The following is a 288,358-nucleotide window of genomic DNA, read 5'->3' on the forward strand; positions in this document are numbered from 1 at the left end:
AGATGTCAGGTCCCGCAGGACCCTAGTCTGTTGTGACAGAGCGTTCCACCAGATTGGAGCCGCGGCCGAGAAAGCCCTGGCTCTAGTTGAGGCCAGCCTAACCTCTCTGTAGCCTGGGATCTTCAGGATGTTTTTATTTGCAGATCGTAAGTTCCTCTGTGAGACATACCAGGAGAGGCGGTCCCGTAGGTACGAGGGTCCTAGGCCATATAGGGCTTTGAAGGTTAAAACCAGCACCTTAAACCTGATCCTGTACTCCACCGGGAGCCAGTGCAGCTGGTATAGTACCGGATGAATGTGATCACGCAGCGAAGACCCCATAAGGAGTCTCGCCGCGGCATTCTGCACCCGCTGGAGTTTCTGGGTCAGTCTCAAGGGCAGCCCCACGTAGAGCGAGTTACAATAATCCAGTCTGGAGGTGACTGTTGCGTGGATCACAGTGGCTAGGTCAGGACGAAAGAGATAAGGAGCCAACTGCTTAGCTTGGCGGAGATGAAAAAATGCCGTCTTTGTTATAGCTGTAATCTGCGCCTCCATAGAGAGGGAGGTATCGAAGATTACACCCAAACTCTTAACGGACGATGCTGGCACTAATTGCACCCCCACAAGAGATGGGAGTTGCCCCCTCAATCCCATATCGTCCCGTCTCAGCCAGAGGACCTCTGTCTTCGAAGGATTTAACTTCAACCGGCTCCCACGTAACCATCCAGCCACAGCTTCCAGACATCTGGTCAGTGTGTCTGGGGCCAAGTCAGGATGGCCATCCATCAACAGATAGAGTTGGGTGTCATCGGCATACTGATGGCAACCCAGCCCAAAACTCCGGACAAGCTGGGCGAGGGGGCGCATAAAGATGTTAAAAAGCATCGGGGAGAGAATCGCACCCTGAGGCACTCCACACACCAAGGAGTGGCGCGATGCAAATTCCCCCCCAAGCGCCACCCTCTGTCCCCGACCAGAGAGAAATGAGCACAGCCATTGAAGGACTGTGCCCTGGATCCCCACGTCAGCAAGGCGGTGGTCCAGGAGTTCGTGATCGACCATGTCGAAGGCTGCTGACAGGTCTAGAAGAATCAGCCCCGACCCGCCTCGATCCAGCTGCCTGCGGAGATCATCTGTTAGGGCGACCAGAGCCGTCTCAGTCCCATGAGCAGCGCGGAAGCCGGACTGGAATGGATCCAGAGCCGATGTTTCATCCAGCCGATGTTTCATCCAAGCTGTTAGGCAACCGCTCTCTCAATCGCCTTACCCAGGAATGGAAGATTCGAAACGGCGGTAATTGGAGAGATCTAAGATACCCCGAACAAACTTAGTTCTCTAAGATGCTACTGGACAATTTTTAAAAATATTTATTTATTTAGATTGCATCTACTAGTAAGTTGTCTTCATTGCTGGCCTTTCTGAAGTCACTGTGGCTATTTTCTACAGCTATCAAGAGTTAAGGTTGACTGCAGAGAGCAACGTTTGGAGATATTAAGACAGTGCCTCCTTTCATGAATTTTGATGGGAGTCTTCCCTTGTCATCTGGGCAGCTTTCAACCGAACTGATGAAGTGGTTACCTATTCTGAACTGCAGCTGTAATTGCCTCTTCTTAGTGGTACTGAATTTTGATGGTCTTCAGTCTTTGCTGAGAGATTTGATAATGTGGGGAGGGGGCAAAAGGTCTTCACAACTTGCTTCCCTGCTGTTCCTTTTGTGAGTTTTTCCTGCCTCTCCTCGGTCGTTGCTTGCTTGATTTGCTGCTGCTTCGGTGCCATTTTTAAATGAAAACTTTGGAATACCTGTTCCCTATGGTATTCCGGCTGATTGGGGGTCACATAGAGAAATGAGGATGTCATAGCATCATGTACCGGCCAATTAAAGTTAGCCATATAATTATAGTATGGAGAGCAAAGAAAGCTGTCACAGTGCCCTTAGTCAGAATGGAAAGGGGGAATGCACCCACACTCTCTAGGCAACTAGTTGATATTCTCCATCTTGCCTTATGCTGGTGTTTTTACTGCCTACCAGTGCTGTATCTTCACTCCAATTTAGTTCTAGTTATATGTGATCAATTGCATCAAAATACACACTCAAATGTGTTCCTGAGTGTGTCTTTGTCTGTAGCGCTCTAAGGATGGGAGGTAGTTTCAAGGCATTTGGAAACAAAACGGAATGCCTGTCCAACTGCCCCAACTAATAATAAAAAATCTTTATTGCGGTCCAAAGACCCACAGAACAATTTCAGAACAAAATACAGTTAAAACAGCCAACCACAAAAGAGAGAGAAATTGAGGCGGTCATTTTGTTTTGTCTTGAGTTTGATGATCTTTGTTTCTTTTGACTTCCAAAAGAAACTTTGCCACTTTGTCAACACCTTCATAGTCTTATAACCAGCAGGATTTCCAAGGGAACTAGGACAACAGAACCAGTTTAAACTTTTAAGTGTTGACAGGATTAGCAGACAATAAAAGTACACACAGGTCTTTCTTACCAAACACAATGCGTTCTGTGGAAACTCTTTGTTAGGCCAGCATTTGGATAATGAATCCATGATTTCCACTACTTCCTAGAGAAATACTTCTAATGTGGGATTTGTCTGATTTCTTCCCCCTGCCCCTCTTCACGGTTTCTTCTTGAAATGGCTGCAGCCAAGGGGGGTTGGACGATTTGCCTGATCTGTCCTGCTTACTGATTTGTCTGATCTTGCTCTCCCGCTCTCTCCATGGTTTCCACTAGAAAATGGCTGCCACCGACCAGCAAAGCGCAAACAAAGGAAGTTGGCTGTCTGGATCTGTGGAGCATGCATATAAGCAGATTTTAGGATAGCGAGTGTGTGGGTACTGGGATCTGCCTATGCAAACACTTTAATCCTACCTCAAACCTTCTGGTCTTGCTGGAAGGGCACTTCAGGTATTTGATGGAGCCTTGCTTTTTTACTTTCATGCTAAGCTTTTAAGTCAGCTGGGCAGGGCTGATTTCAGCCAAGCTTCCCTGAGGCACTTTTGCTTATAAAGCATGGGGGTTGTTTGGCAGACCGAAATAACATTTGTTGCCCAGCTACTTTGAAATTGGTTTAAAGTTGCCCGGTAAGTAAGTGCAATATTAAATTCTAAATTTAGAGCCAAGGCTGTTATCTTTTAGTTGGGGTGAGGGACTGTAAAGTCAGGTTTGAGTCGGTTGGTCAAGGCAGCTGAAGAATCTGGTTTTAAGGAGGCTTGTTCTCAAGAGCTTTGCGCCCTTCCTAGGTATTTATTTGGCTGAGTGCCTCAGATACAGCGCATAGAGGCACAACATTCATGCCACTGAGGAAGTCCTAAGCCTTGTGCTTTTTTCCAAACTTGTGAAAAGCTTTCCCGTTTGAAGGAAAACTATTACGCAGCTGTGGGAATTTTCAACCCCAGCAAAATGTACTTGTCAACTTCTGAGTACTCCAAAGAGTCTGAGGTGAAAGCAGAGGCCTCTTCCTCTCCATGGGTGTAATCCTGCATAAGGTTAGAGGCTCAGATGTACAATTCATTTCATAGAATTGTAGTTTGGAAGGTTGACCGTGAGGGTCAACTGGTCCAGCCCCCTCCAATGCAGAAATTATTTTGCCCAATGTGGGGTTTGAACCCACAACCCCGAGATTAAGTATATCATGCTCTACTTCCAGCTAAGGGTTAATGCTAGGAAGCCCAGGGTGCTTTCCAAGACAGAACTCACATTTCCTTTCCCCCTTTGCTGCATGCAAATTTCACCATGCTTGTGGGCCTAGCCTTCCCCAGAGCTACAGTGAGCTGGTGAGGACAAAACACAATTCCACTGAGGGGTTTCAGTATTTCATTTATTGCATTCGTTGTCTAACAACAATACTCATTGGCAATAAGTTTATATACACTAACAAATTAATCACAGTTTTTTCTTTAAAAAAAGAATCTGTAAGAATACGAAGGGCAACTGGATTTTATTTTTTTTGTTCTCATTTTTATCTTAATGCCTCCAAGTAACTAAATGTAGAGAGATGTTGTTTTTCCTGGGAAGTTAAATCTTTTGAAAAAGAAGGACAAATTAAGAAAGCACAAGCATACAAACTCAGACAGGGCATTGCAGCAGCATCTTCCATGCAGATGATTTGACACCTAGATGTACAAAACTAAAAAATGAACTAAAATACCAGGATAACATGCAATTCATACATTAACACCTCCCCAACACACAGTTCCCCCTCCCCCTCCCCTTTGACTGACAAGCCAACAATCTGTTTCAAAGCAATGGGGTCACACAGTGCACTTCTCATGGGCGGCTTTGGGCTGTCTTGTTTTAGCCAGATGCAACACTAGCGAAGCCAACAATGGTTTGTATTGCAGTTATGAACGCAAAACTCCTTACAAAAGCAAGAGCTAAAGTGACAAACTGACAAGGAAAATATTTCTGGCTGGGCAAGTGTTTCCTGGGGTCATTGCCATTTAGAGGTTTTGCTGGCATTTTAAATTGGCTTTCTTGCTCTTCTTCTGGGGTCTACTTCAGTAGTTCTGAGTTATCCTTTTCCTAGCTAGCTGTGGCCCTGTGCAGCTAGGGGTGTTTACAATAAGCTCAAGGCTCCATCAATGTCCATTTAAAGCTAACCCCAGCCTTCTGAAATAAAAGATGACTTCTTTTTGATAAACGAAGGCTCGTTCACTGAGCACCGCTGCTTCAAGCCATTTGTTTCACTGGTAGTTGTGCAAGGAAGAGTGTGGGAACTTTTCCCTGTAGGGTGTGGGAGCTCCTTCCTGCACTGTGAAGATAAAATCAGAAGTCTGAGTCAGTGGTGGAAAACCTACGGCCCTCCAGATGCCGCTTCCATCAACCCCAGTCAGTGTATCCAGTGGTCAGGGATGATGGGAGTTGTAGTTCAGTAACTGGAAGGCTTCCCCATCCATGGCCTAGATCAACAGCTGGAGACCATACTGTAACCCCATGAGAAAAGTGCTCCAGTTTCCAGGAGGGGGAGATCCAGCATCAGTGTCCACCTCATACTCTGCATCCTCTGATGTTGCCTTCACAGTGTTATGAGGATACCAAGAAAAAGGGCTATTTGAAGTGCACTAAAATAAGTGGAGAGGTGTGGTGCATCACAAACATCCAAATGAAAGAAGCAACCACTATTTGCAGAAGAACAACTTCACATTCTAAATAAGATGCATGCACCTTATACTCAAAACCTACAAAGGTCGACTTTCTTTTTCCAGTTATGAGAATGACTCTACTTGTGCCCAGGTCAATAGCGGCATAAATCGCCATTTTTCCAGTGTCAGAGGAATGCAATGAAAATAAAAGGGGAGGAGGAGAAACCATCAACCCAAAGGGACTGTGAAATATGCGAATGACTCGACAATTGCAAGTGTTGATTGGCGAAGTCACAATCCGGCTCGGCGAAAAACTACCTTTCCAATAGAATTCAAGCATACAGTTTACAAAATATCCAAAAGAAGTGATTTCTTCTTAATAGCAAATCTCTACTAAATTGATTCTGCCAAAAGAACAACATGCATAAAGACATCCAGAGAAAACACTGGGAAATAGAAGTTTTAAGAAAACGTTCTGTTTAAAATCTTGTGGTCCCTCAACTATAAAATGTTTTAATGGACAACCATTCCACTTGCTTAACATGCAAGAGGTTGGGCCCAGAGTCAAATTCTTTCCTGCCTTGTGGTGAAGAGTCATTTTCCTTGGGGTCTGCTTGACTAGCACCCTCTTGTGGGCTGTCTATATGTTTCAGGCTCCATGCCCAACTTCCGGAGCCACATATATTTGTGTGCAAAAATGGGCACACACACGAGTCTGTTTTCAAAACAGTTCACCTCTGAAAACCTTCCAGTTTTGCTGAATATCTTTCATTATTTTGATTCAATGAAAAATAAGTCCAAAATCAACTCTATACCCTCTGTTTACATACAATTTTTCTTAAATGAGTAGAAACTTCCAAACTACGCAAATGAATACAGTCTTGAGAAAAATCTTTTTCTTCTTTCCAGCATTCTTCGCAAAGAAACAAGTTTGCTGACCGGTTGTTGTTTTCTATACTTAGGAAGAGAGAAACAAAGCGACACTTTCTCCTGCTGAGGCACAGTTTAAGTACAGGTTATAAATAAGAGAAACCAAGAGGATTTATTCCTATATCAGAAAACATATTGGTCTGAATGTTAAATAAATGGCACTAATTCTAAATTACATCTGACAAAGTTCTGGAAACGGCTCTCGGTTTACGTGTCTGACTTGGTGGTCATTCGGTGTTAAGCATTCATACAAATCATGTTTCTGCAGGGGAGAGACTTTCAAGGAGCTGGGTAACATCTTGCAAGTGCAATGCAGAAAGGAATCCCAAGCATTAATTAAGAGAGAAACAAGAATGTTATCACTGAAGGCAGAGACGGAAGGGCAATCTCCCGATGCCAACAAACGATAATCACCCATCGTCACCTCTGACCCTTTTTCTATACTCAAGAAAGACCTTCTAAAACTTACATACCCTGTTTTTAAGAGCTTTCTCTCAACACATAGGTCAACAAACTGTGCAAAGTGTCATACAACTAGACACACTAGCTATGTAGCAACCCTCCATTTCTCTCTTTGGTGGGTCTTTAGTCTCACAGTCCTGTTTAACCAAATGCGAGACTAATGCAATGAAAGGAAAAGTAGTGGAAGGTCCTTTTCTCTCTTCTTAAGTGACTTAATGCCCAACCATCACAGACTTTGCACCAAGGGGGATCCTTCTGCATGTGTGCAGGCCAGCAATGCCCCAGAGGTATATATGCACACAGATATGAAGGCTCTGGTGTGCAGGAACCATGTGACAGGCGATGGCTTCACCAGCTACCTCAGGCAGGATGAAGCCCTTAGGCTACCGCATTTCCCACATATCCTGTAGGGCCTTTCCTCTTCCCAGACTGCAAGCGGGTAACCCAAACAACACAGGAGGGGGCCAGGCAGTGGTTGGGAACTCTGTGGAACATTGTTTTTGATCAGGTTCTGATCTAGTTTGGTCTGCATGAACTGAGTGGGTCCTGCCCCTGCAGACCCCCTCTCCTCCCCCCCCCCCGCACTGCCCAAACTCTCGTTCCTGCGTTGGAATCTTCAGTTTGCAGGGAACTTTGTTAAGCATCTAACTTTGCCGACTGCTAACACCACCACCCTATTGGAGAATGCATTGTGGAAGTGCTTATAACCAAAATATGTAGCAGCCTGCCTTAGTGGTTGTGAAGCCGGTGGGAAGCTGCTGAATCGTTGTGCTGTGGCTGAGCCCTGTCTAACGGAACGAGCAAGAGAAGGAACTCAGGCGGAGCCCACACTTTGGGGGCAAACACGGCTAAATGTCGGTGCAACACCCCCACCCAGCTCTGGGGTATGCTCCAGAGATCAGTGTACTTTTATTACAGGTCTGGGGGATGCTCAGGATTGGCAAAATCTGAGCTAATAACGAGGGGAGGAAGAAGCGCTCCATTCTCCAGTTCCAGTATACTGAACAGACCAAACGCTCTTGACTGTCATCTGAAGACTAAAGGCGGCTTACAGTTCCTAGGAGCACATCTCACTTTGGCTGCAAACAAGGGAAGCCCAGACAGCTGAGCATGTATTTGGTCCATGCTGGCTGCCTGTGTCTTCCGTAGGCGTGTGGCAAAGGGCAAGGTCTGCGCAGAGCATCTTCTCCTACCATTTGAAAGGCAAGGAGGGGAAGAAGCTGTGGTTGCCGCGCTGACAACTGTTGAGAAACAAGCCCCAGCAACGCTCACACCAGGACCGCTACTCCTATGACATCGGAAATACCCCTCTGATCTCATTTTAAATAAAAGATTGGAAACACTTTTAGGAACATTTCAAAAATGTTTAGGAGAGGAGCAGAAAGAGGAACAAGCAAAAACTGCCTCGTGTCCATGAGAAGGAGAACTCTGTCCCCTTGCCTGGTCTGTTCTGCTTCAGATATGCTCCCCCCTTTTGCATTTTATGCATTTCTTTCTTAACTGTAGTTCTTTAGGAGTGTCTTTTTTCTTTTACATTTTGACCACTTTCACTTTTTTTCTTAAAAAAAAAATCAGATTAAAATTCAGTGCTCGACTCCCAAATTGCCACCAAGCAATAAACGAAGAAAGAGAACAATTACAGGATATAAATCAAAAGTAGTTATCTGCGGCGATAAAACCCAATTTACACGGTCCTAAACAGCAGGGATGCAAAAAAATCAATATACAACGCAATATCGTCCCCCAGGGATCTTAGAAAAACAAAAGAGAGGATATAAATAATGTAAAGCAGAGGAATGTGCTCATAGATGTTACTAGTATATACATCCAGTTTAAATTACAAGCATGTAAACATAACTTAAAAGAGAAAATGAGCATCTAATGCATTTAACCTTAATGCATTCATAGCTAAAAATAGTACATCTCCAGTTTCTCCCAGATAATCTTTTTTATCTAAACAAAACCTTTTAACCTCTTAAAATAAACCAAAGAACACTAGTCTGAACAGATTTCCATCTGAGTTTTCTGTTGAATTTGCGTCTTGAGAAGCATTCTTTTTCAGTGCTGAAAATATGCCCTCTCTCCAGAGTCATACGGGGTGTGGTGACCGCCCCAAAGCATCACTATATCTAAAACAGTGTCCTTGACTGCAGAGATTTGTTATTCTAGCTGCAGATTTTCAGTTCAAATGTTGTATCGGGAACACGAAAAAAACTGCACTGGGCTTGTGGGGATGCAGAAAGCCATCAGAGAGATGAGCCACATGCAGCGACGCATGTACAAAAGGGGGGGGGAGGAGAGACTATCATGGCTGAAACGACAATGTGACCTCCTGTACTGGATGGAACTTGCTAGCAGCACTCCAGTGAGAAGCCCAGGTAGGCTTTAAAGTAAATCTGGCTGCTAAAATGTATAAATGATTAACAGAATCCTTTTAATCGCATTCATCATTTGAGCCCAATTTTCTGCCTGTTGAATCTTAGTCCCTAGTTCTGCGAAAGGCAGCACCAAGAGCTAACCAAAAATGAATTAACCACAGAACAGGTGGCTGGAATCAGATCCTCTGCACTTGTGCAATGCCCCAAAAGGGAAATGAGGCTATTGTCCAACGTTTACTGAAAAGTCTCATTTACTGGGATTCCTTTTCGCTTTCTACTCCACTGATTCTACTAACGGGACAGTATTTAATTCTGAAACTCACATTGTCTTAATTGGCATCTCTCTCTCTCTCTCTCTCTCTCTCTCTCTCTCTCTCTCTCTCTCTCGTTAAGTACACATTTTAGCCTTAAGTAGGGTTCATTCTGCAACTCAATTTCAGCTGGTCAAATCCCAGGTCTGCAACCAGCCAGTCTCATACTCGCTCCCATCCACCCCTTGCCCCTCACCACGCTCTGTGCTGAAAATGGGTGGGGCGTATTCCTTAGAAAAGAAGCAAGAGTTTTCCGTCCACTATCAGTTGGAAAAAGGAATCTCATGCTACAGGAGAGAGTAGCTAGGGACACCCCCTCCCTTGACCCCGAGGAAAACAAAGGGAAAACTGTATTCTAAAGTTCTAGCACAAGCCCCAACCTAGTATTAGAAACCTAGCCTCACCCACATGCTAAGAGGGTAAATGTTACTCTCTGCTCTTGTATTAGCAAGTTAAGGCCCTGCTTCCTTCTTGAGCTAAACTGCTGTGTAGTTCACATGGGAAAGGGGGGAAATAAAATAAAGGATTGCCTCCCTCTCTGATGAGACAGACTCTGCTGCCTGTCATCTCCACTGTGTTGTTTCAAGTCTTGAAACCATGGCTGCAGAGATGAAGCCAGCATCACCTCTGAGCATCACTGCAAACAGAGCCCCGCTTCAGAGAATTGGAGGGCTGAGGTGTCAAAGCGGGGCGGCTGTTCCCGTGAAAACAAACGATAACCCGATACGCAGCCGATTCCAGTTTGCTCCCTTTCACAGGTCCAGTGAAAGCTTCTCAAGCGTTGCCCGTTTCTGGAGGCAATCTTCAGGTTTACAGTACAGCAAGCTGCGTCCTACCGTGTCCTATGCTGATTTGCGGAAGGGGCCAGACACAACCAGCCCAATGCAAAGGATGGAGTGGGGATGGGGAAAGGGAAAGGCTCTGGAGGCTGGCCCAGACTTGGTTGGCCAGCCCGCTTATGAGAAAATGCAAAGTGCAGTCAGGGCTTGCGGCCGGCCGAGTAGGCCAAAAGTACCAGCGTGTCCACCAACTGCAGGAAAGTGTAGCTACACAGTGTTCATTTCCCCTATTTATTCTAGTTAAAGCCTCAGATATGAGTACAGAGCTCTGTGTAATGAAGACAAGGAGGTAGGGAAGGAAAACAAGACTCGCTTTTTGAGTTGCTTCCCTGAAAGCCTCTTCCCCGGTTCCTAATAGAATAATCATCAACTCTTATTCATCACTGCTCATTAGCTCCCTCTGTTGGATCTGGTGAGCGCTTCTCCGGCTTTCGGGGCTTCCTCTGAAGCTGCTCTTTTTCTTTCTTCCTAAGTTTTTCCCTTTGCTTCTCCATCTTCTCTTGAGCTTTGCGAGCTTTCTCTATAGACACTCTCATTTCTTTAATTTTCTTTTTAATGACAGCTCTGTCTTGGGAAGATGTCATGCCAAGGGCCTAAGAGCAAGGAAAGAAAGAGAGCAACAATTTAATTTGTAGCACCTTCTAAACATTTAAGTTGGGTGGAGAATAACCCAGTGTTCTTTCACAGCTTGACACCCTCATTCGACAAAAAGAGGGATAGCCAACTCACACCAGTGTCTTCTGCCTTTCGTACAAAAAAGGACTAGTGCAATGTTTGCATGCAAGCTTCCTCAGTCCACAGTATTAATGCAACGGTATCCATAAATGCAGCCCCAATTGCCTTTGCTTATAGCCTTGCATATCCTGAACTGAGCACCAGTCCCTATACAAAACCTCCCAGTCATTACTCATCAGCAACACTGGTTTAAATTAGTCCTGCATGTGTGAGCTGCTCTCACCTAATGAGTACGGGCCATGAAAGGTGCATTTTGAACGCTTGCTTTTCCCACTGGGACTGTGCTGCTCTAGAGTGACAGCCTGCCAAGTGAGGGTTCCAGGTGCCTAAAAGCCAGATGTTGCCAGAAGTGATCCCTTAGGCTGATCACTGCTATTCCAAAAATACTAGCAAGATCAGCATGAGGGGGAATAACAACTACAACATCTCCCTGGCAAATAGCTGCTGCAAAGCCCAGCAAGAACGTGTTTAATGAGCTACTTCTTGATTTGCTTCCAGGTATGGTTCCAGTTGTAGTGGGTAAGCTGACATCTACAAGAGCCTTTTGATGCTGCTGCATGGGGAGCGAATGAATGTGTGTATATGTATGCACACATATCTATACCTTCAGGGGTGGCCACAGACTTAAGAAAGCCCTAGCCAAAATAGGTTAGGACCCTCTTTTACGTTGATGCGTCCCCCTGAGCTTGCCTGAGAGTGGCGTTGATGGCAGCATTCCAAGGGTTAGCTGGGAGCCATCGTTTTTCATTTCCCACAGTGCCTTGGGGTGCCTGACTACAGGGCATTGTGGGAAACTAAAGATGAGGCTCACAGATTCAACTGCCCAATGTGAAGGGCCCAGGGCAAGTGTTGGCACTGGTGAGCCCTGCTGGGCCCCAGAAGCTGCATTCTGGGTCTGCCTATTTATTTTTATGGAAAATAGAACTCACCGTGTGTGTGTGTGTGTGTGTGTGTGTGTGTGTGTGTGTGTGTGTGTGTGTATTACACAGTAACAATAATACATACAATACAACTGCATTTTCTAGATTCAAAGTGACCCGTGACTATCTCCCTGGTAATTTCCCTACATTAATGATACAAAATTAACACTGCAAGCAGAGGCAGTTACCTATTCAGCATGGCACAAAGTGAAATGTGATAGAACTAAAGTCTCTAATAATTTGGCCAAAGGTGCAATTACCCCTGGCCGCGTAGGCCATTTTGTTTGTGCTCTAGCACTGTCCTTTTTCAAGTTAAAAAAGAAAGAAAGAACACTTTTGCTATATAGAATTAAGCTTGGTATATTGAAAACTGCCCATTAACTTTTAACACCGAGTACTGTGCATCCAGGGCTTTATTTTCAGAGATAATGATGTATTCAGGGTTCCAACTGTTATTATATCAGCAGCATAATCAAAATCTCCAGCAACTTGCACCGCTTCCATTATTTGCTACTTGCTAGTGTGGGCTTTGTTAGTAGTAAGAATATTTTTATTTTATTTTTTGGCATCCAAGACAAATATTTCCCACTAACAGACCCCTTGGGCACAAACAGAATTCTGAATCTTGTTTGCCACAGTGAGAGGCAATTACCTTAAGCTTACTGCCATCCAGCTGAACGAGACGCTCTCCGTTTATATTTTGGGCAGTGAACTCAGGGACATACTGTTCTAGATTCAGGCTCATTAGCCAGTTGGTAACCTGTTGCACGCTCCATTCCTGAAAGGCGCGATTTGGGGATTGGCTGTGCTTGGGAGACTGTCCATCATCAAGGATCTGTAACAAGCATATTTCAAAGATCAGGTGTGTGAGGGTGGCATCATCGTTTCATGAGAGAGGCATCATAGTGGCACACTTTCTGATGGTACTCAAATACCTGATGTGCCTATCGATATGCAAGACCACCAAAACTGGCTTGTTGGGAGTCCACATACTTCAAAAAGCCCATCTAGTGCGACAGATACGAAGTATTAAAAATGAAGTGGGGCTGTGGAAATACATGGGGTTGTCTGACAAAGTGAGTGGGTTCTCCTGGCCTATGTTTCAATGACGTCACACTGTCTGGAGAGCACTGGTACTGAGAACTGAAGGACTAACTATTGTTTTACTTTCATCTCAAAGTTGATACGTGCTGATTTAAGACAAGTAAATTTGGCAGGGCAAAGATTTCATTTGAATGTGGCCTTCTCATGGTGGGAGATGGTATTTACCATATCAGGGAGCTCATCCAGAAGTGGCACATGTCAACTGTTGCCATGAGAGGGCACGTTTCAATAAAACACCACACTGCACAAGTCAGTAGCACCGGTCAGTCATGGGAGTTCCTCTGTTGGACTGCACACATCTGAGAATGGCAGCTTCCCTTCAGATGACACAGTGACCAGGGAACCATGCAAATATGAAGTGCAAAACAAGAACAATTATGCCAAAGACTCATTTAGTTTAGCATCCAGTTTCCCCCTGTGGCTGACATGGTGCCACTGGGAAGTCCAAAAGCAGGGCATGAGGGTAATATTCATCACCCAATGTATTCCATGGCAAACTGCCTTTGAACCTGAAGGTGGCATACAGCTGTCATTGCTTGTAGCCACAGATAAGACTCTACCCTCCACAACTTTGCATAAACCAACGTGCTGTAGAGGTTAGAGTGTTGGACTGCAACCTGGGAGACCAGGGTTCAAATCCTGACTCAGTCATGACGCTCACTGGGCCAGTCACCGTCTCTCAGCCTAACCTACCTCACAGGGTTGCTGTGAGTATAAAAATGGGGAGGGAGAGAACTATGTGTGCCAGCTTGAGTTTCCTGAAGGAAAGGTGGAATATAAAGGTAAAATCCTCTTCCTCCCTCTAGTGGCCATCACTCCTCCATCTCATGGCAGCCAATTCCACGCATTAATTTTAGGTTGTGCGAAAAAGCAATTTCCTGTCGTCTGGTCCATACTTACTGCCAATCCGGACATGAAAATCAGGCCTTCATGTCCCAGGATCTAACTGTGCCTTTTAAAAATCCCCGACACAATAGAGTGAGTTTTCAAAGTATTAGCATTGTGGTGGGAGGGTTTGAGGGTGAGGGAAGAGAGGCAGGCATGCACTTCGTTCCCGTAATCTGCTACACAAAAGCAAATGTGCCGATGGGAAAGAAAAGAAATGGCTATATACCTCTTAGTACAACCCTCTGCAAAAAATATCTCATTATTATTCTCACCTCATCATCAATCATATCCAAGCTCTGAGTCAGCAATAAAGAAAATGGAAAAGAACACATTATGATATACAGAACGTGTACAACTGTTCAAATAAATAGGGGATCACTGGGAACCGGCTGAGGACAACAATGTGGCAACAATCCCTATTTAACAGAAATATGTCTTTTTCTAAGATATAATTGAGCTAGTATTAGTTACCCATGCATTCAAATAAGCAGGATTTGCCTGAACATTTGTTTAGCATAGGAGGGAGATGCCATGATGGTTCTAGTGGCTGAAATCTTCAACTGACCTATAGTTATATACCTTTGCTGAGATCAACAGATCTGGAATTTCCCCCAACCCGTGAGTTAATAGGGCAAGAAGTTACAAGTTACCATCCGAGGTCAGTGCTATTTAACCTTGGAGGTCTCGATTGCACCTGGCTATAACTCCTAACCTGAACCATCCTTGGGAGTAGGAAGCCACCCATAGGTTAGCCCAATAGCCATATGATATGGGCTTGCTTCGCAAGACGAAACGAGTTCTTGCGAGTTTGTTTCCTTTTTCTTAAAGCCGCTAAGCTGCTAATAGCCGCTAAGCCGCTAATAGCCGTGCTTTGCAAGATGAAAAAAAACCGCAAGATGAAGAGACTCGCGGAACGGATTAATTTCGTCTTGCGAGGCACCACTGTAGATCCACTGAAATTAATGGACCCAAATTAGCCATGCTTTTTTAAAAAAAATCCAATGGATCTTGCATTTCATACAACCCTATGTGATTACATATATGTAGTTGCAATTTTATATAGTTGGCTGGATTTCTGCCTTATTAATATATTATTATTATTATTAGTAGTAGTAGTAGTAGTAGTAGTAGTAGTAGTACCCCACCCATGTGACTAGGTTGCCTCAGCCACTCTGGGTGGCTTCCAACAGATATAAAAACATAAGAAAATATCAGTCTTTAAAAACATCCCTATACAGGGCTGCCTTCAGTAGCATAGTTATGACATCTGATGGGAGGGCATTCCACAGGGTAGGCACACTGCTGAGAAGGCCCTCTGCCTTGTTCCCTGTAGCTTCACTTCTTGCAGTGAGGGAACTACCAGAAGGCCCTTGCAGCTGGACCTCAGTGATGGCTGAATGATGGGGGTGGAGACGCTCCTTCAGGTATACAGGGTCAAGGCTGTTTGGGGCTTTAAAGGGCAGCACCAACACTATGTATTGTGCCTTGAATTTATGTACAGGGCTTTGATTTTATAGGATATATGATGTCCTAAGCACTTTTCACATTTAGTCTTTGACTCAAAATGCATTAGGCCGTAACAAACGGCATTGTTTCCTGTACATTTCTGAAGAGTGCACTGAACTTTTTGTTCCAAGTCCACCAACAGACACATCCTGTGGAGTTTCTGATTGTGAGCTGCAGTCATAAAAAATATTTTCCCCGCAAAGTTAAATTCAGCCAAGAGCTGTTAGCCTATTAACTAATCCACAGGGAGCACAGGAGTTATTTCCTACTACGGATACCTCATCAGATGACAGTGCTATGGAGTGTGAAAATCCTGGGGTTTTCGGTTCTGTCCCTAAGCCGCTCAGATCAGCTGAACTGGTGCTGCTGGGACTGAAGTCGTCATTGAAAGCGAAATTCTGTAAGGAGACAAAGAAGAAAACCAAACCCATCAGTCAAATGGCGGCGAATAGGCCTAAATGTCCAAATGAACTGGCTTCACCCTGCTGAGCAGGCACAGCTCAGGAATGATTGTGATAATTCACATACCGCAGAGTAGGAAAGCAAACTCAAAGTGTTCCTCTTTACAATGTCTTGGAAAATGAAATGTATTGTCATTATCTGCAAGTGAGGAAGACAAAGCTTTCTGCACACCTGGCTTACAGTTGTAGATAATGCTGAGCTGAAAGCTCTTGACGGAGAACAGTTGTTGACTAGAATTTGGGTTTGTGTGTGCATGAAAATGGGCTGCCAAAAGATTGATTTCTTAGCGCACGGGGGGGGGGGAGTGGATGATTATTTTTTAAAGGGGGTTGCTGGAAGCAGGCTAGCCCACCAGGAGTAGCAGGGAGAATTCTCTCTTTTTAATGTAAATGATTGCAAGGGAGTGCTATTGCTGCCTGCCATCTCCACCCCCAACACCTTAGTTGTGCCATTCCAGGGCATTCCTGGGGAATAAAATAGCTGCAACTGAAAAATGATGTCTACCAGTGGGGACTGCAATTTCGCCCTGAGAATAAATGAAACGGAATGAGGTGTAAGATGGGTTTGGAATAATAATCTGGCCCAGCAGAAACGCAGGATTCACTGAAGCATCCCTAGGCCTGGTAATGCTAATCCTCAGAAATGCCTAATCTCCATGATATACAGAATTTTTCCATTAGGATAGGCTGTTATTTGACCACAACATACAATTAACTTTTTGTAAGGGGTGTGTGTGTCCCTAACCAGAAAGGAAGTCCCCCCCCCCAACCTTGCGATCAGCATCAAAGAGATTCATGGAGTCATTGCTCATTTCCTTCTGATGGTAACTTTGTATATTATCAAACAATTTAATCTGTTCCCCATGTTTTGTGCGACAACCGCACTGATTATCTGAAAGATAGGCATAGCTGAACAATCAAAATGAACACAAAACAGACATTTTGCCCCTTATCAATGCAATGAACAACACATCACATTTTATAGCAAAGACGAGTAACGAGGAGCGATTCCCAACAGAGCACTTTGTGATATGTACGTTTGGTAAAATTCATCCAAATTGCCATTAGAGGAATCCTGCAATGGCACACGCCAGGCTAAAAACAACAGCAACAATGCAGTTAAAACTAGCAAACAGAGAGACAGACAGATAAACCCCCAAAATCAAGATACTCATGAAGCTTTTGAGGTTTATTAAAAACAAACAAGCCACATACTCTTAAAAACCAGCAATGGGCTATGTCAACCATACATAAACCCAAATCTGTTTTGAAGGTGAAACTTAAAGGGGGAACTGAAACAGAAAAGCATTCATATATTAAACTTAGCTTTTGGCTGTAGCATAATCCAAAAACGTAAAGAATAATATTTCTGGCTAAAATGCAAATGAGAATTTTAGGCATTAGTTTACATCAGTAAGTGCTGCATATTATGGCAAGTTTCTTTATTTTGTGATGTTTGTAAAACACGAAGAACACTGAGTCACAACACTTTTGTTTTTCCAGGAGGCTCCTTTGAAGACAACCTCCTGTGCATGCCCTGAAATTTAGTTGTTCATTTCGTAGCCCTGGAAGCCTCCAATGTCAGGCTTTGGGCTGAACTAGAGACGATGAAGATCTCCCAACACTTTTTCATTAGTCAAATAATGCAGCCGTGCAGAATGGGAGGGGCGGCAGCCTATTTGCTCACATAATCGTGGCTGTGGTGCTCAACTGATTTTCCCTGAACAGCTTTCCTGATCCAAAATCTCTCCCCCTGCCCCCTTTCTATCGCACACACTGTTTTCAGACCTACAAAGGAGTGGGATGGTGGAAGGTTCAGATGCTGTGCCTGCTCTCGCCACTGCCTTACATCACCCCAGGTGTGTTTTCTGAGCGTGACAGGCACATCTGTTGGACTTGCTGGCCTAGCAACAGCTCCTAGGGAAGAGATTTACATGAAATATGGCTTGGGTGACTAAGCACTCTGACTCTATTATTTCCCATGAAAACTGGCAATTTTGCCAGCTGCTGAATTTGAGTAAAAGTGTGGGTGGGAACGGACGGGGTTAGATGATAAGATCAAACGTAGTCTGACCTTAACAGTAATTAATTCCTTTCCTAAATATCTCTGTCACTGCCACTGCTCTTGAACCATTTGTCCAACGTTTGTCTTTCTCCATGGAGACTTTTAAGAATGGAGAGGTTTTGTGCTGGGAAGGAGCTGTCCTCTTGACACTGGCATGGCTGCTGCTTACCTGGATGGGGCTGAGGTGGTGGGTGCATGTGGATGCACTGGCGGTAGTGTCAGATGGATGGTCTCACTTTCATTAGCCTTATCCCCACCCCAGTCCAATCTAGGTAAGCAACAACTATGCTGGTGTCAGGAGCAGGTGTGCCGGGTATAGGGGGCAGAGGGGGCACCAGCTCCCCCCATATTTTTGGGCAGGGGGCCGTCACCTGCTGCCAGGCACCCTCTGTGTGCCCCAGCTCCGGCCTGGCAGCCCAGGAGCCAGGCGGCAGCAAAGATTGCCCTCTGCACGTCCTGCTCCCTCCCGGCACATGCCGGACAGTGTCACATGACGCGTCACTTGGCTGCACACCCTCAATGTGGGGGATAAGTCGGCGCCCCTGGTCAGGAGGGTGGCTATGACCCACTGCACAGACCACGACCAGTTGCGGGGGCTTGTCTACAGTGCTGCTTTACGCAGGTCTGGTGAACACAGCTGTAGCTTCAGAAACGCAAGGACTTGCTATGTAACCACCTACTTGACAGCTAGTGAGTTAAAAGCAAAGGCTGGCACCATGATAGTTCAATGAGGATCTCTTCTCGGTTTTCAAGCATAACTTTTGTCAAGAAACACTGAAACAGGAAGCAAGGAAAAGGCAAGAGCAGACAGAAAGCACAAGGCAATGCACAGTAAATATGGTGTCTGAGCAGGATTTTATCTTTTCTGCAGGGCTTCCGCTTCTTTAAAGCCACACAGTAGAAGTAGGGATGCTGACCATGCTTTTGATTTAAGCACTGAGCAGCAGCAAACATGTAATTTAACCAGTTTCAATTGAAAAGGGCTGTATGGTGTATAACAGAGAAGTGTGTCACCGTGTAAAACGTGATGCCCTGAATTGTTGAAACCAAGATCTGAAAATGCTTTTCACAAAGAGATGAAAACAGCCAAATTACAGAACTAAGCTTTCCCCCCTTTTGCTTTGTAAAAGATGGTAACTTCATTTACCTGCTATTTATACATATTTGCCTTTTTAAAATGCATTTAAATGCTGCTTTATTCAAATTAGGTTCTTTTTGCATTCATCCCCACTGGACACAGATGACCAAATATGCAATGGTTTTGCTATGGTTCTGAACTCCTTGGTTGCAATTACAACTTGACAGTTCTGTCTGGCTGCTCCCATAAAAGTTCAGTTCATACACACAAAAGTCCAGTTCACACATTCTACAAAGGACAGAAGCAGTGTGCAGGAAAGAACAGTAAAAGACCTGTGAAACCTGGCCTATGCAGACCTTATTAATATGAATGGAAGATGTGTAATATGGTTTTGTTTCACTGGAGAACATAGGAAGCTGCCTTATATTGAGCAGAACCCAGCTCAGTATTGCTCACACTGACCGGCAGACAACATCTTGCAGTGGAGACAGTCTCAGCTTGGCTACACACCAACCAAGGCGTGTTTTCAGAGCACAACAATCACACAAACTATCTGAATTTCATTTTCACCCTCATATTGGTCAAAAGGATTCTCAAGGAATGCTGCAGAGATGAAAACGACTAATATGTGGAGCATGTAACACTGCCGTACAAAATATTATTTGCAAGCTACCATGCTAATAGCAACATGCAAGCACGTTAAAAAGAAAAAAGGACCAACATTCATTTTAAGCAATTCATTTTTTCTTAGTTCAGAAGAACTTCAAAATGGAATTAAACGTAATACCCAAGATGCTTGACAGGAACATCTTGTCTGGTGAAAGGAGCAGGAATGACAGAGAAATGAAGAGATGGAACAGCGACATTTTGTTTAAAATGTGCCAGTGGGATGTGTTAAAGCTGACCCTACAATCAATGCGGTAGTCAAAGCAACATATTTCAGTGTGGCTCAAAATACTTACTTGCACTTTAGGTGAGAACTTGCAAAAATAAAACAAAATAAAAATTGCAGGATTTTTTTTTTAAGCAAAAGGGATGTTGGAGCAATGAGGCCATGCCAATCAACGGTTTCTGGATATTACAGGAGGAGAGGGTTCTTTGCACAAGCTTAATTTGTGCTTAATTTCTGCAAGATTGCAGCATTATGTGCCTTCAAACCATGATCTGGAACATGGAAGTCTCTCTCTTTCCTTTTTGTTTTCATTTAGAATAGTTTTTTTTTTAATTATTGTATTGTATTATGAAAAAGCTTCAATATAATTTTATGGAACAAAAGCTTTGGGAAAGAAGAGGGTATCCCCTACAATTTGGGTTTGCAAATCCATTGACTGGCTTTTAACAGGGCAGTGGGTCCTCCTGTTCCCTCTTGCCCCCCTTAGCAACTTCAAACATTACATGTTGCACATTCCCTCTTTCCTTTCTTTCATGCTTACGGTTCCCATGGGTTCATTTTCATCCAAGAAGGCCAAAGAGCTGCGGCTGTTACCTGCCATGGTTCCCACCCCCCTACACATCTACAAATTAAGCAAGTTCATTAAAAAGTCCGAACAAAGACTGTCCAGCTATATATACTGGCATCAAGCCCACATTGAACTTGGCAGTCTGACACTAGCATATAAATTACTCTGATAACATTCATTGAAGAGACACAGAAGACAACCTGGAACGCTCATATCACATTTTTGCTGAACAATGAACACGCTGCTTGCAGTTACTATAACGCAGATCCTTTGCGTTAAGCCAGCAATAGCAACCTCGCTTAAGCCACTCCATGCACTGGGGAGGAGGTACTTTGCATTTTCTACCTTGGACCCCTTTTTAGCTGGACTTAGATTTTCAGAGGAAGGATCAGTTGAGCTGGTAGGTGAAGGCAGATTGCTGGAAGAATTGGATCTCCTGCTGCTCTCTCCATAGCATGCAAATGGAATGGGACTATGTGGGAGAGAGGAGGACCGCTTGATTAAAGACACTCTACTTGCTGAGCACTCCAGCAGCTCCTTAGTTGTCCTGTTTAACACAAGGTAGTAATGCACATAGATTAGACTTTTAAAAACTATAATGTCACCGCAGACAAAAAAAGAGTAAAGGAAGAAGTGTGCATGCACACGAAAGCTCATACCAATAACTAACTTAGTTGGTCTCTAAGGTGCTACTGGAAGGATTTATTTTATTTTATTTTGTTTCGACTACGGCAGACCAACACGGCTACTGGAACGCATACAGTACATCTTATGAGGCAGCACAAAGTAGTAAAAACCTACCATCAACTATACAGCAAAGAATAATAATTTCATGCTATTCAGATATTGCCTGAAATATTAACTGTTCTTCACTGTACAGTGGTACCTCGGGTTACAGATGCTTCAGGTTACATACGCTTCAGGTTACAGACTCTGTTAACCCAGAAATAGTGCTTCAGGTTAAGAACTTTGCTTTAGTTGGGGAACAGAAATCGTGCTTTGGCGGCGCGGCAGCAGCAGGAGGCCCCATTAGCTAAAGTGGTGCTTCAGGTCAAGAACAGTTTCAGGTTAAGTACAGACCTCCGGAATAAATTAAGTATTTAACCCAAGGTACCACTGTACAGGCTATTTTGGTAGTCCTAAACATATTAACTAAAGCTACTATGAAGTAAGATGTTGCAAGAGATGCAGCACTTTCTTTTTTTACCAGCCACAGATAGTTTGGTGGCTGCAACTGTAGCCGGGGGGGGGGGGGCAGCTCTAGCCTTTATTGTTGGTGCCTTGGTTACAACTAGTCTGGACTTTTGCAGTGCTCCCTATATGGGGCTCGTGTAAATTACACAGCTTGAAGGCTGGAAGACAGTAAGACTGCAATCCAATGCACACTTATGAGCAAGAAAGTTCCACTCAACACAGTAGGACTTATTTGGGCCTGAAACTGGTTATACCCATGCTGTTCACTCATACCTGCAGCCAGTAGAGACCCTAACTGCTTCCTTCTCCCTCCTCTTCTTGCCTTTGTTAGAACTCCTTCTCAAGGGAGCCCTACAACGTTAAAAGAGTCAAAAGAGTGTCCAAAAGGTAGTACACCATTTATTTATTTATTTTTAAAAAAAGGTTTTAATCTTCGTTAATGAGAAATCAATGCTTACCCCAAGTCCACAAACTTTTGTTTTATTGTCCTTATATGCCCCGTAGAAGGGCTGGATGTTCTTGGGGACTGTATACCTGTGGCACCATCTAGGACATATTTGTACATTAAAAAAACACAGTTCATTATAGCCATTTGTGTTTTACCATTAAAACAGCACTTTGTTTTTGCATCCAGAAAAATTCACACACACACACACACACACACACACACACAACCCCCCAAAATCATAACAAGTTGAACATTTATTATTCAAACAAGGCAAAACGTTGACCGCAAATGTATGGACCATATGTCTGTTAGGAAAGACCTTTGCTGTAATCTAAAAATCTGTATTTGCATCAGGTTCGGTCAAAACCTTTGTTGACGTTTAACAGCTGAAGAGACAAGCAGCTTGTTAAACTGAACTGTGGCTTGCTTCTTAAGCAGTGGGAACTGCTGTAGTGAAAACATTTTTAAGAAGGTCGCATGAGAATCTTCCCTCTGTGCTAGTAGTAGATTCTTTAGATCATAAGCCTGGGCAACAATCAGTTCTTGTTTTTGCACAATCACTAGAAAAATCTCAACTACGTCTCAAATTCTTCATGTAGCTTACTTGCCTATTTGCCACCATTCAATCCCAACAAAAGGGCTGTGGATGACTTGCTAATTTATCATGTACATACATACATACATACATACATACATACATACATAAGCTTACACTTCGTAAGTAATTAAAAGTCCAAAGAAAACTGGAGTAAAAGGAAATACTATGTGCAGTGATAATGTGTGCCTGCATAACATTGAAAGATACAAGAAAAGACAGAAAGATTAAGACACATTTCAGTGATATCTACTGCAATGGCTAATTAGTATTGATGCTGCTAATGTAAAATTCAGGACCCCGGGCCCATGTTTCTTTCTTTCTTTTTTTAATGTAGAGAGAAGCTCCGTTTCTGTATACCAGCTATTCGCAGCTCTAAGCAAATAACCCAGTTGCGATAGATGGTACTGGTAATTTTTTCAGGAAGAGATGCGAGGAAATGAGCATGTCTGCATACAGACATGCAAGCCAGGACCCAAAGAGGTGCAACACTCGACAGCAACACATGGGCTTCAAAGTCCCTTCCTTCCCAACAGCAAACCTGCCACCCAACAAGCCAGCCCTGAATGCTGTGGAAGCCTCAAAAACACCCTTTGATGCACAGTGAGCAGCTGCTTTCCAGAAACAAAGAGGTGAAAAGCCTGCTGTGCAAGCAAGACTTTGCATGTGCCTAAAAGGGCTCCTTGGAACCTGGTCAGAAGGTGTATTTGCGCTGTTACAAATGTACTGCTATTTTTATAGTGCACTTTGAAACCTCCCCCGGGGTGAGAAATGCAGAAAGGCTTTTAAATCACGAAGGGCAAACTTCCCGTGTTAACAAGAGCAAGCAAACTATATAAATCTAGGGGAACGTAACAAAAAGGTATTTTAAAACAACAGAGGGGATGCAGAGAATCTGCTATGTGCACACATGTGTTTGAGAGAGAAGGAAGATGGACTGCAAATGTCCCCTTCTGGCAAGATGCCACACGCCTAATGGGGTTAATACATCTGACGGCTCTGTGACTGTTAGGGGGTCTTGGGGTTACATTAGACTGCTAGGAAAGGGCTTGGAGTTGAAACAGTCTTGTGCTTGTGCTGAATTTACTGAGTAGGAGATTGACATCAAAAGTGTAACGTATTCCTCTGCTAGCAGGCCCGGGTGCCAAAAGGAGCCCTCCAGGCCTCTCTAGCTGACTCACAGGACTCTCCTCAGTTGTGCCCCCCTGTCCCTAGCCACAGCCTTCCGTCCTCTGCCTGCTGAATGTGTCCTTGAACAGTGGAACATGCCCAAGAACAGTACTTTCGCTTGCCTGGTTGGAGAGATGCAAGTACAGGCAAGTCCCCACTTAGGCGCATTCAAGGTATGAACGGCTGTGCATCACCGCGAACACAGAAGTGGCACGGAAAAGGGGCAAAAACGCCCCTAAAAGAGCACAAAAATGGCACAAAACAGCACCCAGCAATCCCACAAACCTTTGAAAGTGCAATTGCAGTAGCCTTTGTACCAACCTTTGAGGCCTACAGAGAGTTGGGAGTTTGAGCAAGGAGGTTTGGAGAGAACAATTGTGGTGGAGTTCGATGGATTTTTGGTTTTTTCAAAGGTTTTTAAAGGGTTTCCAGAGGTTTAGTAGTTTGCCGGCTTTTTCAATGGTGTTTCAAATATATGCGATTTCACTTAAACACACGTTGCTACATAAATGCGGAGTTGCCTGTCTAGAAAACGTGGGCTTGTGCGTGGCTGCCCTGCAGCCTTCTGCATGAAGGCAAGTCCCACCTGTTGCCCATGGTCCCTGGAAGACTGCCTAAGGGGAAATGAGGCCCCCAGGCTGATAATGACGCCCCCCCCCCAATCTCTTGCATTGTATTGTAAAAGAAAAGGAGGGGGAAACTTTCTAATTATCAAATGGTTCCTACTGGAGCACAGAATTGCTGTGCCCCAATTAGAAACACTTGCAAAAGAGGTCTTAATCGATTCAAATATTTCTATGCTGAAGCAAATGGTTTCACTTTGATTCTAACATATTCATTAAAATATGCTTTTACACTTAATGCTGCTTGTATAACACTCCTGGCGGGAAAAACATGGGATTCTCCAGTGATTAAACATTATTGAGGAATAATCATTATTAAGCAATTCTTGCTTGAGTGGGGTCATTGAGAGCAATTCTGATTGTGTATGTGAGTTATTAGGAACAAAGGAGATGATGAATACAAAGGGAGAACAATAATTGAGTTCAAGACTCTATATTTATACTACAACACCCCCCCACCCACACTGAGGCACCAATTCACACAATTCAGAGAGTGGGTGGTGTCACAATCCACTAGTTTTTGTCAGCCTGGCATAAGGCGATTCCCTATGTTCTGGATCATACTTTGAGAGCTGTATATGTGCAATAATTTCCTTGAGCTATGTATTTTTCCATGAAGATGGCAGACAAACTAAAACACAAGCTTTTGTACCACCTTCACTTCTGAAGTGCAATACATCGATTCAATCCCTCTCTGAAACATCAACCACAATTAGATACAAAAGCACTGGACCTTCTCTCACAGAATGTGAATTCCTGACATTGTACTTTAAACACTTTGCAAGGTTTCAGAACAAATCTAAAATAAGTTCTCCCCAAACTAAATTGTGTGCCCTTGATTTAAGGCCAAGACTGTATTTCACAGAATTTTGCAAATGTTTAAAATAACTGAGACATATTCTAATTGTATCTCCCAACTCACTCATTCCAAAATCAGCCTTAGGAAAAAAGCAATGGTTTTAACTAAACGGTTTAAAAGCTCAGAATGACAAAGAGGAGAAAACCAGACTTTCTAATTAGGGAAGTGCATAAAATGTTTTGTTGGAACCTTAATTATTACATTTATCTACCAGCCATATAACTGAGTTCTCTGGGTGGTTTGCACATAACAAAAAATGCAAACTACAGTACAATATTTGACCCCTTAAACCTATTACATATAAATAAAAGACAAGTAAAACCAACACAAAGACAGCAACTTAAAATCAACTTAAAATCAACATAAAACAGCTAGCAAATATCTATGAACACCGACATGTATCATTAAATTTAAAAGGCCTGTGAAAACAAAAATGTATTCGCCTGGTACCGTAGTGTGGGGAGCCAGGTGACCCTCTCTGGGAGGCGACAGAAGGACACAACCACCACCAACTGAACTCATTACATATAGCGAGAAAAGTGATGCAGCAGCATGCAAAATCACAGCTATACCTTCATCATGGAAGATACTCCTGCTGGTTGGATGATGCACAGGCGAAGCTTCGTAGCTCAGACAGGATTTTGAAGGTGAGGAGAGTGGAGTATCTCCATGGGAACATACACCACTCGTGTACGGCCGCCCTTCGTCCTGGTTTCCAGTTACGTTGTCAAATGCAAACGTTGCACTGCTAGCCACGGGGGAAAGGGAGGAAGCACCAGAATCTGATGCTGGTGAGGAGGCTCTCATACACATAGGCAGAGGTGGTTTGGCAATGTGCATGGGACTACCGTAACTGCGCGAAGGCTGTTGACATAAGAGATTGTGAAGCAGGTTATGGCATTTCAGGAACCAACCACACAGCGAGTTACTATGAAAGCGCAAGTTCACCTCTTCGGCACCTGCTTTCCATCCCGTGTCTCCTTTCGGAGAACTATTCCAATAATTTTGCACCGTTAAGCTTTTACCTTATCTGCTTTCCATTTGTAACCATTTCCTTCGCAAGGATTAGCATTTCAAGCTCTCTGAATCTAAATAAAATTACCTGCTAAGCATCAACTCGGTTGGGTTTGAATAAAAAGAATTAATAACATATTGAGGGGAGGGGGAGAGGAAATAATGAAAGACAGCACATCAGAATGTGTGTAAAATTAAATCAGATGTCTTGAAACTGCTGAAAAACACAGGTGTTTTACCTTCAAATTGGGAGAAGAAATACTTTCTTTCATTGTACATTTTCATCACAAATTAGTAAACACCGCCAGGGAGGGAGCATGGTGAAAGGAAACAACTGATGAGAAGGTTGGGGGGGGGGAGAGAGAGAAGAATCACCTTTCTTTCAAGACTGTCCTCTCCATCTGTGGAGCTGATACTGTCATACAGTCTTGTTCTAGTTGGTCTTGACCTTTTGTTCTTCACTGAAAGCTGAACTCGAGTCTTCAGTGCTTTTGAGTCCAGCCTTTCTGTCTCGGGAACTGCTTCATTAAAATCTTTCGAGAGAGAGAGAGAATAGAAAATCATGACCTGCAGTTAAACATGCCACTATCTGGAGAGATACAGTCTGCAATTCTATACAAATCAAGCCGTATTTTCATACACGTTGATCAAAATGTCATGCCCTTATTTCAGTGGAAACCATTGTCCCTTTGTTGTCATCAGATTGTGTACAACCTTGGAGCTGCTGCATGGAAATAAGAACACCAGAAGATGCTGAAGCCTCAGGAGGACCCATGGAAAGTGAAATAGAAAACCATTGTATTATAAAGTACAGCTAGTTGATGGGCAGTTTAGTTCAGTGGGGTGGTTTAAGACAGCTACCTTGCCAGTATGACACTTCTTAAGATAGTATATATGAAAACAGAAGTCAGAGCTAAGAAGATTCATGCTTAAAGAAGAACTGTAAGCAACCCTTGGTTCTTAAAACTATAAACACTCAAGAGCCACAGTACCATCCCATCTATGCTCACACACCTGCATATGATGTAATAGCTAAAGAGGTGAGGATATGACACACAAACTGCACCCCTACACTGACCTACATTCGGACATGGAACCAGACAGATTTTAAAAATGCAGCTGCTGATTTGGAACTGGCAAATGATGTTCTGTTCTGGCAAATGATGTCCTGGCCTCATGAAGACAAAAATTGTTTTACCTTAAATTAGGCACCTATTTTGATAATTGAAAAAAATATCCACCAACTGTTTATATTGTCTAGTGATTTTAGACCTTTTCCTTGTCATGGTTATTAAGCTAATTTGCTTGTTTATTTCCTTTGGGGATTACTATGGTCACTTTCTTTGTTAACTTGGGAGCTACCAATTTTTGTGTATTCTAAAACTGTGCAGAAGCCCATGCAGAGCCAAGTCTCTGGGTGGGAAGGAGGAGATTCGGTGAAAGCTTCTCCTTAAGAACCATTTGCTGAATCTCCCTGCCCCAACCCGGCAGGGTGGCAAGGCTTTGCAAGGGCTTCTTGAGGGGAAGTCCTTACAGAGCCTCATGCTCCACTCCCATCACGGGGGCAGCAGTGGGGTATTTTGCCCCAGGTGCCAAAACACCTCAAGCCACCTTCTCAATGATGACCCACGGAAAGATAAAGAACCCTGGGAGCTGTAGAATCTGTGAGGGAATACAGTGTTTCTCAAACTTTGGTCCCTAGGTTTTATTGGATCATAGCTCCCATAATCCCTCGCCTGGAATTATGCCTGGAGATGACAAGAGTTGTAGTCCAACATTTGGAGATTTGGAGATAAAACATCTGGAGATCAAAGTACAATGTATTAGGATACTTTCAGAGAATTTGCAGAATCATCACCAAAACACCCTTCCCAGCATTCCATGAGAGAAGTCACAACAACTTCATTCATATAAATTTGTACCTACTTGTTAAAAAAAAAATAGTGGGGAGGAGATCAAGATTTGTACAACAGTGTGTAGGGATGTCTGTTAATCCTTTGCCGTACTCTGTAGTCCTGCCAATGGAAGCTTCCCCTCTAAGTGCAAATAGCTGCTTTAGGAGGAGGGTGTGGTTTTCAAATGGATCACAGTTCACATGTGTGTGCAGGGAGAGGGTTAACCTCCTCACAAATTGGAGTCCTGATCACATGCACCCTTTGGTTGCTATTTAAATGTTAAAAATCAAGCATGTTAATTGTGATCTTGCAACTGATATCATGTCTAGCTTGACCCTCACTTTGTAATAGAAGTACATATGTAATTATATCCTATGAGAAGCAGCTGCAAATAGGCTTATATAACCAATACTGGTACCCCCCCATATTAAAAAAACAACTGATCCATTAGGTGAAGCCAAAGTATTCAAAGAAAGTAAGTACACAGGCAAGATGGGACCCGATCGGCATAAACATGGTTTTGACAGAGTCAGCTGAGACTTTTGCCGCTGATTGCGCAAATGGAATCAGCATGTACCCTTTTGTGTCACTATGGTTACCTAAGTCCAAAAGATCTTCATAAGGTGTTTGAAACAATAATAGCCTTAATGCCTCACAAAGAGTACTTAGAGAGGATTTCAATTTAAAAGGAGGGGCAGGAGAGAATTAACTCCTGAAGGCAATTATGCTGAAGCAATTATTTATAGTCAAGAGGATTCAGGAACAAACACAATAGGTTAACAGGAATTACCCTAACTTATTTTGCCAAGTGAATATTTCAGCGTGATTAATATAAAGAGAACAGCAACAACCCAATGGGGCAGAGGGAAGAAGTCAGGTGAAAATCAGCAATACATATTGGGGTGTGTTCACACAATTGATCCCCTCTACAAAAATTGTCCCTCTTGCCACTCCAATTGAGCTTTAATAAACCATCTCAGGTTCAAAGAGCAGTTTGGGGACTTTGCAATTAGGGCAGTCACAGGAAGCTACCTTATAGATGGAGTCACATGGTTGGTCAATCAGCTCAGTAATGGTTCTCCAGGATTCCGGAAAGGGTGCATTGCGTGTCCAGGTGCCATGCTGCCCTGGACATGCAATCAAAGCAGATGTTCTGCCACTGAGTTGTGGTTCTTCTCCAACACTGCACACATAGTGTTTATCACCCTGACTCCGAAAAATACTTTGTGAATGTACAGGAGTTAAGGCAGAAGTCTGGCTGCTCTAAGAAGCAGCATCAAAACAAACAGTAATTCAGGGTTGTTGATGTTGTTACCTAAAAATGTTGGTTATACGTGAACCCTTTTGGATTGCAGCCTAAACTAATTCTTTGCTCCTACCTTCTTTCTTCAGGGTTACGCATCTATGAAGTCTATTTTCTGCGAAATACGCTCAGAGTAATGTGCCAAACAGAAGGGTGACAAAGGAGGAAGTTTTATAACTAACCCACTAAGTAAATAGTAACATGATACATGGTGGCATTCACTCAAAAGCTTTCCTAAGAAATTTGAAACTACAGAATTAACTGCATTGCTACTGACATTTTAAAAGCACCACATTTATGCGCATGGTACTTTCTTTTTTTAAAAGTTGCTTTAAGAAAACAAACACGGCAAGGCTTTCAAGCCAGCAGGTTATGGACAGAGGATTATAGCATTAATCATAGCATGTATGCCACCTCTTCCAAAATGGTGTTATAGAATAGAAAATGGCAGTGGCCCCAGGGAAGTGGCATGGGGCAGCAACAAGACCCAGGTTCCAAAATGAGCTATTCAGATTAGAATCAAAATCTGCCTCCATTGCATAACTTGTCATCACATTGGGCAGAGGCCACATTCAGTTATTGGTATAACTGATGCAAGCTTTTGCGATTTTACAGGAATCTAGGATTCTCTCTTCACTACACACACACACACACACACAGGCTGTAAAACTTCACTATCAAGCAATTCATTCCATCTTTGAAATAGGAATAAATCATGCATTTAGAGCATAATACTGTCCATGAGGATTCCCACCATCTTGCATTACCACACTCTGAAACATCAGAGGAGGATATCTATTATCATTTCCTTGGAAGGGGAGGAGTCAAGAGACCAACTAGCAGTTTCTAACACACATCTAAATAAAGTGTATATTTCTTAAGGAGCAGAGGAGGAATGAGATACTTCCTGCTCCTAGTCAAATGCTTAACATTTCTTGCAACAGCTGCTTCTTGCCTGAATTGCACAATGGTCTCATGTCTCAGAACGCCCTAGGGAGTTGCCATAGGCTAAGAAAATACTCCCTATTTCTCAAAAAAAAATAATCAGCCTGATAGATGGTCTCCAACAGCTATTTTTTGAACATTTTGCATCATACGGAAAAGGGGAACCTGTGGCCATCTAGATATTCTTGAACTACAATTCCTGGGCTGGGGCTGATGGGACTTGGAGTCCACCAATCTTTGGAAGGCCTCTGGCCTCTGTCTCCCTATTCCTCTTTTTCATCTATCAAAAGTTTAAGTAAAAGCTTGGCCCTAGCTATACTGCATTTGCTCACAGATATCCATAGGACAGTTCAATCACACAGATATGATGGAATTTTAACTAAGGGTTGTGGGCAATACCTTCACTTCACACAATATGCATTCTTGACATGGAAAACACTTTTTTTGTGTAGGAAACAGCACGTAGATGGGGAAATGACATAGCGTGCTATAGCAAATTAAGCTTTCCCAGAATGTATATGGACAATGAAATGTGATGGGCCTACCACTGCACAAAGGTTTCACATTGTTTCCTTTGTAGAAAGTGCTTATGTGCCATGAAGTGACCTCAAAACCAGGGCCTTTAATGAAGAGTCCCATTACACACTTGCAGAGCAGCGAGATTTACTAGTCCAGTTGTCATGATGGACTTATATATGCAATGAACATCAGAGCACTCAGTTCTAGAGACTTGTGTACACCCTCAACATCACAACATTCTGTTCTTATTTCCTCTCTTTAAAAACCTACATGCCAAGGGCATTCGCTAAAAGAACATTATAAAGAATCTATTAAGGTACAGCCACAGTCGAAAGCTTATGCATAACCAGCAAAGGGCCGTACAAACAGATACGCTGCTCCTATGATGGAGGTTCTCATACACATATGAGGGTTTGTGTCCACATATGAAGATGGCAGATGTGTGTTAAAGTGTGGATCTGCCAAAATCACACACTGAGACTTACTTCCTGCAGGAGTTTTTTCCTCAGTCATGTTCCATATTCAGGACAGATCAGAGAAAAGTAGTGTGATAAAAGGACTAAAGGAAAGCTAGTGGTGACATGTTAGGGGAGAGAATGGCAGGCCTCATGTACTTTTGGCACTTGGATGACTGCACACTGATCTATTTTGGCCCAAATACATTCGTTTGTACATGTAAACTGTACATATTTATCTATCAACACAGAGAGAGAGACACGTTCATACATTTACACATTCGATTTGTTTATTTTTGCACGTAAAAGACCCCTTTTGAAAATTGTGATGTTTTGTTCTCAAGTATACAACATAAAAAACCCCAGATATGGGATATAGAAGAGGAGATATAGATTTATATTCTTAACCTTTTTATTAGCAATGTCAACAATGAACGGGGATAAAAATATAACTGAACGGAATACATGTGCTTTTACAGGCATTATGAAATTATGTATGATAGTATTACAGATGGGTCACCACATCGTACATTATGCTGGCCACATTTTTATGTCACAGAGAGCCATCAACCATCACCATATTCACGTCACTGGTGACTGCTTCACTTCGCCCCAGTCATACCAACCACAATCCCTGGCTTAGTGTCATGCCTGAATGCATTATGTCTGAAGCAGGGATTGTGCTTTGTTTCACTCCAAACAAATGGTGATGACATAGGTGCCATCTCATGCCAAAGATTGTGGGTGCCTGCAATGATGGGTTTCAGCTTTGCCCACTGACTTTGTGGGGGCCCAGCCCCACAAATACTTTATTGTGGGTGCCAAAGAACCCACAGCCCCCTGGAGTTGGCTCCAGTGGATGACGATAAGCAAAGGTTTGTCCTTGGCTTACCGGCCATAGTTGGTTTGAGTGAAACAATCCATGGTCCCTGGTTCAGAACTAACACTACGTAAGGGATCATGACCTATTTCTCCCAAGTACAACTGAGAAGGAGCAAAGGGTGCACTGGTACACAGTAAAGCATGGTATACGGCTTACCACGTCCGAAAACATTTAAGTCATTACAACTACGTCACACAGAAACAACGCAACCCTCAAGCTTATCATCTGGTTCAAACAAACCTTGACTTAAGGCATCCAGGCAAGACACTTGCTTTGCATCAAGGTTTTCCATGGCATCGCCTCTTGAGACTTCTGCAAGGGATGTTTGCCTTTCAAAAATGTTGTTGTTATTGTTAACTTGGCTCCCATTTTGCTTCAGTAACCTGAAAACCTCTGTTTCCAGTTCTCTGATCTAGGACAAATGAAGTTAACGATTAGCAAAATAAATAAAATACCGTGTATAAGTTGAGGTTTTTTGCTTTTTTAAAAAAAGTAGAAAATTGGGGGCTGTCTTGTACATGGAACATAGCAACCAGGGGAATTTTTTAAAATATTTAAGCATATGTCCGGGATTTTGGCTTGGACGGGCTAAGGCGGTACCTCCTGCTGCTGTTCCCCCTTTCCTCCCCCCCCCCGTCTCCTGAAGCCCCCGCTGGCTCAACCACTGAATCGAGAGCAGCTGCCGCCACCACCGCTGAGAGCTGCCTCAGCTACCTCTCCTTGCCCTTCCTTCCTTTTTTTCCTCTTCCCCTCTCAAACTCCCACCCTGCCCCCAGCCCGCTCACCACCTTCCTCAGCTCAGTTTGCTCAATGGCATGGTCCGGTGCAGAGTGGCTGCTGCCTCCCCCTGGCTCTTCCTTGGCACCTTGCTTGGGAGCCTGCTTCCCCGCAGCAGCAGCAGCTGCCACCGAGGGGGAGCATGTGGTGCCCCAGTTGCTGCCTTTGCTTCTGTGCCACGGGGCATTGCATGCACCTGATGCTGGAAACTTTGAGGGCGATCGCCCCAGAAAAGATCAACAACTTGCTGCTGCCAATCATCCAGATTTTCACTTTTGTTTTAGGGTTTCATTTTCTTAATTTTGGGTTTAAAACAATAGGGGTCGTCTTATGCATGGAAAAATACGGTAAAAAACCCCTTTCGCTTCATCAGATGAACAGAACCACTACCATGTATGTATTTAGTACCACACAGACATTTAGGACTGTTAATATACCAGGCATAGGCAAACACGGCTCTCCAGATGTTTTGGGACTACAACTCCCATCATCCCTAGCTAACAGGACCAGTGGTCAGGGATGATGGGAGTTGTAGTCCCAAAACATCTGGAGGGCCGAGTTTGCCTATGCCTATACTCGACCTGTGTATTGGTAAACTCTATAACGTGGGTTGCTTTGTGCTACCCTGTTGCAATGCAGTGATAATCCCCATGCAGTATAGTACTTTTGTCTGCTTATTTAAAACATTTGTAACAGGCTTGTTGATCTGGTGGACACATGTTCATCTGAACAGCTCACCTACTGTTCGCATAGGCAGACAGGCTGTACACTACTTTAACCTTACATGTGAATAACTATACAAAGATACAGCTGTCAACTATTTGTGTACAGAGGTACACAGACTGTGCACTCATTGAATGCAGCGTGTGAACATCCCTACAGCCACACCTACTCCTAAAAGGCAACAACGCTCCCAAAATAGAGTCATGAAATAAACTAAAATACTGAAAATTACTTACACGAGCTTGTAAACCTTGAACTTCTGCAAAGTGGGCTTTCTCCAGATCTTCTATTTTTTTCCTTTCAGCCTCTTGTCGCTTGATGAACTCAAGTTCTCTTAGGGAAAAATATATTTGCTGGTTAGAACAAGAGTCAGTTGCGATAGGTATTGAAAAAAAATTGATGGACTGCTACACTTAGGTATGTATTGTCTTGATAAGACCTGATAATAATGAGAATGCAGCAGCAAGAGGGAGGATATGTGGAGCAAATACTTTTATATTAAAATGAATAAGCTGAAGCTACATCGTAGGAGATTAACCTGAATTATCTCTTGTTTGCTTTATGAAAAGTTGTTAATCACCACAGTGGAAGTCGCAAAACTAAATAAATACACGTTATTAAAATTAGGCTTATAAATTTATTATGCACGTGCACAGATAATATAGTGGTGGGTTGGCGTGTGTGTGTGTTTGTGTGTGTGTGTGCGTGTGTCCTTGGAATTAAATCCTCTTTCATTTTACCACTCTTGTTTTATCTCTTTAAAGGTACAGATACAAAGATCTGGAAAGTTATGAGTAAACCTATTAGGAAGTATACATTTTTTCACATTTAGAGATTTAACCTAGAGTGGTAATATATGTTTAGAAGGTTTAAGCTCTGGCCCAGTTTGCACATCCAAAGAGGGCTGATCTTGCCTTCTTTGCTACTTCCTGCTAACACAATGGAGAAATAAATCACAATTCCTGGCTGAGAATTAAAGACTGTAGGCCAGTAGGGGCCCCCCTACATGCAAAGCAGATGCTCAGTGGTAGAGCATCTGCTTTGCATGTAGAAGGCCTTAGGTTGAATTCCTGGCTTCTCCAGGCAGGACTAGGTGAGACTTCTGTCTGAAACACTGGACAGCCAGTACAAGTCAGGGTTAGACCACACTGAGCAAGGTGCAGCAATGGTCTGACTCAGTCTAAGGCAGCTTCCTAGATCATATGGAGATTGTGGCTTGTTTCAGCCCAAGCAAACCATGGTCTGTAGCCAAATGTTGTAAGTCAGGGACTGCGGTTTATTTCTCTGGCTCTCTGCATGCCTATGCTACACAGATTGAGAAATTTTGCCTGAACCTGCATCTCAGTTCATGCTTACTTTTGCTGAAAGTCCTTAATCAGTTTCTTGGCTTTATTGTATTTCTTCTCCAGTGCCTGATACTGGCTCTGCGTTTCCTTCAGATGTTCATTGACGGTGTGACATAGGGTCTGTGCCTCAATCCAGTAGCTCTCAAGCTTCATCATCCTGTCCTTATTCTCCTCAATGTTCTGCTGAAGCTGATTCTTCTCCAGCTCCCACCTTACTTTCTCATTCTCAGCTGTCTGCAGCTTTGAAAGAGGAAGGCAGATGCTTTTACATTCAGGTACAGTTGGTTCAAAGTAACATGTATGAGGAACAGCAGCCTAGTGCTATTGTTATATGGCAGGTATAGCCAATGAGATGCCCCCTCCAGATGTTGTCGAACTCCCGCTTCCATTATCACTGGCAACTGGGGCTGGTGGGAGTTGGGGTCCGACAACATCTGGAGCCCACCATGTTGGCTATCCTTGCATACAATAAGTAATGTTCAGAACAGAAATAATTTTAGAGCACTAACGAACTTTCTAGACCATGTTAAGGCTAAATGAATAATCTCAAATGCATCATTTCCCACCTTGCATCCACCTAGGCCTCTGCGGTTTTAAAATGAACATACTACTGCTTGCATTATTATTATTTTCCCCAAAAGTTTGCCATGTGTCTAAACAAGGCAAACTGGAAATTAGTCATACAGAGATAAAATGAAGCATATTTTGACAAATTTATTGTGCAACATTACCATAGGCAGAACACTTGCTTCCTACTTGAAGGGTATTTACTGTTGTTGGAAGAAGCTTCTCTATTAACAGCTTTCATAGCTATAAAGTGGTGTGTAATAACTAATCATCTGCCTTTTATAGTTGTTGCTGGCATCTGTCTGTGTCGAGAGACAATGGGGGGGGGGGGGCTGCATTAGCAGCACCAAAGTGACTTCCCTGAGATGCAACCCCGGGTAGTGAGTATGGAGGTCCTGAGCTGCCCAGATGAGAGGACCCCACCTCTCGGCCTCGCTGGTGTGGTCCAAAGGAAAGCAGAGCAAGATGCTGGGCACCTGCTTGGCTGCCAGGAGGCAGAATACAAGGTGCCATCCAACCACCTTAGGGATCCCACTCCGGATTAGTGTAGAATTTACTCCTTAGCCCTTTCTTCTCCCCAAGATATCCCGCAAAGCAGTGGAGGTTTAGGATCAGAGTTTTCCTTCTCCTAAATGGGCTATGTTCCCAAGTTGAAGAGCCCCATCTGCCCCTCACTTCCCTCTACAGCAGGTGCAGAAATTGCCTTCATGACTTTTGGACCCACTCTTGCTCTCATCCACTCAATCTGCTGGAGTCTGTTGTTGCATGCAGGGGAAGTCCCTAACTCACCAAGGGTTTGAGACCCCTTGGCTACCCTCACCTGGTTTAGTCGGCGAGTTGAAGCCATTCCTGGGGTGCTGCCAGCTTCTAGGAGCCATATGAAAGAGCTGAATGCAGGTGGGGGACCAAAGGTGGACAAACAAAGAAGGAGCCCAGCGTGCCCCCCCACCCCTTCCCTAACACTCCATACACCCCTTTATAGTAGGTTATGTATTTAAACACCTCAGTCTAAATCCATTCATGCCAAATATGGTTCTAGCTTTAAAGGTTCACAACTCCTGGCCTTGAGAAATCACTAGGAAAATCCAGGAAAAAGTGGGTATACCTTTGGCTCATTAAAATCAAAGGGCTGTCACCTAAGCCTATAATTGTGGATTTAACTTCCATTTAAATGGGTCTTAAGCATGTAAAACAACTTGGTTTATTTATTTAGGGTTTGTTGTGGGGGTAGAGAATGAAACATGCAAAAAATACAGCAAAGACTTCTATTTTTACAAATCGCAAATGAATGGATGTTAGCCAAGTGCAACAGCCTCTGAAGGCCGTAAGATTTTCAGCAGGCAACAAAATTAGCCGCACAAGGATTTCTAGTGATAAGTAAGACTGTAATCTGGCAAGAAGATTTCTGATTTTTTTCAAATGAAGCAGAGAAAAAAAAATCAAAATAGGAAGATTATAAAAAATTATGTAGGAATTCCCCTTGTATGTTTTCTCCTTGCAGACAGGCTCACTAACATCAGTTTGAAATAACCATTTATGTGTCCACGCTGAGTTTAAAAGAAATTTGTACTTTAACTTAATTGGGGGAGGGCATCCTCTGAATTCAGCAAGGTACATAAACTGAAAGGATTTTATTTTGAAATAAAACATTTAAATGAATGTCTCATGCAGGCTTATGAACAAGGCCGGCTAATTAATATAACATAAATCCTGTTTTATTAAAGAAGAAAGTGGTATCTGAGTTAACTTCCTCATACTTTTGTCTATATAAGAAAAAAAAAGCAATACTTCGCCTTTCCAGAAGCAATTTCTGCTACATATATTAAAAGCAAATTCTTTACCATTCTCCTTTCAAGCCTGTTAGTGCTCTAATGATGTGGGGAAAGGAGTAAAAATTTAATATGCGATTGCAACTCATGATCCTCCTGAGACTCGAATAAACTATTTCTACCAAAACAAGCTCTCTGGAGCCACTGCATACAGATCTCTCTTTTTTTGCTGTGTTTTCTCAATGAGAACTTACTTTTCTTTGCTTCCCTTTGGACACAAACTTTACAGCAGCTGAAAATAAGAACATTGCTTTTTCTAGTAGCCAGTAATCATTCTTACCTTTGTCTTCAGCTTCTGAATCTCTGCTTCTGTAACTGCATGTTTGATTTGCAACTGAAAATGGAAAACCACAAAGCGAACAAGTGAGCTGCAAATGCCAGAGCTCCAATTTTTTTAAAAAAAGACTTCTATGCTGCCACCTGAATACTGTAGTACAGCACACACAGCAGAAGGCCCACAAGACTGCTGCAGTGCAGTAGACTGTAAATTAAAATATCTAGCTTGGAAAATGACTCAGTCTATGCAAGTTAATTAAAGAAAAAGTGTTGCTGGCTAGCCTCTCGGAATATCAGATTAGGACATCGAATCTGCCAGGACAAGTCAAATGTCTTGAAAGAGGAGAAAATACTGATTGTTGTATTCAGCTTGTTAGCCAGCCCGGATTTGAATATCCCCGTGCACATGAATATTCTTAGAAAGCCTCACTAACACAGATTAAGCCAGCATGTCACAGTGGGCAGCTAAAAGGCTATTAAAAGGCTCAAGCATTATGGAGGACACAACACATATAGGCTACAACCAAGGAAGGAAGCTGTTGTGACCGTCAACCTACTGCTGTGTCAAACTCAATCTCAGGAGGATGAATCACTGAAGGTATTTACGGCTGGTCTACCCTTGTGACCCATCACCCATCACATGAACTGCAGGAGAAGAATCTCCAGACTTGGACAAGGTACTATTCAGGGTGGGTGTTTGGACATTTTTTCTAAAATATTTGGGGGGGGGGTGTAATATGCCAGAGCAAAAACAAAACTGGATTTTATCAGAGTAGAATGCACATATTTCTCCAGTAGACCCCCTTTTCCATAAACATGTGCACACACGCTTACACACACATGCACACACACCAATGTACTGTGCATGTACTCACTCCGTGTACTGCAACGGTCACAGCCCATCCTGCACTAGGCACATACATTCTCTCCCATGGCCACATTTGTTTTTACATACACAGACACAGACTTGCATTATGTATATATGCAGAGCGCAGTCCTTCCCTCCATAATGAACTGGTCACCATTTACCCACAGCATTTACTCGAGCTCATGTTCTTCTCCTTTCCCTGCTACAAAGGGCTGTGGGGAGATGCATGCAAAAGAATGCACCCTCATCCTTTTTTCTGCTACGGAACACAATAACTGTGTGTGGCATGTAAAGCACTGCATTTCACCTGTTACACACAGACATGACATTGCGGTTGGGCTCCCTTTGGTCACGGAGAAAGGTGCTACAAGCTATGCCCACTTATGGCCTTTCAGCATGATCAAAGTGACCTCAACCGCACTCTCTTTTCTAAATGTCACAGATGAAGTGCAACAAGTTGTGGCTATTTATTTATCATCTAAATATATGCCTCCACCTTTCCATCCCAGTAAGTCCAAGGCAGCTAACACCCAACAAAAGGTACAGTTTCAATTTAAAAAGCCAATGAAAACGACTATCAAGACACAGAAAGGAGCAAAATGAAAACAGGAACAAGTGAAAGCAACAGCCGGCTGAAGTAAAAACAGCATTCAGCACCAGGCAACCACAATCAGCCAAAGGTCAGTTAGAACAAGGTCTGCTGGCAGAATACCATTAAAGAGGTGGCAAGATGGGTTTCCCTGGGAAGGAAGGGAATTTCAGAGTCCAGGAGCAGCAACCAAAAAGGCCTTGTTCCCACTGACCCAGGTGGTGGGGCATGCAGAGCTTACTCTTACCAGACGGTGTGGGAAAGGGAAGCTGTGAGGCTGGGGCTGCGTGGGTGCACCAGCAGGAACACCAGATTGGCTCTGCCAGTGTGCGTGCACTGTTCCATTCTTGCCACCACCTTGCCCAACCTCCACTCCATTAGGCGGCAGAGACACCACTATCAGAAGGGTGGCTTTGTGCATCCGCCACACTCGCCCTTGCTCTGATATTGGCAGGAAGCAAAAGAGGGCCTCTCCTGCAGATCTCAGACCCCAGGCAGATTCATCTTTAAAAATGTGGTTCTTCCAGTAATCTGATTACAATATGCTAAGACACCCTCTTTTTTATAAATTCCACGTAAAAAGCAATTCCCTAAATAAATTTGGCGACAGAGAAGCACAGAACACCTAGCCTTAAAGCCAATCAAAAGTCTTAAATTATTTCTCCTGCAACTCTTACTGTTTAATCCATCCTTTTAAACTGAGAAAAACCTGTATCTCCAAATCCTGAGACTGTACAGTCCAGCAATCCACTCATGTGTTCAGCGCATGAATCCAGCACTTTCACAGCTTAATTGAAAATTACAGTTCATCACGTAGCTTCTAGCCCCCTCTTACTTGCTTTTTTGAAAACACTTACACAAGCAAGTGAACTATATTTAGGCTGTTCAGTAAATAATGCAAAACAAACAGACCCTCAAACAGTTTTGTAAAATACAATCTGCTCAGGTGCAGATGGCTTTATCATTTTTCTCTTTCCTGCGCTACTAAAACAGAACCTCCCTCTTATAAAAAATAAATAACGAACGCTGACTGCATAGTCAGATAACTGTTGGAACATAGCGCAGTAGGTCCCACAGAGCTTGCAGCTGAAGCAAACAAGCCTGCCTTAATGACAAACCAAAGAGCATCCTGCGGTTTTTAGGAAGGATATGTTTCAGCAAGAGAAAGTTGTGCAACATAAAGCATGTGAGTGTACTTATATCTGAAGTCAAAACACAGCACCCAAAGAATAAAGAAAACCATCTCCAGGCTACAATTCTAAACACATCTACTGGGGGGTAAGCCCCACCAAACTGGGTGGTAAACATTAGGAATGGACAGATCAGTTCTATTTCTGGTCCTCGACAGCTCTGCAGTATGCTCATTCCTAAATCCGTTCTGCCCTGTTTCAATGTGAATCTCCAATCATTACTTTTTTAAAAAAAACAGCACAAGCATTCGCATTATCTCAGTACACATTTTACCCCCATCATACACATTTAACACATATTTTTGTATGTTTTTAGAGCTGCACTGCAAAATTCAAAGCAGCACAGAAATCAAAAGTGTAACTGTGCTCCAATCTGTGTATTAGTCCAGGAAAGCATGAATCAGATCAGATTACTTAAAAATGAGGGCCAAACCAAATCCTCAAACATCCCTAGTACACCATGCACAGCATCACAACGTAAGGCTACAAAAGTCCTTTGGATACCCACCCTTCCACCCTGGTCACACTCCTATCACTCCAACCCTAGTTACGCTAGGATAAAATAGTTCAGAATGAAATTGCTTTGTTTTTCCAGGACAAAAGGAAGGGATTCACTTAGAGCCCAACAGCTTTCGACACCTTCATTCTGGCAAACAGAAGGCAAGGGCATGCAGGGAGGACATGTTTAGGTGGGAACATCTTGCTGCATTCAGCTGGACTTATTGCCAGGTAGGTGTTCATAGGTGTGATGGGACGATGAGCTGCTTGTGCGTAAAATGCAAGTCCCTCAGAGTTTGATCAGGTTTTCAAACCTCTGCCTGTGACGGAGCCCCTCCAGCATGGCTGCGTCAATCACTAGTAGAATCCGAAAGTGGCTGCTTTCGGAAACGTTTCCAACATAAAAGCTCCTTAACGGAAACACGTCGTCTGGCCTCTCGGCGTGACAGTTTCCGTCGAGGTGTGGGTGTCCCTATAGGAGGTCCTGAGACCTCCCCACTGGTTTCGCTTGAAGCGTCTCTGAGCCATCCCTCCGACTCACTTTCCCTTGGAGTTCTTGCTCGCCCTCTACTGGTTCCCTCTTCCGCTGCTACTGCTCTCTCAACCTCAGGGAGCCTTTGCACCTGCGGCGCTTTAGATGTCAGTTCCCTGACATCCACCTCCCCTCCAGGGCCCCCTTCACCCCCTCCCGTCTCCTCTCCTACTGGCGGTGAGGAGGTAAAACCCCTGAAAGAACCTCCCTCATCTTCCGACGTCGCGAACACTTCCTTCCACTTGTTGCTGTTCCTACTCTCTAGGTACTCTTCGTCATCAGAGTCCACTCCATCTTCCAACTCCGACTCCGCGAACCCTTCCATTTCCTCTTCCTCATCGGTGGTGCCGAAATACTCCCTCCTAAACCTTGCTATAGGCTGAGGTTTCCTCGGGAACCTTTGGTGGAACGTTTCTGTTAAAACCTCGTCATTGACTTCCTCTGCACTTACCCAGGTGTTTTCTGACTCCGGTTCCCCTTCCCACGCCACCAAATACTCCACCTGATTACCCTTCCACCTGGAATCGAGGATTTCCGCTACATGGTTGCGGCGTTCCCTCTCTTCCAAGGCTGGTCCCCTGACGTGCTCCCCTTCACGTCCCCCCCTGTATGGTGACAGTAACGACCTGTGGAACACTGGGTGCAATTTCATGTGGTTGGGTAATCGGAGTTTGAAAGCTACCGGGTTGACCTGCTGAATCACCTCAAAGGGTCCCAATCTTCTGGGCCTCAGTTTCTTACAACCCCCTTTGAACGGCAACCCTTGGGTTGACAACCACACTTGATCCCCCACCCTTATGGTTTCACCTTCCCTTCTGTTCTTGTCTGCCTGCTTCTTATATTGTGCCTTGGCCCTTTCTAAGTTGAGCTGGAGGGGCTGATGGATGGCTTCCATCTCTTCTACAAAATGTTCAGCCGCTGGAACGCTCCATCTCTCCCCTCCTTCCCCTGGAAATGCCCTGGGGTGACACCCGTAATTAGCCAAAAAGGGACTCATCCCTGTGGACACATTCTCCGCATTATTGTAGGCAAATTCTGCCAACGCCAACTTTTCGACCCAATCGTTCTCTCTGTCATTGACATAACACCTAAGATATTGTTGAAGAATGCCATTTGCCCTTTCCGCCTGCCCGTTGGTTTCAGGGTGCCGGGCAGTTGAAAAATTAACTTCCACGTGTAGCAAGCTCATGAGCTTCCTCCAGAACCTGGAAGTAAATTGTTTGCCTCGATCTGAGATCACCCTCGAGGGAGCCCCGTGCAACCTAAAGATATGTTCCACAAACAACTTCGCCGTTTCTTCCGCTGTGACTGCATGTGAGCATGCTACAAAATGGCACATCTTAGTTAACAGGTCTACTACTACCATGATGGCTGTTTTCCCCTTGGACCTTGGCAGATCCGTCATAAAATCTATTGATATCGCTTCCCAAGGCCGTTCTGGTGTGGGTAAAGGTTCTAATAACCCTGCCGGCGCCCTTCTTTCCCCTTTGGCTCGCTGACATTGGTCACACCCTCTTACATACTCCCTTACATCTTCCCTCACCTTAGGCCACCAAAATTCCCTGGTAACCAACCACATGGTTTTGTGTTGCCCAAAATGTCCCGCCGTGGGGCTATCATGCAACTGCTTGAGTACTCTCCCCCTCAATTCACCTTCGGGTATATACAGTGCCCCTTTGTAATACAATGCCCCATTTCTTTCCTCAAAACCTCCGGGGCTCTCGCCCTCCCCCCTGAGACCTCTGAGCTTATCCTGGGCATATTCATCATTTTCCGTTTCCTCCACCAGTTCCCGTTGCCCCACCAGCGCCGCCCCACACACCCAGCGGTCCTCCGGGATGACATGTCTCTCGTCGATCACCTCCTCCCCTTCCCAATATTCTGGTTTGCGTGAGAGCGCATCCGCCCTGACGTTTTCTGGGCCTGGCACATAACAAATCTCAAAGTTAAATTTGGAGAATTCCTGTGCCCATCTCACTTGTCGTTGGTTGAGCACTCGAGCTGTTCTCCAATACTCTAAATTTTTGTGGTCGGTGCACACTTGCACCTTGTGTTGTGCCCCAATTAATAAATGTCTCCACCTCCGGAATGCTTCGTGAATGGCAAGTAGTTCCCTGTCATACACCGTGTAATTCTACTCGGACTTATTCAGTTTCCGCGAGAAGAATGCACATGGTCTCCACTCCGACGCACTCCTCCCCGGTTGAAGAAGGACCGCCCCTATAGCCCGGTCGGATGCATCTGTTTCCACTCTCATGGGTTTTTGTAAATCCACATGCAGAAGTTGTTCTTCCGAGGCGAAAGCCCTTTTCAGTTCTTCAAAGGCTCGATCCGCCTCCACCGTCCAAACAAATTTCTTCTTGCTGCTGAGGCAGTCGGTGATGGGCGCCGTCAAGTGGGCAAAGTTCTTGATGAACTTCCGATAAAAGTTCCCAAACCCCAAGAATCTTTGCACGTCCTTCTTGGTCTTCGGTGTCTTCCATTCCAGTACCGCTTGAACCTTGCCTGGATCCATGGCCAATCCCTTGTCTGACAAGCGGTACCCCAGGAATTCCACCTCCTTGGTATGAAACTGGCACTTCTCCAGTTTCACCCACAGCTGGTTGGCTTGCAGCCTGCCCAACACTTCTCGAACGTCCCTCACATGCTGTTCCTCATCTTCCGAATACACCAACACGTCGTCTAAAAAGGCCACACAGTTCTTGTAGAGCAAAGGTCCCAGAACGTGGTTTATAAAAGCTTGAAAACAGGCGGAGCCCCCTTGTAGACCGAAGGGCATAACGAGGTATTCAAAGGCTCCCAAAGGGGTAAACATGGTGGTCTTCCATTCATCTCCCTTCCTTATGCGTATCAGATTGTACGCCCCCCGCAGGTCCAGTTTTGTAAAAATCTTTCCCTTCCTTACTCTGGTCAAAATGTCGTCAATTCGGGGCATAGGGAAAGCCAGGGGCTCCGACACTGCATTGAGGGCCCTAAAGTCACACACCAGTCTCGGTTTGTCTGTGTTCTTTTTGTCCACAAAAAACACTGGGCTGCCCCCCACCGCTCGGGACTCTCTGATGAAACCTCGCTTCAAGTTTTTGTCAATGAACTCCCTCAGCTCCTGCATCTCCCTGTCTGACATGGCGTACAGCTTGCCTACTGGGAGTTGGGCCCCTGGGAGTAGGTTGATTTGACAGTCAAAGGGTCTATGCGGTGGCAGTTTGTCTGCTTCCCTTTCGCTGAATACGTTGCTCAGATCTGCGTATTGCGGGGGCACCTTCCCTTTGCCCATCACTTCCATCCCCGCTAGGGTGACTCTGTCTCCTCCCGAGACCTTCCCCTCCTTGCAGTGTTCTAGGCAATGCGCTGACCCAAAGGAGACCACCCTCTGATGCCAGCCCACTAGCGGATCGTGTAGCACCAGCCAGCTCATCCCCAAAATGATGGGCGCTCCTCCCAGGATGGCCACATTAAACGCTATCTGTTCGGTGTGCCTTGCCACTCTCATTATCATCGGGACAGTCTGTTGGCTAACTTCTCCCCCCAACAGCTCTCTGCCGTCAATCGTAGTCACCTGCAAGGGGTTACTTAAAGGGATGGTCTGTATCTGGTGCTCAGCTGCAAACTCCTTACTCATGAAATTACAGGAGCTGCCTGAATCCAAAAGCGCCTTGACCTTTAGTGGGTGTCCGTTTGGCAGTTCTAGTAACACCTCTATCACTAAAGCAGGTCTGGGAGGTTCTGGCATGGGCACTTTCATTGCTCTTTGGCCTGGCTGCTGTGCCCCGACGGTGGCAGCCAGGCGTTGGCTTTTACTTGCTCCTTGCTTTCCTCTTCCTTTCCCCCAACAGCTCCTGCCATCCCTTGCCATTCCTTTCTTTGTGGGCAGACTCTGGCAAAGTGCCCTGGCTGTTGGCAGAGATAACATCTCTTGGCGCTCTTTCCCTCCTTCTTCCGCCCTTCACTGGGATTTGAAACTGCGCGCGCCCGCGCTGTTCCAACTTCCATCGGCTCTGCCGGCGGGAAAGATGGCTCTGGAATGTCTGGAATGCGGAACTCCCTCCAACGGTCTCCTTTCCCTTCCCGCCTTTCCAAAGCCCTCGCCTCCTGGCGCGCTCCTATGGCCAGCGCAGATTTGGTTAATTGGTCCATAGACTCCGCCCTGGGCCCCCGGGAAAGCTCATCTTTGACGGTTGAAGAAAGCCCCTCTTCGAAAAGCATTTGGATGGGCTCCGCCGATAGGTCCCACCCCAATTTATGAATCAGCATAGTAAATTCAGTCCAGTACTCACGGACAGATCTGCTTCCTTGCTGGCAAGCCATTAACTGCCTTCGCACCACCCCCTGCTCAATATCGCTGGAAAACATCAGGTCCATGGCACGAAAAAACTTCCTCGTGTCCTTTAAGATCTCATTATTCGCTGCCATCAGGGGTCTAACCCAATCTTTCGCCCCGGATTCGAGATGGCCAATCACATACGCCACTCGCGATTCCTCGTCGGGGAAGTCATCAAACTGCAAGTTTAGAGCGTATTGCATCTCTGTTCTAAAGGCATGATAGTTCCTGGGATCCCCCCCGAATTTCTGCACCAATCCTGGTACCTTTCTGGCGAGCGGGGTGGTTTTCTCCTTTCCCTTTTCTGCATCCTGAGCCCTCCTCTCCTCAAGCCTCGCCGTTTGCAGCGCCAACTGGATCTCCAACGCTCTGTACCTTTCTTCCAGGCTTGGACCCCCTCCAGCTGCTCCTGCACCCCCGGTTCCGGCTGGGTTGCTCATGATGCTTCTCTCTGCACAAGCTGGCTTTCGGTGACTTTCGGATTGCTGTGATGGGACGATGAGCTGCTTGTGCGTAAAATGCAAGTCCCTCAGAGTTTGATCAGGTTTTCAAACCTCTGCCTGTGACGGAGCCCCTCCAGCATGGCTGCGTCAATCACTAGTAGAATCCGAAAGTGGCTGCTTTCGGAAACGTTTCCAACATAAAAGCTCCTTAACGGAAACACGTCGTCTGGCCTCTCGGCGTGACAGTTTCCGTCGAGGTGTGGGTGTCCCTATAGGAGGTCCTGAGACCTCCCCACTGGTTTCGCTTGAAGCGTCTCTGAGCCATCCCTCCGACTCACTTTCCCTTGGAGTTCTTGCTCGCCCTCTACTGGTTCCCTCTTCCGCTGCTACTGCTCTCTCAACCTCAGGGAGCCTTTGCACCTGCGGCGCTTTAGATGTCAGTTCCCTGACAATAGGTCTGCAGCCATAAACTGAATTTTAAACTGGAGATTGCACAAGCAAGTATTTTAAATGCAATACTGAAGTCTGGTGGATTGTGGTAGGCACATTAGACCAGGATAATCAAATGACCAGTAATGATTTGTTTAAGTGAAAAGTGAGAGCATCAGATTTATAACTAATTATCTGGCTGCAATCCCCAGGCAACTTGGTCCTGAATCAGTATGCCCTATTCAGTGAATTTTTTTAGGAATGTAGCTTTCATTCTGATCATTTGTCCCAGCTTGTTTACAGACCCTCTGACAAAAACAACACCATGACCATTACAGCATCCCATGTTAAAAAGAACTGACACAATTTGTCTCATTTAACAAGAGCAGTCTAGCTCCAGCCATTTACATATATTGATTTTGAATGTCAGTGGGAAATCAATTAAATCATTTACAGAGAGGAATCCCCATCCACAAAGAATGCAATTGTATGAATCAATACTGTCTGAAAACCAAACTCTGTGCTCTCCCCACCTCACCTCTTTGAATTTGTGAGCCAGTTTGCTGGTGTCCACTTCTGTCGGGGAAAACATGTCATCGTTTTCAGGAAGCTCAAACACTTCAATGGCCATATCACCTCCTGGAAGGACAGGCCCCATGTCGTCCTCATCTTCATCTGTGGCATATTCTCCTGTCTTAGAAGCACAGAATTAAAGCATTTCTGAAATCCTCTCTCCTTAATGAAATATAGGACCTCACTGAACGCAGTTCTCAAAACAAAAACTAGGTAGGCTTGCTTGATCAAGGAAGCCTACCCAGGCATTTCACTTTAGCATGTGATCTTGATTTGCGATTTTAATATGTGTTTCATAATTGCTAGTTTCAGTTTATATTTTAATTGTTTATGTAACTCGTTTGTTTAATGTTTGCTTTTATTAGCATTTTCAACTTTTCTTTTACTCTTCATTGTAAACCGCTTAGAAGTATTTTCTTCCAGTAAGCGGTATATACGTGTTGTTAAATAAATTATAATAAACAAACTTTTTTTTAAAAAAAATGGGGAAATAAGGCGAGCAAGCTTGAAAGAGCACTAGTAACAAAAAGCACAGGGTAGAATCTTTCGGAAAGTTCTAAATTCTAAAAGTACAGCAGAATTCTAATGGCTAAGATCACAGGAATTGCATATCTTTCTTTCTTTCTTTTTGCACAGGTCCCATCCTTCCTTTATTAGGAGTGCAGGGGAATATGCAGAGTTAACTGATTCTGCCTCACAAGCACCCTGTTAAACAGACTACCAGAAGATGCACAACCCCCTCTCAATGGCTTGTGTACAGAAACACCCCCTGTACCTGCAGTGGCACACAACCTGAACAGATTCTTGAGGGGTGACCATGGGAAGTGGCCATGTCTGGAAAGCCTTCTGTCCACCTTCGTTTTGCTCCAGACTCCTGCTAAGAAAGATCACTCTTCTTCTTGCCAGAAGCATCTACCTCACCTTCTCTTGCCAAAGGGAAGAAGGAAATTACAGCTTTGTCTGCTTTCCTGGCTCTCTCAGGCACTGACTGCTCTAGGCAGAAGTTAGGAGAGGGAATCTTAAAAAAAAAGTTATTGCCAGAAAAAACAAGGAAGGCAGGCAGCTGGGGAAACCACGTTTCTGTCTCAAAAAAATAAAGGAACCAAATAAGCAGTGAAGAATCTCTTCCTGCCAGAAGCACATCCAAGTGAAGACTAGACAGATGCTTTCCTGCCAGAGTTGCTTCTAAGAACCTGCAGCTACTACAGATACAAGGAGGCTTTTGTACACATTGTCTCTTTTATATGAGGGCGGCGTGGGAACTGACCAAGGATCATTCCAGTGCCGCCTAGTAAACTCCATAGCTGTGTTCGGATCAAAAGGGGATTCCCTAGTCAAAGTCCCAACTACTATACCTGTGGGTAGCCATATTTCGGCCTGCAACTGAATAAATGAAGGAGGGACTGTAGCAACATTAGGTGTTTAGAAATTATAAGCCACATCTCAAAATATGATTAGTATGCCACATGAAGCAACGAATCAGAGGCAAGTTACTTTCTTCACAAACCTTTTTAAGGTAACAGTTGTTATTTTTATTGTAGTTGCCTGAGGTTCCATGACATTCTCTGTCAGTATTCTAAAACAGTTGATAACAAACATTAAATAAGAACTCTTCTACACATTAATACGATGGTCAACAAACTCTTTGTCTTCTGTATAGTTTCTACGATCATCCATGAAGCAGAAGCAAGGAACTCTGAAAGCAAGTACCGTATTTGCCTTGGTTTCTCATTAATGGAGTTCAGATGACAAGTTAACACTATGCTGAATCAGAGGGCAATGGAAATAAATGGTACCCGCAGCAAAATTTTGCAGTGTTCCTGTTCAGGGCACTCCACCCAGTTTCCCCTCTCCTCTGTGCCCACTGAGCATGTTTAGTTTTTGTGGAACTGTTTTAGGTTTCCTCTCGTTGAGTTCACCCGCCTGCAAATGTTTTGCACTTCCACAAAGTTTTGTGCTCCACTAAGCCTGCTGGTACACCTCTGTATTAGGCATGAATCAGAAATTGCTCACCGAATGGGGTGCAACCCAGTGGGTGTTGCTTACTGGTAAGGAGAGGGGTGAAGAAGTTGGCTTGGTGTAAACATACTGGCAGGTGGACCTGATTGGCTCCACTGGTGTGTTTGTACTGTGCTGGCCTCCCCACTGCCTCAGCCATCCCATTACACCACAGCGACCCACCTGCCAGGAAGGTAGTGCAGCAGCACTGGCCCACTCAGTGCCATGGATGGTGGCATTTTGGCTTCATAAAGGCTGTCACTTGAAGATCTGAGTTTGTTGTTGGTATATCAAATGCGGAGCAACACCATGTCCTTTCTGGCTATGCAATTTTGCGTCATACTTTGAGTTAAGGGCTGCATGATTGAATGCTAATTGACTTTCAGCTATCTGCAAAATGTCATTGTTCTCCCCATCTCCAATAACAAGGAAAAAATAAAATTGGGAAAAACTTGTAAAGTAACATGTATATATAGTAGGCTGGGGGGAGGGGGGTTATACTTGAAGCATCTCCTTACACAACACCACCTTCAAAACTAATTACAGTGAGATAAAAATAATCTCCTGCCTGGACAGATAACAGTGCTTCTGTGTATTAACAAACCATGCTCTTAATAAAGAGCCAGCCAAATCTTCCATGAGAAAAACAAAATTCAGACAAGTATTAGGCATCAGAGCTAGTCTTTTTTAAACTCAAATAAAAGAATTACTTTAAACTCAGGCTTAAATTTTATATCTATATCTACATCTATATCTACATTGGCTCCCAGTATGTTTCCGAGCACAATTCAAAGTGTTGGTGCTGACCTTTAAAGCCCTAAACGGCCTCAGTCCAGTATACCTGAAGGAGCATCTCCACCCCCATCATTCTGCCCGGACGCTGAGGTCCAGCGCCGAGGGCCTTCTGGCGGTTCCCTCATTGCGAGAAGCAAAGCTACAGGGAACCAGGCAGAGGGCCTTCTCGGTAGTGGCGCCCACCCAGTGGAACGCCCTTCCAGCAGATGTCAAAGCGATAAACAACTACCTGACATTCAGAAGACATCTTAAGGCAGCCCTGTTCAGGGAAGCTTTTGACGTGTGATATTTTACTGTATTTTTGGTTTTTATGGAAGCCGCCCAGAGTGGCTGGGGAGGCCCAGCCAGATGGGCGGGGTATAAATAATAAATAATAATAATAATAATAATAATTATCTCCATCCTATAAAAGTTAGTAGCCATGTTCTTTTTTTCCATCAAAGAAAGAGATATACTACTTTCTTCTCTTGATAACAGCGGAATGATTTCTTTAGCACTGATGTCTAAATGTGAAGTCTTTTTAGAGTTGGAAGGCTGGGGAAAATGTTCCTATTTAAGTTGCACAGAAACAACATAATTTGCAAAAAAAAAATCCATAAACATGGAAAACAAGAAACTACAAATCTTGAAAATGTTGGCATTTATTCTAAAAAAAAATTACTGTTCTGAGAGAATATTTCATCAATAGGATTATACTGGCGTCTGTTGGTTGAGAGTTTTTAGAACTCACCACTAGTTTTTAAAGATGCTTCTGCCAGCTGTATGTATAATCAATGATATTTTTATTGTTGTTGTTGTTGTTGTTATTATTATTTGCAGCTGATGTGGTAAATTTTACATTGTTGTTAGCTGCTCTGAGCACTATAACTACAATAGAAAAATAGAATGTAAATTTTGTACATAAATTTTGTGCACTCCGTCTCTCGCTACTCCTAGGCTTCCTCCACCACAGTGGGAAGGTAATGAATAAACCGTAAGTTATTCTGGGTTTCTCTTTACATTCTACTTGTGATGAAGGCATCAGAGGAGAAAGCAAGCAAGCAAGATCAAGACCTGCTATGCATATCACCCTGGGCAGAACTCTCAGGGGTGAAGTACTGCCTGAACTGCACAGTTCTTACTCTCCAATATGAAAAGTTTGGTCAGGCCTTGAGAAATCTTGGTATATGAACTCAAGACCAAGTTACATATTGCCAGGTAGAATTGCATCCCCTCCAGCAACAGATGATCTGACAACAGTTGTTCCTTTGGTTGTGTCTAGCCTTGATTAACGCAATGTGTTATATACATGGAGATGCCCCTGTATATATAGACCAGCTGAATAGATGGTCTAGAATATGACGACTAGATTGCTAACTGGCATTCAATGTGGTGAACGTATTATACCAGTACTACAGTATATGTGCAGGCTCCCAGTTTGTTTTCAGACTCAATTCGCAGTGCTTTAACCTATAAAGAGTTAATCAGTTTAGCAGCAAGTTATCGAAAGGACTACTATCGAAAAGTACTCCCCATTAATACTCCCTCTATAGACATATGTGCTTGGCAGCAGCAATGTTACCACCAGACTAAAAGTATCTTGTTCTCTTCATCTCTTAAAAGCTAATAATCTAGAACTGCTTCACTGTTGTCTAGTTTATTTTGGATATTTGGTTACTTTGTTTTTAGGTGTGTTGTTTTCATGTTATTTAACATTAACTTGGTAAGCCACTTTGAAGACCATTTTTTTTTAAAAAAAAGGCAATATAGACATACTTAAAATAAATAAACTATTATTATTATTGATACAGGAAAGCCATTTCTTGATTATCATGGCAAGTAATTTAATTGACAAGGGAAAAAGATGTGGATGTGCCATGCGTGGTGACAGCTGGTATTTACTGAAGCCTGATAACTAAGAAACTCACTGACATGGTAAATACCAACTGTCACCACACTGATGTGCATTCATAAGGAATATTCACCATGTAAAACTGACACAGTAAAATCATTTTGCGGTTATTTCATCACATGAGTGGATATGAATTGGTCCTCGGAAGGCATAAAAATATGTCTCTTTCCTCCTCTTTTTGTTTGTCACACCCCCCCCCCCCCAATTTTGGGTCAAGAGGTGAGGACTGGAAACTTGTATTTTAAAAAAGTCAAAGTAGGGTTGTCAAGTTTTTTGTTTTAAAAAAGAAGAATCTGAAAGCGAAACAATATGTATTGAGGACCAGAAACACCAGGGACAATATGGAGCCCTACTTAGCATTCAGATGTGCAATTTTTCTGCTGCAACCCAGAGAGTGCTTTCAGCAACAACACTCTTACATATTTATAAAGAAATTTATTGTGCCTAACATGACTATCTATGATTGTGGTCTTGTGAAACGGGGTGGGGATGTTCATTTGCAAAAGGAGTCGTTTCCTACTGTGATTAGACAAAGCATTTGAGAGAGAATGAAATGCAGGAAAGGGAACTTCACGAAGTTACAAGAGAAAGAACAAACATATTACCTCATCGTCATCTGCATCATATTGTGCATAATGCTGTTCCAAAAGCTCTCTTTGGCGACGTTCCTGCTCTAGGGTCTGGCTAATCAGCTGAGCCACTTCACTTACTTGTCCTGGCCTTTCTCTGCCAATTATAAACCTGAGGAGAACATCAGGGAACACAAATCATTTGCTGTCTTCTCCGTATGATATATGAAATGATGGCCAAATGCAGCAAAAAGAGTATTGTTGCATGCTAAAGGCGAACAACTTGATTACAGCTTAAGGTTTGTAGACTGGGGTCCACTACATGAAAGCGGCGTAATACATGCCCAAATGTCTTGTTTAAAAACAAATAAATACATGTTCATCTATTACCAATGCATAATTGTTTTAGAACTGTATTGTGCTAGACACAAGTTCAAAATGGAAGTCACAATGATAATAAAAACATGCCGTTGTAATTATGGGAGTTCCTCCATGACCTAAAATCACAAATGTTTATACTGCAGTTACAAAACACTTTCTATGAATAGAGGGAGAGATGGTGACCTGAGTGCATCAATGAGAGGAGGGATCCTGTCCTTGCTGGTATATTCTGGTTTCCTAATAAAGAATTTCCTGATATGAGAAGGCAACAGCCATGGTTTACCAACAGCAAAGTACACATGGAAGAGGGAAGTGTGTGCCTGCCCCCCTTCTGCAGCTCAGTCACCAGCCAGATCCTGTCTGACAACGGGCACGTGAATTTCTGTACATTGGGTTGTATTCATAAATGCATGTCTTCCCTCAATGGTTTGCAGCTACTTCAATATGTATTATGAAAGAAGATGGTGTGCATGATTGGTGTCCATAAAGCCCCTGAGCTGAGAAAGCTGTGGCTGGATGCAACTAATCAATGGGGGGAGGGGGGGAGAGAAACGAAATGACAGAGTAAATGGTAAAATGCTGACTATGGTTTGGATCAAACCAGCCCTGCAAACAGCTCCACACACACAGCAGAGCTGCTGGAGACCCCCTTCCAAACAGGGTCTCCTCTGCTGCCTGACCCTGACCCTGAGAAGCCTCCAATGCAGTGGATGGACGCATGGAGGGATGGTGACGACAAACCCTGGCACATGTCTGGAGACAACACACACCTCAAGGGCCTGTGGATTCCATCAAATAATCTTAAGTCCTGCTGCCTACATTCCATGCATTCTCCTCAAAATCAGGAAACTACTTTAAAATAAGCATGCCGCTGCAAACCTGTGGCAGCCTAATCACACTGCAAATATAAATGATTGCTGGCATATTATGCACTCCTTTCCTTGGCATGCAGTGCATACGCAGATGTTTAGTTCTTTATTTAACTGCATAAATTAACAGTCTTGGGCCATACATTATAGGCACAACCACTTCCCCTGCATCTCCACATTTTCTTAAGAAATGTTCCATTGTTCCCTGATTATAGAGGGAATAGTTCCTACTGTTCCTTCCATTTCCCTATGCCTTCATGCTAATTGCTATTTTTATTGCTTTTAAATTTATTCAGGCCGCAAGCCTTGTGGACACTGGCACATCATGTAATTCAATCAATGGCCTGCTAAATCGCAAAAGCAAAGGAGGATTTAAAAACAACTCAAAAGCAGGAAAGTGTACTTTACTTAGAGGCTATAAAAAGGCTGCAGAGATTTACAGACAAAAGCATTTTCTATAGCTGTACTCCATTGCCAATTAATTCACTTCCATACCACAGTGTGTTATATAGGATGCATGGTTTGGGGTTGTTTTTTCTTTTTCATTTTGCTGAAAGATTATCTGAGTTATATATTCCATTTATGTCCTGACTTTACTCCATAGAACTCAAGGAGAAAGATCTTGATTGCAGAAAGGTTCCTGTGCCATGTGATATACATTGTCTGATCTGAGGTGCAGAGGCTGCAAATTCTCCAGTGGAATTTAAGAATCTGTGTCAATCTGTAACACAAGTTCTCAAGAGCATCACTTCTGCTTAGTCACTGGTCAGACATGAAGTTATACGGAGAAGCAGACAGGAATGCAATTTGGCATGTACCAAGTCGCCAACAATGGAGGAAGAATGGTATCTAAAATGATCTTATCTGAGGTGATGCACTCAGGGGCACATTGCCATACCAAACAGCTAGGAAGAGAGAGCATGCCTAAAATGCATATTAACCTATATTACGCTTGTCCCTCAAAACATGGCTGGTCTTACTGTGAGGTGTCCCCCTCAGGTGAGAGAGACTGGGGGCCAGAAACGGTAGCAAGGTGTTCGAGGGCAGGCCTGTGTAGCCTGCCCTATGCCCTCTAGTTTAGTTTGCTGCCCTTGGGTGTTGGTGAGGGATGCTGCTAATCCTTCAAGAGGGTTGAACTAAAATTCAGCTGTCAGCCTGATTGGCTTCTGTATGTGGAATGGTGGCTGGTGCCATCTTGTCCTTAATCTCAGGCAGCAAAACCGTCTCAAAAGGATGTGGAGAAGGCCATGATAAAAGCCAGGGGCTGGGAAGGAATCAAGACTAGGCTTGAGACTATCTAACCCAGGACAGTCAAGGCCCATTTCAGCAAGTCAGCTGAAACACTGGGTAATCAAACTTGTCATGTCATAAGCTTGTGAATATTGATAGACATAGCATTTCATTTTCTTTACGGAAAACAACAATATAGTATAGCTGAAACTGCCATTTTTATAAGTTTGCTCACATAAATTGGATCTTATGGACCCCACCAAGGCCAAGGATGTCTGCACCAGGCCCATCTGAATGCACAAAGTGAATTGCTGGAGACTTCTGCCCTTCCAGCAGTCTCTTTCTCATGAATATTTGGGGGTGGGCTACTCTGTGGGGAGGCCGTATAAAGACCCCATTTCCCAGCATTCCATAAAAAGTACATACTTTAAAGCAGTTTACAGACGGGGGTGTATGTGGATTTTCTAAAGTGCAAGATGTTTAATTAAATATTGAAATGTATTCCATTTCTGATTATGCAGCCAGAAACCAGCATAAAAGAGGCATAATGTTCTGAATCACTGCCTAAAAGATTAGCCACCAGAGCAAAAGGACTTCAATAACCCTGCTAATTATGTACTTCCTATTACTGGTTCACTAGAAGTAGACATGTACTTTAGTACTGGCAAGACTGTATTGAGAGACATACAATATGATTAGAGACAACAGGAAGTATAATGAACTGTGTGAAGTCACACAGCAGGAACCAACAGATTATAGGCAAAGTCCACCAAAGTCCAGTTCTCTGATGCAACCCCTACTGAAACGAAGGTGTGCTGTGCAAGAGTACTTCCGGGGGGGGGGGGGTTGTGCCCATTGACAAACACCAGTGATGCCTAAAATCCAAGATAACGTCTCACAGGAAAACACTCTGCTCAGGAAGTCACTGTTCAATTATTCTGAGGCTAGTACTAGGGCACCTTGTTGAAGCAAAGCAGGTCTAGACATGGTCAGAACCTGGGTGGAAGAACTCAGAAATATGCCACCTTGAGTTCCACAAGGAAATAAAGGTGAGATGCAAACGAACTAAATAACTGAACACAGACACAAACAAAAAATTCTCTCCCAGACCCCAGAAGCAGTTAAAAAGCAAACCAAAAAATTCAGCACAATGGATAAAACAAATTCCACAGTAGAGACCATTGGGAGACCATTTTTGGTCCTTTTTCTCTGTCTGATGGAAGGTGTGCCTCCTTAATGACTTCCAGAATAATGAACAAAATGTCAAATTTAAATGGAATGTATTTTCAACGCTGCTCTGTATAATAGGGTGAGAAAGGCACGCTGCTCTGTATAATAGGGTGAGAAAGAGGTCTAGCGGATGGCAAACTTTTCAGCAACCTTCCCCAAGCTCGTAACTGCTGCAATTATGACGCCGACACACAGCAAATCTGCACCTTCAAAACAGTTTGAGAACTGTGGTGCCGCTGCTGCTGTGCAACTGCTTTAAGCCTCCAAGTTTATTCTCTGGAACTTCCTTTTCCTTTCTTGACACTGTCTAGTGAAGCTTCCTTTCCTTGTGTTCTGCTTTTCAGTATTTGTCTAATAAGCTGAAGACCAGACCACCTAAATCCAGAGAGCCTTTCCTCAGCAGCACCTTTGAAGTTTTGGGTTTACTCTTGCTTCTAAGATTTGCCACGTGTCGGCATCATAATGGCAGCTTTTATGCGCTTGGGGAAGATCGTTGAAAATGGCACTGCACCATCTCAGAACGCCAAGTCCCCACCAAAACCTCTTGCTTCCCATCGGACCGGCAGGAGAAACCAGGAAACAAAAGATAACAAGTCTTCCTATACCTGCCCTCTTTGTGAAAAGATTTGCACTACTCAGCATCAGCTGACAATGCATATTCGTCAGCATAACACGGACACTGGAGGGACAGACTATTCCTGAAGCATCTGTGGAAAGTCTCTGAGCTCCGCAAGCTCCCTTGACCACCACATGCTGGTCCATTCTGGTGAAAGGCCCTACAAATGTTCGGTGTATGACCAGTCCTTCACCACCAATGGAAACATGCACAGACACATGGAGATCCACGAGAAGGATCCAAATGGCACTACTACAAGTACAGCTACTGCAAATTGCGGCAGCTAGACTGCTCTCTGTGAAAGACTATTGCTGCCCAATTACTGCTGAAGACTAGCATTGGCTGCTGATCAGCTACCATGCTAAGTTACTGATGCTGGGACTGGTGTACAAAGCCCTATACAGCTTTGGGACCCGGTAATCCAACTACTCATCTCATCACTTAAATACCTAATCTGTCACTGGAGGTCCATCTTAGCAGGACTTCCATTTCTTATAATATAGGAATCAGCCCTATAATGTGGTGGCCTTTGCAACCTCCTCCCTGTTACATATCAGACAAACACCATCTCTACTGTCTTTCCGGCACTCAGTGAAGATGTTCCTCTTCCAACAAGTCTTTTAAGTGGAGCTTTATTCCAATCTGCATTTGTATTAGAACTATTTTTAGCTGCTTTTATATATGAAATTGTTTTTGGATGCACTGAATATTTTTTTTACATATCGAACTACTTTTAATTGCTTTTACACTTCTCTTGCTTTAGGGTTGTGATTTTATTCTTGTAATCTGCCCTGGGGCCTTATGGTAAAGGAGAGATAAGGAATCTAGCACACAAATAAACTCGATAGCTGGCCAAGCAGCAAGAAACAGATTAAATGAGCATTCCTCTGTAAAAGAAAATAGGGCTGCTTCAGAAAGCAGCAGTAAAATCTCCGATATGAGATAGAGGCAGAATTCCACAATGATTATAAGCAAGCAGCAGAAGTTAGTTAGAAGGGGAAGGAGATTTAAGCCACTCCAGAGGAATATAATTAAACAACAACCTCAGGATAAACGACGACAAGTTGGATTATCTTAAAATAATATCAATGTAAAATACTGATGCAGAATGGCTTGTGTCTGCTAATGACTTATAGCCATCTAAATACTGTCATCTGAGAAAACTTGAAGCCATTAAAGATACAGGATGGAAAATATAAAATCTGGATACATTTTGCACTTTCAAGAGTGACTTCAATTAAGAGTGAATTCCATTATGCTTATACAAATACATGTATACATCCAAGCTAGGTAACAAGCACTAGCATTCTTCATATTATAGCCTTACAGTCCTAAATCTCAGAGTAACAGCATTGCCTTAACTACTGGTTATGGTCTCCTTCCAGCTGTAATAGGAACCTTACAACAATCTCCCAACCCTTTTACAGGTCTCAGTAACCTCTATTTACAGCAACTGATAACTCATCACAGGCAAGATCAAAGTCTGGATGAAGGCAAAGATCAGGATTCTAGTTTATGCCAATAGGCAGAGGTGAACCACAAAAGAATGGTGGAAGTGTGGGAAGATGGGACAGAGAAGAATCTGCTTATTGGGACACAGGCTTCAGGAATCAGCACACTGTCCAATCTCTTGACTTTGTTCCTCACCTGACGCAAGCAGATACAATAAGCTGTATCAGTGTGTCAAAACAGGGACTGTTTCTCCAAGCAAGCTAAGAACATATCTTAGCTTCATGATTATGGTTTGTTTGGGAGAAACAATTTTCTCCCAAACATTTGGTGAAATATTTGTTGTTCCTGGTTGAACTAAGGGAGAAGCATAGCAGGAGCACTGCTCAAGTCCAATAAGTGATTAACTATGGCTTAGCATTACGTACCAACAAGACTACTGCATCATGTGCAATGTTTTATTAAATTTTTATATATGTTGGAAGCCGCCCAGAGTGGCTGGGGCAACCTAGTCAGATGGGCAGGGTACAAATAAAATAATAATAATAATAATAATAATAATAATAATAATAATAATAATAATAATAATTGTGACCTCAGAGCACTTCTAAGAAGGCTGAACTTGGAGACAACTTCCAAAACCTATTACAATAAATAGAAACATATTACATATTCTGAAACATAGTCTCAAAACATTTCAGCAGGATGTCCTTGTTTACACAAGCAGAACTTTCATTTGTTACTATAACAGTCTATTTTAATCCTAGGAAGTTTGCAATTATTTTTATCTTTCTCAAATGTATCAAATGCCATTGTAAAAGAAACATTTCCATTAGACAGTAAAAACATTTTAGAACCTACTAACTCCAGCTAATATAAAAACGGATGAAAGATTTCATGCGGATAAATTTACCTAATTTTGCTGTGCCGAAGCAAGAAGAGTTCAGAAGGTAAAAAGCACATTTTTGTGTTAACAGTTTCTTCACTGTGTCAGCTAAAGACAGTTGAGCTACATTATATCCGGAAGCTACAATGAACAATCTATTCTAGGTCAGTGACTTCCATTGTCATGACCATTCAGAAAATGTTCATGAAGCTTGGCAGGAAACAAAGTCACTAAACAGTAGTACCCTGTAAGCTTTCTAGAGCAGTATTGATCGAATTAAAGCAGAAAAATGAAATACAAAGCTGTAGTTTAACTTCTTTCTAAACCTCCTTCTGCACAATTTATCAAATACAATTTCTCATATTTAAGCTAATATGTCTTTGATCGTTTATGTTGGGGATGGGGGATAAGAAGGAATGCTTTAGGGGACAATTACCAGTGACACTGGTAAATATGTATGCCCAGTAATGACACACACATTTAAAATAACAATTGCAAACAATGCTAATTATGGAACAATTTACTTAAACAAACTACTTAAAATTCATTTGATGTTGCAGCTTGCACAGTAATGTGAAAATGGAAATGCAACTATAGCAATACTTTGCCAATTCTGCCTGTCAAATTAAATAGTGAGGACTGTTGCCTACTAATCTTCATTACCTGCAGCTGCCAATTGTAGAGGTAAGTGTGGCACTTCCTCTGATAGAATGTTCTTATGCACCATGGGAGCTTGCAAGTAGAGAGATAAAGGTAAAGGACCCCTGGATGGTGAAGTCCAGTCAAAGGCGACTGTGGGGTTGTGGCTCTCATCTCGCTTTCAGGATGAGGGATCCGGCGTTTGTCCGCAGACAACTTTTCGGGTCATGTGGCCAGCATGATTAAATGGCTTCTGGTGCAATGGGACACCATGATGGAAACCAGAGCACACGGAAACACAGTTTACCTTCCCACCGCAGCACTGCACCAAGTGGCAATCAGGCAACAGCCACTCTCCCCAGGGAGGCTTGCCTGGCGCCTTCATTACATGTCCCTAGGAGCCCAGCAAAAATGTTCCTCTCCGACCAGGCATTTGACTGATTAACATTCTATGGCAGGCATAGGCAAACTCGGCCCTCCAGATGTTTGGGGACTACAATTCCCATCATCCCTGATAGCTAGTTATCCCTGTTAGTTAGGGATGATGGGAGTTCTAGTCCCAAAACATCTTGAGGGTTGTGCTTGTCTATGCCTGTTCTATGGCTTTCTAAACGTGTCTGTGGCAGGGAGCTACTGGTTTGTTTTTGTTTCGTTATGTATTTTGTCTTTTCATTTTGTATTTTTATGTTGTGAACTGCCCTGTGATCTTCAGGTGAAGGGTGGTGAACTAACTAACCAACCAACCAAATAAAAAAAGGCATACATACATATATACATACATACATACATACATACATACATACATACATACATTTCTCTCCCTGTGACTTGAATAATAATTTATATTTATTATTTATACTGAAGTCATTAAGGGCAGCTGTTAAGGAGCACAATAACCTCTCCCCTACAACTACGGCAGCTATGGGGGAAAAAAGTAACCCTGTTCTAGATGGTTTGCACAAGTTTATCCTAAGGTCCTTGATTTACAGCAGTGTTATGGAAACAGGCATCCTTCAAAGGGAGCACAGCTGAATTTGTCGGGGTGAATCTTGTAACCCACGCAGTGTGGAGAAGAAGATTCTGGCTGCCTATAAGCGAACACTGGGAAGACTCTGTACGCTCTCTATTCAGACAATCACGTCGGCAGCGTGAAAGGTAGGGTCTTCTTGGTGATGGCTTTGCAGTGATGACACTCCCTTACAAGTGAATTACGTAAAGTTCCCACAGTGCATACGCACAAAGGGGCCTTAACAACTCATTTGTTCTGGTTTACCTTTGTTTTACTACTGCTAGTTTATGAAACCACTGAGCTGGTTTAAACTGGGTTATACTATTTTTTATGGAACGTTTGTGTCTATATTTATTGAACTACTGCTTTATACCTTTTTAAGCTGTTTGTGGCGTATTTCATGTATTTTCTAAATTCTGTTACGTAAGCCAACTTGTGGGTGTTACACCCTAAAAGATATCCTAAACTATTTTAAATATAATAATAATTCTGTCTAATTCTTTCTAAAGGCTGCCTTAGCTGGTAGCCCTCTCCGTATCTTAATGCAATCTATAACTCCGCGCTTCCTTTTATTCACCCTAAATCTCATGTCAAACAATTCCATTGCATAACTCCAGTTCTAAGTGTGGGGAACGGAGAGGGAGGGGGGCAGGACTAGAAGGAAACTTCAAATTTTCACTCTCCTCACCAATAAACATTTAAAAAAACCCTCTTCTCCTGCTATGTGCTTGGTAACTAGACCTGCACACAGCATGCAAAATGTGGGCACACCATTGATTTATATAGCAACATTATTATACTTGATGTTTTATTTCTAATACTTTTTTCCTTTCCATTTTCTTTTAATTGTTTTACTGACAACCATCAACTCCTGCATTTCAAGCCCTGCATACAGAGACGTCTGAAAGAGCCCTAAACATTTAGACTTATTTAAGAACTACAAACTCTGGGAATAAAAATATTACCAAGGGAGAAAATTGACCTCCCAAATTGAAATGCACTCACAGCAGGCTTTTACTTTTTACAAACATCTAATGAAGTGTAACAGCTGAAGAGAAAAGCAGTATTAAATTTCAAGTTTGAGCCCTTTATTAGGTGATACTTTGAATAGAGCTGGAGACCCTCCTGAACACAGATAACCTTGCCTCAGTTATCCGTGCTTTGATAGCATCCATGCTAGACTACTGCAATGTATTGCATCTGAAGACTATTTAGAAACTTAGTCTGGCCTTGAAAACAGCAGCCAGGCTATTAACTTGCCAAACATTTTGCCAGTGTTCAGCAAATCTTCACCAGCGTCCAGCATCAGGTCTGGCCTGAGAAATTCTGCTGCCTAAGGCAACGGACAAGATGGTGGCACCTTTCCTATTCCTGGGACAAAAGCCAATGGGACCGGCAGCCAAATCTGCAGGTGACTGGCTAACTTAGGTTGTGCAAAGAAGGTCATGTGACACACACAGCTCTGTCCTCAGCACCTCACTGTTGTTACGTAATCAGTTGGCATTTGCTACCTGAGGAAGCACTCCTCTCACTCTGCCTAGTGGCAGGGCTGGCCCTGCATTCAGTTTGTTCCCATCATATTTATATTTCAATTTTAAAATACCATGTAAGTGTTGGTTTTGACCTATAATGCTTGAACGACTATGGACCAGCGTACTTAAGAATCGCCTGCTCCAATATGAACCAGCTCCTTCTCTGAGGAGTCTCCTGAAGTCGGTTCCAGATTATAAGATTGGGTAGATGGTGATGGGGCCTTCTCCATGGTGGCATCCTGCTTGTGGAATACTTCTCTCAAACAGTGCCAACAATGCCTGGTTAAAATGGTTTGATTCCCCCTGGCTTTACTTTCAATCCTTCCCTCCCTGTGTGCTGTGGTCCTAATGAAAACTGGAATCCTGAACATAACATTAAATTTAAAAAGAAATGGCACCACACACTATGGAGTTAATATGTAATTATGCCACAAATGGTGAGACAAAAGATCTCTGGAAAGGTGGGGTTCCTCCTATCCATCTTCCTTCTCTTCAGTCAGGATGGGGGACTGGGTTTTATCTACCCCACCCTCTGTGAGCCAAATCTGACAAAATGGCAAGGCCTTAAAGGCTAAATGTGGAGGCCATGCTGTCTGGGGCTGATGCTACCAGGTTGTCCAAGGCTGATACAAACAATCTATTGTAGCATAGGTTTTCTTAACATATATATGCTTACTTATGATCGAGCAGTTGCATGACCAGACAATATCACAGGTGCCACCAATTTCAATCGTACTTTGTAAGGATTTCTCAAAGTTACCTGACTTTTCCTTTGGTGTTTCTGAGGACTGTTGCAGCAAAATTTTGTGTGACACCAACCAGACTGATCCCATCTACTTCTACAATTTGGTCATTGACTTGGATCCTTTCAGAGGAAATAAAAAGAATGGAGAAACAATAAGTAATGAATATGAAACAAAATATAATGTCTTTTTAAATTGCATTTGGAAGCAATACATAATTAAGTCAACAACACATACATGACATCTTGCATTATACATAATATTGTCAATTCCTACTGACAATGTTGTTTTGGAAGAAAATGCCATTTGAAATCAAGATTTTTTTTTTAACCAGATCTCCACTTCCATGGAGGTAAATGAACAAACAGGACAAATGACAATTACCGGTATACAGCATCAGATATAGTGGCAAGAAATGTACACATAGCTGTACAAAAACCCATATTTTGTGTTGTGCAAGACACACCCTATTCCTGTGACTGCAATCTGTTTTAAATATTTTAAATATTGGAAACTGGATGGAAACTAAATATATCTGGAGGTACTTTAAAGATCTGGTGGGCCTGCATTATACAAACAGCTGGTGGCAATGAGTTCCAAAGATAAGATGCTGCCTAATAATAACAGGCCAGGTTGCTCCAGTCTAAGAAAACAGGCAGAGGTGTGAGACGTTAGATGTCTTTAGTAAGAGTGTTAAGAGGAATTAAAGAGGAAAAATAGCCAGGAGCAATGCAGTGAAAGTTTTCAAAAATAAGAAGTGAGGTTTTAAAATGAACACGATGAAAGGAAGGTAAGCCAGTGCAAAGAAAAATTAAAGAGAACCATGATACTGATGAGCACAGAAGGTAGAATGAGCTGCACAGTGACGAACCTGCTTGTGTTTTAAATTAAAAGTGGAACTCTCTGGAAGTTAGATTCTGTACTTAGCACTTGGTACCAGCTTTGTGAAGCAATCCCGTGGGCATGAGTAAAGGTAAAGGTAAAGGGACCCCTGACCATTAGGTCCAGTCGTGACCGACTCTGGGGTTGCGGCGCTCATCTCGCTTTATTGGCCAAGGGAGCCGGCATACAGTTCCGGGTCATGTGGCCAGCATGACTAAGCTGCTTCTGGAGAACCAGAGCAGCGCACGTGTCAGGGAACTGCCATCTAAAGCGCCGGGGGCGCAAAGGCTCACTGAGGTTGAGAGAGGAGTAGCAGCGGAAGAGGGAACCAGTAGAGGGCGAGCAAGAACTCCAAGGGAAAGTGAGTCGGAGGGATGGCTCAGAGACACTTCCAGCGAAAACAGTGGGGAGGTCTCAGGACCTCCTATAGGGACACCCACACCTCGCCGGAAACTGTCACGCCGAGAGGCCAGACGACGTGTTTCCGTTAAAGAGCTTTTATGTTGGAAAAGATTCCGAAAGCAGCCACTTTCGGATTCTACTAGTGATTGACGCAGCCATGCTGGAGGGGCTCCGTCACAGGCAGAGGTTTGAAAACCTGATCAAACTCTGAGGGACTTGCATTTTACGCACAAGCAGCTCATCGTCCCATCACAGCAATCCGAAAGTCACCGAAAGCCAGCCTGTGCAGGGAGAAGCATCATGAGCAACCCAGCCGAAACCGGAGGAGCAGGAGCAGCTGGAGGGGGTCCAAGCCTGGAAGAAAGGTACAGGGCGTTGGAGATCCAGTTGGCGCTGCAAACGGCGAGGCTTGAGGAGAGGAGGGCTCAGGATGCAGAAAAGGGAAAGGAGAAAACCACCCCGCTCGCCAGAAAGGTACCAGGATTGGTGCAGAAATTCGGGGGGGATCCCAGGAACTATCATGCCTTTAGAACAGAGATGCAATACGCTCTAAACTTGCAGTTTGATGACTTCCCCGACGAGGAATCGCGAGTGGCTTTTGTGATTGGCCATCTCGAATCCGGGGCGAAAGATTGGGTTAGACCCCTGATGGCAGCGAATAATGAGATCCTAAAGGACACGAGGAAGTTTTTTCGTGCCATGGACCTGATGTTTTCCAGCGATATTGAGCAGGGGGTGGTGCGAAGGCAGTTAATGGCTTGCCAGCAAGGAAGCAGATCTGTCCGTGAGTACTGGACTGAATTTACTATGCTGATTCATAAATTGGGGTGGGACCTATCGGCGGAGCCCATCCAAATGCTTTTCGAAGAGGGGCTTTCTTCAACCGTCAAAGATGAGCTTTCCCGGGGGCCCAGGGCGGAGTCTATGGATCAGTTAACCAAATCTGCGCTGTCCATAGGAGCGCGCCAGGAGGCGAGGGCTTTGGAAAAGCGGGAAGGGAAAGGAGACCGTTGGAGGGAGTTCCGCATTCCAGACATTCCAGAGCCACCTTTCCCGCCGGCAGAGCCGATGGAAGTTGGAACAGCGCGGGCGCGCGCAGTTTCAAATCCCAGTGAAGGGCGGAAGAAGGAGGGAAAGAGCGCCAAGAGATGTTATCTCTGCCAACAGCCAGGGCACTTTGCCAGAGTCTGCCCACAAAGAAAGGAATGGCAAGGGATGGCAGGAGCTGTTGGGGGAAAGGAAGAGGAAGGCAAGGAGCAAGTAAAAGCCAACGCCTGGCTGCCACCGTCGGGGCACAGCAGCCAGGCCAAAGAGCAGTGAAAGTGCCCACGCCGGAACCTCCCAGACCCGCTTTAGTGATAGAGGTGTTACTAGAACTGCCAAACGGACACCCACTAAAGATCAAGGCGCTTTTGGATTCAGGCAGCTCCTGTAATTTCATGAGTAAGGAGTTTGCAGCTGAGCATCAGATACAGACCATCCCTTTAAGTAACCCCTTGCAGGTGACTACGATTGACGGCAGAGAGCTGTTGGGGGGAGAAGTTAGCCAACAGACTGTCCCGATGATAATGAGGGTGGCAAGGCACACCGAACAGATAGCGTTTAATGTGGCCATCCTGGGAGGAGCGCCCATCATTTTGGGGATGAGCTGGCTGGCGCTACACAATCCGCTAGTGGGCTGGCATCAGAGGGTGGTCTCCTTTGGGTCAGCGCATTGCCTAGAACACTGCAAGGAGGGGAAGGTTTCGGGAGGAGACAGAGTCACCCTAGCCGGGATGGAAGTAATGGACAAAGGGAAGGTGCCCCCGCAATACGCAGATCTGAGCAACGTATTCAGCGAAAGGGAAGCAGACAAACTGCCACCGCATAGACCCTTTGACTGTCAAATCAACCTACTCCCTGGGGCCCAACTCCCAGTAGGCAAGCTGTACGCCATGTCAGACAGGGAGATGCAGGAGCTGAGGGAGTTCATTGACAAAAACCTGAAGCGAGGTTTCATCAGAGAGTCCCGAGCGGTGGGGGGCAGCCCAGTGTTTTTTGTGGACAAAAAGAACACAGACAAACCGAGACTGGTGTGTGACTTTAGGGCCCTCAATGCAGTGTCGGAGCCCCTGGCTTTCCCTATGCCCCGAATTGATGACATTTTGACCAGAGTAAGGAAGGGAAAGATTTTTACAAAGCTGGACCTGCGGGGGGCGTACAATCTGATACGCATAAGGAAGGGAGATGAATGGAAGACCACCATGTTTACCCCTTTGGGAGCCTTTGAATACCTCGTTATGCCCTTCGGTCTACAAGGGGGCTCCGCGTGTTTTCAAGCTTTTATAAACCACGTTCTGGGACCTTTGCTCTACAAGAATTGTGTGGCCTTTTTAGACGACGTGTTGGTGTATTCGGAAAATGAGGAACAGCATGTGAGGGACGTTCGAGAAGTGTTGGGCAGGCTGCAAGCCAACCAGCTGTGGGTGAAACTGGAGAAGTGCCAGTTTCATACCAAGGAGGTGGAATTCCTGGGGTACCGCTTGTCAGACAAGGGATTGGCCATGGATCCAGGCAAGGTCCAAGCGGTACTGGAATGGAAGACACCGAAGACCAAGAAGGACGTGCAAAGATTCTTGGGGTTTGGGAACTTTTATCGGAAGTTCATCAAGAACTTTGCCCACTTGACGGCGCCCATCACCGACTGCCTCAGCAGCAAGAAGAAATTTGTTTGGACGGCAGAGGCGGATCGAGCCTTTGAAGAACTGAAAAGGGCTTTCGCCTCGGAAGAACAACTTCTGCATGTGGATTTACGAAAACCCATGAGAGTGGAAACAGATGCATCCGACCGGGCGGTAGGGGCGGTCCTTCTTCAACCGGGGAGGAGTGCGTCGGAGTGGAGACCGTGTGCCTTCTTCTCGCGGAAGCTGAATAAATCCGAGAGGAATTACACGGTGTATGACAGGGAACTACTTGCCATTCACGAAGCATTCCGGAGGTGGAGACATTTATTAATTGGGGCACAACACAAGGTGCAAGTGTGCACCGACCACAAGAATTTAGAGTATTGGAGAACAGCTCGAGTGCTCAACCAACGACAAGTGAGATGGGCACAGGAATTCTCCAAATTCAACTTTGAAATTTGTTATGTGCCAGGCCCAGAAAACGTCAGGGCGGACGCGCTCTCACGCAAACCAGAGTATTGGGAAGGGGAGGGGGTGATCGAAGAGAGACATGTCATCCCTGAGGACCGCTGGGTGTGTGGGGCGGCGCTGGTGGGGCAACGAGAACTGGTAGAGGAAACGGAAAATGATGAATATGCCCAGGATAAGCTCAGAGGTCTCAGGGGGGAGGGCGAGAGTCCCGGAGGTTTTGAGGAAAGAAATGGGGCATTGTATTACAAAGGGGCACTGTATATACCCGAAGGTGAATTGAGGGGGAGAGTACTCAAGCAGTTGCATGATAGCCCCACGGCGGGACATTTTGGACAACACAAGACCATGTGGTTGGTTACCAGGGAATTTTGGTGGCCTAAGGTGAGGGAAGATGTAAGGGAGTATGTAAGAGGGTGTGACCAATGTCAGCGAGCCAAAGGGGAAAGAAGGGCGCCGGCAGGGTTATTAGAACCATTACCCACACCAGAACGGCCTTGGGAAGCGATATCAATAGATTTTATGACGGATCTGCCAAAGTCCAAGGGGAAAACAGCCATCATGGTAGTAGTAGACCTGTTAACTAAGATGTGCCACTTTGTAGCATGCTCACATGCAGTCACAGCGGAAGAAACAGCGAAGTTGTTTGTAGAACACATCTTTAGGTTGCACGGGGCTCCCATGAGGGTGATCTCAGATCGCGGCAAACAATTTACTTCCAGGTTCTGGAGGAAGCTCATGAGCTTGCTGCACGTGGAAGTCAATTTTTCAACTGCCCGGCACCCTGAAACCAACGGGCAGGCGGAAAGAGCAAATGGCATTCTTCAACAATATCTGAGGTGTTATGTCAATGACAGAGAGAACGATTGGGTCGAAAAGTTGGCGTTGGCAGAATTTGCCTACAATAATGCGGAGAATGTGTCCACAGGGATGAGTCCCTTTTTGGCTAATTACGGGTGTCACCCCAGGGCATTTCCAGGGGAAGGAGGGGAGAGATGGAGCGTCCCAGCGGCTGAACATTTTGTAGAAGAGATGGAAGCGATCCATCATCAGCTCCAGCTCAACTTAGAAAGGGCTAAGGCACAATATAAGAAGCAGGCAGACAAGAACAGAAGGGAAGGTGAAACCATAAGGGTGGGGGATCAAGTGTGGTTGTCAACCCAAGGGTTGCCGTTCAAAGGGGGTTGTAAGAAATTGAGGCCCAGAAGATTGGGACCCTTTGAGGTCATTCAGCAGGTCAACCCGGTAGCTTTCAAACTCCGATTACCCAACCACATGAAATTGCACCCAGTGTTCCACAGGTCGTTACTGTCACCATACAGGGGGGGACGTGAAGGGGAGTACGTCAGGGGACCAGCCTTGGAAGAGAGGGAACGCCGCAACCATGTAGCGGAAATCCTCGATTCCAGGTGGAAGGGAAATCAGGTGGAGTATTTGGTGGCGTGGGAAGGGGAACCGGAGTCAGAAAACACCTGGGTAAGTGCAGAGGAAGTCAATGACGAGGTTTTAACAGAAACGTTCCACCAAAGGTTCCCGAGGAAACCTCAGCCGATAGCAAGGTTTAGGAGGGAGTATTTCGGCACCACCGATGAGGAAGAGGAAATGGAAGGGTTCGCGGAGTCGGAGTTGGAAGAGGGAGTGGACTCCGATGACGAAGATTACCGAGAGAGTAGGAACAGCAACAAGTGGAGGGAAGTGTTCGCGACGTCGGAAGATGAGGGAGGTTCTTTCAGGGGTTTTACCTCCTCACCGCCAGTAGGGGAGGAGACGGGAGGGGGTGAAGGGAGCCCTGGAGGGGAGGTGGATGTCAGGGAACTGCCATCTAAAGCGCCGGGGGCGCAAAGGCTCACTGAGGTTGAGAGAGGAGTAGCAGCGGAAGAGGGAACCAGTAGAGGGCGAGCAAGAACTCCAAGGGAAAGTGAGTCGGAGGGATGGCTCAGAGACACTTCCAGCGAAAACAGTGGGGAGGTCTCAGGACCTCCTATAGGGACACCCACACCTCGCCGGAAACTGTCACGCCGAGAGGCCAGACGACGTGTTTCCGTTAAAGAGCTTTTATGTTGGAAAAGATTCCGAAAGCAGCCACTTTCGGATTCTACTAGTGATTGACGCAGCCATGCTGGAGGGGCTCCGTCACAGGCAGAGGTTTGAAAACCTGATCAAACTCTGAGGGACTTGCATTTTACGCACAAGCAGCTCATCGTCCCATCACAGCACGGAAAGGCAGTTTAGCTTCCCGCAGGAGCGGTACCTATTTATCTACTTGTACTTGGCTTATTATTCTATGATTAGGCATGACACATGGTTTATCAACCAATAAGTACAAATTATGTCATAGACGTACCAGTAATGCACCGGCAGAAGTGACGTAGCCCAGGGGAACATAATCAAAGCAGATCTGAGCATCTACCATTATGGATGGTGGCCACAATTTTTTAAAAAACGAGCTCTTTACAAAGTCACCCCTCCTTTGAACATTTCCTCGCGTAACGGCTCTGACAATGCGAAAAGGTAGCCAGCCGATTCAAGCCGCTGGACCAAATAAAATTCAGTGCTGCCTTCCAGCAAGAGTGCAGCACCCCAAATTAAACTGATATTACAGTAACTAAGGGGGAGACATTCCAGGCATGTAAACATATATTCAATAAAGCAGCTAATATGAAGCGACAAGAAGTAAACATCTTTGCAAGCCTTGCTGGGTATCCCACGAAGAGTTATTCTGTCTAAGGTTCCCACCCAGCGTGGAAGATGAGCCTAGGCCTCTGAAGGATGGGAGAGTTGCAGGAGGGGAGGGAGGGAGAAAGGATATCACTCTCCGCCAAGCATTCCCCTGCTGTGTTAAAGAGATCAGGTAGCAGCTGATATGAAATACCACGCCTGGGACCTGGGGAGCTCCTGCCAACTTGACTACACAATGCTGGACTAGATTGACAAATAGTTTGACATTAGCTTTGCATGTTCCGGTACAAGGCTAATGTGAGCATTTCAAAGCTATGTGGTCTATTTTATAGCCATATAGTGTGTAGTCGGGAAAGGGGGTGGTTCTGTTGGGTTGGAAAGGGGTCACTTTTCCTTTCTTTCTTCTTGAAACAGCCTTGTATAATGCAAGCAGGAGGATTTAACCTTACAGCAGACATTATCATTCAGGATACTTGCTAAAACCTCCCAGAAATTAGAGAAATGGAAAATAAGAGGACAGGAAATTAAGCAAGTACAGATGCACATGTATCTCATAATTTTATTCCAGAGCAACTCAGGTTGGTCAAACCATCGTACAAGTGCAATAAAACAGGCAAAGTGTACCTCCTCAGCAGTAACAGAGGCTTTTATTTTCAGAAAGGTAATCAATTTATACCAGCTGCTATTCAGATTTTTGAAGCTAAATTGTCGTCCTAGCTACTTTTGCGGATCCCAATATGGATACAAGCATATAATAGTGATTTAGATAAGATACACTCAAGTTTCTTGAGACGTATCCTGAGGCTCCCAACTTCAATCAAGTGTGCAGAATTAGGTATACACACAACAGAATATTGGGTGTGAGCTAGCACTATAAAATACTGGCTGTGTTGCCATTTACATTGCCAAACTTCAAATCTGTTCTCTGACTTACTTTAGGACTCTTATAAATCCAGATGGTTCCAACTCTTACATAGTAAAATTAGATCTACTAGTATTGACTTGGAACCCTTGTATAATTCAAGTGAGCAATATATGTATTGCAAAATACAAACCAGGTTAAGGGACATTGAAAAACAAAACATCAAGTCAGCTGTAAATAAAATTTGCTCTGCCAAGTTATTTGGTTTAAATACAACAGATAACAGGGTCACTTATATCTCAATATTAATAATTCCAGCCCAATACAGGGCCTTTATGTTAGCCCGACTGAATGTTTCCCCCTCAGTTTTTGCCAAGGGGATATATTTAAACATCCCCAGAAATGATAGACATTGTGGATGTTCTTTGAATGTGCCAGACACTGTAGAACATATCCTTTTCTACTGTCCATTAAACAATCAGCCACACAAACGTGCTATCCCCTTTTTTGGGTAGTCTAACATCAGATTCTATCTGTCTAACATTAACTGAAAGGGTGGCTGAGTTTTTGTCAATAGTATCTCTTAGAGTGGTGAATGGCATTATTTAGCATGAAGAAATCCCACTGGAAATCTTCGTCATTATATATTTCGCGTGGCTGTTTATTTGTATATATTTTAAAATTATATATATATATGAATGTTTTATGATGGGCTATACTTGTAATACCTAATAAAGGTTTGGCAAAGTAAGTAAGTATAAACTATTAAGAGGCTTGAGCAGGCCAGTTCTCTCTCCTTCGGACAGCTTCCATCTCAACTTGAAAGCTCACAGGTGCTTGTCAGATCATTTAAAAACATACTTCTGCATACCTTTGGAGCCCTCCAAGTACTGTATATAGAAACTGCTACCTTATTGTTGAGTGGCTCTGCTTTGCTTCAAAACTGATGGGCATTAAACTACCTGAGTTTCCTGTTAGAGGGAAGGAAACTGCAGACTGTAGCTTGCCTAAGGCCACCTAATGAGCTCACAGAAGAGATGAGTGCGTAGCTCCGTCTTTCAGTCACTATGCTACATCAGCTACCTTCCCTTTCAAGCCAAGGTATTTAAAATGGGCAGTTTTCCCTTAACCTTAGTATCTAGCTCAAGTATGCCGCCAGGGCTACGGAATAATATGTACAGCAAATATATGCAATGCAAAGTAAATTTTGTACGAAATAACTGACTTCACTCAGCAACCTAGCATATCAGCTCACGTTACTAATTGTATTTTGGGGGAAAATAATCTTCCAACCCTTAATAATGTCCCCTGGCATGTATGAAAAGGTTTCTGAGGACTGTTTTGGCAGCCTGAAAGGTTATGTTTAACAGCACCAACAAATGAGCCAACATACTTCATGTGCCATGAGTTTTGCTAAACAGAAAAACCGTGGGACCGTTGTTAAGTTAGGGAAGTTGACAAAAAGAAAAGTTTTCCCATCCCCTCCTCCCCCAATGAAGCTACCTGCACTCCCATGAAAGGAGCTCTCTGGTGAGCCAGGAGGCCCTTCTGAACAATGTGGAATCAGGTGAGGGGATGGTGCTTGTGGAGGGGAGGATCACCCCAACTCCTCGGATCCTAAGATATGTTAGCTTAAGGAGATTCACAGAAGGAAAGTTTCCCATCCCGTCCTCCTCCCCACCATGAGCTCTCCTGGCCCCATCCTCCACTGTTCAGGTTGCCCAATCCCCCACAGAGGCTTTTCAGAAGTCTCAGACTGAAGGGGTGCAGGGAATGGAGTAGGAAACTTTCCTTCCCTGGATCATCTTAAGCTATATTAGGATCCAAGGCACTATTTGTTGAAGGGGACACCAAACGTTTTGGAACAGTGGGCACATTTTGGATTTTGGGAAAGGCTGGGAGTGCGTCACAAGATGACTGTCATGGGGGTGTGATATAACACAAAATCAGAGACAACCACCCCTGAAACACACACACACAGGCCACTCTTGCTTCCCAGAAACTGGTTAGAAGGTACTTGCACATTTTGCTCCATAACTTCCTTTCTGGGAGGGTTAGAGACTTACTTCTTTTTTAATGAAAGGCCAGAGTCTGGGGAACCTGCCCAAGGGGAACCAATGAAAGCCTCCATGGATGGTGCTTGGTTTGTGACCCCTCATATATTAATTGATAACAAATATCAAAGCAAAAACAAAACAAAAAAATCTGAAGAATGCAACCATTTTTAAATGACATAACTGCAACAGCCATATTACCATCCTTCATTTGGGAACTGTTTATCAGTAAATAAAAATAAAAAACCTTATCCACTCCCATTGTTGCATCTGGTACTTTATAACTGGATAGTGTAGGTTCATCTCTAAGGGGGCTAATTTGTACACAGTCTTGCCTTAGGGCAGAGAGCTGGGCTCCATGACTTTCATGTGCCTTTGAGCTCTCTAATTTTGTGCAGTAGAAATCAGAGGACAAAGAAGTAACTTTAATCAGCATCCTTTTAAAATATTTTAAACTTGCTCGTCTCTTCACTTCGCAGTCCAGAATTCCTGTTTTATCTTCATATTCTGAGGCTATGTGCTCTATAGGGTGTTGGGCAGTCCTGTTCAATGTCATACATGTTTTATTTTTTAAAAAAATAAGTAATGCATGTAATGGATGGGGCCAGAAAAGAGCCTTTCTGGGAACAATAGTTGTATTGTTTTTTATGTTGATTTACAGATTTAGACATTAATTTTCAAAACTGATGTCCCCTTATGTACTCCTAATCATAGTACATTTTCATTCTACAATGTCAAATATATTTCTTGCTCATAAAACAGGCAACTGGCTGATTAGCTAGTTAGTTGGTTGAAAGTGCAGCTACTTAACAAGTGGCAATACATTACTAGCTTACAGCTTACAGCATATGTAGATTAATGAGCAAACTTAAAACAATCATTTATGGTTCATTTTCATTCAATATTTTGAAATTCATTTCTTACAATATGCAGACAGGTTTTTTAAAAAAATAAATAAAAATAAATTCTAAAATGAGATAATTTTGTGGCTTGAAAAAAGCACCAAAGGCTGCACTCCTAACCCCACTCCATGCTGCTGAAGGGGTGGGGTGGGGGTTAAGATTATCAGATGTCTCTGTCTGCTGGCCTCTGCTGGTGGTGGTGGTGCTCCATTGGCAGTAACTGGTGTTGGGCTCCAAAATGGGGTGTTGCAGTGGAAGAGCAGGACTGGGCATGGATCTGCAGCCCATTGGACAGTCCCTTCCCTGGAGAGAGACACTGCTGCACCAAGCTTCAGATAGCCCAGAATGGGGAGTCATGCTGCTCCTTTCACTCCAGCCAGGAGCAGCAAGCAGGGCTGCAGATGCAAAGGAAGACCTGCTGCTCCACAGCTCCCTGGTCATACCCACACCATACATTTAAAGCACATGGTTTCCCCCAAAAGAATCCTGGGAACTATAGTTTGTTATGGGTGCTAGGAGTTGTATGGAGTGAGTGTGAATACTCCAGACTTAATTAAATTCTTTTTCTGCCACATTTTGTTCTGAACTACTGTGTATTAAAAATAAGACAGTGTTGTGCTTTTTTGTGGCAAACGGGTAAAGGCAATTAGGCACAATCCACCAGGAAGGTCTCCCCTGAAAGTCCCACTTATTCATCAAACTTACTTCTAAACAGTCCCCTAAAACAGCAGAATTCTTAAAAGAGGAACCAAAAGAAGAAAAATATTGTGCTAATATTTTGGTTTCCCAGTGTTTGGCTAGGAATGGGAACTGAAATATGTTTTAAATATTGAGTGGCGTTTTGATTTGTTATCTGCCGCAAGTTTCTTCTGAAAATAAGGTGAGATATAAGGGCTTTTAAAACAAAGAAACAAATTGCCCAAAAACTATTAATTCAGAATTAAACTTCATGGAGTTATTTTCGACCCTGCTTCCCTACTTGCTTATGCCTCCTTCTTATTTCTGACTCATTTTTGGAAAGACGTCAGGTGGTTTGGCATAATCTCTGCATAACACATTCTTTTTTCATAGGCTCCAAATAAGGGAGGTATTTTCATACCCAAGTACGCCTAAGCAGCTAAAATCTAATTATATATTGCGACTGTTAAATGGGGAAGGGGGGTTTCAAGAGAGTCAGAGCTTAAGAAAAGAAAAAAATCTGGCATTTTATCTTCAGCTGAATAGCTGGCACTTACCATAATTTTTTGCAACCATTACAGAATCAGAGTATCATTTATTCAGGAGTGGACAAAATGTATTCAATGGCTGTACTTGAGATATAAGTTACAGAATCAGGTCCTTAAGATAAGAAATTTAATTTCCAGTTGAAGTACATTAGTCAGCATGTGGGTGTAGCTAATTTCTCTTATTATAGAAAACAATGTTTAAAAGCAAATCTTGCTCATAACATCTACCCAACCCTGTATAAAATCATACTCTGGGCATGATCCAGTCCACTGCATCCACCTGAATGAGATTTCACGCAAAAAACGGTGGACAGGGTGGGGAACCTCCAGTTGCAAGATTAATTCGGGGCTTTAAAGCACTTTGCACATGATGTCATTGTGGCATCATGTGATTGATAGGTAGGCAGCCTTGCTCACCTGTCAAATTTGGTCCGCAAGGCTGATCCTGATAAGGATCTGGCCTGTGGAGCCAAAAAGGTCCTCCATCAACTCTGGATGCATCTGATGAGCAGCCATACAATCTAGTTTATCTTGATCTAGATATCAATGCTTGGAACCCAGTAATTGTCTCAGTGATGAAATCTGTTTGCTGCACATTTAGTCAAAATAGCCTAACATTTTTTTTCTAAAAAAATAATTTATTTTTCCAATATACCCCCAATAATAGCCAAATTATAACAATAACAATTAATTCCCAAATTATACAATTATCAAAATGTCAATCAACTTCCAATTAATACATTTCAGTTAAAGTGGCTCCCCGCATGGTGGTTTGGGTGCATTTCTATTTTGCTCGTTAATATCAATATTACTCCAATGTCCCTTCCTCACTTGTAAATATCTTTTTATCTTTTTTCCAGAGAGGGTTGCCGAATCATAAATATATAAAACAAGCTTAGAATAAACAAACCATGGGTTTCCCTCTCCCCAACCAACTCTCACACCAAAGAAAAACTTACCTTAATTCAAACCTTTGATCCATGTAGCTCAGGCATAGGCAAACTCTGGCCCTCCAGATGTTTGAGACTACAATTCCACCAACCCTGACCACTGGTCCTGTTAGCTAGGGATGATGGGAATTGTAGTCCCAAACATCTGGAGGGCCGGAGTTTGCCTATGCCTAATGTAGCTGGTATATTCAGCAGTATGTTGTTGCAACCCTTTTCCATCACACACCAGTACTTTAAAGAATTAAAGATGCAATTAAACGGAGAACTCTGCTTCTTAATGGCGGCGTAGGAGGGTTTTCGCCAGGTGAAGTGCTTTTGCACTCAGCGCTTCCCTGCCTCCAACATTCCATGCTAGAGCGAGAGCCAGGTACCAAGATGAACTGCCAGTGAAGCCTATACCCGTCGTCCCTGGGGAGGATTTGCAAGGATGATTTACCCTCAGTCACCCTTGTTTTTCGTTTGCCGACGATCCCCCGCTGTTGTGGGGGCTGCCTCCACTGAGGCAGGCAGGACCAGAAGCCAGCTAGCCTAACAATTTTAGTACCATTGTAGTGGAGTCAGTTAGTATATAATACTATATAGTGTAGTGCACTACAATATATCATATTATATCACAGCATATCAACCGAGGTAGTCAGTGTAGTGCTCTCCATATGTTATGAAGACACATAAACTCTCATCAACCTCAGCCAGCTTAGCCAAAAATCAAGGATGATGGGAGTTGCAGTTCAACAGTATTTGCAGCGTCACATATTGGCAACCCTTGGTATATATGATTGTTCATATTTAGGCACATTGGCACATTTTTCAAGGAACCATCAAGATCCATAGAATTATATACTGATTTCTGCTTTTCTATTCTAGAATATTGGCAAAAGCAGAGGTTTTCCTTTGCAACACAGCCTGGGACTTTTTTAAATTATTGATTTGACTTTACTTTTAGATTTCATTCTATAAGAGCTTCAGTTTCCTTTTGCAATATAACATCACTCCACTTTTATAGAGCAAGGAGATGACCTATATAAGTCATGCTGTATTTTACTTTAAATTTCACTTTTGACCCATGAAAGGGTATTTTGCGGGGAGTGACCTGGAAAAGTAAACAATTTTTCCCCAAGCACTCCGCATTCTGAAGATAAGGCAATGGTGCAAGGTCAACCATACATAGATAATCACAGTTATTTTGAAGGAATACAAGATTATTTTGTCTCAAAAGTAGAGGATCTGCGCACCATGAGCCTCCAAAACAAGCAAAATACTGCTTGTGCACTGAAGATACAGCAAGTAGGGGGAGAATAGATAGCAAGTTTTCCCATCGGAAAAAAGGGTCCTGATACATTCAACAAATATGTAGCAGCTTGCTATGGAGACATACAAAACTTAATTTTACATACCAATAAATCAATGAATGTATACAGCAAGTAAACCTCGGGAGGGGGGGTGTTACGTACTGTGAAAAGATAAAGTTGTGGCTAGAAATATGAAACAAACAATATTAGTTCTGGGATGGAGCAGATTCCGTACAGATCTCGGTCTGCACTGAAATCCAGACTTGCTGTGAGGTTAGAAGGATCATTCCCAAACGAGAGGGTGCTTTAATTCCCTTCTCACCCATGAAACAGTCCACCTGACAACGCTATTTGCAGAACAAAGCAACTTTTCAATGAACAGAAATGTCTGTGAGAACTGGTGGTGAACGTTCATAGGCACAAGTAGGTTTTCAGCCTTTTAGAAGGCCATACTGGGAATAGGGGCCTCAAGAAAACCTTTAGCTACAAGATGAAGCCTGTGAACAAAATCAGACAGGAGCTGTATTTTAAAGCAATCCCAATCTATATTCACAACAGCATACTGTATTATTATTCACCTGCCATCTCTTTCTGCCGCTCCACCTTCTGTTACTGTTTTGACGAAAATGCCCAGTTTCTCAAGGCCTGCATCTGCTCCAACTCCCATTCCAATAATGCTGATGCCAAGTCCATCTTCATCTGAGAAGCAGATAAATCAAAGCAGATCCATACATTTGTTAAGCATTTTTCACTCTTGGATTAGGACATTTTTAATCCTGTTCTCTCTCCCCACCTGAGTAAAACCTTCCATGAATTTTTTGTCTATGACTTTATAACTGCATGCACAAAGAGTAAAACACACATTGTCATTCTAGAGGTCATCCTCCCTAACTCATAAAGCCATAACATTTCAACAGACTTACAGTATTTCTTATTTCCCATCATGGAAGTCAAGTAGCCCCAATCATTTTTTTGCAATGGAAGGAGAAAGAAGCCTATCTTGCTCCTTCTGCCATGGCTGCCAATCAAGAAATCCTGTGTTCAAAGGAATTATGGCCCACTAATACATGCTGAGTTCAGGATACAACTAAAAAGCAGTCTTCCATAACAGAAATGGGGGTGGGGGACCAGTGCAATAAACAATACGATCTGGATACCAAAAACCCTACTCACACATATCTCAAAGAGACACTTGGCAAATCTATTTTGACACTGAGGGCTCGTCCAGGCTTCCCTTCACATTGTGCTTGCCAGGCACACTTCTGGGCTTTCAAGCTCTGTGTCTAAGTGTTTTTGCTTTTGTCCTGTTGCTTTTCCAGGGAAAACCTGTTTTTTACCATTGAATTGGAGCAAATGGCAATCTGGAGAAGCACCGGGATAAAGCAAAAAAAAAAAAAAAAAAACTGCTCAGATATGGAACTTTAAAGCCCGGACTTGTGCCTGGAAATGTAGCACAAAAGGAAGTCTGAATGAGCCCTAAAAGGGGGTTTCGGAAAACAGTTTTGTGACTGCAGATATGAGGGGATCAACCCCTCAGGAGACTATTTGAGGTTGACAAGGTTTGAAGCCAATGTTCTGCTGCATACACCAGGGGCCACTGATGCGAATTAACATGTTACCTCAACTGGATTACTATATAATATATATATAATATAATATATTATATTATTATAATACTATATAATATTACTATTTAATATCCAGGAATTATTTATACAAATTGCACACTGCTGATTATTTATGAAATCCCCAGATATTAAGCTATGGCAGGTTTTTCATGATCCCTTTCTGGCAAAGTCTTGCAATTCTACTGCATATCTGTATGACACTTTATACATTAAAAATAATGCTCTGCAGCATAGCATTTGTAGAATGCATACCTTTTTCAAGCTCTGCTGGGAAAAGCTCCAGCTTCTCCACACGTTTTTCTAGTTCGTATTCTGCTGATGCAGCCACCGGGTCTACTTCATCATTTCTCCTGTCATAATCTTCATTAGAATATGTGTGGAAAACCTGGAGAGAAAGATAATGGTAATAAGTCAACTAAACCATCCAAAAGCTCACTTCTAAAACCTACTACTACTCCAGAGGTAAGCTATTGTTTTCATACCCTGCTTCCGAGCTTTCTGGAGTATCTGGCTGGCTAGATAGAACATTGATTTAATTGAAAAGGGGGTTTCATAGGTTCTTAAAGCAAGGATGGAGAACCCGTGACCCTCTAAATGTTGTGTGACTTCAGTTCCCATCAGCCCAAGCTTCCACTATGGCCAGTGCTTAGGGATAATGGGAGCTGTGGTCCAACATCATCCAGAGGGTCAGATGTTAGCCACCCCTCTCTTAAAGGAAATAACTGTTGTGCACATATAACTGTGGACATCAGTAATAATGAGGTTGCTTGTCTTTGGAGCCAGATGCAAAATGGTGGGTCAGGAGGGTGACCATATTCTTAGAATTAAGGAACTGGGTCACTGTGCCTCTGAACACATTCTCAACTCAATAATTTGCTTTCAGTTCCAGAACTGAGGTCACAATCCTGTAACACAAAAATCCACAAAGTGCTACAGCTTTTTTGTTTTGTTTTGGCAAGGTGGAAGGGAAGCTTTTCTGTTGTCCGTATGATTTAATAATTATTTAATAATTTAGAATCTGAACCCTTGTTGATCTACTGTAACATACTGAGAGATCTACTAGTAGACCCCAATCTACCTTTTGTCCACAGCACCTCTTTAGGATTCAGGATCTTATTTCTGCATTAAGCAGATTTTTTTTTCTAACCCATATAGCAACAAATTCAATACGTGTTCCAGAAAGAGCACCACTCTGTTCTTTTTAATAATGTAAAACAAAGGGCAGTTCAAATCTTTTTTTAAAAGAGCACTATCTTTACTTGAAAGATTCGCAGCAATTTTGAAAAAGTGCATAAGATACAATATGATGGTGGAATCTGAACTATCACTAGTTTCATCTTTTAACAAATAACAAAGCTGTGATTTACTCACACTGTATTAAATAAAAGCTGTTGATAAATGAATACTACAGTATATACTACAGTAAACTGAAACCTTAGGTGCCGCATAAATTAAAACTTCTTGTACATAAGGCATTTTGAATAAGATGTTAAATATTGGTTAAACCTTATCAGACACTCAGTTCTATAAAACTCAGTGACATCCAAAAGCCAAAGCACAACAACAAAAATTGGGGTAGTCAAGATTCTCTGGAGCAACTAGTTGGCTGTCACCATTTCTCCTCCTAAAGCTACTGGGGTGACTCCATACAATAATGTAGCAAGAGGGGAGGCCTATTGGCTCACTCAGCTGACATGAAAAACACAATGGGCATTGCTATCTCTGCTACCTCTTTAGTACCACAGATAGTGTGTGCTACCACATTCTTCCTTAAAAGACTTCCAAAGTCATTAAGGGATTAGATCCAGACTATGCCGGTTAAACCTTTTCTCTCACTGAAATCCATGTAAGGAGTAGTGAAGAATCAGTTTCCATTAAAATCAAAGGGTTGCACCCAAGTGAATGATACTCAGAGCAGACACACTGAAATTAATGGACCTAAGTAAGTCATCTCCATTAATTTCAATGGGTCTGCTCTGCGATGATTAGCACTGGATACAACTCAATGGGTCTACTCTGACTCCGACTAACAATGGATACAACCCATAGTGATTTAAGTCTAAAGCTGAATACTTGAGCTAAGGTGGCAGTCCTTTTATTCCCAAGTAGACCACTGTAAGGCAGCAGGAATCCCAAAGTGACCTAGAGGACAAAGAGGATGGTGGTGGCAAGGAGAAACAAACAGAGCAGTAAACCCATTGCTAGTAGGCTACTCCACTGGGTTGGTGTTAGAATGTGGTGTTGCCATCCAACATACTCCCCTTGCCACTCCCCCTTCAAAATCACCAGTTCTGTAAAAAAATACAGTGGTACCTCAGGTTACATATGCTTCAGGTTACAGACTCCGCTAACCCAGAAATAGTGCTTCAGGTTAAGAACTTTGCTTCAGGATGAAAACAGAAATCGGGCTCCGGCAGTGCAGCGGCAGCATGAGGCCCCATTAGCTAAAGTGGTGCTTCAGGTTAAGAACAGTTTCAGGTTAAGTACGGACCTCCGAAACGAATTAAGTACTTAACCTGAGGTACCACTGTAATGGGTTACTTGATTTTTTTAAAAGGAGAAATTACAGCTTCTTCAAACATGAGAATTTGCAATGGTATCTATAATGAGGATCACATTATTTTTTGTGTGTAAAACATTAAGCTGGCTTTTCACATGTTTTGTGCAAAACTAATCCCCCCCCCCCAAAAAAAACCCCAGGCTGCTAGGCATGGTGGAGGGCAGAACTCCATTTTCCCTTCATACATTTCTCTTATAACACCTTAAATAAATTATTTCCTTACTAACCTGCAAAAAACAACAACCCCAAAATGAATGAAAAAAATTAACAACAAAACTGAGCTACCATAATATACTGTGTGGGTTGAAATGCTTTATTTAAGGAACAAAGCTCTTCTCGTTGCATCAAAAATGGGCTTCAGGTTGGCAAAGCAAACAACCCCTCTGGATTTGAGCCTGGACTCCACATGCCTCCCATGAGGTGCTAAAGCTATCCTGTATTTCTTGGCAAACTCCACCATCCCCTTCATACTGACAAGACTGTCAAGGAAACCTTACAATATTGCTGGGAGAATAAAGAAAGCGGCCGTCACTCAGGAGGCAACCCAAGGTAATAAAATAGGGTGCTGCTGTTAAGTAGCTAGCAATGGCCTCAAAACGGAAAGTGTATTTTCTTTTAGCAAAGTACTTGGTATTGAGATCATTGCTAATTTTACTCTAAAAGGGCAGCTGTTATTGTATTTGTTGGGCTGTTGCTTCTGGCTATGAATTCATTTCAAGATTTCACACCAGAAGCTAGCATTGCTCAGTCCATATTTCTCTGAGGGGAAATTAAAGAACGTTCTAAGTAAAGAAGATGCTTTTATTTGCTCCTGTAAAACAGCAAGAAAAAATTGTAATAGTCTTTTACTGAATGGTTCGGGTATTTCAAATACCCAATTGACTGAAATACCTATACAACTGATACAAAAATGCAACACTATACAACATATAAATGAAAAATGTACTATTCAGAGTTGGACTCGGACTAAATTAGCTGAACTTAGTTCACAGTGAAATAAATGATACTTAAATTAAGCCATGACTAACTTATCCCATTGGTTTTAATATTACCTAAGATCAGCTAATTTAGTCTGGATCCAACCCACTGATTACCTTAAAAAAAACTACCATTTTTTTAAAGACTTCAGATTTTTTTCTTTGTAGCTACACAACCAGTGTTCAAATATTGCCTAAATCCTGGCAATATTTCCTACATAGCCGATATTTATGGAAATTATGCTGTATAAACAAAAACTACAATTATGAATTAATAATTAATTTCACAATTGGCATTGAACACAAACAAGTTACTTAAAATAAATACTGAAATTAAGCAGCTTCAGTTTGCAAAGCTTCAGACAGAAAAGCCCTCTGAACTCAGTTTAAGGTCTTATTAAGCAATGCTAGGAATTACAGTACAAGGCAGTTGTTGTATCCCAGATAACACCGTATATGGTGTGTGTCATATTTCAATACATTAAAAAATTGGCAGGTTCCAGGATTGTTCCATGCTGCTTTTTACACACTTCCTGGTTCCTTAAGTTTAGATATTTGATTAGGGGAAAGGACTTGTTCTAGAAATATCGTGATTTATTCAGAGCTCAAAACTACAATTTTTCAAAAAAATGAAGTAAGTAACTGTAGACAGAGATAATCAGCAATAATGCCACAAGGAAAAATTAACACGATGTGCATGTGCAATTGAAGCCTCTCCATCACTGCCTGCAGCAAGCCTTGCTGTTGTCAAGGTAACAGATGAGTATGCTGTTCCATTTTATGGTTATCTCAAACCTAAAAGAGCATCAAAGTCATCAGGATAAGGAAAGGGAATCTTGTATTAAAGGAGAACTGTTCTAATTAAATTGACTGGGGGATCAGCCCTCAAAGCACTACCCTCACATGAGCTGCATTTATTTGAAATAAGTAAGTGGTGATTGCACAGAAGCAGTGTTTTTGCTGGGTTGCCTCCCATGGATACTTTCAAGCAGCACATTTTGAAGCCTTAAGTCACTAGAATAGTATGTATGTATACTATTCTACACATACATACACAAGCAGAAAACGTGCATGCTCCTTCAGCAGGCTATCACTTAACCTGGGATATGTAGTATATATTATCCACACCCATTTTAAACCCCATTTTGCCCTAGTGATAGCACAGAAGAAAAATGCATATACTTTCCCAGATGCATAATCGGTTCTCAAAAATCCAACAAATTTCTTAATAATCCAACAAAACAGATCATATATGCCATATTCGCCTTACAAAAGGGATTCACTTTATGGCAGTAGATCAAAAAACTCTGGGGTAGTTGTCCACCAATCTTTTCCCACATAAAGTTAAAACCATTTAAACTGGAAAGCAGGAATGCACCTTCGTCTCCATTCATCATCTGGAATTCCAATAGTCAAATAAAAACTCCAAACGAGTAAGACAGACCCGCATCAAAAACTGATCCAACTTTTGCTTTTGCTCATGCTAAATTGATACTCTTAGCCAATGAAACACATTTTCCTCAATGCTGTCTGTGTCCATTTCAATGTAAAAAAACCCCACCAACTATACAGAATATGGAAACAGGGTATTGAGTATACTGACTATCTTCAACTAGTGGGTCAGGATTCACTCCAGAGATACTGCCACCATTTTCTTTTTGTAACCATTGAACCGAGGGAAACAAAAAGTAGGAAAATCAGGAAAATTAGATACAAAGAGAGACAGAGATGCGAGTGAGAACACAGACACACAGAGACAAAAACTGAACACAGACCTCATGCTGCAGGTTAAAGGCTGGGTGTCAAGTTGAAGACTACAAATTAAAATATTAAAGACTACTGATCTAGAGTGCAATAAAATAAAATAAAAATGAGAAGCATATGGAGATCTGAATTGAAGTGGACTTTTAATACAAATTGCAGGTGGCATCAGTTTAGATTGGTGCATTGTTAGAAGCTTGGCATTCACAGACTCACGGTTTCAATTCTGATTACCCTGAAGCATTATTTTTTTCCAGTCTGAGTTTGCAGTAATAAAACTGGTTTGTCTGAATACTGCAAAGAACAGAAGAAACAAGTTATGGGAAATATGGATCATAAACATCTCACTGCAAATCCTTTTCTCCTAAGTTATTCTGGTTTTTAGAAATGACATTTACTTTGTGATCTGGACTCATATGCTTTTTTAATCCCCTAACACCTTGCTGGCCAGGACTAATGGGAGTTGTAGTCCAAAACAACTCCCATTGTTTTGGACTATGGGGGTGGGTGGGTAGGCGAAGCATGGCTTTGTTTTCTGCAGTCTTCAGATCACATGGAAAATGAATATAAGTTTTTAGCTGAAGTTCAATCATTTTCAGCTTTGTATTCTTGTTATATAAAAAAAGTGCACATAGACATTCCGTTGTTCTGCCTATAAGGGACACAGGTGGCACTGTGGTCTAAACCACTGAGCCTCTTGGGCTTGCCGATAGGAAGGTCGGTTGCTCAAATCCCTGTGATGGAGTGAGCTCCCATTGCTCGGTCCCAGCTCCTGTCAACCTAGCAGTTCGAAAGCACACCAGTGCAAGTAGATAAATAGGTACCGCTGTGGTGGGAAGGTAAATGGTGTTTCCATATGCTCTGGCTTCTGCGTGTTCTGTTGCGCCAGTAGCAGTTTAGTCATGCTGGCCACATGACCTGGAAAGCTGTCTGTGGACAAACACCGGCTCCCTCGGCCTGAAAGCAAGATGAGCGCTGCAACCCCATAGTCGCCTTTGACTGGACTTAACCATCCAGGGGTCCTTTACCTTTACCTTTTGTGCCCATAACCTAGGTTTAAGGTGCCATTTAGTTCCTAACTTTAATATCTCAGTTTCTAACACTGGTGCAGCCCCCCAGGAAATCCTCCAAAGCAAGCCCTGCTGAAATGAACAGGACCTTTGCAAAACCGCTTATGTGTTCCTCCTAGCTCTGAAAAGGGTCAACACAGATCAATGTCTCAGCGGATTGTGTCTACTGGCAGCGCCGGTAATGGAACCTAAGTCTATCTTCAGCATATTGGTATCACGTCACTTGCACATAAACGAACAATTAGAAAGCAGCAAAGAGGATTATTGAAAAAGCTTTTGTACTGTAGTGAAAGCTGCCAGGTTGTTGTTGTTTTTTTCAAAAAGAAATATTTCAAAAAGAATATATGCTACAGATCCCCAAGTGCTAGAGTAGTGCTTTCTTATTTTTATAGTGTAGATTTAACTCAACAGCACCTGCAGGCAGAATTCAGTTTTGGCTGACTTGGGTTTCCACCCCCACTTCCTCCCCCCCCCCCCATGACAGTTCCGTATTCTTGCTCTCCTTCCTGGGAGCACAGTGAACTGCATCCAGGCAAGATGTAAAGCTACCTACAGTAAGCAAAGGAATGTTTATCCTCTAAAAGCTCATACCGAATGTATTGCATTACATTTAATCACATCAGTGCCTCAAAAATCAGACAGCTTTCTATTCCTAGTAGTTTAGCTTTCTAATGCCTCCAAATATGGTAGTCAAGGCAAAAGAGGATGTGATACAAGCCAAAAGTAGGGGTTTATCTGGGATATCTGCCTAACTGGTATGGCAGCACCAGCTGTAAATATAATTCAGGAAAAAAATAATGATGATTAGGCAGCAAACAGAAGGTCACAGATGCACGTGGGAACATCAGCTGTATAAGCAAAATATTTTTATCAGGCTCAGAACGCTGTTTTTAAAATCATGCTTCAAAGAGATTGTGCGGCAGTGTGAGGAAAATAAGCACCCATAGTTGTAAGTCACTGAATGGATGTGTGTTTGCTTTTTGTTGTTTTTTGTTGTTGAGCATATTGTACAATCCCATTATTTTCAGGTGAAAGATATGTATATTTGTCATGCTTCTGCCTACAACCAAAGTAAACAGCAAAATGCCAAAGAACTGTTGTGTTCATATGATAAGGTTAAATCAATGTTTAAGTTCGCCTCCAGGTTCTGAAGGGGCAACAACACAATGAAACTAAAAATTATGGTCATGTTCTAAGCAAACACGTTTAAATCACATTGATTTCAACATGTTTTTAAATCTCTGCTACTAAAACTCAATTCTACCTATCTTCATAAGCCAGTCCAGGATTTGCAGCCTAGAACAATGGTCCATTCATTTCAGAACTTACCCTTTCACATTAATAAAAACAACAATAATAATAATTTAATTATTTATACCCCGTCCATCCATGCTTTCCATGTATTCAAAATAAATGATCTTAAAATTAAGAATAAAGGTCAAAATATATTGCTATACTTCATAACTTTCAGTATATACATGCTTAGCGGAGAACTGGTCTCCACCCAAATAAAGGTAAATCATCTATTATAATGATCAAAAAAATGAAATAAATGGCTTACACCTCTTGCTTATGCTGGGCATCCTCCTGTTCTTTGTCAGGGCAGGGAGGGGTGTGCAGGAACAGATAAAAAGCCTTTTGTGAACAACAGATTAGGGAGAAAACAATGGGTCACATCCAGTGGGAGTTTTGCCTTAGCGGAAAGTGCTTGCATAAGTCCCATCATCCATTTTCTGTCCATTTTCCCAAACCCACTTTAGCCCCCTTTCTCCTCCATGAAAAACTGCCACTGAGGGTTGGGAGACCCTCTGGAATAAAACTGGCATGGAGGGCACAGGCAAGATCCAAAATTTCTACAAGTGCTTCATGGGCTGCACTGGGGGAAAACCAGTTCCATTTGCAATGAGTTTCCATCTCCTGGTACTGTTGCAACACTGACTCAACTAAAAGGGCACTGGAACCTCTTTTTTACCGCAAGTCAGAGGGACCGTGTGAGATCAGAACCACTGAGTTGCTTTTAAACCTTACCTCCCAAGCCTAGGACTCAGGCTGCTACCTGAGGGAAGGGACTGTTTGAGAACCAACCAATGTGAGTTTTCATACCTTCTCAAGCCCCCACACAGCCTGGGACCATTGTAAGGAATTCAAACCTGGTCCTCCCAAGACCTGGGTCAACAAGGTCCCTGCACTGTCCTGCACTTTAAGAGTTCTAAAACAGGCTTTCCCAAACTTGGGTCTCCAGTTGTTTTTGGACTATAATTCCCATCACCCCTGACCACTGGTCCTGCTAGCTAGGGATGATGGGAGTTGTAATCCAACAACAGCCGCAGACCCAAGTTTGAGAAACACTGTTTTAAAGTGTTAGAATGGCGTATACGACCGCAGGTGGGGAAACTGCATTTCTAAATATTTCCTTACGGAAAGAACCCCCCCCCCCCCCGTATAAATAGAAAACTAAACACAGCAGAGAAAGAAGAACTGGCCTGGCGTTTTCATGCTTTCAATGAATTTTCAAAGAGATAAGCACAGAGTTGAAGTAGTGGAGCCTTTCTATTATTCCAGGAGACCAGACTTTAGCAGGACTGAGTTCTAAGGAAACATGCATCAGATTGATCAGCAAGGCAGCTACAGAGAAACTGCAATACGCCACCATGTTCCAGTCCCAGAGGCAACAAGGACACCAGTAATTATAGCTCTGCTCTTGGAAACTGTGTAGGTTGCTCTGAATAAATGCATCACACCAATCTGAGGGTCACTTCTCACATGACAGATTAAGAGCATCGCTGTGTGTACAAATGAACACACGCTGTCAAAACTGAAGCAGTTATGTGCGTCTCTTTCAACAGGTATATATACAAATCGGCCATACACAACGCCTGCCCTGTGTTCTTGCTGCAGAAGTTTTGTGTACCTACTTCAAACATGACAGCACACACCACAAGTGCACTCAGTACTCCCTAAATTCTCTTCCTCCCTAATCTGTGAAGTGGCTCTGATACAATGAGGAAACTTGGTATGGGAAAATTAAACTCGGTGGGAAGCCAAGCCTGCAGCAAATGGATAAACATTAACCTAGAACTTGGATCTGTTAAAAATTTATGGCCTGAAATAGGAAATAGGGCTTTGTGAACCGTAGGGCTTCAAAGGATCAGAGTATAATCCAGTCCTACAAGCTCCTTGCACGGAGGAATGGAAGTTCGTAAGCACATTGTTGGCAGGTAATGGAGGTTACATACTGGCAGCAGCATGAGAAGTGGATAAGGGCTGTTTATATAAAAGAAGACCAGGCTTCCACAAATTAGCATTCAAATTTAATATGTTACTATTTCTCAGTGAAGAGATCTCAGTGGAATGCAGCCAACAACATTGGGCTCAAAAGCTGATTAGCTTTTGTTTTAAAAGAAATGCCATTTGTATGCTTTCATTTATCACACAATGGAGGATGAATTGGAGGTGGGGGTGAGGGTGTGGGATTACAATTAATATTTGCATTGGTTTATTTCGCATCTCAACAAAAACAAAACACATGAAAGGAGATGTCTAAATAACTCACCATGTTTACAATGGTAGGTTTCACAATTAAACCAACTAGGTGTCGACATAAAAAGGTAAAGGACCCTTGACAGTTAAGTCCAGTCATGAATGACTCTGGGGTTGCGACGCTCATCTCGCTTTACTGGCCAAGGGATCCGATGTTTGTCCACAGACAGTTTTTCCGTGGCCAGTATGACTAAGCCGCTTCTGGCAAAACTAGAGAAGCACACGGAAAAGCTGTTTACCTTCCCGCCGGAGCAATACCTATTTATCTACTTGCACTTTGACGTGCTTTCGAACTGCTAGGTTGGCAGGTGCTGAGACCAATCAACGGGAGCTCACCCCATTGCGGGGATTCGAACTGCCGACCTTCCGATCGGCAAGCCCTAGGCTCTGTGGTTTAGACCACAGCACATGTTTAGAATGTTGAATGCTAAAATGCAAATTTAAAATTCATATTTAAAGCTCGTGAGAATGTTATGGAGAGATGCCCAAGAGTTTAATTCTACCCAGTGGAATTGTTGACTTTTTTCTTTGAACACTAATCCTCCTTTTGCCAAATTCCAATAGGTTTTGAAAGTTTATCATGTTTCAGTTACAGGTCATGCAGATCGAGAATAATCTCTTTCTATATAATAAAAAAATTAGATGCATCACCTACAACAAAATAAAACACCCCAATGAGGAGAAAATATGAACTTGATCCAGAAAAGTAGGGAAATGACTATCTCCTACATGACAGTAATTGTGTTTACCCTTGGTCAAACTGTTGAGATTTCCATTCCACCTTAAGGAGCAGACATGGAACTGTTGCGTGTCACATTTCTGTTTATATACCAGCACAGTATGCTGGGAACTTCCGTTGTGTATATAGCTTTTGCTTTTCTCTGTCTCTCTGGGAAGACAAAGAGAGAGACAACATGTTTCTTTGTCCTTATTTATGATTACGAAATCCGTAGTTGTAGTATGCTTCCACAAGCCTCACACCTATTCTGTGTGTGCAGTTCACTCTGCTGAAATAGTGTGGCTTGGCTTTGAAGCCCGGGTCGCTGGTTTACGTCGGACTAGAGGCCGATGGGTCTTCACAGCGGGACGGCTGGAAGGATACGACCCAGCTGGGGCTAACCAGCTGGCCTTGCGACCCCCTGCATGCTGACACAAACATGCCATATTACAAGCTGCTGTGTGAACAGTTTAAAAAGGAGCTTGCAGTGGTGTCCAAGACAGCTGGTATTTGGCAAAAGATAACCAAAGGCATCACTGCACATAGCTAAATGAAGGCAGTGGTTCGAACCCAGGGAATCGATTTAGCAACACATACTCCTCCCAGATCCACATGCCCACTGTGAAAGAAGAGAGAGAGAGAGAGAGAGAGAGAGAGAGAGAGAGAGAGAGAGAGTGTGTGTGTGTGTGTGTGTGTGTGTCTGGGAGTGATTTCGTTGCTGCATATACAGCAACTTGTTAGATCAGGGCCATTAAAGCAGCACTCTTATGCAGACTTACCTGGGAGTAAGTCCCACTGAATGTGATGGGACTTACTTCTGAGTAAACATGCATAGGATTCCCAATCTCTCCATTACTCTTTATATCGGTCCTGGAGGTCTTGCTGAATATGATCAGAAAGGACCAGTTGGTTAAAGGAATACAGGTCGGAGCGAAACATTATAAACTGAGAGCATTTGCAGATGATTTGGTACTTACATTACAAGAGCCTGAATCCAGTACTAAAAGAGCTTTAGAATTAATTCAAGAATTCGGTCAAGTGGCAGGATTTAAACTGAATAAGTGTAAAACGAAGGTTTTGGAGAAAAATTTAACAATAACGGAAAAAGAAAAGTTTCAGAACGAGACAGGGTTAATGGTGGTTAAGAAAGTGAAATATCTGGGTATAAATATGACATCTAAAAATCTGAACTTATTTAAAGATAATTATGAGAAAACTTGGACGGAAGTAAAAAAAGATCTAGAAATTTGGTCAAATATGAAGCTCTCCTTGTTAGGTCGTATTGCTGTTATAAAAATGAATGTATTGCCCAGAATGTTGTTTTTGTTCCAAACATTACAAATATTGGACAAAATGGATTGTTTCAAGAAGTGGCAGAAAGATATTTCCAAATTTGTCTGGCAGGGCAAAAAGCCAAGAATAAAATTTAAGATACTAACTGATGTGAAAGAAAGGGGTGGATTTGCCCTGCCAGACCTTAAACTGTATTATGAATCAGCGGCTTTCTGCTGGTTGAAAGATTGGCTACTCCTTGAGAATACTGATATATTGGACTTGGAAGGCTTTAATAATTTCTTTGGGTGGCATGCATATTTGTGGTATGACAAGGTTAAAGTTCATAAAGGATTTAAAAATCATATTGTCAGGAAAGCATTATATAATGTCTGGATTAGATACAAAGATCTGTTGGAAAGTAAAACTCCGAGGTGGTTGTCGCCAATGGAAGCAAAAGCCGTTAAAAAACTTAATATGGAGGCTAATTGGCCGAGATATTGGGAAATTTTGGAGCAAGAGGGGGACAGATTGAAATTGAAAAGCTTTGAGATGTTAAAAGGGAAAGTAAGAGATTGGCTTCACTATCACCAGATAATGGAAGTCTTTAAAATGGACAGGAAAATTGGCTTCCAGGTGGAAAAATCAAAATTAGAAACTGAACTGTTAGAACCCAGTACTAAGAATTTGTCAAGAATGTACAACCTGCTGTTGAAATGGAATACACAAGATGAAATGGTCAAATCGGCAATGATTAAATGGGCACAGGACATTGGTCATAACATTATGTTTGCTGACTGGGAAAAGTTATGGACCACCGGGATGAAGTTCACGGCATGTAATGCCTTGAGAGAAAATATTATGAAAATGATCTATAGGTGGTACATGACCCCAGTCAAACTGGCTAAAATATACCATTTGCCCGATAACAAATGTTGGAAATGTAAGGAAATGGAAGGATCGTTTTACCACCTTTGGTGGACGTGCCCTAGGATTAAGGTCTTCTGGGAAAAGATCTATAATGAACTGAAGAAGGTACTTAAGTACACCTTTACTAAAAAACCAGAGGCCTTTCTCCTGGGCATGGTTGGCCAATTGGTGTTAAAGAAAGATAGAACTTTTTTTATGTACGCCACAGCAGCAGCAAGAATACTCATCGCAAAATACTGGAAGACACAGGAGTTACCCACCGTGGAAGAATGGCAGATGAAGGTGATTGACTATATGAGCCTGGCGGAGATGACGAGTAGAATTCGAGACCAGGGAAGAGAAACCGCGGAAGAGGACTGGGAAAAATTTAAGGACTATTTAAAGAAATATGCAAAAATTGGTGAAAGATAGGTTGGTGCTGAATGGGAAGATAGGGGTTAACTGCGGTAATAGATAAGAGAATGAAAATGAGAGTTATTAAGATTAAGTTGAAATAAGCTGGGGATTTGCTTAAAATTTATTGACAGGAGAATGCAGCAAGGGGAGGTATGAGGAAGTCGAGAAAGTAAGGCACATGAAACTAAGATTCAGAAGTATATCTGTTTTACGTTTAATTGTTTTGTATTTGTTTGTGTTGAAAATGTTGTGGAAACTTTAATAAAAATTAATTAAAATAAAAAATAAAAACTCAAGATAGAAATAAAAAAAAAAGTAAACATGCATAGGATTGTGCTGTGAGAAAAACAGCTCTCAACAAGTGGTTTTTTTTTAAAAAAAAAAGTCAGGATGAATAAATGCAGAGCAAAGGGAGAAGGAGAGAGACACGTGTAATTATAGAGAACTCAGAGAAATAGACATTATGTCAGCCATGATCTCATGGTCCCAATTTTATAAAAACAGTATTTTATTTCAGACATCATAGCGGCTACTTACACCATTGAATTCTCCCACCTGCTTGGCAAAACAAGCATGTAAAAAGCGAGGTCCAAAGGTGGAGCTTCATTTTGGAAGAACGCATTAAGAATGTATCAGTGCTTGATGATTTACTAATTATTAATCATTGATTGGTGTTAGTGTTTTGAAACCCCATGAATGTTTTTTATTTCATTGCTTTTTCTCACCCACAGGTACTCTCAAGTCATAATTCTGCCCCACCATATTATCAGAATGTGTAGGAATCATAAATTATACAGGCCTTGCATTGAAGTACCTTCATTTGCTTCATGATAATTTGCATGCTTGACCATCTCTCCAAAAGAAAGAGCTGTCAAAATGTGTTTCACATTCTGGCTTCCAAAAGGAGACACATTGCTATTTATCTTCTTTTAATTTATCCCTCTCCCCCCCCCCACACGCTAAGTGCTCTAAAAATAACTCAGGACAAAAGGCAAAATAAAATATTAAGGAGCTGGTGTTACACTCGCATTGCACTAAAAAAAAAAAAAAACCCTTCACTTTAGGACTTGCCTTGCAAAAAATGTGTTTTTTTTTTAAACTGGGTGGAAGTTCATGGGATTTCTGTATTTTTGTTTCACTTCACAAAAGAGCTGTATTTCTAAAACAAGCACCTGCAAACTATATACAAACCTGCACCAAATGAAGCGAGGCAATTAGTACGTTTGCAAATTTTTGATTGCATCCAAAATCAGTCATACTCAGAGAAGACCCACTGAAATTAATGCGGATAATTAACTTGGATTCATTAATTTCAGTGAGTCTACTCTGAAAATAACTTAGTGGGATACAACCCCATGTACTTTTTAAAAGAGGAACTGACGCACATCATGCTACTAATGGGTCTGAAGACACCATTTTTCTTCTTCTTTGATAAATCCCAGAGCGGCAGCCAACTTTGCTTTTGCTGTAACAGAAACCAAGACCCTTGTGAAGCTTTATAGATTTAACAACTTTATGACGGCATAAGCTTTTGTGGGCCAGAGCCACTTCATAAGATGCATGAGCTGATGCATGGCCAAGCTACACACTGCATTAAGATGTGTAACTGCACTGAACATATCTGGAGTTGTTGCAGTTCTTTAAATAGCAGGCACTATTAGGATTGAAACCGTGGTTGTTAGAAGGGGAGTTATGACTTCTCGCCATAACATAATTTAAGAAGAATACTGACAAACTTGAACGTGTGCAGAGGAGGGAGACCAAGCCGGATGAATGGGGTATAAATAATAAAGTTATGGCGATGGTGATCAAGGGTCTGGAAACCGAGCCTTATGGGGAAGGGTTGAGGGAGTCGAGTATGTTTAGCCTGGGAAGAAGGAGACTGAGAGGAGATATGGTAGCCATCTTCAAAAATCCAAGGGGCTGTCACATGGAAGATGGAGCAAGCTTGTTTTCTCCTGCTCCAGAGGGTAGGATTCAAGTTACAAGAAATGAGATTCCGATTAAACATCAGGAAGAACTTTCTGGTGGTAAGACCTGTTCTGGTGGTAAGACCTGTGGATCAGACTCCCATGAGAGGTGGTGGACTCTCCTTCATTTGAGGTTTTAAAGTGGAGGTTGGATGGCCACCTGTTATTTATGCTTTAGTTGAGATTTTGGCATTGCAGGGGGTTGGACTAGAGGGCCCTTAGAGTCCCTTCCAACTCTACAATTCTATGAATCTATAATCCTGACAAAAGTTGCCTCCCTGAGGAGGAGCAAAAGGTAAGCAGCAAGTCCTTACAATGCTGAGGAGCCCTATAGATCAGTGGTTCCTAACTGGTGGTCTGCAGACCCTAGGGGGTCTGCATAACCCACCCAGGGGGTCTGTGTCACCATTCACATAACAAAAACTACCATAGAGATATCAAAAAAATTCAAAAGTAGGGGGTCCATGCCTTGGCTTTTGAAACACAGAGGGTCCTTGGTACTAAACTAATTGGGAACCAGTGCTATAGATAATTAATTATAGAAATCCAGACACATATGATTGCACATCTTTAGCATAACTTATAGTTTAAACGTAAATTGGCAGACTGTGCACTCAGGAATGAATCCAACTAAGTCATAATCAGAGTAGATCTGTTGGAATTAATGAACGTGATTTACATAGGTCCATTAATTTCAACGGGTGTACTTTAAAATTTAGCTGGATTCAACCCCGTTAGTACAGAAAGGGAAAGGGGGGAGGGAGGGAAAGATCTCACACTAAGACATGTTTGGTTGTGAGACCAACCACCAAGCCATATAAGAGAAAGCAAGTACATCGCAGTACTAGCATGTGGTGCACAAATCAATACAGAAACCAATCAAATGAATAAGATCCAATCAGCAGGACCCACTCCTGAGACTAGCAGCAACTAGAACTGAACAGCACAGCAAGATCAATAGTGGAAACTAACACCTAAATGAGGACAGTTACTTTCTGCAGTGAGCTAGGATCAAATTCTAAAGAATGAAATTTACCAATGAATTCCAACACAGTGGCTTCATGTTGGGAGTCTTCCTTTCAACGGGTTCTATGCTGGTGAAGTTATGTACCTGCACTGGTGTAACATAAACATGGCATGTAAATTCTGTTAAAATAATGCCACTTTAAAACCCCAATCTTTTGGTCTCTTGCCCAAGGGGATTGCCTCACTGGGATCCTAATGAATATTTCACTCAGAAGGACTTACTACAAGGAGGGGACCACCAAAGAAAAGATCCTGACCCTTGTGAATGCCCACCTGATAGATCTTACCACCAGTAGGCACCTGAGCAAGATTTCAGTGGTTCTATATAACACCGAAAAGACTTGGGGTGGGAGGAAAGGGGGAAAGTGTCCTTTCCCCCTCTGCTTTTCCTGAAACTCCCTTCCCCAAGAGGCCTGAATGGTGCAAGAAATCTTCTCTGTTCAAGGCTAGCTGGAGCACTGAACAAGAGCACTCATTTTAGGTGTCAGGATACTAGGCAACTTTTTGTCACGGGTCCCACTTTAATTCAGTAGCCATTATCTGATTCAAGTATCTGCTACCAGTAATGGCCAGATACAACAGAAGATGGTGAGAACCCCTGTTTGCAGCGTTAACCTGCATTCTGTGAAACTGCCAGTATCGGTTTCATAGCGTTGTGATAGCTTACAACCTCATAGGGTTCTGTACCTGTGCCAGTATTAACTAAAACATAAGCAGCATTGTAATTCTTCCTCCAGAACTATATAAAACTTGCATGACTGCACAGCTTGCGGAACCAATGGGAAGAACAGCTGCAGAAGTTAATTTTGACTGTAGAAGTTTCTTGGTTACGACAATGATGGTTTTGCTAAGCCAAACTCCCTCTTCTACAAGCAAAGTCACAAAGCCAGGCACAAAGCAGCCTAACTTTGTAATTAGGGTGAAGATGCACTCTTGGGACCTGCGCTCTACATGGGGCTGCCCTTGAAGAGAGTCTGGGGGCTGCTATGAAAGTGCTATGCTGATTGCCAGTGAGCTACCAGACCCAATTCAAGGTGTTAGTACAAGCATATAGAGCTCTAAATGGCTTAAGTACTTAAAATAACACCTTCCACAATATCAGTCACCTCAGACCCTATGATCTGCAGGTGAGGACTTGGTGGTGGTACCACCACCTGGTTAGCATTGCCCTGTGACAGGGCCCTTTCAGTGACAGTTACCTCCTTGTGGAATGCCACCTGTCTCCATTATTAAAAACTTTTAGGAGGAATTTGAAAACATTCCTGCTTACCCAGGCATTTGATGGCTAAAAGATACTGTTACTGGCAACACAGAAATCACTGGATGGAGTAGTGCTTTTAACTGAAACTGTTTTTAGAATGCTTAAACTATTTTAGATTTTTTTTAAAAAAAATTATTAATTGTGGATGTGTTTGCCACGCAAAAGGCAGGATGTAAATTCAATATATAATAAATAATAGGTGCATCAGAGAAATCCAGTAAACATGAATGCCTGAGCAAGCAGAACACAGTTCCTCTGGAAGGCAGTTATAAATGACTCAGCAGTGCTTAGCTTTTTATTAAACAGTTCATTTACTTAAATTAATAATCTTTACACTTGCTGTTCAATAACCACATGCTGGATGCAATAGCCAGATGATCAGTCACTCTCTGGGGTGAAAGTAATTTCCAAAGATATTACTGGAGGAATCTAGCCAGTGCAGGTATAATGGCTAACATTTGTTAAGGACTCGACCATTGGACTGTGCCCCTGCCTGCTGTTGCATATGACTTCTCTCACACACACCCAGATTTGGTTCTGAGTTGTGTTCTAGAAGCACTTAACCATTAGTTACTGTGCCATCAGGCAGAGTTGGCAGATGCAACCCCAAAACATGGGGATGTGGTGAATGAAGGCAGAGGAGTATCTAGAGAGGGGAGTGCTCAGTCTCAAAAATATGGTTAATAATTACCGTATTGGCCCAAACATAATCCACACCCAAATATAAGCCACACCTTTAAAATTCGGCAGGCACTCACACCTGTTCCGTTTTACCGTGTGTCTGTATATGTATATGTATATATATGAATACATATATGACATTTTAAGAGAATGCTCCAACTATTAGAAGAACAAAAATTTTATCCCGTGGCATGCAGTAAGAGAGCCTCTTAATAGATAAGGCTGTTACACAAAGATGCTGTGAAGAAATTTTACTTCATTTAATTATGCCAACTAATCATATGGCAAATTTACGAATCCGCGGCTGAAATCACAACATAATTTGGAAAAATAAGCTAATTGGGCATTTTTCTGCACTTCTTCACCTTCAACTTAAAGGCCACTATGGAGTTGCTTTGGTGATGACAATCAAAAATTTCATCCTAATGGATACAGGAGTGACACCCTGTACTTTGTAAAAGTCAAGGGATATACACTTGCCCTTAAAACACACGTGGGGATTGATGTTTTATAAGTTCCCTTTCATTCTTTTGACCTTGATGGTAGAGGATAAATAAAGAGCATGCTTTCAGGAGGAGGAAAATGTGTTCCTATCAGTTTTGATCTAGACTACTTTCAGACAGCATTTTCCTGGTATTTCCTGACCTGATAGTTTCCACATTTTAGGTGATCTTTCAACACAACATAAAAGCTATTTCTGGAAAACTGGTGGAATCTTGAGGAAGTTTAGCACTCAGTTCCATGTTATTTGCTTCCAGCAAAAAATAAAATAAAATAAATCTATTTACAACACCCTTGACAAATGTCACATGACAAAATCTGGGTTGGTATTCCAGAATAAAATTTAAAATTTAGCACAATGTGGCAGTATATTGACAAAAAGCCACAGTTCAATAACGCAAAGCATACTGCAGTGTAAAAGGAACATTAAAATCTGGAATACAAGCGCTAGCATTATAATCAGGAAAACTCATGCAATAATTTCCACATTTGACTGCATCCCAAGACTTTGGGCAGTGACTTACTTCCCTGTTGGCATTTAAGATTTAAAATATCTGAAGTGATAAGGATTTAAAATAGCAGGTTGGTGGGGTAAGCATTGTGCTGTGGGCTGGTGGGGCCTTGTTCTAGGAAAATGGAGCAGGGTTTTAGTGTTGTGTTAATTTGACTCCTTGAATGAGTTAAATCCAAAGTGATTGGCCTGTACACCATTTAATATGAACAGAGATGCAGGACTCCTCCCAGTTTTGTTGAAAAGCCAAACTCTTCTCTCCATCAACTGTCACCTGGAAGCAGCCATTCCATCAGGCTAAAAGCAGAGGAGAGAAGAGAAGAAACTTCATTTATCAGCACAACAAAGAGAGACTAGCAACTTTCGTGCCTCCTTTCCTTGAACTTCTAACTAAAAACTTGTACCAGAGTTTGCTTATTTCTTCCTACCTCCCAGTCTATTTCCCTTTCATGTCAGATCTTTTTCAGCTACAAGTCTCAGGGCAAGGACCGTCCTTTTTGATCTGTGAACTGACCTGGGAGCCTTTTTTTGGCCAAAGTGCTGGGTTGTTTTTTAAACAACAAAAACCCTTAAATAAATCAACAAAGAGATTGCACGTGAACACAGATATCGGCTGATCTGGATTTTGTGAGCAAAAAACGACAACATACTGAAACCAACATGTTTCTGAAAAAGTAAGCAGGCTAACCTACTCTCCCCCGCCCCCGCTGACTTTGGATCATACACTTCTCAGAATAGCAAGCTGCCTCTTGCTCTATTATATGAAACAGCATGATCATTACATGCACCATAGAAACAGGTACAGCATGATTATAATTCTTGGCTGTAATCAAGAGTGAAAACTCAATCACTCCTAACCCTCCTACGCTTGTAAAAAGCACTTTACTCATCAGATACCAGGGTCAAATATAGCCAGATTGTATTAGTTTTAAGGCTGTGATCCTAAACACACTTCCCCATGAGTTAAACTCAATAGTGCTTACTTCTGAGTAGACACATATGGAATTGAGTGGCCTTTTTAAAAAAATGAAATGTATTTGTCAGTGGCTTCTATTTAATGTAAAAATACAAAAATGTATTAATAATGAGTCTTTATAATACCAACTTTCCAGGAAGGTTGCTGTGATAGTCTGCTGATATAAAGGCAGCAACCAGTTTTATCGGACCTTAAAGACTAACAAATCCACAAAAGTGTGTGCTACTATACATTTGGTAGTCTTTAAGGGTACTACAGCGACGCGGGTGGCGCTGTGGGTTAAACCACAGAGCCTAGGACCTGCCAATCGAAAGGTCGCGGTTCGAATCCCCGCGGCGGGGTGAACTCCCGTCGTTCGGTCCCAGCTCCTGCCTACCTAGCAGTTCGAAAGCACCCCTAATTGCAAGTAGATAAATAGGGACCGCTTTCTAGCAGGAAGGTAAATGGCGTTTCCATGTGCGGCGCTGGTGCTGGCTCGCCAGATGCAGCTTAGTCATGCTGGGCACGTGACCTGGAAGTGTCTTCGGATAGTGCCGGCTCCCGGCCTCTTGAGCGAGATGAGCGCGCAACCCGAGAGTCGGTCACGACTGGCCCTGATGGGCAGGGGTACCTTTACCTTAAGGGTGCTACAAGTCAACTTTGTTGTTTTCTAATACAGTGGTACCTTGGTTCTTGAACTTAATCCACTCTGGGAGACCATTCAACTCCCGAAATCATTCGAAAACCAAGGTGCGGCTTCCAATTGGCTGCAGGAGCTTCCTGCACTCAAGCAGAAGCCATGTCGGACGTTCGGCTTCCGAAAAATGTCCACAAGGTGGAATATTTACTTCTGGGTTTGCGGCATCCAGGAGCCGATTTGTTCGGGAGCCAAGCCGTTCGAGTACCAAGATACCATTGTATAGGGTACAATGCTACAAAGTGTATCTGGAGTGACACCAACCTCCCCTCACTCCCGTTTCCATGGGGTAATCTAATGCGCTGTTCCATTCTCTATTTCAAGTCCTCCTGAAATTTTAGAAACAACTCAACAGTTGTTCCCTCCCAATCTTAACTGCAACATTCAGTATTTCCTCTCAGGCTTCTTTTATTATATTAAAATGGAATTAGGATCAGTTGGACTCTAGTCACAGTGAATAGGGGAGAAAAAGAAATACTAAAAGGCTTTTGAAGATCTAAATCTAGGGTCAGCACTACTGGCCAAGTAGCACCCGCTGGTTGATGCTATTTTCACACACACAAAAATGGTAGCTAGGTGGAGCTTAGACTAATCCAGCAGGGTTTCTGCAAAAAGTGGTATTCAAATCACTAGTACAGATTAATTATGCCTTGACTATTAAGGAAACCTAAATATGCACTATTGCTTTGCAAATTTAAAGCATGCATATAATGAAGCAGAACGAAAACATGAGACTATAGTCATTTATCTAAAGCAAGTAATCGTATTTTGTGTTGGTGTTGCAGTTAAGATAAGGAGGTGGCAGCTGTGCAGCGGTGTGTTTTTTTTTAAACCAAGGAGGCCTTGAACAGAGAAGAGAACAGTGCATGAGAAGGGATTAGTGTATATCCCATAGACATATCCCACTTCCCACAGAAATACCATTCCATATATTGTATAATATTTGAATTGCTGTACCCACATATTATAAAACCAAAGAATTGTCAACCTCTTTATTGTAATGGAGAATGAAGTGTCAAAAAGGGAGGGATCTTTTTTACAAACCGTTTGCGACTGGACTTAACTGTCAGGGGTCCCTTTACCTTTGTACCATAAAAGTCACAAAGGAGCCTTTTCTCTGCCCCAACAACCTTCTGAGTCCTAATCCCCTAAACAAGTCAATACTAACCACCATCTTGTGTTTCTCTCTTGCTCTCTTTGGAATATACAAAGAGAGGTTTCTGCCTATCTAGCAGGAAAACCAGGAAACAGTACTCCAATAGACATCTTTTGACTCGTCTTGATGGGTCATCTGATAGGGGCTAATGGGATATAGGATGTCGCTCAGGTTCCTCAAGTATGGATTATTCTTCCTTCTCAATGTGGCTGGGGGGGGGGGGGAGGGAGTGGTAGGAACAAACCAGACACACCCTCCACTGAATGTGTCCAATATACCATCAACATGGGTCAGGATCTAATGCACTTGCTTTGTTAGTGCAAGGATTTCCCTTTGCACAACAAAACTTCTGCCTCCGCTTTCTGAGCATGTCCCACACTCTCCTCAAGTCTGCTTCTGTCTTGCTTAACTCCCATAACTTTAATAAATCAGAAATCTGGAGCTGAGCATTGAAGCTTTACTTGGAGGATCGTATCCACACTGCTGTTCTCCCCAACACTATTGAATTCATTCCTAGAAGGAGACCTGGCTCAGCTCCATCTCTTTCCTCTTTATCATATCACAAGTTTGATTTCTCCACATGTTCAAACCAAGATATTAAAAAGCGGATGGTGGTTCTGCCAACTGTGTGTAAAAAATACAAAGGGCATATTTCTACGGTTCTATCATGCAAGGGAAGATGAGACTAGCCTGTCTGCAACAGATGCATACACAGTTTCCAAACATTTTATCTGGAATGAAAAGCAAAATATTTCGATAAGAATGCCCTGGCTTCTGCCCAAGACCAGACAACTTTTATAATAGCAGTCTAATGGTCCAAACTCAGTGGCAAAAAAAGAGCAGAATCTACCCCAAGTTATCCAGTCAGAGAGCAAGGGCAAGGTTCAAGAGCTGAAGATTAGTAGCAAGAGTACACAAGAGTTGAAAAAGTTGTTCCAACAGGTTTCCCTGCCTGCCTGCCAAGTTTTTAAGCAGAGAAGGCTCAGCTACTTGTGAGAATAAGTGCTCCTCTTCCTCCTCACTTCTCTTGATGTGCCACCTCTCCCTGGGAGACATTGCCAGGTGTGCCACTGTCTATTAACTCCCCCTAATGCACCACCGAATATAATGCACACCTCAATTTTCAAAACCTTGGAACCAGAAAAGCATTTGTTGTCAGTGGTGTTTTTCAAGCTTGCAATCAAATCTATTGCACCATCAAATCTAAAGCGCACCCTAATTTTCACGATGTAATTTGGCCAAAAAAGGTACACATGACGTAAGTGATTGTTCCGGTTTGCAAACGTTCTTTTGGAACCCAAACGTCCAACGGGGCTTCCATTGGCTGCAGGAGCTTCCTGCAGCCAATCAGAAGCCGCAATTTGGTTTTTGAACATTTTGGAAGTCAAATGGACTTCCAGAATGGATTCCGTTCGACTTCCAAGGTACGACTGTATGGTCATATTTGGTTAGTCGAATGTTTCTTTTAAATTATCAAATCATTTTTTTAAAAAAAATGTGCAGACAGCTTTATATCACTAATACACTGCTCCTTCAAGTTTTTATAAGAACACCAATTACAGACAAAATATTCATATGAATGCTGGAAAAAAGCAGTTGAATAAGAGCCATCATTATTATTTCTTCAAAGGAAAACTGCTCAAGAAATTGTCTTTAAAACCATAATATTCAAAGTAGTTTCATAAAAAAAATATAAAAGCTTGTGCTAAGAACATGACCCACTTAGTTTCCTTAGCTGCTTTGTAAGAGCTGACTTTTGGAACTAGCTACTACCATATCAGGTGAAACGTAAACTTTTGTATACTTTTCATTGAGAAGGGTCCTAAGTGTTGACTTTCCCTGGGTCCAGAACTTCTCACAAAGAGCCTTGCTTTTAAATAGGTAAGAAGTAGCCAAGACTGCAACAGAGACTTCAGAACACACCTGACACTGTGTTCAACTGTGACTAAAGAATTCAATTTAATTGAAATATATCAGCTCCATGGCAAAGTTCCTATGAACTCATCCATTTGTCTAGAAAATATGGTTTCAAAGAGAGGTCTACTTAAAAATAAACACCATTGGTATTGTAAGGAGAAAGTGCATTCTGGTTTTTCTGTTAAGGACAGAAGTCTTTTCTAGATCAACAAAAACCAAAAAAAGAAGCAGAGAGGTTTCTTCCTCCTTATGACATACTTTGCTAAACTGGAGCATGAAATGGAAAAGTTAAAAGCTTCCTGCAAGATTAAAACATGGCACCAACATGAAACGATAACGTGTGTGAATATCTAGGGCATCTATATTGGTTTATCTTATTATCCTCTAGTGTACTGATTAATTCACTTGGTATGTTAAAAATGCCACCAAGTCTCTTAGCAAAAGAAAGAATAACACTTCTAGTCTCAAGAGATCTCCTGCTTCACGATTGCTGCCAGTGTCTAGACTATGAATGACTATTATTTTATTTAAACTATTCTACCTGACATCAACTTCGCATAGTGCTCTCATTCTCCTTTTTATGTATTACAATTTGAAGTGTAAGAAGCACACTAAATATAAATCAATCATTGTTGCTTGACTACAAGTTTTTCCAGATTAGGATCCTGTCAGCTAGACAGTAGAAGTGACAGAAGAAATGAGGGTTAGAGGAAGTGATTTTGCAGACTGTACCCAGTGACAGCAACCAACAATACTGATGCCAAGGCAAAGTCTCAGCCTGAACTGGAAACCTTTATAGTTTTGAGGTAGTATTAAAAACTCTCTGAGGTTCATAATCTAAGCATGGGAATTACGAGCTTCAGCAAAACTGCTTATGCCAACCAGTTGTGATCAGTAAACGTATTCCTTTCAACAAAGAACGTAAGTAGAGTGCAAAATGGGTAGAAATTTCATATGAGTAGGATCTGTGCAGTGCTTGGAAGATTTTGGGCATGAGAGAGGCCTGATCACAAGTCTAGGGCTTGCACCTGACCTGCTCATGGCATTGTTATCCATTCATGGTAAGTAAGAGACTGATGCTTTGCGCAAGGATTTCCTAACCTTTTTTGTGTCAGCCAGAATAACCATCACTAAACAATGGGAAACTAATGGCCAACACTCTAATGGAGGACTGGTATAGACAAATGTAGCCAGCTGCACTGATGGAAAAAATAATAAAACAAGTGAGAACACAGGCAACTTCCATGAAAAACAAGCATACTTTCCAGAAACAATGATGTTGCTTTATTGAATATATAGCACAGAAGGAAAACAACTGGAGTCCCCCATCATCATATGACAATACATTGAGCAAGACTAGATTGCTCAAATGGCACAATATCGGCTGTGTATATCATAATGGAACTTGTCAGAATGTCTAAATTGTAAATAATATGTAACTTCTATATTGCTGCTGTTGTTTTGTTTAATGTTATTTTCATTATAAGCAAATTGGGTAGATAGATCATGTAAAAATGTGTATATAAACTTAAAGGCACATAAAAACTTGCAGACTTCTCTCCCACTAGAATGTGGAAATGAATAGTCTACAAGCAACACAGGGCAGATGTAAATTCCTATCACCAAAAAAAAAACCCCAACACCTGGACTGACAAAAATCCACATGGAAATTACTTTACTGGAAAAGTTATTTGGTTGACCAAATAAAGTAATCCAGGAGAAAGGAAGCTCCTAGATTACATGAAACCCATCTTTGGCCAGAAAAAGATTAAATATATGAGATATTTTACATTCAATTTTAAGACTACATTTTAGATATTAAGCAGGACTAGTATTTCAAAATATCAATATTGACTTATCATGCAAAGTCAAATGCAAGTCCTCAAGATCTAATCAAATGAGGATACCAGAAAAGACTATTAAAAGGTAAGATTTACAAATGCACACTATTATTAATAGTAATATCACCATCTATAAACAATGCAATCCTATGTACACTTACTCGGTAGTAAAATCCATTGAACACATAAGCAATACACTCTGCTTTTGCTGTTAAATACTCTGTATTGCAAAAGAAAAACATCCAAAAGTCAATACCATAATTACACTTAACTAGCTACCAACTTCTGTTTACCACAAGTTGTTAAAATCATTCTCAGAATAAATGACAAGGCCACATTAAACACATTGCATTGCAGCGTTACCAGCATAGCTAATATGGAAGGCTTGCTACTACAGTGTTTATGGACTTCCTGTAGTTGTTTCATGATGCACCATGAAACAATGTGCTTTTCCTGACTACTGGCCAGAAAATACAATTTATCATGAAAAGATTAACCTCCCCTCCCCCAAGCTATAAAGCTTTTAACTGGTTTAGCTGCACAGTTTAGTAAAGTTGGTAAGTGTAATATTGCAGATAAGTGCATCTCTGCTATCTATAGCCACTCTTCGTTACATATCGTAATTACAGAGTGTCGCAATCTACAGAACATCGAAAACACAGAAAGATTTGCTAATCCAGCCACAAAATACAAATAAAGAGGAAGTGGATAATCTCTTTGTGAGGTACTCTGAGGAAGGTTAACAGATGGCTAGACTGCAAGAGCAAGAGAGACTGAAAGCTCAATAAAGGAGGCATCTACATGGCATTTTCTGTACTGCTTTTAAGAGACAGCCTGACCCAACTCTATCTGGCATCGTTTAAAGAAAATATACAGGTGCACAATGTAGCTGCTAATGAACTATTGAACTATCAAGGTGTAATTGTGCCGTCAGTTTAAAACTACCAGCTGTACTGATGGTGGCACGACCGGCATTTGTTTCTGTGCAGCTTTGCCGTTTGATTGTGTTCACCTGTAATGTATCAGAATTGGTGTTCTGTTACAAAATGTACCAGCTAAATGGTAGATTGCATCTTTTCATGCTTGGGATGTAAGATTTTTTAAATTATCAGAAAGGAAAACTGTCTTTGCCTGTGTAGGTCTTTAACTGCAGCTCATTCCGCAGACAACAGATTGAGATGCTACACACAGATAAAACATTTCCACTTGCTCACTGCTGTTGATACAGTGGCTTTTAAAGACACAACTGCCGGGGTGGGGGGTGTCCAAAAACTGACACTGGTCTTCTTTTACACACACACACACACACACACACACACACACACACTCCCCAGCTGGCATTCATAATTAAATGCCCACTGATTGCCAGGAGCATTTGCATTAGTACCTCGTAGTATTTCAAGTATGTACTGGGTTTGCTGTACAAAAAAAGGGCAGATCCAAACCATGCATTTAAAGCACACCCTCTGCATATTTAAAGCTGATTATCCCCCCCCCGAATCCTGGGAACTGTAGTTTGTTAAGGGTGCTGGGTGGGTACTGCAGCTGCGCAAGTTGTTCCTCGGCAGCCCCAGGTCTTCCTTTGCATCTGCAGTTTGATCTCAAGCCACAGCTGCAAAGAAAGAATCAGGCGTGGACTTGTGCCCTCCCCGTTATTCCTTTGAAGCCAAAATTTGATGCTTTTCAAATCTGGTGCCTTTTTTCTGTTGCCATGCAGGGCGCCAAGATAGGGTGCCCAATCCAAAAATGCTGCATTTAGTCTGAAAAATAGGAACTTGGTATGCCCCCTACTTCCTTTAGCCACAGTTTGAGGTTTCAAGCCATGGCTTGAACTCCCCCCCCCCCCACAATGATATCGTATTTGACATTGGGTCTGGGAAATATGGGCGTGGTTTGCCCAAAGCAGCCTGCCAGCCCAACTTCCAGGACTTGCCAAGCCTAATTAGGCCCATGGGCTGGAGGTTTCCCACCAAGGTCTCAGCATATAGGTGCAAATCATGTTCATTTCCCATCTACATGCTGTACATATACAGTCCACCACTGCACATTTCCCAGTCGATACATGGAGGCAGTTTTTCTGGGTCATGTGGCCCACATGACTAAACAGCTTCTGGTGAAACCAGAGCAGTGCACGGAAACGCCGTTTACCTTCCCACCGAAGCGGTACCTATTTCTCTACTTGCACTTTGACATGCTTTTGAACTGCTAAGTTGGCAGGAGCTGGGACCAAGCAACGGGAGCTCACCCCATCGCAGGGCTTCAAACTTCTATCAGCAAGCTCAGTGGTTTAGACCACAGTGCCACCCATGTCCCACACATAACAAAATATATATATTATCAAAGTAATTGTTTTTTATCTTATATTTTGGAAATCTACATCCAGTTTTTTTCCTTTAATTTTTTTTGGGGGGCCCCAAGAGAGTGGGGCCCTAAACTATAGCTTATTTAGCTTATACGTAAATCCGGCACTGCTCCAAATCATATTGCAAAGTCGGCATATCAGTTCTCTATAAAACCCTCTAAGGTGCCTAAACACTGAATGGAAACAAAGCAATTTTGTTACAGATGCAGTTGTGAGATATGATGGTAGGCATAATGCAAACAGGACACCTCTGTGGTTCTGGCTGAAACTTTAAAGTGAGAGAGCAGGGAAGAGGATCCCCTTAATATGTTCTGTAGGTAAATCAATAAGATATCTGCTCTCAGGACTACCACCCACCCACAATCCTTGGCACATTTGTGGAGAGTACCTACCCTGTTCCCCATCATCCTTCTATTATTCATAATTTATTTCTATTAGGTGTAACACGTACAAAACACTTTTTATCATTAGAAATATTCGCTACAATACAGCTCTGTGGGCTAATCTGAAAGGACAGACAAAAGACACAGTAGCAATCACACACAAACTCAGCTGATGAGTGCCAGCATGACTGTAGCGAAAATGGGGTCACTGAGAAATAAGAAGGAAGTACTAGCTTGCTTGGTGGAACCCCAAAGTTTGGAACCCCAAAGTTTGTAGAAATATATAAATGTGCTTGGAAAAAAGCTAAGGGACCAAAAGCCTTCCCCCACCAAATAGCTCCATGAGGATTGAACATGATCATAGAATCATAAAATGGTAGAGTACGACCGGGAGCCAGAAAATGCTGCATATCTGGGGGTTTGGGAGGGGGGAGGGGAGAACAGAAAACCAGAGGAGGGGCGATAAATAGAATGGACCATCCTATAAAAACGAATGGTTGGCTGGAAACCTGAACAACAGCACTCCACACCACAGCACTTTGTTCTGAGCCCATTTTCTACATAATTGTGAAGCAGCCATTTCTGAACTAACTAGTAATTGGCTCTTCAGATGAGGTAAAAGCCATATAGCCTTTCCTCTTTCTTTCAGGTATTCGGATAAGCTGATATCACACTATTCTGACACTATAGTTTACTCTTCTTCAGTACCCTAGCAAGAATGACATGTTGTTATTGGAAACAGAATTTTAAAAGATTCCAAACTTTGCATAGAAAACACCAACTTTTAATTTGTATACAAGTTTTTTTGTGTTTTTTTTTTAACAGAGGCCAACTCAGCCCTGCCCCTATCTTGAAAAAAAAGGCTTTTTACATATCTCCAACATCAGGGATACAGCAGGTGACCCACCCACCCTGAAATAGGTCGGCAGAAACCTTCACCCCACCCAGCCACAAGCGATTGCTCTGCTAGTTTTAAGATTCCACAAGATTTTCTGTGGATTAGTTGCAATCATCATTGCTACTCTTCCGTAATTGCCAATGCTACGTGTTCTTAGTTTCATATTAAGTACATCAATATACGGGAAAATGTTGCAAATGTTGGCAGCAATGGTAACAAGCTGCTTGATTTGAACATGGTTGAATGCCTTACAAAAATGGTTCATACCCCAGAGTAATAATGGTCTTTAATTTCACCTAAGTATGCAGCAAATATGTGAGTGGTTTAAATTTAGGGTAGCTAAGTGCTCATTGGTGAAAGACAGGTGAAGTCATTTACCTAGTTAAGAATCAATTAACTCAGAAGTATCAATTTAACTTTTAAGGGGCAAGTGGTACTTCCTGAAAAATATCATGAAATGTTACGTAACTCCAGTAGGCTTGATCTGTCTGTAGCCATGCAATGTAAGCTGGAGACAAAACAGTTAATACAATGAATAAGAATAATTTTATGCCTTTTTAAGTTTAATGATTTCAAAACTATTATTACAATTAATTAATTAATTAATTAAATTCGTTAGTGGCTTTATCTTGCCCAGGGCAACCCAAAGCCAATTTCAACCAACCAACCAACCAACCAACCAACCAGATAATTAAAACCCACATAGATACATTAAAACCAAGGGGGGGGAGAAATATATTAAAAACATCCCACCCACTTCTAAAAGGCCACAGATACTGCCAGGTCAAAGACCTGGTTATGGGGGAAAGTTTTTGTCTCGCACCTAAAAAAATAAGACCAACTCTCCCTTTTGGAAAATAACCCTGATTTCAGAAAATTCTCTTGCAGGATTGCTTCTAATCAGCTAACATGGCAAACTGGGTCTACCCATGTTATATTTTCACTATTTTGATGATAAATTATGTTGCAGTAGGCAGATGGTAAACGTGATTCTCTATTTCTCTTCTCCTTGTCTGAGTAAAGAGAGCCAGCAATGTTTAATAATCTTAACAATAACAGCAGCTTACATTCTATAAATAAGATCTGTGACCTGTATAGTGAATAAAGCAGTGTACAGACAGAATGGATTCAAATTTCTCCTGTGTCACTTTGAAAAATGTAATCTCCATTAGAATTTGTAAGTCTTGTCGTGCTTTGATGTCATGTGCACAGTTGTATTTACACTGAAGGAAATCTTGTATGGCACTTTTTCCTTAAGGCTCTCTAAATATTTTTTTAAAAGAAATATTCATTCACATGTAAACAGGAACAGGACAATAATTCTGTATTCTTTCTACTTTTATTTTATGGATAACCATGGATCTGTGTACATTGTATAGAGAGAGGCGAGAATATTCAAAGAACAGTTGCTAATCTGCCTAATGAATAAGGAGCTTTGTAAGCAGCATAATATTTTGAAAAGAAGCTCGTTCCCGTGAACAACAGATCCGATTACCATGTGACAATTTACAGTAGCCTTTTGTAGAAAGGAAACAGAGGCCTTCAGAGGCTTGCAAATAATGTAATAATCTTCTGGAAAGTACAGTTTTGATTTATTGGCAATACTCAGCGGAGATTCTTGATTCTGGAGCTGCACTTCATTGCACAAGTGAAAATGGATACATTTAATAATGGTTTGTTAAATTATTTTAAATGTTAAAGTAAGCACAACATTGGTTTTTCAGGTTGCCCTCACCACATGCTGAAGAACATCATGCATACTTGCACATTAGTTGAACTTTTAGATGTCACACTACCTCCAAGGATCTGAGGATGACAAAACTTTACCCCACCCCAAATCTAGCTCCACAACGAATCTGTGAGGCAGGTTAGAAGCAGGACATGACACTTAAGAACATAAGAGTTCTATTAGATCTGATCAAAGACCTATTCCTAGTCCAGTATCTTGTTTCCCATGGTGGCCAACCAAGAGCCTCTGGGAAGTCCATGAGGGCAATGATCGAGTGATGTTCTGACTTTGCAACAAAAGAAAGATGGTATCTCCCTATACAAACCTGCCCAAGTGACAAGATTCTCAGGTGAGCACCTTCTCTTGGTCCCATAAATATCAGAGGCAGAATTGGTGGTGACTCGAGAGAGCCTTTTTTGTGGCTGCTCCCATATTGTGGAATAGCCTGCCCAAAAGAGGTTAGGCTGGCTGCCCACAGGATAACATCTCCTTATTCTGATAGGAGTTTGATAATTAAGGTGTAGACAATGCTGTTTCCTGGGCTGCTTTCAGGGCAAACTGGTTTTAAATGTGTTTCGTGGTATTGTTTATAACTAGTTCATTTTTATTACTTTGTATTTATTATGGTGTTTTTAAATATTGTAAGCCACCCTGAATGCCAACTTCAGAGAAAGGAGGTAATATGTAAGCATATTAAATTAATGAAATAAAAGTTTTATCATATGGAATTAGTGTCTTCTGAGAACAGAATTGCTCAAAAATGAGAAAACAATACTCATATGAACCAGGTTTGAGAATTTACCTTCTAATGTACCCCTAAATTAAGAGGTGGATGACAAATAAATAGTTTTGAAATGAAAACACATTGTAAATTCCTTTGATCAATTCAGTGTTTCAAAATATATTACTCCCAGGATTTTTCTTTACGTATATGAAAATTTCATTGCCTTTTTCCTGTTACTGATCAATGGCAGACATGATTATCTGTATGCAAGTTGATATAAAAATGTAATATCTGAAAACATATTTACTGCCAGCAAGAAACCCTCTTGACTAGTTTTCTCCACAAAGGTTATGATTTGGTTTCAGTGTGAATATTACTACAAGGACTGCATTTTCTGAAAGGAAATTCTTCCCTTTGCTTTCTTGTACCAGTTTTATGATGGTCATGAATTACTAAGATAAATGCAACAATATTACTGGTATACCTTTCTACAATTTTTTTGTGGTAAATAAGCAATGGAAGCTTTCTAAATATTATGTTATGTATTGTGATAAAAGATGGAGTGAAAGTCAGCATGCCAGCTATGGTTTTAGCCCTAAATTTGTGGGAGGAAGGACATAATTTCAGCTCATCAGAAACAATTAAATCGTAATTTGAAATTAGTGCTTTTAATAAAGAAAGCTACAAGAATTCAATGACTTAGGCTGCAATTCGATACCAACCTATCTAGCAGTAAAGTTCACTGGATTCACTTAGGGCTTTTTTCAGAGTAGACATATGTAAGAATGTGTTACATGAGCATATGATATGTTTTTGAGTATGCTTTTTTATTATATATTCTGTTGTGTTTAAATCACACTGTTAGCTATCCTGTGCTCTTGATCGCAAGACAGCATATAAAAACGAATAATTAATGTCTGAATGAATGAACAAATTCACCACACTTTCTGCCTGATCATTTTGTTCGCCCTATTATGTTTTATGAAGAAAGAAAACTGAGGGAAGCTATAGCAACCTAATCCTGCCCACGTCTGGCTAGACCTAACACTATTGTTTCACAGCCTAGCTATCTGTATTTATATTCACATATGTTTCACATTTACTGGAATCTGAAGCAGAGATATTTACCAACTGAAGTACCTCTAAGCCTTTAGCAAAGAGCAAGCAATAATAATAATAATAATATTACTTGGCTACAGAAACAGATGCACTTGCTCCCCTTGGGATAGAGATATGTAAAACATATTACACCTGCATTTTTTAGCCATACTTTTTTTACTTGCACTCTTCCTCAGCTCCCTTCTAATGTGAAGGTTTTTTTGCACAGTCCCTGAAGGCAAACAATGTTTGCAAAAGGATTTTTAAGGTGAAACCAAAGATGTGAGTATGCAAATGGTAGAATTTTATAGGACCACAAACAGTGCTTTAGCAGTACCTCAAGCACTATCTCAAAAAAAATCATCACTGCGTTCAACTTTCAACCCCCGAGTGTCTGCAAATCTTTAAACACCTCTACAGAATGTTTTGTGACTCTATCCTCAGGGTGTCTAGAGTAATAAACTTCTGACCCATTTACAGGCATGCACTGAATATTGTGAATGGAAAAGCATGCACACATTTTCATAGAAAACCAAAGGTACAGAGGATAAAAATTGCCTACATTTCAAAACACCTACTTTTACTCCTTTTCAACATTGTTAATAAATCAGACTTTCTCAATACTTGGAAAGAAAGTAAGTTACTGTGGAAATGGGAAAACTATTAGAATGAATAATAAACCCAGTCAGATGGGTGGGGTACAAAATTATTATTATTATTATTAATCCTGAAGTGACAAGGTAATCAGGTCAAACTTGTACTTCGTATCACTTTTACCTAATTTTATTTCATTCTATTTTATTTCGTTACATTGTATTATACATATGTTTAACGTTATTTTCCAATAACATAGGAACAAAGTTGTGGTTTTTTTTAAGTAATTGTAAATATGTGAGCAAACATGAGATGTTTCCAGTGTACACAAGTTATGATATATATATATATATATACATATCACTCTGCATGCTACCCATTAAGGCTGCTGCAATGTCAAGCATTTACACGACCGGTCATGTTGTTTGGATGCCTGATTATCGTCTTCCAAAGCAACTACTCTATTCCCAACTTAAGAATGGAAAGTGTAATGCCAGTGGAGAACAAAAGAGGTTTGAAGACGCTCTCAAGGCAAGTATTTTTTTGAAAAATGCAGTATAAACACAGATAATTGGGAAACACAGGCCTACGAGCGCTCCAGTTGGAGAATAGCCTCTACCAAAGTCGTCATGGACTTTGAAGAAGCAAGAACTCAGGACAAAAGAGGGCAACGAGCTAAGAGAAAGGCAAGTTTGGCAAATCCTCACCGTGATCAACTCCCGCCCAGAAACCTATGTCCCCACCATAGCTGTCAACTTTTCCCTTTTCTTGCAAGGAATCCTATTTGGAATAAGGGAATTCCCCTTAAAAAAGGGAAACATTGGTAGCTATGGTCCTCACTGTGGAACGAGATGTGGATCCAGAACTGGCCTCCACAGTCACTTACAGACACACCATTAAGACCAGACCGTTTGCACGATCAAGCCATGAGAACCCTCAGGTTCCTCCTTTCCTGTCACATACAGCAATTACAACTTCTGCTTCCTGTTTGCAACAGCCAGTTTTTTCATTGCAATACTGTACTCGATTCAAGAGCTTATTGGGGGGCGGAACTGTGTGTGTAAGGGGGAAGATACAGTATGTGCTTTCCAACCTTCTGGAGTCATGCTTCATAAAGAAGAGGTCTAAAAGGATCAGTTTCTCCAGCAGACCAACATTTGCCTTGGTAGAATACAATATATGCAATGACTAGGTTTATTATACTTAATTAAGAGAGCAATGTTCTGCTGCATCATTTCTTCTCTCGTCTCTAAACTAAATGAGATTCTTCCACCATTGAAAATGGCCTCGAGTTAATAATTAGCCTTTAATTTATTCCACTTTGCTTTCGCTTCTTTCTGCTCATTCTCTTCTTTGCCCCTTAGACCCTCTTCAGAAATCTCTACAGGATGTTGTTTTTAAACATGGCTCATACAGTTTCTTGCTATGCATAATCTTGGTCATCGCTGTACTTGGGGTACTACGCAGCAAGTTATAATACTGCTGGATTGCCAGTTCCTGGGGGTTGAGCCTTTTTGGGCCCCCTCAATATTTTCAAGGTTGGGCTCAGGCACTCCATATCCATAGATGTCAACTTACAGATTTGAAAATAAGGGACCTGCAGCCAAAATAAGGGATTTTCCGGACACAGGTATGTTCAACTTCTGAGCCCCTCTGAGCCAAAGGCAGAAAGCCCAGCCAGCAGCCAAACGAAGCCTCATCGATAAGGGACAGCAGCGGGACATGGCACTGGGATAAGGGACTGTCCCGCCAAATAAGGGACACTTGATAGCTATGTCCCTATCCCAAAAGCGCAGAGCCAAGCGCAGCATGGCTTCAGTGGCTGGCTCCTTCGCCCCCTCCTACACCTGCTGCAAAGGGAAAGGGGGGCTGAAGCAGCCCCCCACCAGTGGCGGTGCCAGAAGGAGACCAAGGAGGAGCCACCAGCTTATCGCCCTTGCGAGCTGGTGCCTCGGAACACTGCCCCTGCTGTATGCATACAGAAATGTTCAATAGAACATGTCTAAGTAAAAAAAAAAGGAACAATGCATCATAATAAATCAATTCTTTCCTTTCAAGAAACATGCTGAAATATTATTTGACTGTGTCATTTTGATATACGCAAGCACATAAATTCACTGCGTAGGCTGCAAATCTGGGGTGGAGTGGGGGACATATTTTAGAAATACCGAGTACAATCCTATTATCACTTTGTGGGAAGTATTCCACCCACATTATATCCCACTGACACTGAGAAGTCAAAGAGAGCTATGTTAATACATCAGCTTGAATCCACAGAAATACAGCTACTCCTTTTGTGCTCTGCTCAATGGGCTTTGTGTATCACTCCAAGTCTTCTACAATCGAGGCAATATTACCTTGCTTTTAACGGCACTCTAAATTTAAAGTGTATGCAGAACAAAAGCATACGTTTTTACATCGCAAAATCAATCCAGTACATGGGTTACTTGGATCAATTTTAACATTTGAAAGACCAGGTTCTTGGTAAATTTGAGGCAACAGTAATTGCACATTGCCACCCACAAGCAATTTTGTCATTTCCTTATGTTTCCAGAGGGGCAAATGATTTCATGTTTCACAAATATATCTCAGGCAAGGTTGGTCCTGTAATGAATTAAGTGATATGCATAAGTGATTGTGGGGTGGTCAGTTTATATTGTGAATATGCAATCAGGCAATGCAATACTATTTTCTGTTAAGAGAAGTAATATTTTACATTATTGAACATAGTGCTATTACTTTTTTAAAAAAAACAACAAATTTTCTTCAAATTTAAACATTTAGAATGAGCTATACAAGAAGCTTTTTAAATAAAGGCATCTCTGCAGTGCCAAGTTTATTTTTCGCTTGCTATTTTGTTAATGCTGTTAATATTGTTTTAAAGATTATAAATGTTGTGTGGATTTGTTAAACATATAATGTGACTTTTGCTTTGATTGTTATGATTAGATTATTATTATTTTAGTTATTCCTTTGTTAACAGAGTTTTACAGACTATGAGAGCAGCATGGGTCTTGAACTTGCCCAGCAACAAGTGCCTGGGTAGCACACTCAGGAGGCACACAGGTAACCTGGTCTGTCTTCCCCACTATGTTATATAGTGGTGCCTTGGGTTAAGAACTTAATTCATTCTGGAGGTCCATTATTAACCTGAAACTGTTCTTAACCTGAAGTACCACTTTAGCTAATGGGGCCTTCCACTGCTGCCACGCCGCCAGAGCATTTCTGTTCTAATTCTGAAGCAAAGTTCTTAACCCAAGGTACTACTTCCGGGTTAGAGGCGTCTGTAACCTGAAGCGTCTGTAACCCAAGGTATCACTGTACTGTATTTCTGTCTAAAAGATAGTGATTATTTCTACATTTGCATCTATTCATAAAAATTAGCATATGCACATTTTATGCAAATTTGTGCCCTCGTTTGGGGGTACTCATTTCATCTTTTGGGGAACCCTAAATTACAGTCTGGTGCACTTTTGCTTATGCTTCCCCTGTGGGTGGGTGGGTGTGTTTAAAACCAATAGCAGTTTCAGGAGGCAACTGGGTGGGGAAGAATGGCTTAATCCATTTCCATCAGGGCATATTTCCACAGGGGGGAAGGAGCTGCTGGGGTGGGTGGGTCAAGGTTTCACTTGCCTTAAGGCAGCTTCCTATGTTCCTAAATATTAAGCATAGCCAAAGGGAGGCCACAAAGCCTGTCAAATCCTTCCAGACAAGGGAGGAAGCAATGCACTGAGAGTCCCAGGTACAAATCTCCACTTGGTCATGACGTTCGCTGGACTATCTTGAGCCAGTCACTGTCTCTCAGCATAACTGACGTCACAGGGCTGTTTGTGAGGTTAAAATGAAAGAGAAGGGACCATGTATGCTGCGCCTGCAGTTCTTTGCAGGCAAAGCGAAATACAAATGGGAATAAATGTATTAGTATCAGTAGTAGTACATAATATATTGAGAGGTGGGGACATTCAAGCAGAGCAGCGCAAGCTAGGAGTGCTCAGAAGGATCTTGGTGCAAACACCAGCTAGCAAAATGGCATGGCCACTCCATGTCAGCTGAGAGGTAATAATATCCTTTGCTTTGCAATTCCTTTCCTTGGCAAGAACTAGAGATTGGGAACAGACTCTGGTACAGGGGCACTTCTGCACCATAGATTTACACTGGTTTAATAGACAAACACTCTTTCCAGGAAGAATTGCAGGCTTTTTTGCAGGTTGGGGCAGGGGGTCAATCTTACACAGAGAATTCTCAGCTTGTCACCAAATTTCAATTCCCAGGATTCACTGGGGAAGGCATGACAGTTAAAGTGGAATAAAACCAATGCACTAATATGCATTTTTAGAGCAGATGAATCCACAGTGTTGGAAACTTGAGAGATTTCTTGTTCACAGACTTCTCCCTGACAACTAAATTATACATCACATTAATTATACTCTTGCCACATACAAAAATGCTCTTATTTTCCACAATTTATATCTTCCATATTTTTCATCCTCCCTCCATTAACTTTATCATATCAGCACTCTTACTTCTTCTTTTTTGAGATCTTCATTCTATTTAAGCTAAGCATAATTACAGAAAATAGTAGAATACCTAATCTTTCCACATTTTTTACAAGAAAAGACTGGTATTAAACCCAGTTTATGGCATAAACTCCATGATGAAAGAAAGAAAGAAAGAAAGAAAGAAAGAAAGAAAGAAAGAAAGAAAGAAAGAAAGAAAGAAAGGTGGTAGGGAGACAGGTTCCATCTGCTAGGATTTCAGTCAATTACTTTAGCTTTGGCAATGCACAAATATTTGCTTCATTTTTAATTTATAGCTTACATCTAATACGTTTCCAAATTTAGTCAGTGATATATTGAAACTGGATATTTTTTGTCAGTTACATTAGTGCAGTGAAGTGTTGGCTCCTATTTCTGTATATAGAGCTATGTAAGCTGCCCAGGGTAATGTTTTCAGCCAGTAAGTTTGGGGCAAGTCAATAAATGTTGACTTGATGTGACTTGAACTGGCATCTAAATCAAGGTCAGGAGCAGCATTCAGAGTACTCATATCCAGGCTGTCAGACTCACCATGTAAGAGCCCATTTTCATTTGTGTTTGGCTTAACCGAGCTGCTCTTTCCAAAACACAAAAATCTAAATACAGTACTCTACACTCTCTCTCTCTCTCTCTCTCTCTCTCTCTCTCTCTCACACACACACACACACACACACACACACACACTCCTGTCACTTGCTCAAGTGAGGAATTAAAAATGTTTTCTGTCAATAAAATATTCTAGAAACTTGAGAGTGTTGACCAACTATTTTACTGAAGAGATGTTTAAATGATAAGTCAGGGTTTCCCAAACTTGGGTCTCCAGCTGTTTTAGGATTACAATTACCATCATCCCTGACCACTGGTCCTGCTAGCTAGGGGTGATGGGAATTGTAGTCCAAAAACAGCTGAAGACCCAAGTTTTTGAACCCTGCATTTGCTTACACAATGCCGTGTTCCATTATTTTTAATTCATTGCTATAACTCATAAATTCTTACCCTTTCCCACCAGGGGCAAAGGGGCACTGTGTGCTATCCTGAGCACTTGGATGCCTAGATGAAAAGAGGGAAGATTTAGACAAGGCTAGTGGCACTGTCTACTACTTCTGACTGGCAGCAACTTCTCTAGGGCTCCCAGCAGAACTCGTTCTCCTCATCTGCTGCCCATCCATTTTAACTGGAGATGCCGGGAACAGAACCTGGAACCTACTGCATGCAAAAAAATGTGCTCCACCACTGATTCCCCAAACAGAGGAATCCCATGGGATGGTATAAAAATGCACTTAAGAGGAAGAGTGTGCGAGAAAGAAGTGCAGAGCAAAAAGGGTCATGAGTGGGAAGCGCCCCAAGATCAAGGCAGAAAGGACTAGAGAATCAGAAAACCATGCAGGCAGAAGCACAAGCCCTTCCTAAGCTCCCCCCAAAAATGAGTAAAATTCATTACTGTGTCATCAAAAGAAGTGCTAGGACAGAATTCTTGTGTCCTGACAGAAACATAATTAAAGAGTTTGAGACAGCTGCCTGATGCTGTGTGCTCCTTATAAAGCAAGCAGGGATTTCCTTCCACCACTTGAAGTGTATAATTGCAATTCTCTAAGGAAAACACAGGAAGAAGTGCAATATAAACTCTCTCTTTTTAACAGACGCATTTAAGACCTGAAAAATCTACGTTTATTTAACTGTGCTTTTCCTCGTTCATTGGTCAGCACTTCTGTGCCCAAAAGCATAGATTTCCAAATATAAGGAAAGCAATAAAGTTTAATCTACTATCTAATTACAGTAATATTTTCCAAGATAATCTTTAAAGCAATTTGTAATGTTTGTGAGATAATCTGTAAAGCAACTGTGATTTACGTCATGACACTACTAGCGAGAGGCAGAGACTAAGAAATGCAACGGACATCACATTATAAACAACTTCAGATATTTTTATTAGATTGCATCTGTCACACCTTGCCAGATGCTCTTCAGCAGAAGAGTGGCTGGAGAACTTTTAACTGGACCCTGACCACAAATCAAAAGTACACAAAATCAAACAATTTTTAAAAATGGAACTTACTGATATTATGAGTAAAACCCACTTAAGTAACCCCCAAAAGCTCTTTCAGCCACCAGATAAACCAACATTGCTAGCTCAGTTTTATATGGCAGCCAATTGTTTCCATTCAATTGCAATTGGTTTGCACAGAGTTTAGTACATCAGATCAACAGCTGCAGCAAAGGTTTAATGCTGCAGACGAAGCAGGTCTGATACAGCCCAGTTTGCATGTTACGCTAAGCCAAACCATGGCTGAGCATTAATGAGCAAGCATGCGAGTACCACAGAGCAAAAACTGTGGGCATTTCATTCCTCCCTCTGTCCCGCTACTGCCAGGAGCTAAGCTATGGTCTGGGCTTCACATCGAGTACAAACTTGATGGTCTGTTTCTCTTAAACATTCCATAAGCAGTAATACAAGAACGAACCTTGGCTACAGCTTGAGGATTGTGCTTGGAGAGGACATCTAACTGCAGCCCTAATAGAATACATACCAGAGTACCACTCCCACTTCCCACTCCAGTCACACTAACCAAAGGTGAAACAAAAACCCAACCCTGACAGTGAGCCCCCCAAATGCCTATACTAGGGCTGCAGAATCTGTGACCCTCCAGAGGTTGCTGGACTATGTCATCTCTGACCATGCTGGCTGGAGCCAACGAGAGTCATGAGCCCCACAGGATCCCACCCCCATCCTATACTAACCAACAGCAAGTCCCATATGGAGTAATCCCAGCCTCTTAACCTGATAATAAAGGTCCCCTGTGTGGATCTAAAGCTGAATGGAACAGCCCAATCACTATGAACAAAGAGCAGCTGCTCACTTAAAAATCCATTACTAAAAAGAAAGGCTTAAATTTTCAAAATTGGGAATTGAGGTTTGGATAGTTATACTCTGAAAATACAAGTGCTCTTTTCAGAGAACTGCAAAGGGGACAAATCTGCATTCAAAAATGATTGCTTTCATTAATGCTGTGCTCCATTTTGAGAATACAATGGTAAACTGGCAATCCCATTAGAATCTACCATGTGGAAAATGTTTACTTATTCTAGTAAGCCAATTTTATATTGTTGAAGCACATACAAGGAAAAACTGATTACATGGAACTATTGGTCGTTTCTGCAGGATAAAAAGGGCAGCGCTTTCTGAAGGAAATGACTAACACTCTTGCCTTCCTGAATGAAGCCAAGGGGAGCTGAAAGCACTCTCTTGTACTTGCACGAAGAAAATCAGGTATCATAGAAAACTACCAAGTGTCAAGATGCAAAAGATGACACACAGTAGTGAACAATGAAAAGAACATCTTTCCATCATAAAGCGAGAAATGGAACTGCAGAGTATTATTAAACAGCAGGGCGTCACGGAAAAACCAAATTACTTGGACAAATTCCATGCATCTGCCAAGTGATCTGAGCAATGGATATAACTGTTCTGCGGGGGGGGGGGGGCTCCTCAGATATTATCCCTCTCCCCTCATCATTGTTCCTCAGGAATAGATATCAAGCTTGAACAGTTTCCCCGCCCTGCCCCCCCCCACTCTTTCACTAGAGAGAGAAGCAAATGATCCCTGCCATCTCCACGCAGGGCTGCTTGAAACTCTGTAAAGTCACTGCAGTCAGTGATGGAAAAAAAATACTAAGCGAGATGAATCCATGTCCGAGTATAAAGACAGGATCCTGCATTGCTAATGTACAACAACCAAAGCAGGAAAACTTGCCTTTATTCAAAATGATGAATCTTTCCTGGCCCTAAACATTAATCCCTCTTTAAAGGACGGTTTAATGTCCCAGAAGTTAGGGGTGATCCTGCATTCTGCTACTTCCCCCAATAAAAACCCACCGTTTCCTACTGAATCGGAACAAATGCCAACCCACGGATCGCCTGGTGTGGCCGTACAAAAGTACCAGGAAGAAGCAAAGCTGTGAGCTCCTCTCTAGGAACCAAACATTTCCATGGTCTCAGGAAGCCAAGTTTTAGCTTACTGTGTCATGTGAACCATTTCATTCCGATAGTGCAAGAAGGATGTTGGTGTGGATGGCAAACTGAAGACACAGCAATACGATCCAGCTGTTAACAAAATTCACAAAATTTTAGCAGCGGTTTCCAAATTGCCTCAAGATCTGTCACATCAATACATTTGTGGTGGGGGGATGACGACAAGAACCACAAAAGCTATCCTTCCTTTAGGATAGTTCTGTGCTTGATTTACCCTTTAACAGACAGAATTTCAAACCTGTTAAATCTCAGAAAAGCAGGCCTGCAAAAAAAAATCCTCACTATATTTTCTTATGCATGCTAATAATTCTCTTTGCCTTCAAGTACTAAATGTTTTTAATGAAAACCCTATGCATTTCTCTCTGAACTATCCATAATTCAGTACTCAGAGCATTTCCATTAAAAATAAGAGGAGGTGGGGGAGGGGAGAGAAATTTCAAGCAGGGGTCTTCCAAATGCAAATCGATGCTGCAGTAATAAAATTGGGAAAAAGATAATTCTTCAAGAGAGCTTCTCTTGCTACGGCATTTGAAAACGTCATCAACAAAAACTAAGGCAATATTTAAAAACAAGTCTCTTGCTGTAGTAGAATTAGTGAAACATGTTACAAAAACCTCACTAACTAGACAAAAATGCCTGCTTTCTGTTTGAAAAAACAAAAAAGACTCTTAATCATAACAGCCAACCAGCGCACATGGTTGATGGGGATTGGAAAATGAGACATCTGTTAAATTTTCCTCTTTATCTTCACCATGCAGTGTGTGGCCACATGCCTTAATAACTGCATCCTATCCAAGCCCCTCGCTGAATGTGAATTCATTTCCTCAGCAGCTTTTTCATGGCAGCCCACACCGTGAATCAGAAAGGCTTCTCGGTCACGAACACGGCTTTGGAATATTCCTCTTACATTTTCCAGATGCAGAATTCAAACAAAAAGTGGGGAGAAAGAGAGAAGAGGCCAAATTAGGTGGCCCTCTGGCAAAGCTTGCTAACTGAACAATGCAACGATGCACCTCAAGCTCAACATTTCTGGAGAGGCACATGAACATGCTGTTAACAATATGCCGGGTGAATGGGTGTGACAAACGACTAACCTCCATGCAGTCCTTTCCCCCCGCTGCACCCTCCTCTTTAACATCTGATGGTAAAGTAATACTGTGGAAGTTATCTCAGATAGGAACAAGTTGCCATGTTATGTAAAACAATACCTAAAATCTGTTTAACTGGAAATCGTGACTTGACATTTCACCACGTGGAAGCAGAGAGAGGGCGTGCATTCAGTTGTGTGGAAATCCTGGAGAAATATCATATTTTAATGACTCCCTTCCACCTCAGTATTTGCTGTAAGAATAAACTACATTTATTTTATACACCACATTCTTGCCTCCTATTTGTCTTTTCTCTAAATGACAGTGGAATGGACTCCCTGGGAAGATGATGGACTCTCTCCTTCATTGGAGGTTTCTATGCAGAGGTTGGATGGTCATATGTCATGGATGCCTTAGTTGACATTCCTGCATTGCAGGGGGCTGGACTAGATGAACCTTACGGTCCCTTCCAACTCTACAATTCTAAAAAGCCCTAAGCTGAGCTTTTACCACAGGCTAGCAGGAAGGTTTTTCACTGGCTCAACGGAGAAGAGTCTGAAGGCTGAGTATTGTAGCTTGAAGCTGCATACACACCATATCTTTAAGGCACATTACTTATGCCAAAGAACCCTGGGAACTGTAGTTTGTTATGGGTGCTGGGGATTGTAGCTGTAAGAAGTGTAAACTAGTTTTCATGGGCCTTAAATCTACTTTAAATGTATGGTGTGCATGTAGGCTGAGTTACATTGAAGGGAACAGTGTGCAATTGATTCACTGTGCCTGCATACAACACAGCACCCTCCCTTTTTAAAAAATGTGCAAGGTATTTTTCTTTGCTATGTGTGCCCTTTGTTATGTGGCTTACCTGCCCCATTTAGGTATCTACCCAGCCTTAGCCGAAACCTTAGCAGAGTTGTAAACAAACTGTTCTCAGACACTCCATTTTTAAGTAACATTAGCCTACAAAATTACAACCATGCAGGAAGAAGGAATTTTTTCCCATTTTTGTTTTAAGTGATTTATTCTGTGCACTTGGGTCTATTCAATGATTCTCCCACGCAGTGCTTCCTTCTGTGATGCACTCTGCTTAGATAAACACGTGTGACAGAACAGGAATTTAAACTATTAACTTTCACACAAACTTACTGGTTTGCTGTACCAATGACAGCTTAGACTCTGCATCAGATTGCTTTACATTTAACTTGTGACATGTCACAGCTGGTACACATATTTGTCACTCCTGTTTCCAACATACGCGGAAAAAATAATAACAGTGCACTTGTCAAACTGAGGTGGAAGAATATCAGCCTATAACTGTTACATTCTTCTTCTTAGAAAGGTCTGTTCCGTTGTTGAAAGCAGTATCTAATCCCCAGTACGGGGAGGCAGGGACTAACCTGGGGGCTCTATAGGCCTCAAGTCAGCTCCTTGGTACCCTTGGGCAGCTGCCAGGACTCCAGTGCCCTGGCAGGCCCTACCAATGTTTTCCCTGGGGCACTTGTGCTGGGCAGCTTGGTTGACAAGCCACCATTTTGAATTCCCGACAATACCCAGAGGTACCATGAGAAATTTAAAATGGAAGCTCACAGCAAACCACCAGTGCTGCAAGCCCACATCCGGGGGCCCACCATAGGGTATGTCATGGGTCACTTCAAACATGAAGCCGGCTCTAGGTATCTATTGCTAGATTCAATTTAAATATTCAGAGCATGCATTATTTATTTTTATCTTAGAAGGTAAATCATGTAAACCTTTAAAACCATTTTCTATACCTTACTATCTTTCAGAAATAGACAATAGGCTAGGAATACATGTATGCCACTTCTGAAACATTTTTTAAAGCAAATGAAAGCACATATGGAACCGCATGAATCATTTTCAAGTTAGCTTCATTGAAAAGCAAATGGAGGAACACAGGAGTGCTGCACTTTTCCTACTGTGCAAAAATTCGGTAAATCCAAGTTCTCAAATGTCCAACTCAGATCTAACTGGAAATCAACCAAGAGCTCCCAAGTGGATCCAATTCCAGCAACGCAGTCAACAAATTTAAAGAGCACCAAAGAACACTCGCAATGAGCAACCGGGAGCACCCTGTAAGGAGCACTGAGCAAGGAGGTCTAAAGAGGACTTTGCAGCCACCATCTTACTCGTCCCATGTCTGATGCAATATGACATCAGGTATATGACAGGTGGACATGGCTGGGGGTGGTGGAAGCAGCTTTTCCATGCCTGAAGGCATGAACTGCATAGGAGATACAACAGCACACAAGCTGGCCTTGCCCCCATTGTCTCCATCACCAACAACTTCATCCTTGACCTTCCCATAAAGAGCAGGAAGGTCGAAGGGGACTTTAAGGTAAGTTTCAAAGAATGCATTTAGAAGCCTCTCCGTAACCAGCGACCCAGCTCCTTAGGTTTTCTGATCACAGGGAGGCTTTTAAGAGTGTTCAGCCAAATCTGCTTAAAAGTCCACTTCCATGTCACACACCCCTGCCCCACACACAATTGCCCATGTTGAATGGGAAAGGCTGTAGCAGGCCTCTAAACTAAAGGATCTTTGAATCTGAAATGGATAATGCCAGAAACAGCAGGGAAAGGAGATAGAAATGTGGGCAGAGGCAACTACAATTATTTCCTACCCTGCCCAAAATAAAACATTGCTCTAGAATAAACATTTCCCTACTGCTTTATTTGATTCAAAGCCTTTCCCCATTTTGCTGATAAACAGAGTGAGGGGAATATTCTGCCTCCAGGTAATCTTCTGATCCTGACACTTCTCTGCCAGAGATTTGGAATACATAGTTCTAACACTATCTGAAAGCTCTGGACCACCCGAGGCAACATTTTCAATAGCCTCAGTGTGTCCCTGAGAAAGAGAAGCAGATGCCCCGCGCTTTCAGAAAACACACACAAACACAGTGACTTTGAAGCGTTTTCAACTACCACTAGAATAACTTGAACAATGTTTTTAAACAGGCAAGCAAGATTCATTCCCTAAACATAAAGGGAAATATGAAGCATGTTATTTACAATTATATTTACACTTTATTTAATCACACTTTGCACTGTGCTGTGAAACTATTTCCACCAGACTGGAGATTTCCTAAATCCACACACTGGTTTTCCCCCCCTTGAGCACCATTAAGTTGGCTTGCTGCTGATAGTTCTAGACAAAAGCATTGCAATTTGGATGGCTTATCACAAGGTCAAGGCCCTGACCTCAGGAAATGTGAGCAGCAGTTGTACACTTTGCTGCTTCCATCAAGTCCTTGCACAGGATAAGGTGTGAATAGCGCTGTCAGAGGACAGCACTCAACACTTACTTCCTAATTGCCCCCTCATCCTTTTAGTTAGCATGTCAAATATTTTTAGATTGCAAGGCTGCAGGTGAGTCCTTATTTATTTAAAGCATTTATACAGGTTAATCAATAATATTAGGGCAAGGGTGTAAGTAAAGACCTTAATAAAATCTACAAACCCGAAAGGCCCTGACTCTCTGCACTCAGTTTCAGCCACAGCCTGATGCCTCTCTGGCTTTCTACGGACAGTGGCTATTGGGGTTGTCCCCAAAAGCAAGAGGGCCAGGGGCCCCTGCTGTCCACCTCTAATTCCAGCACTGTTTGGGGAGACAATGAATCCCATAGCCTTTCAATCAGTTGGCCTGGTGGTCACCTAAACTGACCACATGTTTGAGATTTTTAAAGTCAGTGATTGTAAATATTTTTAAACTTGCAACAGGTGCATAACAGTCAAATTGTACAAAATAGTGGGATACTAATAGTGGGATAATAAGGCTACTATCTTATGCCTTTTCTGTTTTTATGTGGTAAGCTGCCATGTGACCTTCAGACGAAGGGTGGTATACAAATTTAATAAATAACAGCAGCAACAAAAAGTCTTAGGTCTGTTGCAACTCCTGACAAGAAATGACTGAAGATTAACCTAAGTAGGACATGAATAGACTTGCAAGGCCAAGCAGATGTTGTGGCCTATAGCAACCTAGAGTTGTAAAACCAATCAACTTACTAGCTACCAGAGAGAGGCCTTAACACATAAAGAGCATCTCTCTGATCTTCCTTGAATAGAAACCAACTGTCCAATATTTCTCTTTTGAAAGCTTTGCATTGTATGACCAAAAAACCCACTTAGATATCAATTATCTAAGTAATGAAAAACTATTTAATTCAGAAATAAGTTTACTTTGCAAATTATCATTATTTTCAAGTGATCTTGTTTTTAAGTGATGTTCCTAATTTGAACCTATATCTATATATCTATATCTATTTTTCTCTCTATCTATACACACACACACACACACACCTTTTCACCACTGTCCTTTGGAAAGTACCCAGTGCTCACCAGATTTCCTTGTTTTCCTAAATTCTTATGTATTGTTAATTTGCACCTGTGCATAATTACTATTAGACAATATTTCAGCGATAATACAACAGGGGATCTCTGCCTAGTTGCTTCCCCCACTTAAGACCTACAGAGGAAGGGTGGAGATAAAACATAAAAAGTGAAAAGCAAAGGCTGCATTACATTGCTACTAACCATTTGAACTCAGTATAAGGACCTCATTTCACAATTAAACATCCAATCATTTCCTATACTCAAAGCTCTGTCCAATATATTTTGTCTCTGGGTCAAGCAACAAATGATAGGCAGCTGTATTATTTATTGCCCTGACTTTTTTAAAAAAATAAAACATATGAAGTTCAGAACAGTGGACCAGTGGAGCTGCTTAACCCTTTCCCTTTCTGCAGTTTGTTAATTCAAATTTTGATCTAGCAGCTTTTCTTCACCTGAGGACAATAATTTCCCTCCCCCTTCCCCCCAGGAGAGCTGCTGAGGCAAGTTTGAGTCAATAAGCTCTCCACCCCCCACCACATCCTCCCCAATTTCAGTCTCCCACAACTGCATGCTGTTTAGCCCTAAAATAAAAATAATGCTGTCAGATTAAGGAAAATCAATTTATTAAGTTTTATTATTATGAAATATGAGATTATAAGAGGGCTTTACACTAACTGACATCTTGGTTAACTGACCCTCTTTTATGTCACAGGACAAATTAATTGTATTTGAGTCTGTAAATTGCAAACATCTTAAGACTGATTAACTTTGGAAGGTGATGTCTCTCCCACTGAGTTCAATACAGCTGCAACCATGTTGAGAGGAAAGTTGGTTAATCATTGGCTGAAGAACTTCAGCTCTCTTGAAAGAGCAAAGACCCCTAGGACACCTTAAAGACAAATAAATTTATTGCGGCAACAGCATCCACTTCTTTAAATGCTTTAAATGAGAGTTAAATGGACTCCAGTCCACGGAACCTTATGCCATATAAATGTTTTCATCTTTTAATATGCAGCAAGACTTCTTGTTTTCGCTACAAAATCCTTCAAGGGTTGTCTCCTAAAACAGTGGCCTAACCTTCTATTCTCTGTAAGAACAGGTTCAGCGAGCAACTTTGTCCCACCCCTCCTAACATTAAGAACGTATGAAAAGCCTGCTGGATCAGACCAGCGGCCCATTTAGTCCAGCATCCTGTTCTCACAGTGGCCAACGAGATGCCAATGGGAAACCTTCAGACAATACCAGAGCACAAGGGCAGTATCCCCTCCTACAGTTTCCAGCAACTGGTATTCAGAAAGATTGCTACGGAAAGCAGAGCAATAGCCACTGCAGTACTAATCTCCTCAGTACCAATTTCTCACAGAATTAAAAACAATTTGGTAGAACAGTGCTAACAACAGGACTAAATTCTCTGCTCTTCTATCTGTTTCAAAAAAAAAAAAAAAACCCAAACAACAAGGATCTGCAGAGCATTTGGATGAAATATGTAAGGCTGCTCTGATGTCGTTTACTCTCCATATAGATTTACGCTTGTGCATTATCCTACCCTGATTTGAAAACATGAGAGCTACTTAGAAGCAAAGAGAAATTCTTTAAAAGGTAAAGTGATCATGTGCATAGTTTGGAACTCTGAGAGACGTATTTTAGAACTCTGGATATGGCATACCCCACTAACGTAATACAGTAAATCTACAGAATTGTGCTTTTTTCAATACACAATATATAGCATGTGATATAGATTTGATGGAAGAGATAGTAAAAGTACAAATAGAAAGAAAAAATGGGTGTTATAACTGGAAACTGTGGCAGGGAGATAATCACCTTAAAAAAAAAGCCATAGTACTGTACACAAAGCCTATATACAAGAGTCACAACATAAGTGTAAAGATCTTCAGTGACACTCACTGCAGTTTTTCTGGTGTAAAAAAAACCACAAAACCCTCCTACAGGGCTTTAAAAATAGCCCTTACGCTTCCAGAATGCTAAAAACACAACACTAAAGTACAGAAATCATGTATTGGAGTAAAGACTTTCAAGCATGATACTGTTTTCTGCTCCACATGCCTTCTAGAAAGAAGACACAGGGACCCAGACTCAACAGTAAGCAACTGTGTGGTGCACACAGAGCTGAGACATTGCTATTAGGCTAAAAGTAGTTTGGGGGGTGCCCCTCTCTAGGAAACTGATGTGGGGCACTGGATCTACTGCCTAGTAGTGGTAGGATGTATACTCATTAACTCTACCTAAGCTCTCTTGTACTATTACTACTAGTAATAATATAGTTTAAATTTACTTGTGACTTAAAACAACTTACAAGGGATGCTGGTGGCACTGTGGTCTAAACCACTGAGCCTAGGGCTTGCCAACCAGAAGGTCAGTGGTTCGAATCCCCGCCACGGGGTGAGCTCTCGTTGCTCGGTCCCAGCTCCTGCCAACCTAGCAGTTTGAAAGCACGTCAAAGTGCAAGTAGATAAATAGGTACTGCTCCGGCGGGAAGGCAAACGGCATTTCCGTGTGCTGCTCTGTTTTGTCAGAAGCGACTTAGTCATGCTGGCCACATGACCTAGAAAAACTGTCTGCGGACAAATCCCAGCTTCCTCGGCCTATAGAGCGAGATGAGCGACGCAACTCCAGATTCGTCCACCACTGGACCTAACAATCAGGGGTACCTTTACCTTTTTACCTAGCAGTAATTAGAACTCATGGGTCCCCAGTAAAGCAAAGAGCTGTACTGTATTTGGTGGGGGGGGGGAGGAAGGGGCCATGATAGCAGAGCTGGAAATTAGTTTTGGATGCCACATTTGGTATGGCATTGATAGATTCTACACTGGCATTCTGGTTACTATATGAACAGACTCTTGTTGCTAGATGACAAAATGCAAGGACCCGTATGACCACGTAATGAGATAGTTAAGTACAGTGAAGAACCCCTAGGTTTACGTACCTCACTTGGAAGTATTCACATGGTAAGTGGCAGTCTAATGTGGCACTTAGTAACAGGGGGTTGCAGAAGAACAATCTACTCCTGAACTTACTGTTTTAAGAATAGGCACAATAGGTCTATTTTCTACCTCAGCATGTTTCAAGCTTATAAGCCTTTGAAGAGCATCTTCTCTCCCCCTCAGTTTACATCCCTAATCATCCATCTTAATCCTTTTAAGCACAGAGCTAGTAAAAAAAATCTTGCAACTTCTTCATATAATCTCAAGCAAATCATGAATTGCTATTAGACACTTTTAGAAATGTAAATTGGCTCTGCCTTCAGCTATTCTTTAAGTTGTGTGCAATTAACTGCATTAACGTTCTCTATCATTATAGGAGTTTATTGGGGGTGGGAAATGAAAATGCTGGCGGGGGGGGGGGGTATTGAAAGAATAAGGTAAAGGTAAAGGGACCCCTGACCATTAGGTCCAGTCATGACCGACTCTTGGGTTGCGGTGCTCATCTCGCTTTATTGGCCGAAGGAGCCGGCATGCAGCTTCCAGGTCATGTGGCCAGCATGATTAAGCCGCTTCTGGCGAACCAGAGCAGCACATGGAAACGCCGTTTACCTTCCCGCCGGAGCAGTACCTATTTATCTACTTGCACTTTTGACGTGCTTTCGAACTGCTAGGTTGGCAGGAGCAGGGACCGAGCAACAGGAGCTTGGTAGTAGCACAGGATAAAGATGTGTGCCTGTCCACATTTTTTCCAACAGTAAGGAAAAGGTTAATGTAGACGTGGACAAATATCACATGTCAAATCATACTTTGAAAACATACGTTTTTTTTTCTTTTTTATGCCACCACTCCAATCCACACCTACACACCCACAATATTAGCTGTAGAGGAGGCAATATACAAGTTATTATGCTTGTATGATCTCCCCTCTACAGCCAATAGCACCTCTAGTGAAGGCAATTTTGATAGAGGTTGCAATGGGACGAGGGTTAGAACCTCACAACTACAGACCTCCTCCAAACCCAAACCAAATTCTGCAATTAGCAAAACTTGGGATGAGGAGGAGATATTGGGAGATATATTCACACATTTCCCATTATATTGAATTTGGTCTTCACTTGCTCTGGTGGATTTTATGCAGTTTATTCAGCTACACACACCTGGCCATCCAAGTGTTATTGAACGCCATCACATGTATGTAGTTAAATAAACTGCATAAAAATCCATGAACGAGGAACCCAATGGTCAGGGATGATTGTTGTAGTCCATCAACAACACAGATACTTGTGCTGTTGGCCTATTATTAACTTCTTGTGATATATTTATACTAGATTAAAAGGGGGGAATATACTGTATAAAAATATGATGTGATCTTATGTTACGTTAAATATACACTGAAATGCTTTTTTGTTGTTGTTGTTGTTCTCTTTAAAAATAGGCATTTGTTTAAAACAACAATAGGAAAAAGCAACTTGGCACAGCTGACATTCCAGGAACTCTTATCAAGGTTGCTTGGTCTGTTTTATTTCACTGAGAAACATACATGTGTGGAAATCACAGTTTTTATGTTCTTTGTAAAAGACCATCAAGAGAACACTGGCTGTGTGTGGAGTGGGACTGTAGGAATCTGCATTCTCATGTGGAAAACCTTCTGGGGCCCATATACTAGAGGTAAGTGGGGTCAGAGGCAAAAGTTGGTGCAGCAACAGATGTGACTCTTGCCTTAGAACAGTAGCCTACAGCCCATTCACATAAAAGCTGGGGGTTTATGCACATACACACACACTACAGTACCTCCATCATCCATATTGTACTGATGGGGCAGTGGATTTTTTGTTTGTTTGTTTGTTTGTTTGTTTTTAGTATGCACAATGACGAATATTCAGGTTGAGCAGAGGTGGAGGCATAGCTTAAACAGGTCAAAACTGGCAAAGTCCCACATCACATCTACAGAGCAAAAGTCAGCATTCTGAGAGGCTTACAGATCCCAAATTCAGAGTCAGCAGTGCCCGAATAAGGCTTCCAGAGATGGAGAGCAAAAACTTAAGTGTCACGCATAGTTTTTTACCTTTCCCCCATGGCTGGTAAAGCGAGATTAAATTATACAAAATAGCCAGACAAATTAAGAGATACTGTGCAAATTTGCATAATTTGATACAGCACTTGAAATTCTGCTTTTCTTGGGGAATGCCCGAGTACTAAGATTTGCATTTATTTATTTGTTTTAATCAAAGTACACACTGGCCATTCCAAAATGAGCTGGGAAATTGTACTCCCAGGGCCAGGCTAATCACAGGATGTGCTGCAGGTACTAGGAAAGTCAGGAAAAAAATAACCACCAGCATTGTTATTCTTCATCTTTTTCCTTCACGTGGTTCCCCCCTTTCTTCTTGTACCTTCTTTTATATTGTTAAAACAATAACAAAACAAAACAAGACAGTGGGGCTAGAGAGGAGTCGCAAGTTATTTGGTCCCCTTCCCCAGTACAACTCTTGCCCCTTTGCATCGCCACAGCACTGCACAGTAGTAGAGGAAGCTGCAAGACCAAAATAGTTAAGGCCACAACTCTCTCTCAAGTAAAAGCAGCTTAGCACAGAATTTTCCACTGGTGACTGCTGCATTAGCTGCAGGAGTTTAAAAAAACGACGGAACAAAAGTTTAAAAGGACAATAGACTGACTCATTTCCCATCAAAGGCAAACTGCAGTTAGAGACTCATTGTGTATATCGGTGCAAAATTTACCATTACATTGGTTAAAGAAATGCACACTCACAACATGTATGTATTTTTGCAGTCAAGGTGAAAATCAAGCAATACTAGCTTCTCCACATTCAAATGCTTGATGGTCAAGTGTTTTGTTTTTATCTTACCCCAAAAGTGTTAGTCATTCCTGAAGTGTTGTACTTCATATATGCCTTTTGTGGATTTTATGTGATAATCGCTACCAACACATTAAATCTGTGGCTCTCACTTCTGGCTGTGACAGATGCACACAATTTAACATAGGAATGATAATTTCTCATCTGCTGATCAAGTTATTTTCAATAATATGCAAATTGGTATTGTTGAATAAAACAGCAATTGTTTGAGAGGGTTTGTTTGTCTAGCTTAATTTCTTTCCAGCGACTCCCTTCATCAACTCTGTCACCTGACTCTTTAGATTACAGTTTGCCTATTGTTCCTCAATTACTTAGTGGATAAATGATTACTGCAGCTGGATAAACAATTTTTGCAGCTGTAACTGATATTACCAGATACGGTTTTCCATAGTTAGGAATTGTGGTTTTCCTAACTGAAGTAATGGCTATACCAATAAAACGTGTGTCAGGAAAAAGATGGACTAAGTTATAGCAGACCTGGTTATGAATTCATCCGTGCAGGATTCACCAGTTTAAACCTACAAAGAATGCCACATGGGTTGCCAGGCTACTTTGGATCTTATTTCTTTGTTAGCTTTTCTGATTTACAAAAGCTGAGAAACAGACCATGAATACTAGGAGCTGAGTAGGAACATGGGCTAAGCCTACTGGACTAGGCCAATGGCCCATCTAGTCTAGCATCCTTTTCTCATAGTGGCTGCCCGGATGCCTATGGGAAGCCTGCAACCAGGACATGAGCACACTGCCCACCAGTGATTCCCAGCAACTGATATTCAGAGAGACGATGTTTCTGATAGTGGAGGCAGAACACAGTCATCGTGGCCAGCAGCCATTACAACGACCTCGTTATCTCTCAGCCCAATCTGGCATGCAGAACAGTCTCTAACACCTAAAAAAACCCCCACAACCTGGCATATGGGTTACCTCTTACTCTATAATTTTCAGCTTTGCTTGAGAACTTCTGGTTTCCAGGCCAATTTACTTATGCAAGGCAATCTGACATTGTCACTGGCATCCCCCTGCCCCGCCTATTCCCTGGTCACAGCATCAACTAGATACTACCACCACACCTGCCCCCAACTTTTAAATATTTTAGTGGTGTATCCATAAATATTTGTGGTGGGAGCAAATGAAAAACTGTTACAGCACTTACACAGCATTTCGTAAAATGTCAAGAATATTGGGGGGGACTGATTTTTAAATTAAAATCTGAACAAGTGAACCTATTTACACTTTTTGTTCTGTACAGTTCTGTACAAACCTAACATTTCATTTGCAGATTTTGCACAGCTTTAACAAAAGCCAGCTATGCCATCACAAATGGGTTGCAAAGTAACTTTCACCATATGCCACGCATTTGAGCAAGCCTTGGTAACTGAATTCATCAAGTGGGAGAAGTCTTATTTGTGACATCACACCATTTCTCTGAACCCCAGCACAACCGTGGGAGGAAAGTGCCACTTTTCCTCCCCAGCTCCAGTACAGGAAGGGAGGGAGGGATGGAGGGCAGGGGCTCACCCCTGTTGTGATGAGCTTCAGAGACTCTTGTAAAGCAGTGGGATGCCTTGCCTTCTCAGCCTCAGTACCAGGTTTTTTAAAACACACACATATGCTAGTGACAACACTCATGAGTGCCTTTGTCAACTGTTGCTAAATGGTAGCAGTCAGTCAATTTCATTAAAAAAAAGTAGTTCATGATCAGAGATACCTATATAATTTCCAATCTAGCACAAAGACTGACACTACCTCAATTTCAAATTAGGTCTTTCTCTGCTTAATGCTTTCATTTTTTTTTTAAAGTAATATTTACTGGCTTTCAATGATTCAACTAATATAACATAAATGCCATTCTTACATCACAGATAGTTGCTATTCCTGTTTGATTATTCAGGTAGAAGGCACATATCTAAACACGTGTGATGTGTGAAACAGGATCGATTACCTGGGTTTAAAACATTGCCCGTGGAATTGTCAAGCTACTAGATAGAACCCAATGAGAGATTTCTCCCATAAGAAAATACAACACAATCACATTTATATATCAAGGTCCTCTAACGCAATGTTTACCCCGAGCTTCAACGTGCAAGGAAAGACACTGCAAAAGGAAGGAAGGAGTTGCTTCCTAAAAATCAGGAAAGTGGGTGGGGTTTTCTCAGTAACAGGGCTCTCAGAAACATGACTTTCAAAAAAAATACTGTATTCCAGGACATAATGAACACCATTCCAGCAGTGTATCTGAAGAAGTGTGCATGCACAGGAAAGCTCATACCAAGAACTAACTTAGTTGGTCTTTAAGGTGCTACTGGAAGAAAAAAAAAAATTGTTTTGACCATTCCAGCACTTTGTTAGGAGGTGCTGGGCAACTACCCCTTGAGGAGACTAAATTTATGAAATACATAAAATTCTTAAGATTAAGAAATGAGACAGCTGGGGGTGGGGGCAGGGGAGCCTACTAAAACAACGTCCAGTTCCCTCATCAGCATGCTTGACAAATGGGTGCAAAGAGAGGGTAAGATCAACCTGGGGGAGAGAAACAAAACTGTAGCACCCAGAGAGAATGGCTTCCAAAGATACCCACTGAGTTCATAGCAGAGACAAAAGTCTGATTGGGAGGTCTTCTTAGTTCACAGTTCAGTCTCTGAGTCTCTGATCCACTTCACTAGCTCAGTTTGTGGTTATCCAAAGGATGGCGGAAAGAAGGAAAGAAGGAAAGAAGGAAAGAAGGAAAGAAGGAAAGAAGGAAGGAAGGAAGGAAGGAAGGAAGGAAGGAAAGAAGGAAAGAAAGAAAGAAAGAAAGAAAGAAAGAAAGAAAGAAAGAAAGAAAGAAAGAAAGAAAGAAAGAAAGAAAGAAAGAAAGAAAGAAAGAAACTGTTTCGAGGGGAATTGACTCTTCCTGCCCCATACCAACACCAACACCACTAGGCTAGACTAACTCAGTTTGCAATTATCCAAATGGTGGAATATAGAAAGCAGAAGGGACCAAGTACCTCACTGTTGCAGTGCCTCTGATTAGCCGATACTGCTTTAGAGTTAGTTAATCTGGGATATTTCAGCAAGAAAGCTGGCCCATTTGGCTTCACACTGCTGCCTGGGGTCAGCTGCTATATAACTCCGACTATGTTCATAATGTTAGTTATTCCCAGGAAAGACACAAGCCCCTGATTACAATCAACTGGGCCTTAAACTTGCCCAATGAATGTGAATCAGATGTTGGAATCTTTGTGGCCTGATACAACCATCTCAACAGCCCTCTTATAGAAAGCATTTCTGAAACCGATTGTAAGCCTCCATAATGAAATGCCAGTAACAATTTGTACCTAAGCTAGGATTAGGAAATATGGTGTTGCAAGTCTCAGTTATCCTACAATGCAGGATGGAAGTGCCATGGGGGGAAATGTGATTTAAAGACACTAACAGACAAAATGGTGATGATTAATGTTGAAAAATACTTCCTCAGCCCTTGTATACAGTGCCTATCATCTCAATGGGTACCTGAGATATGATGTTATAAAGAGCTCCCCCTCCCCACCCCATAGCCGTTCTCTAAAACTTAGGACTTTATAGGCAATTCATCTAATCCCCTGTCACATGTTCTCACCATCAATCCTGCAGTCAAGGATTACACACAAACACACTTGTTGGAAGGGGCTGCCATTATACAATGTAGGCAGAAGCACTATATGGGAATAAGCAACTGGAATCTCAAGGACCAAATCTGAGACTGCCCATCCCAGAGGCATGAAGAGTGTACAGAAGGAGAATCACTGCTAAGTGACAAAAGAGATCTAGCTACCCACTTCCCACCACAGGAGGCAAAACCCTACTGTGGGGAAAACAAGAAGTTATCACAGACACAGGCTGATTAGAACCATTTCAAACCTACTCTAGCCACATAAAACTCTTCTGAGTGAAAGTATGCCTAAATATTGTGACAATAAATATGTTTGATACACAGGTTAGCCACAACTATACAAGGGGCAAACAAGAGCTATTAGAGCTTAGAATGATTCTTAACAATTTGAATCAATCCTTATTTTCCAGTCAGGACCAAATATGAATCCTAAGGCCACGAAACAAATTCAATACCGGAAGCAACTAGCAAAAGAATTTGCCAGAGACAGTATCGAGTTAAAACAAAAGAACAAAAACAACCACTCAAAAACAATGTAAAGAATAACAGACCAGTGAAACTTACCTTAATTGGAGCACAACTAAACTTAATTTTTCGACTTGCTGGGATTTCATCTTCTTCTGGCAATCCAATAATTTCAGAACATTCCATGTCAGGTTCGTAATAACAGTTGTCATCGCTGTCTTCTTGATCATCCTGTTCTGTTCCCGTCTCCCCCCAGTCAGAATTATATCTTGATCGTACCCTGTAGACATTGTAATCAGAGTGCATATACACATGAGAACTCTGAAAGTTATTCAAGTCTTCCTGTTCTTCCTTTCCATTTGTATCTTCACAGTGGGAGCCAACAGAATGCGAAGCTTCACTGACTGTGATGTCATCACTAGCTATTAAGTTTCCTAATATTTCTGCAGTCTCAGCTCCAGCAGAGATCTTTTTTTGCTGCAAAGGTGGTACTACAGGCTCTATTTTTGCCTTATTGCTCGTACAGTTCTCACCAAAACTTTGTTTATCAAGTCCATCTACTGACTCTTGTTTAGTCGCTTCACAGGCATCAACAGAATCGTAGCACACATCCTTGTTTTGTATTCCGCCTGTTTTCGACAAAGGCAAAGTGCTTTTGGGAGTTTCATTGTCTGATGGAGATCTACTACTGTTCTGCTCAGAGTTTTCAACAGGTGCTGAGCTGGTATTTTGTTTAGCTGATGGAGGCCAAGCATTGGCGTCTTTTATGGGGCTGAAATCGTCGAGGTTTGCAACACTGGAAGACAGATTTGTGTCCACAGAAGACAGGTTTAGTGGATAGTGGCCAGTTACAGAATACTCTTCATTGTTTCCCGTCTTTTCTAGAACATTTTGTTGTGAGTCAGTATTTTCAAACACTGCACTAAGTTGGCTCACTGTTGGAGAAACAGCCTCTGTCCTTGAACTAAGACTATCCAGCGAATCTGTACTTCCCCTGTTAGACTTAGAGCTGCACCAGTCATCTTGAAGATCACTGTTAGAAACGGATCTCTCTTTCTTTGGGGAGTAGCGATTTGAATGCCCTGTTTCATGAGTATTTCTTTCAAACAACTTCCGTGTTTCAGTAAACTTGGAGTAAGAAGGACCATCGTGCATAGCATCAAACCTACTAATCCTTTCTGAAACGGAAGATTCTAACTTCACAACTGATCCATCTCCCTTCTCCACAAGCTCTTTTGGCCTAATTCTTCTTTGGGGAGATAGGGGTCCACCTTTACTTCTGGTCTTTGCCATGCCTCCAGCACTCTCATTGGGCTCCATGCCCATTTGCATGAATAAATTTTTAATCCTGTTGACATTAGATCCATATTTCCTCCCTCTGGTTTGCTGAGAAGCCTCTCCTTCTTCTTTAGTCTTTTGTTCTCCATCTGACTTAGGCTTGTCAAAGGTGCTTTTCAATGCTTGGAACTCAGTCCTATAAGCGTTCCTGTGAGGAGAGGCACTTCGGAGATTTGATCTTTCCCCTGAACACTCTGTCTTCATCATGTTTATTTTTGGGATGTTAAACCAACATACATAGTGGCCGCTGTACCCTCCAGTTGAGATTGTGGATGACGGGCTTAAAGGACATTAGATTCTGCCAAGGCCATACTTATAGGCAGATGACAATCCTCCAGATATGGGTACCAGCAAAAACAAGTGGGAAACTGGATGTCTTTCAAAAGAATGTTGATGAAACCTGCAACACAAAGGAGGATTTTGATTCGTATCAGTGGGTTTGTAGATCTTCATACCTATTCAATATTTACATTGGTTTTAGAATATGGCTGGCTATAAAAGGGGAAGGTTATGATATGAAGCCACCAGATGCAATTCCATCTCTCAAAGGAATCACATTTGAATTTGGACGTTATATGGATGGGAGACTTGCCTGGGAAGCCCCGCTGACACATACCCTAAGCTCCTTAAATCAAGAGAAACATAAATTGAATAAATAAACTGTTTCATGCTTTAACAACATCATGATGGAATGTTATAGTATCTTCAGAACTTCATTTAAGTGAGGGCTAATCAGGACTCCATCTTTTAGAACCCATTTTGGATTTCATTACTCAGAACTCTGGATCATTATATGGAGTAACAGCAGAAGACAACAGTAAGTGAAGTAAATTCCTATCATAAACAAATCATTATTCTGCTATCACATGACTGAGACTGGGGACTGTGTAGGACCAAGACCTAATCCCTCTCTTTCCCAACAGTCAATGTATGTACATGCATATACACGCTATTCAACTGTACAACAGTTCTGCATTATACCAATGTATTTTATCATTAAAGTTTCCTTCAAATGGCGATGAAGAGTCAGGTACACATATCTCTACCACTGTGAAATGGTGTGATGCAGCCATGAGTGACACGTTCCCTTTGCTGCCTTCATTTTCAAAACACCACCACCACCAAATGAACAAATTAATAAACTCGCTCTGAGATTGTAGGGGTGGGGGGAAGAGAGAGAAATGAGGGACAGAGAAATCACATGCACAGAAATTTGGAACTTGCAGGAAGCAAATAATTTGGTATGGTAAAGACTTGCCTGTTCCCCTTGGGGTATATTCAGCATGACAAAGAACCATGAAAGGTGCAGTGAAAGGGGGAAGAGGAAACCTCAATGCAGGCTAAATCTGTCCATTTCCCAGTCTGGATCTCGGTAAAATCTGTACGGCAAGTGGCATTTTATATGAATCCCGAGCGTCCTGCCCTCCCGGCAAGGAGGAATACGGGGGCTGGCAGAGTCCCTTGGCGTCGTTTAATAGAGGAGGAGGAGGAAATGGGTTTTGCTTCCAGCCTGAGCAAGCAGCCCTAAAGAAATACAGAAGAGCAGCACATGACTAATAATAGAGCAAAATCTCTCATTAGCGCCCTTCTGTTTCCGCCTCCTCCGCCGCTACAACTTCGCCGCAGCTGCAAGCCTCCCGAAGCGACCGACCCGGGCAACGCACACATGTGGACCTGGCTCGGCTCGCTCCGGCCCCGACCGGCCTCCGCCTCCCGCCCCCCGCATGCTCCCGCCTGCCTGAGTCAACGCGCTGCCGGGGCTGCGAGACAGATTACAAGACTCGCGCCCATATTGCGTCTGTTCTCCAGCCCTGACAACTAAGCGGTTATTTGCTCCTAAGCAACGTTGCAATGTGGCCGTTAATGCCCCCCAATCCCTTCCTTGGAAGAGAACCACATCCCTGCCTCCAAATCGCCTGCCTCTCTCTCTCTCTGGTCCCCAAGCATGCAATTAATTGAGGGGGGGGGCGTGGAAGGGTCATTTGCAAATAATAGCGAAGGTGAGAGTCTAATCAATCTCAAGGCGCAGAACCTTTCCCCAACCTCCACGCTTCGCTGTTTCGGCGTCGCTCGTGCAAGAAACCCACCCGGGGAGGGGTGGTATATTGCCAGCTAGTAAGTGTGGCGATAAATCCCCTTCTTTCCTTCGTTTCCTTTCTCTCTCCAGCCCAGCGCGACGTCCTTCACGCTCCCTATAGGAAAGTGGCCAAAAGGCACAACTCTGTCCCCGCCGGGGAAGAAAAAGGAAGAGAGAAAAAAAACCCGCTGCTAAGCTGCCCAGCAGGAAACGCGGGAGCCGGGAAGCACCTTGCAACAGGAGCGGCGGCTGTGCAAGAATGCAGGGAGCAAGACGGCGCTCACGAGCCTTGCAAGCGAACCAGCCAGCCTGCCCACTTTCGGTGCTCGCGAAACAAAAGCTGCTCCCGGCCGCAGGAGTCAAGCCACAGCGAGCCCCACACAGGCAGGTTTTGTTTTGCAAGGGGGGGGGGGGGCTCACCGCGGCACCTTACCCGGGAGAGTCGGAGTTGCAAAAGCCCCGCCGCCTCTCGATCCCCCTCCGCTTCTCTTCCTGCTGCTCCGGCTACTGCTGCCGCCGTGCTGTCCACCGGCCTGCCACCTCCCGGCACTGCTGCTGCCGCCGCCGCCGCCCGCAGCTTGCCCGGCAGCAGCAAGCTCCTCCGACTCGGCTCTTGCACGCCATTGCAGGCGGCGGTGGCGCCTGAGACGCTGCGCGGGGTGGGCGGGGGGAGGAAGGTTCCCGCGCTCGGCTCCACCACCAGCCGGGCTTCCCGCCGCCCGCTCGGCCTCCAGGGGACGCCCAGGCAGGCAGGCAGGCGGGTCCCGGGCGGCCCTAGGGAGGGAGCACGCCGGCCAGCTCGGGCGGCCCTCGGCCTCTCCGGGCCAAGAGCGCCTGACAGGTGCCTCACCTCCTCGGCGCGCTGCAATGGTTTGCCCCGCTGGGAGAGGGAGGCTGGGGAGGTGGGTGGGAAGAAGGCGCCAAAGCCACGCAGCAGCAGCAGCAGCTCGGCGGCGACAACGCGCCCGGCCGGAGCGGGAAAGGACGACGAGAGGCGACCCGCGCCGCTTGGCCTCTCAGGCGCTCCCCGCTGGCCCGCGTGCAGCCCGCCTCTCGCGGGCGTCCTAGGCTGCTTGAGGCTCCCGCTTTCTTTCGCAGCGGTTCCCAAGAGGGAAGCGGATTGAGTCCCCTGGCGAGAGACTCTTACACGCCTCTGACTCCGTCTGCGCCTCAGGGGTGAAATTCTCCAGTGTCCTGGGTTGCGCGTGGGGTTGTTTTTTTTTCAAGACACCCCACGTTCACGCAACCGTCGGGGGTACTTCGGTTTTCGAACAGAAGCTGCGTTTGGAACTGGCGCTGGAGGAGTGGGAACACAGATTTGCCCCTCGAAGCTCGGGACCGAGCTCAGCTGACCTGCCAGGCCGCGTGGAAATTAACGGAATAATGGCCACGCGCCCTCCCCATTACTGGTTGCACGTCTGAAGTCGCCACACTTGCACTTTAAGGGCGGCTACCAGATACTGTTGGACTACAGCTCCCAGCATCCCTGACCATTGGCAGCGCTGCTCGGGCTGGTGGGAATTGGAGTTCCAACAATATCTGGAGGGCTGTGGGTTACTTGCCCCAAACAACAAAAGAAACTTACAGGGTCATGTAGTAAGCATAGTGGTCAAAAACACAGTTCCCAGCTAAATGCAATATTCCTCATAAGAAGCTGCCTTTTAACAGAGTTGGCTCATCTAGCTCGGTATTTATTGTCCGCACTGGCTGGCAGTGGTAAAATGCTGGTCCACCTAGTTCAATATTGTCTACGCTGACTGGCAGAGGATCTCCAGGTTTCGGACATCCCCAGCTGTTTCTGGAGATGCTGTCCTACCTTGCTCTTAGCACACAACTACTAGCATTGAATGATACGCTGCCCCTGAAACTACATTTCAGACACACAGAACTCTAGAATATTTGCAAATGAATCTACAAATGCACCATTTCCTTGAGAATTTTTGCAGTTTATATTTAAAGAAGTTTGATCCAGAACTAACAAAGTTCTGTTCTTCAGTAGAAATAATCGGCTGTTTTTAATAAAATATACATGGCCATAGAATATGCACTATAAAGTGTAAACAGCATCAGAGAAAACAGCCAAGGTGCAAGGGGGAGCAGCATTTATACCTCACTTTTCTATCAGGCTCTACACACAAATTGCCACGCCAAGGGAGTACAACAAAAGTGGTCAGTCAAGAGGAGGAACAAAATGGTGGATCCAAGGAAAAGCATCTACAGGATGGGTATCTGACAATGACCAAAGGGAAACAGTGGCTTTGGGGACTTGGATAACTAACTACTTGGGCTCATCCAAAGAGCACAGCAAACCAGGTGTCTTATATGAATGTCTAGCTATGCCCTTGAAATACAGCTGAAAAATCACTGAGGGCCTTGTTCTGTAACTTCAATTACAAATACACATCACAACATACAATCCATAAAAAATACAACTTCTAATGTGATATACAAAAGGAATGCTGGGGAAAATTAGGAAAGGGACAGAAAATAGCAATACTTATATTACAACGTGCTTATATAAATACATGGTGCAGCAAAGTTTGTAAGTGCTATGTACATTTCTGCTTATCCCATCCCAAAAACAGCTTTGGGAAAGGTGCAGGAAAAAAAAACTACGGGAATGAATAGTCAGTTCAGGTTGGGACACTCTTCCAAACTAAGAATGGCTGAAACATTTGGAACATTTAGTTTACAAAAGAAAAGGGGGGGGGAGAAAACTCTGAGAGCATGTCCTGGTTTGCAACATTTTTTTGGATTACAATCCTTTTTTATTATTACGAACAAAAAAAAAATTGGAGGCCCCATTGGCGAAAGTGCGCCTTGGGTTACAACCTGTTTTGGTTTACAAGTGGACGTCCGGAACAGTTTATGGTTGTAAACCAAGGTACCACTGTAGTAAGAGGTTTATAAAACTATGCATAATATGCAAAATTGGCTAGCAGTAGATTCAGGTGAGACAAAATGTTTAAAAGAACTTTGCAAGATTCACAATCTGCTGCTAAAAGTTGAGGTGCTGAAGGCCACTAGCTTAGATGGCATTGAAGGGTGACTAGACTAATTCACAAAGGATATGCCTATCAATAGCTACGATGGCTACATGGAACCTCCAAGAGTAGATGTGAGATGCTCTAAAAAGCCTTTGCCAACCTGGTGCCCTCCAAATGATTTGGACTGCAGCTCCCATCAGCCCCATCCTGTATGAGGAACAGCAGCAGGAAAAGTCACTAACTTGCCTTCAAGCCCTGTTCATTAGTTTCCCATGGGACATATGGCTGGCCTCTGTGGGGAGCAGGTTCTTGGACTAGATGAGTCCTTGGTCTAATCCAGCAGGGCTGCTCTTATTAAACAACCATTTTGGTTATATAATCACAGAACTGCAGATTTGGAAGGGACTACGAGGTTCATCTAGTCCAGCCCTCTGCAATGTAGGAATCCTTTGCCCGATGTGGGGCTCAAACCCACAACCCTGAGATTAAGAGTACCGACTGAGCTATCCCAGGAACTCTCACCATCCTCATCTCAAGGTGAAGGACATAATATTATAAAAACAGCTAAAGGAACCTAGTTTAAAGTGGTGCAGAAAAGAGCAAGTTAAAGCAATTGAAAAATTTTTTAAGGAGACAACCACAACAGTGACCTATTCATTCAGCTGGGAAAGCTTGTCGCAGCACAATTGTCTTTGATTGTTTCCATAAAGTTCAGATAGTGGGCGCCTGTTGTATGTTGACAGCAACGCTGTTCCACAGAACAGGGACAGCCACACTAAAAGCCCTGATCTGAGTTACCTGATCACAGTAACTCTGCTGTCTTGGGGACCTTTAGGAGAAACTCTCCCACATATCACAATGACCTACAGGGACAGCCTCCCGGGTCACCTGGTCCTGAGCTTGCTGAGGCCATCTCTCCCCTTAGCGTTCTGCGTGGAGTGTGAAAAGCTACTCTGTGTGCAGTTTCAGTATCATTTTTGTGCATGGCTAAACAAAACATTCCAGTGGGTTGATTTCAATTTATTCTCCCTCCAATCTCATTGTTCATTCATTATTACTAACAGTCGACATTGCTCCAAGTGTTCCTGCTAAGTTTAATGTATTCATAGTGGAATCCGCGTAGCCTTGCTTTTCCAGAAGAGCAGGGGGAGATAGCGTGCAACTTCTTCTGCAGGGAGATGTTCCCTGAGAAAGGTCTTTCATCTGAATTCTTTTAATCTGACTTGTATTTCTGGATCCGGGGCCCATTGCAAGGCCAATGCATTACGAATTCTATCTTGTTCATTTTTTATTTCCAGATTTATCTACAGTGGTACCTCGGGTTGCAGGTGCTTCAGGTTACAGACTCCGCTAACCAAGAAATAGTACCTCGGGTTAAGAACTTTGCTTCAGGATGAGAACAGAAATTGTGCTCTGGTGGCGCAGTGGCAGCAGGAGGCCGCATTAGCTAAAGTGGTACCTCAGGTTAAGAATGGACCTCTAGAATGAATAAAGTTCTTAACCCAAGGTACTGTACTACTGTACAAGTCCTTTTGTTTCATTTTTGATGCGATCACACACACATGGCATTAAGACTCACAGAAATTTATATGTGGAAGAGATCCACAGACACAATCTAGCCCAATACCCTACTCAGTGCAGGAGTGTTGCAACTAAAGTGACCCCTGAAAGGGCACCCAGCCTCTGCTTAAAAACCTCCTGTGAACAAGAGACCATGACTTCCCAAGGCAGCTGAACTGCTCTTGCCATTAATAAGTTTCTTTTATCCTTAGCCAAAACCTGCTTCCCTGCACTTTCTGCCCGTTGGTTATAATCCTGTTCTCTGAAGTAACAGAGAGCAAGGCCAAATTTACACCATGCATGTAAATCTCTGTGATGCCACTTTAAACAGCTGTGGCTTCCCTCAAAGAATTCTGGAGCTGTAGTTTATTAAGGGGTTTGACAGTGGTTAAGAGACCCCTGTTCCCCTTAGAGAGCTACAATTCCTAGAGTTTCCTGTTAAAGCATTCTGAAAACTATAGCTCTGGAAGGGCAACAGGGTTCTCCTAACAACTCTCAGCACCCTTAACAAACTACAGCTCCCAGAATTCTTTGGGGGAAGCCACAGCTGTTTAAAGTGGCATCACAGAGATTTACATGCACGGTGTAAATAATAATAAAAATAATAATAAAATGTTATTTATATCCCGCTCTCCCCAGCCAAAGCCGGGCTCAGAGCGGCAAACAACAGTAAAAATAGCACAGTTTACACAAAATCACAGTCAATTAATTGAAATACATTCTAAAATCCATTCAGAATCAAATTAATGGCAACCATTGGGCTAGAGTTCTATGAAGATTACAGAAGGAGAGAGGGGGTCAGACTGTGCCTTGGCCAAAGGCCTGGTGGAACAGCTCTGTCTTGCAGGCCCTGCAGAAAGATGTCAAGTCTCGCAGGGCCCTAGTCTCTTGTGACAGAGCATTCCACCAGATTGGGGCCACGGCCGAAAAAGCCCTGGCTCTGGTTGAGGCCAGCCTAACCTCCCTGTGGCCCGGGATCTCCAAGATGTTTTTATTTGAAAAACATAAGGTCCTTCATGGGACATACCAGGAGAGGCGGTCCCGTAGGTATGACCCACAAATGTTTCTTAAAGAAACAGCAAATACATTACAGTGGTACCTTGGGTTACATATGCTTCAGGTTACATACACTTCAGGTTACAGACTCCACTAACCCAGAAATAGTACCTCGGGTTAAGAACTTTGCTTCAGGATGAGAACAGAAATTGTGCTCTGGCGCCGCCGCGGCAGCAGAAGGCCCCATTAGCTAAAGTGGTGCTTCAGGTTAAGAACAGTTTCAGGTTAGGAACGGACCTCCGGAACGAATTAAGTACGTAACCAGAGGTACCACTGTAATCTAAAAATATTGGTTGAGAAATATAGCTTGTAACATAGACCTTCAAGTTTTCCCCAAGTTAAAAATATGTTGCAACTTAACAAACCAATCTTGATTGCCCCTTTTCTGAAATGATAGTTGGCATTGGTTGAATTTCTAAACACACTTATCAGAAAGCCTCACTGAACACAGTGGGACTGCTATCGTTGAGTAAACATGAATAGGATTGCACTGTTAATGTACTATGTAACTGTTTTATTTGTTTTATGATTGTATATTTACTGTTGCAACCCAACCTGGGACCTTATAATAGAAAATGGATATTAAATCTAATTAAATAAATATAAATGAATATAAAACAATTTGACACATTACTGTAAATAAGGATGTGTTTAATGTTTTTTTTTTAATCTGATGGATGTATGCTCTTGTTTTCTTGTAGAAAATAAAGCACAATCCACATCAGATGTCTTCAGAAGTCCTATTTAGTTCAATGGGCTGTACCCAAGAAGAACACTAAATGAATTATCCATTTTGCTCCCCAGCCAATTTGGTGAGCCTGCTATATAAACCACATATTCTGAACATCGAGACTTCATTAAAAAGGCTTATTAGTATTTCAGAATTGGTCCTAGATTTACTTAAGAAATAGTAACCAGCTTGACAGCTTGGAGACTGCTTCAGAGAGCTCTTTGTCCAGAAAAGAACCACCGATAATGCTAACAAAACTATATAATTAACAATTTAACAAAAAAGGGGTCACATATTTGGCTGGTTACTGAGGGCAGTAATTGAACAATGGAGTTCTCGTTACATTCATTCATAAACATTTCTTTTCATTAATAATGGAACAGCAGTGTTGGGAGTTGGTAAAGGGAATTTCCAGAGCGAATCAGAAAATATGTGAATTGTGATAGCAAGAGTGCCTGAGCTCATTAAATCTTCACATAGCTCAGGGATGGGGGAACTTATGGTCCTCCAGATACTGTCGGACTCCAACTCCCATCAGCATGGCCAATTTTGTGTGAAGATGGGGTTCTTCATCACTGAAAACCCAAGTCACACATACAGGGGGTCGATTCTGCCAGTTTCATGTTCTCCCCGTTTCTAATTTTCCCATATTAAATTTAGTTCTCTACATGGCTGCAGCAATTTCTGGTCAAGAAAAAAAAGAACCTTCAAGAAAATTTGTCAGCATTTTAGTTCAAATTTCTCCTGATAAACACTTTTTTTGGTATGCTGTTTTTACTAATGTACACAATTTTTTTTGCAAGGAATGTCTATTAATAATATGTTATTTTCACCAGTATATGCTGTTTTGGGCACACATTCCACCAAGTACATGCATTTTGTAAAAATTTCTTTGCAGTAGAACTCCATTACAAACTTCACAGAACTGTGAATTTCATTAAAAGAGTAACAGAAGTAAAATAAGCCTGATGAAGAACAATACACTCAAAACATGCTGGGTAAATTTCAAAAATATATCCATTTTCTGTGGATGTTTCCCCAGGGCTGGCCCTATCATTTGGTAGTTAGGTGGCAGGTGCCGCAGTGCATGGCAATGGGCAGTGAATGTTTCCATCTATCAAAGGACAAAGTTGTGTGTTCCATGAAACCTTCCCTGCAATCACTTAGCCAGCCTGTTGCACTCAGATACAGTCCCATTGCCAAAGTATTAACAAATAATTTCTTATTCCAGCAGGCATTTTAAGGTAGTTTTCTGTTTCCATGATAAATTTTAGTCGTTCTTATTCTTTGCATTGTTTTTAACATTTTTTGTACGCCACTTACATATTCTGAATAGTGTGTGGTATATAAATACCTGAAATTATCATCTGCTGGTCTGATCAGCTTGGTGCAACAGCTGGTGCCCTTTGCCTCAGGCAGCAAAATTACTTGAGCCACTGCCATTTCCTTCTGCTTCTTGCCCCCTTACCCACCCAAAGAAAAGCAAGCAGGGTCAAAGTACTACCCAATTTCCCCACGCCACACCCATAGAAGACCTGCCACAGCCAATCTGTTCAATCAGAGCACTTCCCATTGCGTCAGATGTGACAATACAAGTTTTATAATGCTATCCAGTAGTCTATGTCATGGGTGTCAGGTAACACTACAGTGGTACCTCGGGTTACAGGCACTTCGGGTTACAGACGCTTTAGGTTACAGACTCCACTAACCCAGAAATAGTACCTCGGGTTAAGAACTTTGCTTCAGGATGAGAACAGAAATCATGTGGCGGCAGCAGCAGGAGGGCCCATTAGCTGAAGTGGTACCTCAGCTGAAGAACGGACCTCCAGAAAAAATTAAGTTCTTAACCCGAGGTACCACTGTACTTTTACTTTATAAAGCTTGTGCATCATTGTTTATAATACGCAGAGTCTTTACAGTCTGGCAAGAAGTTGTGCTGGTCTTTTTGTCTGTTTGCTGCTGTGCTACATTACACAGAAATAATATCACTACAATATTAGTAATGGACGGGACGCGGGTGGCACTGTGGGTTAAACCACAGAGCCGAGGGCTTGCCGATCAGAAGGTCAGCGGTTCGAATCCCCACAACGGGGTGAGCTCCCATTGCTCGGTCCCTGCTCCTGCCAACCTAACAGTTTGAAAGCACGTCAAAGTGCAAGTAGATAAATAGGTACTGCTTCAGCAGGAAGGTAAACGGCGTTTCCGTGCGCTGCTCTGGTTCGCCAGAAGCGGCTTAGTCATGGTGGCCACATGACCTGGAAGCTGTACGCTGGCTTCCTCGGCCAATAAAGCGAGATGAGCGCCGCAACCCCAGAGTCGGCCACGACTGGACCTAATGGTCAGGGGTCCCTTTACCTTTACCTTTATTAGTAATGGACACTGCTATTTTCCTACATAAAAAACTGCTAGCACCTTCATGATGGAAGATGCATGAACAAAATGGGCTCCCCCCTAACCCACAACTTCATCTACCACATAAAACCTGCATGTATACACCCTGATAAAAGACGCACCCTGAAACTATGACTGTTACATCTGAGAATTTATTCATGATGTTCCCAGGTGCTGAGGAAAGTGCTTTTCTGCACAGGGAAATTATAACATCTGGCCTCATTGCTGTAAACTTTATGGTGCATCTATGAAAGCGGCAACCAGAATATTCTATGTATAAGCTGAAGCGATGGTGCGGAAGATAGGGCATGATGCTTTTAAAATGGCCTCCCAAAAAATCAAGAGATAGGAACTTTTACGGCTAAAACAGCGAACCGCTCTTCTGCAACGCCACCTGTAAGGGGCTTTGAACACCACTGAAGGCAAATGCGCTCCCTTCTTGATTACTAATGCCTTCACGGTGCCACTGACCCTTCGCTCTGCCTTCTGTTTTTAATTAGCATCATTTTTCACGTAGCTCTACACATCTGCAGAGCTGTCAGGTCTCAGCCACATGCCTCCAGAGAGATTTGTACAATGCTGGAGGAAGAGTTCTGCATCTCCACTTTTTGCTTGCTTGCTTGCTCTTCCTTTACAGCCTTTCAAAGCTTCCACAACAGATGCAGGCCTCACCAGCAATCAACCTGGGAACAACATACAAGGTAGCATAGCTCTCAGCTGGAAAGTGCACTGCCCATTGTCCAGCAGTGACTGGTGTCCTTTGGGACTGGTAGGTTAGAAGACAGAGCGATCCGGTGCAGGTGAGGCCAGAGCCAATGACAGTCAGAGTCCCTAATGGACCAGCCTCCACTGTCACATTGCAACAGCCTTCTATGAACAGCCCTCCAGCCACTTACGACTTCAGCATATTGAAAAGCTAGAAATAGACAGTGCTTTTTTCTGGGGGGGACGCCTCCCCTTAAACGTTTTGTGAATCTAAGTTTGGCCTCACTGAGGGGCAGTATTTCAATATGAGTAGGAAGATGAGAGTTCCCCTAAACATTTTTTTTAAAGAGAAAAAGCACTGGAAATACATATATTTTACCAAAGTCAGTTCTTTTAGTCTAAGATTGGCACCCCCACACTGGTCCTCTCCAGATGTTTAGGACTGCAACTCTCATCAGCCCTGCCCAGCACAGAGGGCCATCATTTCAATTTCTGTCTGTTTCCCACAGGAAATGGTGTCTCAAGCTTTACAGGGCATTCTGGGGGATTTTAAGCAATGCTGTGCCAAAACCTGCTATTCAGTTTCTCGAATGATTTCTTCGGGGGGGGGGGGAGCAGCTTCTCTCTTTCTTCTTCATTATCAGGACACATTCAGATTTCTTCAGAATTTTGCTAGGTGCAAGGTTGAGTTTACTTTATTCCTGTGGGTGGTGAGTGCATTTTTCTTTCCGTTAAACATTTCTCCAGCACTCAGAGGGCTTCCCAGCTGTCTGCTCTTCCAAGTCTAAAAGAGCCCCATGGGAAGAGTTACCTAACAATGTGTCCCCCCCTTCCCACATCAGTAGAAATGTGGGAAGCCACCTTTAGAAGGAAAGTACATGTAAGACAATGTACAATCTTGCACACATCTACTCAGAAATAAATTCTATGATGTCCAGTGGGGACTTACTCCCAGGGAAGTGGAGAGACAGTTGGAGCCTGAAAGTCTTTATATTACTAACCAGTCTTGCTTCCTTGCTAGCCTTCCATGTAGGGTGTGACAAGGTAGATCAGTAAAATACTCCATAAATGTTATGTCTTGTTGGTTTCCTCACACAGCACTCTGCAAATTCTGTACAGGTACAGGTTACTGTCCAAAGCTCTTCTTGTCAAATGCCTACATGGAATTTGGTACGGCTTATCCACACATTCCACAAAACAGTGCTTGTGAAGCTAATAAATGGAGTTGGTTTACTGTATTGTAATAATTTTGATAGTGCACCTGTAGGGTTCCATTTCACAAGCAGCTGCAGAACTGAAGATAACATTAATCCCGAATACACTGGAAAATGGGGCAGAAGCGGCGAAGGGGAAAATAATTGCAAAGTTACAAATATTATTTTAGTCTTAGAGTTGCTTTCACCGTGGCATTTGGGTGCATCCACATTTCAGGATTAATCTGTAATAGATCCAGGAACTATGGGTACTCATCTAAAGAGAGCTTGCTCTGTTCTATTCTGTTTACTGGACACAAAAATAATGTAATAGAAGACCAGCTCTTGCACATTCGAGAACATTGTGCCTCAAAATGCAAAAAGAAAAGAAATCTAGTTCTTGGTCTAGATATAGCGGATGGCAATTAGGGAAAGGGACTTCTTGGTGGTGGCACTCCAATTGTGAAATTCTCTCCACAAGGAAGCTTATCTTTGGTGTGCCAGCCAAAAACATTCTTTTTATTCTCCCAGGCATTTAAACTGAGCTTGAACTGTGTGTTTGGTTTTTGTTCTGCTCTTTATGTATTTCTTTACATGCTATTCTTGTCTTTGTTGGATTGTATTTCGGATCATCTTTTTATTTAGTTATTAGACTTCTAAGTTGCTTATTACCTAAAGGTCTCCAAGAGATTTACAACAGTTTTAAAAACATAAACACACATTTTTGTTCAGGCAGCTTAATTAACCTTGTTAAGGCTGACTTTGATGTTCTAATTTTCTTCTGAATTGTGTCTGCCTTTTCGGTTCTAATTGATGGTAACTGTTTCATTGTTTTTTATTTACTGAAGTGCTTTATTTTCCTTTCACAATGACACATAAGACATTACGATTTTCAGCTCGGGTTGATTTACACATTCCACTTTTTTACTTTCCTATAAAAAATGTACAAATATCTTACAGAAATTCAACCAGATAATTAAATTTAAGGCCGTCATTGCAAACATAAGAGCAACTCAAGTTGAGCAGCTTTGGCCTGTGATGTCTTGCTGGGTTTCAAGTAGATAAGGAAAGAAAAACAGGTTTATAAGGCTTGTCTGTTTCCAACAGTGAGAAAGATGGCAAAATGGCCACATTTCCCACAAATTTTTGCCCTGCTCAGCAATAGTGACCTAGAATTCTTGGTGCTTTGGGTACTGGAAGTCAGATCTTTGTTACCTTGTACAGATCAGACCTCAAACTCCATCATTACATTGCTGGTAATAGTTATAAGTATAAATTAAACTTTTTCACATTATGAATGTCACCTGGACTTTGATCATATTCCAGATGTATATAGGTTACTGTTATATAGCTAAGTAGAAAGGTAACAGCTGACTTAGGAACAGGATATCAGGAACACACATCCTCACAGCATTATTGGAGATAGCTACCCCAGTGACAATGCTCTGAGGTGAATTTTGTTTTATGGACCACCACCATCATCTGTCATTCACAGCAGCGTTTTCAGTAGTCATATGGAGAGTGATTGTACAGCCTCTCTCTTAATTCTGTTGAAAGACCAGCCACTTTTAGTGCCTCTCAAAATTTATTGCGTTCCTGCAATGTTCACCACAGACCTCTGTAATTAAGAATTAGTGCCTGAGCTTGCTTTTTTCCTTCTCACACTTCTAGTCCTTTTCCTTTTGTGTCATATATGAGCATTGTGAGCCTGAGGGCAAGGTTTTTCTTCTCACCAATATTTGTAAGCCACTTTGGAGTCTTCTTTGGCTGAAGGCCAGGATAAAACAAAATGCTTAATAATTATCGGGATAGGATGAGGTATAGCTATTTGCCCTGGCAAATGTAAACATTTTTTTACTAGTAATAGAAGTCCAGAAGGTCTAAAACATGCCAGTAAGAGGAGGCCACACAGAGACTATGCAACTAACAAGGACTTCAGTAACAAGAAGATTAGGGAGACAGAAGATACAGCAAAGCACTGCTTGGGAATACAGAACTGAAACTGAAAGCATAGTGCCTGACAGCTGACTCAGCAACTTCCTGATATGGCAAGTCTGAAGGGCCAATACACCACGCAGTCATTTAAATTGGAGGAAGGATTTTACAACAATGTGGGGATCAGGGTATTCAGCCGGGAAATTCCAAAAACGACTGCAGCCCCAAAGCCCACTCAGTCTTTAAACTAGTCTTGCTTATACCACTGCAAACAAACCATCACTTTGACCCCATACTCTGCTAAGTGGAAGGTAAGCTGCATTGATGTCAGTGGACTTTACTTCCAATTAAACAAGCTTTGTCCATTTTGCATTATAGTAAAAGAGCAGGAAAAGCATTCCTGGGTAATAATTTCCTCTGCTTAGCACTCAGTGTTCACTATCAGAAGCCAGACATGCATATAGAAAAATCTATGGTGACCTTTCTGACTTGTGTGGCTGAATCTGAGCTATATAGTAATGTTAATAGTTTGGTGGTGTTAAGCTGCATGCCAGACCTCTCTAATCCCTGAATCTAGCAAGTGTTAAAAGCAACTCAAGCCTTCTAATTCTTGGAATACCCAAGATAGCTTCCTGGTGACGTGATGAGGATTAAGGAGTTTGGTGCAAGATGGCAGGTGGGTGGAGCCCCCTTCCTTAACAGAAAAAGCCAGAGTTTTGAGTTAAATTGTTGTAGTGATGTGACCCAAAACTAAACCAGCAAGCTGTGAGAAGACAGAGAGACATGTTTGAATTCAAGGCTGCGGCTATGGGAGAAACAAGACCCTTTTGGAGTGCCAATGCTGTGAACAGATTGAATATATGTGTAAATAAACCATATAGCATAAAGACACCACAGTCTCCTCTGTGCCTCATTTCCAAAGGAAACACGAACCCTGGGTAAGCACCCGGAATCCTGCACCGCTCAGAGTGCAACATTAAGAACTGGATTTGCTGAAACAGCCCATTAAACCAAAGTTGTTGGGATCTTGCCCTGAGAGTGCAAAAGTGTCAGGGTCATTTTGTTCTGCTTATCTCCTAGTTTGTGAAGAAAAGGGGGCGTGGACCTGGAAAGTTAATACACCCTCACACTTGGGTCCCTGACAAAGCTTGTCAGTTTTGGAACAGAGCCTGAAGTTGGGAGATAGCTGTGTAGAGTGTAGCTGCCAATGCTGGCTATATATTGAAAGACGAGGCATATGTTTGTGGTAGGTGGCATTTTGGAACCATTTAGCTCCAAGCAGAAATGTCCAGGGAAGGCTGACAAAGTGGTGTACGTTTCAAGGAAAACTCATGAGCTAGCTGCTTGACAGCTGACCCCACCAAGAATGGAATACAGCAGAGTGCTGACAATGTCTTCTTTCCCTCTCCCTCTCTCTCTTAAGTTCTTCTGTTTCTGCAGAGTCAAAGGAAGGAAGCTTGCCTTATGCTTTCCTAAGAAAAAGGGCTATGATTTTTCACAGCTGTACAAGATGGGACATTAGGGTTGATTGGAATTTAAGATACGTTTCACCAGAGTTTAATCCCGGAACCAGTTTACAGATGCCAGTACTCCATACTTGAAATATGTGAAGGGCTAATAGTGCCTCTGAACATCTGCAGAGTGCATTTCTCTTATCCCTAATCATTATATATCACCCCATATTATTTTTTATTGGTAGGCAGACTTTTTTAATGCTGGTTCAATACATTTTGCTGCCTGAAGCAAAAATCAAACTTTCCTCCCCGCATAGGTAAGGTAAGCACCATTCAGACACTGATTCACCTGCCCATCTCATAGTGCCATCTGAAATGGGTCATTTCCTCCCCACTGTATTCCTTCTGGACAGTTGGTGTGGTTTTGAGACACATAATGGATCCCACCTGTAAATTTCATGAAATGCACAGAAAACTCAAGCAATTTTATACAATCTTAGCTCCTCTCCTCTCCTGTGAAAAGCTCGTGACCCAAGTAAGAACTGTATGTGGTAGTTATGAATATGCAAGTCAGTGTTAGAACACTTTCTAAAAGTCTGCCTTAGCCCAAACTTTCAAATGATATAAACAAGCATATTAAACCACTGGCCACTGTTGCCTCTTTACACCAACTTACACGACAAATTAACCGGCATTCTAATGCCAAACCTTGTTTTCTGTCAAAGTACTACAGAACTGCCATATTTGTGTTTCTGAAACTCACCAGTTCTCCATTCTGTTCCTTGCGCCTTGTCTATGGCCCAACTGTCCTGCTAACTGCCCCGGAACTTTCTGGCACAACATTCTTTTCACCCCCTTGCAAACTGAAGCTGCACACACCCCATATATTTAAAGCTTCCTCCAAAGAATCATGGGAACTATAGCTTGTTCAGGGTACTAGCTCTGTGAGGTTCCCAGGATTCTTTGGGGGGAAAGCCATGCACTTTTAACGTGCTTCAGATGTATGCTGTGTACACAGCCTAAGAAATTCGACTTCATTTTTCTACCAGGTGATGGTCCCAAAAGCAAACAGTCTCCTATCATGTGATCTAGTTAGATGAATTGACAGCTGCTCAGATTGGGCCCTACCACTACACAGAGTGAGGCAGCTCCCCAGGTAGAAGTTGTGGGGCAGGGATCAGCCTTAAGCTGTGGAAAAAAATAGAAATGTGCATACCACAAGGCCTACCCTGGGCCTCCTAAGCAAACCTATTTCTCTCACCTGTGGTGAATGATGTTATTTCATCACCGGTGGTGAAGTAAGTCTCAACTGCCAGTCTGGCCAGCTTTTGTGCCTCAAATGGGGTGGCACCATCTTGTCCTTGACTTGAGGCAACAAAATAGTTAAGGCTGGTCCTGACAGCTACAAAATGATTTATTTATCATACAGTAAGCCCACAATTTACGCTCGCTTTTCTTATGTGATTGCGTGATTCCCAGGAACCAAACCCTCAAGTAAGTTGTGGGTTTATGTATCACTTAACATCTTATGAACAATTTATGCATCACTTAATACCTGAGCCTAGTAGTAGTAAAAGTAGTAGATTATTTATTACCCAGGACAGGTCACACAACAATTAAAAATACAACACTAGAACAGTTTAAAGCAAATTACAATAATAAGAATAGAGTGGGCTCTAAAAAATATACACCACAAGAGTAAATAGGTACACCACAAGGGCATACACCACAAGGGTAAATAGGTACATTTTCAACATACAATGAAAATTGCACATTGAGGGGGTGAGATGCACCTCTGTGAGGAGAGAGTTGCACCATTTCTCAAACTTTAAATACCATGGGCTGCATTCAGACAGCATTTTATTTAATCTTTAAAGTGTTTCCTTACCTGTTTATTTTCACATGTGATGTGATGTTTCACATGATGTAAAATCTAGTGGAATCTAGCAAATGTTTAATTCATGTTACAGTACTTCCATTTAAAAAACCAACAACCCAGTTTCAACCCTGTTAACTCAAAAATTGTAGGCATTTTGCATTGACAAAATTTGGGGCATATACAAGCTACAGTTCCACAATACCAGAAGGTACTAAGTATGAAAGGAACATCAGAAACTGGAACAGAAGTGCCAGCATTATAACCAGTAAAACTAATGCAGTTCTCTCCCCCCCCCCACTCCTCCTGCATGTAGCCATAGTCTTATCAAGACATTGCTTTCCTCTCTCAATGATGTACCCCACAGCAGTCAAAGCCAGCAGTTATGGAGGTCTAGCTTGAGCTGTAACAATTAAAGACCTATGGGATAGGGCAGGTGTCAGGGAACTGCCATCGGAGCCAGAGGGAGAGGGAGGGCTCCAGAGGGGTTAAGGAGAGCGTCCCGGGAGGGAGAGAAGCAGCCCATCTGCTGGGGAAGGAATTCATCGTGGCACCAGTGGAGAAGGGGGGCAGATGGGGGAATTGGCGAGGTGGCTCCATGACTCCTTGCTGGAGACCAGCGGGGAGAGCACAGGTCCTCCGCTGCCCACACCCTCCCTGCGCAGAAGGCTTCCGCGCAGGGAGAGTAGGCGGCGACTAGGTGCTCAAAGAGCTTCTTTGCTGGAAGAAGTTCAAGAAACGCCCACTGACGGATTCTGCTAGCGATTGAGACAGCCACGGGTGAGAGGCTGTCCAGACAGAAAGGGTTCACCCAGGTGACCTAGCCAGGTGTGGTGTCGATTTACGCACGAGCAACCCCTAGAACCATTACAGCAGGTTCTTCTTCTTATTTGAAATTTCTTAATGTTACCCTTAACTCTACCAATAGACACTGCACTGCACACATGTACACTTCTGAATCATATCCTACACATTTGGCATTTGTCGAGTAGGCCAATACTTAGAATAAATTACAGAGGCCAAAAGAAGCCAAACGTTTTAGGGCAAGTTGTATACAGTACTGTATTTGAATGCAGAATGTGGTACTTCTGAACGTGAATTGTTAAACACTACAATAACTCTCCTTGAATCTAACAAGGTTAAAGTAGTCAACAAGTGTCCTTTTCTCTGTTTCCAGGAAAACAGTTGGCTTCCTCTTTTGCAGTCATGTATGCACACCACATAATTGTTTTCTACAGACCTCACATTTCACAAAATGCTTTTAGTAAAGATTGAGTGGCAACAATAACTGCAACTTCCAAATTAGTGGCTCGTTGAGGGCAGAGCAAAAGCAAAAGGAACAAAACAACAACAACACCCCACAAATATTTGCATTCTTGGTAAAAGAGATCCTCCTTAGCCCCATGCAGGTGTTTGCTGACCAGAAACATTTAAGGATATTTTCATGCATCATTCAGGCTCAATTCATACTGATGTTCTGGTTTGCTATAATGTGGGTTGTTGTTCCTGGTGCTTACTGCATTCATAAGGAAGGCTCATCTACTTATTTTACCAGAAGCTGGAGGGCACAGTTTGATTTCACTGCAAATAGCAGAGCGGTCAGGGCCAGCCCAAAACACTTTGCTGCCTGAGGCAACGAGCAAAATAGCACACACACCTTGATTTCATACACAGAAGGCAGCTACAGACTTTCATACACAGCCTGGCAGTTGCATGTGAAGGGATAGTATCCTCCAGGACACCCATGGGTGGTAGACTGGCTTAGGAAGTCCAAGGTAGGTCACGTGACTGTCACAACTCCGTCCTTCAACACCATGCCAGGGTTCCCTGGCCCAAATCATCTCCCACCTGAAAGGGCTGTAGTGTAGAAGTTTGATTCAGTTTGCATTTAAATGTGAATTTACCCAATTCACACTTTCCAAAACAATACATAAACCAAGACACAGCCATCCTTTGAAATTCACAGTCCTCTGAATTTGTCAATGTAGTTCTCCTGCCAAGCAATGTGTACAAAATTGTGTATATTGGGGTAAAGGTGAAAGGACCCCTGACTGTCAGGTCCAGTCATGGCTGACTCTGGGGTTGTGGCACTCATCTCGCTTTATTGGCTGAGGGAGCCGGCGTACAGCTTCTGGGTCATGTGGCCAGCATGACTAAGCCGCTTCTGGTGAACCAAAGCAGTGCATGGAAACGCCGTTTACCTTCCCGCCGGAGCAGTACCTATTTATCTACATGCACTTTGACTTGCTTTCGAACTGCTAGGTTGGCAGGAGCAACGGGAGCTCACCCCATCGGGGGGGATTCGAACCACTGGCCTTCTGATCGGCAAGCCTGTGGTTTAACCCACAGCGCAAAAAGGCATATGTTAAAGAAAATAACATCAACATGCATAGTATTGGGGAAAATTGCTTACAAATGTGTGTATTAGGATAAATTTTCATGAGAACCTTTTTTTTAAAAAAAGTGGAGACTGATGTGGAAATGTGAAGAAGTGATCGTAAAACTGGGAAAACGAGAGAAACCAAAATTGACAGCTCCGCACCCCCCCCCCCCCGGCAATTGCCTCCAAGTGAGGGAGCGAGAGAAGAAGTAGAGACTGTGTGAATGTTATCATTCTTGGTGATAACAGCCTCTGGCTTCCTTCTGATGAAGTCATCTTGTACTGATCTGCGCTTAGAGATAAGGTATGAAATTCACAGAACTAGAGAAGAATAGAGCTTGGCTGTAATGGCTTAGAGACAGAGCCATAAAACCACAATCCTTACTGTGAAATGTAAGAGAAACCAGTGAAATCACCACAAGTTGCAAGAAGCAGAGTGACCGGTTCAAAACATATAGTACAAACATTTCTCCCGTGGGCTGGTTTCTGCGGTTATTTCATGTCAAACAGCAACTCCACCATCAATCACCTGCAGTTTGTGATCTTGGGTGGAAGCTGAAAGAAGAGTCGTGAGGCAGAAGCTGCACTCACACTTCCTCCATACAATAACATCCCCCAAATAGAATCATAGAATTGTAGTGTTGGACGGGAACCTGAGGATCATCTAGTCCAATTCCCTGCAGTGCAGGAATCCTGCCCTGGGTGGGCTCAAACCACCAACCTTCTGGTTAACAGCCAGATGCACTGACCCATTGCAAATACTTCCTTAGCACTCTTTCATATCCAGACATTACTTCCAAGCACGCCCAGCAACCACACCCAATACATAGTTAATCCCCAGCAAACATCTGGTCTATTAAAAAAAATCCTGGCAGCATTAAGTCCCAGGAGTTACTCTTGTTGAACCCAGGGGCACTCACTTCTGAGTAAACACGCCCAGCATTGCCAGTTTAGCTGCCGCTTCGGTTCTATGGGAATCAGTGTGAACAAGTTGTTTCAGTGTGGATCAGATTCGACCATTATTATTATTTACAAATGTGTATATCCTGACCTTCAGATGAGAGAAGTTTATTTATATATTTATGCCCGAAAGGCTGAATACAAGAAGTTGTTTTGGTATCTATGGCTTTCTCTTAGGCTAACCAATATAAGTTTTCCATTACTGTCGGGAATGAGCTGTTGTAAAGTCAATGAGATAAAAGACCCCACCTCAAAAAGGGAAAGGACAGAGGTGACAAGAACAGCAGTCAAAATGAGTTAACTAAGTGCAATCTAAGTGCAAAACTAAAAGCAAGTTCTCGTTAATGCTTACGTCTGAAGATCCAAAGTCAAGGTGGGTTTTCTCCCCCTGTGAAAGTTGATGTCATTGCTTACTATGGAGAAAAGCAAAAAGGAGGAAGAAAAGCTCTCTGAACTCTTATTATGACATCAGCACTTGCCTCAGAATCAGAATTCTTTAAGGAAATGTTTGTGACTAAATCAGTGTTTTCTTTTTCATGCAAGTGGAATGAAGGCTTTCATGGAGATAAAGTAAGAACACTGTGGTAGGAATGTCTTACTCTTCCCTCACACTTCGGAATGGAAACAAGGAAGAATGTGTGAGGTTTTCCACTTCTTACGTTGTTTTCTCTTTTCACGCGTGGGGAAATATAGGCCAGATGTTGCCACGGGGAGAACTGTGCACAGTAATCCTACTCTTACTTGAATGAAACGTTAAGATATATAGCCTCACTTGTAACTACATTTTGTATGGCGTGTAGTTCAATCTTTACCATTGTTCACGGGCAGGGCAAGCTTTGAATTTTTTTCAGCTGGGAAACTTTAATAAGCAGTGGGTCACTGACTCTGCCAACAATCTTCACAAACCTGACACTTTTTTCCTTTGTCACAGTTTCTGTCCTTTTACCCATTCCTCATTCCCTTCTCTATGGCTTTGAAGAAGCGCCACTCAAACCAAGAGGGATGGTAGGGTAGCAGAGCTTAGAAGATGGTGTGCTTCTGCTTAACTCTGACTTAGCATAATTATTAGTCACTTCAAAACATTATTTTATACCCACCCGGAAAGATTATTTCTTTGTGTATTTATTTCCTTATGTTTCCATAAAAATCCCACTCTTCCTTCATGCAACCCAACAAGCTATATATGTGCTTCCTGCTGGAAGTACAACTGCAGGGATCATTCATTTAATAACCTAAGGGTTAATTCTGCTTACAGTTAGTCAAGCCAACTGGGGGTGGGTGGGAGGTGTTGCCTAGCAACCAGGCAGTATGCCATGTTCCTTGCTGAGGCAATTGAAATTTTGATTGGTGTATATAACTTTTTATCCTGTGTAGTTGCATATCTCCCTCCTCTAAACAACACTTGCAAAGATTTGTGTTGTTGTTGTTTAGTTGTTTAGTCAAGTCCGACTCTTCGTGACCCCATGGACCAGAGCACGCCAGGCACTTCTGTCTTCCACTGCCTCCCGCAGTTTGGTCAAACTCATGCTGATAGCTTTGAGAACACTGTCCAACCATCTCGTCCTCTGTCGTCCCCTTCTCCTTGTGCCCTTCATCTTTCCCAACATCAGGGTCTTTTCCAGGGAGTCTTCTCTTCTCATGAGGTGGCCAAAGTATTGGAGCCTCAGATTTGTAGACCCCCTCATATCATATGGTGTTTCTGCTCAGTTTACCCAGCAAAGTATTATTGGTTTCTCTTCTCTTTGGACTGCTCAAAGTTCACAGGTGACTACTCATTCAAGTGACTGCTCAAAGTTCACAGGTGGTCATCCATCCAAGCTCTGACCAAACCCAGACCTACCTATATCCCTGGGATAGATATGGCCATTATCATATATAAGTGGCGATCCAGACATCCATGTGCCCTCCAGTGTCCACATGGGGTCCTCCTCTCTATAGTGGGCACAGCTCTGCAAATGCCCCTTGCACATGTAGAGTTTCTGTTTCGTTGTCGTGAGCTGGGTAGACTTTGTGCGCAAGAAGGGCGTATTCTGGTGCCATAGAGCAAAGGAAGGGAGCCTTTAGCCCTCCAGATGTTGCTGAGCTACAGTTCTCCTCCACCCCAACAATCATGACAAAAGACCAAGGATGATGGGAGTTGTAGTTCAGCAACATCTGGAGAGCCACAGGTTCTCTACACCTGCCCTAACAGAACTCCTGTGCTAGGGCAGCTCTTTGCCTCCTTTCTATGCATCATCAGGTACAACAAGTAAGACCTGTTTTGCAGCGTGGAGTACTCCTGTTTGTTACTCCAGGCAGCTAACAATGCCCATTTCCTGGATACTCCATTTCATTCCCTTCCAGCAATATTCCACACCCCTCCCCAGAGCTCTATGGTCACTGAACATCCTCAGCAATTGTTGTTTTCCTCTCCCTTAGAGTTTCTCCTACATGTTGTTTTCTACTGCTGAGTTTTGGTGCTGGCTTGGCTATATAAGGATCAGCTCTCTGAGAATGACCTTGCTGTTAGTATAGATAGATAGATAGATAGATAGATAGATAGATAGATAGATAGATTGGATATGGAAGGGATGGTTCCCTTTAAGTCCTTTTTCTGAAGCCTTCTTATGCCCTGGAGCTTTCTAGTAAACACTGGTGACATTAAATATTTGGTCAGTAGTAGGAAACAGATATTCTCATTTGTCTGTTTCAAGAATGTGTGTGGCTGAATCTTTAGTTTCCATGGAAACCATCTCCAATGTCATTTGTGGAACTAAAAAGACAACAGTCGTGGTGAGAATGAAGTTGTTGCGAGGCTGAAGGAGAGACCTCTCAGGGGTTTTTTACCTGCTCAAGGCACTGTAGTGCTATTAACAAAGCTTAAACATTGATTATTTACAAACATAGCAAATCAAATTAAAGATGCAGATTAATGACTAATTTACTGCGGTGTAAAACATTGGGATTTAATTACTAACTGATCCTCTTGCACATTTTCTTATCTTTAAGTCTTCTTTTCTCCCCAACCCCTTTGCTAGATCAGCCTAGATTTAAGCAGCTATCCTAAACTGGGAACAAATCCTTTGGGGCTTATTTCTGAGTATACACGTACATTTAATTGCAAGTATCAAGCCGTAAGTATCTCCGTAAGTATCTTGGGCCCTATAAATCTCACCCCTTATACTGACAGAGGGGGGATAAGCTGGGGATTTTGGAAGGGGGGGGACTGGGCAGAGCCTTGGGAGCAACTAGGATACAGAACAGTGAAAGTAAGCCCTTCAGCGAGTATTGGTGTCAGAGTGAAGGCAGTCCAAATAGTGTTGTATGCCCAATTGACTGCTGGCTCATCCAGAGGTAGCAAAGTCAGTTTCTCTATCCACAGATGTATTAGCACCAAGACAGTTTTTCCTACCAGTGTTCCAGACCTGTTTCTTGGCTGTTAGGAAGGCACAGAAAATCCACTTGCGGAACAAGGTGAAAGGGCTGTGGCTCAGCGGTAGAACGCATGTCCAGTATACATAAAGGTCCCAGGTTCAACCCTTGGTGTCCCCAGGTAGAGCTGGGGGAAAACTGCTGCCTGAAATGCGAGACCACCTCTGCTACACAGTGTAAACAAGTCTAATGCATGCAGCCCGAGAGGCTTTTTTCTGCAGTCCTTGGCAACGTTTGACACTCCCCAGCCCTTGCGATGCCTTCCCACAGTCAGGTAAGGGGGCACTGGGTTTTGGGAAGAAGGCAGGAGGGCTCTGACACGGTCCTAGATTCCTCCTTCCCAAAGCCTAGTTAGGTTTCTCAGCTTTGGGAAGGAGGGCTCTTGGACCCTGCCAGAGGCTCACATCTGTTTCCCAAAGCCTGGTGCCTTGCTTATCTGGTTTTGGCAAGGCAGCATGAGGGCTGGAGGATGTGTCAAATTTTGGCCTCACTCCCCTGCCCCCATGGCTTCTGAAGCACTGCACAAAAGGCTTTGGCAGGAGTCAATCATCTGATTGGGTTGCCCTGCCCAGCTGTCAGAGCTGGCCTGTGGTGGTGTGGGGAGATTAGGATCATGCCTGCCAGATCAAAAACATCCCCTACACCTTCTATACATGGAGTAAATCCCCCGAATTCAATGGCGCTTGCTTCTGAGCATTCATCAGATTGCATGGTAAATCCCCAAGTTACAATCACTAGATTAAAGAATGACTGAACAATGATTAGTGAATCCATGGATCTGATAACACTAGAACTCACTCATGGACATGAGTCTGTATGCTTCTGAATACCTGTTGCTGATGACCTTAGGAGACAATGCTCTTGTACTCAGATTTCCTGCAGGCATCTGGTTGGCCACTGTGAGAACAGGATAATAATAATATAATAACCATCTGGCTGGGTTTCCCCAGCCACTCTGGGCGGCTTCCAACAAAACACTAAAATACAATAACCTATTAAACATTAAAAGCTTCCCTAAACAAGGCTGCCTTCAGATGTCTTCTAAAAGTTTGGTAGTTATTTTTCTCTTTGACATCTGGTGGGAGGGCGTTCCACAGGGCGGGTGCTGGAATAGATGGGCTGCAGACTCTTCTTATGACGTTACCACAGAGAACATTGTTAGAAATAAAAGTCTTAATAATTATAATAAATACTGGGGGTCTTTGAAGTACTTTGCAATGCAGCAAACTTCTTACAGTATGCTTTGAGAGGAGAAATGGTTTAGTTTCATTTTTTAAATTATTTCAGATATATTTGTTGGAATTTTGCTAGGAGGTGGGGCATCTCAGTGGAAAATGCATCATGAATCCGAGAGATTTTGAAATCTGAAACACTTAAAATGAAACCTGTCACTTCAGGAACGTTGCCTCATTATGGACAAAGAGAGTCTCAAGCTTGCCTACCCAACTGTTTTCATTTGTGTGGCTCTCCCAAGCAAATGTGCTCCGGGTGTCGGCGATGCACTGTGACAGTGCTAATAATTATCAGCGATACCAAATGGAACACAAGCGCTGCCTTAGCACACCAAGTCAGGAGGAAGCAAGCCTTCAAGCAAACAACAGCACTCCCTTCACATCCATCACTTAGGTGGAGATTCCTCATGATAGCTCATGAATGCAGGTGACAGGAAATTGTAAGAGTGGAACCCCAAGGTTGCAGTTCTAGTGCTCAGCATACAGTACTGCTTCTTTTCTGACTCAGAACTGCACAACTGTAAGAGCTGTGTGAATATACAAGTATTTATAAATAGTCATTTGGCTATAGCTGCCATACAGATTTAATTTAGTTGATTTTTTTATTTAAGTATCACATGACAAACGGGCAGATTGTGTGTGTATTGACCAATAGAGATTTTGTGCAGGGAGCTATACCAAAATGTAACTTAAAATATAAATAACATTTTGAACATAAATAAAACTTACGGTAGCTCCAAAGACAAATATGTGCATCAAAAGTCACACAAGAATTACTCTCTACAGAGTACAGTAGAAAGATAACAAATATTGCTGTTATCTTTAATGTAAAAGCAAATAACTATGAGTTACAGAAAATAGCATACTGAGAGGTTGGCATATTACATCATTAGTTATTCACTGAAAAAATCAAACCGTTCTGATCTAAAGCTGCTGCTCTTTTTAGTCCCCCTAGCCAATTTTATTTGTCAACTTTCCAAACAAAGTTATATCCCACACATTTTTTATACCAATATCCTTTCGTGGTTCCTTCCAAATTCTTTCAAAAATGGGCAGTCGTTAGTTCTGATGCCATTAAAGGATGACTTAACAACATTTTACTTCTCAAAATTATATTACTGTTTGAGAAGAACACTTAATAAAGCTATAGAACAACCCAACGGTATATATTCATTAGTTAAATTCTCCAACATTTTGGCGATTCCTATGGCAAGAAGAATGTACAATAATTTAGATTTCTAGCACCCTTCTATGTTTCACATTGGCACAAATCTTTAAACTGCTGGAAGCACAATCCTAAAATGGTGGGAATGGTGAGATTCTGTGGCAGAAATATTGCCACTTCCCTAAGACAGTTCATACTGGCCATGGCAGACGTTTGGAGGGAAATATTCTGTGCCCTTCCTGGTTCTGCTTTTAAATAGTTCCTTTCCCAGTTACACTAGGGAAAATAAGTGTGCCAGCTCCCCGACTCCCAGCTTTCTGCAGTTGGGTGTTCAGGGGAATGAGGGGGCTTTGGATTCTGCAAATATGCAACTCCCAGGATCCACACAACAAGCTCCTGGGAGTGCCACATTTCCAAACCTATTGCCTTCTGCTTTTCAATTAGTCTTTGCTCATAGACATGGTTTTAGTCAAGAGTCACACAGTGATGCTCAGGCACCTCACTAGAAATGGAAAAGATGAGAGACATGGCAGGCAGCTCTTCAGTATACGCCTTACGGCTCCATCCAGGCCACATGATTGAGAAGGAAGATTCTGGAGGCAAAGGAACAATGGTGGAGTTTTCTGTCACTGCACAGAGGAGACCTCAGCCCATGAAACTTGCTCTCCGTGCATGGAGAGTGAGGTTCGCCGTTATCCTCCCTAGTAATTAGGATTGTTTTCGAGGAGAGTCAAGACGATTTATTTCATCCACAACAAACATGCTAACACTTAGACTTCATACCTCCTTTACCACCACCAAGGCTTGCACTTTTGCTAACAAAGGCTCCTTTTTTATTTGCACAATTAAGATAACGCTGTCATCAGCACAACTCTACATAATGTGGTTAGAACTCTAATCGCTAACCATTGTAATTAAAAGCCAGTTATTTCTTTTTAATAGAATGCAATGATGTTGCAAAACAAAGCAGAGGAGGGAACAGTAGCAAGTCCGTAGCAGAAGATGAGTGTCGCTCAGCATTAACTGCACAGCATTTTTATTGTTGTTACTGCTTTTAGCTGTATAAAGCTAATATTTTCCTCTCTTACCTTTTTTCTGTACATTTATGACCCATATTGTTCTCAAAATGCAAGCTCCTCTGGATGAAGGGTATCTTATAAAGGGCATGCCATTTTATGGATTCCTCGTAGTCTTAAATCTATTAATCCTGTTTATTATTTTGACAGCTGGATTTTTGTACCAGGATGTAAACCACCATTGATGTTTCAGTTATTACAGTTGGCCTACAGAGGGCTCCAGAGCAGCAGTTGCTGAGGTAAATCACTGCACATAACTGAGTTAAAAAAGAGAGAAAAGCAGAAACATAGAAATAATGATAGAGGAATAGCTTTTGCGATAATCAGTTATGTTCTCTGTGTGAGAGATGGCGATAAATAATATGAATGCTGTGAGAGAACCTCCTTACCACAATGGGGAAGTTGGAGGAAAAATTCGATTCAGTTCACATTTAAAGGCAGTCCTAACTCATCACATATTCTGAAACAATATGTGAACTGTAACAGCTATCATTTGGAACTTGCACTTCTCTATATTTTGCTGTGCAGCTCTCCAGCCAAGAGATGTGCACAAAAATGCATGAATGAGGAGAATACAGTGATACCTCGGGTTACAGATGCTTCAGGTTACAGACTCTGCTAACCCAGAAATAGTACCCCGGGTTAAGAACTTTGCTTCAGGATGAGAACAGAAATCGTGCTCCAGCGACGTAGCAGCAGCAGGAGGTCCCATTAGCTAAAGTGGTGCTTCAGGTTAAGAACAGTTTCAGGTTAAGAACGGACTTCCGGAACGAATTAAGTACTTAACCAGAGGTACCACTGTATTTTTATTCTGAATCTTCCAGCATCCAGCTTCACTGTATGCCTACAAGTTCCAGTGCTATGTGTGTGGGGGGAATATTTTCTCTATCCACTTTCTCCATGCTGCGCATCATTTTATAAACCTCTATCATGTTACCTCTTACTCAACTTTTTTTTCCTAAACTAAAAAAATCCAGATGCTTCTTTCATCATAGGGGAGTTGCTCTAGATATGCCTTATCATTTCTGAAACTTTTCCAACTCTCCAATATCCATTTTTGAGGAGAGACCTTTTAAGGGCTGGTTACATACCTTAGGAGTCAAGAGATCTAAGCACAGCAGCCAAGAGAAGTTGTTGGACTTTAGCAATTCTTTTTGAAGGATAATTGTGTACTCCTCCTACTAGAAGGCAGTTCTCTTCGTTAAGGATGGGACCCTTGACACACCAGGTAATTAGTACCTACATGCATGAGAACTCTCCTCCAGGCTGCAGCCCTCTCTCACTGGCCCTGCTTCATAACCTGAGTGTTTTCTCCTGGCTGGAATGTGTTCTTGAACTCTGATAAGGCCCCTTGCTTCTATGGAGGGAGCATCAAGAAGGGTGTATGAGTGTGTGCAGGAACATTCCTGCTGCACAAAGGTATGTCCTCCAAGTGTCCCTATTTTCTAGGGACAGACCCAGATTTACAGAAGCCGTCCCGGTTTCTAATTTGATTCCGAAATGTCCCGCTTTTCCTTAGGACATCCCTATTTTCATCGGAGGAATGTTGGAAGGTATGGAGTTATCTGATCCCCGAGCCATCTGAAGGCAGCCGTGTATGGGGAAGTGTTTTTAATGTTTAATATTTATTTTGTTTTTATATATGTTGGAAGCCCCCCCCCCCAGAATGTGGCTGGGACAACCCAGTCAGATGGGTGGAGTATTATTATTATTATTATTATTATTATTATTATTATTATTATTATTATTAAATAGGAATTATATAGGAATATGGAATAGTTCCATCAGAGAAATGTATCAGGGTATGCAAAGGTAAAATCTGCATTTGTTGCTCTCCCTGTTTTTCTTTCTGGTTCTGCCAACTGCTGGCATGTGGTCCTCATAAGGTTGCCCAGAAGGGATTGTAGATCTCAGGCTCAAAAATATTCCCCATTCCCATCCTTTTCTTTAACAAGGATTCTTTTTCCATTACCAGTATAAACTGTGCCAAATTTTTGCTTATGAAACATAACAGAAACTTTTCATAAATATTTGAGCCAGCTCCAGCTATATGACCACTGTAATGTTGCCAGTGTCACAAAGATGTATGGTGGTTTGGCTACAAATGAGTAATTATTGCTGGCTCAGCAACTTCAATTTGCCTACAAAGTTGGTTGTGTGTGTTTTTTTCAATAATTTTAAAGAGCGTTTTTATTTGCTTCCATTTTTGGATATGTACTGGGCTCCCTCTCTGAAACACGTGACTCATTTTCCAAGACGGGTGCCAAGCCAAGGCTAATAATGTGTCTTCCCAGAATTCAAATCTTTGCACTGCACAAAAGCAAGGGTTACAGAAAAGCAAAGGTATGCGACACGAAGCACAGCTAAACAAAATAGCAGGGCTTTTTGTTTTTGCCTAAAATCAAACTTTGGCAGATGCTAACCCTGTCTCTTCCTTTCAGTGTGATCAATCTGTCAGCCAAGTAGCTACTCCTTGCTTTTGTCACAGTTCCCAAGTAAGGTAGCAAAAAGCTGATGAAAGCAATTTCTGCAGAACTTGGAATTTTATTTTGTGTGGGCTAATCTAAAAGTGCACAGATCAAAGAACAGCACATGTTACTTGTGGAGCTACGGCCATAAATAGCATTAAAAGAACTGCCTTTATGATTCATTATTTCGATCTGCTGGAAGGTTTTAAAGGTCAGTAGTTGGCACTGGACAGCACAAAAGAGGAGAAGTCTTAAGAATGTTATGAAAGCTGCATTGTGCATATGACTTGTTTATTCAGAACAGCGGAGTGTAATGAGAGGGTGGTGGCTGTTATTCAGTTATATTTGCTGGAAAGCAAAAGGCCATCCAGTGAGCTGCTTGAGTAAGCAGGGATCTGAGCATGGGATTTCCCACATTTAAGCCTTACACTCAGCAATCATTGACCCAGTGATACTTTTCACTGGTTGGCCAGTGGTCTTAACCTTCCAGCCAAATCAAGAAGCGCTGTATAGTGAAAAGTCTTCTTGTTGCTTGGCAGAAGACTGAATTACCAGGGTTAATTGTTGGTTAACTGGTTAATTGTTACATTCATCCTCTGACAACATTGCCACACATGGGTGCCAATGTTTCTGTGGAACATGTGGAGTCAGAAATGTATAATACAAGTATAGTACAAGATTTCGATCTAAACAGAACACTTTTCCGGCAGGAATGTCCGGGGTCAAATCCTTTAAAAAAAAAAAAAAGCTAACAACTTCAATCCTAAAAAAAGTTCAACAACTTTGATCGGCCCTCACGCATGTTCACTTCATCAAATCCAGCCTCTTTGAAAAAAGTTTGGGCACCCCTGATTTAGGACCTCTCTCTCAAAGCCATGCTTCATTTTTTAATAGAGTACAAACATGTGCTGGAACATACCATGTCCTTTCTTATTCATAGGTCAAGTCATACTTTTTTTCCTTGAAGGATCAAATCAAAGGTCCAACTAATTTAGCATCTCGTTACCCACAGTGGCAATCAGATGCTTCTGAGAAGCCCACAAGTCGGGCATGAATGCTGTAGCCCTGTCCTTTTGTTGCCCTCTAGCAAGTGGGACACGGGTGGCGCTGTGGGTTAAACCACAGAGCCTAGGACTTGCCGATCAGAAGGTCGGCGGTTCAAATCCCCGTGACAGGGTGAGCTCCCATTGCTCGGTCCCAGCTCCTGCCCACCTAGCAGTTCGAAAGCATGTGAAAGTGCAAGTAGATAAATAGGTACCACTCTGGCGGGAAGGTAAACGGCGTTTCCATGTGCTGCTCTGGTTGGCCAGAAGCGGCTTAGTCATGCTGGCCACAGTACGCCGGCTCCCTCGGCCAATAAAGTGAGATGATGAGCGCCGCAACCCCAGAGTCGGTCACTGGTTTTCTACGTTGCCAAGATAAAAAACAGGACTGATTCCTTTTACAGAACTGTACCTAACAATCAGGAATTGATATTTAAGACATAGTACCTCTGAATCTGGAGGCTCAATCTAGCAATTACAATTAATAGCTGCTTATAGACCTATTTTGCATGACTTTGTCTAATCTAGTCATTGAGGTTAATGACCACTGTATCCTGTGGCAGCAAATTCCGTTAAGTTCATGAAGAAGTACTTTGCCATGAATCTACTGCCAATCAGTTTCAAAAGTTGACCACAAGTTCTACTACTGTGTGTGAGAGAGCATTTCCCACCTGCTATTTCCAAACCATACATAGTTTTAAATAAACCTCTGTGTTCACATCCTTCCTTAGCTGTCTTTTGTCATTTTATTTCCCATTTACTCAGTTTGGAGAATTCCTTTGGAGTGTTCTGCAATCAGCTTAGGTTTTTAATTTGCCGCTATCTGCAAACTTGGCTACGGTTGCCTCACTGCTTATCCCCAACTCCAGATAATTTATGAATAAATTAAATAGTCCCAGTCCCAGTACATCTCTCCATTGTGAGAACAGTCTGTTTACTCTTAAGAATGCTTGAATTATGGGGCTCAAAGGACTTCTCAACAAAATCCACAAACCCACCCAATTCTCACCCCAATTCAGTCAAATGATTTCCCCTGGGTCGTCAAAAAAGGCAATAAAGGGCTGGTTGTAAAACCTTTCTGCATCCTCTTGTAATTCAAGCACCAAGTCCAAGTCTTGTTTTGAACCAGTTACTGCTTCATCATTCACCAGTTACTGATCTATAAAAGGCACTGTCATTTATTCTACAACTCTTAAGTATATTGATGTGCTATACACATTTTAAATCACCTGATGCTTGCAAGGCAATGATTTTTATTTTTAATATTGCTGTTACCTACCCTACACTTACAACTACTAAGTTTCTTTTCTTGAAGTTCTATGTATATTATATCATATTATATTATTCACCAACCTAGTGTCCTCCAGCTGTCTGGGACTGAAATTCAGTTGCTGGTTCTAATATTTTCCTTGCACACTCTAAGTCTTCCAGGATACACATCAAATAACACAACATATTATTATTACTACTGATATAAATAACAATTTTCATCCCAAAACAGCATATCATAGCAACATTAATACAGTAGTATGTGTGTATTTTACTCTCTCTCTCTCTCTCTCTCTCTCTCTCTCTCTCTCTCTCTCTCTCACACACACACACACACACACATACTCTCTCCATATATAATCTACAGTGTGCTTGTGTGTGAGAGAGATAAATTTTGTATCCCATACCTTTCAACTGTTTTCAGAGTTGTACAAATAATTTAGTAAATAACAGCAGCTGCAATGCTACCATGCCCTCCTCTGGGCTCCTTGCCTTGCCCGCCTCTCCCTTTCACACTTTGTATGTAAGCTTGCGACCAGAGAGAAAGGATAGATGAATTCTAACAGGGCAAGAATTAAGACCGAACAAAGGGATGTGGTTCAGTGGAAGTGCTTCTGCTTTGCATGCAGAAGGTCACAAGTTCGATCCTGGGATCTTCCTTCTCTGTGGTAGATCAAGAGGATGGCAACAGAACAGACCTTTTCAGTGGTGGCTTAACGCTTGTGGAAGACTCTCCTCAGGGAGGCTCGCCTGGCACCCTCTTTGCCTAGTTTTAGGCACCAGGCAAAAACTTTCCTTTTTTTACCCAGGCTTTTGGCCCCTTTTAAAGAAGGTTTTTAAAGTATTTGTGGCCACTTTTGGTGGGAGGGGGGGGGGTCTGCTTGACTTCCCTTTTCATTTCTGACAGATGTACTTGCTAGGTTTTTAATGGTGTTTGTTGGAATTAGTTTTTAGTATTCCCAGAGCTTTTTTCTGGGCATACACATAGCCCTAAACATTTTGTGAATCTTTGTTCTATAGTCCATTTACTGTATTTATTTTTCCCAATTTGAACTATAAAATGGTGATTTTCTTGAGTCAAAACGAGACTACCCCTAAACATTTTTAAAGAAAAAAGCACTGAGTATTCCTAATGTGTTCGTAAGTTGCTCTGAGTTATTTTTACAAGTCGCTAATAAATAACAATAATCATCTCTGCACAAAACCAGAGAGAGCCATTGCCAATCAATGTATAGGCAATATATACGGACTTTGATGGAACAATGGTCCAGCTCAATATAAGGCAGCTCCCTAGGCAAGCCTGCTCCCAAATCTGCTGGTCCGGTGAAAGGCATCTCTTTACTTGTCTCTAGGGAGGGTCTGCATCCCAGGGATAGATCCTGCTTTGTGTGCAGAAGGTCCTAGGTTCAATCCCCCCCCCCCATCTCCTGGTGGGGCTGGGAAAGAGAGACTCCAACCCGAAACTCCAGGGAGCTGCTGCTGCTGCTGCCAGCCTGCGCAGACAATACAGACAGGCAGTGAGGCAGACAAACAGCATGTTAGGCATCATCTTACATGTTCTAAAAGCGTGTGGGGTGTGTGGGAAAAACCAACCAGTGCCAGATTTAGGTTTGATGAGACCCTAAGCTACTGAAGGTAATGGGGCCCTTTATATGCCCAGCTGTCCTTTGTCAACAACAAATTGTTGCTGTTTTTTGTGTTGAATATATGCTATATGGTAATTTATGGACCTAATAGCCATTTGCACAAGTTGCCATGCAACCAGTCCATGCAGAATGTAGGCACCCTATATATAGAAATGAGCAAACCAGTGATATTTTAGGGAGCAGGCGGGGCCCATGACTTACATCATAGGTGCCTACACAACACAAGACTGGATCTTGTGCATCCAGTCCCCCCCCTTTAATTTTTGTTGGGACCCCCAAGAGAGTGGGGCCCTAAGCTATGGCTTGTTTAGCTTATGCATAAATCCTGCACTAGCTGGGTGGGTGTGGAGAAGACCAACGCATATTCCCTTAATGACTACGTTGAGCTCCAGAGGCTCCTTCTCTGCGGGCGGCAATGCCCGACTACAGAGGAGGGGGAAACAACCCGAAGGCCTCACTTGAGGCGAGGCGAAGCCAGGCCCGCCACGAGCCGGCCTTAGGCCCCGCCCTCCGCGCTGCCATAGAGACCGTCTCTATGGAAGAAGGGGAGGAGGAGGAGGAGGAGGGAGGGATGCTGGTGGCGGCGATGGTCCTGTTTGGCGGCAGCAGCAGCAGCAGCAGCAGCAGCAGAAGCCGACGGAGCGAGCCATGGCGCGCTACGGAGCGGGGTCGTGGTCGCACAACAGGCGCAGCGGAGCCGCCCTCACCACCCTCCTGCTGACAGGTTGGTCTCTGCGAGAGCCCCCTTCCCCGAGCGGCAAGCGGCGCCCTTCCCGCCCGGGCTGCGCATTCCCTGGCTACGGCCTGCTCCGGAGCCCGCGACTCCGCCCCGGGGCCAAGCGGCGGCGGCGGCGGCTCCCCGGCTCCTCTCCCGGCGGCCTCAGTCCGGGGTTCTCGCCCCATTCCCGGCCGCCGAGGCAATGGTGGAAATTTCTGAACCTTCTGCAGAGAGGAAAAGGGCCGGGAGGGCTGGAGGCATAGGATCTGAAAAACAAGGGCATGTTCATTATTGCTTCCATGGCTGGACGCAGCGTGTGTGTCCCCCTCCCAAAAAAAACCACATCCCAACCCAACTCCCCCCCCCGGATAAATTTTTGGATTTCCACACAGGCACAAGTGGAATTTCGAAGGATAAATGAAATGGGTCGAAAATTTGGGTGGGATGGGATGCGGGGATGTAAATTAAGTGACACTGTGATCCTGATGGTTGCATGTAGAATATTTTGACCTGAGCATCCAGTTTAGAAGGATCCATTTATAAATATATGGACAGAAGTAATCCCCCCCCAAACACCCCTCTGTTCCATTTCAGAGGCAAGTATTTAGAATGAGGAGATAACATGTAGTAGAACATTAGTACGCTGTGTGCCGGCTTAGATTTAGATCATACTGAAGGACTGTAGATGATGGTTAATGTAAGACACATTCCTCTACTGCAGACCACCCACCAGCTGTGTGCTTGTTTGTGTGTGTGTTGGCCCAGGGCTTGGAATCACAGCCATTTATTTCACCCTTAGGATTACACCAGCTGGGGAAGCTTGGGCAAATAGCAGAGTGAGAATCCTATTTACCAGGAGAGGAGAACATACTTAAATGCTTGCCTGGGCAAACTAGGGCATAGGAAATAATCTTCAGAGCAAATGAAGGCATGATGAGGTATATTAATGCACAAGAAGAAACATGCAGTATACCATAAAAGCAAAGTATCTCACTGGGTAGCTGGTGTTTTAACAGTAGGTTGGAAACATACTGTATTTCAGTATTTGCCTTTTTGCTTGACTAGTGATGTTTGCAGGTACTTGTACTCCATGTTGCATTGTGAATATTTGTTACTGAGAAAGGGCTTGCCTTCAGAATTATGAGGAGAATGTTAAGGGCACACGGGATCAAATACTCCAAGGATAGAAAAAAAAGTGGGGAAACCTGTACTTTGCAACTGATTTTCTATTTCTTCAGATTAGAAAAACATAGAAGGCTGCCTTATTTGAAGTCAGAGCATAGGTCCACCATGTCTCAGACAGTATTGTCTACATTACAGCTCTCCAGAATTTCAGATAGAAGCATTTGCCAGCTGTGCCTGGAAATATCAGGGATAGAACCTGGGTCCTTTTACGTACATGACATGTGTCTGCCACTGAGCTTAATGTTTCCACTTGTCTGTGGTGAATAAGAAGGCACAGATAATTGCAACCTAAACATATTATATTGTCTTCACATACAAATTCCCTATTGAAGTAGTACCTTTGCTGGGCCAACTAAACAATCTCAAAATAGTGTGCAAACTCTCAAGTTCTCCAGAACTCTTAATTGGGTTAGGTAGTAAACAAAGTAGGTGGGATGGAGGAAGAAAAGTTTGCTGATACTAAAGGAGTGATGGCTGCATCTGGTTACAGCCCTTTGAGATAGAATGGGAGAGGAGGTGACAAGCATTCAAAGTAGGCTGCTTAGGTGCCATGTAGGTGTCAGGTTGCACTAAGGCTTGGTGGGAACCAGAACTATATAACTATGGCTCCTTCCCCATCTCTGGAACCACAGAAGATCATTTGTACTGGATCCCTCTTTGTATGGTGAGAGCTTACTTCAAGGGTGGGGGAACTGGATCTGGATGGTATGGTTTTCCCCACCCACTGCAGGCCAACTTTGACAGTTGGGTGCGAATGCCCACCTGACAGTCACTTGATATAACAGTGACATCAGGTGACCCAGTTTCCTTTGCTTGCACAATTTGAAATCAAACCACTGTGGGAAAAGGCAGAGCCCTTTTGCAAGCACCAATAATCAACTGATTGTTGGTGCTTCCAAAGTCCAGTGCCCTGGCAAGGACACTGTGATTGTATGTCATCAGGCTGTGTTCAGATCTTAGGCTGAACACAGGCTGAATATTTCGAAGTTGATGTAGGAGTCAATGGCTTTGATCTTCTGTCCATGTGTTCATATAAACAGAAATGTCAATTGAACAAGGAATCTGCTTAGTATAGGACTTTCCCTTTTCAGTATCAACCTAGCATATTCCAGTGATGTGTTTTTTTCCTGCAAAATTTTGATCTGGATTTTTTTCTAATGGATTAGGATAATTTTTATCAGATAATTTTCTGATGCCCAATACAGGAGCTAATTTATGATGTTTATTTTTCTTATACTGTATTTAGTAAAATTAAGTTTGCCATATATTGAATTTACAATTGACATCTGGGCATTACTGCTAATAAACATATGAAATATAATTTCTTTCTGCAGAAAAATAAAGCACTGTAAAAATGCCTGCTCTAAATCACAGGACTATATTGAGAATTCAGTGCATTTGCACTAAAATCCAATAATGTCTAAAGAAACGTAACTGATGTAGTGTTTAGTATCAAGAGCTTCTTGCATAATTTCAAATCACACTGCATATGAAAGGTCTGGATTCCTGGAGACAAGGGTAAATGATAGTTGGAGTGGAATGTTCAAGAAGTTATGAACTGTAGGGTTAACTGGATTATAGGGAGAAATATGTGGTTAGTTAAATACATGTGGAAGACAAGATTTGGAAAGCACTCTTGTCATTTAAGTACATAAACTGTGTGGGGCAAGTTGTATATGATACTGTATTCTGCAGCACTTGAATGTGAGATTATCATATTATGTGATGCCTGCATATATTTAGATATAAATAAAAAAAGTATTCTGACCCCCTTAAAGAATAACATAATTGATATGGCATAAGCTTTCACAGACTACAGTCCACTTCATTAGATGCATGAAATATTAACCTGAGTTATAAGGTATAAACAGTGCTTTTTCTGGGGGGACGCAGGGTTACGCATACCCCTAAACGTTTTGTGAATCTTTATACTTTTGTCCATTTACTGTTTTTATATCCCCCAATTTGAACTATAAAGTGGTGATTTTCTTGACTCAAAATGAGAGTACCCCTAAACATTTTTTTTAGAAAAAAAAGCACTGGGTATAAACCTACACACATGGTTTGGGGAAGATTGTAAAATTGAAATCAGAAGGAAGACTTCAGAGGGAAATGACTGCTGTGTACACACCTTCGCGTTTGCTTTGCACCCAGTGCACTCCCACTGCTGGTTTGTGAAGCACAACATTATACACAGTCCACATCTACTCTGTAGTTTTCTGAGGAAATGCTTCGTTTTGAGGTGTTTCCCCCTAAACCCCCTTTGATTAGATTTGAAAACTTATGACACGTGAAGACATCCACACCCCCACTGGTGTGTGTGGACAGACAGCAAACAACTTGGAAACATATCCAAGTGTACTGATGCGTACAACAATGTACAAATGTGATTTGAAACGCAACGGGGGAAAGGAAAATTGTGTTTTAAGTCAGTACACAGCAGAAACTCGGAAAAGTACTTTCCTGTAACTTACCTGCATCTGGTGAAGTGGCCTGTTGTCTGTAGTGGCCTGTAGTGTTTTACACTACTTATATAAGGCTATGAAGTTGTTGTTAGTCTTTAGAGTTCCACATGACTCTTTGTGGTTTTTGCTACAGAAGACTTATCAACAGCCATTCTTCAGGTCAAGATTTTATGTTATGTGTCATTTATCAATATATTGAGTGCTTTTTTCTGGGGGGATGCAGGGGGACACATACCCCTAAACATTTTGTGAATCGATAAGTTTGGCTTCATTGAGGGGCAGTATTTCAATATGAGTAGGAAAATGAAAGTACAAAAAACATTTTTTAAAGGGAAAAATATATGCATTAAACTTGTTGTGTTTGATCTGCTGCTTTCGCCCAGATTGTACTTCTGGAGAAGTACATTCCTAATTAGGGTGAGTACAAATGCAGAATTGTCCATAAAAAATAACTTCCCTCAGTCCATTCCTTCCTGATTAGTACGTGCAGAGTACGGTATTTCAAAGCAAATTATATTCTAACTGGTGGCTTTTGATTTCTGAGAAACTGTTGACATGATATTAATCCAGTTTGCCTTGCATCTGTTTTATTTTGGAAAGCTTTTTTCTTGCACTCTGCTGGTGGCATAATTGGAACAGTTAAATGGAAGACCAAACACGTCATCAGTTATGTTAGCAGCAGCATAAAGGCTGCTGAGAAGAATGGTGAGTTTAGGTTGAAAAATATTTGGGATTAATCAACCTCCCCCTGGTATATTAGATTTGATGTATTAGTGGTGTGTATTTCACTAATAACATGATGTGGAAATAAATGGCAATTATATAATGTTCTAATCTTCTAAGCTTTAAGAATTCCTCCTTCTAATCTTTTGTTTTCAACTAAATTTTCAGTTATACTATGTGGATTCCTTTTCCCAAAATAATGGTTCTGGATAAAATATTGTGAATTTCTTGTTGTTGGTGTCTCCTTAAAACACATCTGCAATCTGCTAAGTGCAATAATAATCTCTTTATCATAATAAATGTGTCGTTTTTATTACTTGTTTGTAGCAATTGGCATAATTTATTGCGCACGGTTTTAAAAATGTCAGGACGCTTGGAGAAAAGAGGTAGCTAAATACTTCCATTTAATGCAAAATTGTCACATCAGGGTTTTGGAGGTTTTTTTGTTTTGCTTTTTTAGGTGTCTAAGAGTATTTTTAATTTTATTTATTTGAAACATTAAATACAATAATGTGAAAACTCAAGCTTTCTTTTTCATATTCAAGGCAGCAGCAAACCAAGATTAAACAATACCAAATATATATGTATGAAAACAATCCATTTTTAAAAAAATAACCCAAGGACTACAGAACCAGTAGCAGGAATTCAGACCTGTTTGAGTATTCATCCTGATTTGTTTGCAGAGTGTTTTCAGCGAGATTATAAGACATCCATTGATGGTTTAGCATTCATTTGCTTTGTTTTAGGGTGGTTATGCGATGGTGCATCAATTAGTTGTTGCACCCACCGAGGGCCATGGGTAGGCAGGGGTGCTGTGCAGTCACTCCAGGGGCATCGGTGGCAAAAGCTGGGTGCAGGCTCTGCTCACCCTCCAAGCCTCTTTCTCTGGGGCGCGCACACCACCCCAGGGTGCATGTACACCTGTCCCAGGCACCAGCAGTACATGATAAGCCACTGACTCCCAGAACCCACTAAACAAGGCAGAGCTCTTAAAGCTCTTTCTAGGCTGGAAAAACCCTATGCAAAAAGAGCTTAACACCAAGCTCAACCAGCCAGATTTCAACCTCATAAAGTCAAAATCTCACAAGTTAAGACAGTGTTTCCCAACCTTGTGCCTCCAGCTGTTTTTGGACTACAATTCCCATCATCCCTTGCCACTGGTCTTGCTAGTCAGGGATGATGGGAGTTGTAGTTCAAAAACAGCTGGAGGCACAAGGTTGGGAAACACTGAGTTAAGAACATGTAAGTTGCATGACTTGTGGCCAAGGCAAAGAACAAGTAAACATTTGCTACACAAATGTTACAAGAAAAGCACCATGAGAGTTAGTGACTTTTGACATCTTTGTAGTAGTTACCGGTATATCAAATGATTCATGGCAATTTGGCATTGTATTCCTTTTTTAATTTTGTTACGAGTGGGATGAGAATCGGTTCTGGTGGTTTTCCCAGTCAAAACTCTTTTAACAGGTGGCAGGCCTCTTATCTCTCGGTTTTTAGTGGAAGTCTGAACATAGCATACCACTGAATCAGTCATGGGTTTCCTCTTGCACCTGTGCCCACTTAGACTGCTGGCTGTTGAAGTGGAGCAGCATTGAAATATATGGCACAGTAGGAGATGCAACATTTGGCCAATAACAGCTTGGGGAGTATCACACCAGCAAAAGTCCATAGACAAATGTGGCAATATTGTATTTGTGAGCAGGTACTGTGAAGGACAGCGAGTGTCCTCAAAGAATTGGGAAGAGTGTATATTTGCACTGATAGATAGATAGATAGATAGATAGATAGATAGATAGATAGATTCCCAAGTGGAGAAGCAGGGAAAAACATTGGTTTGTCACCATAGGAAGAGCCCTGCTAGATCTCACGAAGGTCCATCTAGTCCAGCATCCTGCTCTCACAGTTGTCATCCAGATGACCATGGATAGCCTACAAGCAGGGCATGAGGAGGACAATAGTTCTTTCCAACTGTTGTTATCCAGTGACTGGTATTCAAAGGCATGTTGCCTCTGATCCTGATAGTAGTACATACCCAATGTGATAAGTAGCCATTGATAGCCTCGGCCGCCATGGGTCCGCCAAATCCTCCCCCCTCCCCACCAGACATCTAAGTTGGTGGCTCTTGCTACATACTGTGGTAGTGATTTTCACAGTACAGTGGTACCTTGGTTCTCGAACGGCTTGGCTCCCAAACAAATTGGCTCCCAAACGCCACAAACCTGGAAGTAAGCGTTCCAGTTTGCGAATGTTTTGCGGAAGCCGGACGGCCGACATGGCTTCCGCTTGAGTGCAAGAAGCTCCTGCAGCCAATCGGAAGCCATGCTTTGGTTTTTGAACGGTTTCTGGAGTCGGAATGGACTCCCAGAACAGATTAAGTTTGAGAACCAAAGTACAGTGGTACCTCGGGTTACATTCGCTTCAGGTTACATACGCTTCAGGTTACAGACTCCGCTAACCCAGAAATAGTACCTCAGGTTAAGAACTTTGCCTCAGGATGAGAACAGAAATCGTGCTCTGGCGGCGCAGCGGCAGCAGGAGGCCCCATTAGCTAAAGTGGTGCTTCAGGTTAAGAACAGTTTCAGGTTAAGAACGGACCTCCGGAATGAATTAAGTACTTAACCCGAGGTACCACTGTGCAGTGTGGAGAAGTACTTCCTTTTATCTGCTCTAAATCTTCCAAAATTCAGCTTCATTGGATGACCTTGGGTTCTAGAATTATAATCCGTTAACTGAAGGGCACAAGCCCCTTTTGGGGATACATTTGGGCTTTATTTTTATTTATTTTTATTACCGGTACTGTACTTCCCTTGCATATGCACCAGTGGATGTTTGATCAGAGGAGGGTCTACACTGCAAGATGGTCTGAGAAGCCTGCAGATTGCCGTCTGTTTGCTGTTCTGTTTCAGACCTTGTGGCCATCCTGTTCTGGAGAGGTTTCTGCTGCTCTGGTTGCAGAAGTGAAGGGTTACTCCAGCTGGAAGCTAGAAGGCATTGCGAACTTCATTCCCTTTGTGCCGTTCCAGAGCTCTGCTCCAGCAGGAGGAGAAACAGCTGATTCAAAGAGTTTGCTTGCTAGAAGTGAGAAATGCCACAGTTGTAGTGAGGCCTTCATTTCCCAGTGTTAGCTAAGGTCTCCTTGCTACAGTTTTACGAAGGGAGTATTGGGGCCAATCTATTCTATCAAGTGATGTGGGACAATTCAGTGATGCTTCTTGATAGGTGCGCACAAATGCTGGTAAAATGTTCACATTCAATTTATCAGCATGTCAAAGGGCTGAACAGTCTCCAGCATGCCCAAATTGCATCATATGATTCATTTAAAACATTCTGCAATTTAATCGCTTGACATGATCACAGAAAGGCCCGACTGTCTTTTTCACTTTTGCGTTTAAACTGAATTTTAATTTTGATGAGGATGACGGGGTAGCCTAAGGTTTCCTGAATGATCAACATGACCTAGATGATTAGAAATCTCCCTAACTATTGGTGCCACTTTTGTTGATACACCAAACAGCAAGGAATTCTGGGTTACAATGGGTATGGAATCTTAAATAGGAACCCGCATTCCCCCTGGAAAAAAATCTTGAGTTTCATATTCAATGAATAATGAACATTACTGAATTTAGACATCACACATTCTCTCGTGAGCCCAATCAGTGTATGCATTTATTCAGTGAAAGGATAACTGGAGAAGTTCAGTTGTGTGTCTCCTAAGGACACAAAGAATAGGAAATATGTATTTTCCAGATAGGAAAGACTTGTTGAAAGCGATAACCTAATTGTAATAGTAGTTGTGAATGCTACTTGTGCCACTTGATAGCAGCTTTCAGTGATGAACTTTTGGAAGCCCTTGCCCTCCTCCATTATTATGAGAAAATCAGTAGCTCTAAAATATGGGATATATCATCCTTATTTATACAAAGACAAACAAAACATTGAAGTCAAGTGTGTTGAGTACTGATATAGGCACAGATTGTAGGCATTCCAAGTCATTACTGTGACTTGAATAAAGTACCCACTCAAATGTAATGTATTTATATTTGTATCTGAATTAGTTTTTTAATCATCTGTGATTGTATATTTTTTTTACACCCTGGGCCCTTTTTTCCTTGAGGTACATGTAAATACATTAAGATTAAGATTCCCAAGGTGTGTTACAGTATCAGTCTCAGAAGACGAAAACCGCAAACTCAGATGAAACATCACAATTAAAACCAGCATATGCAAAATTTGAAGGTGTCTTAAAACTCTTCCAGGCAGTCCCATCATTTATCAGTAAACATCAAACTGCTGCAGAAGGCCAGAGCGAAGGGGTATGTTTTAGTTGGCGCCAAAAGTTAAACAAAAGTTGGCAGTAACCAGCTTAGAGAGAAGGATGCTCCTTTTTTAAAAAACAACAACAACCAAGCATCTCATTTTGCATTTACAGATTCATTTATGTAAAACTACACAGACACAGCTGGATGTGTGTTTTCTGCTGCCTGATTGATGCCCATATGAAAAGAGATCCCATATCTTGCTCCCTCTTCTGCTCTTCCGATAAATGCCTAAAATATTATTAAAAGGATTCTAGTTAATAATATTTTAGATGATGGTATGACACAGTTAAGGATGTAATGCAAATAGCACTATTGGACCTTTTAACTTTTTAAATCAATAAAATAGCAAACTGAGGTTCTGCCCTCCCCAACAAAAGGCCTGTCCCCCCAAAGAAATCCTGGCTACGCCCATGTAAAGGTGTGCTTGGAGGTTATTCAACTGGTCCTGATTCAGAAGTAGGCATTCAAGGCAGCTTGGTGCATATAATTCGCTGTGTTTCCCCCCCTTCCAGTCACCGTTTTAATTGTGCCGACTGCTGCTGGCCAATTTGCCAGCGGCAGGAACTGTACCTAAACATGCAAAGTCTGCATGTCACATTTAAACCATAGTTAAACTATGGTTCAATGTAAACACACAGCATGCTGGTGCACCTTGCTGAAAAATTCCTGCTCTGTACCTACAGCTGCTGTGTTGCCAGAATATAAGCCAAAGTCTGACATTGTTGTGATGTGCAAACCCGCACTTAGCATTTGCTTTCCCCAAACAAACCATGGGCAGTAAGCCAAGAACAAACCTTAGTTACTTGTTCATGGCTCATTTGGAGAGAAAGAAACCATGACCCTGTGTTTGGACATCATGACAAATGAGACTTTATAATAATTTATATAATAATTTATTATTTCTACCCCGCCCATCTGGCTGGGTTTCCCCAGCTACTCTGGGCAGCTTTCAACAGAACATTTAAAACAGAATAAAACTTCAAACATTAAAAACTTCCCTAAACAGTGCTGCCTTCAGATGTCTTCTAAAAGTCGGATAGTTGTTTATTTCTTTGACATCTGACGGGAGGGCGTTCCACAGGGCGGGGGCCACTACTGAGAAGGCCCTCTTCCTGGTTCCATGTAACCTCACAGTGAGGGAACCACTAGAAGGCCCTTGGCACTCGACTTTTTGCTTGTTTCCTAGCCATGCAACAGGAGCAGGGGAGATATGGAGCAAGAAATCATGGTGCAATTACATCAAACAATTGGTTGTTAAATATTGTTTACTGTGATGTGTGAACTAGGTCATTGAGAAAATATTCCTCCATGGATGGAGAAGAGAGCAACAATGGGGACCCTAATAGAGCAAATAGATTATTTATAGCCATTCATTATAATACTGAAACGCCTTTCGTCACGCTTTTGTTTGTTATTTAATTTTAACTTCTTAACGCTGCTTTCCTAAGCATGGAAGTAATTCCTATTGGAATCGATAGGATTTGCTTTCAAGTAGACTGTAAGGCGATACCTGTTGTTCAACTTCTTTTTTATCAAAATATGCAAAAATAAAAACAAAACCCACCACCTTCTACAATGCATAGTTAACTGATACAAATTATAATTCCTTACAATACTCAAAAGGACAAAGCAGAATAATTCCTCCTTTGTCAGCGACATGCTAAATGGTTGAATTTTGATTGCTGCCTACGCCTGCATAGGAGTTGTTAGCATACATAAGAAAGAAGAAGCATTGCTTTGCGTGTCTTCTGTCGTCCTCGTCCACTTCTTAACTTGTCATTAATAGGGATATCCTTTTCTGCTTCCCTTTTCCCAAAAATGACTTGCGGCATTTTGAATGTGTCCTACTTTTTCATACCCTGTCTCTTCTCTCTGCTCCTCCTTTCCCAGTGTACACAATCCTCTCGAAGGTGCACTCCGATCATACGGTGTACCCTTCCGCTGGAGTTCTGTTTGTCCACGTCTTGGAGAGGGAATATTTTAAAGGGGAGTTTCCTCCTTATCCAAAGCCTGGTAAGAAATGCTTACAGTTTTATAAATATGTTTCAGAGTCATTAAATAACCCTAATTACTTCGCATTTGCAGAGAGAGAGAGAGAGAGAGAGAGAGAGAGAGAGAGAGAACACGCAATGGTGGAGCAGGCGGGTGTGCAAGGCAATCCTGTACATCAGGGGTGGGGAGTCCCACGCCTGGGACCAAATACCACCTTGCAACAGCCTCTCCTTTTCACTGTGGCACACAAACCCGGCCCCCGTGCTACTGGAGCTGCTATTATTAGTCCCAAGAAAGCAGCTTCCATTGGCACCAGTGGAGACTTCCCTCCCAGACCTTGTAGGAGCATTTGGGCCATGCATGTATCAATTTTCAGCAGCAGCATTACAAGGGAGGAAAGGGTTAAATCAGGCACACACCCCCAAACTCGGCCCTCCAGATGTTTTGGGACTACAACTCCCATCATCCCTAGCTAACAGGACCAGTGGTCAGGGATGATGGGAATTGTAGTCTCAAAACATCTGGAGGGCCGAGTTTGGGGGTGCCTGGGTTAAATCTTTACCCCATTTGTGCTGCAGTCCCAGCAGAAATCCTCCACGCTTACTGTTTTTTTGTTTGGGTTTTTTGTGTTTATTAAACAAACAGAGGTGATTGCAACTGTTGTGTTTCGCATTGCCTCTATTTTGGCCTGAAATTATAGTTTCTTTAATATAGCAATTAAAGAAACCCATTTCTTGAGTTCAGTGCTGTTTTTCTGCATTTTTTAAATGCAATGTAGGGCACAATCTACAGCTGTAGACAGTCATCTGGCTTCCATGAAATAAATCTGGGACAATTTTAGTCCAGTTTAACAAAATACTTTAAATATATTTTGGCAGTTCTGTAAACGAAGAAAGTATGTGATTAATTCTACTTGTTTTTCTTTTGCTTGGTATGTCATATAGCTCTCAAGCCAGCAGCAGAACAAACTCTTTACTGTACAACTCCCTTTAGCTAAGCTGCAATCTGCACCTACCTAGGAGAAGTGGATGGGAGATAATAGACCAACTCTAGAGCCCTCTGCAAATAGTAGAGTTGATACACAGATATTTACGTCTGAGTAAATAGGCAGAGGACTGCACTGCACATCACACTGAAATTTATGCAGATGTTTGCAGTCTCAGGAGCCAGGATTTCCATCATGGCTGGTTTGGGTTAGTGCATCTTTATGGGTGTTTTTGAACTAAAATGCAAAACCTATCAGTTTGACTTACAGAGTGTAAATGCAGAATTATGATTCTTTCATGATCATAGCGGACTACCAAGAACAAGAATTATTGACACCTTGCAGTCTCCTGCTTTGTCATTTGCATTGCATGAAAATACTGTGCTGTTCACTTGGTGACACTGTATTTTAAATTGGATGTCCTGTTTATCCAGGCGAGATGAACAATGATCCTATAACTTTTAACACAAACCTAATGGGTTACCCTGACAGACCTGGTTGGCTACGATACATCCAGAGAACACCCTACAGCGATGGAGTCTTGTATGGGTCACCGACAATAGACAATGTGGGAAGACCGTCTGTCATTGAGGTAGGTTTGCTGCAAAATATTTTATCTAGACATGTTGTCATGGATAACTATGTGTTGTATGATAACGTCCCTTGATGATAATTAAAAAAACACAGCCTGATCGCCAAATAATTTTTTATAAAAAAAAAAAATCAAACATCCAATTTCATTGTTTTCATGTCTTCCTTCTGCCAGCTTCATATATTTGGTGAATTAAGCTGCTTATGAAATCTAATGCCACAATAAACCAATGATTTCAAAGCGTCACAGCACTTGGCCTTTAGGCAGCCTGAAAGAGATCCCAGGATTTTATGACCTGGCCGTGACCTTGTACCAGTCGTTAATCCCATCCCTTTTTTGAGTGTTCAACAGCACAGGGTCAAGGAGTGGGACCCGCTGAGTAGCCGCACTCTGACATTGCATTCCTCCTCTGATATCTGCACATACAGCACAAGCAGTTGTTGTAAGGAAACTTTCATGCATATGCCGTATTGGCCTGAATATAAGCCTCACTTTCCCCCCCAAATTCCGACTGAAAAGTTAAAGTGCGGCTTAAATTTGCAACCTTAGCAAAAATGGCTTTTATGATATCTCTGCAGAAGCGGACATACGGTGAAACGGAACGGGTGTGAGTGCCTGCGTAACTTTAAGGGAGCAGCTTACATTTGGGTATTGTCCTTTTCCTCCCCCCCCCCGAATTTTAAAGGTGCAGCTTATATTCAGGTGCGGCTTATATTCGGGCCAATACGGTAATCAGTGCTTTTTCCCCAGAAAAAGGTTTAGGAGTACACAAAAAGGCTCCTCTGGAACAACTGTGCATGTGAAAGCCATCTCCCTGTGGAATATTTGCTCTGTACACGAGGACTTTGGAGAAGAGCCCATGATGCCAGGGTGGAGCTCCTTCGTGTGTCCTTGCACATTCTGTGTTTTTGACCACAGGAGCTAAGAATGGCCAGATAAGGCTGCAGAGTTCACCTTTTATTGGAGAGTGTGTGTGCTTGGCACCTGGAATTGCAAACTTTTGCACAAGGTAGGCAGAGCTATAGAAATGTGGTCGTGTATGTAAAATATGTTCTCATATTGAGAACAAGGGAACAGCAGCTGCATTCAGATATGCAATTGTACATGTAACCCATTGAAAAGAATGAACAGCATCTGTACCTGTATGCATATCAAGTTGAAAGCAATGGAGAGGATCTATGTGTAGGTGTACTGTACATCTGATTTATGCTAGCAGTTTGTAAAAACAAGGGTAGCTGGAAATTTACAGCATGAACCTAGATATGTCCCATCCTAGAAGTGAAGTCCTATAGAGTTAGGTGGGGCTTACGCCCAGGGAAGTGGGGATAGGATTACATCTTTAGTGATGTTTCTATGGATTTCTGAGACCAGGTGAAAAACTTAGAAAGCTCCATGGAAATGAAATGACAAATGTCACCCATTCCTAGGGACAATCATTCACCTTCTAGATCAGTTGTCTCCTACCTTGGGTCCAAAGATGCACCTTTGTGACACGTAAGGAACCCTGTGAGTTCAGAGCATCTATTTACAGCAGTGGTCTGCTGGGTGCATCTGGAGTGCAACTTATTTACCCTTTATTGACATGGATGTGCTCCTTAAAATCTTTGGTGGTGAAATGGAATCTTGGAAGTCTTCTAATTCTGTCCCAGTTTACTGACAAAACTTGACTGACTGGCTCAGAATCAGGTTGGGCATGTTGGTTTGTTTTGTATATTTCTAGGCCACTTTTTAGGGCAAAGCCTTCCCTAGGTGCCTTCACGTGAAAACAACTGCATAATTCAGCAGAGGTCCCTAACCTTTTTGGCACATTTGGAAGACTAAGAAACTGATGCGGGTATCACAAAATAGTCATTTCTCAGAAGAAAACCCAGCAATGCTCAGAACACTCCCCCCCCAAAAAAAGTCCATGCAAAATATATGCACCCTCTAAAAACAAATAACATATAGACAACAACAACAACAACGTATAGACAAAAAAAGCAGGCAACACCCTGAACCAAACCACCAAAACAACAACAACAAACAAACCTAATAATAAGCATTCCAGAAGAAATGTTTTAAATTCTGGAAATTGTAGATTTGTCTTGGTCTGGTGCATGTAATGTCTTTCATTCTGTAGTTGCATGATTTGTACTTATATATTGTATTGTGATGGCTGTTGGCTAGAAACAAAAATCTATTGACTAATTTTAAAAAAGCAAAACAAAATTGGGAAGGGCAGGGAGCCTTAGTCAGTGGCAGAAGTGTCTGAGGGTCCTGTGGTCCCCATGGGCACCACACTTGGGATCCCAGGAACACAGTGTCCATGTTTCAGTAAAAGGAATATTGTAACGTAGCACCCTAAAACAGTCCACAGGCCAGCAATACAGTGTTATAAATGTAACTAAAAGCAATTAAAAACATTCAAGTTATCAACAATAGAAATTCATTAAGAAGTTGCCAAAAACTAGTGGGGGTTTTTGGAGCCCATTTTAAAGCTTGTTCTGATGAGGCCTTATGCAAATCACTTGGGGGGGATAACATAACCAAGGGGCTTTCACTTGGAAGGCCCTGTTTCTCATAGCTGCTCATATGCTTAATTTTACGGGTGGGCCTAAGAGCCTTCTCACTAGTTTTCGTCCATTTGCTGTTATTTGGCTAGCTCTCACATAATGTATGCTCTCCCCCCCCCCTTTTTTAAGGTATAATGTGTTTTCCCTTCTCCCCTTTTGTCCTTCCACAAAAAGCTTGAGGGGCCCAACCACTGCCCAGGTTTCTTGCCATCTAACGCTGGCTTTTCACAGCATTGTTGAATAACCATATATAGAATTGTCGAGCTAGATGCAAGTTTTCCGTGCTCAACTGATAATAGTTTTTGGAAATATAGTAACAAGTTTCTGGTCTATGTTTCTTCTTTATTAGATCACTGCTTATAACAGGCGCACTTTTGAGACGGCCAGGCATAATTTGATTATTAATATAATGGCAGCAGAAGGTAAGCATTTTAGATTGCATTGATACATAGTATTACACCATTAGGAGATTATTATAGAATAAATAAATGGCAAAAGGATAGGAAAGAGGTATGCCAAGCTTTGCTGTATTTAGTTAATTGTATTTTATTTTGTTATTTCCAAGCCACCTCTGTTAGAGAACTCTCCTTCATTCTATTATAAATATTTTGAAATGTTTGCATTTATATTTTTAAAAAGAGTGTGTACTTGAAAAGTGCATCTGGTCTGTTACTGTGGATTACAGGGAGAGCCAAGCGGTGGCTTAGGAGCCTCACCCAGCTTCTAGAAAATTTTAGATATCGGAATGACATAGTAGTTCAGTTCACACATTGTGAGCCATTTATGCCAAGACTTAAGTGCTCATTCCCTTACTTTTCAGTCCCTTACTTTTCTTAGAGTGATCATCACCATGGTTTGCCTCAAGTCAGAACGAGAAACCATAGTGTGAATGATGCGAATTTCTGATCTCAGTTTGTAGGCAAACTGTGGTTTGTGCAAACCAGCAAGCGAGGGAGAGAACTGGAGTGCATAAGGCAGGGGAACAAGAAACTACACGAGTCTTAGGTGCTGACATGATCAGCCTCGGGATGGGCAAATCCTCCAATTTCCATTTCTCATTTTTTCATTCTTAAGTTCTGTTCTCCACTTTCCCACATCAGTTTGTGATCTATTTATTTTAAAAAGACCTTAGGAAAATTCACCAGTGTATTAGGGCATTCCCCCCCTCCCCATATACCCATTTTTGAAAAGCAATTTTCCCTCATATAATGCAATTTTGTATTCTATTTTCATGCACACTTTACCCTAGTATGTGCAGTTGTGTACACATCCCTTGTCTGGATAACTGCATTGCAAAATTTGGAGAAATGTGAATTTCAAAGGATGGTTGTGTTTTGTGTGTATGTGTTTGTAAAGGTTCCAAGTGGTTGCTCGAGAGCAAGCAGGCAAATACCTGCCTGCTTGGCTGTAAAGCCTTGCTTTAGCTGCAAAAATAAACTTTGTCTGTCCAGAGCGCCACTCTCCTATGGCTGGCTCATTCACTGCTCATAAACTTGCCCCAGCAAAGTAGTTTCTTGATGCCCAGTCTGCCCTTCCCCTCTCTGCGCGGAAGCCTACTGCGCAAGGAGGGTGTGGGTAATGGAGGACCCCACTCCTCCCCGCTTTGCCCAGGCAAGGTGTCCTGGCACTGCCTCACATCCTCCAAGCCCTGCAGCTCCTCTCCGCTGGAGGCATGGTTACTCTCCTCCGTTGAGGAGGAGCTGCTTCCCACGATCCTTGGAGGCTATCTGTACTCCATTCGGCTTTTCCTCTCTCCCTCCTGAACCAATGGCAGTTCCCTGACAGTGTTGTTTCAGAAAGTGTGATTAAGTAGGTGCTCCTTTAAATGTGGACTGAGTTGAGCTTCTCCCCCATCCTTCAAGCAACCAAATTCAAGCCAGTGGTTTAGTACAGAGATCGTGCAACCAGCCGTCTTGTATCTGTGGTTAAGAGACTGGATGTCTCTTGAGCATTTGTGGAAGTTGCTTTGCAAGCCTTAGATTTATAAAGGATCTTGGATTGCTTCACACTCGGTTATATTTAGAAAATGACAGTGCTGTATTTCTGATTTATTATTCTGCCTTCTTTGTAATTTTGTAAAAAGACAAACCTAAGGCATAATTAATGTTCTCTTTGCAATTAGATTTTCCTTTACCATATCAAGCAGAGTTCTTCATTAAAAATATGAATGTAGAGGAAATGTTGGCAAGTGAGGTTCTTGGAGACTTCCTTGGAGCGGTGAAAAATGTTTGGCAGCCGGAGAAACTGAATGCCATAAACATCACCTCAGCTCTTGATAGGGGAGGCAGAGTCCCACTTCCTATTAATGACATGAAAGAAGGGTAAGCAAGTTTTCATTATATTTCTTCTAGCATTCCAGATATTTTAGAATGTAGCTTGCAACAAAAGCAGTAAAGAATCTTAAAGCAGGGGTTGCCAATCTTTCTGGGCTAGTGAACGTATTTGGAATTTTGAGCAAGTGCCATTCATTCAAGTCACCAAATGGCTGCTGTGTGAGTTTGTGGCATAACACAAAATGGCAGCTGTGGGGGGGGGGTCACATCTGGGTTAATGGGCTTGCGCACAATTATTATTTTTTGGAAAGCAAATAATAGAAATGAGCGGTACACTTCTGTTAGGTTCTGCTGGTTTTCCAGAACAGGCTTTTATCAGGTAAGAAAATGCCAGGAAAACTGAACAGAGTGCTTCCTGAATTCAGCCAAGATAATATCTGCTTCCTTGCAATTTCCACTCATTGATTCTAGTCCTATGAGCCATTGCTCATAGGGCTTAGTTTCCAGACCCAGTAAAGGTAAAAGGTAAAAGACCCCTGGATGGTTAAGTCCAGCCAAAAGCAACTATGGGGTACAGCGCTCATCTTGCTTCAGGCTGAGGGAGCTGGCGTTTATCCACAGACAGCTTTCTGGGTCATGTGGCCAGAAGGACTACACTGCTTCTGGCGCAATGGGACACCGTGATGGAAGCCAGAGTGCACAGAAACGCCACTTACCTTCCCACCACAGTGGTACCTATTTATCAACTTGCACTGGTGTGCTTTTGAACTGCTAGGTTGGCAGGAGCTGGGAAAGAGAAACCGGAGCTCACACTGTCGTGGGGATTTGAACTGCTGACCTTCCTATTGGCAAGCCCAAGAGGCTCAGTGGTTTAGACCTCAGCGCCACCCTAATCCAGACCCAGTACTCCTGATGTGGCTTGGCTAGCACAGAATGAAGTGGGATTATTATGTCTCATAATTTAGAGACGATGCTTCTGGTAAGGTAGCTGAAGGTTGAGTTAGATTTTAAAGCAGCTGCATAGTGCTGCTGGCTCATGTTCAGCTTGTGATCAAACGAGATCCTTTCTACTCATGCTGCTGCAAAGCCAGGTTCTGCTTGCCGCCACCCAGTCCCAGCCTTTACTTGGAGCTTTGGGATTTTTTTTTTGGGGGGGGGTTGTACCTAAATACAGAACTACATACTTATCTTGGTCAAATTTTAACCTGTGGGGTTGGGTCCAATATCTCAGCCTGCCATTGCTCCCGAGTGCATGGTTTGTGAAGGGTGCAGCTATACCACACTGTGGCTTAATGCAGTTGAGGTTGATGAAACTGGCTAGGAAATGGTCAGTGCACTAGAAGTGCTTCAGACAGACTCCAACGAGGCACAGCTTAGTGGTTGTTTGATAGACTCTGCCATGGCAGTGGGGAATTTGCTACCATTGCATCCTCTCAGTGCCATCCAGAGAGCTTTCCCGAGTAACAAAGATACCTTTTCAGCCTTGTCTCCTTCCCTGGGTTGAGGATCACTGCAGTTGTCCAGTGTTGCTTTGCTTGGGGCGCTCTGCAGGCAAAGTTGCTCGCATGCAATCTAATCTGACTGAGACTCTGCTAGTTCTGTGGTTTCTCAGAGGGGGGGGGGCGGACTCAGTGCCCTCTGGTGGTCAAGTTTTATTCAACCATGAAGATATAAACAGGATCCTTTGGACATTTTGCTAAGCAAGGGGTCGCTTGTTGATCTTGCCCGGTTAAGCTTAATAAGGGTTTTGGCCATTGCTTATTGCCTTTTCAAAAGGCTCCCTTTTACAAGGTGTAATGTCTCTGTATTGAAGGAGCCCGTGCTATGTCTGATTTTGAAGTCCTGTTTGGGTTCACTGAATCTAAATATATACAGATTTATTTCCCATATTTCATTTGTGGACAAGGTGTTTTGAGAGGGCAGTAATGTAGAACCCCAGATTATCCTGGAGAAACTGAATTTTGGTACTGACCTGGATACAGTTCTTTGGTGACGCATTCAGAGAATCATAAAGCACATGCTGTAGTTTGCTGCCAGCTTTCATGTTGTCTGCTTTTGAACTGTGCATAATCTGCAAATGAACTGTGCAATAGAGAGCCAAGTGGAAACAGTGAGAAGCTCTTTCCATTCACGGACATTTGGATCCAACCCATTGATTGAAAATTTATCTGTGACCATCCTAAAACTGTCAACATTTCTTTGCAGTGTCTATGTTATGGTTGGTGCAGATGCTACATTCTCCTCCTGCTTACGGGAAGTTGAAAACCCACAAAATCAGCTGAGATGCAGTCAAGAAATGGAGCCTTTAATAACCTGTGATAAAAAGTTCCGTACCCAGTTTCAAATAGACTGGTGTAAAATCTCCTTGGTGAGTTGCTGGCTGGCAGCATTGCAGAACACACATAGCCAATGAGTCTTTAAAATAATCTTCTGGAGGACAGATTATGTAGATTTCTTTTTAACCTTCTGAGGTTCATGGGATGGACATGAGCTGATGCTCTGGAATGCCCTCCCTAGAGAAGCCCATTTGCCCCTGTCACTAAATGCTGTCCAGCGCCTGAAGAAAACCTAGTTTGTTAAACCAGAGATGGGGAACTAGGTACCCTCAAAATGTTGTGGGAGCCTAACTCCCATCAGCCCCAGCCAGGATGGGCAGTGGATCAGGATAATGAAAGTTGTAGTCCAACAACTTTTAGAGGGTCACAACTTAGCCATCCCTGTTTAAGAGTACCCATTGAGGAATATGAACTATCAACTGTCAGTAAGGTAAAGGGACCCCGACCATTAGGTCCAGTCGTGACTGACTCTGGGGTTGCGGCGCTCATCTTGCTTTATTGGCTGAGGGAGCCGGCGTACAGCTTCCGGGTCATGTGGCCAGGATGACTAAGCTGCTTCCGGAGAACCAGAGCAGCGCACGGAAACACCGTTTACCTTCCCACCAGAGCGGTACCTATTTATCTACCTGCACTTTGACACGCTTTCAAACTGCTAGGTTGGCAGGAGCAGGGGATTCGAACCGCTGACCTTCTGATCGGCAAGTCCTAGGCTTTCTGTTTAACCCACAGCGCCACCCGCATCCCGTTCATCTGTTAGTACAGTGAACTAAATGGACCAACTGTCTGACTTAGGAACATAGCTCATTTGGTTAGAGCATGGTTGGTGCTGATAATGCCAAGGTTGCAGGTTCAATCCTCATATGGGACAAAAGCATATTCTTGCATTGCAGGGGGTTGGACTAGATGATCCTCAGGGTTCCTTCCAGCTCTATGATTCTCTGATAGAAAGATGCCTTATACTATGAAAGAATTATGCTACTTGACATTGCTGAAGAATTAGAGTTAAGGTATAACTAGTTAGTAACTCTTCAAACTATGGCACTTGCTTTGTAAGCCTTGCTCAAGGAGATACTTTCCTCAAAGCACAGAATCCTAAGTATTCACAGTCCCATTGATTTCAATTGGATTTATTCCCCAGTAAATATACAAATATTTCATATATTGTTGGGACTCCCAACTCCCATCAGCCCTAGCTACAGGGCTAATGGTCAAGGACTAGCAGAGTCGCGACCCTCCAGATATTCTTAGGAGTTCCCCATCCCAGCAGTAAAGCAATGCTACGTAAACCTCTAGCAGTGGTTTTGTGTCATCTCATCTTCTGTCGATCAATGACTGCTTGATTGTTTACTTAAAACTATATACAGTATAGCCTGGCTTTTCTACCTAAGGAGATCGGGAGTACAGTGAAACAACAACACACGACTCGTTGCTGCCGAAACGCCAAAAAGGGCTCAATGGCCTGATTATTGTTATTTTTAACTGGTGTCTTAAACACAACCCTACAAATCTCCTGTGGGAGGAAATTCCAGAAGTGGAGAGGTAGCCAACACAGAGAAGGCCCTCTAATGACTTGTCCTCTTATGAATTCCTGAAGGTCCAGCAAGAAGGGTCTCTGTGGAAGGTCTCAGTTCTCAGGCAGGGTTCTCTAGCTAATGCATGATGTACTTTGAACAGAAAGTGAAGAAAGTGTCTTGATTTTTACAACCAGATTTCTATACAGACAATGTGTGGTACAAATTTTCCTTAAAAAAGAAATTATCATTCTGGAGGGCTGTTGCTTAAACTCTGCTGTAATGAATGCTCAGTGGTACTGCTTGATGGTTTATGATCCCCATTTTTTCTCCCAAGGTTTTACTGTCTAAAATATATTTTGTCTGTTTGGTATCAGGTTGACAAAACACAGCACGTTTCCACCTATCAAGAAGTGGTCCGTGGAGAAGGGATCTTACCAGATGGTGGCGAGTATAAGCCACCTTCTGAAAGCCTGAAAAGCAGAGACTATTATTCAGACTTCCTCATTACATTGGCAGTGCCCTCCGCAATAGCCCTGGTGCTTTTTCTAATCCTTGCTTATATTATGTGCTGCCGAAGGGAAGGCGTGTGAGTACTTTGAAACATTAATAAGTATTTTATAATTGTGTGAGTTTATAAGGTACATGACAAATAAACAGTAGATGAACTTGATTCAGTTCATAAAAAACACAGTCCGTTTTTAGCCTTTTCTAAAACATGCAATAAAATCAAATTACAGCTACTTGTTAACTTTGGAATGAGAAATTTTATTTATTTTTAAAAATTCAAAAACTGAGCAACCCATTCACAAAACTATTTAACCTGACAGTAATTTGAAGCTAATTAAAGGTAAACATAGTGTCTAACAATTAAAATAAACCTTATTAAGATTGTGAACTGAATTTAGGATTATAAAAGCCAAAAGCATTTTTTGAAAAAATAAAAAGCAGCAAGCAACACAATTTCTTCCATTTTACATGCACCTGTTCTGGGAACATTTTAGTCCCGCACCTGTCCTTTTAACGTGCATATTCATTTCTCTGTGTACATGTCTTTCATCTATCCCATCTCTTTATGTGCTTTCTTCATCCATGCCTCCTCATAAACCCTGTGGCAAATGCTTCCAAGTTGCACCAAATGGTCATGATCCAAATGAATGTGCAGAAAAAGGAACTTGATGTGCAGCCAACTCTTTCTTTGAACGTTTGCCATTGCTCCTCTCACTGCTGAAGAGGCAACCCTCCAAAATGCAGCTTGCCTCTTCGGCTATTAGAGCTGCAGAAACAAATCTCCAAAGGCAACTCCAGTTGCATGTATAGCTCCCATCTGCACACACCTGCATCTTCTTGAGATCATGATCCATTGCAACAGGACCAGCATTTCCATGCCATGACTTATTTCCATCGGCAGTTAGATTTAATGTTCCAAATATCAATGCTATTATTTAATTCATAACTTTTGTTTTATTTTTAGGGAAAAGAGAAACATGCAAACACCAGAGTAAGTGTCTTCTTTCCTGTTTTTTTCTCCCATCACTTAATTTTCATTTCCCAGTAGCTTCTCATGCTTCATACATGTATACCATCCTCATTCTCCTTAACTTGTTCTTCATCTTTGTGGAGGCTGCTTTGAAAAATGTAGAATCCTGAGAAACTGAGTAGGTCAAAATAAAAAGGGTTTAAAAGCTCATAATAAAAGAGGCCAGAATCAGAATATGATTATTCAGTTTTGAGGTTCGTGGTTTGTGATATTACTGTCAACTTCTATAAGGTAACCCAAAAATTATACTCCATAAAACTGCTTTTTAAAGTGAGACTTCTATTAATAATTGTTAGCTAACCACAAGAAGCCAAGCTCTAAAACATACCAAATAAAAAGCATTAACATCTGCACTTGGTTACATGGAACAGAATGCTGAAAAGCTCATCATACTTTAGAACAGGAGCGGTCCAATGTTGACAGGTGGGCGGGACCACCCACTTGTCAATCACCTAACAGCTGATCAGAGGTTGTAGCAACCTTTGAAGATGTACTTGCTGGAACCAACCAGCAGCTGATTGGCAGCTCCCTGAAACCTCTTTGAAAACAGAGAAGGCGAGCTCCACTACTGCAACCGTGATCCTAAGGAGGTGCCCTCTTGGTGCTGAATAGGCCCTCTCAGAGGTCCAGAGTCCCAGGCCGCTTCCCGCTTTTGAAATCCCTAGCTCTAATAAAAAGTAAAATGACAACACCCAAAACCAAAAGAAGGTACCAAAAATACACAGGGCAAGAATCTAAGCTTGAGGCCAAATCGGCCTCCTGCCCTTCGCCCACCCCACTGGGCCTGGTGCTGATCAGCTGTCAGGGGCGTGATTTGTGGGACCCGTGCTGGGCCTAATGAGGCCTGTGGGCCACAGTGGACCACTTCATAGATCCACCCAACCTTCAGCACCAGCATCATAATCAAAGCCAGTGACACCTTGTGAAGATCACAGGCCCTAGGCCAAACCCTTGTTACTCTACTCGTTAAATCCAGCCCTAATCAAAAGGGCCTAACAGTAGTGGGTTGAGAACCCTCTGGTTGAGGGCATAGGTCAATGCAAGGCCAGTGGGCGACCTAGAGGTGGCCAAGGCTTATCCCAGTGCAGCCAAGGTCAAAGAAGACATAATGTTGGATGCCTGATTGAATCAAATACACCTTGTACCTTATTGGCTTCTAAATAACAGTCAGTTGCTTTCTCTGCGGTCCCAATGAAAATTGGCGCCCCCTCCTTGAAGGTGCTGTTCTTCCCAGGAGAGAAGCTGGCATAGATACCAATGGAAGCTTCCCTCCCGAAGGGCAAAGCAGTTTCTAGAAACCACAGGAGTGGAGGCTGCTTTTCTTGAGGGTTTCTTGCTGGCATCTAAAAAGACCACTGCCTTGATGCAGGAGGCTCTTACATTCTTAAAGCATATGTGTGTGTGTGTGTGTGTGTGTGTGTGTGTGAGAGAGAGAGAGAGAGAGAGAGAGAGAGAGAGAGAGAGAGAGAGGTGTGTTATTGGGACCATGATGGTGGAAAAATGGGTTAACAATGTCTTTGGATCACAGGCCTGGTTCTGGTCTCCCCCTCCCCCAGCTGTTACTCAGAAGAAATTAGGCACATTAATTGCAGTTATGCATCCAGCTTGTGCCCAGATATTCCTGCTGAAAGCACAGGGAAAACTTGGGTTTTCCAATTTCCAAGTAATTTCCAATTTTTAAAAAATCCAGTATATGCTATTTATAAACCTTGTCGTTTACACCGATGTTGTGGTAATCTATCAAGTGGCTTTAAATGTCTGTATATGTTTGTACTCTTTATTTCCACAATGCTAGCAATTCTATTAAATATGGGGGGAAATGTTTTTTCCTTTTGATCTAGCATCCAGCTGGTCCACCACAGTGCCATTCAGAAATCCACCAAAGAACTTCGGGAGATGTCCAAAAACAGAGAGATAGCCTGGCCTCTCTCAACGCTGCCTGTGTTTCACCCAGTCACTGGGGAGATTGTGCCACCGGTTCACCCCGACAGCTATGACAACACTAGCATGCCACTGATGCAAACACAGCAGTAAGTATCACTCTTGGTGCCTAACACTGTGAATTTGAGTTTTGTGGTGATTCTGCTGATTTCTTCCATGGTGGTGGTGCTGTTGCCATCTCACTCTATAGGATGATTTGGCTCTTGCATTTAAATAGCAAAGCTCTGGTTACACATTCCAGTAACAACCCTTTCCCTAAGTAGAAGCCTGGGAGGCTTTTACTGTTTAGAGTTCATAATAGCATATAATCGTTTTAAAGAGGCTTTATTATTATTGTTGTTGTTATTATTATTATTATTATTATTATTATTATTATTATTATTATTATTTGTAGGAACCTGCCACATCAGACTCAGATTCCGCAGCAGCAAACGGAAGGTGACTTTTTAAAAATTATTTCTTGAAAAGGCAGAATATGACCTAGTTATCAACAACTGCTCACAAACTCATCTCAGCGTTCTTGTTCCCTTCCGCATTTTGCGGGGGCCTGGTTTCCCAAAGTTAATAGCAGAGGGGTGAGCATTGGGTGAGAAAGCTTTGTATTGCATAGGCCATAAGAGTAAGAATTAACAAAATTTAGATGGCATCTGTGAGATGCAATAGTTGAAACGGAAAAGAGTGAACTGAAATCTCCAATCAATATCACTTCCATGGAAATGAATGGCAAACGTATCAATGGGTATCAGCTTGCCAGACAGAACAACCCCCCTTGCCTTGCCTTGCTTCCCCCCCTCCCAACATGCTGTTTTGCGCTCCCCAAGCCAGAGTTCGTTAAAACAATCCTGTCCTGCCTGAAACCCCCCTTTTCTCATTTTTTTCCTTGGGAAATGTGCTATGAATGGGTCTAATTATTCCTTGCGCAGCCCAATTATTTCTTAGTTGCTCCCAAGTCCCTCAACTCAAGTGAGCTGCATCGGTTGAAGATGAGTGTTTCTTCTGTCACATATAAAATAAAAACAATTAAAGTTTGGGATAGCATACATACTCCCAACCCCTTTTCGCTCTCATGGGTTCTCTGAATGACTGAACAGGGTTTTAGTTATTAGTGTATCAAGCTGTGTTATGCCGAAATTTATAGAATTCTTGCTGGTTTGCATAACCATAAAATAAAACAGCAAAATCAAGGTTAATCAGAGAATCATTCAAATAGAACAAAGTCGGCAGTGAGTTTTGGGGAAACTTAGCATAAGTTTTTGTAGACTTGAGTCAATGCATCAAAGGCAATGTGTAGCTAACAACTTGAGCTATCCATTCATGCATCTGATGGCCTCTTGGCCTCAGCGCCTTATGCTGCATAGTATTTGTTAGTCTTTCAAGTACCACAAGGCCCCTTGTTGTTTTTGCTGCAATGGGGAAAATATGAGCACACTTCTCAAGGTGTTGGGTGACCTGTACAGGAATCCACTTTGAGGGGACTTGTTTTCAAAAGTTTTGTTTTTTATTACTGCTTTCGGGGACTAAAGGAGAATTTCGTATGACAACGTTCCAAAGATTAGAGGCAAGTATTACATACAGTATTCTGCTTTCTTGCTGTTGGAAAACCAAATGATACAATGAAGCACATTTTACTATGAACTGTACATGTTGATTCTAGATTTGATTTGGGTGGTCACTCTCCCAAAAGATTAGGCACCCTAAGATTTGCATAGCAGATGAAAGTGATCTATGAAGTTATTGTGTAAGGATTCTTATTTAAAGGTGAATGAAGCTGACTTGCAATTTTCTAACTGTAAAATTAAAACCATGTTGACTTTCTAACACCTTTTTGTGAATTGTCATTCACAGGTAAATGGTATACCTGAGGAAAGAAAACTTACAGAGGCGATTAATTTGTAATTAAATAAAACAGCCAATATCATCTTTTATTTCCTTATCTGCTTCAGTGATGCTTGAGTTTTTCTGATGGCGTATGCATGCCTCGTGTTAAATATTCCAGTGTCAGATGGTAATCATTTACATATTACTAAATTTACTGTATTTTTTTGTACTTTGGACACTTTCAACAAATTTATAAAATGGTAACTTTTATATTTGTTATATTTAAAATAAACAAATATTAAACTATTGGCTCTTTCTTACATGGATTATAAAGTAGTATATACTATGCAAAGGAGAGAAATGTTAGGACTTAAGAGATATGAAGGCCACAGGGGGGAAAAAATTTTGGGGTGGGAGATTTCCTCAATTTTTCTTCTTCTTCTGGATCTTCACATCGCTAGTTAGTCTCATGAGTAATTTTTGAATAATTATTCGGAAAAAGAATAATCTTGGTGCAATACATGCTATTATTGTGTCGAGAACTGCTGGGTTAGGTAGTTATATTTATTTTAAATCATGGCAGAAGCATGCTAAATAGACTTTGAATTAATAGACAATGTGACCTTGACATAATGCTAAAATAGTCCTTTATATGCTTATGTGGTTGGTTTACTTATTTCTACCTATGGTAATAACTGGGAAAAATGAGCACTCAAGTGCTATCAGAATATAGTCTGCTGAGTAAGGAATTTTGGAATCTGTAGCTACACTGCCATTCAGAAGTTGGCAGGCAAAAAGTGAATTACTGGCAGAAACCTTTGGTTACTGCAATCCTTAAAGATCGTCCCCTAACAGCTCATCTGCAATTTTCTGCATAACCCCAATGTTTGTATTATTTCAGTATTCTCACAAATTAGAATACAGAATTCAAATCAAATATTAGACTCCTTAGAAAAAAATACCACACATATACACTTCTGCTTAATTGATGCTCCTTCCAGTACAAAAATAGGCACCCACAGCACACTTATTTAATGTTTAAATTACTTCATATTTTTCACATAACTTTAAAAGAAAATATATTTTATCCACATACAGTAATAGCAAACAAGTGCAATATTTCAAACCTAAAAAATAATCTTTAACCAAATCTGTACAACAGATAAATAAAATATCTACAATACTTGGTTTATAAACATAACAAAGTTCCCACCCCTAAGTAAAGTCATCTCACTCCTTAAATGTTACAAGTCAATTGTACATGCAGCCCATGGGCTTGCCAACCTTCACTATAGGGCTTAGCTAAATTGAAGTGAAAAAATCAAATGCAACAATCAGTGGCGAAGAACAGTTTTACATGATTGTGAATAAACTGGCAACTGTGTATGGAGCTTGCACACTGTAGTTTGTTAACAGTGCGAGGAATTCAGTTCAACTTGAGCATTAAATGAAATTCATTTGAGATCCATCATTTATTTAGTGGGATCCTCCCCCCTGCCCCCATAATTATATTTCAATTTGACTTTCTGTGACAGGATTCCAAAGTTGCCCCTGTCAAAAGTATACATCAGAAACACAGCCCATAAATGAAAAGCCATACTGTTTCATTATTACCTAGAATTGTGTGTATGCATCGAAAACAATACTGACTTCATTCTTTCAAGCTCTAAAATAATATGCAGCATACAAGCATAGCAGAGACAACCACTGAGACCAAGACTCAAAAGGATCAAGCACCCCACTCCCAGGTGTGCACCTATATTTCTTTTAGCCAAAGTCTCTCTGCAAAAGTTACCTTGCCCCAGCAATCCAAAAATGCTGTTTAAAACTCCCATCAATGGGGCCTGGGCACAAGAACTTTATAAAGGGTGCAGATATCACTGGTAGATGCTCGCTATTTCCCTACAAGAATCCCCCAACTGCCTGTTCGAAATTGGCACTGCTCAAGCAGCAATTTGAGATACTCCAGGGACAGCTTCTGAAAAGGAAGCTCAGCACGAAATTTGAATCATAACTCCTACGTGATATACAGATATTAGGATGGTGTCTAGGATTTGTACTTGTCCTATTACTACTTTAATGTACCTTGAGGCTGCCCAAAATACGGCTAGAATCATGAATTCAAAAGGATAAAAATAATTCAGCTCCATTATGCTGCAATCTGTTCCTTCAACCTGAACTGCTGGAGTTTCCACATCTGCACAGCATGCTTAAGATTGTAACTAGGCTGAGTTGAGAACATTAGAAATGATGTGATCCTAAAGGTCAGAACAGAAAACTAACATTTCAGAATATAAAGCTTGTTTAATCTATCCATTAAGGATAGAAGAACTATGCTGATTTCAACACACTGTCTGGCTGCAGCCCTTTAAAAATAGTCCCTAGTAAAATACTCTTCTCATGTACTCTAATGCAAGATAATAACCTCTTCCTACCAAAATGAAAAACACACACAAAAACACCAGGATCATAATACTCATAGCTAGGTACCTGACCACTTCACTGAAGTGTGTGTGATATAAACATTTCCAATTCCTATGCAGTTACTTGCAGCTGGAGAAGGGGCACAGTTGAATAATATCCTAGCTGCCTCATTTTTTGTACAGGGTGTGAGTACAATCCTATGACAGGAGACAAAAGGAAAATGTGATAGGAGAGGGGCAGGCAGGGGACTTTTCATTTTCATTGAACTTTGGAAACCAATATTGTAAGATACAAAGCACTGATTATGTAAACTAAAAACAGTGATGAAAAAGCAATGATTTTAGAAAAATCAACATGAGACCACTCAAACATTCAAAATTAATGTTAATTATGAAAACTTAGGAAAATGAATGAAAATGGATCATTGAAATGCTATGCTATACACTTTGTAAACATGGATAAGATTATAAATTAATGTGATCTTCCTCCAGTGCTTGAAGGCTTTCCTAGATATGTAGTAGCCATAGAAAACTAGTAATCCAGGGGTAGCCAATGTTACAGACTATAATTCCCCATCAGCCCCAGCCAGCATGGGCAGTGGTCACAGATAATGTGAGCTGCTCACAAAATGGAGGGGGGTGGGTGTCAAATTGGCTACCACTGCATTAATCAGAAAAAAGTTACTAACCTCTTACTTTCAGAAACTCGCCCAAAATAGTAAAAAAAAAACCTGACCACACATTGATGCTGAATTCCTTTAAAGAAAAGGCTACAGCTGTTAAACCATTTAACACGGTGCTGTCCACAGATAATATATAATAAACTGGCTTCCTTAAGTAAACTGACAGGAATTTAACTGCCTTTAAGGCTCCAGGATCAGGGTCTGTTTTACTTCTTGCAATAAAAGCAGTTCTTTGAAACATACAAATACATCAGTTATGATATGCTAGTAATTATTAACAATTTGATAATGTCTCAACGTAAAATTGACGCAATAGTCTCTAAATGCCTCTTGAGCAAATCACACTCCATTCTTTAATTCTCGAGAGAGATGTAAACTGGAAAAACGCTCAAGTAGAAAATATGTCTTTTTTCACGCGCAGTAGTATACAGTGTGTTTCTGTTTCTTCTTTAGTGGGTGGATATCCCCGTGCAAAGGGGTGACATTTCCACCGTGTACCGTATATGTTCAGTTGCCTTCATTTTGATAGCTTTCCTTCGTTGCCCAGACACAGAGAAGTTGTGGTTGGTTTGTGTAATTCCAGTTGATTTTTATTTCTTTTAGTTTTGGGCTCAGGCAAACACAATGTAAGCTTGAAGCGAAGCTTTTCGGATTTATTGAACGCTAATGCCTTGATTGTTCTTGAAATGCCGATAGAAAGAGAAGTCCAGAAAAAAATCCACCCACACAGAGCAACCTTTTCAGCAGAATTGCATTATCTTTTGGAACAACCATCTGTGCAAGATCATTTGTGATCAGGGAAATTTCATGCGCCACACACACAAATATAAAAGTGCTGACAATAATGTTGAGCATGGGATTGCCAGGAATCAGAACCAAGATCCCCTTGGTATCTGCTGCCAGCCAGATATGGTACTGACAGATGAAGAGCTGGAAAGGGAGCAAAAATGAAGTTAGAATTGCATTTATCATGAAAATAAGCTTTAACCACAAAGCTGGTTTGGAACACTGGGCAAATATGCTATAAATCGTATGATATCTGACGTGTTTGTGTCACAAGAGCAACAAAGACTTTAATACAGGCCGCACTTGCAAAAGAGGGCACAGGGTCCCAAAAGTTTGCATATACTATGTGTCCTAGGCAAATTTGTGTCCTCTCTGGCAGGTATGGCCTCAAAATGAATTAGGGGCCAAAAACAGGTAATAATATCTACCACCCAGAAGGTCAACAGGCAAAGTTTGCCCCACCCCCACTTGTAATTCTACATCCATACTAGAAAATGTTTAACCTGTTGAATTTCTGTTTGACACACAACTGTTAAAGACACAAGAGTCCTCTGCCTCAGTGTCAACCAGAAACCATGCACAGAACTCAAGCTTCATGAGTTGTAAGCTGTGTTGCTGTGCAGGTCTTTCATCACTTGGTATGAGGTTGGTTACATTGCTGGTATTTCAGGTGGTAGCTGAGATGGATTTAAGATTGTCAGCACCAAATTCCAGATGCCCATAGCTGGACAAATTCAAATTTGCTTTGTTAAAAAATGAAGCGGTATATTAGAGGAACATTTTTGTGCCTCTATATCTATACCACGTAATAACTATAGTGAAGCCACCCAATTCTCGATTGTACATAATGCCAGATAAGAAATCGACTAAAGTTTGATTGTAAACAAACTTAAGTGTTTGATCCTTTAAATTACAATAAAATTATACAACTTGCCTCAAGGGAAATTCTGCCAAACCAAGCGAAAAATGAACTATATACAGAACGTGCATAGCCAGGTATATTCCTGATAAGGATAAAAGCTAAAATCTGAAAGACAAAAGAAGCTGCGTGAAAAGATGTTTTAGGTTGCAATCCTGTTCACTTAGTTGGAAATAAATCCATCTAAACTCAATGGTTCTGAACAGACAAGCTAAGATTGGATTAATAGCACATCTATTGAAAGTATTTCATACATTTCATAAAATGCAAAACCTACTGGTTTTCAAACTGTGGTGCAGAATGTTGCGTTCTGTGAGTAGTAATCAGAATTCTCCAATGTGAAGATTGGGGGGGTGGGGGGGGTGGAATGAAGATTGTACAATTGTACAATGGAATGAAGCCTTGTACAATTGCTTCCACTGAAAAACAGCCAGTGTGGCCTTTGCAAAGAAATGTATTAGATATCGAACAGCTATCGTCCCAATAAAAGTCTAAGCAGTAGCTGAGCATATGAGAATGATCCTATGTGAGGCTCGGACTCATGCACCTCCTGCTCTCCATCCAGCAAAGTTGTGAGGAAACTGGAAGCAGCTACTTCCTGGTTTAAACTAACCACAGTTTGTTTTGCATCCCAACGGAGACAAACTGTGATTTGTTCAAACTATGGTTCATCAACACAAGCTGGGAAGCAAAACCTGTCTCAAAAAGCCAGTTTATGCAATTCTAACCTATATTTTTAGCATTACATATGAATCAGGCCTCACTGAGCAGCCCGGCATATATATGAGAAAACTAATAAATACACTGGGAGAAAGCCAGTGAAGGGAGCTTAGCCGGAGCTCAAGTGGACACCAGTCCTTTTGTCAATGTTTCCTATTGTAAGCTCTGGGACAAAGAATTTCAGGCCAGATTTCTTCAGTCTAAGTAACTGGATGCAACACACTTCGGGGAAGTGCGGGGGGGGGGGGGAATGAAGTTCTGTCCCTGAGGTTCTTCTGTAATGAGGGAACAGTCTGGTCATCTGACAGGGGAATGCCAGCCTCCCGAAAGAGAAGGCTAGATGTGTGGGGTTTGGAACCTGACTGCCCTATTGCCCGAACCCTGTGCATAGGGACCTGCAGTCTTCAGCCCAACTCTAATCATTTTATCATGTATTTTGAGATTGTCAGTCTGCAAAAAAGGGACTTATTTTAATTAATGGCATGTATGCTGCTCTTTGGTTGAAGAGTGGAATAAAATGCTCTAAAATAAATAAATTGCAGACCTATTGCTATCACAGTAGTGCTATTATGCTCACATACTCTTACTTTGTTTTGTCTGAACATGTTTATGATCAACCACACAGGTGGGCAAGAGGGAACTACCCCAGGCAATTGAACTATGTGCAGCAATCTAAGGTGCACAAAACACCTTAGATTCCTGCACATTGTTTGACTCTGCTCTGTCATTACTTGTGAAGGCCAGATTTCTCAGTAGTTTTGTAAGCCTTAGCACTTTACATCCTGGGTGAGTGTTTATAATCAAAGACTGCAATTACAAGCAACAAAGGGAACACAATTACCTGCACAACTGAAACCGAAGGATGCATTTCATTGCACTCAGTTTTATTTTTACAACTGCTGGCCCATATAGAGTACGTCTAAAATATAAACATATATATTATTATACATTTATTTATTTATACCCCACCTTTCCCCCTGACTAGGACTCAAGGTGGCTTACAGATAAAAATAAGAATAGCTAAAAACATAGGGGGGAATAGTTAAATTAAACACTGATAGAATTAAAAACTACATATATGGAGGATACATCAAAGAACACAATTATTTTGCAATGTTATAAATGAAATTAGTTTATAGAGTGGAACAGCAGTGTTGGCCCTACAAATTACACTTGGACTGCAATCCTATGCAAGCATACCAGAAAGTAAGGCAAATAAAATGGTGTTTAATCCTGAATAAACCTGCATAGATTTGGAGCCTTAGAGATGGTTTTCTTCTGTGTTGAAATACCCGATGCCTCCCCACCCCCGAAGTTCTCTACTTTATTCAGTGTAGTTGGGCAAAACTCTTAAAAACAATGTCAGCAGACCAATAACCTTGGCTTCTTATGGCATGCCTAAGACTTGCTACTAATTTTCATGAAGACTGTCCCCACTCTGAGTAACTATTCAGGAATTAAGAAAGACAATAGCTGAGTAAGGTATCTCAGAAACTTACCAAAAAAGAAACAACTGAAATAAATAATAAAACATTAGAAACTTTGCTTGGAAAGAGTGGCTCCCCCTTTCCTTCTGAGAGGACTTGCTGTTTTTGAAATGTTAGATAAATAAAAGCAAACAACATCCCATGAAAAACGACCTGCAAGAGAAAGGAAGAACTGCTCAGTTGAAGGATTTAGCAAAGGCGCAGTTAAGAAGACAGTTCAGTTCAGGTACCTACATGTTATGGGCACATTCACCAACAATGCCTGAATTTAAAGAACCAATGCCAGTCTCTTAAGGCGCAACGGGATGAAGTTAGTCTCTCTGGGTCAGGCAAAAGTGCCCAAGGTGCTCAGTCTAATCATGTATTACTGAGCAACTGTATAATACAGTGGTACCTTGGGTTACAGATGCTTCAGGTTACAGATTCTACTAACCCAGAAATAGTACCTCGGGTTAAGAACTTTGCTTCAGGATGAGAACAGAAATCGCGCGGCGGCCGCGGGAGGCCCCATCAGCTAAAGTTGTGCTTCAGGTTAAGAACAGTTTCAGGTTAAGAATGGACCTCCAGAATGAATTAAGTTCTTAACCCAAGGTACCACTGTATACAAAACTACAGACCAAGCATTTACAACAGCTCTGGGGAACCTGTGTAGAGCCTCCTGAGATTATCTGATTCCAACTGCTATCAGCCACAGCCAGCATGGACAACAATCAGGGTTTGTGGGAGTTGTAGTCTGGCAACATCTGGAGGCCACAGGTCCCCTACCACTGGCTTACAGCCACTAATTTGCGTTTTCTGAGGTTTGCTGCATACATTTTCACAAATAGAGGCAGCTAGTAAAATAACCAGAGCAATTTACTAAACTTTTTTCTTCTTTAATTTCATTTTTCAATTATTTCAGATTCCTGCATTGCAGGGGGTTGGACAAGATGACCCTCGGGTTCCATTCCAGCTCTACAATGCTATGATTTGCAGAGTGAGATCATAGTTTGCTTTCACTCGCCTAAGACTGGCAGCCATAATTGACAAAGGCAAAGCACAAAATCAACATTAAAAAATAAAAATAAACTGTACATACGTATCTATCTAATTTCCACCTAAACCACCATTCATAGATGCTCCCATTCAGTTCAAAGCCCTTGGACAATGGCCAAATAGAAAAAATCTTCTCAAATGCACCCTGTAATAAACAGACATGAAAAGAATGTAACTGTTCAGTCACATCAATGGGCCACATAACACAAACATTCCATTTCTAACAGCAGTTAAATGGAGATGCTCAGGGACTTTCATAAGATTAGAATAAAATACTTGATCATTTCACTGTACATTTAAGTCCAGCATCCTAAAATCACAGACAGCCTATTAGGATTTGTCCCCCTATCGAGGCATGTGAAAATACCCATTATTTCACATTATAATGTTCTGCATCTCAAGACTGGCAAAGAAAGAGACTGCCTTGTGCATTCTGGTGTTGTGTACAAGGATCTATGGATCAGAGCCACAGCTTGCAATGATGTAATGTATAATTGCAGACACAATCTACACTCAACAATTTGGAAAAAGAAGCATTCTGTTTCTTGGCTGTAATCAGACATATATTCATGATATCCATCAGTGTGGATTACTTATTAAATGCTTTCTGTGTTCAGGCTGAGAAAACAACAAAAATGAGGAAAACACTACTAATAGGCAAGAAAGAGGACAGTCAGGAACCTATCAAGCAATTCCTCCAGGAGAGCTGAAAGCTGGCCAGATGTATAATTTAATTTAGTATTTTGCTGCTGAAGAGACACTCACAACCAACATTTTCTTTTCATTTTTTGTGACAGTAAAATTGCTGAAGAATATCCTTATTTTAAAAAGAAACAAAAAGGATGCATCCATGTTCCCTGAATAAAAACAGTAAAGGATTCTGCAATGTTTAATAAACTTTTCTTAAAGTTAAACATCTGTTTTAATCAGCTTTCATCAAAGTAAAGCTTTTAACTCTCCTATTAAAAAAAATAAAAAATCGCTGGATGCCCTGCAAGTCTTCAAATGGAAAAAAACAAACAAACATGTCCTTTAAGTTTCTGAAAAAATACATTTAAACACTCTCTCTCTCTCTCTCTCTCTCTCTCTCTCTCTCTCTCTCTCTCTCTCTCTCACACACACACACACACACACACACACACACAGATGTTTTGAAATCCATGCCTAATTGTGAGGGCGTGAATAATTCTTTCCAAAGGAACTAGGAATTGAAGAGTTGCAAGTGCTTTGTAGAGATGGTTGTGAACAGTATTCTCTCTTAGTCAAGTGCCATTCAAATGCTCAGAATGAGGCCAAATATGCTATAAATCTTATGCTGAAGTCACAGCTGAGTTGCATTTTAGCCCTGAAGAGCAGGCAGCATTGGCAAAATGAAAGCATTCCATATCCAAAAATATATACAAAATATATTCTCCCATTCAGCTATGAGGTTTTTTTAATGCACAGCTGAATGTGGAAGCACATGCTTCTCATGCAGTTCCTCAGCCTGAGCATAGCCTGGTAAGCAAAGCTGGAATCCCATCAATCAGGAAAGTGGGGTTGGGAGATTAATAACAGAAACTTCAAACCAGCTGACAGGTGCTATTCCAATGTCTTTTATCAGGCTGCTGCTCATCTGGGCTGCAGAATTTCCTATTCTAAAAGCTTCAGAGTGGTCCACTAGACAGAGACAGGAATACAGTTCTCCTGAATATTAAATCCAATCATTCTGCAGCTAGATGTTTTCAATTATTTTTATGGTCAAATATCAGAAAGCAAACATGATCTGGTTTTCATTAATAATATATTCATATTTTAATATCAACAAAATGCAGTAGAAAGAATCTTGTTGTTCTAACTGCTCCTTTTCTTAATGTTAGAAATGCCCAAACATTTAATGCCCAAACATTTTTGATAAGTCTACCAAGGTTTCAGCAAAAGGAGGGGGGTGGAATTCTCTCTCCTCAAAACAAAACAGCCAGTTTTGGATGCAAGCACAGGCTGATGTGCTTTGTGACAACAGATGCACCACCCTCAGACCTCTGAATGAACCCAAGCATTCCAACACCAATTTCTGTGGAAACACTTAATGGATTTACAAAAGAGCTAAAAGCATGTCCTTCGCTCTCAGATCCCACAACCTGTTCCTTATGGAAGCAACAGGCTGATTGCCATGACTTTCCCATAGCTGCAAGTGCTTTGCTTTTGAACACAGCTTAAATGTTTGCTTTCTAACATGCCTTAGAATCCAAATATTTAACTTGTACCAAAATATACAAATCATACAAACCTGAGAATACGCTAGAAAATATATACAGATGAACAGGGAAACTAGTTTCAGCAGTAAACCAAAATGCCAGAAGCAACTGCCTGTGGACAAGAGCAAAAACAAGACTAATGTTAGGCAGTAAGCTTTTTTATTGCATTTTTTTTTACTGTTGCTGCTTTTACATTATACGCAAGAGGGACAGCTGCGTGTAGGTGGGAATGAACATTCAGATAGAAATTCTTCTGAAAGTGCTGCAATACGGAAACATGACACCCACCCACAGTACATTACTTCAATAGGATGCCCTTCCTAACCCACATTCCACCCCAGCTAGTCATGTATTGTTAAAGCAGACTGCAGCAAATGTCTGACTGGGCAGCACCGGAGGGCAATGAAACAGCCAGTGCGGCACTAGCCAGATAGTCATGGCAGCAGGGGCAGCTTCACAGCCCTCCCCACAGCCAGGACGAGGGTTTCATTTGCCCCCAGTGACATTACACAGCCAACTCCGATTGGCTATATGGTGTCAAGGTGGTGACATTTTCACTAAGTGAACCCTGACCGGTGAGAAACAAGCCCTTTTGAGTTAGGAAAAGAGAAGCGCCAGATCAGGGAAACTATGGCTGAGAAAAGTATGTGAAAGGTAGTGTTATTTCCCTCCATGGACCCTTCCAGCAGAGAATTCTCTCTACTCAATAAGAAGGTAGGCCACACATTACCTTGAATTATGGCTCTTTGCAGGCCATCATTCAGCATTAAGCTCTCAGGCCAAGAGATGAACCAAGCATACAATAAAAAACAAAACAAAAAACTGAGGTATTCAGGAGCCTACTACAAACTATATAATGGTGTGTCCAAACACATATATTTTATATCCATCTTTTGATTGTTTTAAAAGTGCAAGTTAATTTTCTAAATAGTTCTAGAATTTTCTCTTAACTTGTTTTACTGTTTTCTGTTAACCCAACACAAGTAAAAGGTCAAATATTAGGATCCCAAGATAATAATAATTACCTAGGCCTGCCTCCTTTCGCTGAGCATTCCCCCATCTTCGACCCTCCCTTCCCACAAATGGCCACATTAACAATGATAATTTGTGACTATCTTCTGTTATGTTATTTGGGTCAGCAATTGAGGCAGATAGAATATTTTTGCTTTACAAAAGTGTAGTTTGATTTTACTATTGAGAATGCCATGTATTAAAAAATCACAATGCTATTTAAAGTTGAATATAACTGAATGCAAAAAAAAGTGCTTAAGTTATTTTAATACAAAAGAGAATCATATTTACCATTGGCTTTCTTCTGGACTATTTGAGGCCATAGAGCTAATGTAACATATATGATCATAAACCAGACAGTGACTAGAGGAACAAAGTAATAGAACTGGTAAGACCGATCCATCACTATGCACAACACCACAACCAAGAAATTCAGTCGAAATAAAACCTGTTAAATATTGGAGAAAAGGGGAAGTATTTCTTTATTAAATGTAAGGAATGGCAAGTGATTTTTCATGTATATTTTAGTGCAAACAATTTCAACAAGGTAACATTTGCATCTCAAGTGACAGAGTACCACAAAGCATTCATATCTTGAATTATTTTTACTACAGTAAGCTTACGTAACAATTTTGCTGATTAGGCTTTCCAAAACATAAAATGAAAACAGTTTAAGAGAAGCCAGCCTTCTACAGACTTGCTCTATCCAGCTGCTCTGTATGCACAGAATAGCGTGAAATTAAAAAACTAACACAACACAAAATAAATTCTTGCCTATATAACTATTGTTACTGGGTATCAATCTGTGAAGTAACCATTTCTTCTTATTATTTAATATTAAAGGATAGCTATTTAGAGTTATGGATGGCTATAAGTTTGGTTGCATGGTTATATATCTCAGGTTACATGAGGCATTAGGCCACAGAACTCTTTAAAAGCTACAATGTATGGTGCTTTAAGTGCTGACAGAAGCCTTGGTTACAGATTATTACAGTATTTAATTATCTGCCCTTCATCCTAAAGTCCCAGGGTGGGTCACAACATTAAAACATAGCATTAAAAACAGTTTAAAACAACATACAATTCCAAAAAAGGTGGGTCCTAAAAACATACACTTCAAATGTCAAAAGCCAGGATTAAAAGGTACACATTTAGCGTTCTCCGGAAGCTATATAATGAAGGTGCCAGATGTACCTCTGTGGGGAGGGAGTTTTACAGCTTAGGGGCTACCACAGAGAAGGCCCTCTCCTGGGCTAACCCCCACACCCAATTTATAAGTGCAAAGAGGGCTGCAGTTGCTAAGGAGGGGGAACTCTTAGGCAATTAGTGCTGCAAGAAAACAAAATCATACTCTGGTGGCACACTTCGGGAGATTTAGGCTTCAGCTAAGGCAGGGTTTCCCAAACTTGGATCTCCAGCTGTTTTTGGACTACAACTCCCATCATTCCTAGCTAGAAGGACCAGTGATCAGGGAAACTGTAGTCCAAAAACAGCTGGAGATCCATGTTTGGGAAACCCTGAGCTAAGGCAATTGGGATCCAGAGAGGAAGCGGTGAGCTTTTGTCAGCCTCAATGACTTTTGTGAAGTCTTGGCTCCTACTAAATAGGGAATGATCCAACATTGGGAAATGGCAGTGGGCAAAGTACTGGGTTACATTTGTAGCAGTCACTCAAAATTATTTTTATACACATAAAAGCTTAATTCACATCTTACCTGACACACTCTATAAATGCCAAAATCTCCTTTAATCCAGAAGTATGAGAAATGCCCGTAGCCCGTTTGGAATAGATATGCAGCAACCAATACACGGATGTGCATGTACACTGGCAGAAACTATTAATAAAAACATAAATTGTATTTTTTTAAAGCTAGGTAACTTTCAAAGATTAAATCCCACATTAAAGTGTGCAAAATGAGTAAGTTTTCCCCCTCACTTTATTTCTGCTTTTGAATATAATCTCGTTTACAGAACTTTAAAGCTCACTATGTCTCACCGCCTTCTAAACTTATTCCACATTCTGGACTTCCTCAACCCAGCACTAACCAACTATCTGTCCCACAGCTGAACAGGCAGGCCTCACTATGCAAAGATGCTTGTGTACAGGTTGGCACTGAATTCAAGGCCGTGGTGATTAACTTTTTGGGAGCCGAGGGTCACAATGATCCATGGTCAACCTTTGGTGGTGGTGAGGAACACATGTCAAAGCTGGATGTGTCCTGAGTAAAAGTGGGTGAAAATGAAAAGGACACATGGTGAGGAAAGGGGCCGGAAGTCACAAAAATCTTTTGGCATAACCAAATCACAGCAGATGACCTAGAGTGGTAATTAGTGAATTTATTATTATTATTATTATTATTATTATTATTATTATTATTATTATTATTTTAATGTAGACATTTTGTGGGGCCTTAGCAGTCATGGAAAGCCTTCTGCCATCATAGTATTACAGTGGGGGACCCATAGGAGCAGTAAGAAATAATTTGGTGGGGAGGGGGTTTCATGTGTCCCAAGGGCTAGCCATCTCTGCTAGGGTTGGAGCAATAATCCAAAAGTGAAATTAGAACAGAATAGGACATCTGACTTTTCCTAAAATCACCGAGAAGCATCATTAAAACAAAACACCCTTTTGAAGTCACCCCTCCATACACACACACCCACCAATAAGGTCCTTCTGCTAGGATAATTCAAATCCATCGTGGATAGTTCTGAGAGGAAATATCCACCTGCCTGAAAATGGGTACCATGCCCAAAGTCACTTTTCAGAACTGCTGGGTTAAAATTTAGTAAGCCTACTAAAGACAGCATTATATATCAGTGGCATCCTCACCAATTAAAACACTTTCATGCACAGTACAGTGGTGCCTCGCAAGACGAAATTAATTCGTCCCGCAAGTCTCTTCGTCTTGCGAGTTTTTCGGCTTGCGATGCACGGTTTTCCATAGGAATGCATTGAAAATCAATTAATGCGTTCCTATGGAAACCGCCTTCCCCCGACCTCTTCTGGCGGGCGGCATTTTAAAATCGCCCGGGACAGCGGAGGACTTCTCCGCTGTCCGGGGCGATTTAAAAGCCCCTGGGAAGGCAGGCAGGGGGGACAAAGACTTTTGCCCCCCCCCCCGCCTGCCTTCAGAAAAGGTCCAGGACAGGCGCGGACCTCTCCGCAAGCAGCGGGAGCGCTCCTTGCGGAGAGTTGCAAGCGCGCCCAGGCTTTCCCGCCCCGCCGCCCGGCATCGGGACATGGTTCCGATGCCGGGCGGCGGAGGGAGGCTTTCTCGCCCCGCCGCCCGGCATCGGGACGATGCCCCGAAGCCGGGCGGCGGGGAAGGCTTTCCCGCCCCGCCGCCCGGCATCGGGACATGGTTCCGATGCCAGGCGGTGGGGGGAGGCTTTCCCGCCCCGCCGCCCGGCTTCGGGACATGGTTCCGATGCCAGGCGGCGGGGGGAGGCTTTCTCGCCCCGCCGCCCAGCATCGGGACGATGCCCCGAAGCCGGGCGGCGGGGGGAGGCTTTCCTGCCCCGATGCCGGGCGGCGGGGGGAGGCGTTCCTGACCCGCCGCCCGGCATCGGGACAATGCCCCGATGCCGGGCGGCGGGGGGAGGCTTCAAAAGCCGTCCGGGGGCTTTTAAATCGCCCCGGACAGTCCCGGGGCGATTTAAAAGCCCCCGGTTAGGCAGGCAGGGGGGGGCAAAGACTTTTGCCCCCCGCCCGCCTTGGGAAGAGGTCCTGGACCTCTTCCCAAGGCGGGCGGGGGGGCAAAAGTCTTTGCCCCCCCTGCCTGCCTTCAAAAGCCGTCCGGGATAGCAGGAAGCGCTTCCCTGCTATCCCGGACCGCTTTTAAAATGCTGGTGGTGGGGAGCAAAGCCTTTCGCCCCCGCCGGCCTTCCTGGACCTCTTCTGAAGTCCGGAGGGGGGAAAAGGCTTTGCTCCCCACCGCCAGCATTTAAAAAAAGGTCCCCGAGATTTCCCTATGGGCTTTCGTCTTGCGATGCAAGCCCATAGGGAAAATCGTCTAGCGAAGCGTCGCAAAACCCGAAAAACCCTTTCGTCTTGCGGGTTTTTCGTCTTGCGAGGCATTCGTCTTGCGGGGCACCACTGTACAGCACTTTGCACCACAGGTGAAACGAGGAAATTTGTCACCTTTTTTTGAAAAAGTACAGCTTTCAAAACAGACCTTAATCACCCCAATATGGAATTAAAACAGAGAAGAAAGACTTCAGTTAACTACTCAACTTTTGCTTCAGTAGTAAATCACGCAAGACTATTCCTCATGCAAAAACTGTTAAAACTGCAAAACAAACTTACAGTGCTTGCTCCAGAGATATGATAGATCAAGATGACAAGCTGCATCCAGCCTTTCCATTCATCGGTTTGTTCCCTATTTAACACTTTAGTCTGTGCAAAATAAAAAGAGAGCATTGCGATTCCAACAAGTGCAAGCAGAGAACTACAAAACAAGGAAACACTATAATGGGGTGGATGTGTCTAAAACTACTATATAAAGGGAAGTGCAATAACTGTTATTCTCCAATTATTTTTTTTGTATTTTGCACCACTAGGAGTGGGCTACAATCCACATGACTGGTACAGAACTCTGTGTAAACAGTACGACAATGGCCGAGTGCTTTGGCTCCCCATCTAACGCTAACATTGTACTCTACCTGATAGACGGTTTTGAAATTCAAGGGACAGAGGTCCTTGTTGGGAGCAGGGATAGAGAAGCCTCGCTGAATTTACATTTGGCCACTCTGGCTCAGGGTCATGAACTCTTGAGTAAATGTTGTCAAAACATCCACAACTGCTCATCTGTTGTTTATGCACAGCGGTTTTCTGGAAGTGACAGTTTTATTTGAATCTATCTACAACAGGGTTGGGGATCCTTCTTCTGCCCGAGGACCACATTTCTTTGTGGGCAATCTTCCAAGAGCCGCATGCCAGCGCTGGACAGGCCAGAAGTGGGCAGACAACTGAAGGAAAATGTTACCTTTGTACAGTAGACTAGTTTCTACATGCACCTCTCACTGTCTGCCATCCAGGCAAACAAAAAGGATTAACCCCTTTTTTGCATTGCCTTCATTGTTATTGTAACCTGTTTAAAATTGTAAACTCAAGAAAAACACTTTTTACAAAAAGAAAAGGCAGCAACATTGCCAGAGTTCAAGGAAAACATCCCAGTCAGACAAAGAGCCTGTGATCTTTCAGAAATAAAAACAAAAATAAAGCAGGCTTACCTCTTTAGTATTTTCCGTGTAAAACACCCCTAACACTAGGATATAGGTGATTGGTATGAAGAAGGATGAGTGAGTGTAAAACTTGTTTTCTTTCATGAACAGATTTGCTCTGTCGCACAGATAGAAGTAACCCATTATCAAACCAAGTCTGCATAAACACTGCAAGGCTGTCTCTAGGGTAGAAACGGCTGGAGTGTTGGTGGCAGGTTTCTTCTCTTCTCCACTCTCCATATCTGCACATGGCTTATTCTTCTGGTGATTGTTACGACGTATGAGAACAAGAATTAAATATCCAATTATGGAGGAAGCAAAAAACCCAAAGGCTAGTTTTTGTATCAAAGTGACAGGAGGCTGAGGCTGGCAGCACGAACCATCAATGGGCTTTATAACCTTGTTGCAGTGGATGTTTATCAGAATCATTGCATTCTGTCCAGGGAAAAAAAACATAATTCCAGCCATTAGGATATGGAATTGAAAATGTCGTACTACTCACATGGTCTAAATGAATGGCAGGATGTTGTTTTCTTTTTTTAAAAAAAAAACACAACAAAATATTGTTTTAAATTTGTTTCACTGAACAAGTCCAAACTATGGGCATCAAGAGACAAACTTTTTCTATCATCCAAGGGCCAAATTAAATGAGATGTTGGGAGATCCATGATTGGATCTCCCATAGTTTAACCTAAAACAAAACAAAAAAAAGTGGAAGATCCCATCCTCAACCTCACAAACCTTTGGGTTTTTTTGACCCTTCGTATTCAGGGTGACAACACTGCTAGGATCCACTGCTCACCGTATATTTTTCTAATCTGTGTTGGACCTACTTCCACCCCCAAATTCCTTTCAGAGGAATGCAGTGTGCTGATTCTGGAATTATACTTCCTGTTTTAAATAAAGATGCTTTATTTTTGTTTTTTAATAGAACAGAACTTAGTATTAATATAGTACTCCCCCTTCAGCATTCAAAAAACTTTCCATATATCTGTTTGGTTCACACACAACATTAAACCATGGATTAGCACTACACCCACACTCATACTTCTGTGTGGTTGGAGAACTTTGCTATTTTCAGTTTCATAGAATTCTGGCCAACTTTGTAATCCGTGGTTGATGTAGGGTTGTTCTGAAACTCCCCCAAGTTTGTTTTAAAGCACTACCCAGGACTTTATGAAACCAGAAGTAAATCAAATCCTTCTCCTAGCCACATTTGAGGGGAGAAAAGACAGAAACAAACAGTGCTAAACTATGGTTAGGAGTTATGTATACAACAGCCCTGTAGGCAATCAGCAATTCTGATATCTCTAAGCATCACATCCTTAATACAAAGCAGTATACAATGATCTACACTGTGTAAAATATTTTTTATTAAATAGTTTGAAAATAATTCTGTAAACAATACTTGAAGAGAAGCCTCATTATTATTTTAATTTATTACCCACCCTTCCCCCTAAGGTCCCAGGGAGCGTTACAACAATTTACAATACAATATTAAAAACCCATTAAAAACTTACAACTGCTAAAAATGCAGTAGCAACAAAGTAGTGTCTAATAAATCTAATAAAAATTAAGACAATTTCCTACAATTGTCAGTCTTTTGGCATTCTAAATCTTAAAGGCTGTTTTCTATAAAGAATAATAGAATCAAACAAGTGTAGAGCTGGAAGGGAGCATGAGAATCATCTCGGCCAAACTTCTGCAAGGCAGATTACTTACTATTTCTCTGCTTGATTCAGAAAGGTGTATACCATCTGAGGACTGACTTATAGTTTCTTCTGCTATCAGCCTAGATACACTGAAAATTTTTACTTTAGCTTTTGAGTTTTTTGAGCTGCTGTTCAGGATACTGATTGCTGCTTCATTGTAGGCATCTATTTTCTCATTAGTGATCATTTTCCTGCTTTCACTCAACATATCTTCATAAACTGGATCTGATGTCAAAAGAAAATGGGGATTTTAAAAAAAGAAGAAATAAATAAATAAATAAATAAATAAATAAATATAAATAATAAATACTCAAGCTCTAGATATACTATTCTCACCCGCTAAAATGATCCACTAAAATAAGCCTCGCATGTCTCTCCAGTTAGACCCTTAGAGGGAGCCCTTTTCAAGTCTGTGCAGAGGAAAATACGCTCCTAAAATTGGAGCACTTTTCATTCTGCAAAGAAAGCAGTTTGCATTTAAGTTACTAAGGGAAGCACTTTGAATATTGCTTCCTTTGGAAAGAAAAAAATGCTCCTTTTAAAAACAAAGGCATCTGAAGCTCCTTGGTGAGCAGTTGGGAAATGCTGCACAAGGAGCTTTGGAAATTTTGTGCTTGTTGCTTGGGAAATGCTGAGTCCAGTTCTTGCAGAAGAGTTTGTGCTGTGCTTGAAAAATGCCCAACAACCTGGTGGTCAGGCATTTGGGAGGCACTGTGCAAGGGGCGTGGCAGGCACTGTCAATTGGCATGGCCTGCAAAGCCCCTTTTGGACTAGGCCTGCCATTACTTCCCCACACCTTATGTCAGGTGTGGGACAGGTGGATGTGGCTTGGCCAAAATGGGCTGCTGAGCAAAATGAAGGTTCTCCGTCCCTGAGTTAGGGCATGATGGTAACACAGTATTTCCTGCAAGGAGGACAAACAAGCTATCTGGTCTCAATTTGCTGATCTAATAATGAAACAAGCATCCTATTCCTATTTATTCCAGTGGCATTAAAATGTATCTACTCATGAGCAAACCCACTGTCTGGGCTGCCCTTCAAAATTTTAGCTTCTAGTCTTTCCAGTCAGTTGACCTGTTGCAGCCTAACCAACCATTTCCCCCCAAAAGTGGCCAGTGCTCTGTGCAGATACCGTGCAGATAATAAGAAATGTGTTTTCCCACAAACTGAGAAATGGATTTACCAGTTAAGCCATTCACAATGTGGGACAAACAGCAGCAGCTGTTCTTGGAATACATCATAGAATAAATCTGGTGTGGAATTGCAAGCATTATATACAAAAATGCTTAGCTAATGAATTTGTTTCACCACAAGACACAACAGCTATGTCATTATTTTACCTTGTAAGACCCAGTAGACATCACTGCTCTTTGCCAGTTTTTCCAGAAAAGGGGCAACTGATGTGATATTGATTTTATACTGTGTGAGGGCTTCATTGCTGCCATTGTGAATACTGATAGACCACTAAAAGAGTATTAAAAGTGAATCAGTTAGAATATGTATTTGTGGACGATATAATCAAAATAGTTCAATATTCACAAATCTTCGTTGATGTTTCAAAAACAGGATAGCTGAAGTAGACAAACACAAGAAAATTCTGAACTCTGTACTCTTGGGTAAGAAGCATAGGATATTGTGAACTGCTGTTGCTAAAGGGCTTTGATGCGAATTTAAATTTAAAAAGATAACTACCTAAAATTGACAAAACATACTAATAAAACACTTAAAAATTATCTATTGCTCCTTCAGCAGTTTCAAATATTAAATGATACCCACAACACACATCAGTCCCCCTATAAATTTTTATCCCGTAAGACCAAAGAAGGTGTTCCGTGCCAGAAGTATCTGTCTATAAAATTAAATAATATTGCCCTAGAACCAGAAAGACAGGGAGGGAGAGAGGGAGATGGAGATGCACAGAGAAGCTTAGGCTGTGAGTTACAAGACAGAAGTATGAACGGTTAGTTAAAGAAAACAATACACAGAAAGAAGATCATATGGGATTTTAAAGGTCTGAATTAGAAGACTACTGTTTTAATTTTCAATGGCCATTACAGTGACATATTGGATGAACAGCTTACCACAGCAGCTCCTGCTACAACTATGTGAGGCTTTGGAGAAGAACCCTATGGAACAGTAAAAGGGAGATTAGTCTTTTCAGTGTCTTCATAAAGGATATGAATAATCAAATGTATTGTACTGCAAAAAATAATCACATTAGTCCACATTTAAACCTCATTTTAAAAAGTAAAAACCTCCACAAACTTTAATCAATGTATAAAATATGTTGCAGTTGATTTGGAAGCAATTAAGTTATGACATTATAGAAGCACTACTGATGAAGGGAATTGTGGAACTGTTTTCTACTTGGCAAAATCTAGAATGTCACTTAAATGAAATATCCACTTAACTACACTGTACAGTACTTTGTAATTGTTTTGTTTTAAAAATGTAACATCCTAAACCTCTGCAATTTTCACATTTTAAATAAATAAAGACACACTTCAGAGTGCCAGTGCATACTGAAAAAAACCTGAGGGATAACTAGCAGTCTAATTTATTTCAGGACCAGAACTGCCTAATGTACCCCCAACCCTGGGATTGTTGAAATATATTGCCATAAAGCAGAGGTTTTCAACCATTTTGAGTCCACAGCTCCCTTGACATTCTTTCTGTGGCACCTCTGTGGGGCTAGCCCAGTTATGTCACCCCTTGCCTGCAGAGCTGGCAGGCTCTCACCCCTTTTCGAACAGCCTCCCTTGTGGAGTCTTCCCTCAGCATCCTCTCCCCTCTCCTTGGGACTCTTCCAGGCAGCAGCTGCTGCTGCCCCGATCTCTGAGCTGCCCCCCCTGCCCCAAAGAGGGGTGCTTCCTCATACTGCCCCACAGGAGCCTGGGACTTTCTTGTTCATTCCCAGCAGCAAGGGATAGTGGATTGGCTGGCTGGGCTCCCTCACCCACTTGCTTGCTTACTCCGAGGCTGCCTCAGCTCCTGGCAATCAGCACCCCCTGGCCAGCTCCAGAGACATCATTAACCTGGGCAGCTTGTAGCCAGGGCTGCTGCAACAAACAGCCACATAAGGCTTGGGGAGGCAAAGGCATCAGAGGAGGGAGGGAAGGAAAGAAGGACAGAGGCCAGGGATGCCCGCAGCACCCCTGAGCATCATTCAAGGCATCCCAGAGTGCAACAGCACACTAGTTGAAAACCACTGTCATAAAGGAAGTTCAATAATGCAACTCACTTCAGTCCAAGATTTGATAAGCTGTTTCATAGATCCATTGACTTCCGGATACCACAGAAATTCCTGAGGGGAAATGGATGAGTTTATTAGCAAGTGGTTTACTCTCCTGAAACAGTCATCTTATGTCAGCATTAAATGTGGCAACTATTGACAGAATCAGCAGCGTTCCATCTGCATTTTCTACCGCAAACGTATAACACCTATAAGTAAAAATATGCATGTACACTAAGATCTTATGCTGATGTTTGTTCCTGGGCCAATCAGGTTTTTTGGACACATGCATACACATATCTTCTTTTAATAATTTATGCACTTTTTGTAGAAAACACTGCTGCTGTTACTTAAGAGGACGCAGTGAGAAGGAGACTTGACTAACTGCTCAAAGAGGAAACTGGATTGTTTTCAGCAGTAGGAGTATTTTTGAAATGATTTTTGTTATATTCTGCAGCACTTAATTCCTTCAGATATTTAAGTATTTGTCCTCACAATCCTTCTAAGGCAGCTAAGGAAAACCAGCCCAAAGCAAAATCTTCCTGTGGTTGTGTGTGTTGCAGCCAGTGCAAACTGTGGTAGCTCAGCTACTGAGGTAGGATGTCACTTATAGATTACCCCAGTGTTGAAAGAATTGCATTGGCTGCCAATTAGGTACAGGGTTAGTTCATGTTTTGGCATATAAAGCTCAATACAGCATGGGACAAAGACTCTGAGGTCCCTTTCAAATCTATGATTCAACTGTCCAAAGGAGGGCCTCTTGCAAATACCATCTTGTCAGGAGGTCTGTTCTGCACAATGTAGGAATTGCTTTTAGTGTTTTGGTACCAACCATCTTAATTATTTCCCAATTAGTATCAGACAGGAGCCATCTCTGTTGCCATTTCGGCACCTACTGAAGTCTCTTTCAACAAGCCTTTCAAGTGGAGATATTTCTAAGTCTGCATCTGCATTGAAATTTTTTTTGGTTTTGTTTTATCACTTGATTGCTGCCTAGGGCTCCTTTAGGAGGAAAGGTGGGATATAAATTTTACAATAAACAAAATACGAAAGTACTACTTTAGTAAATATTTATTTCTAAAGGCTTTTTATGTTGCTATACTTCACCCTGGTGTTTTGTGAAAGGGTGGTATATAAATATTATAAATAAATATAAATAAAATAAATACACATGCCAACTTCTTTTCTTCATTCTAGTTTAGAAGCAACTGGGTATGCTTACCACTTTAAGTGAAGATGATTTGTCTTCAAAAGGAATGTTTCCATGCTGTCAAAGTAAGAAACAGGCAAAGAAATTATGCCAGTTTCCAGAAATCCATGACTGTATTCATGTTATGCTAAATTCTTAATTTGATGTTGCCTGGTTTATTTTGCTTTTTAACTATAAATAGCAGTTGCCTGAAAAGGAGGAGATAAGGGAGAGAGGGAGCAGGAAACAGGTTTGGGACTATGATGCAGCAAGAGAAGTTCTTAATCCTATCCTCTCACCACAAAGTCCCAAAAAACCTCCCTCACCCCCACCCTGCTTCAAAGTTGCATCAGGAAAGAGGGTGCCATTGGAAGCTTCCCTCTTGACAAGAACAGCAGCTTTGAGGACCAGCGGAAGACTAGAGATTTTCATCCAGGACTCCAGCGTAGGCCTATATTTCTAATGGTCCAAAACCTGATTACAAGCTCTGCAACTGCTATTTAAAGGGAGGAAAATAAACACACAAAGCCAAGTGTATAATTTGGGGGCTTTTCAGGCACACTTCAATTATTCAGTGCCCTTTAGGTAAAATAGCTGCAAACACACTCATGCTCTTATTTTCAAGGGCTAGTCCTTAGTGAGACTAGGTCTCTCCCCCCCCCCCAATCTTTCCAAGTCGCCCTCTACTAACAGCCGTGGAGCACACCATTAGGACTTTCTCTTTGCCTGGAGTTCAGACTAAAATGATATCTCAGACTGCCTCCTCTCTCTCTCTCCTTGGGTTCCTGACTTAAATTCTTCTAAGATGGTCCTCCTCCTTTATCTTTATCAATATCTGAAGTGCAGCACTGACCAAAAGCTAAACCCTCCCTCCTCCTTTCCCTCTCTACTTCTGGGTTCACCTGCAGTTTGACCGTACCCAAGGTAGCACAGTGCCAATTCAGGATGCCGCAGGCTACAGCTAAGTAAAATAGGCATCAAACTTGCACATGGTTAAGGCACAGAGAAGCCAATGGTTGAAATGTATTCATGCCACCAACTTCTAAATACAAAGTTCCCAACTACATTCTTCAGGTTTCCACTATTAACCACCTGTCTTTTCAGCAATTGGTTCTTTTCTCTGAAACTGCTTGATTAGCTCTCTTTCTGAAGTTCCTACATTCATTAGCCTGGTTCAGACATCACATTCCTGATCTGAAAACTAGGGTGTCCCCATCATCTGCTGCTTCCTCCCATTCAGACTCCTCTCGTTCATCCAGCTTGATACAATACTTTGAAGTAAACTTCAGCACAAGACAGGATGCCCATATTGAGAAACTGGCTTGAACATTCTTGACAAATCAGAACTGGAATCCAGAAACAAAGTGTAATTTACAATCCTGGTGTGTACCCAGTGCTCAAACCTGAATTTCCTGGTATTGACATCCTATGTATAACCACCTGCTCCTGAAGAGACTATCAATGTCCTGAGAGAACTGCTGGGGCAACCTAACCCACACTTTCCCTGGGACTCCTGAAGCCCTGTGTGCAAAGGCCTGCCTTGAGGGAAGGCAGAGTAGAAAACAAGAAAAGCCTAGGTCAAGGAGCTACTGCCGCCAGCTCCTGTAGGCAGCCTAAAAATATTTTGCAATATTTATTTGTAATAACATTTTAAATCATAAACCACCTTGGCAAGAAGGCACTGTACAAATAAAAAAAAATAAAATAAAAAAGTATTGTAAAGCATGTAAGGGGAGGGTGAATATGGTGGAGGAACACATGGGCATACTGTGTTTTCCTAACCCAACCAAACCCAATTTGGTGGACCAGGAATGTGATGTCTAAACTGGATCAATACATTTTCAACAGAAATACCTTTACAACTAAGGTATTACAATGACTGTAGTTTTCTAGCAATAACTGTGATAAAAGTAAAATATAAAAACCATACCTTGACTCCATCCTCCTTAATTTGAGGGTTCAGGAGTTTCACAAATGAGTAGAACAGCTGACGGATCCTAGAATCACCTATAAATGCAATATGTTTGTCTACGAGGCAGGTTTTTGCTTCACTGTAAAAACAAACATTAATATTGATTTTCTTCAAGTATGACACAACCAAAGTCATTCACCCCCAAAAAACTGCACTGTAGAATATTCTGAGCACCAACTTATATCATATATCCTTGATAATTCCAATTTGTGGGAACAAATTTCCCTTTCTCTTATAAAACACTACAAATATTGTTATATATTTCATAAATTGTTATGTTATACTGTCCTGCCATTTTTACATTCTATTAACTAAGAAAAAAGAATTGCAACACTGTAAGACTGTGCTGGGCCTTCAACTCAATCAGTTACTGGGAATTGCAAGTGGTCAGAGGGCTGCTGCGCTTATGTCCAGCTTGCAGGCTTCCCACAGGCATCTGGTCAGCCACTGAGAGAACAGGATGCTGGACTAGATGGGCCATTAGCCCGATCCAACATACTCATCTTATGCTCTCAAGTAAGCACATTTTTTAAGAAATCAAATTCAAAAAGTAAGGTTGCTCTGAAGAGGGCAGGACCCACTGATGCACCCTTCTCTCTGGTATAGTCATTCCCTGGGGTGACTGCAAAAGGCTTTAGATAATGTGAGAACTCCTCTTTACATAATATCTAGCTGCTACTAAAACGGTTTGAGATCAACTCTGGTGGAGGTGGGGAAATAGGGGTTTTATTTGCTTCACATTTTCTTTTATAGCCTTAAAGCAATCAAGGTACACAAACTTGCTCACTGACAGGCACCTTAATGGTGCAATACTTTATGCACCAAGGCTGATGGAGGAATTATTAGATGCATCATTCCTCAATTTGGTGCCCTCCAGGTATTTTGGACTACAGTTTCCAACAGCTCCAGCTTGCATGGCCATGCTGGCTGCTGCTGATGGGAGATGTAGTTCAAGAGCTTTGGAGGGCACTGGGCTCAGAAGGCTGAACTAGAGAATGAGGTGGGCGGGATTTGCCTAAATGGCTGCTTTAAGTACCAGTTTGCAATTGTAGGTAAACTGATATGGTTATGTGAGAAATTTCTTCATAGTAAGCAAGATACAGACTAACAATCATTACTATTTATTTCATTTCTGCTAATAAAGTGAAACCACTAATAGGGATAGGGGAAACTCACATGAGCAGAACAAACACATTATGTGCCATATGACATTCACAGTGTAGGTCTAAAAATGTAGTAATCCCAGAAACTAACACTTTACATTTAAGTGCACCCTTTCAATATTTTCTTCTTCAAGGGGAAATTTAAAAGTAGAATATCTTACCTCTGCTTATATTTGTGCATCATGCAGCCGTGAGGCTGCCATACTTTCTCCCCAAGAAATCTTCCACTAGAGAGAAGGTGCTCACAACTATCATCACCTTAAAAAAATAAAACACTCTGTATTATCATTTGATCAACAGCTGTGTTCACAACCCACATAGTAAAGATAGGCATTTTATTGCCAGTCAGAAAAGTTACAAACTTCTGGGCTTCATTTTAAAAAGGCTAAATTGAGTATGAGCCCAACACCTCCATTATCATTCCTTCAATAACATACTACTACTATATAGCAGTGACATCAAATGTTTTTGCCAATATGTACTTTAAAATGAAGGATCCTAGTTTCATTTGTTCTGCTTAGTTCACACACATGCACAATCCAGTTACAACTGGCAGCTTTAAAAAAACTATGTTCAATTTAACCATCATAATTAACCCCCGAAGGCCAGGATTAAAAATTAAGTCATTTAAGATCCATGTAGGATTAATGAGGAATGAAGCCAAGGAACTCTGTGCTCACTTCCAAACCAGTGCAGTATGTGTAGCTTTGTCACTTGTGTGATCAAAATTGTGCATTAAAAAAAATTAAACACATGATCATTACACTCTAAAAAGACATCGGTTTTACGGTTTGATTACTGGATTGCACTGCTCTGACAACAAAATTGTAATGACAGAAAAGTATTACACTTTAATGTAGGTGCAACAAAGCCAGGAAGGAAACGTTGAGAAAATCTTAACAGAAGGAGAAAGCTGTATCACTCCTACTTTGCCCAGTGGCATGAGGTTTGAAGAAAAGCTATCTATACAAAATTAACAAAGGACATTTGCCTAGCAACTGTGTGAAACACAATTACTCACAACAATTTTGTTGTTTTCCCTGCACTTGGCGAGCTTCTAACCAAACTGAAAATTAATAGTGTGGGTAAGAGAATACGTCTGGTGCAGGATTAACTTAGGTAACAGCTGTTATCTAGTAAAGAGGCTTGATTATGACCCGACTTGCACAGCAAGGGCCAAAAGATGGCCTGCTAGATTCTGGTCCAGAAGAATATGGGATCACATGAACAGCATCTGCTCTACCTATGTGAAACATCCTCCAACACTGAAGAAGACAGCTTCTGCTTACACAAGGCTATATTTGGTTTTTAGAATTACAGACATTTACACCTTCCTCCAAGTACTCCCATCTCTCCCTCGTTGTTCATATTACCTCAAATTCTTAAATTGTGTAGTTTCAGTTTATAGTGTTCAGAAAGAAAATAGAGTTGTGTAAAAAAAGTAATAATGTAAGAAGAGCACTGCTGGATTAGACCAAAGGCTGATCTAGTCCAACGTCCTCTTTCCAGTGGCCAACTGAAGCCTATGAGAGGACTACAAGAACACTGCATATCTTATCATTCTTTTTGCAGTACTAATTTAAACTAAATATTTTTTAATTACCCAGATACAAAGCATAATTCCTTGAAGTGTCCTTCAAGATGCATGTCATGTGGCCATTGAATAATGTTATCATTCCTTAAATTTCAGTGCATAATGTGCTAGTATTCCTAGAGCAAACAACTACAGGTATATTCTAAATTACCAATTTATCTTAAATTAAAATAGAAATAAAAACTTTAGGGAGCTTATCAAAATTAAGAGGCTAGGACTTCTTCTGGAGCTACTTCTCATCAGAAAAAAAATATCTGGGACTCTACATTCTACGAATTCTGCATACTCACACAAGGAAGTATCACTCACTCAGAAGTATACTTCTGCAGCTGCTGCGAGTTTTCAAACGGCACTTTTTATCTGGTTATCAATCTGATTCTCAGTCTTGCAACAGAATGAACCTCAATAAAATACATAGGGCTTCTACTGGAAAAAGAATTGGTGTCTGGATGTTGTTTGCAGATGATGGACCCTTGACAGTGCACTCAGAGGAAGCTCTACAGAGACTCATAAACTGTTTTGCCTAAGTGGAGTGTGGCCTCACCTTCAGCCTTACAAAGACCAACATCTTGGGTCAGGACATTGCCAGCACTCCATGCATCAGCACTGGTGATCACACGCTTCAGGTCTTAAGACGATTTTGTCTACCTGGGCTCCACCATAACCTGCAACCTTTCCACTGATGCTGGACAAGCGTATTGGTAAGGCAGCCACAGCAATGGTGCACCTCTCCAAAAGGGTATGGGAGAATGTGATGCTAACAACCAATACCAAGATGAAGGTCTACCACATGGCAGGACAGAGCCTCAAACGAATACGTGCTCTTCCAAGTTCTGTCTCAGTAATGTCTATACTGGCTTGGTAATGTACATAGGATGGAAGATGGCAGGATCCCCAAGGATGTGCTCCACAGGGAGCTGGCATCAGGCAGCAGGCCTGTTGACAAACCAACTCTGTGTTATAAAGTTGTTTGCAAACGTGACATGAAGGCTGACAATATTAACCCTGCCATGTGGGAATGCCCTGCAAACAACTGCAGTACCTGGAGACAGACAGACAGGTTGTGTATCCAAAAAAAATGACCAGATCAGGAATGACCGCTGGGAGAAGCAGGGAGAGAAAAAACACCATAGTGCATCTGCACCAGCGAAAACAAACGTCCTCATCTGCCCCAGCTGCAATAAAACATGTTTCTCCTGTACTGGTCTCTACAGCTACAACAGGAGCTGTTAACTCCCCAATGGTGTAACTTTACCCCCAATGGCACACTCTTCCATTGTCTCTTGAGACAGATAGATGGCAACAATAACAAGCTTCCTTATCCCTTTGTGATAAAGTTGCAAAAGGTTGCACTTTCAGAATAGTTTATAGAAGCATAGAATCAGAGAACTGTAGAGTTGGAGGGGACCATGAGGCCATCTAGTCCAACCCCCTGCAATGCAGGAATCTTGTGCCTAGTTTGGGGCTTGAACCCATAACCCCAAGATTAAGAGCCTCGCACTCTGCTGACTGAGCTATCCCAGCTCTTGTCAGTTTATGTTTTCAAATGATGCTTTATATCAAGGTACTCTGGAGATAAAGGATTTTTCTTAAATCGAAAGTTAATTAATTGTCTCACAAGGAAAAAAAATGTGAGGCTAAATAGATTTTTTAGATTACCAAGAAATTAATTTTTATTTTCAGAAAATGTAGTTTCCGGTGTTAAAGGTAACTGATAAAATGAAAATCAGACCCACAAGGCCAAACTGGTACCCAGAAATAATGCTGTACAGGTGAGACTTACAAGTGGCAAATTTCACTTGTTGTCACCTATAACACCCACATCAATGATCTTCAGCAATCCTAGAGAGTAGTATTTCCCTCTCACAGACCCTGGGAGAATTCCCAGTATAGAGTACTCGACTTCGTGCTGAAGAGCAAAACAACTTGTGGGAAGCTACAAGGACCCCATATAAGGAAGAATTATTTAAAATTATGCAGCCGCAAGTGCTTCTATATGGAACTTTATTTCAATGTTTGGGTATTGTAAGAGCACTCTTAATCCTCCAGCTTGGAAGGCTTTTCTTTGGCCCTTATGTGTTAAGATTTTGCCGTCTTATTGATTTATGCCATTTTACTCTACTGTAGATTTTATTTTAGTATGATGTTTACTGTTTGAGGAGACCTTTGGGCCAAAAAATGGTATATAAATAAACTGAATAATAATATAAACCTATGATGCACCAATCCCCACAAACCACATGACACCATACAGTGAGTGAAGTGATGACCACCCACTCACGCAAAAGGCTTGAGGAATTCAAAATACTCTTACTTCCAGTCACTCTGAACAAAAACATCTGAAAGCTTTTTAGGGCAGTGGGTAGGCTTTCAGCTTGAGTTTAGTTTCTGGATGTTAGTAATCCTGATTCAAATACCCCACTCAAATGTTAGAAGCTCACTGGGTGGCCTTGGTCAAGTCACTACTCAACTAACATATTTCCTTTGTAGTAAACAAAATAAAGGTGTATTGGAGACTCAATTCAGATGCTGGAGAGGACATGGGAAGAATTGCTTCCCCAAACACTTCTATAGGGAGCCCTGCTTTGTCTGGTGTCACCTCTGTCACCACTGCTGTTCTTGAAAGCAAGCATATACATTTCTATTTCCAGTGTCAAATGAGGGCAGGACAAAAAAGAAGGGAGTCATAGCAGGGAGAGGTCTTAATCTTTTAATTTAGGATCTCGAAGCCACACTCTTTCAACGTATCTCAAGCACACCACCTTCTCCTACCCTACATGTCAGCAGCTTCTTGCAAAGCTGCCAGTTTGCATGATTTACACTCCTCACTCCCACACATTTTCTTTGTTTATACGGCACACTCCTAATTAGCTAGCACAGACCTCAGGCTAAGAATTTAGTTAAACAGCAACCCCGAAACCGCTACAACTTCCTGCGTGGGTAATAATTTCTTTTTAAAAAAGAAAAGAAAAATGCAGCCAGCCCTTCTGAAGGGAGAGATCGCAGCTCAGTGAGAGAGCACATGTTCTGCCTGGCAGAAAGCTCCAGACTCAAGTCCTGGCATCTCCAGAAGCAGAGAGCAGGTGATGGGAAAAGGGACATCTGCTTGAGACCTTAGAGAGCTACTGCCAGTCAGAGTTTGCAACACCCGGCCAGCCAGACCAATAGCCTGTCCCTGGTTATAATGGCATTGTCTGTCTTCATTTTGCATTTTTATGTCGCGGACCGCCCTGTGATCTTCGGATGAAGGGCAGCACACACATTTAATAAACAAAGTAAAAAATGTTGCGCCCAAAGTCAAACAAGCCTGGGTTGTTTAATTTGGACAGCTGCTTCCTGCAGAAATCCGCACGGACCGGCTTCTCCTCTGCCCTTAAGGCGCTTGCTGCGGTTTTCTTGTCTGTCTGCAAACGCAAGCTGGAGCTGCCAAGGCAGGCGGATGTGGCGTGGCGGCGTGGCGAGAAAGGATGCTCGCGCCGGGGCGAAGTTTGGCAGGTGTCAGTCACCCTTCCTCGGCCAGCTAAGCGCTTGCTTTGCAACGGCTTGGAGGAAATGGGGGGAGGAGGGAGAGACGTACCTGCCTCCCAGAGACACCTGAAGTGGCGGCTTTCGCCCGATGCCAAAGGAAGCCCCTTCCAAGGAGGCGGCTCCCCCTGAACTGTGGTGGTGGAGGAGGAGGAAGCGAGGGACCCCATTTCTGCTCCCAGCGGATCCCCAACAACCACGGCCAACTTCTCCGCTCCCTATCTCATCTCGCCCCTCCCCGCCGCCCCTTCCTCACCTCGGTACCGGCGCGAGGCGGCGTGGCAGGCGGCGAGCAGCAGGACGGCGCCCAGCGCCAGCGCCTTGGCGCTCCTCACGCTGAAGTAGTGGTTGATCTCGCGCTTGCCCAAGGTGTAGGCCAGGGCCGCCATCTTGGCTCCTCCATGACAACAGTGCGCGAAGGAGCGGGCGGCGGCGCACGGGCAGCTGCGCTGGGTCCCCAGCGGGGACGGCGGAGGGGAGAGGAAGAGCCGCCGCTTCTGCCGCCGCCACCAGCGCAGGGGAGAGAAGCCCAGCGAGGAGAGCCCCGCGGAGGCGGGCGGGTCGTCGGCGTCCTCGTCCTCCGCTTCGCTCAAGAGCAGCGGCGGCGGCGGCAGAAGCGCGGCCCCCTCCCCTTCCTCCTCGTCCGGGCGCCGCCGCTTCACCTCAGCAGCCAGGGGAGCGCCCGCTTTCCCGTCCGGTCCCTGAAGCGGCGGCTGCAGCTGCTGCCGTTGCCCCCAACGGCCATCCGCGCCCCCCTCACGCTGCTGCGGCGGCGGCGGCGGCTGGTCCGCTACCGCCCCTCGCGGCGGCGCCCCGGCGCCTGGCCCCTCCTCTGCCGCAGCCATGGAGGGGAGCGGGCGAGCCCTCGCGCCTCTCTCTCACGCGAACAAGGGCGGCGGGGAGAGGGGAGAAAGCGAAACTTGGCGAAAGAAGCGAACTTCTTTCCCTCAGCCGGTTTGACTCGGGTGTTCGCATCCGACGTGGGGGCAGCAGCCGCTTCCTCCTCCACCTGCCTAACCTGCTCTGCTGGCTTGGCAAAAATAAGGGGACGCCGCTCCCGTGGGTGGGGATCAAAGTCTCTTCGGGCACCGTCACTCTGTGGGGCAGGCCCAGGCAGAGGTGGGAAGCCAGGGGCAGGGCAGGATAGCCCTTTCCCGCTTGCCCCCCGCCCCGGGACAGGTAGTGCCGGAGGCAACGAGAGCCACGTTGACTAACCAGCCTTGGCAGCCCGGCCCACCCTCCAGGAACTGGACTTTAAAAGTCACCCAAGTTGGCCGCTGTCCGTCAGCACATCTTACTTAGGGTTGCAAATCCCCGAGTGCTTTCAGAGGGGTGAGGCAGTGCCGCGACTTTACTCGAACTCTGGCGTGGTTACAGTACAGTATTTCCTTTTAGTGACCCTGCCCTACATGTCATTTTTCTTTAGTTCTCTGCCATAGTCATTGCTGCATCATCTTTTGAAGGTCCGCCTCAGTTTTAGCCCCACTCACCTGTCGAAAGAATCTATGGCAACCCTGTGTGCTTAGTTACATTTCCTGAACCACTGGACACTGACCACTTGGTATTTTTTATTCTGCTAGGAACAGAAATTGCCACCTACCCGCATATCTTCCTTGTATTCATTTGCTCCACACCATGCATAATTGATGCAGCTCAAATATATCTCTTTCCTTTTTTCTAAACTAAAAAGCCCCAAATGTTGTAATCCTATTGTCATAGGGGAGCTGCTCCAGACACTTGATTGTTTTCCAAACCTTCCCCAGCTCTGTTGCAATATCTTTTTTTGAGGTGAGGTGACTACAGCCTGTACACAGGATACCTCCCCATACCTTTGCATAATGGCATTATGGTACTGGCAGTTTTATCTTCCATCCCTGGGCTAATTATCCTTAACTTGGGATTTGCCTTCTTCACGGCTGCTGCCCACTGGGTTGACATCTTTGCTGAGCTATGCACTGTGCCTTAAAAGCCTCTTGCCATCAGTTCAGACACTATTAGCCTATACATGAAATCAGTTTGGAGAGATCCTATTGGAGCTCCTCACAGTCTCCTTTTGTTTGAACCATCCTAAACAATTTGGTATCATCAGCAAACTTTGCTACCTCATTGCTAACCCCTACCTCTAGATCATTTATGAACAAATTAAGAAGCAGAGGTCCACTTTCTACAACCCTCCACTAGAAAAAAATGTCCATTTATTTCTACTCTCTCCTTCATGCTCCTTTGCCAATTACTGATCAATAAGAGGAGCTCTCACTTGATCTCAGTCTCGATCCCCTGACTGCTTACTCAGGAGTCATTTTGGAATTTAAGTGCACAGAGTTGACTGTATCATCTCTATTTGCTTATTGGCACACAAATAACTAAAAGGTTAATGAGGTAGGACAGACTTGCAAAAGCCTTGCTGGTTTCATTGCATTTGGTTGCTGAATAGCAGCCGTCCTTTAATCCTTGACGATGCTCTACTAACAAATGTAAACATTAGCACAACACATTATTTGAATTTATTTCCCGTATTTGCTGAAAGGTTCCCAGGGGAATAATTCCCTAGATGTTGTGGAGGCTGTTTTTAGCTAGAATTCATAGCTCTCAAAAATACTCTGCTGACATGAGAACTTCCTTTGTCCATTGTTTTTGCTTCATCTGCCTTAACGAATCCCATGTAAAAATGTTTACAGTGTAAGAATTGTGGATGTAATGTTTATTGATGTGACTTTTGAATTCTTTTAACAACACAAACAAAGAACCATGGGAATTTTTGTTCTCTTAGTATTTGCTAAAACAAAGGAATGGCTGATTTATGATTGCTGGAGAAAGCTGAAAACTGGTTGCCTTGATGTGCTGATGGACGACTCAGGCATGGCATATCTAGACTATAGTTCTGCTGAGCACTATACTCTCATTGAATGTGGATACTTTGGACAAGCCATATAGGTGAGATCTGAAGCTGGCAGTTCTGGTCTGCATGTAGCTTTTTTAGATTGCAGGTTTCAATAGGAAAGCAACACCTTAAAGGGGAAGGGGTAGAATTATATATGCATGCATCAGCATACTGTGGTTATTATTGCTACACCCTTTGGTAGGGGATGATTTGTGTCTTCATCAGGGAGGACAAACCAGGTCACAGAAGTTTACAATTTTTTGTTCAACACAGCACTATGTCTATTTTTTCCTTTATTTTCGTAATAACTAATAAAATGGGTGATATGTTAGAAGGGAGGGAAAAATGCTGGAGTGAGGGGTATGTATTTCCCTGGTGTGTAAGATTGCAGTCTTAGACTTTGTTTCAGTTGTGGGTGAAGAGGGCTAAGGCTGTAAAACAAGGCATTCTTATTCAGGAGGAAGCCTGACTTCTTTCACCTCTGATTAAACAAAAATGAGATCAGGCTGTGTAAAATGAATGTACCTCCAGTTGTCCTTTTTATTGTGCGTTCATGATGCTTTGTGCTCTTGATGCCCTCAGAGTGGTCATATGTGATCCTGCTTTCAGTAATACTTGTCCTTGCAACAGCTCCAGGAGGGTAGCCACATTGCTTCATTTCCAGTCAGTGTTAATCCTGTGGCTTTCTTCTAAATTTGAATACCACAAATGCTCTGGTTTATTTCTGTTGCAAAATAGTTTGCCCAGACAGCAATAATGTTAACATCAGGGAAGAAGCACTAAAAAAAATCCACCACTCATTCACAATTATTGTGGCAAGAACATGTTGCAGAATGCAGCCATAACAGAACGCCAGTCTAGCAGGGGTCCCAAGATAGAGGCTTTAAAGAAATGATTTTGAGCTGGGGCTTGAAAAAAGAGAAAAAGAAGTGGCTCCACATATGTGTTCAGGCATAGAGTTCCTGCCATGCAAGACTGGAAATGAGAACAGGCAGGGCAATTTCTTCCCAGCTGCCATTACATTGAACTGGTGGAATCAGGCAGAGCTATTTTGTATACACATTTCTACAAAGCATTTTTCCTTAATACAATGCATTTTTGCACACATTACTTGGTTGGAGAACTGTATTGCAAAATTCAGAGAAGTGCAAAGTTGAAAGAACTGTTGCATTTTGATCCCCATGTTGGTTTGGAAAGTGCAATTTAAGTAAGTTTGCCTTTAAATGTGAACTGATTTTAATTTCTTCCACATCCATAGTGATGACATTATTTTATTTATATACTGTAAGAGACTTTTAATCCACCCTTCCCCATAATGTCTCAGGGAAGGTTGCAAAATTTAACCTTAACATACAATAAAACAATGTAAAACAAACCAAAGAATGTACTGCCAACAGAATCATATTAATTGTAAATGTTAAAAGCCAGGGTAAAGAGGTGTGTCTTCAACAAGTGATGTAAACCATACAATGAGAATGTTTGCTGAAGTGGACAGGCTCTTGCAAGCCTTTTTGTGAACCGTTTGAAAAGCATTTTCTGATGAAATCACTCACATTTAATCCAGTTTGGAAATAACTGGCACGGCAGCTCTCTAATGGGGGCACCTGAAGTCACTGCTTCTCCAGTTAGGTTCAACTGGTTTTCATTAGTTTCTTCTGAGGAGGCAGATAGGTTGTACGAAAACTCTTGGCCCACATCACACCCTTTTGACCTTGTCTGTCTTACTGGGTCAAGGCCTCAATGTATTACTAATGTGGAAGGTGTGCTGTGTTTTGCCTTCAAACACAGTCACTAATTCACCCAACTTTTGAAACATCATAATTAGGCTGTGCTAACATCAATTATTACAGGGCACCTTGAACATTCCACTTTTGGGGCAAGGCATGGAGACTTCCAACCCTGTTTGGAGAGGCCAGGGTTTGCATGGAGTTATTTTGCATGCTCTACCACTAAACTGAGGTCTACCATGTAAAAGGGGTCCATGTTCTTCAGAACTGTGTTTCTTTTTTAAACAACAAGGAACCAAGCACCTTTGGGAAAGCTACAAGCTTGGCTTTGAGGCAACAGCTTTCCCTTGCCATGCATCAGCTGAATTGCCCCTGAACACAGAGACATCATTCAATTATCATTTATTTACTTGCTTACTTATTGCCTTTATTTGCCACCTTTTTCTCCAAAGAGCTCAAGGTGGCATACACGGTTCTCTCCCCATCCTCGTTTAATCCCCTTAATAATTCTATGAGGTAGATTGGACAGAGACACACTGACTGGTCACCCAGTGAATTTCATAGTGGAGTGGGGATTTGAATCCTGGTCTTTCAGGGCCTAGTATGACACTCTAATCACTACAACACACCGACATTCCACCTATTAGCTAGCATGGCTAATAGCCTTCAGCAGGCCTTTCATTTTCCCCAAGTACAGTGGTACCTCAGGTTAAGAACTTAATTCGTTCTGAAGGTCTGTTCTTAACCTGTAACTGTTCTTAACCTGAAGCACCACTTTAGCTAATGGGGCCTCTCGCTGCCACCACACGATTTCTGTTATCCTGAAGCAAAGTTCTTAATCCGAGGTACTCTTTCTGGGTTAACGGAGTCTGTAACCTGAAGCGTATGTAACCTGAAGTGTATGTAACCCGAGGTACCACTGTATTTTAAGAAAGCTATTTAGTGGCCATCACTGCTCTCTTGTGATTCCTGAATTCTGTAAGTTAAATCATGTGTGAAGAAGTATCTTCCTATCTGCCCAACCAAGTGCATTGAAAGCCTGCTTCTGCCACAAACAAATTACAGTTGCTTCTGGGCAATGCATAGTTGTGGTATTTATATACAACTTTTTACCCCAACTGTAGCTCCAAAGTGGTTTTCAAACCAATGAAACAGCACCAATGCTGCAGTACATTTTAAAATATACTGACCATAGCTAAAACATCCTTAAAAAACCCAGCATGATGTAACTGGTCTGGTCAGTTCACTCACAATCCACCTAACCTCTGTGTAATTTTTGTGCAAGCATATTGGGATGAATGCTAAACAAACAGGTCATTTGGAGGAGCCATATATCTGGGGTATCTTCAGTACCACACCTGTTGACTCACAGCAGAGCACACATGGGTCATTTTGCTAGGTGTTCTCATTTTTTGATTTTATATTTACTATGGTCGGGAAGAACAGTGGGAAAGGCAAGTAGCAAAAATGACAGGGGTGTTTCCTGGCACCATCACAAAAGCCATTTGTCTGTTCAGCAGTAATCTGGGAGTGGGTAGGACAAGGAGAAGGGTCAAAATCAGAGCCAAATCAGGAAACCCCATTGGTGCCAATGGATTATTATTATCACTTTTTTTTAAGGTATCACAAGTGACTCACGCAGTAGAAAAATTCCTACAGCACAATTAAAAAAATTCAGAATTAAAATCAATACTGGCAAACTAAAAATAGCACATGATCATCTCATCATGGATAGAACACTAAAATACCGTCTCCCTTGCAAAACACAAGATGATCACCAAACTCCTAGTTAAAATAGCTGCAGATACAACCAGTGTGTTCCCTGAAATTTATAGGAGAATGAAAACATCTACACCTGATGCCAAAAAGATGTCAAAAGTCAGTGCCAAGGAAACTCCCGTACTGCAGCATGTTCCAGATTTTTAAAAGGGGAAATGCCCTCCTTGATGTTGACGGTACATTCCAATTGCATCATCAGCAAAGCACTGAAAGGGGGTGAAAGGTAAGTGTCAGGTGCCAATCTGAAAGCAGCCTGGTTAAGTTTATTCCTGACAAGTGGTCAGGAGTCCCCCAGTGAAGACTACAGTATGAAGACAAGAGCACAGGGCAGGGAGGAGTCTGTGGTTATCGTCTTGTAAAAGAAAACTAAATGGAATGTATTGGCATATTTAACCAGCAAGTGGTTGTGGGATCATTTTCTCTCTCTACAGTACTATTTGGTTTTTTAAAAAATGCTTATTTGAAAATATAACAGAAAGAAAGGGAAACTTAATGTAGACATACAGATTAATACACAGCATGCAGTCCATATGTCTGAATAGGTATGATGATTACAAACTATGCATTCAGAATGGAAAGGACAGTCAGATCATCAGACCATGGACAAGGGGTGTGTGTGTGCCTGTCCTTCTAGCCTTCTAGTCTCTTAAGCAAGTATAAATGCTCACAGAATCCATGTTTGTTGTCCGTCTCTTAGGCCCACCCCCCAAATATAATCTTAAGAGTGTGTGTACATCCAAAACTGTCAAGGATTTCTCCAAAACAAAGCTTAACATGAGTAATAATTTATGACCGGAAAGAAGATACCATGTCTGCAGCATGTGCCTCAAGGCAGTGTTTATATAGTAGATTTAGTTTTATTTGCATATTGCAAGATTATATCCTTCAAGCTGCAACTTATATGTTTGCCTGCTGCTGCTGCTGTTTTCCCAGCAGCTTTGAGATAAATCCTATCTACATAGAAGTAGCTCTGAAGTGCCCTCAGTGAGCTGCATGAAGCTTTGGACTGGCTAGCTACAAAGTTTGTAAGCAAGAATTACAGTGGTACCTCGGGTTAAGTACTTAATTTGTTCTGGAGGTCTGTTCTTAACCTGAAACTGTACTTAACCTGAAGCACCACTTTAGCTAATGGGGCCTCCTGCTGCCACTGCACCGCCACTGCACGGTTTCTGTTCTCGTCCTGAAGCAAAGTTCTTAATCCAAGGTAATATTTCTGGGTGAGCGGAGTCTGTAACCTGAAGCGTATGTAACCTGAAGCGTATGTAAACCGAGGTACCACTGTATATATTTTCTTGGGGGCTATTGGGTGCATTGTTCTTGTTTTAAATATATTACTTATCCTTTTTGATCTATGTGTTATTGTTCAATAAAACTGTGACTCTTCTGAATCCCCCCCCATTCAAATATTTGCAAGTTTTATTTCAGCTAAACCCGGTAGAGCCAAGCCAGAGGTTACATATGCTTGCTGGAAGACATGCCTCTCTCTAATATTTTCCAAAACGTATAAGAATGTCTAGGATGCTGCCAAAATACATTATTACAACTAACGTTTACTTGATGACACCTACAATAAATAAATAGAATAACTTGTGCATACCTCAGCATGTCCGTGGATTAAAGAATCCTGCTCTCTAATCCAACATGTGTGTTAAGGCTGCCACCCCTTGGACAAGAGAAGGATTTATTTTTTAAAAAAATTGGAAGATTTTAACCTGCTACATTAGGACAGCCACGGAAAAGTTTTCAAAGATTTGAATGCCCAGTCTGCATTTGGTAAACATTTTCATAAAAATCAGGGAGAGTGTGGCACCTAGAGCTGAATTTATCTTTTGCATGCTTGTTGTTGCTGAAAACTAGGATGTGGTATTACCTAAATTGTATTGCTGAGAGAAAAATGTGACTGAAGAAGCTTGCCATGCAATCCCACAGGGTTCAGTGGAACTAGCAGCACCCTAGTGTAAATTACAGTATCGCAACTTTAAGTGGTCTAAAGAAGTTTAAGAATGGGTAGTTGTGACAACAGAGAGGAGGATGGCCCTCTGAGCTCCCTGTCTCACTCCCTGGAGTGTACCCCCTTCAAGTCCTGTAATAGCTGATGGTGCCAAAAAGACAGATCCCATGTATTCCAACACTTCCTTTGCAAGACAACAGGTGGCAGTCTATAGCCGTTGCACTGAAAACAAGACTGATTTAGGCTGCAATCCTATAAGCACTTAGCTGGCGGGAGGGGTGGGAGAATCTGTCAATTTCAGCTCTCTCAGTTTCCCATTTTAAATTCGGTTCTCCACATTTCTGAAACAGTTTGCAACCCCTCCCCCAAAAACCTCATGAAAATTCTTCAGCAGTTTCATGTGCACGTTTTGACTCACATACACTTTTTGCAAGCAATTTCTCATAATTAATTTCTGCGTGTTGTTTTCACAAATGTATTCATTTTTAAGCTCATTTCCCCCAAATATATGCATTTGTTTTTTCGCAAACATTGCTTGGATAACTTCATCGCAAATTATGGATAACTGCAAATTTCGAAAGGTTCTGCTTTGGTTCTCATTTTGTTTCAGAAAGTGCAAATTTGATCAATTCAGCTTTAAATGCAAACTGAATAAAATCTCTCCCACACCCCTAGCTGGGAGAGAACCCCACTGAAGTTGGCCTTATTTCTGCCTAGACAAGTGCTGATAAACTTTGGTTTCTTTCTTTGTAATTAATAATTTGAGTTCAAAGAAAAAATAATTCCCACATATTGGAACAAAGCAATTAAATTAAACATAGTTTTTTGAGGATAGGGTGTAAGTGTTAAAATTAACTGATATTTGTACAGAATTGCTAGGTGGTAGGGATTCTCTCAGTTGCTGCCCCCCCATTGTCTCCCCATCCCTTGCTGGGCTTCTGTGCCTTTAACTAGTTTTATGATAGGCACCTATTCAGTGGATGATGGCTTCTATTTTAATTAATGACACAAAACTGCTACCCTTCGATGGCTGCAAGTGGCTTTTGAATTTTTCAGAATGGGAGACACTTGCCCAAGAAAGTGCAGCGATTTTAAACTAGCACTGTGAACTTTCAATCAACGCAAAAATATTTTGAGCACACTTTGTCTTTTCCAATCCTTCAGGTGATAGGCTATGCTGCATTTTCCATTAATAAAGGATGCGTCCAGAAAGGCACCTCATTTTTCTTTATGAAGTGGCCTTTAAAAACCATGTTCCATTGTGGATAACTTTGCTCTAGATCGGTCTGCTTGTGTGTACAGAGAACTGCTCCAGATTGGGACAGGGATCCCTATCTGCCTCAGAGATATCCTCAGATATGGACAGGTGTGCCGCAGGCAGTGATGGGCCAATGCCCATGGGACTCACCTCAGGGGGTAGAGGTGTCCCCTCTTCTGGGATGCTATTAGGGGCGATGAAAGTGACAGATAGATGGTGGATGCACCCTCGTGAGAGGCAGGAAACTGAAGATCCCCCAGGGTGAGAGGCTGGGAAAGGAAAGCTCCCGGGTGAGAGCTGGGAGGGTCTGTCATTTACTGTGGGTGGCTGGATTAATAGTTACCGTATGTACAAGACGACTTTTTATCCCTGGAAAGTCACCCCCAAAGTCGGGGGTCGTCTTATACGCCAGGTATACGCGTTGGGAAGGAAGAGAGGGAGCTGGTGAGCAGAGGCGCTGTGCTGATCCGGGGGGGGGGGTTTACTGTGCAGCGTGGTCTACGTCCGGTCCTAGGTCGAGGGCATGGAGGCTGTCCGTCAGGGGCGAAGCGAGGTCCAAAGCGAGGAGTCGGGCGTGGTCAGGAACTCTGGCAGGAGAGCAGGTCAGGGTGCCGGCAGGAATCGGTTACCAACAATGTTGCTTCCGCAACCTGGGACTGGGCTGGCTGGCCTTTATCTCCTCTGAGGCATAGGGCCTCAGAGGACTCTCGCCTCCCCTGGCCTGAAGGCGAGCACTCCTCCTGCGAGAACTTAGTTCCCTCCACCTCTCTGCCCTGAGCCTCTGCAGCTCCGGAGAGGCTGGAGGGTTACTGGCAACCTCACCTTCCCCTGACAGGGCTGAGAGAGGTGCACCTGCAGGCAATGGATCCTCGATCACCTCCGAAGCCAGAGCGGATTCAGCTGGTGTCTGTTCCTGAGGATCCAGCACAGGTGAGGACCCTTCAGAGCCCCTGCTCAGCCAGCCCTGGAGGTGGGGACTCCTGTGCAGGCTGGGATTCCTCAGGTTCAGCCTCTGAATCCGATTCCCAGGCCATCACAGGCGCCCCTTCTGCCGTCGCTCTCCCTCCCTCCCTACAGAAGGGGATGCGGAAAGTCCTTCTGAGCGTGGCGCTCGCCCGCCCACCTGCCTGCCTGCCCGCCCACCAAACGCCTCACCTCGGGCTGCTGCTGCTGCGACGACGGAAGAGGCAGCGGAGGGGGGTGTGCTCTGCCCCTGGCGGCACTCAAACGCTATAGCTCTAAAACGCCCAGACGCCTGATACGCCGGAATCTATGGTACTTTGGGTAGAGAGAAGATTCTTCATTTGTACACTATTCTTCGTATTTTAGAGAATCCGCTGCTGATTTTCTCTTCCCTTACTTTTTATGCCGCCTCTGTTGAGAATCTGTATTTTATGATAATCTGTATTCTACTATGCATTTCTTCTTCTTAATAATAATAAATAATAATCTAGAGCCAGTGTGGTGCAGTGGTTAGAATGTCAAGGTAAGTTCTGGGAGACCAGGATTCAAATCTCCCCTCAGCCCTGATGCTCATTGGGTGACCTCGGCCCAGTACATCACCTAACCTACTTCTCAGAGCTGTTGTGAGGATAAAACGGGACAAGGAGGAAGAAGACCCATGTATGGCACCTAGATCTCCTGGAGGAAATGTGGGCTACAAATGTAATATTTAATATTTATAATATAATATTCAGCAAGGACCAGATGCAAAAACTTGCTGGGGTGGGATGCTTTTTGTATCAGTCCTTTTACACCAGATATCAAACAGATAAACAACTTTTTGAAGACATCTGCAGGTAGGCCTGTTCAAGGAAGTTTTTAATGGTTGATGTTTTATTGTGTTTTTAACATTTTGTTGGGAGCTGCCCAGAGTGGCTGGGACAGCCCAGTCAGATGGGTACCATATAAACAATAAAAGCTATTGTTGTTGCCTGATTTTAGTCAAATGATGGCACCTCTCAGTACTGTGATCATCTTGTGCTTTTAAAGAACTAGACAAAAAAATTATCTTGCTGAACAGATTTTTACTAAATGAATGAAATTATTTTTCCGGTAGTTCAGTAATATCTTCTTGAAGTCAGGCACCACTGAATTCTTAAAAATTGCTCAGCAACTGTGCCCTTGTAGCAGAATTTACTGGGCCTATGAATAGCATCAGGCACATGGTCTCTTTATAAAGATCCAGGAAAGCAAAGTCAGAAGAATGAAGATTGCAATGAATTTCTAAAATGACTTTGGGTGGATTTGTCTTTCCTGTAATTAAATTTACATGAAAGCCAAATGGAGGATGAACTTACAAACAGATCCAGCAGAATTCACCATCATCTGGTAATCCTAGAATTTGGCTTGCAGAGTGAGAAGTAATGCAACACCCCGAAACATATTGGGGGACACATTCACAAGATGATCTTCCAGTTAAACCTCATCATGAGATGATGGGACTGATAAAAAAACAATAGCATAAATCCACTGTACTCTGAAACAATCCCATTCATATCACTAAGTGAATCCATTGTTGTGGTCAGAAAAAGCAGGTGATCAGCCCTTTTGGACTGTTTCATGTCTGTGTGCTTCTTAGCTAACAACAACAACAAAACAAAAACCCTACCTGCATATAGAAAATTAGCATGTTGGGGAGGTTAGAAAACCTTCATTGCTAGCTTTCCAAGAGCAAAGCGCTTTTGACATTAGGAGCAAACATCTGTTTATTTCCTATGGTGCTTCAGTAGATGAGTGTACCACTGGCTTTTCCTGAATGTGTAGATTTGCTCTTAGATCACAGGCTCATGGAGATGGAAGGTCCTTAGTCAACCCCCATGAGATGCAGCATCTACAATATAGGATGCGATTATAGCATCCCTGATAGACAGCAAACAACCTTTACTTCAATACCTCTAGTGAAGGGCAGCCCCCACCTCCCAAGACAGCCTGATCCATGGCTAAACAGCTGTTACCACAAGGATGCTTCTGATCCTTTGCTGAAATCTAATTGCCTTCCATTTCCATACCTTGGTTCTCGTCCTGCCTTCTGGAGGAACAGGAAACAAGCCTGCTCTAACTGTATGGCAGTTCTTCGATCTTTGAAGACAGCTAACCTTCCCTTCTCAAGAATAAACATACCCAGCTTTTTCAAAGTTGGCTTCCTGATCAATCATCATCCTTAAAATGTGGCATCCGAAACTGGGCTCTGTACTCCAAATGCAGCCTGCCCAGAGCCGAAACAACTTTGTTAAACTTTTCTTGTTGGAAATAAATACCTTTGAAATCAATGGTATGTGCTTTGTAGTGCACTTAATTTGTGTCACGTTGCGTGATGAGGACTGTGGCTTCTTTGAGGGTTGCGTGGCCTTTATGGATTTGTTTGTATGGAAAACAAAAGTAGAGAATACACCTGGTAAAAAGAGGGAATGTTGATACAATTGCGAGTAGAATTTGAGGTCTGACTGGTTATGAACTCTGGAGTGGAAATTTTATTGTGTCTCTTTCTAAAATAGATTGACGTACTTGATTGGGAAATGCTTTGTTTTACAGAATTGGAGCATATCAAAGATATATAAAAACAAGACAGACACTGGCTTATTATGCATAGTTTGTTGGAAAGGGTATTAATTGGTGTTTAGTATATAGCAAGCAGTGGCCTATTCATTGTAATGAAGTTAGTAGTCTTTAGCATATTCAACCGTCAGATGAACCAGAAAAATCAAAACACAGGGGGTTGGGTGTAGTCAAAACACATCAGAAGCACATCTGAATCTTGCTAACTTTCTACATTTTAATAGGGAAGAATCACGAGTTGGAAAGGAAACATTAGATGTGAAAATATCTCTTGAGGCATTTAAGCAAGGAACTTTACTCATTCAGTGGTTTCTTTTGGAACAGTGGACATGCTTTATTTCAATTTTTTTCACAATTTATTTAAACATCTCACATATACAAAATAGGTACAATTTGTTTTTGAGAAATGATGATTCCTTTTCTGCCCATTGTAGAGGATGAAAATGAGATTTAAAAGAACGGACACCTGATGTGGGAGAAGAGAATGAGGATGGGGTGGGAGAGAAATGATCCACATGCTTAGTCTGGGGGGTGAGATGGGATAGTCTGACTTTATTCCGAGACAGATTCCAAAGAAACAATACAACTTAATACAGAAAAGTGGTGTGTTTTTTCTTTTCTTTTCTTATCCAAATGACTCTAGCACCATTAAAGTTCAAGTATTGGTTATATATTCTGTAAGACTGAATCAGCACCTTTCACTTACGCACGGGACCAAAAGCACCTCAGATCGTATGTATAAGAATGTGGATCACACTTGGCTTAGAAGTGTATGAGGTAGTTCAAACCTTTGGAAGTTGTGGTTTTAAACTTCCTCTGTGGAAGATAGTCAAAGGCCACAAGTGGTGCAGACTTTCAGGATTTTTTTATTTGGTTTTTGTTTTTTTGGTTTTGTTTTTTTACACAAAGGCTGACATTTTCCACAACAAGGTGACAAAATCTTGGAAAAAAAAACACCTTCTGATTCCTTTTTGGGGCTGTATTAAATTGCATTGCACAACGTTCCAACAAATCCTTCTCCTCTTTCGCCCAGATTTTAAGCTAGTAGATGAACTGAAGAAATGGAAGGAGTCAGCTTTCAGTATAAAAGAAGAAATGGCAAAGAGAGAATACTTTTTTTTTTTGGTTTTGTTTTAAGTTAGTTTTAGTTCATTCATTTGAAACAGACTGGGCCAATGTCGATACTGAATTCTTGATCAGGGCCACCAATGTCCAAAGGTGCAATGTCAAGGATGGGCAAGCGAGATGGCTTGTTTGTTCTGTATTCAATAATTGTTGAGCCCCATTTGTTCGTCTTTCTCTGCAAGATAGCAATAGCAAATAGTAGTCAGAACAGTTATTCAGGCACCGATTGATCACTGTTTACCAGGTATCAATAGGAGTTCTAATTCACTCCCCTGCTACAAACACCCACCAGTCCAACCATCTGGCACATTTCACATCAGCTAACATGCCAGAGGCCTCCTATCTCCATCCCCATCGCTTCTATTTCCCCTTCTCCTTTGCAGCACCACTGCCCAATTCTTGAACTAACACCACTCATACTCTCATGACATTTCCTTTTCAATCTGATGCCTGTACACTGGTGCTTTAGTAACAGCATTTTGTACAGGAAAGATGCACTCCAAACAGGCACTTTCAGCTTTTCTATGAGTGCCCACCTTGTGTTCAGAGATTTGCAAAAGACATATTTCTTGTTCGCATTTTGTGAAAAATTGCCTCTGTGTGTGCAGCAAGCACTACAGTCTGGGCCTTCATCTAATGGGGGTTTTATTGTAGAAAAGGCAGGGGAGGGATGAGATGGGTAGCACTGTACCAGTTAAACAGAATGATTCCACAGGTCAACTAATTTATAGTTTTTGCTCTCCAGGAGTGCTAATTTTCCAAGGCCCATGTAACTGATAATATGTAAGCTCTGAGTCAAGCTTTTCTTATAAATTATGTCTCTGACTACTGTGAATACACAGGTAGGGTGTGAAGCACCAATGGCAGTCTGCATGGACCTTGTGGCACTCCAGATATTTGACTCCTCTGTCACTAGCCAATGGCACAGCCAGCATGGCCCACCGTCAGGGTTGACATGGCTTGCGGAGCTCATCTTGCTTTACAGGCCGAGGGAAGCGGCATTTGTCCACAGACAGTTTTTCCGGGTCATGTGGCCAGCATGACTAAGCAGCTTCTGGTGAACCAGAGCAGCGCATGGAAACGCCGTTTACCTTCCCACTGGAGCGGTACCTATTTATTTACTTGCACTTGGATGTGCTTTCGAAGTGCTAGGTTGGCAGGAGCAGGGACTGAGCAACGGGAGCTCACCCCGTTGTGGGGATTCAAACCGCCGACCTTCTGATAGGCAAGCCCTAGGCTCTGAGGGCTTAACCCACAGCACCACCCTTGTCCCTTGGTGTTACAATAGGGAGAGATTTTAGTAGTGCCTTTCACAGGTGCTTGGAAAAGCTGAAGACTTACCTTGGATAAACAAAATAACCCTTAATGACTCCCTATTCTAACAAGTACATTAAGTGACCTGGCTCTGTAGGACGGCAGTAACCCTCAAAGATAGTGATAAGCAGGAAGAAACTGGTACTTACAGAGCAGCCGTCTTCAAGAACATTGTACATGAACCTGCCGTTGCCTTCAGCTCGGAGTTCGACATCGTTGGATCCCTGCACTAACAGAGCGCTCTTCAGGCTGCCTGTTTCTGCATCCATGTAAGCGATGCTGTTCTTGCAGTGGTAAGTGATGTTCTGGGAAGCATGGTTAGCCAGTAGTCGCATGAAGGCAAGTTGGGTGGCCATGTCCTTGGTGGTTACACCTTCCTCATTGTACTCAAACTAAAAACGGAAGGGGATAGCTTCAGTAAAAGATCACACGCATATTATGAAATACATTTTGCACATAAGTCAACACCTTGGCCTCTGAAGGGCAAGGAAATTGGGGGGTGGGGCGAAGTACCACCAGCATTTGAGAAGAAATCGTCAGAACTTAAGTTTTGTCCAAGGCCACTGGGAAGCTCCAGGCAAAGCATCACTGGCCAAAAAAGGAGCAGCAGCAGCAGCAGCAGCAGCAGCAGCAGCAGCAGCAGCAAGGAGTTTGTTTCCTCACCCCACTCAATCCCTATCCATGGCGATAATTCATGATGCTAAATGGAAGTTTGAGATTCAGAGGTGGTAGACTTGGGGCGGGAAACCTGTGCAACTCCAGATGTCATTGGACTGAAACTTCCATAATCTCCAGATAATTGCTATGGCTGGGGACAATGAAGGATTGGAGTCCAGTGGGTCTGGAGGGTCACAAACTCCCTGGATCAAAATGCACCCTCTGTTGGAAGCAAAATGTGGGGATAGATGGTTTGCTGGTCTGATCCAGCCGGGGAGCCCTTCTTATGAACAGGGTTAATGTATCTGTTGTGTGGATTAAAAAATAATCAGCGAGGTTTTTGCCTTCCTTACTAGAATGTTTTTGGCCTTAGAGAACACATTTATCATAATGGATACAGTATGGAAACTCACCTGAGTACCGCCATTCATCATTTCTCCAAACCAAACGTGTTTCTTTTCAGCAGTGTTCTTGCTGCTGTACCAGTTCTTAGCTGGGAAGCTTTCTGGATTGGCATGGATGCAAGTCTCACCAGTGGAGAAGTCACAATAAACTCTAATGGCATCCATGGTGCAGCCTTGGTTAGGATCGATCCAGTAGAAGCCTATCGTTTTAAAAAGCAACAGTAAGCCCATCTTCATGTTAAATACTCACACTGATGCAGCCATAGGAACAGTACAAGTACAGTGGTACCTCACAAGACGAATGCCTTGTAAGACGAAAAACTCGCAAGACGAAAGAGTTTTTCATTTTTTGAGTTGCTTCGCAAGACGAATTTCTCTATGGGCTTGCTTCGCAAGACGAAAACGTTCAATGCATTCCTATGGGAATCCATGCTTCGCAAGACGAAAAATTTGCAAGACGAAAAAACTCGCAGAACGAATAAATTTCGTCTTGCAAGGTACCACTGTACGGACAATACAGAAACCTCAAATCCCCCTTTTTAAAAATCACTTACATGGAACTAATAGTTATTGTTTAAATCTAGTTGTACCATTTATTAACTTGTTGATGTGAATGGCTAAAAGTGGAGAGAAATTAGGTGTGGGGTTGGAACAGAAAGGAGGGGGAGATCCAATAGTTTTAAATAAAAAAGCCATAACCCCTGATATGGGCTTATTGGGGGGGCTGCTGTGTTGATAAATACAATTCCTGCAGTCTACAAGTAGAGATTTTATTATGTGGATGGAAAAATTTGATCCTCCATCTGTTCTTACCCCAACACAGCTGATAGAGTTATGTGAGAGCAACAAAGACAGTTTAATGCAGGGGTAACCAACACGATGCTCTGTAGATGCTGTCAGCCTACAACTCCCATCAGCCTCAGCCAGCACAGTAAATAGCTAGGGATGATGGGAATTGTTGTCCATCAACATCTGGAGGGCACAAACTTGGCTGTTCCTGGTCTAGTAGTTTGCCCACCTGCCTCTCCCTGCTACTACCAAAAGGTTTCCCCAGACAAAAGGAAGAATGGCAGCTGCATGGACAAATGGCACACACAGATTTCCATTGGCCACCCACCCACGAGTGCATTACATGGTCAGCAAGCCACTGGGTCAAGCATCTAGCACTAACATACCACTGGTCCATTCTGGGTGGCTGAGTCTTAGGTCACGGCAGGTGCGGGCTGGGTTCTTCCTGGAGCCTTCTGGGGTCAGGAGGGTCTCGATTTGGTTGTTCAATGTTTTCAGGGTGGCATCAACTTCATAGTCCTTGGGTCTAAGAGATGGCTGATCTGCCCGGTAGTATTCTGCATCATAGCCAATTTCGTATCCACCACCATTGGGACCAGGTGGGCCAGGGTGGCCAGGTGGGCCTGGTGGACCCTAAAAAGGTTCAGAAATGAGCATGCCTTTGTTGAAATCAAATTCACTTGATTGTGCAGAAAGCCCAACCCCTGCTCCCCACGAAGAGCCTAAACACAGTGCAAGGTGCATCAAATGGTTCCTCTGGGGCCTATTACAGAAGTGGCCCATGTTCATTAACCCTAGTGATGAGGCAGTGGGTGCTGGACACCAAACATGTAGCCTTAATGAAGGACTCACTAAGCAGAGAGCGTGGACTCTTTGCCTGGTTCAACATGACCACTGTCTTGCAAGAGTAAGGTTAAATGTAATATGAAACCAGACGATGGCCAAACAATGCTCCACATTAATTGAGCTTCTTCTACTTACGTTGCATTTTGAAAATTTAATAACAGGCACGAGGGGGGCAATTTTAACTGGGAATGCAGCACATAGTGGAGAAGAGCTTTGCTGCTGCTTCCCCCCCCAAACAAAAATCATAACTAAAATTCTGATCAGGGTTCTAACTTGTGCAAGGGGCCTATGTGAGGACATCAGGGTTTAAACAGGGTTCCCTGCTGCAGACATTTGCCCTCTAATATGTGAAGGGTGGCAGGAATTGGCCAAGTGACATGACAGAGGGAGTGGAGATGCCATGCTCACCCCTGCTCTTCCTCACATGTCTGGTAACTGTATAATGCCCAATTAGGGCTAGAAAGTCAAATAAAAGGGGAGCCATTTTATTTCAAACATTCACAGGGCAATCTTACGTCTGTTTACTCAGGAGCAAGTCCCACTGTGTTCAGTGGGGCTCACTCTCATCTGGAATTGAAGAACTTAAGAAAATAATATTTCCTTTTTTATTATTGGTTAAATTTTTATCCGAGGATCACAGGGCAGTTTGCAATAATAATAAAAACGAATAGCATGGTAACAAAACAAAAAACCCCAATAAATTAAAAATAAAAACCCAATACAAGTTTCTCAAACTAAATGCACTAATAACACATTTGCTTGGAGGTTTTGCTTTGCAGGTTTGTTTTTTTAAACAATAGTGGCATATACATTTTATGAAATAGAATATAGAAGGACTGTCCTATGCAAGTTTGGTCAGATGTAAGTTTCACTGCATTCTTTGGGGCTTCCTCCCAGGAAAACTGCATAAGGTTGCAACTCAAGCCTGTAATCCTGTGTCCCGGGGGTTGCTATTCTGGTGATGTGGGACTCCAGCTCGCATCAGCCTCAGCCCATGTGGCAGTAATCGGGGGGGGGGGAGCAAGCTGTAGTCCAACATTATCCGGAGGGCCCCACATTGGCTACTCCTGCTATACATGCATACCTGGGAGTTATCCCTACTGAATGCGGTGGGACTTCCTTCTGAGCAAACACGGAAAGCCAGGTGCCGCTTGTGTTAAAATGGATGGTTTCAGCCCCATACCCTCAGCATCCAGTTTCATACTTACAGAAGGTCCTTGGCTACCCTGAGAGCCACGCACACCAGCAGGTCCAACAGGCCCAGGAAGACCGTTGCGGCCATCTTTGCCAGGAGGACCAGAAGGACCTGCAGGGCCCTGAAGGAAGCAAGCAAAGAAACACCCACAGATTAGTACACCACCAAAGCAATGAAATGTAGAAATATATAATCACTTTTTTCAAAAAACAACAAGAAGAAGACTGTTCAATACCCCACACAAAGGGAGTGTGTTCACATACCCTTGGGCCAGCAGGGCCAGTAGCACCAGGTGCACCTTGGTCTCCATGATGACCCTGTTGAAAGGAGAGAGGTTTTTTAAAAACATGACGTACCCCTGTATTGACTTCCATGCAGAATATTCATCCTTGCGCAAATGGCAAATTCATGGTGGGGAGGGAATATAATAGAGGGCTTATTTTGATTCTCAAAATCTGTTTTTCTTTTAAACAAATAGGACAGGGGTGCAGAAGGTAAGGAAACCTCCAGATGTTATTGAACCTCAACTCTCATCAGTCCCAGCCAGTCCAGGTAGTGGTCAGGGGTGATGGAAGTTGGAGGCTGAGGACATCTGAAGGACGACTGGTTCGCTGTCCTTATAACAGGGTGTCCAGTCCCATCCCTGAGAAACAGGAAGTGATAATGACGACAAACATGCCATTGAGCATATATGGTCTCTCGCCCCCCTCACTGAATAACCACCGCCTGCCCCCATGTATCTAGGCACTGGGGCAGGATTTCTAGATGGGCTTCAGTCATACACAACATCTCTGCTTCTGAACATTAATTGCTGGCCTAATGGAAAGGAAATGCCGACGACTCTACAGAGAGCTGTTGCCAGTCAGAGTTGTCAATGTTGAGCTATGTGGACCAAGTCTCACTCCTAGTGTGAAAAGGCAACACCACAGCGATAGCTCCTTCACACAGACTAATCCCGAAGGGCCTTAGAGCGTGCAACCAATGATGCAGGGCCCTGTGAACTGCTGATTATCAGGGAAGCTATATTATTTCTGTTGCTGTTTCATCCCATTGTTCGGGCAACACACTTACAGCAATGCCAGGCAGACCCTGAAGTCCATTGTGTCCCTTGAAGCCAGGTGCGCCTCTGGGTCCCTTGTCACCAGGACCACCTTTCTCACCACGTGGACCTGCTGGGCCCTGTGGAGGGCACAAAAAGGGAAAGGTGAAAAACAGAATCTTTGCAGAGAACTTTCCACCTGCAGAGTTTGTTTAGACACACACAAGTACGTTTGCTTTTGGAACATTTTCACGTCTAGAAAGCAGATTTACCTCTGTTTAAAAACAATTCTGCTGAGCAAGGACTGCGGCTCAAAATGTCTCAGGGTCCCTCTCCTTTGTTACTCTACCACTGATCTGGTCTAAGTAGGAACAGCCTCGCTTGGGACCAGTGCTATTTTTCTAGAAAAAGAGGTACTGGAACTCATCATGAATGCCTCCCTTGTTCTCTTAGAATGGCAATGGTGCCCACCTGAGAGGTGCTGGAACTGAGTTCTGGTGAGTTCCAGCTGAAGAAAAGCCCTGCTTGGGACTAGAAAGTTTCCTAAGCATTGGTTTTTGCTTATATCCAGCCTTAAGAATATAGCAGGTTGTGTCCATTTTGATGAGCCTGTATCTCAAAATTACTACGCTCAACACTTGCTTTCTCTTTGTCCTCAAAGGGCTCACAAGTCAACCGCATAAGGAATGGGAGTTAGGCTAGGTACCCCACCATTGCAATCTTAAAACCTTTCAACCAAAGGGAAAGACCACTACCATATTCTAAACTTCCTACTCATGCCAAAATTTCCCCGTGATCTATACAACCCTCTGACTTGATTTCCAGAACCCAGATCTCCATTCCTGTCCTCATCATGGGACTTCTTACCAAAAGGACATAATTACAGAAGCGAAACAAAATCCGAACTTACAGCAAGACCTCTTGCACCAGCAGGACCAGCAGGACCAGCAATTCCAACGGGACCCTGAAATGGTGACAAAGCACAGTTAGAGAAACTGCTCACTGTAGGTTGTGATGGCAAAGCTCCCTTTCCTTGACCAACAAAGGAATGACCCAAAGGTGCCTCAATACATTCATAATATGGACAAGAACAGGAAGCACAAGTGGTTCACACTTCATGCCCTCTGCGTTTCTTTTGGCCACAATGCCCAAAGTGTGACTGTAGGTATTTTTTGTCCCTTCCTTCATTGGAAGCACATGCTAAGGGAAGAGCTGGGATGGTTCAGTCCATTATCAAATGCACTGAACTGTAAGTTCAAGTCACTTGCACTTCCTGTTCACCCGATGTGAAGAGAACACCCAAAGCCAGTCATAGCAAATGGCTGCTGGAATGAAAGAGCATGCGTGGCATTTTCAGAAGGCCCTGTTTTGGGAGGTCTGGTTGCAAAGGGACTTCTGTTTCAAGGGAGCCAAAAAGTGTAACCGTACAGAGAACTAATGCCACAGCGGGGAGTGATGTGCCACTTGACAACAGGTTGTCTTCATTCATTGGAGGCGAAATGGGAAGCGCACTAGTACCACTTCAATGAGAATCAAGAAGGAATACTGTGATCCCCACTGCTTTCTTTTACAATGAACTGGCAGTGGAATGTTCAGTGACACAGTGGAGGGCTTGGCCATAGTTTACAGGATGGTACTAGCCATTATGCCAAGTTTTGAGTAGCGTAAGGCTCCCAGGCAAATAGGGGGCACCCACCATGCAGAAAACAGGGATGGAAGAACAACACCATCCTACTATTCACTAAGCTTCAGCGTTAACACCTGTAATTCCCTTCCTCATCACAACACAGAAGTGCAAGGGCCAGATTTTAGGTCTGAGAAAAGATGGAAGATGGAAGTCTTATTGATACAAGGAACAGAATACTCTTCTTATTGGGCAGGATATAAGGGGAAAATATCGGGCAGGATATAAGGGGATGAATGGTAGTTAGGGGAATTGTGCATGTGTAGACTGATGAGAGGGTGTGCTTTAGGGATCAGACACTGAACGTAGACCAAAATATCATCATCAACAACGATAATGTTTCTCATGCTTTGATAAGCCTTCAGGGCTCACAGCAGTAACAAAATTACCACTCCATCTAATAGCAAACTCAGCTGGTGATGGACAGCAGCTGACACAGCAATCCAAATGAGGCCACTAAGAAAAGGAAGGTGCTGGTTTGTACAAAAATATTTAAGATGCACCCTTGCTATAAAAACCCGGCTTAATAAGGACTGAGCATGCTCAGTGGCCACACAATTCTAAGTGCCCACTGGAAGCAGGTGCAATGGAGTACCCTAGAAGACAGCATGGCTGGCCAACATTGGACAGGAGCAGTCCACACTGTGACATTCTGCAGTAAATCCCACTTGCCTGGTATCTAACACCCAACCCCATTCAATAAGCAGTTAAGTCTAGTACAAAACTACAACAGGTCAACTAAATTCATAGAATCCCACCCCACCCCTTCCTAAAGGTTTTGGCCAAGCTTCTCAATGCCACCAGGTAGACTGCCTGTAGGGCTTCTCAGTGCGGGAGGCACCCATTGGTGGTGTAGTGGTTACAGTGCCAGACTAGGACCTGTGAGACCAGGGTTCAAATCCCCACTAGGAAACGAAGCTCCCTGGGTGACCTTGGGCCAGTCACTGCCTCTCAGCCTTACGGTCTACCTCACAGGGTTGCTGTGGGCATTAAACAAGGAAAAGGGAAAATCATGCATACCGCTCCTTGGAGGAAAATGGTGCAATCAATAAACATGGCTTTCAAATGCAGCCCTGATAGATTACATCTGACTTTTGATTTTATGAAAAGCTTAGAAGTCACATACAGGTTCGCCACGATTTCCAGGTTTGCCAGCAGGGCCAACAGAGCCATGGGGGCCAGGGGCACCAAGAGCACCAGCGGGACCGGGGTTGCCAGGAGCACCACGTTCACCCTGAAAAGATGAAGGCAAAGGACAAATGGAAGACCTTTAATTTTTTTTTATTTGCATTTTTAATACAGAGACAGAAAAGAAAAACAACACATCCCACACACCCTTCCGTCCACCCCCCAGTTGTACAACTTTCATATCAATCTCGACATACAACTAAATACCTGGAGACTTCCCTAAATGGAAAACCTTTACAAGTCCAAAGGCATGAGCTTGTAGTAAGCACAGGCTCACTTCTGGCTAGAGAAGGGGTAAAAGGAATTACCTTGTAACCAGGAGTACCATCACGGCCTGGAGGACCATCGTTACCTGGATTTCCCTGTGAAGAAAAATATAATCTTAACATCACACACGACATGGAAAAAAAGCTTTACTTTACTGACAGGGGAATGACAGCATGTTCTGTACCTCCATCCTGCCCCCAGCTCCAAATCACAGAACAGTTCCAAGTGGAATAATCTGTCACACTTTATTCTTCCATTGTGATTGTTCCCCCCCAAAATTACTAGTTTCAGAGGGATGGATTCAGTTTCTTTCTAGATTGTACTGATTTCCTAAGTAATTTAGACATTATAGAACCACATTGATCCATTTTTTTGCACTCTATTTATGCATTTCATTTCACTACAGCTTTATTTCATCAGACCAAAAGTAATGGAATGTTCTGAGAACTGTGTGATTTTAATGGAAATATTATTCCCCCCCCTTATCTTTTCATGTTATCATTTCTTCCTCACTGTGTACATGAAGGTAAAAACAAAAGGTAAAGGACACCTGGACGGTTAAGTCCCATCAAAAGGAGACTATGGGGTGCGGCGCTCACCTTGCTTTTCAGGCTGAGGGAGCCACATTTTCAATGGGCGAGTTTGGATAATCATATATTGGCTTAATAAACTACATTATGAGTAAGCCTTTTGGCCACACATGAAGCCCATTCACTCTTCCCTTAATGGTGGTGGGGCGGGGGAGAAGATGATTATATATCACCCAGAAAACTTAATTCCTGATTGTACAGATCAGGAAAATATGGCTAACATCTAAGGAACCAGACATCATATTAAGCCAACTTCAAACCATGGGTGAATATACTATCTTGCTCTAAAGCTGCGAACTGTATTTTTCAAGCCTACATGAAATGGGAAATTATAGTCAATGGAAGATTTCCTGGTTTGTTTTCCCACTCGTACAAAGGGAGGAACAAAATGGCCAAGTCAGATCTCAGTTTATTAGGCTGAGACATGATTATCTGAATATGGTCACTGTGAGGTTTCCTACAATGGCAGCTAGTGGAACATGGGGATGCATCACTTTATAGGATCAAGTGCATTGCTGTCAACGACTTCCAAAGCACACTTCAACATGCAAAGTACATTGCATCTGCTGTCCTATTCATTGATCCCACTTCCATTTCACTGAATTAAAAAATAAATCACAAACAAACAAAAACCTTCATGCGAAAGAAAAACAGCTACGTTAAATAGCCTTCAAATGTGATTTTAAATGCTGCTGAAAATTTAGGATTCCACCTTCCCCACCTCTATTTTCCCCACTGTTATGACCAAAAAGATATACTTACATCACGTCCAGCTTCGCCCTGGGCACCATTCACACCAGGGGAACCCACGGGACCAGATGGGCCGCGGGCACCTGGGGGACCAGCAATACCAAGGGGTCCAGGCTCACCCTAAAAACAATAGCAGGGATACATTTCATTGCTGTTCGTACACTTAACTAGCAAAATATTCAGTACATCCTATTTGCCCATTCATTATTTGACTACTATATAACTTTCAGTTGATGCCAGTAGACCATGCTTGATGCTCTACAGCAAGGGTGGAAGAATCTTTTTAGCCTGTGGTTACCAGGTGTCCCCGTTTCCCGGGGTCAGTCCCCAGATTTACAAATCTGTCCCCGGACACAATCTATCCCTCGAATGTCCCCAGATTTCATTTAATGTCCCTGGATTTATATTTTAAGTGTTGTAGATTTATTAGTAGGGAATGGATTTTGCATTATTGGTTCAATGGCACAAGACACATCATATGGGGACTTCCAGTGAGGCAAAATGGCGGGCGCCACAGCAGCGAGCAGCCCCTGAAGCCAAATGCGCTACCAGGCTGGCTCTGGGCTGCTGAGACTGCCACTGCTGCCACCACTGCCAAGGGGGAACTGGGGATGCCCCGTATGTCAACTGGGGGAACCACTGACACCCCCCGCGACCCAAATCGAGCTGGGAGCGAGAGCACCCAGCCACCTGGCCGACTGCCCAGTGGCGCTCTGGGGCCAGGAAAACCCTGGCGCCGACGCTGGGAGAAGGAGGAGAGGAGAAGGAGAAGGAAGAGAAAGAGGAAGGAAGAGAAAGAGGAAGGAGAAAAAAGAGAGGAGCCCCAACCTTGCCACACTGCTGCCGCCGCTGAGGAAAAGAGGTAGGAGAGCACCGGGAGGGCAAGGACAGGTGGCCGAGCCCAGGCCCAACCCGAGCCTACTCCACGGCTGCTAGAGCTCCAAGAGAGTAGGCCGGGGCCCAGAGGAGATCACAGAAGAGAAGATATTATTTCCTTTTTTAAAAAAAAAATAAGTTTTTTAAAAATAACTTTTTGTCCTTTTTAAGAAAAAAGTGTCCCTAGATTCCTTGTAAAAAAATCTGGTAACCTTATTTTAGCCCAGACTGTTATCTCCTTACCCACCAGCTGCTGGTAGGCCAAGTTTGATGTCACAATGATGTCAGGTGAGGGGGTTTTCAAAGTGCTATTTAGCACAGTACTTTGAAATGAGCTACCAGTCAGCAGTGCCTGCAAACTCCCTTTTCACCTGAGCCAGGTTTTTACCTGCCCAACACCAGACATCCTGTAGGATGTTCTATACTGCTCAACAGAAAGCAGTTCTTGCTCATGATACATGTGCAGTCTAAACTTCTGAGTCTGTTCCAGCTATGGCGGTGCAAGCAGGAGTTTCCACTGCCAAGGCAAAAACGTGATTGGTTGAACAGCTGACAGGGCAGGACCATATAACCGGTTCCCACTTGCCAAGCAACAGCCAATCCCGGACCTTCCTTCCTTCAGGGAATTTCTGGTACATGTCCTGCCAGAATAGTACAGTCACCCTCAAGAGGCAGCTAGCTTGAGGGCATCAGCTGAACTCCCACACCAGCATTGGTACCCAATGGGACATCCTATGAAACAGTGCCACAACACACTTGTAGGGGCAAGCCATGAGACAGAAGCGCGCAACTCCAAAGGAGCAACTTTACACTGTGTTTCTCCTCCAGGTTAAAAGAACCAAGAGTTCAGCATTGAATTTAGCATGCAGCATCCTAATTCCAGACAAAGCATATCCGCTACCTAGCTGAAGACTTGGCAAATATGGTACTCACAAGTGATCCAGCAATGCCTGGGAGACCACGTTCTCCTCTGCTGCCAGGAATACCAAGGATACCAGGAGCTCCAAGAAGACCTTGAGGACCAGGGGAACCAGGGGCACCCTGCACAAAGAAAAGAGCAGAATAAATTTTTCGGATCCTATTTGCAGACTAGCAAACTTCCAATTTGTAACATAAATGAAACTGGTTCTTCCCGTCTCCTTTGGCAACTTAATTTGATCTCAGATGTGCACGGATCTCTTCTGATGTACTCAGATTAAGGTTATCCAACCTTCTTAAAGACAAATCAAGCAACCTGTACCCTTGCTTTGAAATCCTTATTCTGTTTAAGTTTGGGAATGGGACCGCATGGCAATGCCAGAATAAGCCTAATGACCTCAAGAGCAAATCAAATTAAAACATATTCATTATTTGCCACTTGCAGGGCCAATGAAACCAGCAGAAAGTGGGACTTCATGCTGCACTTGCCACACCTGGAGAACGACTAGCAATTCTCAGTGGTGGTGTAGGCCAATGACATCATTGATCCATGGTGGATTATGCTAGCCATTCTCCAGGGGCAACACCTAGAACCATGCAGCCCCCCCCCACGTCTATCAAGTGATGCCCTTTGCTAACAGGCACTGATTCCTTCCTTAAATTGTCCAAATAAGGCTATTGACCTTATGGTTGCGAATTCAGCCAGTGGCTACAAAGATTTAGCTTAGAATTTTCTGAGACCAATTTATATGCACATCAATACTTTTGTACTATTTGATGCAAGGACATATATTTTCAAAGTCTTCACTTAAATGCATTTTTTCTTTTTTTTAGGCTATTCACAAGAGATTTGGGGGCGTGAGCCACATCATCATGCAATGGGCAATCCATTGTGTCCAAACATTTTGTGGAATTCTTGCCCTGACTACCATGGAAGGTTGAAAGTCCACACAATGCACAGAATTCTGGAGCCCTAAATATTGAAAATCAAGATTATATATATCCTTGACTTCATCCTGCCATTTAGGGATGGGCTCATATAAATAAAACAACTTCAAATAAATAAAGGTTGAATAGGACCTTGCTGAAAGCAGTCCTACTGAGAGCAGCAAAGCTCATGAAGAAAGTGACATATTCCCCTGGAGTAAAAAAATGAAGCAGAACTGGACTCAGAGAAGCCATGTCACTCCAATCCAGCAGAAGACCTGAATCAATAGATGCATCGGTTTATGTCTGCATGTAATTAAAAGGGAGATTCCTATATGCTTTGAAGAACACACACTCATGGGCTGTGTTGGCTGATGTCTGTATTTCTGAGAAATACGGCAAGAATGACTAACACAGCCTTGGCCAACCTGGTGCCTCTCTCCAGCTGTTATGGACTGAACTTCCATAAGCCCCAGGCAGCATCGCTGTGCCGGCTGGGGACTGATGGGAGTTGTAGTTCTGGAGGGCACTAGGTTGGTGAAGGCAGGCCTAAGAACTGGTATTCAGGCATGACTGATCTGAACCGTTTTTAATCCTGAATTTTACCTTGCTGAACAATGGGTAATAATAATGATAATGAAAATGAGGAAAAGGAAGGAAAATGAATTATTTGTAATAACTTACAGCAGCACCACTTTCTCCACTTGGACCTTTCTCTCCACTGAATCCAGGTGGCCCAACAATACCAGGTTCACCAGCACGGCCAACTGGACCAGTGTCACCACGTTGGCCTCTGATACCTTCTTTGCCAGCTGGGCCAGGAGGGCCAGGGGGACCAGTGATACCCTAGGGATAAAGTAGACAGGTAAATAAATGCCCATGGTTACATTGCTGGTGTAACCAGTTCACAGAGAGCAAAATATTAAACCAAATAGCAAAGAACTGACAAACATTTTTGGTGATAAACAAAACGACAACAACAACATCCCAACAACTAATCTTGGTGGTGGTGATTTTAACCATGCAGGATTACAACCAGCTTGCTCCTGAGGATCACATGGAATCAATGGACTCCTTTCGTTGAGGTTTCTACAGCAGAGTTTTTCAGGTTTCCTATATACAGGCAACACTTTCCACACCGACTTGTCCAGTTGAGGAATTCCAGGAGCTCTGCCATAGAAATTTTACACATGGCGCAGGATTCTAGAGCATGTTCTAGCCAAGGATCAGTGGCATATGACATGCAAATCTGTACAAGAGAACTCCAGGAGCACACTTCAATTGAGAGCAAGTGTTAGGGAGGACATGACATGACAATATGGAGTAAAGAGTGAGGAGGGATGCTTACATCCCCCACCCCCAAAACTTTACAGGAAGCTGGTTAATCCAGCCTCCCTGCCATCTCCCTCTCTCCAGACAAACGTTTAGACAATATTTTTGCGAGGGAAAAGTAGTATGGAAATTTGTGGGTGAAAAAGCAATTTCAGGGAGGGGGATTTCAGATGAAAAGAGGCTGTTGGGGAAGGGTCAAGCAGCCTACTACCCAAATTCCCTTCTTCCAGTGCTGCTTTGAGTAAAGGAGAGAGGAGTTTTCTTAGCCACATTCATTCATTCATTCATTCATTCATTCATTCATTCATTCATATGCACTGTATAGATAAGCCTTCTGCTAATCCAGGGTTTTGGGAAGGCCTGTTGGGCCCAATTGTCACTGTGCCATGTATTTAATGGCTGCATATTTGCTGGAGAAGGTTGGTAGTGATGGATAACTTTCAGAGAAGCTTGTCCACTATTTCAGATCTTCTTTTCAAACAACTGTTGACAAGGTTCCAAGAACCCCGGTTATCCAGGATTGTTCTTTGCAAAGAGGAATTAGAAGCACCAGACCCTTTATGTTTACTACCTTGTTTAAATTTACAGATGGAATGTTTTCAATGGCTACTTACAGCAGGGCCAGGGGGTCCGGATCTTCCAGCAGCACCAGGGAAACCAGTGACACCCTGTTGGGGGGGAAAAGATCAATGAAGAGATCAGGACTTAGAAGGACCAGCAGGAGGGTAGATGTAGGAGCATCAACATAATAAGTTTCTACACTTACAGGTGGACCAGAATCACCACGACCTCCAGTGGGACCAGCAGGGCCAACGGGACCCTATATACAAGAAGAAAGAGTAGGAAAAATTAAGATAAGTAGAGTACTGCAAAGTTCCAGCTGTCAAATATTGGCTTGATCATGATTGGAGTTAAAAATTAATGAAAGCTATGCTACTGACTTATTGAAAGGAGGATCAGACACTATTTCATACTCTAATGCAGGCATGGGGAAACATGTGGCCCTCCCAGTGATGTTGGTGTTGGGACTCCAATGGCCAATGTGATGGGATTTGTAGTCCAGCAACACACCACTACTTTGTAACAGTAGTCATAATGTGGACAAGATGCCATCCCAAAGTTGCTAACTTGGTTTTGAAGTGTGTTGACATTACCACTACCTCGTACATGAGATAATTTTTCTAAGAACAGTGGTGGTTCATATACTACCAACCACAGGCAGAAAAATTAACATATGAGTTACAGTGTTCACTCAGTTGTTGTTGGCACCCATCTGTCTCAAGAGACAATAGAGGAGTGCGCCATCGGGGGTAAAGTCAAAATGTTGGGAAGTTACAGCGCCTGCTGTGGCTGTAGAAACCAATATGGGAGAGACATGTTTTGTCGCAGCTGGGACAGATGAAGGCAGCTGGTTCCGCTGCACCATGGCATTTCTTCTCTCTGCACTCCTCCCAGCGGTCATTTCAGTCCAGTCAGTACTCATATACGCTTCAAAGTACTACTCTTCATTCAATGAATTGATAATGCTTATGATAATTGGATTATCAGTGATATACCAGGAGTGCTACTGTATGTCAAAACTCCTCTGGAAATACTGTACACACACAATCTACCCAGAAAGATGGCCACTGGTATTGGTTCTTTACCACCAATCTATAGCATTTATATATTAACTCTTTGAAAATAGCTTATAAGGAAGGAGTAAGGACCATGTAGTTGCTGCTGGAATACAAGTCCCATCATTCCTGACCACTGGCCATGCTGGCAGGAGTTGATTGGAGCTGGAATTCATCAACATCTGAAAGGCCACAGATTCCACACCCCTGCAAAGTTTACCTAACTCTGAATTCCTCCAAATGTAGTGCCAAAGGCAATCCAGAATTTCATCCTTTTGGGAATGGCATGCTTTGTTCCTGCTCTTTGGGAAAGATCCTAGGCACTTCACAAATTAGCCTAACAGTAATTCTAGATTTGAACCATGCAAGCATTCTGCTTCACAGCTATGTAATAAGTTTGTGGATGTAGCACTATGAAATCCAAAGAGACTACACAGTTTGATCAGAAGGTGAGGAGAGTTTAATATAAAATTCATTTGACTTACAGAGGGGCCAGAGTTGCCAACAGACCCGACAGCACCTTGTGGGCCTTGTTCTCCTTTAGGTCCTCTCTGGCCTCTTTCACCTTTAGCTCCAGTCTGACCAGCTGCACCCTTTAAAAGTCAAGAGGGGAGAAATGTTACTCAAAATACATTATAGCCCCAAACTATTAAAAACCATGCGAAAGCCAATATTTCCCTTCATACTTACAGGAGGGCCGGCAAATCCAGGAGGACCAGCAGGGCCAACCTCACCACGTTCACCCTATGGTAGGGGAGGAGAACCAACACACATCCCAGTGAGAAAAATTAATCACCATTTCATATCAAAGGTTCCTAGAACCTGTTCATGTCACACTTTTAAAAGAAATTATTCCACTACTTACAGAACTTCCACGAGGACCAGCAGGGCCAGCGGGGCCAGCGGAACCGGCTTCGCCCTAAAACAAACACACAAAGGATTCATGTTGCTAGGATACGCACCAGGCCATCCTCTACTGCAAGTCCATGGCTGAAGACATAAGCGTCTACCCATCAGCCTCTTGGTGATCCACTGATGCAACTCAAACCATCAGGTGCCACAGGCAAGAGATCAGGTGCATTGCAGCAGGGTGCCTTCAGAACAAATTGATCCCAATGGCTTGGGCATGAGAGCCGAGCCACAAACAAGGGATCAATCAATCAAGCAAGCAAGCAAGCAATCAATCAGTCCCAAGGCACTTTTGGCTAGTTTGCCATATTTCATCTGCCAGATCCTGAGCAAAACACATTCACTGCATTTTCTAAATGGATATGAGGAAGAAAGGTAAGTTGAACTCATTGGTGTTCTATTTAGGCCTTGTAAAAATGTGTTCTGTCCCCTTAAATTACACCCCAGACTCCTCATTGCCTCTAAGACAAAGATAGTGAGAATGTGTCCCTCTAGATGTTGTCCAGCTCTCATCAGCCCCAGGCAGAATGGTCTGGGTTGATGTGAGATGGAGTCCAATAACATCTGGAGGGCCACACCTCCCCTCTCTGCTTTAAGACTATGTTAGGGAGCCCAGCTTGGCAGATATAAACAACTCATTAATAAACCAGCTAAGTCACGGTCACCCAAACCTGCCTGCAGCCTGAATTAAAGGCGCAACAGACAGCACAGGCTCCAAATATATTAAGGGCCTTCTAAGAGTGCATGGAACTCAATGGGCATGATGAACTTGGGTCCATTTATTTCAGCGGGTCTGATCTATTATTATGTATAATAGTAATGTTGTGTTTTAGTTGTTGTAACCTACCCTGGAACCTTAGGGCAAAGAGTGTGTAAATAGCAACAACAGAGTAGGTGTAATGCCATCTTTTAAAATCCTTTCCCTCCAACATTTTTTTAACCATGCTTAACTTCTTTTCAATCAAATAATGGCCATGAATTCCAAGTGCCATGTTAAGGATGCGCAAGCGTTCTTTGCACTGAAGGCTCCTATGCCATGACAAAATGGTAGTTGTTTGCCTTGTGATCTTGGTGTTGAGGGAAGCTGCTGTTTGAAAAATGTAAGCCAAATAACATCTCTCTGGGTGCACCGTATGGAACCAGTTACACCATTCATTAGATTTTCTTGACCACAGATGTTAACAGATATAAAACCATACAGACACAGGTAAAAAGCCAGGTAGCCATGCAGCCTACGCTTATCACCCAAGAAGGGGGGGAAATAAAATAAAATCATGAAAAGTACAGTTCAAGCCTTCAGTTTTAAGTGTGTTCAAGCAAATGTCCTTACAAGCCTCTGCTTGAAATGGCATGAGAGCAAGGAGCCCCAAATGGCGATTGTGCTCTTGTGTGTGTGTGTGTGGGGGGGGGGAGACACAGGATGTCCTGTTTTTTCCAGGGCAGTTGATGCATATATTTTACTAGGGATGTAGGGATGTTCCTTCAACCATTTCATTTCTTGGGGAATATTAAATCTTAAGGGAGTTTTCTGAAACATTATTATTATTATTATTATTATTTAGTTATATCCTGCCTTCCCCCCAAAAAAAGATAAAACAGAAAAAGCTAAAAACATAGAAAAGCAATTAAACACTAACAGAATTAAAACTAGATGGACAGATCTATTAAAAACACAGATAACAACAACAATAAAAACAGCACAGCACCAGCCCCTTCCTTAAAAACAGTCAGTTCCTAAAAGCGTGTTGGAATAGGAAGGTCACCTGCTGGTGGAATGACAACAAGGAGGGAGCCAGTCTAATTTCTATAGAAAAGTCTGAGAGCATAAATATGGATTAATCTAAAGCCAGGGTGTTGACCCTGTCGCCCACAAGAAGTTGCAGAACTGCAACTCCCATCAGCCTCAGCCAGCACAGCCAGGGATAGATAACAGTAATTGTAATTCAGCAATATCTGGAGGGTGACAGGTTCCCCATCCCTGATCAATGATTTAGGCTGCAATCCTATACCCACTTATCTGGGAGCAAGACCCACTGAACTCAATGGCACTCACTTCTGTGTAGATGTATGCAGAAGTGCTGTGTTAGAGTTGAGTCAGCTGGGCCTAGTGCAAGAATGGGGAACCTGTGGCCCTCCAGATATTTTTGGACTACAGATCCCATCATCCCTGACCATGATGGTTCAGGGTGATGGGAGTTGGAGTTCAAGAACATCTGGAGGGCCACAGGTTCTCCATCCCTGGCTTAGCAGATAGCATATTTGGTGAAGGCAAGGAAAAAGTGGATTCAAATCTTCGCTCAACCTTCGGCTGACTGTGTTCTTATGGAAATGCCATTTATGTTCATTTCTCCATCTGTAAAATGGGACTATTAATAACAATAGGTGGTGAATAAGATAATTATTAGGAGGCTCTTTGGACAGGAAGAAACGCCATAGGAGTAAGCAGCGCTTTTCTTCCTGGGGGGTACGCAGGGGTACGAATACCCCTAAACATTTTGTGAATCTTTGTACTTTTGTCTATTTACTGTATTTATTTTTCCAGATTTGAACTATAAAGTGATGATTTCCTTGAGTCAAAATGAGAGTACCCCTGAACATTTTTTTAAAGAAAAAAAAGCACAGGGAATAAGGAAAAAATAGGATAAGACCCAATGCGTAGGACGGCACTGTAGGTATTGTTTTAACTTTCTCTGTTGTGTGTAACTTTTACCTACCACTATGATATTTTAAAATATGAAGCGGATTATAAATGCTTTCACACAAACAAACATCTTGATATTTTCCCCATTGTGTTTTATTTGGATGCTGTAACACTGGAGGGATGAATCTCACCCATGAGAAGCTGCCTTATACCACTAGATTGGTCCATCTAGCTCAATACTGTCCACATTGACAGCCAGGAGATAGTTCAGTTGGAAGAGCATGAGATTCTGGATCTCAGGGCCGTGGGTTCAAGCCCCACATGGGCCAAAAGATCCCTGCATTGCAGGGGGTTGGACTAGATGACCCTCGTGGTCCCTTTCAACTCTACAATTGTATGATTCTGATCCAGGGATTCTGTGATCCAGGGTTTCAGGCAGGAGTCTTTCTCTAGCCCTACCTGGAGATGCATTGAACCTGCAAAACACATGCTATACCACTGGGCGATGGCTCCTTCCCATACTAAATGCAAGCCTGCTAAGCATCTGAAAAGTCTGCCACTTACTCTTTCGCCAGTACTTCCAGCAGGGCCAGGAGCACCAACTGCACCAGGAATACCCTGAAAAAAAATCAAGCAGAATTACAGGTTTGAATCTAGGGTGCTTTTTCTCCCCATGTTAAACCTACACCAGAAGAAAATTATCCAAGCTATGGACAATTGCACAAATGATAAAACGACACATTTAGTTTTTGTTTTTTAAAAGGTTTTGTATTGTTTTAAGTTTTCTTAATCCAGCATCAGAAATCAATGTAATAGTTGTCTAAACAAATTGCATTAACTTCCTTAATAATACCAGTGATGTATTTTCAAGATCTTCAGTGATCTAAACTTACTTCAGGCCAATATCACTGAAGGTTAAGGGTCTGGGTGCGGAATTAATGGGCTATGTATTGGGACCTAAATCCAATTATTTTTCTCTCCCCCTCTTGATTACTAAAAGGACTGAAGGCTTGGCTCCTGGGAAATAAAGCAATTTAAGAAGTATACTTACCCGTGAACCATCTCTTCCTGAAGTTCCGGCTTCTCCTCTGAAGCCTGTTGGACCCTGAAATGAAGCGGGACACAGCATGAATAATTCTGAGTCTCACTGTCTAATTCAGAGGCTTTCAACCTTTTTGAGTCCACGGCTCCTTTGACCAACTACATTCTTTCTGTGGCACCCCTGTGGGGCTCAGGAGCCCAGTTATGTCACCCTTTGCCTGCAGAGCCGGCAGCCCCTCACCCTTTTTCAAACACCCTCTATTGTGGAGTGTTCCCTTAGCCCTCTCCCCTCTCCTTGGGAGTCCTCTATTATTTCCTTATTTTCATTTTTCATGTCTGTTGCGTCTTTATTTTCTCCCCCTTTGCAACTACCAATGCTCTGGGTTGCCAGTGGAGGTAAAAATCCTCTTAGTTGTGTCTTCTGCAGATGGAAAAACAAACACCCCTATTTTTCTCCATTTTTACTGAATCCATAAACCAGACAATTCTAATATCAACGCCTGGAAAAGAAATTGGATCCACACTAGCAAGAGAGTTGAATGTTACAAACACAACCCAAAATACCTCCCAGTGAACTCAGTTCATGAAATAATTATTGCTGGCTTCCTCAAGATCATCTAATATTTTTTATTTTAAAAATCATGAATAACATTATGAAATGAATTTTAAATGTAGCCAGCAGAAGGCATGCTTTTGTAGACAGGAATGGAAGTGTTTAGCATTTTGCCATTACTATATTCCCCACTAAGCCAATTTCTTGCAGATGCCTATGATGTAGCGTCCCTGGAAAACAGTGTCTCACTCACATATGTACTCAGCTTTGGGTCTTGATAAACTAAACCAGAATAATAATAAATCAATTGACAGAATTAAACTTGCGGATCACTTATTACACAGAAGGTTTCCAAGTGACTTGCCGCATATGATTCTAAGCCAGGAAAACTGAGCCTAAGACTTCCTACTCCAGCACAAGTGCTTAAAATGGGGTCTCTTGATTACTATAGCTACTCAGGGACCGAACCTGGGGTCATCAGCTTACAGAGCATGGGCAGTACCACTGAACAGCCACAGCCTTTCCCCACCAAGGAAGACCTTGCAATTAAAATACCAGGGGTGACTTTGCCGAGGTGATGAATTGTTGGTCAGGAATCAGCTTGTCTCTTACTGGCCTTACCTTTTCGCCTTTGCCTCCTGGGACGCCAGCAATACCTCTTTCGCCAGGCATTCCACTGGGACCAGCTGGGCCTGGGGTACCAGCAGCACCAGCGGCACCAGGTTCGCCCTAGGAGAACAGGAAAAGAAAGATTCAATCTTCAAGAGCCCTAGGGGGAAATGAGCCACATGCTTCATTGTGCTGCCTGCGAATAGCTGCTTGCTAGTATTCTGAAAGGTACTGCATTTCTGAATACTGCTGGGGGGGAAATACTCTCTGCAGTGGCCGTCCAGGAGTGAAGGTGATGTTTCTTATCACGTGACATTCAAACGATCCATTCTCCAAACATGCAGGTAAAAGCAGGTGAATACCTCCTAAGCAGAAATGTCTGGTTTGGGATAGGTCTGATTAAAATGGATCAATTTGGAGGATGTCTTCTGGGTGTTCAAAAGTAACCCGATATGAGATTGACTTCATTATCATCTTGGCAACATCAAGCGATGCCAGGAACCATGTGAATTATATTTTTCCAAGGATTGTATCTAACTAAGCTATACTCAGCATTGAAATTGATGGGCCTAAGCTGGACATGCCCTTTATTTTTATTGGGTCTTCTCTGAATAGGAATAATCCCTGAATAGCTCAGTCAGAGCACATGACTCTTCATCTCAGGGTCATGGGTTCAAGCCACACGTTGGGTGAAAAGATTTCTGCATTGCAGGGGGTTGGACTAGATTACTCTCATGATCCCTAACTACGAGTCTAAGAAATCTATGAAACACTGGATGTGCTTTCTGTCATCCCTGCAGCAACATCCAGGGCTTGGAACCTGATGGGCAACTGACAATACCTTTCTGGAGACCCCTGGGTACTGCTACCACCCCTCAATTTGTTTAAGGGTTAGAGAAACCAAAAATAGATCCATTACAGGTTGACCAGGACTCCAGATCCAGAATCAACAGGCAGGGTGGAAATTTGCAGAAATCCATCACAGAGCATCCCTGTACATGTCTGGACTCTGCCTCATCACAAATGCTGCAGTGAAAAGTGTCATCCTAACAGGGGTGTAGGAAAGAAGGGGGGCAGGGGGGCAGTCTGTCCCAGGTGCCATCATGGAGGGGGGTGACAAATTATCAAGGAACAATTACTGCCCTACTAGGGCGGTTCATAAATAACTTTTTTTTTTAAAAAAAATGCCTGCTCCAAAGGTCTTATCTTAATACACTAGGGATTATATACTACATATGAAATTTCATGCATATCAGTTAATATCTTGACCCTCCTCCACGAAAATAGCTGTTCACTTGGCTGTTTTCCTATGTCATGAAGGCTAAACTCTCAACAAAGCCTTTGCTAGACTCTTTTCGGGCACCTGCTAAAAGCATTCTTCTTTAGGCAAGCATACCTAGATGCTTAGGAAGTTGAAGTAATTTTAATCTTAATATTTTAGCTTTTGTATGTTTTAAAGTAGGGTTGTTAATTTTTCTTGATTTTACTGCTGTGGTGGTTTTTTTGTTTTGGTAAACCACTTTGCAGGTTTTTAAAAATAAATTTTATTAAATAAACAAGCAATAAATATAAATAAAATAACACATAAATATAAATAAAATAAACACAATCCATCCTGTAGATTTAAGTATCTGTTCATAGTCGCCTACTTGTTATTAGAGGCTCAGAATCCACAGTCCTTTGTAAGAAAATATGAAATAATGTAAAACCATTTTTGCAGGCAAAAATGTGTGTGTGTGTGTGGGGGTGAGACAAGAAATTTTTCACACCGGGTACCATCTGACCTTCCTACACCCCTACATCCTAAAGCAAGAACGAGTAAGTATATATGAAGCTGCAACTATGCCTTTAGACAAAAGCAGAAGAAAAAGAAGGCTCAATCCCAGATCTAGACAAAGCCACATGACTGATGCATAATGAGGATTCCAGGCCATGTTCATCTAACAGCATCCTACCCAACCCCTACGCAACAACTTCATTTGAAATTTAAGAGGATGTTCTAAAGCACCTATTAATACCAAATAAAAAGCTGCTACTAGGTCAACAGCAGGCTTGTTGACAAGCGCTTAAGTTTGCCTATGGTGGGTTCTCTGTATCACAGATGCCCATTCTAGAACAAGGGTGGTGAGCACCTAGCCCTTCAGATGTTGGATTACAACTCCCTTTATCCTTGATGATTGGCCTTGCTGGCTGGGACTGGTGGAACCTGCAGTCCAAAAACATCTGGAGGCCCGCAGGTTGCTCATTCCTCTTTTAACAGTTACACTTCAGACAACAAAGACAAGCGACTGATACCTAAGCCAAAAATACCCCTATGTGACCACTGCACCCTTTGCCTATAATACAAGATCTTAAAGGCAGCAAAGCAGCAGACTGCTGACATGCTACACACACCAGGCACACATGTATATGGGAGGTTACCATCAGGCTCCGGCTAAGCGCTTGCATCAAGGAGATGACACTGCCCTCCCCAGGATTTCAGAAAAATAGCACCCTTTTTGTCTTACCTTGTTACCATCAGTTCCTGGTGGGCCGGATGGGCCACGGCTTCCAATGGAGCCTACAGGACCTACAGCACCACTTTGACCTGGAAGACCACGCTCACCCTGGAGGAAGAAGATGGGCAAGAAGTGAATTGGAATCCAGAGGCCTTGAATTTGGACAGCAAGCTTAGCATTTAGCACTGAAGCCTGGAAGATGTTAGTGGTACCACCAACAAATGCTATTTTTTTGCTTCTTCGCTCATACATAGCTGATGAATGGGATCTAGGCTTAAGGGCAGGCCTTGCTCTTCTGCAGGAGTCCTGCATCTAAACAAGAACTCAGAGTGCTGCTCTCTAGATGCAGACATATTATTGACATCCCAGTTCCAAAGACACCGGGACAGAAGGAAGTCCCATTGGTTTCCATGGGACTTGCTTCTGAGCCAGAGTGCTTAGGAGACTATCCCTTTACTTGGCTTTATCTCTCAGTCCAGAATTCAGTTCCTCCCTGTCAATATAAGGACATCAACTTGCAACTCTGCATATCCTATGCATTTTATGTATGCATGCTATATTCATGCAATATTTTACAATTTGATAATGCGCTATGCATGCCATACATGCATATATAAATTATACTGGACACTGAACACATTAACAACACTTAACAGATGCAGCATTCACCGGATTATCGCAACATGTGTGTTGCTGTCCTCTGTAAAAATCTTCAGAAGGTGAAAATGTGGTTTAGTGTATTGTAGGCAGAAGACTGGAAACGGCAGCCTTTCCCTTGGGAAATCTTCCACAATGGAGATGAGGCATAGGAACCCAAGAAGCAGCCTTATACAGAGTCAAGCCATTTATCTCAGCAGTGTCTACTCCGACTGGGAGCAAACCTCCAGGGTTTCAGACAGGGGGCTTCCCCAGCCCTGTGTGGGATTGCACCTATGTAATTCTGCATGCAGAGCATGTGTGTTACCACTCAGCTGTGGTCCTTTCTCCCAAACAGAACCCACTCCAATAGCAGTGGTTATTCAAGGGTATTCTGAACGCATCTTCCTTAGTTCAAAGGCAGGTATTGCAGACTTTAGGAACAAAGCAAAACACAGTGAAAAATAAACTTACTCTTGGACCAGCAGGACCAGCAGGACCGAAATCACCATGAAGACCCTATGCACAAAAGAGAGACAGGTTACGCTTAACTCTGAACGTGTTTTCCTTACTGTCATTTTAAGAATTATTATAGCTACCGACTGAGGTTATTTCAATCCAGTGAGATAAAAAAGGAGATGCACATTTTGATCTCAAAACTGTGGTGCAGCAGAACGTAGGGCTCAAGCCACAAGAGAGAATTTGACTCTGTTGTAGCGTTCATTCTCATTCTCTCTCGCAGGCTGGCAAACAACCTCACAGGGTTGTTGTGAAGATGAGGAAGGGACCAGTCATGCACACCACCATTGGAGACATATATTTTAAATCTGTGTGTATTCATAGTAAGAGGGGGAGGGAACCTACCAGTTTAACTGATTAAGTGGCCATATTTCTAAGGGTAAAATGTGGTTGTTGTTTTGTTTTTTTACAAGAGCGTTTTCCATGCTGCACACTGTGTTATCCATATTCACAAGCCAAAAACAAAGGAGCCAAGGATGTCCAGTTGGTTGGAGCAACTCAGGGCAGGTACACTGAATCACTTTAACTTCCCCCTTGGTTTGAGAGGGGAATGTCAGACAAACCATGCCGAAATATTCCTACAGTGTCCTGTAAGCACTGACCATGCTGCCTTAGGGTTACATCAGGGAAAATGTAAAGGGCGATTGCTAGAACCACAGCACAGGGACTGCTATGGAGCTTGTCCCTACAGAGACACAAGGGAGCCAGAGACATTCCCTCATGTCTCTTTAGAGGAAGTATGCCAACCTGCTTTTCTCTCGGCCACATTGGACACCTGCGTATGACAGATGGGCAGCATGATTTCTCTCACTGCGGTTAGACAGGCACAGACTTTCTCTCTGTTACCCTAACAAGATTTGGGGCACTGCATTTGTGTGGTTCAGAAAAAAACACATCTTATCCATAAATGTATTGTGTTCAATTACCCTTTCGCCTGGTTTGCCAGCTTCACCAACTGGGCCTGAGGGACCTGGAAGACCCTAAAACAAAAAGAAACAGATGGTAACAATCAACAACCCACAATCCTTTTGTGTATTATGAAAAGTCACAGGTGAGCCTCTGCAAAAGTATTAGTAAACACAGTCTAAAATGTGAGGGCTCTTATGCCTCACAGGCTTCATTCAAGACACAGGATGCTGACTTCCTGTCAGAGCGTTGGTCTTTTTAGCTCAGTATTGTCCACATTTATACTGGCAGAAGCTCTCCCAGGTTTCAGGCAGGGGACATTCCCAGTCCCATCTGCAGATGCTGGGGACTGAACGCGGGATATTCTGTATAGGCAACTCCCCATTTACGAGGGGGGTTATGTTGCCAGGCACCCGTGTGTTTAAGTAAAATCGCATATGTTGGGAGCACAGTTGAAAAAGCCTGCAAACATCCTCCAAACCTCCTTGCTCAAACTCTAACTCTCCACAGGCCTCAAAGGTCCTGCGGTTGCACTTGCAAAGGCTTGTGGGATTGCCAGTTGCTGTTTTTACGCCATTTTGCCATTTCCACACTCTTTCAGGGCTGTTTTTGCCCCTTTGTGTCCCACTTCTGGGTTCCTGTGCACAGACACACATGCCTTGAACACACATAAATGGGGAGTTGCCTGTACAAAATCCACATGGACTGAAACGTCTATGGATTACTATTGCTGTTCTCTGCCCAAACCAACTTATTATCGTAATTTGAGTGGCAAGCCTCAGATGTTAAAACAGCTCTTCCCTTCACTGAAGTGCATTATACAGATTTTCAGCATGACTCCCTTCTATGAAAACCAAGCCATGTGCAAGACAACTCCTTGCAAGACCACATTAAGAGATTCTTAAGAAACATGTGGCTTAAATCAATTCAAATTATCTACCACTCCTGTTTTCGTACACTAAACACATTTATACTCTGTGCCTTGTGCACTGTATAAGCCAAGACATACTGAAATGCTTCTGATCATTTGTTCTTAGCACAGTTTCCAACTGCAAACACTGCAAAATCTGCGTTAACATTAGCTAGTAAGAAAGACCATATTTGGGATCCAAGGGATGCAAATTTTGGCCTCTGATCCTGACCAGGACACCAAGGGCCACTGAGAGGCTGCCTCCCAGGAGCATCACTGTAATGGGGAGAGCAACATAACCCCACCTATCAGCCACTGAAGGAGCAGCTGCTCCAATCCTTGCTTTCCTCATCCCTTCCCATTCCTTTTTCCTTTTCTGCTGTGTTTATTAGATTGCGAACTCGTGCACAGAGACCCTCTTATGTTTTAATGTGTGTATAGTGCTTAAAATGTTTCAGGCACTTGTTAAATAATAATATTTATCATCATCCTCACCACCATCACCACTTACTTGGAAGCCAGGAGCACCAGCTGGGCCAGTTTCACCTTTAGCACCAGGGTTGCCCTAGAAGAATTAAAAGAGAATAAAAATAAGCATCCAATGCATGGCTAGACAGCTCTCTCTCCCCCCCCCCCCAACTTTTTTTCTGTATTAAGATCAAGGAAGTTCAATGGCCACAATGAAATAGGCATCTGTCCCCCTGCAAAGCTACCCAAAGAAAGGCACATGGAGATCAGTGGCCTCCATTGAAGTTAATGGGCAGACACAGGTAGTGGAACTCTGTGTTTGTGTCAAAGGTTAACAATGATGATCATGTACTTACAACAACACCAATTGGACCTTGAGCACCGTTATTTCCCTCGGGACCAGGAGCACCCTACAATAACAGAGGGATGAGTTATGTAAGATATGGACAATATTTTCCTAAAAATAAAATGGCATCACCTTAGCTGACTATCTATTTAATGGACGAGGTGTTCCCTCCATGAGATGTAATCCAATGACTTTGAACACTGGTACCATGTAGAAGCTAACTTATGGCACGTGTACACATACACAGGCACACAAACACATTCCTTGCTTGCACACAACTGTTTCATTTGCATTAAAAATGGAAAATAATAGACAGGTAGTATAGCCCTTCCTTAGAGGTTGGCAATTCCTGTACAGATCCTGCTCTCTTAACTAAGGCATGTTCATTGGGACATAAGATAGCTGCACATACCCGTTGGCCAGCAACACCAACATGGCCTCTGTCACCAGGTTTGCCAGGTTCACCCTATGGCAGAAAGAAAAGAAAATGAAAACAAGATTAGAACAAACATCAACTACGCTCAAGTTCCTTTATTTGGGCTGATGCATCTCTTCTATTTCAGAAGACCCACTTGTGCTCTCTGAGACCGGAGTCAGTGCCGGGGGGGGGGGGGACCATAAATGGGTACCTGTTGAGGTTCCTACCCTGGCCAATGAGAACTAGACTTGCTGCCCCTCCTACTTATGGTTCCCACCTGTTTGCTCACAAATCCCCTGTCCCAGAGGGAATAGGCAAATATCTAGTGGCAGGAAGTACAAGAAGAAGCAGTTCTCTCCCCAGGAAGCCAGCAGGTCCTCCACTAAGGGCACTGTGCCAAAGAACCTCCCCCCCCCAACCCCAAACCTGGGCAGGGCATTGATATGGACTGTAACCTTACACTAGCACTGTAGTGCCATCACTCTGGTATTTGTTGCTGGGTTACCAGAAAGATTAACACAAGGACATGAAGCTGGAATTGCAGACAATTTCTCATGCTACCAGGCTGTTATATGGTGGTACCCCCCCACAAGCTCCTTTGCTCTTACATTGGGACCTTTAGGTCCTGGGAATCCAATGATGCCAGGTTCACCTCTTGGACCAGCGGGACCAATTGGGCCAGGTCTACCATCAGCACCAGCCAGACCCTAGAGGAGGGAAACAAACCACATTGATTTTATCCTAGGTATATTGCTTGACCTCCACTGAGAGCAGCACACTTCCAATGAAGACATTACATCTATATTGCATATCAATACATTACATATCAATATCATGATGCTGTAGACTATATTATATCTATGCTATAGATGCTATATTACGTATCAATATCACGATGCAACCTAGACTCACCCTCTTCTTCTTCCCAGATCTACAACAGGCTTCCTCAGCCTGATGTTATTGGGTTCCCAACTCCCAAGACCATTGGCCATGTTGGCTGTGGATGATGGGAGTTGTAGTCCAACAACATCTGGAAGACACCTGACCTGGTTGAGGAAAGCTGGAAAGGGAGAAGTTCTGCTGCAGGCCTGTGTTCAGAGGCCTGTCTGGAAGCTCCTGTGAAACCATTTTAATAAACCAGCACCTGTGCAGAGCCTGAATCAGTAGACAAGGTTCAACAGACACCGCAGTGATGATTTCCTAAACTGGCCTGTACTTGGGCCTGGGATGGCAGAACGGCTTTGAACACGGGAATGTCCCAGGCTCAGACTCTGGGCTCACCAATGATCTCTTGAGAAAATTGCTCAGGGACTTGCAGGATGTTGATGAGTGTGCACCTGGGAGAGGGGACCAGTGAACTGTACCAGCCAGGAGGCAACAGTCGGAGGCAGTGGATGCTTCAGAGAGGGAGGGTGGAGCACAGGATGGGTTGGGAGAAGAGAAGGAAGAGGCAGGTTGGGCAAGTGTGTGCTCCCCCACCCTCTCTTTCACCACTGTCTCCCAGAACCAGGAGAGGATTGAAGAGGGACGATCAGAGACAACTTCTAGGCAGTTGTAGTCTCAGGCTGTGTGGACACAGCCTGTCGAGCAAGGCACATAAACTGGTAGAGAGGGAGTGCCCCCTTGTTGCTGCAACTGCTCCAGAGATCACAGAGCAGGGAATAGTTGCCTGGACTCTAGACTGGTGTGTGTGGGTATCTGGAACGATAGAAACTACTAAGTGTCCACTTTTGACAATATTGTGTTAGCGATCTACTATGTGCATTCCTTTGCCTAGGGAGCACCGTGACACCAGGCTAAACAGGATAAAAATGTTATAGAACACAGCTGTGGACATTACTTATAAGTCTATAACTGCATTTTAAAAAAGTGATATATTTGTAGGGTAAAGTGTGGGCTACTTACAGGAAGACCTTCTTTGCCAGCAGGGCCTGGGCTTCCAGATTGACCAGGGAGACCCTAAAAAGCACAGACATTTCATCTCAGTATCATCTTTGAAATTATTTCAAACAGGAATGTTTTGCATTTTTAAGTGAATGGGCCTCATTTTCAACCCAGCAATGTATTTGTAATTATCTTCCAATTTAGCGCTTCTCCAAATTTTGCGTTTTTGGCTCAAAAAATGCATTGAAATGCTTGTTTTAGAAAATATGCAATTGTTTTAGGATAAAATGTGCACTGCCAGGTTCACCTCGTGGACCAGCTGGACTTTTTAAACAGATTAATGGAGAAATGGGCTGGAATTGATTTATCAATGAACACGACAGAAATTGATGCAGACTGGAAGTAGTAACAAGCGATTGACAGAACAGTCTATCTACCAATTAAATTCATGTTTACTGGGAAATGTCCATTTTGAACTCATTGGGATTTCCTCCCAAATCACAGTGCAATCCTACACATGTTTCGTAAGCAGGTAAGTATAGGGCTGCACATTACCTAAGCTCATTGTGCTTAACCCCAGGTAAGCTAGGATATGGGTGCAACCCAAATATCCACTGCAGCCTCAGTTTCATATCTGTATAATGGGAATACGAATAATCTCACAACATGGTCATGAGAGTTGATTATAGTGATGAATATAAAGTTCTCATAACCAAACATTACTAACCATCACCATAAACATACTGCATTTTTAAAATGGACCACCCATTTTAAATGGAAACCCTCTATTTGGATACTGCTGCCTTGCAACGTCACACAATCCTCATCCTCACCCTTGATACTTACTCTTGCACCCATGAGACCAGGTTCACCGGGGCGTCCAGAATCACCATTGGGACCCTTAGCACCAGCAGCACCAGTAGCACCACGATTACCAACAGCTCCCTACAGAGGAGAAACGAACCCACAACCAGCTCCAATGAGAGGAAGCAACAACGGCAAGAAGAACATCTCTTCAAAAGAAACAAAAGCAGCAGCAGAAGGAGAAGGTAGCTTACCATCACACCAGCTCTGCCATCAGCTCCAGGGAGACCACGAGATCCAGGAACACCCTACGAAGGAAAAGGAGACACAAATATCTGGTCAGAAAAGAAGAGAGAGTTTTAGCCAACAGGCAAAGGCAAGGCTTGCTACAGCTAAGGATTTACAAAGGAATGCTTGGCATTTGTGATGGGATCGGGGCCTCCTGAGGAAGCGACTTTTCCTTTGCTTAATAAAAATAGTTGAACTGGGCACACATGCACGCAATGGCTGGAGTGAAGCCAAAATAGGATGGTATCTCAGGGGCTTTTGCTGCCTTTATGCACTTGCAGCCCTGTCCTCCAACACCTGAGTGGCTCTTCTCATCCTCCCCAGCACCCGCTGCGTAAGGTGACTGCCTCACCCTGCCCAATGATAGGGCCGGTCCACGAGAGGGATTCCAGTGGTCTTTAGAGGCTGCTGTAGAGCCCAATAAAGAGAATGGCAAGCTCTCAACTGGAATGGCAGGTACCATTTCAAGAAGGCCAATATAGCTCTGGGAACCAGCAGGGACCAGAGCAGGCAGAAGCATCCCTCACAATTAGATTTATCAAAAGGGATGCAACTGTGCTCTGTGACCTTAGGTTCACCTGCACATTAAGCCAGTTTTGACAGGTCCATGTCTCAGTCTTGATCAATATCGTTGAATTTATAGTGGCAGATGAAAACTGATAAAGCAGACCAGGTGCAAAACAACCTGGGACAGCCTTGTGGATATGATGAGGCTACCTTCACTACCTGACATTATCCTGCAATGACCATAATGTGTGTTGCCGGGAACAGTATCAAAGCGCTGTCATCAGTGAGCATGTAGACTGTGAAAATGAGCTAACCACCAAGGCCTTCAGGACTTTTACAAGCACTGCAACCCAGGCCCACAAGACACAAGGAATGGTTTATCCCAACGGGGGGAAATCAGGACCAATTCACCCATTTGATTTATCCACTAGAGGAAGCATTCCTGCTAAGTGATCTCTTATGCCTCAGCATCCATGGAAAAATAATTTGTGAACATGTGCATGCAAATTGCTTCTTCTTCCAGTGCTAGATCTGGAGATTGGCAATATGCAGCTTTGGCAAGGAACAGTTTTTCCTGTAAAACACAGTAAGTTTCCACTGCTATGCAGGCACAGGGATCACACAGAGGACTGTGGGCTAGAAAATACAATGTGCAGCTAAGCTGTCACTATCGCAAGAGTGGGTTCTAGATCTCTCCCAGATTCTAAGTCCAGCCCCCAAAGGAACAACTGAACAAAGTTTCAGCAAAATTCAGCGTGTCATGAGAAGCGCTGATTATCTTGCAAAAATTAGCCCTAATGTGTCCCCAATGCACCAAGTTCTAAAGAAGCAAAAAGCCCATTGACACAATTTTAATTGAACAATCATATATTCTCAATTCATTGTTCATTATCCTCATTTACTACTGCTGCTACTACTACACGTTGGCAGCTAGTGATTTATTTATTTTTACAAAAACCACAATTAGTTTGAAAATATTTCAGTACGTTGGATATCTAGCTGAGATGCCGCAGCTGAACTCTTGCTTAAGGCTAAAAGAATGGCCTTTGTCAGAGCAGGCCCTCTGGTAGCCCAGCACTGTCTACCACATTGGAGAGAGACTGGGGTTTCAGGTAGTGCCTTCTCCTAGCCCAGCTACTTGGAATACTTTAACTGGACCCTTAGGTCCTCTACAGACCCAGGATGTGCTGCCTCCATCAAGCCATGACCTGCCCACGTATGCACATACATTGGAACATTGTCTGGTGTAGACAAGAATGCCACTCCAAGCACAGGTAGGCGTGGTCACGTTAATCCCATAGAAAATTAGGAAGCCACCCTAAATACCAAGTCAAACTATTTGTCTGCCTGGCCCAGATCTATCTACTCTGACCGGCAACAGCAGCTCTTTAGGATCTCAGGCAGAGGAAGGTCTTCCACCTGCTGCCTGATCCTTTCACTGGAGATGTCCTGGATGGAAAATGGGGCCTTCTGCATGAAGAATTAACATGTATATTCAGCCCAGTACCAATTATACTGGTAGAGCATGAGACTCTTGATCTCAGAGCTGTGGGTTCAAGCCCCACGCTGGGAAAATATTCCTGCATGGCAGTGGGCGTCCCTCCCAACTCCATGTTCTACCTCTGTGGAATTCCCTGGTGTTTTCTATTGGGCTGGGTTTTTGTTTCCTTTTGCAGCACACTTACTCTTAAACCTGCAGATCCAGGTGCCCCAGTCGAGCCAGGCTCGCCGTTGGAACCCCTCTTGCCTTCCTCACCACTTGGGCCAGCAGGGCCAGCAGGGCCGGAAGCGCCCTGTCGGGTAGGAAAGAGAGGAAAACAAGCCACCATTTTGAGAAACAGGCTGCATGATGGGGGGAAAAACAGAATCAACAGTGATTTCCACCAAATGGATAGCAGTGCTCGAGGCAGTAAAGATACTCACAGGCTCTCCCTTGTTACCAGTCTCTCCCTTGGATCCAGCGGGGCCAGGTTCACCCTGGAGTCAAAGAGAACAAGAGATCCCAACAGTGAACACTATGAATTTACACACACCTTTGTTTTTCTTCTTCTGAACATCTGGGCTGCAAAGTTATCCAAGCAACTAAGAACTGCAGCAAAACGGCCTAGCAGCAGCACCTCACACAACGATACTCCCCAAACAAGTCTGTACATGCCCACTCAAGAGTTGGTTCCTACTTAAATCAATGGGTTCCCCCCCCCCCACCTTACAGGTAACCGGATATAGGATTGCAGTGTCAGTCATCCAAACTGTGCTGTTCCAGGCACAGATTTGTGCTTGAATTATTGGGAGGGGGATGAAACCCATATGTCTCACTCCCCAAATCATCCCATTACCCTGTAGCCTTACAAAGAGTAGCTGGCACAGAATGCAAGAGGGCCAGGCCTGCTCTGTCTCCCTTGCCCTGCCCCTGGTCATCTGAGCACTGTCTTGGATGGTGTGTTTATTAGAGGAAGGGAATAATCAATGCAGTACAATAGGGGAATAAGCTGTGTCCAGTTCTATGTTAATAAGCAGTTACTAATTCACATCTGACTTAAGTCATGGACAAACTTTGTGGCTCCAGTATTCTCCCCAATATTGGTCTCCCTTACAGAGCTGCTGTAAGGATTGCCACTGTAAGAACAACTCTTTCATTGGCAAAGTTGACATAAAAGAGAGAATCTGCAGCAGTGACCGTTGTTGGCATTAGACATTAGCAGCTTGGTGCAAAACTGCACTAGACCAACAGAAGGCAAAATAACCCCAGACATTTTATATTATCAGACACCGCTTCACACTTGGTTGGATATTAACCATGTAGCAATGGTGCCAAATGTTCTAGCAAGGACATCGGGCAACTATGTGCCAGCCAGGGAGGCCTAAAGTCAGAGCAAGCCCAGATGCTGGCAGGCAAGACCAGTATCTTAAGTACGAAGGCAACTTAGACACTAAAACGATGCCCTGCTGGCCTTTGTGCAAGCCACATACCCCCCCTGGGGACTGTGGAATTGGAGGGAAGCATCCGCTGGCCTCTGCCACTGGAAAGGAGACCAAGGATCACTGGGGAGGCTGCACTGCCTGCCCCCATCTTCCAGGAAGAACATCATGGCAATGAGAGGACCAACCTGGCTTATTCTGGCTTATTCCAGCTAAGGAGCAGCTTCAGGGGGTGGGTTGTTCCCTCCCTCCAGTTCCTGGGGCTGGAGAGCAGAGGAACAAAGGCTGCTGGGTTGTGCAGGTGTGTATTAGTGTGTAGCTGCATGATGGGTGATCTGGGAGAAACCAGCTGTTTGTAAGCTGCTTTGATAATCACTTGACTGAAAGGCAGGCCATGCATTGTCAAAAACACAGGACCCATAAATTGCAAAAAGGAGGCATATATGGTAGATAGCATCACTTACAACAAGTCCTCTAGCTCCAGCAGCACCAGCGGAGCCAGCAGCGCCAATCATACCACGGGGACCAGGCAGGCCAGGAGCACCAGCTGGACCGGGAAGACCCTGCCCAGAAAGGAGAGAGGAGGAGAACACATGTCAGAACTCTCCTCTGTAGCGCCACAGAAGCTTTTCCTATGGGACAATCCAGTTTGAGGCCTGCATACTTACAGCTGCGCCTTTAGCACCATTAATACCGTTGTTACCAGGGTTACCCTAAGAGAGAGAGAAAAGGATAATGTTAGGTTTTAAATATATATGATCACCTGCTCATTTTATCTAGGCATATTGGTTTAGGGGTGTGTGTGCGCGTGCGCAAATCGCTTAGATGTTTCTTTATGCCCAAGCGACATATATAAACAAAATAACTGAAAAGCAGATGCAAGGAACCACATTCATCGGTAGCAGAAGTTTCAAGGGTAACTTACTGGAGGGCCAACAGGACCAGAAGCACCAGGGAGTCCAACTTCACCACGAGGGCCAGCAGGACCAGAGGGACCCGTGTTGCCAGCAGAACCAACTTCACCCTGTTTGGGAAGAGAGGATGTGTGTGGTGAGTGCTGAGTGTTCGGTGTATGGTTCATTTCAGCACTTATTAAACCTATACTACTCTAATCAGGCTTAAAACAAAAACAAAACAAAGATAACATCCCCAGTGTGGCTGTCTCTGTTAAGATGAGCGCCAGATAGTACTGTAATCATGATCCAGTTGCGGCAAATAGTTCAGCAAAAGAGAAGATATGCTAGCCCTGTTGTTCCTATGATTATTTATTTTACAATCCTTACATTTGAGTTTGGATCATGTGATGCATTGCATCGAGGTGGATTTAGGGCAGGGTGAGTAGTGCAACCGCTGTGGGGGTGCAGCCAAGAAGGGTGCCTTCTCAAAGCCTGGCAAGCACTTGCCCTGCTTTGGAAGGGAGGTGTTAGGGCTCTGACAGGGCCCTGGAGTCCTCCTGCCTCCTTACAAAAGCAGGGGAAGTGCCTACTGGGCTTTGGGAAGGAGGTGAAAGGGTTCTAGGGCCCTGCCAGAGCCTCACACCTCCTTCCCAAAGCTTGGCTTAAGCCTGTGCCCTCGCACAGGGTGGCATATTACCAAGGTCTGCCCCTGCGTACTGGCATATGCAGGCTTTGGTGGATCTACAACATCCATATGAAGAGATCATATGCTGTGCCAATGCCGCAACATTAGACTTCCTGACAGAAAAGCAAGTGCTTTATCTTTCTCTCTAGCTAGGTGCACAATTTCGTTACTGCCCATCTTTGCCTGGCTATTACAAACTAACCCAATTATCGTGATCACTAGAACTAGCTCAACAAGAAATAATTTCATCTGCAATTTCCGCACTTGCCATTAATTTTTCTTGCTTATGGGAGGGCAAATGCAGTTATGCGAATCTATCCTAAGTGAACAGCTAACCACTGATTCCCCCCCACCAATGGTTTGGGGAAAACATCACCAAACATCTCCCCTAATGCAAGATGCATATTTTTGGCACAGGGATAGGACCAGTTCTGTTTCTCTGCTCTTTTGTCCAGCAAAGCCTTACATGAGCTGAAAGGTGTGAGGAGATGATTTTCACAAATCCCCTCCTTTGCCCTCCACCAGGGGGCTGCAGATTGAAGGAGGAATTGGCAAAAGACCACCTTTCCTCCTTTCCACTAATGCATGCTGCCTTGTGACACCACTAGATACAGCCCATTGTGTGGAACAAACCAAATAGCATTACATTTTTGCATTTCTACTGCTATTTGATTAGTTTAAAGAAAACTACAAATGGTCGCTGTGAATGTTTGTAGGTGGGAACAACCTGTATTCTTCTCATTGTACAGCTAAAGCATTGCTTGGCTTGAAAACATTTCGTTGAGCATGTGTGCCTGAGGGGGCGGAATATAGGTCATACCTTGGCTCCGGGAGCACCTGAGAATCCTGGAGCTCCAGCAGCACCCATGGGACCCTGTGAAAATAAAGAAAGAGAAATCCTTCAAGATCTGCAGGTGCAAGTAGTAGGCTGAGAAGGAGACAAAAGAAAGAGACCAGGCTATAGGAATCAATGACCAGGATACATCTCATGGGATCCTGAAGCAACAAAGTGGATCGCCTATATGACAACAGACTTGAGTCCTAGAACAAGGTTTGAATCTGATCTTAGAGCCAAACACATGAAAATGTCTCCTTGCATATTGGCATGCCAGTGCCCCCAAAGCAGGCCTGCAAAATGTGGGACCCCTGCCAGGTTTTCCCAGCCCAGGGAGCTGGCAAGGCAGGAGGTTTCATCACTCTCGGTTCTGACGTTTTAATCAGAACGTGGCATTTCCATCATTCCCTTTATATCTAATGTTCAGGCATAAGTGCTGCTGCTTATATAGCCAAAACAGTACTATATCTGCACACAAAGGAGGAGAATCAGCAGGGGGAGATTTTGAGGTCTGCAGAAGTACCTCCAACCCACCCCCCACACCAAAACAACAACAACCAGAAAAGGACCCTGGGTAGGAGGAGGGAAAAAAATCCATTGAGGACTGAGCATGTTCACTGGGCACAAAATGCCAAAGAAGGGGAAATGGCTCAATACGTAGCTTGCTATGTCCATCATAAGAGGTGCCAGGGCATCACTGCTGTCATTACAAGCATTGCTTCTGGGCAAATGCACCTCTGTGTGTGCATGGCTCTAGAAACAAGAATGCCTTGTGCCTTTGTTTGGCCTTCCCTGAGCTAAGAACCATTTTAAAACCTTTAAGGTAGAATAAAGGTTGTCCTTGCAAGGATGTATTTTGCTGCTTCTCTGTTTAACATGCTTGCCTAGCTGTTATGATAAACAAGCACCCACTTTCTAGATGCTTCATTTAAAGTGGGGTGAACGGGGCAGAACACTGCATTACTTACATGTGAGAGAGTGCAATTTTTAGCATCGCTTGCGAAAGTGCAACAGAATGTGTTAAAAAACTGAGGTGCTGTATATCCAGCCTTAGAGCAATGTACTAATCACACTGGCAGTAACTGACCTATTCCTTCCTGAGCTGGCCAGGAGACATTGTGATTGGTTTACTGCCTAGGCTAGACACTGGATATTCCAGGATATAAAGCAGGTATGGGAAACAGATGTCACACAGACACCACCAGACCCCTGTGGACATCTTTCTACTGGGGTCAATCTCCAAATTCCCAAGGGCAGGGGCACTTGGAGTAATAAAGCCTCATGTTCCATTTTTGAATCAGCCAGTTTGCCCCCTTACCAGAGGCAGGAATGCCTGAAGAATTCAGAATCTGTGAATTCTTATGCAGACTGACCCGCTACACACCTCCTGGACTAATGTGTGGATCAGAAATGCAAACATCCTTTGGAATTCACATTCCTGAAAATTTCATGATACAATTCTCAGCTCAAAAAAATGTATCCCAATGTGTTGTTTAAACATTTTCATTTTAGCATAACATATGCTTGGGAAAGTGTACATTGAGATAAAGTATGCACTTCAACACAGTGGTTTTTAAAAATGGCAGATTAATTTGGAAGTGAGATAGAACAGACTTATTGAATGAACACATGCAAAATTGGCATGGAGTGGAAATAACGCTGATCAATTCATCACTTCCTAAGAGTAGCTGCTTTATAAGCAGTGTACAAGGGATATCTTTTTATCTTAGCTGCTAAGCACCATCAGAAAACTGATGAGGAAAAGGGAGAGCTCCCACAGCTTCTATGCAGCTTGGGCTGGGCAAATCCAGTCATCACTGCAAAAGCAGTCAGTCCAAAACACTGGATTTCAGGCTTGAGCTGAAAAGTCTGTGGAAGCACCCTGAGAATACTACTACTATTTTGGACAGCTCTTTGATGCCTATCTGGAAATGCCAGATGTTTGTTTTTGGAAAAGAAGGAAAAGAAAGAAAAGATTTCCTTTTCTGCAACTGATAAAGGGCAGAGAGAAAGACAGGTGACCATCGCACAGAGAAATCCAAGTGACTGGCGGGTCACAGTGTGTGTCGTTCATCAGGACAGAATAATAGAACATTAAAGTTTGGACTTACAGCGGGACCAGTGGGACCGTTACTTCCATCACTGCCACGAGCCCCCTAAAAGAAAACAAAGGTTCTCTTTACACCTTAAATTCCTGGCACAAAATCGAAGAATCCAAAAGAAAGAAAACGGAAGCCATGTTGTACACGTAGGGGAGTCACTTACAACTGCGCCAGGAGCGCCGACTCTTCCCCTTTCACCAGGGAGACCACGAGCACCCTAAAAGCAAAGGACACGCAAATCATTACTGAATATTTCTTTACTTCATTTAATAAATTTCTACAGCACCCTTCATGAGAGGATCACAGGGTGTTTTATGATATAGAAACTCAAAAATTCATAACGTTGTTTAGCAAACAAAAACAATATCCCGCACAATATTATTTTCTTTCTAGTACTAGTGGTAATAATAAGCTGCAGTGCAATATGAAGTATAGTCTAGTATAGCTTCAGTCTTTTCTCAGTTTCCACAATAGGGTGCAACACTCCTGTTTCAAGTTATGCATGCTCAACTCAGATTTAACTCAGTGGGCTTGGCACACACCCAAGTGAGCAAAAGACTGCAGATTTACTGTTGCCCTCAACACAGTAAGTCATATATTCTAGTCAAATAGCATCATTTCTATTAAACACTGAGAATTCCATGAAAGCAACTAGCAAACTTTAACAAATGATAACAGGATTTTTGATGACTTAATATTGTGTAAGTCACAGAGAGAAAATACTTACAGGTTGTCCGGGAGTACCATTTTCACCAGGGGCACCAGGTTCGCCCTGCGAATGACAAAGATTCTCCATTTAGCCCATGGTTTAGGTTGTCCTTTCCTTGAAAGTCTTATTACTGACATAGCAAAAGATGCAGTCAGAACGTTTACACTTCTGGCATTTAAATTAGCGCACAAAAGTTCGTACAAAGTAAAGCCTCTTATCAGCTTAGTGATCTAGTTAGCAAAGAGGGCTTGTAGAAGAGGGATAGAACAAATGTTGGCTGTAGCCCAGATAAAACGCGCAAAAGTAAAGGAAAAAGCTAACTGTGTGACAATCTTATGCCCCATTAATTTCACTGGAGCTGAAGTGTGACTCTTGGGACTGAGATAAACATGCTTTGCTAAAGGCAGCCACCACAGCTGCATGCAGGTGTCTGGACAGGTTGATCTATAAAGGTCTCATATACCATGAAGCTAACAGATGCACAGATTTCAGCCAAAGAAACTCTACTGGTATTTGCCAAAGTTGATACAGGCTGATTCAACAGGACCTGGGGAAAAGTTTAGCTTTTCTATTCGGGCTTTTGCACTCCCTCTCCTGCCATATGGTTGCAAGGAAAGGCTTTGTACATTTTCTCTTCCAATTTCAACTAACCAGTTGAGGGCTACATGTGAAACTGAACCCAGTATTAACTGTAACTATGGTTCGTTGAGACAAACCAGCTTCATAACCCATAGCCTGAACTCAAATGGTTTCAGACAAGCCACAGTTAACATTAGCCACAGTTTCAACACAGCAAGTGATGGTTAATCGAAAATGGAAGCAAAAGCTTCCAAAAAGCCTCCTTGTGTCCGTACTAGAGGAGGAGGGAAGAGGGGGGAGATTAAGCTAAGCTTCTTCCTGACTCTCCCTGAGCCTGGGTTTTCATTTAGCTAGAAGGCCAACCCATCTCCTTGTGATCAATACAGGAGACCTCATCCCACAACGTTGGCTTGCTTTGGGACCAATGGAGCAACTTGTATTTTTCTCAGCTTTCTGTTTCCATAGTTTTTTGACTGAGAGTGGTGTTATCTACCCAGCTGCATTTCAAAGCGCCATTTGGTTTGCTGGCTCCACCTCTGAGCTAACATGAAAACAGAAATTAGACAAAGGAATATCTGAGATTCCTGGCTGTAAAGCAAGTTTAAAAGCTCTCGTTTCCCACATATCCCATTTTGATACTTGCACACTTAAGTCTCAAGAACACTTACTAGCTTTGGTTCACTCCAATAGTGAAAGGAGAGGCCTGTCAGTGCCAGCCAGTTCCTTATGAGACATGCATTTGCTGGCTTGCCTCAATACATGATTCTCGCTATTTCTGATGTCCAGGCTGTGAGCGCCATTTCTTTTGTAGGAAAAATGGCAGCAAGCATAGTCTAGAGGGAGGAGCAGCAGGCTTGGCAGAACACCAAGGTTTGCAGAAGTAAAGTCCACCCCCAAAAAGGGGGGGGGGGGACCTAAATTAGTCCAATACTAATGGAACATAGGAAGCTTGTAACAAATCAGACCATTGCTCCAGCTAGCTCAGTGTTATCTACATTGACCAGCTGAGGCTCTCCAGAGTTTCCAGCAGGGTATCTCCCCAGCCCCACCTGGCAGATGCTGGCGAATAAACCTGGGGCCTTCTGCATGCCAAGCAGATGCTCTGGCACTGAGCTATGGCGCCTCCCTAAGAGAAGCAGGCTCAATGACCACAGATGCTGAACTACTGCTGGGAGAACCCTGTAGTATTACATTTGTGTGCTGCCTATAAACTAAGAAATGGGAAAATGGAGGAGGAAGGAGAAATGGAATGACTGGAATCAGGAATAGCAGCACTCCACACTATTAACGTTTACAGCAGCTCCCACTGTTTTTTATTTACATATGTATTTAAAAGGTAAAGGGGCCCCTGACCATTAGGTCCAATCGTGGCTGACTCTGGGGTTGCGGCGCTCATCTCGCTTTATTGGCCGAGGGAGCCGGCGTACACCTTCCAGGTCATGTGGCCAGCATGACTAAGCAGCTTCTGGAGAACCAGAGCAGTGCACGGAAACGCTGTTTACCTTCCCGCTGGAGCAGTACCTATTTATCACTTGCACTTTGCTGTGCTTTCGAACTGCTAGGTTGGCAGGAGCTGGGACCGAGCAACGGGAGCTCACTCCGTCATGGGGATTCGAACCGCTGACCTTCTGATCGGCAAGTCCTAGGCTCTGTGGTTTAACCCACAGCACCAACTGTGTCCCACATATGTATTTACATATGTATTTATTGGGATTTCTAGTATTCCCCACACAAAAGGGGAAAACAATAAACCTGCAGGTACTAGAATTCCACCCTTGTCCTACATGCACACAAAGAGTTCATGAGCAACTCAGGCGGTGGCAGGGGCAAGTTCAAACTAGCCACATGCTTTGGTGGATTGGTGAATTCAAAGTTTCTCAAAGATGGAGGCTCCTACTGGCAATCCCGAGTTTCAGAGTCAGAACCAGAAGTGCAGAGTTCTTCCACCTCCTTGGATCCCCAGATGTTGTCAGACTCCACCTCCCATCAGCCCCAGCCTGCTTAACCAAAGGTTGAGGAAGGCTGGCTTAGAGCAAGCTGGCTATTTATTTCATCTTGCTCCCATGCTAGAATTTGGACCTGTGAGACTTTCTGTTGTGTCCATGTATCTCAGGGGCTTAGTACCAAATTGCTGTTGTCCTTCATTCATAGCATAGGCTGATTTTTCTTAGAAGGATAAAAGCCTACGAGAACAAAACATGCACGCAGGATATAAAACAGAAGGGCTGCCATGCACTCTGTGCTCTTGCTTGAATACCCATGTAACATATATTAAAATTCAGTCATTTTTACCTTGTTGCCGGGAGCACCAGGTTCTCCTTTCCGACCATCCAAACCGTTGTGTCCCTATGTTGGAAGAAGAAACACTGGTGGGTAAAGTGGCCCCCCTAGTTCCCCCCTTTTTAAGGAAACCATTTCTTTATCATGCAGTGGTTGAAACACAAAGCTAGCATTGCTCTGCATTCACCATATTGGTTCCCCCACTTTAAAAGGATCATCGACAGTTAAGGAGGGACACAGTTGTCCTTCCTTAACATAGTTTGGTTCTGGTCTGCATCAGACACAAACTTTGACAGCCCTCTTTAGTTCGTGTGTTTCCGTAGCTTTATAGATGACTATTACCACTTCTCATTATTTATACAGTGCCTTCAACATGCATGATGCTTTGAAGAAAACAAAAGGGACTTCTTCCTCAAAAACCTAAAATTTGATACAGAGTGAAAAAACAGAGGAGGGGGAAAGTGGAAACAGGCAGGGACAGTGCAAGGCTTGGGGAGAAATGGTGCCAATGATGGCCCAGCAGTCCCCTAACCAGAGCAGGGCCTAGCCCTGCTTGTGGCAATGACAGCCTGCCA

At 42.8% G+C, this 288,358-nt stretch overlaps 4 protein-coding genes and 3 long non-coding RNA genes across 29 annotated transcripts in view; 4 read left to right on the forward strand and 3 right to left on the reverse strand.

Moving 5' to 3' along the window:
* Nucleotides 1–2,788: 2,788 nt before the first annotated feature.
* Nucleotides 2,789–8,748, forward strand: LOC309381016. The gene is made up of 2 exons (XR_014173261.1): nucleotides 2,789–3,641; nucleotides 3,675–8,748. It is a non-coding gene; the product is annotated as an uncharacterized lncRNA (long non-coding RNA).
* PPP1R9A (protein phosphatase 1 regulatory subunit 9A) lies at nucleotides 8,026–159,465 on the reverse strand. 14 transcript variants are annotated; one of them, XM_081931217.1, is made up of 23 exons: nucleotides 140,207–140,542; nucleotides 138,955–139,220; nucleotides 136,458–138,096; nucleotides 79,163–79,295; nucleotides 77,861–77,981; nucleotides 62,923–63,027; nucleotides 52,358–52,493; nucleotides 48,576–48,644; nucleotides 47,034–47,189; nucleotides 37,633–37,686; nucleotides 34,967–35,196; nucleotides 33,847–33,943; nucleotides 32,351–32,522; nucleotides 26,486–26,643; nucleotides 25,669–25,960; nucleotides 21,860–21,947; nucleotides 21,675–21,752; nucleotides 20,553–20,754; nucleotides 15,422–15,541; nucleotides 13,910–13,933; nucleotides 12,298–12,480; nucleotides 9,237–10,583; nucleotides 8,026–9,198 (listed from the first exon to the last, which is right to left on the reverse strand). In XM_081931217.1, the coding sequence occupies exons 3-22, from the start codon at nucleotides 137,901–137,903 to the stop codon at nucleotides 10,371–10,373; spliced, it is 4,077 nt and encodes a 1,358-aa protein (XP_081787343.1). In that variant the 5' UTR covers nucleotides 137,904–138,096; nucleotides 138,955–139,220; nucleotides 140,207–140,542; the 3' UTR covers nucleotides 8,026–9,198; nucleotides 9,237–10,370. The 14 variants fall into 14 exon arrangements, with proteins under 14 accessions (XP_081787343.1, XP_081787344.1, XP_081787337.1 ...); XM_081931218.1 differs by lacking the exon at nucleotides 140,207–140,542 and adding an exon at nucleotides 139,784–139,802; XM_081931211.1 differs by lacking the exons at nucleotides 138,955–139,220; nucleotides 140,207–140,542 and adding an exon at nucleotides 159,353–159,465.
* Nucleotides 159,466–159,524: 59 nt separating this feature from the next.
* LOC309381015 lies at nucleotides 159,525–169,018 on the forward strand. The gene is made up of 3 exons (XR_014173260.1): nucleotides 159,525–159,584; nucleotides 166,035–166,123; nucleotides 168,326–169,018. It is a non-coding gene; the product is annotated as an uncharacterized lncRNA (long non-coding RNA).
* A 3,844-nt stretch (nucleotides 169,019–172,862) lies between these two features.
* SGCE (sarcoglycan epsilon) lies at nucleotides 172,863–199,566 on the forward strand. Of its 8 annotated transcripts, none has more exons than XM_081931239.1 (13): nucleotides 172,863–173,034; nucleotides 177,279–177,383; nucleotides 183,611–183,733; nucleotides 185,132–185,289; nucleotides 188,191–188,263; nucleotides 189,964–190,162; nucleotides 192,320–192,482; nucleotides 194,339–194,550; nucleotides 195,436–195,462; nucleotides 197,343–197,531; nucleotides 197,837–197,880; nucleotides 198,966–199,000; nucleotides 199,288–199,566. In XM_081931239.1, exons 1-13 carry the CDS (start codon nucleotides 172,959–172,961, stop codon nucleotides 199,336–199,338), a joined length of 1,455 nt encoding a protein of 484 aa, XP_081787365.1. In that variant the 5' UTR covers nucleotides 172,863–172,958; the 3' UTR covers nucleotides 199,339–199,566. The 8 variants fall into 8 exon arrangements, with proteins under 8 accessions (XP_081787365.1, XP_081787366.1, XP_081787369.1 ...); XM_081931244.1 differs by lacking the exon at nucleotides 177,279–177,383 and adding an exon at nucleotides 180,308–180,479 and having other exon boundaries at nucleotides 172,919–173,034; XM_081931240.1 differs by lacking the exon at nucleotides 195,436–195,462 and having other exon boundaries at nucleotides 172,864–173,034.
* A 703-nt stretch (nucleotides 199,567–200,269) lies between these two features.
* Nucleotides 200,270–230,979, reverse strand: CASD1 (CAS1 domain containing 1). 2 transcript variants are annotated; one of them, XM_081931235.1, is made up of 18 exons: nucleotides 230,427–230,979; nucleotides 225,213–225,309; nucleotides 223,847–223,967; nucleotides 221,950–221,994; nucleotides 220,737–220,799; nucleotides 219,577–219,621; nucleotides 218,836–218,959; nucleotides 217,506–217,720; nucleotides 215,793–216,218; nucleotides 214,867–214,956; nucleotides 212,276–212,395; nucleotides 210,853–211,009; nucleotides 209,583–209,662; nucleotides 207,357–207,458; nucleotides 206,291–206,431; nucleotides 205,633–205,710; nucleotides 204,087–204,179; nucleotides 200,270–203,296 (listed from the first exon to the last, which is right to left on the reverse strand). In XM_081931235.1, the coding sequence occupies exons 1-18, from the start codon at nucleotides 230,557–230,559 to the stop codon at nucleotides 203,030–203,032; spliced, it is 2,397 nt and encodes a 798-aa protein (XP_081787361.1). In that variant the 5' UTR covers nucleotides 230,560–230,979; the 3' UTR covers nucleotides 200,270–203,029. The 2 variants fall into 2 exon arrangements, with proteins under 2 accessions (XP_081787361.1, XP_081787362.1); XM_081931236.1 differs by lacking the exon at nucleotides 230,427–230,979 and adding an exon at nucleotides 230,223–230,243.
* A 772-nt stretch (nucleotides 230,980–231,751) lies between these two features.
* Nucleotides 231,752–243,038, forward strand: LOC309381017. The gene is made up of 2 exons (XR_014173262.1): nucleotides 231,752–233,104; nucleotides 241,826–243,038. It is a non-coding gene; the product is annotated as an uncharacterized lncRNA (long non-coding RNA).
* Nucleotides 243,039–244,172: 1,134 nt separating this feature from the next.
* The window catches only part of COL1A2 (collagen type I alpha 2 chain), a 64,252-nt gene continuing 20,066 nt past the window's right edge, over nucleotides 244,173–288,358 (reverse strand). For both annotated transcript variants that reach the window (XM_081931209.1, XM_081931210.1), the window contains exons 10-50: nucleotides 287,796–287,849; nucleotides 284,943–284,987; nucleotides 284,379–284,432; nucleotides 284,225–284,269; nucleotides 282,099–282,152; nucleotides 280,623–280,721; nucleotides 280,366–280,410; nucleotides 280,162–280,260; nucleotides 278,702–278,755; nucleotides 278,464–278,571; nucleotides 276,238–276,291; nucleotides 276,026–276,124; nucleotides 275,201–275,254; nucleotides 273,904–274,002; nucleotides 273,290–273,343; nucleotides 272,888–272,941; nucleotides 272,575–272,628; nucleotides 271,174–271,227; nucleotides 270,203–270,247; nucleotides 269,102–269,200; nucleotides 266,607–266,714; nucleotides 265,443–265,496; nucleotides 264,956–265,009; nucleotides 261,707–261,760; nucleotides 261,532–261,585; nucleotides 261,327–261,434; nucleotides 259,992–260,045; nucleotides 259,840–259,893; nucleotides 258,578–258,739; nucleotides 256,982–257,089; nucleotides 255,185–255,292; nucleotides 253,874–253,927; nucleotides 253,504–253,611; nucleotides 251,604–251,657; nucleotides 250,726–250,833; nucleotides 249,918–249,971; nucleotides 249,668–249,775; nucleotides 248,000–248,246; nucleotides 246,834–247,024; nucleotides 245,913–246,155; nucleotides 244,173–244,624 (exon numbers count right to left, since the gene is read on the reverse strand). In XM_081931209.1, the coding sequence (XP_081787335.1) occupies nucleotides 244,478–244,624; nucleotides 245,913–246,155; nucleotides 246,834–247,024; nucleotides 248,000–248,246; nucleotides 249,668–249,775; nucleotides 249,918–249,971; nucleotides 250,726–250,833; nucleotides 251,604–251,657; nucleotides 253,504–253,611; nucleotides 253,874–253,927; nucleotides 255,185–255,292; nucleotides 256,982–257,089; nucleotides 258,578–258,739; nucleotides 259,840–259,893; nucleotides 259,992–260,045; nucleotides 261,327–261,434; nucleotides 261,532–261,585; nucleotides 261,707–261,760; nucleotides 264,956–265,009; nucleotides 265,443–265,496; nucleotides 266,607–266,714; nucleotides 269,102–269,200; nucleotides 270,203–270,247; nucleotides 271,174–271,227; nucleotides 272,575–272,628; nucleotides 272,888–272,941; nucleotides 273,290–273,343; nucleotides 273,904–274,002; nucleotides 275,201–275,254; nucleotides 276,026–276,124; nucleotides 276,238–276,291; nucleotides 278,464–278,571; nucleotides 278,702–278,755; nucleotides 280,162–280,260; nucleotides 280,366–280,410; nucleotides 280,623–280,721; nucleotides 282,099–282,152; nucleotides 284,225–284,269; nucleotides 284,379–284,432; nucleotides 284,943–284,987; nucleotides 287,796–287,849 (3,555 nt within the window). In that variant the 3' untranslated portion in view covers nucleotides 244,173–244,477. The remainder of the gene's footprint in view (nucleotides 244,625–245,912; nucleotides 246,156–246,833; nucleotides 247,025–247,999; nucleotides 248,247–249,667; nucleotides 249,776–249,917; nucleotides 249,972–250,725; nucleotides 250,834–251,603; nucleotides 251,658–253,503; nucleotides 253,612–253,873; nucleotides 253,928–255,184; nucleotides 255,293–256,981; nucleotides 257,090–258,577; nucleotides 258,740–259,839; nucleotides 259,894–259,991; nucleotides 260,046–261,326; nucleotides 261,435–261,531; nucleotides 261,586–261,706; nucleotides 261,761–264,955; nucleotides 265,010–265,442; nucleotides 265,497–266,606; nucleotides 266,715–269,101; nucleotides 269,201–270,202; nucleotides 270,248–271,173; nucleotides 271,228–272,574; nucleotides 272,629–272,887; nucleotides 272,942–273,289; nucleotides 273,344–273,903; nucleotides 274,003–275,200; nucleotides 275,255–276,025; nucleotides 276,125–276,237; nucleotides 276,292–278,463; nucleotides 278,572–278,701; nucleotides 278,756–280,161; nucleotides 280,261–280,365; nucleotides 280,411–280,622; nucleotides 280,722–282,098; nucleotides 282,153–284,224; nucleotides 284,270–284,378; nucleotides 284,433–284,942; nucleotides 284,988–287,795; nucleotides 287,850–288,358) is intronic.

Source organism: Podarcis melisellensis, assembly GCF_964234715.1.
Source record: "Podarcis melisellensis genome assembly, chromosome: 12".
In the NCBI taxonomy this organism is placed as follows: Eukaryota; Metazoa; Chordata; class Lepidosauria; order Squamata; family Lacertidae; genus Podarcis; species Podarcis melisellensis.

What these genes read in the sequence shown, in the direction of transcription:
- PPP1R9A (XM_081931211.1), bottom strand. Translation starts at nt 137,903, where the DNA reads ATGATGAAGACAGAGTGTTCAGGGGAAAGATCAAATCTCCGAAGTGCC. An exon ending in ATGATGCAGATGACGATGAG is followed by an intron (nt 48,645 to 52,357) that starts GTAATATGTTTG and finishes CAACTGTTTTAG; the next exon opens with AATACTGACAGAGAATGTCA. An exon ending in TTCAGAAGCTGAAGACAAAG is followed by an intron (nt 35,197 to 37,632) that starts GTAAGAATGATT and finishes CCTCTTTCAAAG; the next exon opens with CTGCAGACAGCTGAGAATGA.
- SGCE (XM_081931238.1), top strand. Translation starts at nt 180,215, where the DNA reads ATGCACCAGTGGATGTTTGATCAGAGGAGGGTCTACACTGCAAGATGG. An exon ending in AAAGAGTTTGCTTGCTAGAA is followed by an intron (nt 180,480 to 183,610) that starts GTGAGAAATGCC and finishes CTCCTTTCCCAG; the next exon opens with TGTACACAATCCTCTCGAAG. An exon ending in GAAGACCGTCTGTCATTGAG is followed by an intron (nt 185,290 to 188,190) that starts GTAGGTTTGCTG and finishes CTTCTTTATTAG; the next exon opens with ATCACTGCTTATAACAGGCG.
- CASD1 (XM_081931235.1), bottom strand. Translation starts at nt 230,559, where the DNA reads ATGGCGGCCCTGGCCTACACCTTGGGCAAGCGCGAGATCAACCACTAC. An exon ending in TTGTAGCAGGAGCTGCTGTG is followed by an intron (nt 218,960 to 219,576) that starts GTAAGCTGTTCA and finishes ATACTCTTTTAG; the next exon opens with TGGTCTATCAGTATTCACAA. An exon ending in ATTTTCTAGCGTATTCTCAG is followed by an intron (nt 207,459 to 209,582) that starts GTTTGTATGATT and finishes TGTTTATTACAG; the next exon opens with GGTGCATTTGAGAAGATTTT.